At 38.0% G+C, this 288,358-nt stretch overlaps 4 protein-coding genes and 2 long non-coding RNA genes across 14 annotated transcripts; 2 read left to right on the forward strand and 4 right to left on the reverse strand.

Annotated features, from left to right (window-relative positions):
• Positions 1 to 7,039: 7,039 nt before the first annotated feature.
• Positions 7,040 to 59,716, forward strand: si:ch211-250c4.3 (uncharacterized protein LOC100535981 homolog). The gene is made up of 8 exons (XM_057848485.1): positions 7,040 to 7,331; positions 31,995 to 32,710; positions 39,041 to 39,202; positions 44,815 to 44,950; positions 50,437 to 50,561; positions 51,909 to 52,030; positions 53,450 to 53,554; positions 58,607 to 59,716. The coding sequence occupies exons 1-7, from the start codon at positions 7,253 to 7,255 to the stop codon at positions 53,544 to 53,546; spliced, it is 1,437 nt and encodes a 478-aa protein (XP_057704468.1). The 5' UTR covers positions 7,040 to 7,252; the 3' UTR covers positions 53,547 to 53,554; positions 58,607 to 59,716.
• Positions 35,372 to 37,769, reverse strand: LOC130923066 (uncharacterized). The gene is made up of 3 exons (XR_009064648.1): positions 37,433 to 37,769; positions 37,276 to 37,343; positions 35,372 to 36,868 (listed from the first exon to the last, which is right to left on the reverse strand). It is a non-coding gene; the product is annotated as an uncharacterized LOC130923066 (long non-coding RNA).
• Positions 59,168 to 100,167, reverse strand: LOC130923064 (cGMP-dependent protein kinase 2). Of its 2 annotated transcripts, none has more exons than XM_057848484.1 (20): positions 100,097 to 100,167; positions 96,727 to 96,906; positions 93,100 to 93,456; positions 88,739 to 88,905; positions 87,459 to 87,572; positions 85,537 to 85,642; positions 82,605 to 82,668; positions 82,440 to 82,517; positions 80,203 to 80,297; positions 78,859 to 78,927; positions 77,569 to 77,667; positions 77,276 to 77,423; positions 75,064 to 75,200; positions 72,559 to 72,648; positions 71,296 to 71,437; positions 71,052 to 71,215; positions 69,562 to 69,684; positions 64,361 to 64,423; positions 62,625 to 62,691; positions 59,168 to 60,810 (listed from the first exon to the last, which is right to left on the reverse strand). In XM_057848484.1, the coding sequence occupies exons 2-20, from the start codon at positions 96,807 to 96,809 to the stop codon at positions 60,715 to 60,717; spliced, it is 2,262 nt and encodes a 753-aa protein (XP_057704467.1). In that variant the 5' UTR covers positions 96,810 to 96,906; positions 100,097 to 100,167; the 3' UTR covers positions 59,168 to 60,714. The 2 variants fall into 2 exon arrangements, 1 of the variants encoding a protein (XP_057704467.1); XR_009064647.1 differs by having other exon boundaries at positions 60,792 to 60,810; positions 69,545 to 69,684.
• A 14,694-nt stretch (positions 100,168 to 114,861) lies between these two features.
• Positions 114,862 to 185,582, reverse strand: LOC130922864 (collagen alpha-1(XIII) chain-like). Of its 8 annotated transcripts, none has more exons than XM_057848084.1 (33): positions 185,458 to 185,582; positions 177,446 to 177,496; positions 173,771 to 173,806; positions 173,567 to 173,593; positions 173,297 to 173,323; positions 169,676 to 169,702; positions 169,567 to 169,593; positions 166,091 to 166,117; positions 159,702 to 159,764; positions 153,959 to 154,048; positions 153,804 to 153,845; positions 153,669 to 153,686; positions 153,470 to 153,496; positions 153,326 to 153,370; positions 151,594 to 151,638; positions 149,521 to 149,607; positions 149,349 to 149,375; positions 149,219 to 149,254; positions 149,069 to 149,125; positions 148,960 to 148,983; positions 148,001 to 148,054; positions 147,602 to 147,646; positions 143,811 to 143,852; positions 143,644 to 143,694; positions 142,352 to 142,378; positions 142,001 to 142,087; positions 141,173 to 141,208; positions 138,573 to 138,626; positions 138,451 to 138,504; positions 137,100 to 137,135; positions 130,270 to 130,356; positions 124,410 to 124,448; positions 114,862 to 116,683 (listed from the first exon to the last, which is right to left on the reverse strand). In XM_057848084.1, exons 5-33 carry the CDS (start codon positions 173,297 to 173,299, stop codon positions 116,651 to 116,653), a joined length of 1,290 nt encoding a protein of 429 aa, XP_057704067.1. In that variant the 5' UTR covers positions 173,300 to 173,323; positions 173,567 to 173,593; positions 173,771 to 173,806; positions 177,446 to 177,496; positions 185,458 to 185,582; the 3' UTR covers positions 114,862 to 116,650. The 8 variants fall into 8 exon arrangements, with proteins under 8 accessions (XP_057704067.1, XP_057704066.1, XP_057704068.1 ...); XM_057848083.1 differs by having other exon boundaries at positions 153,959 to 154,051; XM_057848085.1 differs by lacking the exons at positions 130,270 to 130,356; positions 159,702 to 159,764 and adding exons at positions 129,628 to 129,705; positions 161,512 to 161,583.
• LOC130922867 (uncharacterized) lies at positions 144,541 to 163,708 on the forward strand. The gene is made up of 3 exons (XR_009064590.1): positions 144,541 to 144,679; positions 147,452 to 161,612; positions 163,348 to 163,708. It is a non-coding gene; the product is annotated as an uncharacterized LOC130922867 (long non-coding RNA).
• A 32,001-nt stretch (positions 185,583 to 217,583) lies between the features above and the next one.
• LOC130922866 (collagen alpha-1(XXIII) chain-like) lies at positions 217,584 to 281,018 on the reverse strand. Its single transcript, XM_057848091.1, has 3 exons — positions 280,413 to 281,018; positions 265,141 to 265,210; positions 217,584 to 217,681 (listed from the first exon to the last, which is right to left on the reverse strand). The coding sequence occupies exons 1-3, from the start codon at positions 280,695 to 280,697 to the stop codon at positions 217,629 to 217,631; spliced, it is 408 nt and encodes a 135-aa protein (XP_057704074.1). The 5' UTR covers positions 280,698 to 281,018; the 3' UTR covers positions 217,584 to 217,628.
• Between the last annotated feature and the right edge of the window lie 7,340 nt (positions 281,019 to 288,358).

Here is a 288,358-nt window from a genome sequence, read left to right on the forward strand (position 1 = left end):
ATAGGGGCTAAAAGCGCTACTATTTAACCACAGCATATTCATAACGGCCCATATATTTCAGATTTTAAGTTATATGACTTTTGGTTTTCATTAATTTATGTTGTTGTTTTTTAATTTCGATTTCCTGTTTTAATTGGTTTTGTTTTGCCGTTCTTGATGATTTTTATATACCATTTGTGTTTGGGGATTTTTATGTGATGTAAAGCACTTTCAATTACCTCATGTTGAACTGTGTTATACAAATATATTTGCCTTGCCTAACATTTCAGCATACCTAACACCATACAACGTACACCCAAATCACATGAGAATTAATTGGTTGAATAACATAAATGCAAGATTGGAATCTAAACAAAAATGCTTTCAAACTTGGAGTTTCCACTTTGTCTGGAACCATATAGCTTCATTCAGCGCATTAGAAGGAGTGTTGCGTGATAACCATTTTAGTATAAGGAAAGAAAAAAAATTAAGTACCGTAAATATAATGGTTAACATCGAGGTGGAGTGGACAAATCTAAAATGTTAACCTTAAAGTCCGACCCTCCCTCCCATAGTAGTAAATTGCACTAAATGGGGTTATTCTTGGGCTAGGATCCTCTTAAGGCCTTTAATGTCCATCCGGTAATTGTCATAGACCACTCCTGAGGAAATTACTCTTCCACAAGTTGGCAGATAGGATCACTGCTGTTGCTTGTTTCATTTTTCCAACTAAACATGAAAGAAATAGTTTGAAAAAAATCTGTTTTGAACTTGACAGTTCAGAATTTGTCTATGGGCCTTTGTGCCTGCTTGAGTAAGGTAATTTAGTTTATAATGTTCTCAATCATGTGATCTACACTTGTTTTCTCTGATTTCAGATACTCCACAGAGATTGTTTTTCCCCTCTAAACCAGGGGTCTGAAACCTTTCTGGCTGAGAGAGCCATGAACACCATATTTTTCAATGTAATTCCATGAGAGCCATACAATATGTTTAAAACTAAATATACAAGTAATGTGTGCATTTTATGTAATTTCAAATCAATGATGAGTATCATTAATGCGACTTCTAGTGCTGCATGGTTTTGCTAATGGCTTTGTAGTCTGGTCGAAACTTGGTGGGGTTAAGCTTCATGTAGGCATTGAGAAACTTGGGATGCGTCTCTTTTCATGTTCACGAAGCGCCACGAATCCTGTTTTTCCCCACCATGCACGGAGCACCATCAGTGCACACCGAAACAAGTTTATCCATCGGTAGATTTTTTTCTTTAGCGAACTCGGTGAAGGACTTGAATAAATCCTCCCCTCTTGTCGTCCTTTGCATAGTCTAAACCTTGCAATCACGCTGAACTGGGATAAATTGCTGACGTCGACTCATCCAAAGTGAGAGAAAAAAAATGTGCCGCATTTATGTCCTTCACTTGCGTTGCCTCAATTTGATTTGACATCACGATGGTACAACCGTTAACAGTTCTTGCCGACAGAGGCATGTCTTTTATCAGTTTAATTATCTAGTCTTTATCTGAAAAGTCAGAAACGCTCCTCAAAGACAAATTCCTCTGTCCATTCCTGCTGAAAAGTACAATACTCATCTTTTTTTTCTTTTAGCCATCTTCTCAAAGGGGTTTCTAAAATTACCTTACAACGCAGAAAACGAGACTGAAAATGAGGTAAGTTTACTCCCTGATCTCACGCACACATCGGCTGCTATTTTTCGACAGCAAAATACAGCAACCCCACTTGAACAGTGTCTCTGCCTCATCTGTGTTGCCTATGTGATTGATTGATTGATTGATAAATAGATAGACACAACGACATGTATGTTTGCCTCTTTCCCACTAAAATTACTGCTAACCGGCTTTCTAGTCGCCGGTTGTAGTATATGGACTCATGGGTGATCATGGGGTCATGGATCCCATGATCACCCTGGGCTCATGCAGCCAATGGCATGGGACTTGGGGGGATCTAACTTAGCACATCTAGGTTGCTATTTGATGATATCCAGTGTGAAGTGCGCAAGTGTTGTCGGAGCGTTAAAAATGTTAACGTACGCCGCAAAAGTCACGTCTGCTCATCACTGCATAACCCCAGCATGTGACCGTCGCTGTTTGGCGCAATGCTCAAAGGCGTATAACGATTTTTTTTTTTTTTTTTTAATAATTAAAGATTTGTCTGCGAGCCAGATGCAGCTGTCAAAAGAGCCAGATCTGGCTTGCAAGCCATAGGTTCCCGACCACTGCCCTAAACCCAAGAGGCATTGTGGTACTTCAACCAAGACACATAATCCTTGACATACTCTATAAACAAGTTTAGCTTTTTGAAATTTGAAAGACAGGTATACTTATTTTTATTACAGGTTTCTATTGAAATATTACAGCTATTTAATGAATAAATGAAGTGCAAATCTTTCATATTGCTCCTTGAAAGCTGACAAACCCATTATTTATGTACTGGGCAGCAATTGTAGCTTGCATCGTATTGTCTAATGTGGCTGTGTCGGAGATTGACAATTCCCCAACGGCGTATATTTGCTTAGGGATGGTAGGGGCATAACACTACCAACTTTTCAGGATGCAAAAACTGTCCCCACCAACTTTTAAGCAACCTTATTTGCATATAATAATGAGTTCAGTTATATAGATAATTTCATGTAATTTTGTTTTCCCAAATGCTGTAAGGATAGAAGTGACCCTACCATTATTAAGTGACTTATTTTCACTTTTATTTTTAATTTTGGCAGCTTTGGTCCTCCATGTTATGGTACCTCTTTTCACTTGCTCAGTGTGCCGGTCCATTTTTTTCCCCCTCAAATGCACGTTTGATTGGCTGATGACTTGCATTTATTTAAAATGTATGTATTTATTTTCAACATTATTTATTTTAAAATATTTTTATTTGCAGCCCATGCAGACATTTTTTCAGATAATCATATTATTCATAGTCGAGGTAAAAAGTATGTAATGAGGAATTTATGTTCAAATATTGCAATTTAAAGTGCGTATGAAAGGAGAAAAAAGTCTTAAATAGGATTATTATGTGAATTAGAATCATATTTTGAGACGATTCGACTATACACAACAATTTAGCAAATTGCAAATGAGGAGAAATTTGTCTTTTAATCTGCCGGTTAGCCACGCCTACCATTATAGAGCTCTAGCGTCCCCAACAGGTGGATGACGTCAGCAGGAGAATGGGCTCATCGGTTTTACTATTCAGCCCATTGAGGAGGAATTATTCAGAACGAGGAAAACATGACGAAGAGAGGCGCAAAATGTCATCGTTTTAGTATCTGTACTCCAATATTTTTACAGGATATTCTTTTTATCCAAGTATTTTCCCCCAATAGCTAAATAAATGGCATGGTCATGACAAATAAGTCTTGTGCTAAATGGAATATGAAATAATAAAAATGCATGTATTCAGGACGACATGGCAAAATTACTCCATAGTGGTCAAAACTGTCAACTTCACCTTTACTATTGCACCTCCCGAACGATGTTTTATGCCACGTAAGTCTGCTTATGTCATTTCCCTTCCCCGGCTTTGGAGAATGTAAACAAACCAAGAGGCGTGACAGCTAGCCGACATGCTAACCCGAACTGAGTGATGTTTCAAAGTCTTCGAAGTGGAAAATCACACATAACTAGCCTGGATCATTTCACATGACCCTGGGTTGTCGACTGTCATCGCCGATCGGCAACCCGCCCGGCGGTGAACAAGTTAGAGCTCGTCGTTCCCCAGCTAAGGGCAGAGGGCTCATTTGCGGGGAAGCAGCTCCGACGTTGGAGGAGCGTGTTCCTGCCAAATGGTTAACACGAATATGGCAAATAATGCTTTACTGCACGGCGAAGTCGTAAGCAGCGAGAGACTAATAGGAGGGCGGCTGCAGTTGTTATGCGGCTAACATGACAATATGTGTATGGAGAGAGCTTTTTACATGCCCATCCATGACCAAACGTAAGTAGTCCTTTATTTAAAGAAAGTTTGTAGTGTTTACTTTGTAATTGCTGTATTCGCTGCTATTTTAACACAAAGTTGCAATTTCTGATCGGTTGGAAAATTTGACAGAACACCTGGCACATGAAGAGGGCAATAAGCTGAGTATAGTGCTCTCTCGGCGGGTGGATGTGCGACAAGTCGCCGGTCGTCGACCGAAGGGACAAGGAGCATGTCAGCCACAAAATGCACCTCGCTTACATACTAAAAATAATCCCAGTATTTGACATAATACAAAACACGATCTTTACTCAGTTCCTCGTAAGTCCCATGGTCCCACAGTAGTAGGGCTTGTTTTGGCCTATATCCACTGTTGAATGGGAACCTTTTGAAACCCCAAAAAGGTGCACACGCCTCTTCCTCGTACAGCAAGATTTTTCTGCAGCCGTTTGGCTGTCATGCGTGATGCGAAAAATAAAGGAATTAATCCGCAAAATCAACTGAATCCTTAGTCCTTCTCATACAACGGTACGACTGTTTACTGAAGAGGACTCCTTCTCCGTACATGTCACAGTGCCGCCTTCCTCAATAAAAGACCGAAAATTGAACAAATATATCGATCGCTTCTTCACACACCCAAGTGGTCCATTTTATTCAAGAGCATAAAATACCGCGTATATTATGAAATAAACATGCTTTTTCGTGTCACAGGCACTTTAAAGTTTTCAAAATGTTTCTTTAGTCGTTTTTGAAAACAAAGGTTTGAATCGAATAGTGTACCACCTGAACAATACATGTGAAAGTTGGTATAAGATACAGATTTATTTTGCATTGATTATTTAGTCTATCAATTAATTAGGTTCATATTCGTGAGAAATATGTGATAATGACCTCCGTTCACCCAGTCTAGTTGGTCTTTTTAATGTCCCGTCCCCAGCAAAAAGTGTACATGCAGGTTATGCTGTTATACCGTCACTACCGTCCCTAGACTGTACGAAGTTGTGCGTGAATTCCAATGTTAATACCTTGGAATTAGTGGCAGATGCTGGTCTTTCAATGAGGTTAGTTTAAAGCGTGTCCGCCTGTGAATGCTTTGTGATGTTGGAGGGGCTCATTGGCACCCGCTGCTCAGTAGGGAAAGAAAAAAGAGCCAGAAGTCAAGTCTCCAAACACAAGCAGCTACAATTTAAAAATAATTTCCCATATAATTTTTAAATGTCAAACCAAATGTTTTTAGTCTTCTGCAAGAATAAAGAAATTTGACTACAATTCCAGTTCAAATGATTTTGAAGATGCGTGTATCAGAGGTTTAGATTAAAGAAAATACAATCACCACTTAGTTTGTTGTGCAGTGTTGACAATGACATGTTCTTTGAGTTCAACCTAAGATTTTATTTTGGCAACTTTCGCACCCTCTGTGCTTCGCGGATTTTTAAAAAAATATATATAAAAGAGTTCTAAATCATCATTTATGTCCACTTTATTTACATCTACGTATGTATGTACACTAAGACCCCCCCCCACACACACACACATATAATCAGTGTTGTTAATCTTACTGAAAAAAAGTAATTAATTATAGTTACAAATTACTTCTCCCAAAACGTAATTGCGTTAGTAACTCAATTACCTGAATGTAAGAGTAATTAGTTACTTGGCAAAGTAATTGGTGATAATTACTTTTTTTTTTCCTCAAAAAAAAAAAAACATTGGCCACACTATGTGAAGTTTTTTGTGGAGGTTTTTGGTACAATTGGCCCGAGCCCAATTCTTTACCCTAATTTACCCTTTACCCTGAATCACCTGTTAAAAGTTGTTAAAATTGCTCCCATTATTGCATTAGTTCCCTTCTCTCTACTTTCAACATATGAAAGTTTTAAAACTGTTTCATCATTTAAAGATAGATTCAAGTCAAGATTTTGCCGATTTAGAAGTATTTTAGATAAAAAGTTACTTAGGTTCGCTAGGAAGGTTCTCTACAACAGAGCCGTCCTAAAAAGCCTACTGCTTTAAGATGGCGGCTGTCTACTAACGCATTTAGAGCCATGTCCGTCATTATGCATCTAGTTATATCTATATACAGTACATGTCATATCTACCATGTATACCATATCTACCATAACAAGCGGGCGTACTTTGTCGGCTATCGGCTACAACGTGTATTATTGAAGCTACCTAGCATCGCGTTTGCTTGGCGTCATAACTTTCTTGCCTCCTCCCCGCTCCTGCTCTGCTCTGTCGTCTCGGTGAGTCCGTCTCCCTCAGACTTTTCGACCAATATAGTAACGCATAGTAACGCATGCCTTTCCGTCCTCAGTAACGGTAACGGCGTTGCCAAGATGAGAAAAGTAATTAATTAGATTACCCACTACTGAAAAAAATAGCGCCGTTAGTAACGCCGTTATATTGTAACGCCGTTATTAACAACACTGCATATAATATTAATGAGTGAGAGAATGTACAGTATGTAATATTTGTATTATTTATACTTTGTTATTTCTTTTATTAAAATGTTATTTTCATGTTTCAAACTATTATGTTCTAATGATAATATGCATTTATAGGGTTTTATATATACTGAATGATATATACAGTATACACACACACAAAAAACGTTAAAAATAGGGCAGAGTGACACTTTTTCGCTGTTTTGTCCCCATTAACAGTGATGACTGAGGGATCACTGTACTCCTATATTGAAATGGTTCTGGTGTTTCTAAAAACACTCAATGAACTAACAGTATTTTTCATCTGTTTTGTAAAAATTTCTAGGCTTGTGGTCAGTAAGATGAATGATGCTTGTGACAATTGCTACCATGTGTTTCACAGCTTTTGGGTGCCTCATAAGTGCCACTCACTGTCCTAACTATGGATTTCAAACTATTTTCCACAGCTCCAAGTAACAGTTGATCCAGCCAGTTATAATTTCCTCCTTTTTTTCCTTTCTAAAAGATGTATGCTTTTTTGGCCTAAAAGCTTCCATTGTGACTCCTCCTCCTCCCTGTCACTTGCTCTTTGCCGCATTCCTCTTTCTCCGCTATCTCACTCCCTTGGGCAGACTGCCAATCCTCTTCTTCCTTTTTCTCTCATGAATTCAACAGCCGCTGTTGGAGCCTGCCCCCTTTTCCTCAGCTGTAGGACCTGAAAACATCTACACATACTCAACATGGGCATCATGACCCAACACAAGGACCTGGCGATTAAATACTAAATACAGTGGACTGCATTTTCTTCAACTTTTAGACGAGAAACTTTTCAACATGAGGAATGTTTGAGGGAACTTTTAAAAAATATATATACATACAGTAACAAGGTGAAGTTACAGGAACTGAGAAAACATGAGTATAAAGAGGAAAAAGAGTGGACTGATGATCAATTGGCAGAAGTCATTCTCCATTTTGGCTCCTTGGAGAAGAGGTACAATCAAGTTTCTTTCAGTTTTGTAATGCCTTCATATGTTTATGTTGGACTTTGTGTGTTGTGCCAAAGCTACTGTGTTTAAGTTTCTATCTCAAGTGTTTACTGAATTCCTTTTCTGGTCAGTCAGAATCATTTTTCTTTGAATTCCTTTTCTGGATAGTCAGAATCATGTCTCTTGCATCTGCATGGGATTAGAGTTGGAATGTGCCTTTCATTTAGACAAGTGTACAGTAATAAAGGGTCAATTCTGCTCCCAGATATATTAAACAATATAATCCCTGAATGACATTTGATTAAGTTGCAAACGTGTATTTGAACTCATCACGATGTTGATGACAGTTCATACATTGCAGTATTCTTCAAAAATCAGAGGTGAAGAGAATAACTGTCGACATCTTTCAATTTTGAAGTAACTGAACAAACTCAGAGTTTCAAGTGTTGTGTGAGTCTAACAACTTTGAGTCTGTAAACAGATCCAACGAAGTTTGAGACATTTTCAGTATTCCAATGTATTCCTGTCCATATTTCATCCTTCTGGTTGAAAACATTTTGCAAAACTAAGTTCAATTATTTAGGGGGAAGGAGCAGAAATGCATTAAACCGAACTGAGCCTGTTGCAAAGTGAGAGCAGCTGCTTGTTTTGACACACTCCAGGCTCAGAACAAAAATAGAAATCATTTTCCGTTTGATTTTCTTCATATGATTTTCAACGCACTTTAAAAAGAGTGGGATGGTGATGAATTAAGGGATTTGAGAAACTTTTTTAGGTTCATTTTTTTCCTTTGTAGTCCTAGTGTCAAGTTGCTGCACATTCCATGTACAAGCTTCACTTGGATATCGCTTTCAGGTCATTTACAGTATGAGCGTCCACACCTGCATGAAAGAATCCCTTCATTTTCTTATGCGAAGATACATACATATCTTATTGCAGCATTGAAGGAGCAGAGGTGGGTCAAATAGATTATAAAAAGGTTGTACTCAAGTAAGAGTGTATTATTTCAAAATAATATTACTCAAGTGAAAGTATTCATGCCCCCCAAAAATACTCAAGTGCAAGTAAAACAAATATTTGGTGAAAAGAACTTACTACTACTAATACTTTAACTCATACTGTATGTATTTGTACCGAGAAGTGGGTAAAGTAGCCAAAACTTTTACTCAGATAAGAGTAGCGTTCAAAATGATATTACTCAAGTAAAAGTAGTCATCCAAAAACATTTACTCAAATACAAGGAAAAAGGTATTTGGTGAAAATAATACTCAAGTAATGAATAACTGCCTACAATGGCTGATGTTTTTTCAACAATAGTAACCCCCCCCCCCCCCCCCCCATAGCAGAACGTAATCTGTACAAACTGTCATAATTCTACTGTATTATAACTTATTACATTACCGTATTAGGCCAGAAAATTGGAAAAAACAACATTTAATTCCTACTAGAAAAATGTACAGAAATGAAACATTACCCGTCCAAAGAGCATAAGTGCCCTCTAGTGGAGAAAATATTTCATACCGTTCAATTAAAATGACCATATCGCTGTTTTTCCGTGGTCTATGGATGCCAAATAAGAACTGGAAGAGAGGTTAGAATCTGCTCTTTCCAGTAATGTTGATGGTAGCGCTCTATGTCAAATAGTTTATTTTTATGGCGCTTTCAATATACCACTTGATGGTTAAAAGGGGAGAAATGAAAAGTTTCCAAGAACTGAAAAATACATACAATCTTACTAACCAAGACTTTTTTTAGATATCTGCAAATATGCGATTACTATAATAAGGATGTTAAGATAGGTGGGGATGAAGTACACCCTATAATACAAATATTAGTACGATCCTATGAGAGTGTTATCCCTAAAACTGTGTCAACTATATATCGCTTATTGAGAGACTCTGTAACTGAGTCAACACTATATGTGAAAATGAAATGGGAAAGAGAGCTGGGCGAACTGATACCAGAGGAGAAATGGAACAACATGTGGCGGTCACACTTATCAACATCACAATCACCTAAATGGAAGGAATTCAATGGGAGAAACTTAATCTGATACTTCATCACACCTAAAATTAAAAGTAAACAAGTAGCCAACAATCTTGCTGGAGACGATGCAACGACTTGAATCCAGACCATACACATATATTTTGGACATGCATTAATATTCAATCATTCTTTAAGAAAGTTCACTCAGCTCTCTGTGATATGTTGGGATACACAATTCCTAAATCTTGTCAGGTATTAAATCTGGGACTTTAGAGGATGTAATACATAAAGAGGACCAGTAAATTGTGAGAATTCTCCTTGTGGCTGCAAAAAAGGCCATAACAAAGAACTGGTTAAGAACTGAATCTCCAACATATGAACAATGGCTGCTAATAGTGGATGAAATACTCGAAATGGAAAGGATAACATATAGGCTAAAGATAAAAGAATATTTGTTTTGGAAAAACTGGGGAAGGTGGCTGATTTACTGGGAAAAAGGGGTATAATATGGATCTCTGGCACATCATGATAGAGGGGAACACAGGCCTGTTTGGTGCTCATTAGTTATTTTTCTTTGTTTGGTGTTGGTGTTATTCGGTGGTGGGAAATGTCGTGTTTGTGGTTTTGTGTGAAAATTAGAAAGAATTTTTTGTTTAATTATCAAAAAAACATATATACCACTTGATTGAACAGTGCGGCATGATCTAAGACTTACAACTGCAAGCTTGTGTGTGGTAGTTGTGGAATGTAACGAATTAAAAGTACTATGTTACTGTATTTAAGTACATTTTTTGCGTATCTATATTTTACTTCATATAAATATGAAGTGGTACTTTTAACTTTTACTTCACTGCTTTTTACAGTACGTACCTGTACTTTTTACTCCACTACTTTTCAAATTGTTGCCTGCGCTACATGTTCCATTTGTTTGTTTGTTTTTTTCTCATTGTGAATTGATAGTTTCAATTTCATGCCTCTGGCGCATCGATAAGCATGAGCCGCGCAACTACTGTACACCGTGATTGACCACTAGGGGCAGCCACACAAGTGCTAGCAAGAGTAGGCAGGTGAACAAGATATCGATAATAAAAACCAGTGAGAGCAGCGCACATTCAGATGGGTGTTGCACACTCTTGCGCGGTGCGCGGGGGTATGCACCTCATATTTGCTTGCAATCCGCCATTAAGCAAATTTAGGATGTTTTTTTTTTTTTTTTTAGCTTTCTAAGATTCAGTTTACAGTGCAGTCAATATTATAGCTTGTTTTTTCCATTCTGCACAGTTTTAAGTAAAATTGAGCTGTCAATGAATTTTCTGGTTTTCTTAGAATACTGTTTCAGATACCAGTGTGTGTGTGTGTGTGTGTGTGTGTGTGTATATATGTATATACGTATATGTATGTATATATATGTATGTATATTAAGGGTGTAACGGTACATGTATTTGTATTGAACCGTTTCGGTTCGGGGTCCTCGGTTCGGTACGGGGGCGTACCGAACGAGTTTCTGGCGAAATGTAAAGTGCTGTCAAATTTAGCGCGTTAACAGGCGATAATTAATTTTTTTGAATTAATCACGTTAAATATTTGACGCATTTAACGCAAGCGCGGCATGCCCGCTCATGCTTCCCATAATCCCACTGTTACGTCCCACAGACGGCTGCTGCGGAAGAAGCTGGCTTCAGCGTAAGCCCAGGCCAAAACAACAAACAAAATGAAACTACACTTGAACCCCACCCGCTAAGTAAACCCTGATCGTAAAAAAGAAAAAACAATATAGCGACTAACCTCGCTTCTACAGTACACAAAACGGGTTGAACGAAAACGGCAGTTTACCTCTACTGCTGCGGTGCTCTTATTTACAGTGGTGAACAAAAACGATCCAATAACGAATGAACACAAAATACCTCACCGAAAGAGCGGGAGTGCAACAAAATAGCGATCAAATGCACAGGTGAATGAATAGCGAGCAAACAGCTGGCGAGGAGGTACGCGGCACGTATGCTGTCAAATACGAAGTTGCGAACTCTGAGTGTTGACTGTAAAATGACGAGCGGTCAGATGACTTTTGTTAACGCTGCCTTTATTTGGTTAACAAGACTCAGGCACAATACAACACACAGGCGGGTATGCAATCTCAAACAACGGCCTAATAGTATTACCCAGAGCCGTATTACCGTGTATCGGATTAGCTGCCGTAAAGCAAGTGTCGTTATCGCCGCAAATGTAAACAAAGCGCTGCATAATGGATACATGTCAGACAGCGGCTAGTTCGGGTGGCCCGTCAGCGGCGGTGACGTCGTCAGCCCGTCCGGCGTCAATCAGAGTACGCCACGTTGGGAGGGAAGGCAGCCAGCTGGCGGACGCGGCGATCAGATGACTGACAGTCTCAAAAAAGATAACAATTAAACGGCCAGGGCCGTCGCACCACTCAGAAGTGCAGTGAGCAGCGTGGGTAACGGTTAAATGTTAACATGGAAGATGGTTGGCCCTCTGGGTGGGGAATTCAAATTAAAAAATAATATAGATGGAACAACTCTTCACTTCAGTGTTGCAACTGTTCAATTTCAGATATTTATTTTAAAGAAAATGTCTTAGCCAAAGTTATTTTTATTTTGTTTTTCAAAATATCTACATTTCAGAATATTGTATTTTCTATTTTTGAGCAGAATTCTAGCTTTGTATATGCTAATGTTCCTATTGTTGAAAGCACAAAAGTGTGTAATAAACAACTAGCACATTTATATTTTGCATTTTGTTTTCTTACTGTACCGAAAATGAACCGAACCGTGACCTCAAAACCGAGGTACGTACCGAACCGACATTTTTGTGTACCGTTACACCCCATATATATATATATATATATATATATATATATATATATATATATATATATATATATATATATATATATATATATAAATATATGCATTAAGGGTGTCAACAATAATCGATGCGGCGATGCATCCCGATGCGGGGCAGGGACGATACGATTCGATGCGGGCAACACGCTGAATCGATTCAGCGCATTTTAAAATATATAAGTACGTTCAAAAATCTTCCCTGCGCAATTCCGGTGATGCAATGGATTTGGTTTCCCCATTTGTATTGTTATTCTCATGTTTACCTGTAGAGAGAGCTACTTTACATTCAAAGCAAGCCCGTAGAGCAGGGGTGGGCAAACCGGTCCTCAAGGGCCGTAGTGGGTCCTGGTCTTTGCTCCAACTGATCCAGCAAGGACAGTTTAACCAATGAGGTTTCTGCTGAAACAAGAAGCACCTGACTGCGATCAACTGATTGCGCTTGCAAGACACCAGATTGGTAAAATGGTTTCCTCTTGATGGGTTGGAACAGAAACCCGCACCCACTGCGGCCCTTTGTGGAATTAATTGCCCACCCCTGCCGTAGAGGTTAGATCGGGGCTAAAAAATTCCAGCCCAACCCACACGGCCCGTTGGTATTGAAGCCCAACCGGCCAGATCAATTAACTATAGATTTGCATGCCCGAGCCGAGTGATGCGGAAAAAAAAAAACGCAGCAGCAGCAGCAGCAGCAGCAATTTATTTTCATTTCTTCAAGTTTTCTTACTGTTTAAATAGTCTACATATTTTTATAAGAGTTATAAAAGCCTTTACACAACGAAATAACGCTGGGAAAGTTTAATATAAAAAAAACTGTTTTGCAGACACACAGAGGAGAAGATTCGAAAGGATCACATTTGCCTTTGTGTGCATAAATAAAAGTGTCTTTCCTAACAAATTCTCAGTTGGCAGACAAAAAACGCAAGTTTACTCAATATTTAAATAGTCTACATATTTTTATGAAATTTATAGAAGCATTTACACAACGAAATAACGCTGGGAAAGTTTGATTAAAAAAAAAAAAAAAAAAAACACGTTTTTACAGACACACAGAGGAGAAGATTCAAAAGGATCACATTTGCCTTTGTGTGCGTAAATAAAAGTGTCTTTCGTAACAAATTCTCAGTTGGCAGGAAAAAAACGCAAGTTTACTCAATATTTAAATAGTCTACATATTTTTATGAAATTTATAGAAGCATTTACACAACGAAATAACGCTGGGAAAGTTTGATTAAAAAAAAAACGGTTTTACAGACACACAGAGGAGAAGATTCAAAAGGATCACATTTGCCTTTGTGTGCGTAAATAAAAGTGTCTTTCATAACGAATTCTCAGTTGGCAGGAAAAAAACGCAAGTTTCCTCAATATTTAAATAGTCTACATATTTTTATGAAATTTATAGAAGCATTTACACAACGAAATAACGCTGGGAAAGTTTGATTAAAAAAAAAAAACGGTTTTACAGACACACAGAGGAGAAGATTCAAAAGGATCACATTTGCCTTTGTGTGCGTAAATAAAAGTGTCTTTCATAACGAATTCTCAGTTGGCAGGAAAAAAACGCAAGTTTACTCAATATTTAAATAGTCTACATATATTTATGAGAATTATAAAAGCATTCACACAACGAAATAACGGGAGGAGAAGAAGAAAAAGAGGGCTGCGCCACAGCCCTCTGCGCATTTTTTTTTTTTTTTTTTTTTAAATACTTTATTAGTCCGGCGCGGCGGCCCGACCCGACCCACCGAAACGTAAATGCTTAACATTTCGGGTCGGGTTGGGTTCGGGCACAAGATCTAACCTCTATGTAGGGGGGACGAGGAACCCAAATCCGCTTCCTTACCGGAGTAACGTCACAGACAAGCGCAGTTGTAATCGAGAGAGCAGAGAGATAGGACATAACATAACAATGGCTGAAACGGAGAAAGAGGGAGCGAGAAATATTATAGATATAAGATTGGCTAGGCCTACATTTTACTTTTGTTCTACATTGCAATTTAGTTGATGTTTTGTTTGCAACTGAACTGATCCCTGGATTGATATTGCGATAAAGATGCTGCTGCACTACAATATTTTCTTTGTCGTTTTCTTTAATAGTTACTTGAATATTTTTATTGATGGGTCGTTGTGACTAAAATACAGTGACTGTTATTACTGATTTTGCACAGGAGTTCAGATGTTGCACTGTGTGAAAGGCTGCTACTGTGTGTAAAAAAAAAAAAAAAAAAAAAAAAAAGAGAAAGCCCTGGTCTCATTATAAGCACTAATTAAATGCTGTGATCTGATTTTTTTTTTTTTAAAGATATATATGAAAGTATACTATTTTCATTTGACTTCGACCAGGAGTGACACAAGAGCCAATAAAAAGTTGTTTAATGTCTGTCCGCTTGTGTTGGCTCATGATTCACAAAAAATATGCTTTGCTTTAGAATTTTAATGCATCCCAGGCTTTAATGCATCGCAATGCATTGCCGAATCGAACCGAATCGAATCGTGACCCTCTGAATCGAATCGAATCGAATCGTGGCCTTCCGAATCGTAATCGAATCGAATCGTGAGGGCGGTGTCGATGCACACCTCTAATATGCATGTATATATATATACAGTGGGGAAAACAGGTATTTGATACAATGGGAAAACCCATTGACAGTGTATCAAATACTTGTTCTCCCCACTGTATGTATGTATATATATATATATATATGTATGTACTGTATATATATGTATGTATATAATATGGAGGAAAACACAGACAAGACTGAAAAAGCAGTTTCTGATCTTGCACCCCTCTTTAAAATAAACCAAATGATAACCAAATAAACCAAAAATTATGAATAAGCCAAAAGAACTGTTGTTTGATAGAACAATATGTCTGTATGCTGCCATAGCAGATTCATGGCGCATTAAGTCCCTGAACTATTTTTAATTTGTACGTTTTACCCTGGAAACCCCTGTTTACAGACGTCGCGGAATCGCTTTTGTTTCAACCTAGCCATAAAAAAAAGGTAAGTAATCATATTTATTATTCGAAATGTCTGTCATTTTTAGCTTAGAATCATTAATTGATGTCTAATATTTAGTTTTAAAAAATAAAAAAAATGTAAGAAATTATTCACTCGCATATTTTAAACTTTTAAATAAATTATGTCACAATGAAAAAAATTAGCGTCTGTAAAAAAGTAACGGATGTCTACCTCATAATTATCGCTTAATTGTATTTTTTAAATTACTGTCGCATTTTCCTCAATATTTTAGATGATAAATAATCGATCCAAACAAAGAAAAATCGAGAAGAAAAAAAAGACCTTTGAAAGGGTAAATATATGAAAAAGAACATCTGGATCACTCCTTGATGTCTGCGATTTTCTGCATCGTGACCTTTGTTATATTACCATGTTTCACCCATAAAATCCCCCCAAAATCTGGCTGTGGCCATTCTCATCTGTCTCTTGACACTAGATGATACATGCTACATGGAGTTTTTGGATCGAAACCAGGTAAGTACGCAATAATATCTCGTTAAAATCATGGCGTCTTTAATCCTGCTCTCGCGTGCTCTCGCCTCCAGTTAGGGTTTTGCTGTTTATTTATTATTATTATTTTTAAATGCCCTCCTGTTCAAAATTTGTCTTCTCCCAGAAAATAGAGGTTTTAAGCTTTCCAATGGTGTATCACACATGCATATAGGACAATTTTGAAATTTGGTCAAATTGGGGGTCTCACAGCGGAATTTCAAGTCACCTGAGTGTTTTCCGCCATATATAAATATTTACTGTGTATACACAGGGTGATTCAAAAAGAATGTGCCAACATTATCATGTGATAGATCAAAAATATAAAAAAGAAAAAAAGTTACAGAACTCTAGTTTGGACACATGTTCAATATACCCAACATATAAGACGCACTGGACAATAATCCACAGGATTCAAAATGAGGGAAAAAAGTAACGGTTTATAGTCCAAAAATTACGTAACTTCAAGTTTTCAAATCAAGTGCTCATTGGTGGCCATCACCGGCATGAAATAATACTTGAAGTTTTGTTCAACACATTTGCCTATGTCAGAGTTTTTCATTTTTGACATATCTCGTGATGATTTAGGCCCATTCTTTTTTAATAAACGTGTATATCACATTTTTGCTTTTTGAGAAAATACTTTTACTTTTTACTTGTAAAGTATTTCTAATGCAAGTACTTTTGTATTTTTACTTCAGCATTTTTTTCTTGGATAGTTTTACTTTCACTTGAGTATTTTTTTGCCCCTTAATTGTACTTAAGTAAAAAAGTGAGTACTTCATCCACCACTGTTATGTGGTCTTGTGACTGTGTTGTCACATCTCATTGGTATAATGGAGTCATGTGATTATTGTAGCGATGTCTCATTGGTGAAACTTGTAGAGCCACTGTAGGCATCTCTAACAAAATTCAAAATCAAAAGTCAAATCTATGTAAATTAAAAAAAAAAAAAAAAAAGTAACAACTCTAGTGTAGCCCGAAATAATGGAGTAACATTTCTTCTTTGCAAATCTACTCAAGTAAAAAGTATGACGTGGTAAAACTACTCTTAGAGGTGCATTTTTCTCAAAAAGTTACTCAAGTAAATGTAATAGCGTAAATGTAATGCCTAAAACCCACCTCTGCGAAGGAGCATTCTGCTTTACATTGTTACACAGGTATATTATTTCTGCCAATATAGCACTTAAACAATAGGGAGAAGCTCTTGAGGTTTTTTTAAAAAAAATATTATTATTTTAGCTCATATCAATTTAAAGCAGCTGAAGTCTGAACGGGAACAGGGTTATAAGCTAGACAGTAACTCTGGTCATCTCTATTAGGGTATACACTAATACTGCACAAAATATTTCCATCTTTTCAGAACTTGCTTGTGAATGCTGACTGATGCTGCTGTTAAGTGTATTTCCCCAATAAATGTTTGAATGGACGTGCACTAATTATAACTTTTGAAATTATCGTTGAATGATCCATGAATGAATCATTAATTACGTTCGATTACAACATCTCAGGCTTACACTTAACCTTTAGTGGAGTAATGATCCAATACATTCATTTGTTTAAGCAACTATACAATCAAATCAAATGAAAAGCATAACATTGATCAACACTATTATCTTTTGAATATGGTGTTTGTTGGTTTTCATTCGAAAGAAAAAATGTCTAAAAACATCAAAATTCCTCGTTATTGCTTTAGGTGAAATATAACTGATTGTGTTAAATCAAATATATCCTTATCCAAAGAATCGATATCGTGCTGTCATGAAATTGTTGATTTATATCCCAAATAGCCTTGTGTACTTTTGAAAAATTGGACATCAAACTACAAAATGTCAGTGGTCCGGGACTGAACTAAGTTACACCACTCTTGAACATTCTTCTCTTATCCTAATGTTTTTTGATAAGCCACAGTAGGGTTGGGACAAGGGGGCATTTTGATAAGGACTGTGAGTCTGGGTCTCATCCTTGAGTTTGATGACACCGCAGTCAAGAAAGTGGTGAAAAACAGAGATGTGTTGAGAAACAAATGAGAAGATTGACCTCTAGAAATATACTGAGGATGATCATGATTTGCTGTTGCATTCACATATCACTTTCATTTGATACTACTATTTAAGGTACTTGTCTAAAACAAAATATTCCAAATCTATAGTTGCTTTATGCATCGCTTGGTGATAAACTCCCAGCTGTCAGCAGCATACGTGCAAATGCTTATCGCAGGTAAGGAGGGAAGGTCTGCTAGGACTGATTCTTTTCACCAATTAACTCACTGGCTGCCGAATGATTGCTGCCAACCCTCCCAGTCAAAATGAATGGTAAAAATCTGTGGGAGTGATTGAGTTAATATAATATAATCTGCTGACATTCTGCGTAACTTGGTAAACAAACAGTAGGGATCTTATATGGGCTGAGAGTGAGTATACAGTATGGAAGACCAAAGCTGCCAAAATAAAAACAAAAATGAAAACAAAAATTATTATAAATACAAATAAGCAATAAAAATCCAAGAATAAATATAAATATGGAAATAAATTAAAAATAAAAATGAATGTAGATACGAAAAAGAGATTAAAAAATTTACAGGTAGATAGATTAAATAGATACAGAAGTAAATGTAGAAATAAATACAAAAACAAGTCCCTAAGCAGATAGTGTCCATGTCAGCATAGCGCTAGCCGTTAGCAGCTACATAGCCGTTAGCATGTACATAATCAACAAAAAGGCGAAAAGTTGCCCAGGGCACACATACGACTGCTCCCTCATATGAATAATACATAATAATTTCATTTAATAATTTAATAATTTCTTGTTTGTTCACGCTAACGATGAAATAAATAAGAGAACTAAGCGCTTTTATTTATTGATTTATATTTGATTCAATTCATATATTCATTCTTCTTCGGTTTACCACATTATTTTCTATGTTTAATCTTTGAATCTTATTTTTGTATTTATATTCATTATTTTCCCTTTGATTTATTATTGCATTTATTTCAGTATATATTATTAATCTTTGAATCTTATTTATTACTTTTTCAAATCATACTATTAAATTTTTTTTTCCTACTTAATTTTTAAATTTCGCAGCTTTGTTCCGCCATAATACTAAATACAGTATAGCTAAAGCATCATAGGTAATTGAGAAACAAATGAGTAAATCTTTTCAAAAACATTTATTTGGCCACTGCCAAACATGTGGAGTAGTACTGAAACTATTAAAAAAAAAAAAAAAAGTAAATGGCGGTGATATTTAATGGAAGTGCTAAAATAAAAGTGTCCAGGGAAAAAAAATATTGCTACCTGGCCAGACTTTAATAAGCTACTGATGCTTTTTAGGTTCTAACCAACAAACATAGTGTACTAAAAGACTTGCTGTATATGTAATAATAAATCTTAAAATGGATGTAGATTCAAGTTCTACAATCTGGTCAGTGCTTGTTTATAAAAAAAAAAACAAAAAAAATAAACATAATTTTTATACTTTTAATTTCTTTTTCAGATTATTTAGCCTTAAAAATTATGCCTTTAATGGTTATTTAGGGGCAACCAAGGGGGGCGGCAAAGGGAAGTGTTGCACGCATTAACTGGAATTCAATTATTTTTCATTGAGAGAATGTATTCTTGATAATATCACACTAATGTTACAAGCTTGGTCGTGAAACGGCTTTTGCCAGTATTATACAGGACCACTGTATAGTGTGTGAAATTAAGTTACAGTACTACATACAGTGCTTGTGATAGGTGACAACAATATGGATTCAAAGATTGGACCTTTTTAACAAACAGATTAGATAATGAACCTAAACCCCCAGTTTACCAACTATTCAGCTCCAATTCAGGCTTTTTGTAGCTGTTACACAGTTAACTTTTTCCCTGTTCACTTTCAGTATATCAACTATGGTGCTAAGAAGCTAATACACGTAAGATGCATATAGTTTTGGCTTGTCACAACCTGTCCACTCAGAATGTGAGAGGCCCTTTTAAGACCACCTTTTTTGCCAGAGGGCTTGCAATTTGCTCAGACCCCCCACCCCTTGAAATATAAAGTACATGCTTATTTGTACAGTATCTTTATGAATAGAAATGACATGAGTGTGTGTGTAAGACTGCAATTAAGTTGTAGCCGCGTTATAAATAATAAGAATGAAATACCTTGAAAATATCTTGAAAATAGAAATATCTACAGCAGGGGTGTCCAGACCTTTTTGCAAAGGGGGCCAGATTTGGTCTGGTAAAAATGTGGGGGGCCGATCTTGGAATATATTTAAGCAAATTTTAGCAACCCATTCTGTGTGTCACATTTGCTTTATTATTATTTTTTTTTTAAATTAATAATTTCAACAATCTCGCAACTAGCCTTTATGGCGCTCTCTTTCAACTCTCGAGCGCTTGCAAACTACTGCTGTGAAATTGAACTAGCTTCAAGTTGCTTCAATTTCTCGCTGCGTATCTTCCCTGTAATCTTGTCATACATGTCAGCGTGTCTTGTTTGGTAATATCGCCTCTCATTGAACTTTTTAAAAACAGCGACTGTCTCTTTGCAAATGAGGCAGACACAGTTGTTGCGTATTTTAGTGAAGAAATAGTCCAATTTCCACTTATCCTTGAAGCCTTGGCCGTCGCAGTCAACTTTTTTTTGTTGATTGTCGCCATTTTAGAAAATTGGAAGTAAAGGGTCACATGGGGTAATGTTGCTTATGCTCCTTTCCCACTGAAACTAGTGGGTCAACGCGCGTTTTTTCTAAGCCGATGCAACCCACTAGCAACTGGCATTTGGGACCCTTTCCATTGACAAAAAAAGCAGTGTCTTTTTTTTTTTTCACCTGTCTAACCCCACACACATGCTCAGCCGTGTGTAAGGTTACGTGACGTCACCACGCTAAGATGCGCGTCGAAAAGTGCGACCAAATTCATTCAGTTCAAGGAAGTAAACAATGCAGAGCAACATGGAAGCCTCCTTTGCGTTTGTGTTCTCTGTTTTCATGCTTTTTAATGCCCTCAAAATGGTCGAAATGCAGCAAAGGATCAACATTCTGCTTGTGCTGAGGCAACGTAGGCGACATGAATTCTGGTTTGATCGATGTATATGGATCGACGTAACTACGGTTGTGGGGCGTGTTAAATGGGAGGCGACTGGCACGTTGTTATGACGCATCACGTAAGAGCCTACGTCACCACGTAGATTAGGGTGTTGACTGTTGACCCGGGGTCAGTGCTTTCACACTGCATGACGATCAGAGCCGAGGTGATTTTAACGCGGGTCGCTTGGCGGGTTGATTGACACGGGTCGAGGCGGGTCGCTGCATCTTTCCCACTGCCATCAAAAGCCGATTGTTAGTGGGTTGACATGGGTTTTTTGGCCAGTGGGAAAGGGGTATTAGAGTGCTGCTGCCTTTTAATGGGTAAACGAGGAGCAGCATTTAGTGTGTAAACTACTTCATATGCTGGTAGCAATACTGCTGACCAATTTATTAAGTGTGTGCGGGCCAGACATTATTGATTTTATGACAGAGGCTGGGGGCCGGATGAAATTTGACCATGGGCCGCATTTGGCCCCCGGGCCGGACTTTGGACATGTCTGATCTACAGTATTAATATATCCAAAGATGTTTTTTTTTTAACCTAAGCCAATAGTTTATGTGTTCATTTCCGTATGTTTGTGTTCAAGATGACTCAAGACCGTATAAAGGGATCACTATCAAACTTGCAGGATGTGTTTTCAATATGAAACAGAAGAGATTTTATTTTGAGATTATGAGGTCAAAGGTTAAAAAAAAAAAAAAAGTGATAACTTGACAACGGATGAGGCTAATTACCCCAAATTATGATGATTGCTTTAATAATGCAATTTATATTTTGATAACTGGTTTTCAGGCTGATGTATGTTCTCTGCGTGGCTAAGTTTTTGACCCAAATCTCTCAGAGTTCTTTGAGCTCATTGCATTAGTAAGCGTAATTTATGGATTACGTAAGAGAAGCTCTGTTTCCTTCATCCTCTCATGCAGTTAAAATGCTTTGTTGTCAGCGTTTTCAAGCTCAGGCAAGACATTCCTATTATCACTTTACATGTAACACCTGCATAGGCCTGACTTTAGAAGCACCAGAGTGAATCACAATATTAAAAATGCTATAGCATGACATTTTTAGGGCAGGAAATGGCAAAGACAATAAGAAGCAAAAGATTAGTCATGTTTTGGAGAATGAGCTATTTGTAATTATAGGTTGTGGTTTCAAAGCAAGCTCAAGGACTGACAATAGACCAACACAGTCATCGCAAGCAATTACAGGACAGTCTGTAGGAATACTTGTGTTGTGTGGGAGAGATGACTAGATCAAAGCAACACCTGTCTGGACGATAACTGTTGTAAAGCCAGGTGTTGTTTTTTAAGTGCCAGTAAGCCACATTTAAGTGCCAGTAAGCCACATGAAAAACAATATAGTAATAAAGGATTTAAAAAATGTGTTTGCTCATCTTAAATGCGCAGTCAAAGTAAAGTCAAATTTACGTGTATCATGTAAGAGTAATATTATTTAAAAAATGATTTTACTCAAGTAGTCATCCAAAAATTTTATTTAAGTACAAGTAAAAAAGTATTTGGTGAAAAGAATACTCAAGTAATGAGGTAAAGCTTACAATGTTTTTTTGTGTGATGAGAACAAATATACTTATGGTATATATTTGTTCTCATCTCATCATGAGAACAAATATACTTATGGTATATATTTGTTCTCGTCACAACATAATCTATATGAACTGTTATTATGATACTATATGACAATATTAGGCAAAAAAAAGCGCAAAAATCATTGAATTCCGACTAGAAAATTCTACAGAAATGAAACATCACCTGTCCCAAGAGAATGAGTGCCCTCTAGCGGATGAAAGTTATTTTCTACTGTGAGATTAAAACAATCATATCTCCTGTTTTCCGTGGTCTATCGGTGCCTTCGATTACTGTTGATAGTGCCCTAAATGAAATAGTTCATTTTTTATGCCGCTTCTAAGACGCCACGTGATTGAACAGGCCGGCGTGATCATAGGACTTCCGATAGCAAGCTTGTGTGTGTTCATGTGACTGTATTGTTGTGTCTGACTGGAAAATGGACTCGTGTGATTATTGTTGGTATGTCACATTGGTCAAAGTGATATAATCACTGGGAACCTTTGACAAAAATACACTCTAATGTAGAATAAAGAGGAAAAAATTAACGACTGGTGTAGCCCAAACTAGAGGAGTAAGAATAGCGTTTCTTGTTCACAACTCTACTTAAGTAAAAGTAAAAAGTATGGTATGGTAAAACTACTCTCAGAAGTAAATTTTTCTCCAAAAGTTACTCGAGTAAATTTAACGTAGGTGATGTAACGCGTTACTACCCACCTCTGCAGGTAATATTATAATACAATAAGATATGATCAGAAAAGTTTAACCTTTATTGATATGCCATAGGGTAAATTCAGGTATTGCAGCAGCATCAAAACAGCATACAGTCAAAACTATAAAATATAACAAACTATATAAAAAGTGTATACATGGTATATACAACTAAAATAAGTACTGTACAAGTGAAATCTAAAGTGACAGTGACAACAGGTGCTATGACAAAGTAACAATGCAAATCTGGCGGCACCTAGCAGTCATGGCAACTGTAATAAGTGGAAAATGGCATGCAAAATGGACAGTACATGCACAAAAATCAAAGTGCGTTTATGAGAGCTGAATTTTGGCCCCAACACTATTTCATGCTAGATTTGGCACTCTAACCTTGTTCTAGGGGTGGGAATATTCCATTTTCAAAAAGGACAGCCCCCCAATGAGAAGAGAACAAAGAAAAGTTGGCTTATTTTCACTGCTTGCTTCCCGACTTCTGGGAAAAAGTTCCTCTCCTGCTCCAACTGCTTGTTTCTTCAAAAATGCTGAGTTTTTCACAGAATGCATAACATTGTTGGCCTGAGAAGTGAACTTCAGGATGTCGCCTCCAGGCACAGTGTTGGGTTTCTTAGGGTAATGTCCTCAATGCAAAGTGTGCTGCAGTTTCTTGTTTGATTCTGACTGCAAAGACCGGTAACACATGCATTGCTAATGCAATTGGTAATTGCCTTTCTTTTTGCTGGACCTAGAAGACTCATCATTCTTCTTTGGTGCCATAATATGAAAATAAGGAAGGCAAAAAAGGCAAAGGTACACAAACAGACAAGCACTATGAATTAGCTAAGCCACAGGCACAGGCGTCGTAAAGTTGAAACGTCATAGGTCGAAGACATCGTAACCCAAGGACTCCTTGCAATTTTCATTTTATAGCTACTTCAAATTTCAATATTTGTCTCCTAATATAACAAATTATAGCAGGATAAGTGTACATGTATTGGTTATTTCTGTTTGAATTCAACAGAAGTGAAAGAAATGCTGTAAATAGGAAGAGCCTTTGGAAGCTGATTTGATATGGTAACAACTACTTATCAGTGTTTTGGCAGAGTGGTTGCTGTTCAACACTGAGGTTATCAGAACAGTGGCCCGTTTTTAGATATACCAGTGTTTTGCTGAGATAGATTCTATTAGAAATCAAAACAAGGCATTTTTTATGAAATTCTGCTCATGCTGGGTTTTCAGCATTGTGTGACATTTATTCAGGTGTAAATCAACAGTATGCCACCTTACAATCACATCATGCGACTATTTATATGATCAACACAGACATCACACAGCGCGAAACTGTTGTAATTGATAATATTGACATTGACTGATCCAATCAACTGTATATTTCTACACTTTTGTTATTCCGCAAAAACAGCAGGAGTCATAATCATGTTATGCAACCGCTATCGTGTTATGCTGTCTTCCATGCCAGTTACCTCATTTACACAGAATTTTCAGCTTTGCTCAACCAAAACACCTCTCGGTCATGCTTATTTAAACCAAGTGTGAGAGTTCAATTCATTTTAGCACAGTTTTGTTAAGAATGTGAAACCTTATTTTGACTCAGATTGTTTTAATTGTTCTAACTATGTATGTGTATTGAGAGTGTCTCCAATCTGATCACGTAATCGGAAATCAGGCCTGATCACATAATTTTTAGTAGGTTGGTTTCGGGTGAAAAAGATCGGGTTTTGTACTTGTTTTTGTGTTGTATGTATGTTTGTATTTGACGTCCAATCCATTTTGACAATCACTCAAAGTCAGCATTGCCAGTTCCAATAAATTCAATAAATAAAACGTCTATCGCTGTCAATGGCAGTGAATGAGTTAGGGGCAACAGTAGGGTGGCCAAACGTCCTCTTTTGCCCGGACAAGGCCACTTTTTACATCCTCTCCGTAGCATCCGGCCGGGTTTTATAAATTCATGAAAATGTCCGGTTTTCACGATTTTGCACGGGACTAATTTGAAGAGAATCCATCTGGCCGCTGAGGCGCAGCTGCGCTAACGTGGCTCCTGATAGTAGGGGGAGAAGGAGTAGTTCTTCTTCTTGTTTTTGTTGGCAGTTTATCCCCGTATGATGGGGCATTACTGCCATCTACTGGGTTGACGTTTTGGCAAGAGGTCAGGCAGTTACAGACTACAATAAGGAGGAGTTCTATGAGATGTTTATACTGTTGTAATTTATAAAATTGGCACATAGCCTACTGTGTGTGTGTATTGACTGGACTATGTTTCCATGGGTCTGCATTATATTATTTTATCATTATTCGGGTTTTTTTTGTGTGTTTTTATTGTTTGACTATTTTTTTTAGGAAAAATAAGGCCTATTGAATAACCTGTAACCTGTTGAGTAAAACAATATTTTTCCATATAGTATATACTATATACTATATGACAATATACAGTATATACATAATGTTTATTTTTTATTTTTTTTATAAAATTGAATTTTTCCATCCAGATGGAGGAGGCACACCTTAAATATGACAAAGTGATATAGGTATCTTTGAGTGAACTTCGAGTAAAATTCAAGTATCTCAAGGCTGGGCCGAGTGTCCTCTTTTTATGAAATCAAATATGGTCACCCTAGGCAACAGGCAACATTTTGCCAGATGTGATCACGTAATCTGAAATCGAGCCCGAGCATGTCATTTTTAGAAGATCGGATTCGGGTGAAAAAAGATCAGTTTTAAAACGTATTTTTTTTTATTTTTATTTGTAAGTATAACTTATTGCATGTCACTGACAGTGATAGAAGTCCAGTCCAATTTGACTGGTAGAGTTGGCAGTGATCAAATGATCATTCAATGCCAGCATTGCCAATTACAATAAAGTCAACATTGTCAATGGAACTGAATGAGTTAAGGGCAAAAGGCAACATTGTGCCCGATGCAATCCGAAATCGGGCCCGATCATATAATATTTAGAAGATCGGAATAGTGTGAAACGATAGGGTTTTTAAGAATTAATAATTTTTATAAATTAATAATATAGTATAATTTTTCTTTTTTAGTATTTAACTTCAACAAAGCAACAAAATACGATGCACAAGCATATTGTCAAAAGAAAAAAAACAAACAAAAAAAAGTATGTTTTGTCATACGCAAAATTTTTTAAAGATTGGATTCGGGTAGAAAAAGATCGGTTTTTAAGATTTTTCTTACTAAGCAATAAACTAATCAAGATGGACAAGGACACTGTCAACAGAAACCAAAAAAAAATCATGTTTTGTAATAATTATTAAACAAATGTATCAATTGCCGATGTATTAATCAGTACTCTGTATCGACGGATCCTCAAAATCTGGTGACTCGGACTTGGGTGCAAAAAGATGAAGTCAAGGGGTATAAAAAAGGATAAATCACTAGTATCTTGGCATTAGTGTGACAATAAATAGCATTTGTGAGGATGACAAAATCAGAACCAGAATCAGAACTGAATAACGTATATTTTTTACAATACATGGTTGTTTGTCTTTACGAAAGATTTAGCATTGTAAAATAGTGACTTAAATAGAACTGTTTTTATGTTCATTATACAATTTACTGAACAAGGATGAATACATTAGCAACATTCCCATCTACTGCTGTTTATGTGGGGCCTTTGCTTCCACTGCAAGACTCCACTCCCACTCACTCTCTTTGTATATTTCATACCAAGAAATAGCACAAGAGTTTGTCTTTAAAAGGCGGTGTTAAGAATGCTCATTGTATGCGGTCCATTTCTCTTCAGCTTCTCCCTCCTCTTAAATTCCCTTCAGGGAGGATAAAAGCACCAGATTTACTACTTCAAAGAACTTTTAATCTCATATTTGCCTTGGCAGGATCTCAAATTCACCCTGAAGGAAGTCACACAATCTGCCCTATTGTTATGCTTAGTGATGTGCAGTGAGATTCGTGGCTGGTGAGGCACTGACATTAGCTTCAGGTTTTGAAATTTATGAGTCAAAGTGGTTCATAAATGTATATACTGTAAATACACATGACATGGCATGGCAAAATGAGTCGGAAATCAAGCAGATACATTTTGAAATGAAAAGCAATAATGGTTTACAAGGGGAAAAAACTCAAAAAAATTTCAATTTTACTCTCATGAAATGTTCCGTAAACCAGTACGAAGATGAAGAGTCCATGTTGGTATTCTGTTTGGCTTTATTTGGAGACTCTATGATTAACAAAAATCTGACTGTTTGGCTTTATGTATTGGCAAGAGGTCCAGTAACTTGATCGGCCAAGTTGGCCAGGCTCCGAACATGGGGAAGTAGGAGTCCAGCAGTGGCAATTGCTGTACGACTGCAAGGGAAGCTCGGCTTCCCCCAAAATGTCAAAAAATAAGTGATCAAATGGATACTGTTATGTGTACATGTCATTGACAAAATACGCGCTACAGCGCGTTCAACTTTCCTTTTATTCATGCCTTTAAACAGTGTCTCCAGAGTTGAGAGGGTATTGTTCCAAAACAGCGAAACGAAATGAGTCATTGGCTAAAGGGTAGGCTCATCACGCCCATCAGACGCTATGCGTCTCTTTGGAATCTGTGGCCAGTGGGTGGGGCTCAGCTGGCCTAGACGTTCCTCTTTCTCCGCATGATGATTGGATGATCTGTCTGAGGCTGAATCCCTTTTTTATTGACAGAGAAATGAGTGAATGAGCGATCTTCTTGTATTTACATCCACGGGAGGCATTTGTCAATTTACATTCCACTGTTCTGAGTTGAACCGGAAACTTTCATAATCATCCTAGCGACACTTTTTAAAAAATATCTAGTGAAAAATTAAGCTTCTATTTCTGGTGTTTAAATTTTTTTTTTTTTTTATTGTTGCTGCTTATGTTTGGAGACTTCACTTCTGGCACTCTAGTTTATTTCCCTACCGAGCAGTGAGTGCCACTGAGCCCCTCCACCATCACAAAACACTCATATTTTAAGCTTGAAAGACCAGCATCCGCCACTGGGGTCGAGACTATTATATATATATATACATGTATATATATATATATATATATATATATACATGTATATATATATATATATATATATATATATATATATATATATATATACATATATATATATTAGAGGTGTGCATCGGTACTGCCCTCACGATTCGATTCGATTCGATTACCATTCGGAGGGCCATGATTCGATTCGATTCGATTCGATTCAGAGGGTCACGATTTGATTCGGTTCGATTCGGCAATGCAATTGAAGTCAAATGAAAATACTTTTAGATATATATTAAAAAAAAAAAAAAAAAAAAACATCACAGCATTTAATTGGTACTTTGAATGAGACCAGGGCTTTCTCTTTTTTTTTACACACAGTAGCAGCCTTTCACACAGTGCAACATCTGAACCTCTGTGCAAAATCAGTAATAACAGTCACTGTATTTTAGTCACAACAACCCATCAATAAAAATATTCAAGTAAATATTAAAGAAAGCGACAAAGAAAATATTGTAGCGCAGCAGCATCTTTATCGCAATATCAATCCAGGGATCAGTTCAGTTGCAAACAAAACATCCAACTAAATTGCAATGTAGAACGAAAGTAAAATGTAGGCCTAGCCCACTATATATGTGCAATCAACTTAGAAATGCAATCAGTAACTACCACATAACAATAAAAAATAATGAATTAAAATGAAGTGCAGCAGCATTTTAGCAGCCATAACAATCTGTTTCAACATGAGGAAATATCATTTTTTTGCAATTGAGAGAGCAGAGAGATAGTAGAGGTTAGATGGGGCCTAAAAAATCCAGCCTGACCCGACACGGCCCGCTGGTATTGAAGCCCGACCCGGCTTGGAGTGACGCGAATAAAAAAAAAAAAAACGCAGCAGCAGCAATTTATTTTCATTTCTTCGAGATGGCAGAAAAAACGCATGTTTCTTAATGTTTAAATAGTCTACATATTTTTGTGATCATTATAGAAGCGTTTAAACAACGGAATAACGCTGGGAAAGTTTAATTAAAAAAAAAACATGCGATTTTGCAGACACACAGAGGAGAAGATTCAAAAGGATCACATTTGTGTTGCCTTTGTGTTCATAAAAAAGTGTCTTTCGTAACGAATTCTCAGTTGGCAGAAAAAAAACGCAAGTTTTCTTAATGTTTAAATAGTCTACATATTTTTGTGATCATTATAAAATCATTTACACAACGTAATAACGCTGGGAAAGTTTAATATTAAAAAAAAAAAAAAAAAAAAATGAGTTTGCAGACACACAGAGGAGAGGATTCAAAAGGATCACATTTGTGTTGCCTTTGTGTGCATAAAAAAGTGTCTTTCGTAACGAATTCTCAGTTGGCAGAAAAAAAACGCAAGTTTTCTTAATGTTTAAATAGTCTACATATTTTTGTGATCATTATAAAATCATTTACACAACGAAATAACGCTGGGAAAGTTTAATTTAAAAAAAACAAAAAAACATGGTTTTACAGACACCCAGAGGAGAAGATTCAAAAGGATCACATTTGCCTTTGTGTGCATAAATAAAAGTGTCTTTCGTAACGAATTGCAAGCGCCACAGCGGAGAAGAAGAAAAAGCGGGCGGCGCCACTGCTTCATGTAAGTGCACAAGCAAATGCACAATACAGAGAGCCTGCTCTCGGTTTTATCCCATTTTAAAAAAAAAAAATTTATTAGTCCGGCGCGGGGCGGCCCGACCCGACCCGAACGTGAATGCTTAACATTTTGGGCCCGACCCGTTCGGGTTCGGGCACAAGATCTAACCTCTAAGAGATAGGACATAACATAACAATGGCTGAAGCGGAGAAAGAGGGAGCAAGAAAGATTCTTGATGCACCTAAGACATTGAAAGCTGACATCTGGAGACATTTTGGCTTCTATGAGGTTGGTGGGAAACTTGACCAGAGTTATGCAGTGTGTAAAAAATGAAACATGACAATAATAATACAAATGGGGAAACCAAATCCATTGCATCACCGGAATTGCGCAGGGAAGATATTATTTTATTCTTTCACTGGTTTTTGATGAACATTACTCAAGTGAAGTATTCATTAGTTTTGTGCAAATAATGACATTGTACATTCTAAAGAAATGATTGCACACATGATCCAGTAGGTACAAATAATTCAGCTCCACTCAGAAAACAGAATCATCTTGAAAGCGGTACGTTTCACTTGTAACAACTGAACATTTTTTTATCATTGTATCCTTCCTCAGAACGTTTCTCCTAGGTAGATCTATTAGACTAGGGGTCCCCAAACTTTTTCCTGTGAGGGCCACATAACTTTTTCTTTTTCTGATGAGGGGCCAGGGTCAGTTTGTAACAGAAAAAGTCTGATTGCAGGAGTGCCTAAATGTAAAAATATATTGTTTTTCAGAAAGCCACAATCAAATAACCCTTGCTGCATTCTTCACTGAACAAAAGTGAATAAAATAAAAATAAAAATATAATATAATATAATATAATATAATATAATATAACGGTGGCTGAGTGGTTAGCACGTCTGCCTCACAGTTCTAAGATCAAGGGTTCAATCCCGGGCTTCGGCCTTCCAATGTGGAGTTTGCATGTTCTCCCCGTGCCTGCGTGGGTTTCCTCCGGGAACTCCGGTTTCCTCCCACATCCCAAAAACGTGCATGGTAGGCTGATTGAACACTCTAAATTGTCCATAGGTGTGAGTGAGTGTGTGGATGGTTGTATGTCTCCCTGTGCCCTGCAATTGGCTGGCAACCAGTTCAGGGTGTCCCCTGCCTACTGCCCGTAGTTAGCTGGGATAGGCTCCAGCACCTCCGCGACCCTCGTGAGGAAAAGCGGCATGGAAAATGAATGAATGATATGATGTGATATGATATAATAATAACACTATTAATTAAATAGATAATAACCAAATAACCCTCTCTGGGTTCTTCACAGAAAAAAGCCAGGAAATAAATAACACTATTGGAAAAAAAAAAAAATCAAAATGCTCTCTGGTATTGTTCAGGAAGCCGGACCAAATCCGCCCGCGGGCCGTCGTTTGAGGGACCCTGTATTAGACGGAGGAAAAACAAAAAAGAAAAAGAAAAAAAAAAAATAGTTATGGTCCTGGGTGGAATGCAATAACTCTTAGTGTAGAGGTAGTAGTTTTCCAAGATTCCTTTAACAGGAGTCTCTAAATGTTGCAGATTTGAGATTGACTTCATCGGTTGTGTATTCCTACAGAGACCCCCAGGTGCCAGGGTAGAGAAAAATATTTTTCATAGCTAGTCTGTACCCACTGTTTACTAATCTGCACCCACAGATTACTAAACTGCACCCACAGTTTAGTATACCCACATTTTTGTAATCTGTACCCACAGTTTTATAACCTGTATCCACAGATTAAGTGGGTACACAGAACCCACAGTTAAGCAATGACGTGGAAACTGTAGTCCTTAATTTGGCTTGCTGGAGACTCCAAAAGGTGTCTGACTATATAAGAAAGCAGCTGCACACGGGCTGCCCTTGACGACCTAAATTGTTTTGAAAGGTAATTAATGCACATTTTGTTTGGTAGCTATGAACACGATCACTTTAAGGTGTCATCAATCAATATGGCGAGTTTTGTACCCACTGTTTAGTAACATGTGTGGACACAGATTACTAAACTGTGGGTACAGTTTAGTAAACCTTGGGTACAGATCACTAAACTCTGCGTACAATTCAGTAATCTGTGGGCACAGTTTAGTAATCTGTGAGTACAGATTACTAAATTGTGGGAACCGATTAGTAAACTGTGGTTTCAGATTAGCTATGAAAAATATTTTTTTCTACTCTGGCACCCAGGGGCCTCCCTAGTATAACACCTCGTATTCCCAATTGAAGGGACAACAATATTATGACATTGTCGAAAGACTTCCGTTCTTGCAATTTAAATAAACTTTTTTTTTTTTAAATCCCTTTTTTGCAGGCAAAGGAGACCGCGACACAGTACTTGACAGTGCAGTTGTGCTGACTAAAATGAAGCTATTCAGAAACTTTAATGAGAGGCTTTTCGAGGAGGGTACCTTCCCTCCTACCCTCTCAGCAGCCTCTGAAGAGAAGGACTCACATCATTCCAAAGAACCTTTTGTGGAGTCTCAAATTGTTGACAAGTCAGCACAGCTTCAAGCCTACACCAGTACAGACTACCTGTCCGACATGTTCTCAGACTCTCAGCTAACCAGGTTGTACAAGTTTGAGTCAGAGGACTCTGGAGTGGAGTTGTCAAGCGGTCACTCTCCATCTACTCCGACAGGCTCTGACCACAACTTTGTTGTCCACAGTCGTGAATCATCTTGTGACTCGTCTAATTTAAACATGGACCCGACAACAGAATCTGATGAGCAAACAAGACATAAACAGAACTGTGACATTTCAAAGGCCAAACTCGAGATCAGCTCTTCAGTCTCAAGAAATGAACTGAATATTTGTGAGGACCTGGAAATGGATGAGTGCAGTATGTCACCAATAATCCCTGCGACGGATGAGGAAAACCTTGAGAAAACGGGAAAATTTGAACATGGGAAAGAAGTCTCATTAGAAACGTCTAACAACAAGGCCGAGAATGACTTTGAAACTTCACAGGAGAGTAGCACCTGTGATAACTTTGTCAAATACATGAACACATGCTGCATACTTAATGAGGTAAGTTCATTGTGTTACAGTGAAAAGTTATTCATCCCTGAAGTTTGGAATAAATGCATTTCAACAAATCAAAGGTCAATTTCTACATTCATGAATGCCCACAATGGCGAATCTAAAATCTAATCTGTTGCTGTAATTGCTGCAAATGGTGCATCTCTGAGATGAAAATTATTATTTCACATAAAAATCTTTAAGTGTGAAACAATTCAATGATCAAAGACAGCTGGCCTGAAATCACAAAAGCCCTTGACTTTAACGAACATGTTGCTAGTAACATACTGTAAGGGTCATGAAAAAAAAAATTAAAAAAATAGGGTGCCATTTGTGTCCTCATTATGAATTAAGCTGTACTTTCACTAAAGTTGGACAAATACTTATTCAAATTAGTCTTTTATGTATTATCAATTGCCTTCTAGTATAGATTCAAAGGTACAGGCTTCTAAATTCTATTTTTTAAATTTAATGTGGTTCTTGTAAAAGGTTATCTTTAATTGTGTGTTTTTTTAAAAATTAAAATATATATTTTAATTGAATTAAAAAAAAGTTTTGTGTTCATTCTCAGTGTCACTGGCCACTCTGGTAAACACTCTGTGTCCCTTTAAGAAAAAGACCCATTTATTAATGACAGCACTGGGAGTGGGAACCTCTTGGTACCTCACAATATGATACGGTTTGCGATACAAAGCTCACGATAACGATGATATGACGATTTGGCGATACAACGATTATCGATACATTGGTCAGGAAATCATTCTAGGATATTCTAAAAAGAACTAATAAACAGAAAAACGGGCTTCTGCTGTGAATTGGAATGAGTTTATCACTAGTAGACGTCCAATCCATTTGAACTGGGAGGTTGGCAGCGAGTGAACGAATGTTCATTCGCTGCCATCCCTCCCACTTCAAACGGATTGAACGTCTATGGCCGTAAGTAGCAGCCAATGCCAGGCAATGAGGTAATTTTGGGCCATTTAAGGTAATTTACCTGTTGATTTTCAGTTACTTCCTGTTGATGCCCTAAAATGAACAGCAAGTGACCTATAAATGCCCTGAAAATCTGACAGAATGACTGTGAATGCTCTGGTTTCGAATGAACGAACGTTCCCAGTCTAAATGGATTGGGTGTCTAGCACCGTCAAGGCAGCCTTAGAGTTAACTGAGACACTATTATGGTGGAAGATTTTGGTAGCAACTTGTTGGTTCCTTTTTTTTTTATTTTTATTTTTTTAAAATGTTTCTTATTTTTAGACATTGACACCTTTTTAAAATGATATCTCGATTCTTGCAGCAGCATATCGATAACCTTTTGGGATACAAAGAATCACGATATACAGCGGGGCAAATAAGTATTTAGTCAACCACTAATTGTGCAAGTTCTCCCAATTGAAAATATTAGAGAGGCCTGTAATCGTCAAAATGGGTAGACCTCAACCATGAGAGACAGAATGTGGAAAAAAATAACCCAGAAAATCACATTGTTTGATTTTTAAAGAATTTATTTCCAAATTAGAGTGGAAAATAAGTATTTGGTCACCTACAAACAAGCAAGATTTCTGGCTGTCAAAGAGGTCTAACTTCTTCTAACGAGGTCTAACGAGGCTCCACACGTTACCTGTTTTAATGGCACCTGTTTTAACTCATTATCGGTATAAAAAGACACCTGTCCACAAGCTCAGTCGGTCACACTCCAGCCTGAACTATGGCCAAGACCAAAAAGTTGTCGAAGGACACCAGAGACAAAATTGTAGACCTGCACCAGGCTGGGAAGACTGAATCTGCAATAGGTAAAACTCTTGGTGTAAAGAAATCAACTGTGGGAGCAATTATTAGAAAATGGAAGACATACAAGACCACTGATAATCTCCCTCGATCTGGGGCTCCGTGCAACATGTCACCCCGTGGCGTCAAAATGATAACAAGAACGGTGAGCAAAAATTCCAGAACCACACGGGGGGACCTAGTGAATGACCTACAGAGAGCTGGGACCACAGTAACAAAGGCTACTATCAGTAGCACAACGCACAGCCAGGGACTCAAATCCTGCACTGCCAGACGTGTCCCCCTGCTGAAGAAAGTACACGTCCAGGCCCGTCTGCGGTTCGCTAGAGAGCATTTGGATGAACCAGAAGAGGACTGGGAGAATGTGTTATGGTCAGATGAAACCAAAATACAACTTTTTGGTTGAAACACAGGTTCTCGTGTTTGGAGGAGAAAGAATACTGAATTGCATCTGAAGAACACCATACCCACTGTGAAGCATGGGGGTGGAAACATCATGCTTTGGGGCTGTTTTTCTGCAAAGGGACCAGGACGTCTGATCTTTGTAAAGGAAAGAATGAATGGGGCCATGTATCGAAAGATTTTGAGTGAAAATCTCCTTGCATCAGCAAGGGCATTGAAGATGGGATGTGGCTGGGTCTTTCAGCATGACAATGATCCCAAACACACAGCCAGGGCAACAAAGGAGTGGCTTCGTAAGAAGCATTTCAAGGTCCTGGAGTGGCTTTTGGGATTGACCAAATACTTATTTTCCACCATGATTTGTAAATAAATTCTTTAAAAATCAAACAATGTGATTTTTTTTTTTTTTTCCAGTCTGTCTCTCACGGTTGAGGTTTACCCATGTTGACAAATACAGGCCTCTCTAATATTTTCAAGTGGGAGAACTTGCACAATTAGTTGTTGACTCAATACTCATTTGCCCCACTGTATCACCATTTTAATATTTTGTCACACCCCTACAGCACTCTTCTATGATAACATCACACCAGTGGCGGGTTCATCTGTGGCAAGCAATTTTATTTTTTACCTCCTTTGAAAATCCGATTTTGCAGTTTTATGAAGTACGTTCATTGTGGTTGATCATAATGTGCCCACTTTTTTAAAGCTATATATCAAAGAAATCAATTGAATAATTTCAAAAGCTTTATTGGTAAAATGAAGTATCCAAAGTCATGTTAGCTATTATGCTCGCAAAGTTAGGCTAAGAGCTAACTTTAATACAAAATGCCCCCTCTGTTAGTGTCCACTCTGTTATGTCCAAATGGCACCCTAAAAAAAAGACCCCTTATAAGAAGAAGAAAAAAATATAACTTTAAAAATAGAAGAACGCGAGAGAGTAAGAGAGAGAGACAGAGAGAGAGAGAAGGAAAATGCCGTTAAAAAATTAATTAATCCATCATGTTGGTGGTTTCTTTTACGACACAAATGTGTGGGAACTCATGCATATGTGTGATTATCAGGAGAGTTTGTCAACAACAGGAAACGCATGATGTCAGTCTCGAAGCCTGTTATAACTTCTGGCCTATTGTTTTCACACTGTTTCCATTCTATTATCCAGTAGGACAGGATTGTCAGTGTCAGCATCATGGGAAAATAACATTAAAGGGGACAGCTTAGGCCCCAAGTGAAGTTCATATCCTGCTTTTGCTGGGAAATATATTGGCGTTAAGGGTTTAAATTTGCCACAAATACTTTGTACTTATTCTTTTTTCATTAGGTAATAGAGCCCCTTACACAATTCTTCATTGAAATTATGCAACTATAAATGACCCTATTATGTACCCCTCTCAAAAATAAGATGCTTTAGTTCGCTGTTATAAAGTTCTGTCATAATTCTTGACTATAGAGAACCAAAGCTGCCAAAATTAAAAATGGGGCGGTTCTATGTGTGCCTTGGGTTAAACTGTTAACCTATTGGTTATGTAATGGCTAATGTGGACGTTAATTGCCTATGGTATTAGCTAACATTAACTAAAAATGCTAACCGCTAATACTAATTGTAACCCCCGGTTCGAGATGACGGGGTTCTGTTATGAATGCAATTGTATTTGGGCAGAAAACTAGGTTCTCGGAGATTACAATAAGGAAAATAATGTTTAGTAACTGAAATAACTGGAGTCGAGATGAGTAACAAAATAATTGTATTAATACAAAAACTATTTATAATTTAAGCCGGCGATATATACACAAATATATACAATAAAATAACAAAAATTCAAACCAGACAGTCCGTCTAAATTCAATTCAGTTGGTTTCCGGGCATTAGCTCGCCATCTTCATCTGTTGGAAAAGTCTTTATCCAGTGTCTTTATCCAGTTTCGAATTCTTCATCCACGTCCAATGAATGGAATGAAAGGAGGAAACAAAAAACCCAGCCTGCATAACAATAATTAAATTACTGTATACAGCCTTTTATCAATAATTGAATCTTTTCCATAGCTATAGCTTTTTTTCCCTTTGTCTAAATATTACATTGTACCAGTAATATTCACATATTTCAAAAATATCCAAATCAAAGTTAATGCTTATGCATCTGCCATTCAAATGCAAAATAACATCATCATCTTAATCAATACAATACAATGGTTACATCATTCGGTGCTATAACATAACACAACAAACAATTCTTCATTGAATTTTAACTGTTTTTCACTCATTGCTAACGTTGGAGTCGCGCTAGCTTAGCATTAGCATTTCGCTAGCTTCGTGTTAGCGTCGCGATTAGCATTTCGCTAGCTTCGCGCCTAGCATTTAGCCAACTTGGCAAGAACAAAACAACTCACCAAGACGAAGTTTTTCTTTTAATGTGAACTTGGGTGGATGCAGGCTCCAATCCTCCGGTTCACATACACTATAAGTTCAAAATAATATTTTCAAATTAGCATCAAATTAGCAATGATGAATGTCTGCACTATTTTCCTTCATTTTGTCAACACTCACCGAGGAAATGTAATTTCCTTCTTATTATTTGTTCAAACGGCCTTATTTCAGCGTTGAGTCAATTATTTTATTTCTAGAAGGGTGACTTATTGGCTCCAAGCGCTGAGGAAGTTGACTACGTCCTTCCTCTTTGGCATCCAAGCGGAAAAGAACGTAAAATAAAGAACCTTCGAGACGATGTCTCGAGAGGGCGGGATCATGTTAATCGGACCAATTAAAATACTATTATCCTCACATGTGAACTCACAGGAGGAAGTCAAGCGTAAAACAACAACAACTATTTCCTTTTACAAAATAATTGCACTTTCAAAATAAAATGGCTTTATATTTTCTGTACTGGGTTACATAATTGTCATCTGCGATAGCTGGCATTGGATGCTCATTGGATTTTGTTATGACCAGTGTTATTAATAACGGCGTTAGAGTATTACGGCGTAACTGACGGCGTCATTTTTTTCAGTAGTGAGTAAACTAATTAATTATTTTTCTCATCTTGGCAACGCCGTTACCGTTGCTGAGGATGTAAAGGTGTGCGTTACTATCCGTTACTACGTTAGTTGAATGACGCGAGAAAAGTCTGAGAGACACGGACTCATGGAGACGAGAGAGCAGAGCAGGAGTGGGGAGGCAGTTGCAAACGAGATGCTAGGCGGCTCCAATAATACGTGACTGTAGCTGATAGCCTACAAACTACGCCCACATGATGCTACGGTAGATATCACATGTAGATAGAACTAGATGCGAAATGATAGACTCGCGGGCGTTAGTATACAGCCTCCATCTTAAAGCTGTAGACTTCTCAGGAAGGCTCTGTTGTAGAGAACCTTCCCTAGCGAACCTAAGTAACTTAAAATACTCCTAAATCGGCAAAATCTTGACTTGAATCTATCTTTAAATGATGAAATAGTTTAAAAACTTTCACATGTCGAAAGTAGGATGGAACTAATGCAATAACGGGAGCAATTTTAACAGCTTTAACAGTTGATTCAAAACAATAAATGACTTCCAAACATAGCAAAGCTTACTATGTTGTTGTTGGTTTGTTTTTTGGAATGAAAAAAATAAAAATAAAAAAATGTGAAAGGTAGCACCAGTTACTTTGCCAAGTAACTAATTACTCTTACATTCAGATAACTGAGTTACTAACGCAATTACTTTTTGGGAGAAGTTTTTTGTAACTGTAAATAATTACTTTTTTAAAGTAAGATTAACAACACTGGTTATGACTTGCTTGTTACTCCTTCTGTACTTTTTGTTTCACTATGTCGTTTAAAGGCAGGGATTAGCTAGTCGATCGCTTCACTTGTATGTCGATTGACCAAAAGGTAAATAGTACTTCTGCATGTGTTAGATGACAATGAAATAAATAAATAAATACGAGAGTAATGCACTTTTATTTACTGAATAATATTTAACTCAACTTAAATTTTTGCATTTATTTCCACATTTATTTTTTTAAAATGTATTTTACATTTTTTTTAATCCTATTTCTTTTTTGTATTTATAGTCATGTTTATTTTCACTTTTATGTATTTATTCAGTTATTTATTTGTTTTTAATTTTGGTATCTTTGGTCCTCCATACTTCTTTTGTGTTGTGCTCATTCAGACACACCAATCAAGCTGCAATCCTTTGGGGTCAGGACTTGGGTACCTAGAGCACATTTGCCAACTCATTGAGAAAATTGGACAGCTGCAGGAGAACAACCTTCGCCTTCAAAGGCATATCTGTCGCTTGCAGAAGGATGGCAGAATGACAAAGACTAAAGAGGTTCTTCATTTTTAATTGTTTTTCCAGCAAGAATTGCGATTATTTTTTAAACTTATGTTGCCAATCAGAACATTTGTAATTCTTTAAATCCATTGTCACATTGCATTATGTACCACGCAGATCCTACAATGCTGAATTGTTGTTATTGTATCAGTTATGAGTTTTGATGAGACGAAATATTAAATCAAACTCAAATATAATCAACACTGTAAAACAGTGTGAAGAGATAATTTTATGTTGCTCACGTGGCATACAGAAACAGTGTATAATTTCAATAGTAAATACTGTCTAAAATATAAATTAATCAAACTATGTATATGGAAATGAAAATGATCAAGGAATGACTGAAACTAAAGATTAACTATTTAAGTCATATTCCTCTTCCAATCTACGTAGTCATACATGCTCATATTGACATTACTGGTGCTGAAAGACTTCCCCAACAAACAGGTACATCAGTGGTTCCTCAAATTTAGCTAGTTTTTGGAGATAGGTAGCCTTGCAAGCAAAACAGTGCGATTAATTCATTGATCATACAGTACTGTTTTGACAACCCCAAGTGTCTAACTTTCGTGGCCATCTGATGACCGAGGCTATCAGCATAAAGAGGCGGGAGCTGCAGACGTGATCAGGAAGCAGCTATCACGTTGAATACAATGACAGAGTGCAAAGCAGTTCTTGTGAATAGGTCAATTTATGAAGTTTTGTCAGAAATAATCTTAAATTCCTCATAAAAAAAAAAGAGCAAAGAACGTCAATCTATTGAGCATATTGCCACCGATTCACACTTTCCCTTGAATGCCCTCCTAACCCCTTACTAATGAAGAACTCAAATTTCTAGTGGTTATGTAATACAGCTGTTGATATTGAAGAGGCCCATCTGAACCGTGCTGCCACAGTTCTGAGCGAAACTTAACTCTTAAGCAAGCAAGAAAGCGATTTGAAATAAAACAAACATAATGAACCTCTCAAATGTCACAATAAAACCGTCAACTATGAACTGTTTTGTCTAGATTTTGGTCGATTGATGATAAGATGTCAGAAAAGTAATGTAAGACTTTTTTGCAGCTTTTCACTATTAGGTCTCTGCTTGAAATCTAAGGTCCGCAGGCATATTAAGTCGCTAGCGGTTCTATCCAGCTCATTTAATGAGGGCGCTTGTTTACATTGGCCTTTGCCACGTGAGCCTAGACAGGTGACGATGTTCCAGTCAAACAGCGTCGCATACCTTACTGCACAGAAATGCCTTAATGCGACATACATACAGTTGAAGCTGTAAGTTTACAAACTCTGTGCAAATACACTCACTTCATTTTTTGTCTCACTCTGAAGTCAAAAGAACCTAAACCTTTTCTGTTTCAAGTCAGGTAAAATTACCATAAAAAAATAAAATTAATGCCACAATAATGAGAATTTCCTAGAGCTTTTTACTTGATTTTTAAAATTCTTCTATTACACGCTTAATTACTGCTATAACGATTAATTGATTAATTTGAGTAATTTGATTAGAAAAGGGTTTGAATTCAATTTTTGCTGCTTCGATGATTCGTTTAATTAGAGTGGCATAGTAATAGTTTGTTTTGAAAATGTTGCATTTACTTTTATTGATATGGAAAGATACACTGCCCTCTGGTGGCAACAGTGAATACGATATTACTAGTCTCGGCTGAATCCGGCTGCTCCCTGATGAGGCAAACATAAGGCTTTAAATTTTTGTTTGAGCGAATATGTTTATTTCATATTACCGTATTGGCCTGAATATAAGACGGCCCTGATTATAAGATTATCCCCTCTTTTTCAAGACTCAAGTTTGAAAAAAGACTTTTCGAACACCAAATTGATTTTTATACAGAAAATAATTTCAGTACATCCAAAACAAATGATTATAATAATATATTTGAGAGAAAAATCATGTTATTTTGCCTCATGAAAATCTTAATATCTGAACATTTAAATATGTAAACTAAAGTGCAATCACATTCGTAAATGAATGGCTTCTGTTTTTGAAATGTAAATAAACCAATCTATAGACCCTACTCACATAACGTCATAACCACGCCTCCGCGCCATATTGTCCGTCAGCTCGTCGGGTTTAAGCATTAACGCTACGTAAATTCCTCCTATTATGGCGTGATTTTCTACTCGTTAACATTAATAATCAAAATGGTGAAGGCGTGTGTGGCGGTTGGTTGCAATAACAGAGAAGATAGACAGAGAGACTTGTAGTTCTACCGTATTCCGAGAGACCAGGAGAGGAGAGCGAGATGGACTGCTGCAATTCGACGAGAAAACTGGGCATCAAACGATCACTACAGATTATGTAGTAGTCATTTTATATCTGGTAAGATGAATTTAATATATATTTAGAGGGTTTTGGGCTGACAACCACAATTAAGATCATTGCGAGGCTAATCGCGGACAACATACAGTTTCAAATTCAAGATGCTTATTTCTTCCACCATCATTATTTTTTGAATAATATTTAGCTGGTACCAAGTGAAAGAAGTTAAACAGGTGTGTCCAAACCTTTTGCAAAGGGGGCCAGATTTAGTGTGGTAAAAATGCGTGGGGCTACCTTGGCTGATTTACATAGAACAATATATTTAAACAAATTTTAGCAAGCCCTTCTGTGTGTCACATTTGCTTTATAATTTTTTTAATTCATAATTTCAACAATCTCGTCTTTGTGGTGTTCTCTTTCGATACTCGGGCTCTTGAGAAATACTGCTGCTGTGAAATTAAACTAGCTTCAAGTTGCTATAATTTCTCGCTGCGTATCTTCCCTGTGATGTTGTCGTACATGTCAGCGTGTCTTGTTCGGTAATATCATTATCGCGTCACATCGAACTCTTTGAAAACAGCGACTGTCTCTTTGCAAATGAGGCAGACACAGTTGTTGCGTGTTTTATTGAAGAAATAGTCCAATATCCTTGAAGCGTCGGCCATCGCAGTCAACTTTTTTTTAATTGATTGTCGCCATTTTAGAAAATTGGAAGTAAGGGTCACACGGGGTAATGTTGCTTAGAGTGCTGCTCTTAAAGTTTTTCACTTTCGTGAGAATAGGCAGATTTTGTGTGGACAAGATAGTTGTAGATATCAGGGTAGCAGATGTCAGGCAGAGAGGGCGAAGACAGCGGGTCGAAATATATCGATTTAGGCATCAGATATGGATCTGGCGAATGGATAGACTGAAGCTTTTCCACATAACGCCTTTAACGCAACGCATCCAATGAGTTTACAGCGTCTGAAAGCACCGGGGCTTCCATGAATTGCACTGTAAATTGCACGACAAATTGAAACCATTGAGAATACGGATAAACACTGACGGACAATATGGCGGCCGGATACAGCGACACGTCATTTTGTGAAGTTGGTGAGTAGGGTCTATTGTAATAAAACAACAAAATTGCAATAACTGCATTAACCATCAAAGTGAAGTCTAACTGTAACTGTAGTCTTGACACAAATCTGAATAAGGAAAAACATTGCAATAAAATAAACTGGTTAAACTAAAAAGAGTAGCTGAGATTTGTCATGACAGAACATCGCTTCAATGATATCTGGCGCCATCTAGCGTCGTAAATGGGGAGAGTAGCTGAGATCTGAACAGTGTTGGGAGTAACGGCGTTAGAAATAATGCCGTTACGTAACGGGGTAATCTAACTAATTACTTTTTCCGCCGTTACAACGCCGTTACCGTTACTGACGGTCAAAAGCGGTGCGTTACTTACTCTGAATAAATTGAAGAAACTACCAGCCGTGTCGAGTCGACTCTCTGCTCTGTTGATTTGTCATCCAAGACTTGGGTGCGTTCAGGTTCGAGAATAGTGCATGTACTTCTGACTCCAAGCTGTTTGTCCCTGCTCATTCAATTAGACAATGCTTTCCAAAGTTTGGTAACGTTTCTGTGTTTGCTACACCTGATGCTAGCCTCGTTCCCATCTCCCACTGTCAGCCAGCAATAATTCTGCTTCCATCTTGAGGACGGCAGACGCTTTGAAGGTGACGTGAATTGTCAGGAAACTAGCCTACCTGAATGCAGCCCCTCGAGAGATGCGATGGAAGTGATTGTGATTGGCTGAGGGTTAGAGTCATGTGTCGTGCTAAGCCAATCAGAGCCGGTGATTTCACAAACAAACCGGAACAGCGCGTGCGGCAAACACACACGCAAAACAGATGCACAGGGTCGGATGACAGAGCAGTCAGAAGAAAAATTGTCCTTTAAGAGGTGGAGATATAGACACTATTTCAAGTTTGTCGAAATTAAAGGAAAGAACCTGCATGTAATGTGTAATTTATGTCCCGGGGCAAAGCTTTTGTCGACATCTGTGGTCAGCAATTCAAATCTGCTGAAGCACCTAACCACTTAACTACCTGTCTGTTCTTCTCTATTCTACTGACTCAAATACTGCTCAGAAAATTTCAAATTCTTTGACATATAACAAGTTCTTTTACCTAACAAGTTAACTACCTGTCTGTTCTTCTCTATTCCACTGACTCGAATACTGCTCAGAAAATTTCAAATTCTTTGACATACAACAAGTTCTTTTTAAAGTAACGGAAATAGTTACATTCCCTGGTAACTAGTTACTTTTACTATAGAGTAATTCAGTTACTAACTCAGTTACTTTTTGGAAGAAGTAGTGAGTAATGTAACTAATTACTTTTTTAAAGTAACGTGCCCAACACTGGTCATGACAGAACATCGCTTCAATGATATCTGGCGCCATCTAGCGTCGTGAATGGGTATAATGTCTCGACCGCGAATATGTGACGACCCCCTCTTTTTCACTGTTAGTTCAATGCAAAAAACACCGTCTTATATTCGGGCCAATACGGTATGTTATTCATATTATATTATATTATATTATATTATATTATATTATATTATATCATATTTGTGTATGCATTTATGATTTAGTTTTGAGGCATATTTAGACTTTTGTTGTGGGAATATGTTCTTGAACAATTTGTTCAAAAAAAAGTGAAGACTTTTGCAATGCAAATTTATTACGATCTTAAAATTACATATCAATTTGACTAATTATACTCCAATTTTTTTGCTATTTTGTTTTACTATAATCCTCATTTTTTATACCATTTGATGATAATCTCAGGTATTTTAATTCATTTTTAAATTAATTTATTTTTAAATGGATTTATTGCTCTTGTGAAATGAAAGCGCAATTCTGTATAGTTTGAAGAAACAGTCAGGGTTTTTTATTTTGTATTTGCATTTAATGCTCTCTTTAAAGTGTAATCTTGGCGCCAATGGATGTGCAGGTCAACATAAATATTAATGCAAGCATACACACTTATTTCTTTGTATTGCATCTTCTAATTTTGTTCTGCAACAAATTAAACGTTTGTTATCTGATTACTCGATTAATCAAACTAATTCATCCATAAATTAATTGATTACTGAAATCATCAATAGCTGCAGCCCTACTCCTAATATAATGATGACTCAAAGATAATAATTAAAAACAAATACTATAGATTGAAAAATATTCAATCGATCAAATTCAGCTATACAATAGTAAGGTTTCTACAAGTAGTGACGACACAAAGCATAAAATAAGCAAGAATAACATACTGCTTATATATCACAGGACTTCTTCCTACACCATTGCAGCTGTGGTGCAGCCAATCTGGCCTTTGAGGATGTTTTGTCACCCAGTGGAACACTCTCAGATCTGTCCACCATCCCGGAGGTCTCCCGGAACCCACTCATATCGTCCCATAGTAGTATGTACTATGTTTGTAGTATGTTTTCATTTACATTTTTTGGAAGAATTAAAAAATGAGCATGTTGCTGTCAGTTCAAGTTTGCTACTATGTGTTTTTAGGCAAATAAAATGCCATTGCTTTATTTGCTGTTTTCATTCTGCATGTAAACTATTTTCAAGAAGAGTAATGCAGTCATTATAGTATTGTGTTGCTAGAATTTTTTCTATAAATTGGCAGTGATTGTGCACACAGCTTAAAGACAAGAGTAAAGGGGTTTAGTAGTTACCTCTTGTATATTTTTCTCTTTGTTTAACAGATCATTTAAAAATGAATAATTTTGTGTATTGTTATAAAGAAAGTGGATACCAATTAAGTGGTCTGAACTTCCAATTACTGTATTTTTTCAGACTAAGTCGCATTTTTACTTTTCAGTTTGGTCAGGGGTTCGACTTACACTCTGGTGCAATTTATTTTCACACTGAAACACAAGAGGGCGCTCAAGGCCTGTGTTTCAACATCGCCAGTAACTTATAAAAACAACTGAGAAGAGTTGAACATGCTGTTAACATACGGTACTTATTCACCTGTTTGTTTTATTCTATTTGGATTTTAAATCACCTTTCAAGATGATATGTCAGCTCTTGATGTTGGATTTTTTTATCACACAAACTTCCCCCAAAAATGCAGTTTATACTCCGGTGCAACTTTGCCCGCCCCCTATTCATTGCGCATTTTCTGGCTGGTGCGATTTATAATCCGAAAATACGGTAAAAGAGTAACTTGCTGACCCTTGATAACCTTTCAAACATTACCATATTGCTTTAATTTCTACAGTTGATCTCATGTATCATATCATATGTATTAATGGTATACTGTATTTCCAAATCCTGACCCTACAGCAACCTCTCATGCTTTTCCATTTCAGTGCTTACCTTGTCATCAGACACCAGCAAATGTTTATATTATTCAAGTGGGAATGTTGTAATCAGCCCCATGTTTTACTGCAGTGTTTTCAGTGAGCCTCAGACTGCCTGAGGAAGTTATACAGTGGTATGAAAAATTATCTGAACCTTTTGAAATTTCTCACATTTCTGCATAAAATCATCATCAAATGTGATCTGATCTTTGTCAAAATCACACAGATGAAAATACTGTGTCTGCTTTAATTAAAACCACCCAAACATTTATAGGTTTTCATATTTTAATGAAGACAGCATGCAAACAATGACAGAAGGGGGAAAAATAAGTAAGTGAACCCTCTGCCTAAGGAGACTTAAAGAGCAATTTAAACCCATTTTTACCTAACATTTTAAGTCAGGTGTCTGCCTAATCATTGATGAGTGGTTTAAAGCTGTCCAGCCCACTATAAAATACACACCTGGTAAGAAATGTCTTAATGAGAAGCATTGTCTGATGTGCATCATGGCTCGCTCAAAAGAGCTGTCTGAAGACCTGTGCTTAAGGATTGTTGATTTGTATAAAGCTGAGAAAGGATACAAAACCATCTGTAAAAGTCTGGATGTTCACCAATCGACAGTCAGAGAAGTTGTCTACAAATGGAGAGATTTTGGCACTGTTGCTTCTCTCCCAAGGAGTGGCCGTCCACCAAAGATGACGCCAAGAGTTTAGTGCACAATACTCAGAGATGTATAAAAAGAACCCTAGAGTGTCTGCTAAAGACTTACAGAAATCACTGGCACGGTCCAATATCTCTGTGCACACATTAACTATATGTAAAACTAAGGCCAAGAATGGCATTCATGGGAGGACTCCACAAAGGACGTCACTGCTGTCTAAAAGAAAAACATTGTTGCTCATTATAATGTTCGCAAAAAGGCAATTGGACACCCCACAGAAGTTTAAGCAAAATATTTTGTGGACTGATGAAACCAAAGTTGAATTGTTTGGGAGTAACACACAACATTCTGTGTGGAGGAAAATGGAACAGCTCACCAACATCAACACCTCATCTCCACCAGGAAGCATGTTGGAGGGAGCATCATGATTTGGGGCTGTTTTGCTACCTCAGGGCCTGGACAACTTGCAATCATATTAATGGAAGAATGAATTCAAAAGTTTATCGGGATGTTTTGCAGGAAAACCTGAGGCCGTCTGTCAGATACAGTAGTTGAATCTAAAAAGAGGATGAATGCTGCAACAAGACAATGATCCAAAACACAGAAGTAAATCAACTTCAGAATTGTTTCAGAAGAACAAAATACATGTTCTGGAGTGGCCTTGTCAAAGTCCAGACTTGAACCACATCGAGATGCAATGGCATGACCTAAAGACAACAATTTATGCCAGACATCCCAGGAATCTGGCTGAACTACATCAGTTTTGTAAAGAAGAATAGGCTAAGATTAGTCCTTATCGATGTGCCAAACTGATCTGCAGCTACAAGAAGCATCTGGTTGAAGTTATTGCGGCCAAAGGGGGGGCACAAAATATTAAATGTGATGGTTCACTTACTTATTTTCCCCCCTTGAGTCGTTGTTTGCATACTATTCTCATTAAAATATGAAAACCTGTAAATGTTTGGGTGGTTTTAGTTAAAGCAGAGTTTTTTTTCATCTGTGTGATTTTGACAAAGATCAGATCACATCACCTTTGATGGGGATTTTATGTAAAAATGTGAAAAATTCCAAATGGTTCAGATACTTTTTCATACCACTGTAGGTTGACATCTATGTGGTCCTGCAGGGAAAGTATAACTATGGCAAGGGCATAAGGCAGAATTCCTGGAATCCTCCTCATGAAAGGAACATACTGTATTTTGCCCCATGGTCAGTGGAGTGTCTTGCTTCTTCCTCTGAAAGGCAGAACATTTGGCATCAAGATCAGAGTTCTGAAAACCAGGAGTGTGTTGCCGCTGTTTGAGATAAAGGAGTGAATAACTCCGGAACGCCCTATAAGGGCTGCTCATTTACCAGATGGAAATTGAATCACATAAAGATTCATGGAGCTAAAATTTGAATATATTATGAAATATGCATTCTGACATTTGTACGGCAAAAAAAGGGGAAATCTAGAACAAATGCATTTTCTTTAAATATCAATAAATCACTTTGGGAGGCTTCATTTGTGTGTCATGCTTAGATAAAGACTCTGAATTCTTAGGAGATTATATTTTCCATGCACATGTTGGTGGAAGGAAAATGTCAAAATAGTCATAAATTACTCCTTTTAACTCCCTGAAGCCTGCTTTGGGTCCTAAAATGACAGTAAAGTTAAACCACTGAAAAAGGATCACTCATATGTGACTCATTTAGGGAAAACTGCTTTTATTTAAAGGGCTCCACGGATAGAAGGACTTGTAGTTCTTAAAAGAATTTATACAATTTGTAAAATTAGTTTAACTAGTAGGTCGCCATTGTTGTTGACGTCGCAGGGCGGTGACGTCACTGGATTACGCTGCCGGGCTTCCAGAGTATGACTCTAGCGACATAAACATGTAATCTGTTCAACCCTTACAATTTGAACCCGAGAGGAACATTAATGAGCATGACATCACTGCCAGTGTTTCACAAAACGAGCAGCAAAAGCAAAATGAACAGGAAAGACGGGGTAAGACGAGATGAAAAATTCCGACAATATGTGCTACACCGGCGAAATGTGCTACAAGAAGCTAATTTGACACGCAAAGTACTACTGTGCGCTTTCAGCTTGCTTTGTTTAGATCAGGGGTGGTCAAACCGGTCCTCGAAGGCCGCAGTGGGTCCTGGTCTTTATTCCAAATGACCCAGCACAGATGGTTTAACCAACGCGGTTTCAGCAGAAATAAGAAGCACCTGACTGCAATCGACTGATTGCACTTGTAAAAAAGCAGATTGGTGAAAAAGTGTCCTCTTAATGGGTTGCAACAAAAACCTGCACCCACTGCGGCCCTTTGTGGAATAGTTTGCCCACCCCTGGTTTAGATGACTAATGTGGTCAACAGATCAGCAATCTGCTTTAAAGCTACCACAAGAAAACACAATGCTTAAAAGTATGAGAGGGAAACACGTGCAAAAAAGTATTTTGAGGCAATGAAAAGGTAATAAAAGACTCAAAAACACAAATAGTAAGTACTCCGCTTTTAGCCAATGAGTGCATGTGTTGGACGTCTCGCCGCGTAAAAGGAATCGTAATAACCCGGTAGTATTCGTCGAGTGACAGTGACAATCTAAGTCTGGGGTACGGCTGGGTACAGCCCGCCTCCACATTTGGTCCGGCCCCCTGAACAAATTTTTTTTTTTTTTTCAATAGTGTTATTTATTTCCTGGGTTTTTTCTGTGAAGAACCCAGAGAGGGTTATTTGGTTATTATCTATTATATTATATTATATTATATTATATTATATTATATTATATTATATTATATTATATTATATTATATTATATTATATTATATTATATTATATTATATTATGTTTTTATTTTATTTACTTTTGTTCCGTGAAGAATCCAGAAAGGGTTATTTGATTGTGGCTTTCTGAAAAACAATAAATCTTTACATTTAGGCACTCCTGCAATCGTCACACTTTTTCTGTTACAAACTGACCCGGCCCCTCATCAGAGAAGGGAAAAGTTATGTGGCCCTCACAGGAAAAAGTTTGGGGACCCCTGATCTACGTCATCACCCTGAACTTCCATTGCATGCTTAAAACATGGCGCCCTCCGTAGGTCAAAACATGTACTAAATAATATAGATTTTTAAATCAATGGCAATAGTTTATGTGTTTGTAATAACATATTTTAGAAAAAGAGAACAATTGTGGCTTATTAGAGCCTACAAGTCTTTAAGTCCGAGGTTTCCTTTAAAGCCAGGTCATTATTTTTCATAGGGTGCCATTTGGACGTAACAGAGTGGACACTGACAGAGGGGACATTTTGTGCTAAAATTTGCTGTTATGCTCGCAAAGTTAGGCTGAGGGCTAACATGACTTTAAATACTTGATGAGAAAGCTATACAGTAGTTTTACAAAAATGATGCAGTTCAATTCATGTCTTTGATATATAACTTTAACAGAGTGGACACAGTCCAATCAACCTTCATAAAACTGCAAAATCTGATATTTAAAGGAGGTAAAAAATAAAATTGCTTACCACAGTTCAATTTCCCAGCACTTGTGTGATGTTATCACAAAAGGGTCAAAGGGGTCAAATCATCATTTTTACCCAGATGCATTATATTGTTTTTACACATACAGTGCATGTGGTCAATTGATTTAAAGAAAGAGGTTACATCACTCCCCAGTTTTGTGACGTTTTTTTACTAAATGGTCAAAATACATTATAAGGTGTTATGAGATTCATACAAGCAAATGTATAAACAAAAACATTTCCTTCCAGAAGAGTTCCATAAAAGGCAGCACCTTCACAAAACGTTTAGACTTATTCATTCGACTTATTAAACGTGTCGTTTATGTTCAAGTTCAGGCTTTTTGTGTGTGACGTTACACAGTGTGGACACATCTATGAGAGCAGATTGTCAAAGCATACCGATTCTGCTCTTAATTACAGACACGAGCTTTGACAGAATGACACCAATCCCTCTGTGGAAGAGAAGTCTTAACCAAATAAATTGCTACGACGGGGATAGCCTACTCCGGGAGGGCACCGGAAGGCTTTCAGTCACTTTTCAGCCGGTGAGTCATGTCCATATAATGTATTAGGGGTGTGACAACATATCGAAAAGATAATATGTCGCGATACTTTGTAGCCCAAAAGGTTATTGATATGCTTCCACCAAGAATTTTCAGTGCCCTCCATAATTATTGGCACTGCTGAAAAAGATGTTTTTTAGCTTCTAATATTTTTTTTAATTCAAATAATATGGGACCTTAATGGAAAAAAAAAGAAAAAACCAACCTTCAATACAAGTGCATTCATTCAGTGGGGAAAAAATCCCAGGCTTCAACTGGGACCGTGCGCTTTGGTCAGATGAGACCAAGATTGAGATTTTTGGCAACAAACACTCTAAGTGGGTCTGGCGTGGCGCGAAAGATGCGTATGCTAAAAAGCACCTCATACCCACTGTGAAGTATGGGGGTGGGCCAGTGATGCTGTGGGGCTGTTTCACTTCCAAAGGCCCTGGGAACCTTGTTAGGGTGCATGGCATCATGAATGCTTTGAAATACCAGGACATCTTAAATCAAAATCTGTTGCCCTCTGCCCGAAAGCTGAAGATGGGTCGTCACTGGGTCTTTCAGCAAGACAATGACCCTAAACATATGGCCAAATCTACACAGAAATGGTTCACCAGACACAAAATCAAGCTCCTCCCATGGCCATCTCAGTCCCCAGACCTTGTTTTGTTGGTAAAAGGGGGTTGTACAAAGTATTAACACCAGGGGTGCTAATAATTGTGACATGCATTATTTGATGTCAAATAATTTTTTCTTTATGTGGGATTTTTTCCCCAATGAATGAATGCACTTGTATTGAAGGTTGGATTTTTCTCTTTTTTTTCATTAAGGTCCCATATTATTTGAATAAAAAAATATATATTAGAAGCTAAAAACCACATCTTTTTCAGGGGTGCCAATAATTATGGAGGGCACTGTATATATTGATTTAAAACTGCCTGACATTAGCTCCCACTGACGGCGCAATGAGTGTTCATTTGCTGCCACACTCCCAGGTCAAACAGATTGGACGTCTACTAGAGATCTCAACTCAGATCTCAAACTCATTCCAATTCGCAGCAGATAAAGAAAAATAGCTTGTTATTCTGTTTATTAGTTGTTTTGTAGAATATCCTAGAATCATTTCACCATGTTTTGATAATTGTTCTTTTTGCTGTATTGAGCCTTGTATCGAAAATCGGACCGTATTGCAAGGTGCCCAGAAGTTCCCACTCCTGTTACATACAAATGGTTTTTGTCAGTTTGTACTGTACTGAACTGTAAATCAAATTTGCCCTACAAAATTATTGCAGCATGAGTTGCTTCAGCTTGGAATATTGTATTGAATGGTTTGCTCTTCTGCATCAGATCGGTGATTATGACACATGGGACAGAGTCAAGCACCTGGTGAAAAGAACGAATGTGAGGAATAAGAGCAAACTAGGATTAGTCAGAACCCCACTAAAGATGTCCTGTCCACAGCTGTACAGGTGAGCACACCCCTCTTGTACAGAATGTGTGAGCAACATTTATATCCAAGGTATCGTATTTTTAATATGTGTCCATTTCTTCAGGTTCTTCTATTTTACAAAGCTTCCGTGTTGCTCAAAGCAGTGTTTTTCAACCTTTTTTGAGCGATGGCACACTTTTTTCATTATATATATAAAAAAAAAAATCCCAAGGCACACCACCAGCAAAAAATGTAAAAATGAATATCTGTAGCCAATACAGTATTATAGTATTATAGTATATACGTATTAGTATTATACAGTATTATGAAGAAAAACACATTTTATAATAGTATTTTAATTAATTAAATGTGACACTTGGGCTTGTTGTATTGGAGTAGTTATCACTGCATCCGTGACGAAAGTTAATCCCGTTATGTTCTTCTTTACAGCCTATGAAAGATAGCTTTTGCTTATTGCCTCGCACCAGACTTTCCGAGAGAAAACAATCTTTGCATCCTTTTGTTCGCTATTCAATAAATTTTGTCCAGTGTCCATTCCTAAATTAGCATCTTTCCTTTATAAAAACCTTTTTACAGTGGCCCTGAAGTGCACAACATAACGGCAACTCAATATACAAAACGGCAAAATAAAAAACAAAACAGCAAATCAAAAAACAACGACAAATCAAAAATTAAAACGGGCAAATTCAAAAATGTAAATGTCAAATTCAAAAATTAAAATGGCAAATGAAAAAAAAACCCACAGCAAATCAAAAAACAGAACAGCAAATTAAAAACAAAACGGCAAATCAAAAAACACCACGGCACATCATTAAAACAATGGCAAGTCAAAAAAAACAAAACGGCAAATAAAAAAACACGACAAATCAGAAAACACAACAGTAAATTAAAAAATAACGACAAATCAGAGAACACAACGGCAAATCCCAAAATAAAATTACATTAAGGAACCGGAATTTGTAAGCATTAGTCAAAAAGTACACTCATCGCTGATTGGACGGATCTACCGTTAAGGTTAATAAAAATATTCATTTATAGCAGAAGCCACGTTCGCATCTTTGGTAATGCTCATTTTCCAATTCCACGCCAGAAGTGAATAGCTTCCTAGTTTATCAGTACCTACCCTTTCCAGTAGATTTGTCCAATCAGCGATAAGTATACCATCATTGTCACCGTTATACTTTCACTAGCTAGCCACAAGCCCCAATACCACTCTTGTATCGAACCAAATCATAATCGATATCGTATATCGTTCTAAAACTGGTGATTTGTAAAAAATCCAAGTAAACAGCTTTATAGCAATAGCGTGTTGTTAGCATGTGGCTAAAAACAAGAATAACAAAATGTTCAAACGCTCAAAACTCCCATTGTGGTTTGTTTTTGTTCAGTACAGAAAAAGGATGAACAAAAATTTAACATTCATGTTTATACTCTACAGGCCTGATCTTGGACAAAAGGAACCTGCTGACAGAAATAGGAATTCCATGATTGTCTTGGGACACTCCAACAAATCGTACATCCCTTGGCTACAATAAATAGCAAGGTAATGCAAATCCGTTCCAACTTTACTCTCCCGTACTAATTCAGTTTCAAGGTTTGTTGACAGATTAATATGCTACACATAATGTACAGTGAAATGACAAACACAGTCCGATGTGGAATGCGAGTCAACCTTTAACATTTTTCTAAACGAATAATGGAAATAGTTATAATGAGACAGGGTTTGAAAGGAAATTTTGTTTTAATGTAGGTTTTAATGTACTCAAAAAGAGTAAATCATAGTTGTAGGACAAATGTGAATTGTGACTTCGAAATCAGGGGTTCTTCAAATTATGGTTACAGGGACTCCTGACGGGGGGGACTGTTTTCAATGGACCATATTATTAATTGTTAAGGCCAATTAAACTTACTCTATCAAAAGGAAATGCCCATCTGACTAAGCTGTAAAATCAGTAAAAGTATACTTTGATAAAACCTGTAAAATCAGTAAAAGTATACTTTGATAAAAACAGACACATTAAAATAGACCTGGAAAACAGTTCATTACCTAAAACTAACTAATAACTAACATAAGTAACAGAAAAATATTTTGTTCATTTATTCGGTAGAATGACCCAGTTGTTACGAGTACAATAAAACGTTGAGTTTTAATTAGTACAACTGATAAGTCGTACCTGTATCATCAAAACTTGTTTCAATACCTCATTTTACATTGCATTTTGTAATCTGTGTAAAAAACAAACAAACAAACAAACAAACAAACAAACAAACAAACAAACAAACAAACAAAAAACCAAGAAGTTCCAAATCAATTTGTTTTGTTGTTGTTATTTTCTCCATTCAATGTATATATTTAATTCATGAACTGAGCTGGCAAAGCTGTTGCACTACAAAAATAAACCTATAAAATCTACCCAATAAATGCAGTGTAACAATTTGAAGAAAAGTAAGAAGGGTGAATGGCATATGCTTGTTCCTATTGTGCACCGTATGAGCAAGTTTGCAAAGACCTGCAAAACCTGAATTTAGAAGAATGAATGGCCAAAATACAACGGCCACAGTTTTGGCCTAGTGGGGACAAGATCCGTAAAAAGGCTAATGGGTAAAAAAAAAAAAAAAAAAAATTAAACATGGTAGGAACACTGTCACACGAGGATGGTGACCCTGAGTGGACAACAATCATACTCGCACTTCACATACACATACAGTACTGTGAGTAGCAGAAGTATTTGCACCCCTTGTGATTTTGCAAGTTCACCCACTTAGAAAATTGGCAGAGGTCTGAAATTTTAATCATAAATGCATTTCCACTTATAGAGACATAATCTAAAAAATAAAAAAAATCCCGAACTCACATTGACACTCAAAGAGTTGTCAGTTTACCCTAAAGAAAGTCCACCTATACCCAATGGGTCCCACACGTCCGCCACCCGTTTGAGCTCATTATTGTCACCTGTGCACCCCACAGTCTGTCATAATCTAACTGCTACCATGGGCAAGACCAGAGAGCTTTCGAAAGACACCAGAGAAAAAACTGCTGAGCTCCGCAAAGCTGGAAAAGCTATTGGGCAATTGGAAAGCAGCTTCGTGAGAATAAATCAAAAGTTGCAGCAATTGTTAGAAAAAGGAAAAAAGGCTAAATATGACTGATAATCTATCACGGACTGGGGCTCCATGTAAAATCTCTCCTTGTGGGGCATCACTCGTGATGAGAAAAGTGAGGGCTCAGCCTAGAACTACACGACAGGAGCTGGTCAATGACCTGCAGAGATGTGGATGCACAGTTTCAAAGGCTACTGTCAGTATAACACTACAGTGCAATGGTTTAAAATCATGCATCGCTCAGAAGCTTCCCCTGTTGAAGCCAGTACATGTGAAGGCCCGTCTGAAGTTTGCCAGGGAACATATGAAGCTGAAACTTCGTGTTTCTCAACAACAGCCCCGAAACCTGACCGATCTAGAGAAGATTTGAGTGGAGGAATGGGCCAAAATTCCTGTTTCCATATGTGAAAACCTGGTGAAGAAAGCGCCTGACCTCTGTAATTGTAAACAAAGGCTTCTGCACTAAATATTCGCACTGATTTTCTCAGGGATAAAAATACTTACAGTATGAACCCCATTAAATTACAAATAAATTATTGAAAAATCATAAAATGTGAGTTTCAGATTTTTTTTTTTTTTAATTTAAATGATGTTTTTATAAGTGAAAACGTATCTCTGATTGAAATTTCAGACCCTTACCTATTTTCCAAGTGGGTGAACTTGCAAAATCACAAGGGGTTCAAATACTTCTGCTCCTCACTGTACATGTATGTACATGTGTTTGCACAGTTTATCCTGTTACATTTAAACTTAGAAAACATGCCCAGGGAGACGTGAGCACCAATTGGAAAAGTGCGCTAAAAATGACCGAAGTGCACAGAGTTCAGGTATACTGTAGCACCTCAAGAGTTTTCTCATCGGTGAAATGACATGACTCCTTCTTGTGGATGGCTTCAAATCAGCCTTTGATCATTCAGAAGCTTCAAAATTGCATTGAAAATGGATGCTATAATGTCACAAAAATGTTTGTTGGGATTTCAAAATGTTCCCACCAGTGTAAATGGCGTTTAGAAATACACTTTAAAAAAAAACACTTAATTTTTTTCTTTGCCATATATACTCGCGTATAGGTCGCAATTTTTTAACCAAAATCTTTGCCCGAAAAGACCTATACGTCCGATACGCTGTCCTCGCTCCAATCATTGCCCAATTTAGACTGTCGTAAAACTGAAAAAGCATACAACTAAGCATTAACTACGTATGCTAACTATACAGACCAGTTACGTTCTTAATAATCTAAAGATGTCTAATATAAAAAAAAAAAAAACATCTCGTACAAAAACAACAAAATATGCACTGCACTTTAGACATACAGTACTTACAAACAAAACGTGCCCAAGGAAAGAAATAAAGACCAACATGTTCGTTGCGAAACTACTCGTAGCGTGGCTTTCACAACAAACAATGTCACCAAGCTACCTCAAGAAGGTGCTCTGGGAGAGCGCAAAAACCCACTGTTGCTTTCAGAATTTTACCAAAGGCAGAATACCCATGACAATGACAAAGAGTTAAGATGGTTAAGAAACAAAAACTAGAAATATATTTCCCTCGATGGCATTGTTTGTGAAGTGTACTTACAGTTGTTACTATGCATGTAAGTTGTTACTAAATAAAAATAGTCAAGTAATGAAAATATTGTCTTTTAATCACAATAAAATATACCAAGTTTTGTTTGTTTCAGTGATATTGGTATCAACAATTGGCCCCAAAATTTGCCCAAAAATCTCATATTGTGGTGCAACTTATACGAGGGTCAGCCAAAAAATACTTTAATACTGTACAGACCTTAGTTTGAAAAGCCCTGCTTTAAAGCACAAAGAACAAAATGAGCAACCTTTTGATTCAGGGGATCCATAGTATTTATACAGTGGGGCAAATAACTATTTAGTTAACCACTAATTGTGCAAGTTCTCCCACTTGAAAATATTAAAGAGGCCTGTAATTGTCAACATGGGTAAACCTCAACCTTGAGAGACAGAATGTGGGGAACCCCCCCCCCCCAGAAAATCACATTGTTTGATTTTTAATTGATTTTTTTTATTTATTTTTTTTATTTTGCAAATCATGGTGGAAAATAAGTATTTGGTCAATACCAAAAGTTCATCTCAATACTTTGTTCCGTACCCGTTTTCTGTAACTCTTCACAAGCTTTTCACACACTGTTGCTGGTATTTTGGCCCATTCCTCCATGCAGATCTCCTCTAGAGCAGTGATGTTTAGGGGCTGTCGTTGGGGAACATGGACTTTCAACTCCCTCCACAGATTTTCTATGGGGTTGAGATCTGGAGACTGACTAGGCCACTCCAGGACCTTGAAATGCTTCTTACGAAGCCACTCCTTTGTTGCCCTGGCTTTGTGTTTGGGATCATTGTCATGCTGAAAGACCCAGCCACGTCACATCTTCAATGCCCTTGCTGACGGAAGGAGATTTTCACTCAAAATCTCTTGATACATGGCCTCATTCATTATTTCCTTTACACAGATCAATCGTCCTGGTCCCTTTGCAGAAAAACAGCACCAAAGTATGATGTTTCCACCCCCATGCTTCACAGTGGGTATGGTGTTCTTCGGATGCAATTCAGTATTCGTTCTCCTCCAAACACGAGAACCTGTGTTTCTACCAAAAAGTTCTATTTTTGTTTCATCTGACCATAACACATTCTCCAAGTCTTCTGGATCAGCAGACAGGCCTGGATGTGTACTTTCTTCAGCAGGGGGACACGTCTGGCAGTGCAGGATTTGAGTCCCTGGCGGCGCATTGTGTTACTGATAGTGGCCTTTGTTACTGTGGACCCAGCTCTCTGTAGGTCATTCACTAGGTCCCCCCTGTGTGGTTCTGGGATTTTTGCTCACCGTTCTTGTTATCATTTTGACGCCACTGGGTGAGATCTTGGATGGAGCCCCAGATCAAGGGAGATTATCAGTGGTCTTATATGTCTTCCATTTTCTAATAAATGCTCCCACAGTTGATTTCTTTACACCAAGTGTTTTACCTATTGCAGATTCAGTCTTCCCAGCCTGGTGCAGGTCTACAATTTTTTCTCTGGTGTCCTTCGACAGCTCTTTGGTCTTGGCCATAGTGGAGTTTGGAGTGTGACTGACTGAGTTTGTGGACAGGTGTCTTTTATACCAATAATGAGTTAAAACAGGTGCCATTAATACAGCTAACGAGTGGAGCCTTGTTAGAAGAAGTTAGACATCTTTGACAGCCAGAAATCTTGCTTGTTTGTAGGTGACCAAATACTTATTTTCCACTCTAATTTGGAAATAAATTCTTTAAAAATCAAACAATGTGATTATCTGTTTTTTTCCACATTCTGTCTCTCATGGTTGAGGTTTATCCATGTTGACAATTACAGGCCTCTCTAATCTTTTCAAGTAGGAGAACTTGCACAATTGGTGGTTGACCAAATACTTATTTGCCCCCACTGTATGTATATTGTGTCAAAAAACTAAGACGAAGTGACTAACGCCATCCCTTTCCTATCTAAAGATTGGATCCAGATGTCATCACGCAAGTACTAGGGGCCGAGCATTCCAGATGATTCAAGACCGGGAACAGAAAACGTATGTAAATGTAACGTATGTAAATGAATGTAGATTCCAGAATGAAGAGTGTTTTTGCAGCATAGTATGTTGGAGTAAAGGGAAAGTCTGTGACCTTTACATTTGGCTAAACTGGGGAAAGGTGAACATACATTTAAAACAATATTCTATGTCCAGTAACAAACAGTATTATAATAGCCACATTTGTGTACCACTTATTTCATATATTTAGTTCTCCTTGGGTGTTGGTGTGCATATGCAGTATACTGTATGATTTGGTCGAAAGCGTAGGGCATGCAAAAATTTTGTGTAAAACAAAGGTTTCTATGGATTATCATGTCAGCATGATGTATGTTGAAGGGTACTCACTCCTATTATGTAACAAACATTACATCACTTGAATCAATCAAACAAGAGCCTGCCTGTCTGTCTGTACAGTATTTCATTTCCCTCCTCCTGTTGTCATCTTGCAGTTGAACAGACTCACATTCTATCAAGATATGCTCAATGATTTATCTGTTCATGCCTTTAAACTTAGCCCATCTTTATCTTTAGAAAATGACGGCCGTTGAACTGTTATGGCATAGCACAGAGAAATACAGTATACACTAAGTCTGCTAATAAATTATAAACAAATTTAAAAAATGCAGAATAAATTGGGAAACATGACCAGTCAATCCCACCAAAATGTTCTGACAACATTCATTTTTATTGGAAACAAAGAAACAGAAACAGTTTGACTGTAACTCGAATAGAAAAACAAGAATTTTTTATACAGTGGATTTCAAACGTCTTGTATTCGTATAGTGATTGAACAAAAAAGGGACAAGGTTGTTTTGGAGGTTCTGTATTTCATTATTTTCCTTATTGGTGGTTGAAAAAAATACTGTATCAACATTTACATTTTACAGTCCTTGGGTTTCTATAACTTTGTTCCTATCACATGCTGAAAATGCAGCTGTATTATTTTGTTTTTTATATCCTTTTTGCAGGTAAATGTATATAAGAATATTGTACATCTGTCCAACAACTTTACTACTAACTGTTGTATCTTGCATTATGCATTTTTCATCAATATTAAATGTATTTTCCAAATACAATATTTTTTGTTCTTCATTGTGGTCTACTGTATTGTTTATTTTTTGCATGCGAAAGTTGTTTTAAGATGCCAAACAGACCTGCCAATGCACGTAAAAAAATATATATTATCGTTAAAACTGACTGGACCTGCGCTTAACTTTCAAGTGACTGGGTGGGGGCACAGGCATATATTTCTGTGCACCTTTCTTCAAATTTGAAGACTTTCATCGTCGTCATCAAAAACAGCCTTTCAGGTGTCTAGGAGGGCCAATTCTGTTTTGGACTCCATGGGAATGCCAGGTGTCATTTGTTGAGGGGGGAGGGATTCTGCCACAGTCAATTGACCTTTCGCAAAAGCTCCGCCCACCCACGTACGGTTGCCGTAACTAGCTAAGTGCCCTACGTGAAAGTGTAGCTGGCCCCTCAAAATTAAAAAAAAATATTTTGCCCCTCTCAAAAATCCTGACTACGCGTCCTGACTATGCATTACTACATGAACGACTGTGATTGGTCGAGACACAATGCGTCATTACCGTGAAGAAGATCGTCAAATCTGCCCGTTGACATCCCAAAATATCATAAGTGCATCTCTTGCATCTCTGCAAAAGCCTGCAAAACCTCACAAAGATAACAATAAACCCCCCTATTGACTGGGCGGCACACTACAGTGCAATGCGTCACTTCTACTCAGAGCTTCAAATGCTCATCGACAGCGTGGAGTGAACGCCGTAGCTATGCCGTAGGCCCAAGGCAGAAGCATAAACCATGCATTAAACGGTGTACGTCGGTCACTGTTTATGGTTCAACTGAAACGAGTGATTGAAGGTTCCACCCCGTGCATTAAAGTCCCTTTTAAGGGGCACTTTCAGGTTGAGTTGCCCTTCAGGTTAAGTCTCCAGCATAGGGGCGAGACTTGAGGACTCCATATATTGTGAAAGTGAAACGCCGATTACGAAATACATTTTGTATGAGATGTCAGAAGTCTTTATCCCAGCCAGATGTCTCATCAGGGGTCACTTCTGTGTCAGGAGGAAAGATGTCAAAGTGACTGTGATCCATTGGGCTGTTAAGCTGCAGAAACAAATTTGTCCATCAGTTAGCTGACACGATCACTCACACCTTTTCTCATATGGCCGCTGCCCTAGTCAGTGTACATAGCTTCTGTAGTATGTTCTGTATTACGATAACTCTTGTTGTGATCACGTCACCATAATAAGTTCACTGGATGAGATTTGCAGGATTGAATACAAGGCATGGCTTGCTCTAAAGCTGACTCATAGTTATTAAAAACCAGTGGTACCGTATTTATCATTTCTCATGTACGTAAATGGATCGGTTTGTCATGCGTTGACAGGAATGCTTGAAAGTGGATTCGAATAGAGGGAGGAAAATATCTAGTCCAGCCCAGGGATGCATCTCGCCTCCAAGAACTTTTGGGTCGCACTAAAGATGGCTACAACTCCACTGACAGCCTGCTGAAAATTTGTGGATAAAATTGCCGAACTTTCGAGTGAATGTTAGCAAGCTGTTATGGTCAACCAATGCCACTACTACCTAATTGACCTTTCGCAAACTCCACCCCCAAAACGGTTACTAACCAATCATAAGTTAGCTAACTTTGTTAGGTGACCATGACCTGACAAACTCAGCATTCCCCCATTGTCTCATTGGTTATTTCGGTGGTTATTGTAATCATTACCGGGCTGCCAACTGCCATACAACCAGTCATACAACTTCACGGAAGCTCCGGAAAGATTCAACAAGCTGGGGACTTCCAGAATTGTGAAGCGGTGTGCCTATGAGGTAAGTAAATCGGACACGAGGTACCCAAACAGCTTATGGGGTTTCTGTCCCTTTGCAAAGCCAAAAACACAACAGGCCCAGTGCCTTCAATGGATAAGACACTGTGGACGGCCTCACTCGCAGGTAAATGTCTCAGAAATAAACAGGATCTAAGGTAACACTAAGCTAACGCCAGATGCGAACTAGCTAGTCTGCTTGCTTTAGTAGAGGCAAGAACATTTATAAAACTGGATATCAAAGTTGTAGTGCACAGTGTCCTAATAAACACCTTGAACTTATGTTGTTTTTATTTTTGATGTAAAATTTTATGGATGGAGACCTTAGTGTCCCGATTCCCAACCCTTTCCTTTCAGTAAGTGTTGAAACTGGATGTTTTTGTCTCGATAGCATGCTGCAAATTTTTATATTACATTTTGTAAGCCCTCTTGCATCAACCTGGAGGATGTTGTACTGGTATTGCTCAGAAATAAATGACTTGAAACAGTCTAGTATATGTCTGCCTGCAATGGCTTGTGCATTGCAGTCAAAAAGCTTGTCTGCTTAGCAACCTAACAAATGGTCTGAGTGTTTGCAAAAGGTCAATTATCTTTCAACAAACAATTTTGAAAGCCTACGTAACAACAGGATTACCTACTATTGTAATAATATAGGGTATGCCCCAAGATGAAAACAAAGCCATGACAATAGCAGGAGGCTGCAGTATTCATATTGTTGATGAAGTCACTCGCATTGACAAAAAAGTCTCAACCTGTCGCGCATGTTTTTGCTAGGCTACATTTTATTTTGATCTGGTGGCAAACATCAGTGCAGCAGGAACACTTTTGTACCATGTTAAATAAGGCAGGTGTCCTTCGTGATATTTCAAATTGCACTGCTGATCAACCATTTTATTAGACTCTCTTAAGCTTGTTCCATAAAATGTTCAAATTAAATCTTTTTTTGTGCTCAATGGTAGTAGGCCTACCTCATATGAATGTGAATTCTTGTGTGAATTTAGAGCTAAATACATCCGTAGTTTGGGAAATTTGCATTCACTGATGTGTTTTATTTATTCTAGTGGCGTGATTTGCAAAAGATTTTACCTCTCTCTTCAAAGGAGACAGGAGCTTGTGGCGTCTTAACCCCTCCCAGTTAAAGCCCTGGAACCATCTGTAGGAATAGATCACATGATCTAAAGTAGAATTGAGTTAAAATTGTACTGCATGCACTGTAGGTTTGAAAACTGCAATTGCATATATAAAAAATATATTAAAAATTTATTAGCAAAGCACAATTAAACACAAGCCAATTCAAAGTTATTTATGTCACATTAAAAGCTGAAAAAAGACCAAGAACAAAAACAATCAAAGCAGCATTAAAAAGCTGAAACACACATACTGTTCTGTATAAAAGCTACGGTGCAGCGTTTGCGCGAGCCATAAAATTTGAAAAGTGTTTTTAGTCAAAGGCAGCACCGAAAAGGTGTCTTCAACCTTAACTTGTTCCAAATATATGCAGCATAGTACCTGAACAACAATTCCCCGTTTTTAATCCTGACGTTAGTGACATAAAGCAGACCTTCTCCAGACGACCTGAGCATTCTGGATAGTTCATTCTGGACTAGACAATCTCTGATGTATTTTGAGCCTAAACCATTTGGTGCTTTACAAGCTAACAGGATGATCTCTGTTTGTTCCAGACACATGTAGAATAGTAACTGAACACAGATTCTCCATGTTTGGTCCTGACTTTAGGGACACAGAGGAAGCCTGCTCCAGATGACCTGAGAGGTCTGGATGGTTCATCTCTGATGTATATTGGATTTATACCATGAAGTGCTTTATAAATTAACAGGAGGACCTTAAAGTGTATTCTCTAAGATCAAGGAGCCAGTGTAGAGACCTTAGAACAGGACTGATGTAACCCACCGTTTTGGTCTTTTGGCAGCAGTGGTTCGGATAAGCTGCAGTGATATGATGGACATTTTAGGTAGACCAGAAAAGATACTGTCATATTAGCCGATTCAATGGAAGATTAAAGCATGGACGGGTTTTCAACTCCCTGCTGAAACATTAGTCCCTCAATCCTAAAAATATTCACAAAGTGATAATAAAATCAGTTGGTAACTGTTCTTTGTGGTTTTAATAATGACATGATGGGTGGTTCGGTCCCTGGACGACAGGTGCCAGTGTTTCATCAGCATTGCAGCCTGTAAATTGGATCCGTTTCCGGTGAGGGTTTGACTCTGCCAAGCCTGCCGTTTGTCACAGACGGTGTTCAATACATTTATGGACATAATATCTAGGCGCAGCCGAGGGGCTGATGGGGTCTTGTTCAGTGACCTCAGTATTGCATATCTGCTTTTTCCAGGTTTTGCAACTAAGTGTGAATCGATTTGGATGAGAATCAGCACCTTCAAATCAAAGCCCATGATCCTCAGTTGGTAAAGGATGGAATGCCCTGTATAGGTGGAGGATGAAATCCCTACCCAAGTGGAGGAATTGAAATCTTAGGGTCCTTTTCATAAGTGAGAGAAGAGTGGAGCGAGAGAACAACAGGTTTGCTGTGATGTGGACTCTGTATTGGTCCGCTGTGGTAAAGAAGGCGTTGACTCGAAAAGCAAAGCTACAGTATCTATTTACCAATGGGGTGATGAGCTCAGCCATTATCGGAGTAGATAAAGACAAATACGTATATATTTATTGTTTTAGGTTGGAAAGAGATTTTGAATAAAGGGAATATACAGCTACTACGAGAAGCTGTACAGTAATCTTTTCAGAAATCTCACTAAAGTACTGCAAATCATCACTAACAGTGCATGAATTCAAAGTGGACCTACTTGTGTTTCTTGATGTCAATGATTCCATTCTTTTTGTTCCCCACTCTCTCCACTGGGTTTAGCCTAAGTGTAACAGAGTAAGATACACATACTTAACTTATAGTCAGTATAAGTCACCAAAATATATTATTTGTGAAACAACTGATACACACATAGAATTCTGTCAGATGAATGACCTGTTTTGTTCTCAGACTCATGAGTAAGTCCTCCATGTACTCTACGGTGTTTTAGTGATTCTCAAACTGGCGATTGAACTTGCCAGTGTGTACAATAACTGAACACTACAACAAATAGGTTCTTTGTTAGGGTAAGGTCAACAACAGTGTGAGTTTCTGAGGTTTGGAGCAGAGCCGCAGCATCCTATGTACAAATGACACACTGCACATAGGTCACCACATAGTCTGTGGAGTAACGAATCAAGACTTTTTTTTTTTTTTTTTTGCAGGCCTATATGCACGCATGTCATGTTTTTTAGGCAAAATACACAAGAACCGAATGAAATAGATCGGTTGTTGTTTTAATTTTTTGTTTTTGCGAATAGATTACATTCAATTTGCTTGCTCCTTGCAAAATGTACTCACTAAACTAGGCCACCACGTGGAATGAACATGGAATTATGTCAAAAATAGCATTTCCACTTGCATCTTGTGAAGATGATAATCTAGATAAAATATGTATGTCATTTCAACGGCATTTAAAGCATGGCATGGGTTTTCTGAAGATAAGCCATGGGTGTCAAATACACATTCACGGACTAAGCTCTAGTCGTGGGTGTAAACTATTTCCATGAAATGTTGTGCTGTATGAATGGCTTTATTTTTACTCTCGCATTTCACTTTACAAAGTGCAAATTGATTCATGGAATTTATCACAATATCATCCCCAAATGCATTCTGGGTAAAATCGAACGCGAGCTCCTAATGTCATCGGTCACTTGAGTGAAAAAGAAACTATTGTGGTTAGCACGTCTGTTGTCCAGTTCTGAGATAAGGGTTCAATCCCGGTTTCTTGTGTGGAGTTTGCATGATTTCCCCATGCCTGCGTTGGTTTTCGCCGGGTACTCCAGTTCCCTCCAATATCCCGAAACAGGCATGATACGCTGATTGACCACTCCAAGTTTTCTCCAATTATGAGTGTGTGCATGAATGGTTGTTTGTTTTCTTGTGCCCTCCAATTAGCTGGTAAACGATTCATGGGTTACCCCGCCTACTCTCCATAGTAAGCTAGGATAGGTTCCAGCACCCCTGCAAGTAGGCATAAGCAGCTCGAAAAATGAATGAATCAACCATTTAAATGACCATTTCTTTATTTATTTTTCAAAATCTCAACGATAGAACTAATCCGTTTAAAATTGGTTCCTTATGTGATTAAAAAAATGTTCATACCTAATCAATGTTCCCTCCAAGCTGCGCGCATGCGCAATCGCGCACTGCTGGCACCTACTCTACGCACAAGAAATTCAATGCTGCGCACAAAAAAAAAAATCAACAGAAACGTATTAATTGCGTTGTAACTCGGTGAGTGACAGGTGTCCAGGAAATGATACGATAAGTTTCACTTCCGCTACGCAGCCAATCATAGCATTGACATTGCTTCTGTATTGCCCAGCCTACACGCGCGGTGTAGGTTAGCAAGCTGACAACAGTGCGTGCGCGCGGCGGAGTTGAGAGACGCAAAGGCCAACCCCTTATCATGGCGAAACGAATGGGCAGCGACACCTCCACTCACCAAGCCAAAGTAAAAAAGAAATGCGGTTCATATAAGATGGAGTGGCTGTCGGAGCATGTGCAAATAGACGAACAAGCGGTGAAACTGAAGCCAAAGTACCAAGTGAGTTTTCAGAGGGAAAAATCTGCACTGAATGGAAGTTGGACTACCTCAAGCGTCATATTCAGCAGAAAAGTCATTTGAAAGCTGTTGAAAATTACAAAGACTCAAGATGCGTCTGGGGATTGGTACATTATTGCGGGAGAATGCAAAAGACCGACAGAAGAGAAACGAGCTGTCCCACAAAATAAAATCGGACCCAGAGCAAGTTGAAGTTCTCATTGACAATATTTTACTTGCCATCGAAATGAATGCGTCAATGGTGTCAGTTCAACAAATCCGCAATCACATGGCAAAGTATGTGAGTATACCAGAAAGCTAGCGAAGTAAAAACTATGCCTTTGAATTTGTAAACTCAATCACACCAAATGCAAGTCCTATATATTAAGACGTGAAAAATAAGGTACAATTTCAGTCAGATTGGTGTGTATTCTAGTGACCTTTATTAAGATATTTTAACTATGGATATTAATCATTAAATGCTCTTACTACTAGATACAGGCATGAAAATGGGTCAGGGGTTAAAAAGGTGAGAAAGGTGTGGAGGAAATATGTTCCGGCGTTCTGCCAAAATGTCCGCCGTCTGCAAAACGTCCTACATGTGGCGAATTTGACCATTTTAATTTTTCACATAAGGCTTAATATTCGAGTTAACGGGGGTTTAATTAGTTGAAGGAGTTGATTTCAACCACGATTGACTCGCGCTAGCTTAGCCACTCCGGAGCCCTGAAACTAACAAATAACTGTCAAACTGCACAGAATGTGTTCAAATCATTTCCAACGACTAATTAAACCCCGGCTAACTCAAAGATTAAGCCTAATGTAAAAAATTCTGAACTTCCCCTTTAAAATAAAGACCATTGAATATGGCCCTTAAAATGTTGTCTATAAAAGTTTTAGAGCAATAAAACAAACAACACAAATGAATAAAATGAACAGGAATCCTTCAAAGTATTTCATAATGGGTCCAAATTATTTTTCGAACAGATCATGTGACTATAGAACCTTAGAGACAGCCGTTTGCATTGCTTAGCCAAAACTACAGCTGAGGAGGCAAGATGGATATTTAGAATTTCTTTAAACCTAAGCTTTCAAAACCCTCAACAACAACTGAGCTTGAACCCAGGATTGAGCACGAGCAGTATCAAAAAGTCCTGGCTGTCCTGTTACCTGTTGTGCTGTAATTCCAAGTGGTGCTTGAATTGGATGCTTATAGCGGTGGACAGTCTTTTTGAGCCAGTGCAAAGTTTGCAGCGCACGGAGATATTTTTGTTATCTTTACTGGACAAAAATGTGAAATAATGGCTGTGTTTCCAGTGTGCAAATGCAGCCGTTTGTAGTATATCTCCTGCCTATTTCATTGCATCCTGGCGAGGTAGCAAGGCTATGTTGTTTTGGCCGCAAACTCCCAGCGCTCACGCATCATGGTAATACACGTGACCCTTTTTGTTCCATCCCCGATTAAAAAATGTGACATGTGATGTCACTCCCATGACTACAGTATTCTTCATTCTACACACATTATGGGGCAATAACAAAATAGTAACGCACAGGCATCAAGGAAAGTAATTTTACTCAGATTACTGATTTAGACAAATGAATGCGTTAGATTGTTCTTTACTGAAAGAAAGTAATCAGATTAGTTACGCATTACGATGCCGCGTTATTGACAACACTGCTTTTATATTACCGTTAAATACACAAGCTTGACGCTACCTTAACGGGAGCTATTTTTTCACCGGACGCTCCGGCAGTGTTCAACGCAAGCTGCAACGAACGGCAGTAACTTTGTCATACCACAAAATATGAAAACGAAAACCATTACTCACTAAATTCAATATGCTGGCAAATGCATTCATCTAAAAACAATTGGGAGTGATACTTTACCTCCTCCAGCGAATGTGAATTTGTGCTTAGTACAAGATCATCTGTCGCAATTAGCGATCTTTGACGCTCTTTTTTTTTTTTCCTCCCCGCATACAAACTTGTTTCTCTCTCAGCGGCTGTGATTAACCTCAATGAAGTTGCTGTCCTAGCTAAGCCTTGCCTATCATTCGTCTTTGTAAGTTTTTAGTAACTTTGTGTATTGAATTTGAAAGGAAAATGTGTGTTTTGTTTTTGACAAACTTTTTCATGAAGCTAAACTGTTGAAGCTACTCATATGTGGAAAAATACGAGTGTACAACGTTTTAAATGTATTCATTTGGTATATTTCAGTTACCACGATTTGAGAGATCAATAAATTGAAGAATTTACGCGTTGCATTTGGAGTGCTTGTTTTTGGGTTTGCTGGAATAGCGTCACTGACACACGCAGCATCAAACAGGGGAAGGGGTAAGCGCTGCCGCGCCAAGCTAATTCTGGCTGCATTTTCGACACATGAAAAATAACGAATACTTACTACTGTATGACGGAAAATTTTAGTGGTTTTGTAACCGCGACGTTTTCATAGCATGGTAATCCGTGAAGGTAACTGGCACATGCCTACAAACGACCCCCCCCCCTTAAAATTTTTCTCCTCGGATCTACACGATTCACGTAGGTCATCCTTTTTGACTTCAAAACGGCGAATTTCGCCGAAAGGTGAGAGATTTTCATGCCTGTAGATAATTTATGGGCAGTAGAAATGCTAATAGGCGTGAAAAGGCGTGATACTGGTGTGTGGCCGCTATGTACCGTATTTTTCGGACTATAGATTGCAGTTTTATTCTTACATTGTACCCTAGAGCGACTTATATGTGAACTTATTCACACATTATTATATCATTGTTGCTAGTTAGCATGTTGTTTATGCTATAGTTATCTGAATAACTCTAAATAGCTACAGTATGTTACATTGACATACCAGGCATGTTCTCTGTTCGTTGTTTATGAGTCATGTAATGTTAGCATACCGTACACTTATTCAGCCTGTTGTTCTCTATTGTATTTTTATTCTAAATTGCCTTTCAAAATGACATGTCTGTTCTTGGTGGTGGATTATACCAAATACATTTCCCCCAAAAATGCAACTTATACGCCGGTGCGACATATATGTTTTTATCTTTTCACTGCGCATTTTTTGGCTGGTGCGACTTATAGTCCAAAAAATACGGTACACATCTGATGTTGCTCATTGTGGGTCGCAGTGTGCTCAGGGAGAGTGTGCATTTGCTCAGACACATGAAAAATTAGAGGGAACATTGTACCTAATGTATATGGTTAAATAGATGAATAACTTATGTATTTAAAGTAAAATCATTGATGAGTAAATGTATTTTTCAGTATGAGCAGGTAATCATTCACATTTAAAAGCTGATGGTGACCCCTGCTGTATAGTGCTTATCTGAAATAATGCCTGTGAATGTTATTTATTACCCCATCCGGGTCCATACTTGCAGAGTCTCCTGATAAGGTCATCTGGACGCTTGCCTATTCTCTTGGGGAAGTCCACCTTTTCAATGCCATAGAGGACCATTGTGTAGATCTTTATGGGATCTGATCCAGCAAATGGAGGACTGGAGAAAAAAAATGAATTTCAGTTCAGTTCATTGCAAAATGTGTCTTTCCTTTTAGAGTATAGGGAAAAAAATCCAGTCTTGTAGAAAGTGATGGCATACAATCCAACATACCAAAGTTTAAAAGCCTATAAAAGCCTCGTGGCCTACATGTACCTCGTAGCAGGATTTGTTAAGGAGGTTTTATTGATGATAAACAACTCAGATGTTCACATTTTTGCCAGTAAGGTGAGTGCATTTTCCATGTACATACACACAATGCATTACACACATATACATACGTAGATTAATTTCAAGCAAGCCCAAGCAAGACCTTAGTCTTACAAATATTTCAATAGACATTAAAGAAACAAGATTTTTGGGAAATACTTCTAATTTTCCCATTTTAAAAGTTGATACCTACCATGATTAGAATTGTTTTGATAATTTGTTTGCAACGGATGTCCTGCCTTCCACCAATCAGCGAATTATGAGAGAAGTTGTTTGTCTTCATCCAGTTTGCCAGAGGTCTGTAGGCTTCATAAACTAAGGTCAAAAGTACCTGTACTTTAAGCACCTGTGATTGTACTCCAAGTACCTGTGCCTGTACTACAAGTTCCTGTGCTTGTACTACAAGTATCTGTTTTCTAGTTTCTGATTGAAATACAACATTGGATTGATAACGCAGCTTGATTCGAAGCACTTATCTGGCAGGCCAAAGAGGAAAAAAGCGGATGTTGTGCTACAATATTTTGATCCTAGTTGCAGTATCATTTTTGACCACCAATCTTACATATTGGTGTTTACAAATACTGTATATCTCCCATCTCTCTTGCTTTGTCTCCCCAATAGTCCCGGCATCCCGCCAGTGGGCATACGAGTGTCTCGCGTCAACAGAAACCCCCACCTTGCTCATCCTCGTTGTCTAATTTTGTATCAATGTGCTTCTGAATCATTTGTGCTTACAAGTGAACATTCACCATGTCCACCAGGATAATGGCGACCAAAGACAGTGGTGAGAAAAAGAAAAGAACGCTCGAAAATGAAACAAAGCAAAAAATAATAAGAAAACATGAAAAGATTGTGCGGGTCAGCGATCTTTGCAAAGAGTATGAGCATTCAAGTTCTACAATCTGGTAAGTGCTTGTATATAAATAACATTGTTTTTGTAATTTTTAAATTTATTTAGCCTTTAAATATGCCTTGAATTATGATTTAGGTGTGACACGGGGGGGGTCATGGGAAGCTTAATTATGAATTATGAAGAAAATGCATTCATGATAAGAGCACATTTACGTTATGAGCTTGGTCGTGGAACGGATTGTGCTCATACTATGTGGGTCCACTGTACATCAAAAGGCAGATGACAAGACAATTTACTGGCTTACTTGCCAGTAAGAAGTTCGAATATGAGAATTCCCAAAGACCAGCAATCAGCTCCAAAGTCATGGCCTTTGTTCATGATGACCTCTGGAGCCACATATTCAGGTGTTCCACAGAATGTCCAGGTCTTCTTTCCAAGACCAATCTTTTTCGCAAACCCGAAGTCTGCCTGAGGAAAAACAAAACAAAAAAACTTATCAGTTACTTATCAGTATTGAAAAAATACATTTACACTTTGAACCCACTTACCATTTTGACATATCCTTTTGCATCAAGAAGAAGGTTTTCGGGTTTGAGGTCTCTATATATAATACCCATAGTGTGGAGATAATCAAAAGCCTCTAGGACGCAACCAGTGCAAAATCTTGCAGTCGATTCATCAAAATAGTTCCTGGGAGAAAAGTTAACAAACGCAAAAGTATCAAATATTTCTAAAAACGAACATTTTGTTCCCTAAACTCTACTGTACTACTTTTTAAACCAGGCAGTCTCTGATTAGAATTTGGAGCTTCAATCCCTTGTCTATAGAGCTCACACTTGATGACTGTTCCTTCATGTTCCTTCGTCTAATTATGGTAGTGTGGGTGGCACAGTTGGTAGAGAAGGTTGTCCAATCATCCAAAGGTTAGTGGTTTGATACGTGTCGACGTGTCCTTGAGAGACACACTGAACTTTAAATTGCTCCCATTTAGATTTTGGTGCCTTGCAAAATCACCTCTTACACTGCAAAAAGCTGGTTTTCAAAAAAATTCAGACATCAAGTGTAATATGGTTAAAAGTAGTAACATTATCTGCCTATAGAACAAGAAGATTTGGCTTGTCAAGACTTTACAAAACACGTAAAAATATCTCTCCTCAATTAACCCAAACATACCTTAGATTTAACGTATTTTAAGTAACAAATGCATTAAAAAATAATTCTACTGAATACATATGACCCCCTTACTCAATACTGCATATTGAAAAATATGTATATATAAATACTGTACATGCTAGAATCATACTCTTAATAAAATGACATGCATTAGGTATTACATTTCTTCAAATTAAGGGTTGAGACTGAACAAACAGCCCATGGCAGCCAAAATCAGATTTTTAGTCCATCCAGATTTTTGCAAATTGGATTGAAACCACATACGGGAGGTAGTTTCATATCTGATGTGGAGAAGATGCTTCTCAGTCTGAACAGCTCAGATGGGTTTTGAGTGTCTGTAATGTCATTTTATGCTGGATGATGCCTTTGTTGCCACAGCAAACTGTCAGATGTGTCAATAATTTGGCCCCATCTGAAAAGGCACAGATCTGATTTGGACACTTGCTAAAAATAGTGTGAAATCAGATTTGAGTAGGAATCCAATTGGAATCAGATATGCTTGCAGTCTGAATGCAGCCTTACTGATGAATTCAGGGACGCTAAGCACCGTTGGTTTGGATTAGAGACATTCAAACTGAATGCCACTTAGAACTGGCTTTTCTATAGCGTTTTAGATGAAAGATAAAATGGAAACTCACATGTCACGCAGCACAGTCCACAGCTCTCCTCCAAGACACACTTCCAACAACATGTAGACATACTTATTGTCGCGGAATGTTCTGAATAACCTAAATTGACCAAAAAAAGTTTACTTTAATCCAATCCTAACTTTCTATTCATTTATACCAATTTTTTATTACAGTGTTTGAAAACACAATTAAAAGTTTGACAAGTAAACTAAGATACTTAAAAAAACAGTGTGGGAAAGTTGAAAATAGAACTCACAGTTTGGCTGAACTTATCTTTTTCAAAGACTGCTTGCAAAGGTTTTTGTTCCTTAAAGTCATTGTCAAATAAATTTTCGCGCAGAGGTGGGATCTTAGAGAGCAGCATTCTGCAGCACATTCCCTAGCAACTCCATAGAAAAGCCAGAGAAACCTACTTTTCAGCTTTGAATCTACCTACCTTATACCTACCTACCATTCCATCCATCCATTCATCCACAAAAATGTTTTTATTGCTCGTAGACTAACAGCTACAAACAGACACTAAGGGTTGAGTGATATGGCCGAAATTGAATCCCTTGTGGTTAAAGGTGAGTAGTAACGCATTACATTTACTTGAATAACTTGAGAAAAATGTACTGAACTTCTAAGCGTAGTTTTTCCATGTCATACTTTTTACTTAAGTAGATTTCTGAAGAAGAAGCCACTCTTACTCTACTACTTTGGTCTACAATAGAGTCGTTACATTTTTCCTCTTTAGCCTACATATTAAATTTGCGATTTTAGATAGTCATTCTACCACTTTCACTAACGAGACGTCGCAACAATTATACTCCATTACGTGTGGTCATGTGATTGTATCGTTACATCTGATCGGTAAACCAGATGTAACGATACAGTCACATGACCACACATAAGTTTGCAGTCGGATGTTCTAGGATCACGCCAGCCTGTTCAATGCCGTGGTGTCATTAAAGCACCGTATAAAAATAAATTATTTGACATAGAGCGCTGTCATCAACATTACTTGAAAACACGGATGTAGTTAAAGAGGACATGAAGGTAGTTGGTGTAAGAGCAGAGGATGCAGAGGACAGGCTTAGATGGAGGCAACTGATTCGCTGCAGCGAGCCTTGAAGGAAAAAGTCAAAAAGAAAAAAAGACCGATATACAGTGTTTTTGCGGTTAGTGGGGACCAGAACTCGCCGCAATACATGGAAAACCGCGAAGTAGCACCCACCCCCAATGTATTTATTCAGATTTATATAAATATATAAAACATGTTTTTTCACTTTTTTCTCAAAGTATATATTAAAAGAAAACGTTTATGTATGTAAATGGTTTTTAAGCACTTCAAACGTAATAATTATGGTAAGTTTTAAACATGTTACTGCCCCACTGAATTGTTTTCAAACAAGAATAAAGCAGAAAAATGCTTGGCTTTATTAAATGCTTCATTGAGTGAGTCCACTCAAATCTGCTCAAGCTGCTCACTTACACACAATGAGTTGCCACAGCAACTGTTTAACAAGTTAAACCAGTGGTCTCCAACTCAAAGGGCCGCCGCTGTGGGTACAGAATTTCATTCCAACCAGACAAATGACAACACTTTTTCACCAATCTGGTGTTTTACAAATGCAATCAGTGGATTGTAGTCAGGTTTTGCTTGTTTTAGCAGAAACCTTTTTGGTTCAACTATCTGTGCTGGATCGGCAGGAACAAAAACTATGACCCAAAGCGGGCCCTTGAGGACCGGGTTGGAGACCACTGAGTTAAACGATGATTGAAGCATGCTGCGCTTTGAAGTTCACTTCATTGGCAACCTCAAACATCAACGTCTGTCAATCATTGTTAACTTTAATAAGCAACTCCAGTGCACTCACTGCCTGCCCAACAAAGAACAGGGAGAGGGAGGGACAGTTAGACTATGTGATCGAATTGGGACAGCTCATCTGTATTTTTTTATTTTTATTTTTTTAATGAAAAAAAAAAGAATCCACGATAGAACAAGGGCGCGAAGTTTGAAGCGCGAAGTAGCGAGGGATTACTGTATCACGGAAAACTTGAATTAATTTCATGCTAGGAAATTTATTTTCTCCACTAGAGGGCACTCATGCTCTTTGGACGGGGATGTTTAATTTCTGTAGATTTTTCTAGTCGGAATTCGATTATTTATGTATAATTTTTTGGCCCAATATCATGGTCATGTAATCGGTAAAAGTTCACATAGATGACTCTGAGAAAAAATATATACCTACTATTGTATGCTAAAATCGGATACTGTAAGCCTTTACTCCTTACTTGAGTATTTTCACTGAATACTTTTTTACTTGTACTTTAGTAAACTGTTTGGATGACTAGTGATACTTTTACTTGAGTAATATTATTTTGAAGTAACGCTACTCTTACGTTAGTTGAATTCATGGCTACTCTATCCAGCTCTGCTTGTGTTACTCACAGATACAGTACTTATGCAACTGCACCTTTACTTTCTCGAAGTTGTGAGCAATAACAAATTCAGTAGTAAAAGGCATTCACCTGATGATAAAAGCCGAATTGGCGTGCTGAAGAATGTTCTTCTCTGAGTAAATGTGTTCCTGTTGTCTGGTGTCCACAACATGCTTCTTCTTAATACATTTCAGTGCAAATGTAGTGTCCTCGTCCTTCAGCTTCACCTGAAATACAGTAATAAAAATAAAAGAAAATTATTCCTCAACACAATAAAACAAAAACAAGATGGAGAAGGTTAACTATCACAAAATATATCTAGTATAATGGCCTCCTACCTGAATTCACTAGGGGGGGAAAAAAATGTTATTACTGGCCTAATTAAGAAATTCAAGTAAAATCAATAAACCAGATTAGACATTACATTATACACACACTTTAAATGTTGAGCTGTGACAAACTCAAACACACGCTGTGTTCTAACGCCGGATTTAGGTGGAAACGGAAACAGGACAAATGTTTTAGTGCAAAGAAGCAGGCAAGAGTATCTCAAGAGTGATTTGATCGAGGATTCAAGGTAATACCATAAATATAATGTAAAATAGTCCCATGCATGCACTTTGAAACGTTGTGAAAACAATGAAATGAAAAAGTTAGCCTAACGTTAGCTTGAAATATTTACAGAAAAGGAATAACTGCATGTTTTTTTTTTTTTTTTTTTTGCTTTTAATCAAGAATCTAGACTGTTTCACGTTTATATCTGTAAAAGAATTCCGGGATTTATGCATTTATTTACAAGAATTTTCAACTTAAAAAGCTGTTTTGTGATGGCCGTCACATTGGATTACACAATAGCATCTTAGCTTGAAATATTGTATTTATGTAAAATGAATGATAAGTGCCCGTTATTTTATTTTTTTGCTTTTGACCAAGAAGCAAGCAATTTCAAGTTTTGTTATACTTACAGAAAAATAATTACTCAGGATTTTATTAGCGAACAGCTTTGACTTTTTATTACGGTACGACTTTGACTCATATATGCCTAGGTAGGTGCCTGGTGTAGTTTTAGGTCGCTAGCGGCTTTGGTTTTGAAAGTTTTAAAAATACGCCTCCTATGGATCGGCCCTGCGCCTCTTGTAGTAACAGTAAAGTCTATGATTTTTCATATCATTGGATGCCATTTTACCAGGTTTTTACAATAATTTGCATTGAAAGTGCCTAAATGGTAATTTTCTAAGCTATTTTAGGTGTCTTTTTCTAGCTCCTCGGCAAAAATCCTGTTTCTCATTACTTTACAGTTGGCTAGAGCTAATTTGCACTCTTTGGCTGATTTGCCGTGTGTGGTAATGCGTGCGGTGACAAAAGCCCAAATTATACCGGATGCGTGTGCTGTACGGGTCCGTCAAGATATAGCGGCCGAGCCAATCCGTTTCCATTCTATCATATTAATTAAATTATACAGGCTGCATATGCGCTACGGATTGACTGCGGACCATCTCCGACGTGCTGGATGGTTTGGGCTATTTTTTATTTTTGCCGCATCCGTCAAATTGGGTGGAGCCAGGCCTGGAGTCAACAGGCCAGGTGCTTATTCATTCAGCGACTGCTTTCATATGGAGGTGAAAAGCCACAAAGTGATTTGTGATACAGATCCTTTTTATATAGACAACTTTAAAAAGGGAGCTGCAAGAAAAGCCATAGCAGAAGCTATGAGAATGGGCGGTGAGTTATGCAAGTTATTTAATTTAAAACAGTAATTAAATAGTAGAGAACGGGTTGTTGATGGGGTATCACCAACTTATGGTAAAAGCAAAAAAACCAGAAATAAATAGGGAAAAAATGTTCGGTCGAATCAAGTCCACCTCTCTCTCTGCTTCTCTGTTGAGTACAGACGCCGTGTGTTTGTCGTTGTTTTTAACGCCACATTATAGGGCGCGATCACACGAGAGCTTATGATGGGACGGAGCTGCCGGACCGCAGTTGTGCGCAGCCGGTATGTTTTGTCCTATTTTTGACGTACTGCGGAGCACGCAGTCAACACGGAGCTTGGCGGATCCATACCGCAGACGTGTCCGGTATAATTTAGCCTTCCAGCCTGCTGACTTTTGGCAGTGAAGCAACACAGGCCCGGGGTAGAACGTTGCGAGATGGGACAGTTAGTAAGTCGATCGTGGACAGGACGACGAGGGCGATTTAACACCACCTTTCTCGGCTGGCAGAGCTTTCTTGCTATAACTTAGAAAACTTTTTTAAACAATGAGAAAAATAAATAGATGTATGAATTCATTAATATATAGATTACCAGCTCCACTCGTCCAAATCCTCCCATGCCAAGAGTCGCTATCACCTCCAATTGCTGGAAAGGTTGATTATGTGGTATTAGGGCAATCCTCTCCTTTAACCTTCTCAGCTCTTGGGCTTCTGCAGAATCAATCTGGGGTGAATGTGGCCTAAGAATTAAATTCAACAGGTTGCATTTGAATATTTCCCTGCATGTATCAAGCATCTACATTGCGGGGCTGATTTAACATGCTATTGCACAGTTCAGGAGCAGAAATATTTAGTCTGCACGTCTGTAAATCCTCTTGCACTCACAGAGCGTTTCGCTTCTCGTCACTCCTTGAAAGTTCCTCTACATATTCCTTCAGGTAAGCCTGAAGTTCCTCATAGGTTCCAACCATCTGGTTAAAGTTGCTGGAGAGAGAATAAAACATTAGTTGCAGGATCAGTCTTTATTCTATATTTTTGATCCATGCAAAATTGTTCTCTTTAAGGCCACACATCCATGATTACAAGGTACAATTCACACTAGCTTTATAACTGTGGACACATTTTTCAACCCCATTCACCAACAGGGTTGCCAGATTGGAAGGAGAGTTTCAAGCCCAATTACTGTAAAATCCGCCCATTTCATTAAAAACCATTCAAGATAGATAGATGAATGTTGTGATTATAACCGCACCAAAAAATATATTAACATTGGGAGACATTATAGAGAGGAAAGATGCTGTTTTGCCATTCAGCATTATAGGAGATGTACATCCTCTTAAAAAGGTTAATACTATTGTACTATTTTAATTTCAATAAACACGATAATTAATCATTGATTATATATTTATTTATTACATGTCAAAATGTATGTTTGTCAATAGAAACCACTGTCCAAGTACAACTTTGAAAATATTTGCAAAGTGCATTATAGGTAGAATAGTTCTATTGAGATCGGTGTCAGCAAATTCATCTGTCAAGAGGAACTGATTAAAAAAAAAAAAAGATTAGGCACAGTACAGAAAAAAAAAATTGAAAAACTTAAAAAATAAAATTTTTACAAAAATAACATACTGAATGTTATGTTGTTTCTAGTATTATTCATCTAGTTAGTTAGAATTGTCATTTGTTTTTAAATTACTGTGCATCTAACACGTTTGAATGTTTTTAGAATTATTTTGTTGAATTTGACTGCGTTCCTCCAAATCAGAAATAATATGCAATTCACAGCACCACACACTGTGAGGCGCTAAAATGCCAGGTATAGTTTGAGTAAAGACGATGTTGAAAACGATGTAGCTTTACCTCGAAGTGTAGACATATACATTTCCAAAAACCTCCAAATAAAAAAAAAAAAAACCTTTTTCATCAATAGTTCAAAATCAATGCATTTTTCTCACTGTTTTCGCCAAATCTGGCACCACTGTTCACTCATTACAATTTCCGCTAATAATTACCCCACTTCAGAAATTGTTCAGAGGAGACAAAAACAATTGAACTCCTCCTAAACATCACCTTGGGATATCTTTTTTCCCCACCCCCTATTTTTGGTGGTGAATACTACACAGAGCACATGCGTCATCACCTGGCAAATTTACAGTTGCAGCAAGTACTCACTCTCTGTCAACCACTAAACAGTGTGTGTCATTTTCATTGCAGATGATGTTGGCTGAACGAAGATCTTCACTAGAAAAATGTATCAACATATTAGTAAAAGAATTAGAATCTTGAAGTTAAGAATTAGCAAAAACTGCATTTTGTGGAGGAAGCCAGAGTAAGCACACACAGAACATACAATGGTAGCACCTTCTTAAACAGATAAAGTGTATACTACCCCTTCCTAAAAAGTTTCGAACCACTATAACATAGTACAGGAAATATTTATCTTCAAATTAATGGTTGAAATCATAGTCATTTTAAATGATTGTTTTCTGTGACTTTATTCTTAGTTACACATTATTTATTTATTCATTTTTTTAAGTCACCTTTGCAGACAGTGAATTAGAGTGCCATATTTTTTGGACTATAAGTCGCACCAGCCATAAAATGTGCTAGAAAGAGGAAAAAAACATTTAAGCCGCACTGAAGTATATGTCGCATTTTTTGGGGAAATTTATTTGATAAAATCCAACACCAAATAACAATAGAATAAAGAACAACATGCTGAACAAGCGTACACTATGCTAACGCTACGCTGCTGCTCGATTACTGTTTTCGGCTGCCTATTTCACTGCTTGCAATCTGCAGAATATGATTTTCTATTTGGTGCCAGTTTGTTCAGCCCTTCTCAGTTGTTTTCATTTGTTTTTTTTAAGTTACCGCCAATTTTGATACACAGGCCTTGAGCGACATCTTGCGGTTTAGTGTGCAAGGGTTTAAATGATATGATATACCATATTGGCCCGAATATAAGACGGCCCTGATTATAAGACAACCCCTCTTTTTCAAGACTCAATTTTGAAAAGACTTTTTGAACACCAAATCAATTGCTATACAGAAAATAATTACAGTACATCTGAAACAAATGATTATAGCAATATATTTGAGAGAAAAATAATGTTATTTTGACTCATTCAAATCTTAATATCTGAACATTTAAATATGTAAACTAAAGTGCTATCACATTCGTAAATGAATGGCTTCTGGTTTTTGAAATGTCAATAAACCAATCTATTTTGATAAAACAACAAAATTGCAATAACTGCATTAACCATCAAAGTGAAGTCTAACTAACTGTAGTCTTGAAACAAATCTGAATAAGGAAAAACATTACAATAAAATAATGCAAACTGGTTAAACTTGAGAGTAGCTGAGATCTATCATGACAGAACAGCGCTTCAATGATATCTGGCGCCATCTAGCGTCGTGAATGGGTATAATGTCTAAACCACGAATATAAGACGACCCCCACTTTTTCAGTCTTATTTCAATGTAAAAAAACACCTGAAAAAAAAAAAAAACCTGATCAGAGCTTTCTCTCCAAAGTAGTCTCCAACTCCGAGGGTCTTGATTTCCTGAGGTTCAGCAAAGCCTTCTGTGCTTTGTGTCACAATAACCTATCAATAACCAAATGGAGGAAAAATTGTCATTCAACAATAAAAGTGTGAGATGGGTTTCAGCGATCCATTGTTCACCAACTTTGCAATTGTCCTCCAAATTTTAGGACCTTTTGTCCCTTTCATTTGAAACAGAATTTTAACGTTGGATGTTAGCATAAAAACAACAGCAGCAAAACAATCTAAATTTGAAGATGGCGGTGTATCCGTGCCAAACAAAATTGGGAGAGAGGTTGATATCCGCGATTTCGAGTAATGCAGACGGCAGCGTTCTATGTCAAACAGTTTATTTTTAAAAGATGCCATGTGATTGAACAGGCCGGCGTGATCACAGGACTTCCAACTGTAAGCTGGTGTGTGGCCGTGTGACTGTATAGTTACATCTGATTGGTATAATGGGGTCATGTAATTATTGTTGCGACATATCATTGGTAAAATTCGCCACTGTGGGCATCTCTGGAAAAAAATTAAGTCAAATCTAATATGTTGAATACAGAGGAAAAATTTAACGACCAGTGTAGCCCAAAGTAGCGGAGAACAAAAGCAGTGTTTCTTCTTCACAAATCTACTCAAAAATAATAATTAAAAAAAAAACTATAGTGTGGTAAAACTCAAGTAAACGTAACGCGTTACTACCCACCTTTAACTTCAAGTAACTTTATATTGTTGTTAGGGCTGTCAGATGTTTAAAAATTTTAATCGAGTTAATCACAGCTTAAAAATTAATTAATCGTAATTAATCGCAATTCAAACCATCTCTAAAATATGCCATAATTTTCTGTAAATTATTGTTGGAATGGAACGATAAGACTCAAGACGGACATAAACATTCAACATACTGTACATAAGTACTGTATCAGTTTATAATAACAATAAATCCACAAGATGGCATTAACATTATTAACATTTTTTCTGTTAAAGGGATCCACCGATAGAAAGACTTGTGGTTCTTAAAAGATAAATTTGAGTACACGTTATAGTATCTTTTTATTAAAACCCCTTTGAATGTTTTCGTTTTAATAAAATTTGTAAACTTTCAATCAAAAAATTAACTAATAGCTCGACATTGTTGACGTCCCCGAGCGGGACGTCATATGGGCTCCCTGCTGCTCTTCCACAGTGTCTTCAACTACGCAAGGTAGTGATTGAAATACACCACATGGTGTCAAAGCCTTAAGAATTCATTAGAAATCTAGCCAAGTCAAACTCTGAGTAAGTTTTATGTGTATTTTGCATAGCTATTTTGATTGGGAATGCCAGTTCTCTTTGCATTGAGCGCTTTTCTTGTGAACATTATTTTTTTGAGCGATAGGAATATTATTTTTGTTGTGCTTTCACTAAATGATACTGTAGTGACTTAACTGCTCCGCCCAAATGCATGATGGGAAGTTGGGCAACCACGACTGTCAGTGGTGGCTGCAAATGGTATACAGTATGTTCTGTGTTGTGTTCAATTAAGCGTGTTAAGAAAAAGATCGACACCTGTGAGAGATAGGAATATTATTTTTGTTGGGCTTTCACTTATAATACTGTAGCAACTTAACTGTTCCGCCCAAATGCATGATGGAAAGTTGGGCAACCATGGCTGCAAATGGTATACAGTATGTTCTGTGTTGTGTTCAATTGAGCGTGTTAAGAAAAAGATCGTCTCCTGTCATTCTGCCCCATGTTGTTCGCCACAATACTTATATTTGTTGTGGAAGAGTTGCCAAAGCTTAAGCCAATAAAAGGCACGGTCCAATGAACGCCTGTGTCCACTCTCAAATGCCTTTTTCGCTCTCAGTGTGCTAAAACGGCGTCATTGTAAACTGCTTCAGGCAACGGATGAACGTGTCATTCCGTGCATGCGTTAATTGCGTCAAATATTTTAACGTGATTAATTAGAAAAATTATTTACCGCCCGTTAACGCGATAAATTTGACAGCACTAATGTTGTACAACTCTCTGCATCATTCGCACAATAATCATTCTTCAGCACCTTTGGACTACTTTGATCCTTACGTGGCTTAATGCCTCTATTTATTTACTGTAAGTATTGCTGGTTTGCTGTTTGTTGTAATGCTTGAGTGTTTCCACATACCAGAGACAAACAAATGTGTTTATTTAAACATACTTGGCAAATAAAGATGATTCTGATCTTACTTCTCCTTTTGCAATGATAAAGAACGTGTCACCATCTTCCCCCTCACGAATAATGTACTCTCCCTTTTGAAAATAGTCCTGCAAAGAGTAAACACGCATTCGTCTCAAAGATGATTGTTTGGATCACAGGAAATTTTTTTTAGTTAAATTACTGTAAATACTCACAACTTCAAGGCAATCAACAATCTTGGCAAGTTTCTCTTCTGGCAATTCCTGAAGTAGAGACACACTAAAAAAGAATAAGTCTGCAGTTAATTAATGTAATTAACCAGCTCTGTGACCCCCCCCCCCCCCCCCCAAAAAAAAATAGAGATAGGGTTTCAAGGATTGATGTGTATAAATACTTACAATATACCAACCAAATTTCATGTTGATTCATTAACGAATAATGGAGGAGAATTAATTGCTGTAATATTCGGACTATAAGTGACACCTGAGTATAAGTCGTACCAGCACAAAAACAATAGAAGAGGAAAAAACATGTCACACTGGAGTATGAGTAGAATTTTTGAGGAAAATTTATCTGATAATATCCAAAACCAAGTACAGACATGTCATCTTGAAAGGCAATTTAAGGTAAAAATAGAATACAGAACAAGAGGAGGAATTTTACGAACGTTACATGACGCATCGACAACAAACTGAGAACGTGCCCGGTATGTTAACGGATTAAGATGTATTCAGATAACTATCGCTATGCTAACAAGTTTACCAAACCATCAGTGTCACTCCAATGATACAATAATGTGTAAATAATTTCACACATAAATCGCTCTAGATTATAAATCGCACCTCCAGCCAAACTATGAAAAAAAAAAAACTACAATTCACGGTCAGAAAAATACAGTAATTTAATGAATCAGCCCTTAGACAAAAATATTGAAAATTGAAAAAAAAAAAAAAAAACAAAGAAATGGAGCTTTGAGGAATGTATTTCATTCTGAGGTCATTCTGGTCCTAAGAAATGGTGCCCCACGTAATTTTGCATGTAGAAAATGTATTTGGCTCTGTTTCGCCATTTCTTGTTATTCCGTCCAAAGCAATGCATCAGGGGACGCCCACTTCCCCCCCAGCAATCCTGGGTGTGACGTCACAACTATAATTGATGATCATGCATAGCTTTGTAGTGCTGCGCAAGCTAGTACATTGTTGACAGAATGACAGAACGGTTGCACAGGAACTGTAAACAATAACTGTGGAAAAGAAAAGAGGAGAAAAGACGAATGCTACTTTGAGATTTTTCGCCTCCATTGTTCACAATGCCGTCATGCCGCACTAAAAATACCGATGGCATGACGTCACTTCCTTAGTTTCTGATTGTTGTACGGACACACTAGTCTATATTGAGCGGCAGGTAATATTACATTAGCTGTGTAACAACAAATCCGCATAATAGGCATACTAGTGTAGCCCACATGACGTACAGTCCAACTAATTACACTTTTAAGGCCATTATCCGTTCTAGTGTAGACGTACTAGTCTGTGTCTCCACTCTTTGTCAAAGTCAATGTTATGACCCTGTGGGTCAATTGTTCTTTTTTACTGCTCTTTTACACTGGTGTGTTTGTGCGTGATTTGGGTGGCTGATTGAGTGAATTAGGTGCAGGTGTTGCTGATTCAGCCACTCCTGAGTGGTGCCCCCTGATTGGTCAAGGTTTGGACTTCCTGGCCTATTTAAGAAGCTTGCCACCAGCACTCATCCTCCTCTCCTCACCAGCATTCAGAAATGCCAATTTGTATGTTTGGTTTCCAGCAGTGATTCCTGTTTAATGTAATCTTTGTATATAGTGTAAATAGTTGAGCAGTAATGTAGGAGGGAGATGCCTTATTGTTTTACAGTTTTCTCCCGTTTTTGGTTGATAGGAGTTAGGTGAAGAAAATGTCTTTAATTTGACCTTTTTTCTTTTTGTTAAGGAAGGCAGGGTTTCTTAGGCTAGGTTCATACTACAGGTCTTAATGCACGAATCAGATTTTTTCGTGTTTTTCCGACTCGAGTGAGGCATTAACTTGACGGTCTGAACGTGACAAGTCGCATAGAACTGGACCATTTCAAATCCGATCTGGGTCACTTTCGTATGTGGTTCAAATCCGATCTGGGCCACATTTTTCCAGACTGTCGCGGCGGTCTGTACTGTCCATTCTCCCAAATCAGAATCCATGCAGCAATTATGTCATCAAGTAGCGAGAGAGACGCTACGGTAGTGGTGAAGCTGTGCGTTATTAGCGCCTAGCTTGCAGTGAACACGGCTTTTGGGGAAGGGCCGGGCTTGACAACAGTCCTAAAAAAAATTAAAATGGGTTGAGGATAAGCCTGAGAATGATCGGTTTTCTCTCTGCTCTATATGAGCAATATTTTAAAATTGCCTACACGGCAGAGAGTCGGGGCAAACTGCACGGACAGTGAGTGCATGCTATCGATCCATATAAACTTTGAATATAAGCCTAAACGGGGATTATTTATGTCTGTTATTGGTGTCCTCTTTTTAAAAAGCAAAATATGATATCCCTGGACTGACGGATGACGTGTGTCATTTGTTTTGACGCTTCTGTGCATGCGGGTCTTCTTGCACAGCGTGTGTCGGACTGCGAATTAGAGCGCATGCGTCATACTTGAATGGTCTCAATGGACAAAGGCAGTCTGAACGGGCACGCCAAAAAAAACGGATATGACAAAAAATCGGATTTGTGCATTAAGACCTATAGTATGAACCTAGATTTAGATTGTTTTGTTATTTTGGCAACTGTCTCCCTCTGAGCCAAATAAAGACGTTGCTCTTGATTTTCCGTTTTCACTGGCTTTTCTGGGTGAGGGTTTGACGGGAGGAGCACACACCCTGTTATAGCCTAACCCGAACCCTAACCCTAGACCGGGGCGTAACAGTCACCACATGCCTACGAGCTTCCCACCGACACACACGCTCCACTGACGGCCAATCAGACCAAAGAGTTGTAATTGAAACACTGAATATTCAAATTGCATCCAATAGGATGAATATTAATAACAAACATGACTTTGATGAATTGCAAAGAAAAGAAAATATGAAACCTTACTTCCACTTTAAAGTATCTTGTGTATCAGATCGTTAGGGTACATTACCTGCGCAAAAAGCTGAAATACTCCTCATTCCGGGCTTGTGTAGTCCGCATCATGATTGCTTGGAAAGTCTGACGATCCAAAGCCCATATGTGGGACTCCGTCAGAGCTGTATAATAGTGACAGTTTAAAAAAAAAAAAAAATATATATATATATACAGTGGTACCTCTACATACAAAGTTAATCCGTTCCAGGACCTTGTTTGTAAGTCGAAATGGTCGTATGTCGAGCAGGATTTTCCCATAGGAATACATTATAATTCCATTAATTCGTTCCACAGCCCAAAAACCTGCACTAAATCCTTAAAAAATACTGCTGGTACTATTACAAATGGCAATTACATATAGCAAAACAAATAAATAATAAATAAAAATCGGATTAATAATATAATAATAATAATAATTCCTGTAATAGTGTAACGAAACGGGTTCTAATAAGGCGGACGTTTTTTCTGTACCTGAAGGCACCGCGGGGCTGACGTGACAAAGAGGGAGGGGAGCGGGTGAGAGTTTACTTTCGCTTTCAATGCTTTCTTGAGAACATCAATTGCAGCAGACAGCAGGCGTTTTGTGTTGAATAAGTTGTGAAAGAAATGATGAAAACGTGGCGAAGCTGGCGATTTCTCTGGAGATGTTACCACAATAAGAATTGTCAGCTTAATTTATAAAGACTGGCGAACGATGGTCGGAGGAGGACCGTGGAGATGTATTGTTGAGCCATTTCACCCCACGCTCATATTTTTCTGTCATTTGCATCTTCATTTAGAAGGTAAGCGTCAACTTTTTCCTTGTTTCACCACCTGTACCAACCTTTTCTGAAACCTGTGTTGATTTGTCACACAAGAAAATCCACCGTGCATTCGTCTGCGGTGCTGCCATTGTCGTCGTATTTCGAGCATGTCGTCGGATGTAGAAACAAATGGCGAGTCAAATTTTACGTCGGCTGTCGAAAAGTTCGTGTGTCGAAGCGATCGTATGTAGAGGTACCACTGTATATATATATATATATATATATATATATATTAGGGCTGTCAAAATTATCGCGTTAACGCACGGTAATTAATTTTTTAAAATTAATCACGTTAAAATATTTGACGCAATTAACGCACATGTCCCGCTCAGAAAGTATTCTGCCTTTTGGTAAGTTTTACAGCAAGACTTTTTGTGCTGTCCAACAGCGAACTCTTGTGGTCGCTTTGCGACATGGTTTATTGTTTTCTTTCCAGTTCATTATGGCTGCACGACGTCTCGGGCTGATAATGTTGTGCTTATATGATCCTTGGACAAGATTTGTCCGTAAGTATGGTTGTTGTAAAGAATGTACATATTATGTTAGTAAGCGAAATGTTATATTTTTTGTATGAGACGCTTTTTGTTTATGTTTAGTGAACCTGTATAGCGTGCAAAGCTAACGTTGTTGCTAATGCAATGCTTGTGTACTTTTTTTTTTGTAGTTTTACGACGGTCTAAAGAGGACAATGGTTTGAGGCCATTTTATTAATAAATCAGATGAAAAAGGAAGAAGTCTAATTATTAAGGCGTCGTTCACTAGCTGTCTAGCTTTGGAAAAAGTAAAGCTAAAGACAGAAAAATATGGCATATTTTATAGATGGTTTGAATTGCGATTAATTGCGATTAATTACGATTAATTAATTTTTAAGCTGTAATTCACTCGATTAAAAATTTTAATCGTTTGACAGCCCTAATATATATATATGTATATATATATACTGTACATGGTGATGCAGTGGTATATCACTTCTAAAAAATGTACCGGTAAATCAAAATTTTTTTTATTTACCGTGGCACAATCTACAACAAAAATGAATCGATAAATGTGGGCAGGTATTTAACAATTTCAATCTGGAAAAGATTTATATTTTTAGAGGCTTTAAACCATAAGCAACAATAGTGTTGATGCTCACCTTTTACGGTGGCTGTTCTTTTGCAATTATACAATATTGCCAATTCTCCAAATGCTGTTCCAGGATGCATCTCACTGAGCAGTTTGCCGTTTTGGATGACTTCCAGCAAGCCATCTGAAATGAATAGCATATGCTTAAATATGTCTTTTTTAATGATTGTGATAATTGCACCTAAGCATCTAACGTTTTTTAAGAAATGAACAATCACTGTAAAATACAGGAGCTCGGTTCTCGAGCGCCACAAGATGCCTTCGAGAAGATTCAGCCCCAACTCCACTCAGTCATACACTTTATTATGCCTATGCGAATAGGCATTCTGATGCCAGGCCACAAGTTAGCCCTGTAAGGGCACCCCTGTGGCCCAGACACAAACAAGCATGGTGAAAACAAGGCAACAATGCGCAGGTAAATCTGTTAGGTCCACAAATATTTGGACAATAATTGTACAAATGCAATGAAATGTATATATTTTCATAAATCAATTTATTGCAAATTCACATCGATGTTATTCCAGATATTTTTATTTGTGTCTAGAAGTTAAGCTTGTGGTCCACTAGAAAGGTCCCTAAACTAATTCTTGAGTTGGAGCTGAGGGTTCCAGAAATCTGAGAAAGTCCTGACTACTTTTTCAGAATTCCGATGACTTGATTAATTAATGTTAATTAGTGGCCTTTAGTACAGGTTTAAAAGAGCAAAGACATGAACGAAGTTCCTTGGTTGTTGAGTATGTAATCCTGAATGCACTATTATGTATTATGTCATTCACAAGGACTCGCTAAATGGTTTCAGCAGTGGCATTTGGAACAATTCCACTTGCAGAGAGTAGTATTTCAGTCCACAACAGGGGTCACAACCCTCGGCTCTTTGATCCCATTGATGCCGCTCAGTCATATATTTAAATAAATGAAAATTTGATTAAATGTTCTTCTGGTGCATGCAAGATTTAACTAACATCCCTTTAGTATGCAGATCAAGTCAGGCTCACAGTTCTGTTTGTTTGTTAACATAACACCAACGCAGTGACGCAGGTCATGAATTCACCAGCTATGTAAAGTCAGGGTTGCCCCATCTGAAGATGTACCCACAAGTATTTGCCAAACCTGCTTGTGCTCCGGCTATGGTCCTTTGTCCAACTTATTTTCATAAAAATTGTTATCATTCATTGCCCAACTGTCTCATCTTTACTCCTACAATGACCCATCACTACTCATGTGTCCTTTAGGAGCAACCTTGTCCCCTTGGATACCATGATGGGAATGTCTTGTGTACAGTGAACCAACCTGTTAAGACATATAGGAAGTTTCCAGATTCCCCCTCCTGGATGACAAGCTGTCCTTTCGTGTACACCTTCTCATACATACAGTCAACCATTTCCCTTGTGTGTTGTGGCTCCAATCTCTTAAGGAAATCATTGTTTGTCATGGCGTCATTCATGAGCTTTTTAATTCTGAAATGGAAAGGTAGGAAAGGACACTAAGCCAAAACCGAGTTTTCAACATTCAAAGACACAAAGTGTGTTGCCTCTGAAATGGCTGATACTTGCCCCAGTCAACTTCCAGAGTTTGTGCCTCGAATTTTCATACCTGTATACAGTCATATGAGCTCACTCTGCTTTCATTATTACTACAATTATTATTATTTCCTTGTAAACTGCCAATATTAGCAAGATTTTCTTTCTGTTTTATCTCAGTATCCTAAAAAGACCTACAACATTACATTTGGCTTATTTTTGTACTATCTGCGCTAGACATGTGCCGATTACCTGTTTCAAGGTATACCATGGTATGACAACTCACGGTTTCAATACGGCAAAAAATTTACGTCATTTATGTCCCAAAAAAGCAGGGAGAAATCCCTCCCTTGCAGCTGCAGGCTAAACCTTCCCCAACCGGTTGTTGCTCAGTGTCAGCTGTGCTACACGATGGCTGAAGGAAGGGAAACTCATCAACTTTTTCCCCCCATCGAAGAAAACGAAATCGCTGGTATGGGAATACTTCAGCTACAGAAAAGCTACAGACGGCCGCAGCTTAGAGGAGAAGGGCCAACCGACATGTAAAATATGTTTACACAGGGTGAAAGCTGAGGAGGCAAAACCTCCAATAGGATTTCGCATTTATACAAAATTAAAGGTTAGTAAACTCTATCATGAACGTTTTGGCGACGTTGGGCGCTAGAATCTAATTTCCCTGAAGGAACTCTTCCAAGGGATAAATAAAGTTTATTGAATTGAATTGAATTGAATTAAATCCCACCAGCTATGAGAGTTAACTCCAGCGTGTTTAGCGTGTCTTGCGGTGGTAAAACATGTGTTTTTTTCTCTCTGGCAACTGTCTGTGTTGAGAGAGAGCGTGTGTATAATGTAAACATTTCATACGCACGTGCTTTTTATGGAAAATGATTCAATTATTTTTGTTTTGATGGTAATAATGACCTGTGGGTTTACGCTCACCTAAAGGACTGCATTTATTTTAATTTGATTTAGGATATTTCAGTTATTTTTTTTTGTTATTGTTTAAAAAAAAAGAGTTAATATTGTTTTGAAAAATAAAAACCCTGTTCAATCGAAAAAAAATTTTTTTTTGTTTTGTTTTTTTGTTAAACAGATACGTAGCTGAAAGAAACACATTTTGGAGCTGTAATTGCAAAACAGTGATACCGTGATATTTTTGCTTAAGGTTATCATACATCATAATCTCATACCGGCAGATGCCTAATCTGTGCCAAGTGAAGTGGCGTTTTAGACAGTGTTTTGGTGAATTCGTAGGCATGCGCAAGCGTGTGCTTTGGAAACGGGGGTGGGGGTTGGCATTAGTTATAGGTTTAAGCACTCCTGACTCCTTCTGCAAAAAAAAGTGTTTCCTTGCCTTTTCTTTCAGTGCAAACATAACACTATCTTCTCTGTCCATGCCGCTTGTCCTCTGCCTGACGTAGATCATTTTTATTGATTGTGTGTGTGTTTGCATGCACAAACACACTTGTTCATTACCACATCACACAGATAATGAATTCAGAGAAAAAAGAAGCTGTTGAATGGATCGGAGTGTTGTGGGCAAGCAAAATGACATGCGCTGTGTAATCGAAGCCCAAATGACTCTGCTTCTGCATTAAGATCCTGTAGCCCTTTTGTTCATCTTAGTCTCCCTATGAACAAGCTAATAATGAAGCCTTTCAAATCTGCATAATAGAGTAGGTAAGGTGCTTGGGTCTTTACATCATAATGCCAGAGAAATTAGGTTTTGGTCATTGAAATGCAAGTATAAATGAATGTATACTTGACCATGACCATCCATTTTCTGTTAGTGAAGAGGAAAGAAGAGGAGGTTAAAGCAGGTCACCATCAACACTGTGTATCGTGGGGATTGGGCGTTGCTGTCCTCACCTTGGTGGGCCAAACAAGACCTTCTAAACTACACCAACACACTTTCCCTTGAGGAAGCAGAGTCTGGGGACTCTGAGGCATGTTCTCTCCCTCACATTGGCAGAGATGGGTGAGATTTGCCTGAATGTCTTAAAGGGCCTGGTTGTACTAGGACTGTCTTGGTTGACATATCAATGCAATGTCGCTAGAACTGGAAGTGTTGGTCCCCGTATTTAAGATTGGGGTTGCAAAGCATGCCTCCTGGAGAGGTGTTCCGGGCATGTCCAGGTTCATACTGCAGGTCTTAATGCACAATTCAGATTTTTTTGTCATATCTGTTTTTTTTTGACGTGTCCGTTCAGATTGCCTTTGTCCATTGACCCCATTCAGGTATCACGCATGCGCACTAATTCGCAGTCCGACACATGCTGAGCAAACTGACCCGCATGCGCTCCACATCAAGACAAATTACTACGTACTGTGCGTGCATGACACACACACACATAAGCCTTATGTGTGTGCGCCAGTTTTGCCCCGACTCGGCCATACAGGCAATACTGAAATATTGCTCATTTGGCGAACAGTAAGAAACCAAGCATTATCATGGTTATCCTTTTCTTCATTGTATTTTTTTATGACTGTGGTCAAGCCCTCCTCCTGCGTAGTAAAAGCCGAGTTCAAGCTAGGCACTAACGCGAATGAACAGCTACCTCACTGCCGTCTAGCGTGCTGCTCTCGCTCTTAGCTGACACAATTGCTGCATGAATTCCGATTTGGGAGAAATGACATTTCAGACCGCCGCAACGTTCTGGAAAAATGTGGCCCAGATTGGATTTAAACCACATACGAAAGTGACCCAGATCGGATTTGGAATGGTCCACTTCTATGTGACTTTCAAGTTAATGCCTCAAGCGAGTTGAAAAAACACGAAAAAATTGTGCTTTAAGACCTGCAGTATGAACTTAGCTTATGTCTCTCGGCTTGCCTGGAAACATCTTGGGTTCCCACTGGAGGAGCTGGTTGTAGTGGCTGGGGAGAGGGAAGTCTTGGCTACCCTACTAAAGCTGCTGCCCTCGCGATCCGACCCCGGATTAAGCGGTAGATGATGAGTTGGATGGATGGATTGATGGTTGCGGAGGATTCGTCCTGCTATAGCGATTTGCAGCTGAATGTGAAGCCATTGGGATGAGAATAAGCACCTCCAAATCTGAGTTGATGATCCTCAGTCAGGAAAAGGCAGAATGCCCTCTCCAAGTCAGGGAGGAGGTCTTATCCCAAGTGCAGGAGTTCAGGCATTCTAGCGTCATGTTCTCGAGTCAGGGAAGAATGAAATGGGAGATCAACTGCAGTGTCTGGAGTGATGCACATTCTTTATTGGTCTGTCCTTGGTGAAGAAGGACCTGAGCCAAAAGGCAAAGGTTTCTATTTTTCGGTTGATGTATATACAGTACGTTTCAACCCTCATCTATGGTCACTAGCACTGGGTTGTGACTGAAGGAACAAAATTTCAGATGAAAGTGGATCAAATTCATTTTCTCTTCGGGAAAACCAGTTTTTTTTCTCTCAGAGATAGGGAGAGAAATGCTCATCTCGGATAGGCTCAGATTCGAGACAATGTTCCTCCACTTTGAGAGGAGCCAGATTAAGTGGCTGGGGTATCTGGTTAGGTTGCCTCCCTGGTAAGGAGTTCTGGGCATGTCCCAGCTGCCTTAATGGATGAACTAGAACACGCTAGGGAGACTGACTCGTGATCCTCGTGTTGGAGTCGGACAAAGTTGATGGGGAAGGACAAGTCTGAACTTCTCTATTGAAGGTAGTGGTCCCGTGACCCAACCTTAATGTATAGAGTAGAAGATTGGAGAAGGGCAGAATAGGAGACAAAAAAACTGTCCGAATGACAATGAAGTTAAAACTGAGGGAATTAGCTCTATTGCAGCAATTGTAGAAGCTTTTTGTTGGTGTTGGTGTTGTTGTTGACCAAAGTCAGTATAATAGTTTACAGTAATTCATTTTAAAGGGCTTGGACCTGAAAACAAAGGATTAACCTTTAGAGAAGTATTTTAATTTTCGCTAAATGGAAAAAAAAAAAAAAAAAACAGCTAAATTTTTGACACAGCTTATGCCTACTTGAATAAAACTCTTAAAAGGCAAACCATATCTACAGAATTTTACTGTTCAGTATTCACAGAAGTTAGGATTTCGAATCTATTCAAAAATCAGTTCTAAAATGTTACATTTTAGTGAAATTGCAAGTTTCATACTGAAAAGTGGCAGTCAACTTACTCCGAGTCTTTGTGTATAGGCTTCACCACAGAAATGTGAGTAGGTCTTAGCCCCCCACAGAAGTAATCAGAAGTAGGCTCAGCAGAGACACCTTCCTTGGCTTTAAGTCTTTGGTGGACCGCCACGGCGGCCTTTTGGAAACGACTGGGTCCTTGATTGATTACACTGAAGCGGTGGTGGCACAGTCCTGGTGCTGCACATCCAAAGCTGCTGTTGTAGCCTATAGCATCCTGGAGTTTGTCAATTTGGGAGACCTTGGCATCTAACTCCCTCTGCAGATGTTGCAACTGAAGTTCCCGAGCTTCTAGTACTTTGTCTTTCTGTAGCAGCTCAAGTTCCAGGTAGTTTATTCGCATCCTGAGGTTGAGGATTAGAATTACTGAGAGGAATAGGAATACATTTTATCACACTTGTATACAGAATTTTATGATTTGTTTCACCTCTTCTAATTAAAAAAAATCTTTCACTTGTTAAAAAAATTAAACCTCACTTGCAATTTTTTGGGACTGGGGTAAAGGAGCTGTTTGGGGCCCCACTGTTGTCAGGGGGCCTGTAACAACTGCTTATTACCCTTATGCCATGAGCTGGCTCTGGCAGATGGATGATGATCCGAAACAGGATACAATGGCAAGGGTGCATGCAGAAACACACACCCAGAAACACCCCCACACACATATACCACACACACACAACCCCAACTTGTTCAGCTGAATGTTTAAAGAAGTCTTTTCCTTTTGGCTTTTCCATTCAGGGTGTTTAAATTTAGCAAGTAGCAATAGTATAAGCAATAGCATTCGGAGCAAAGACTATGAAACGGAATTCACTGCCATACACCAGAAGTGGCCGGTAACTAATTACATTTATGGTCATTACTATAAAAAATTAGTCTTTGGAGTGCAGTCTAGGGCTGCAGCTATCGATTATTTTAGTAGTCGATTAATCGATGAACTAGTTAGTTCGAATAATCGAGTAATCGGATAAGGAACATGAAAAATTAAAATACATGGGGTGAGCCTCAAACGGTATAAAATAAATAAATAAATGAGGATCTATGTACAACAAAAGAACAATTGGCTAACTTACATAGCAAAATTCCGCTAGCTTAAATGCTCTAAAATACTTGTGTTTTTTTAGCAATGCTCCTAACAAATGGTTCAGACTCATATTCCCACAAAAAACGACTAAATATACCTATAAATTAAATTACAAATGCATTAAAAAAACATTAGCCCAAACAAAAACTTAGCTTACGTTGGTCTTAACAGGGAGCAGTTGGATTCAGCCATGTAAAATGAGGCACACCAGAGGGCAGTGTTTCCACCCTAATCCATAAAACTAAATGTAAACACTTATAAAATAAACCATTACAATGTCACTTTAATTAAACGAATACCCGAAGCAAACAAATTTAATTTGAATATTCTTTTCTTATCGAATACTGGAGTTAATCGATTAATCGTTGCAGCCCTAGTGCAGTCATACTTTCACATGAGTACAATCATTTTACTTTGGCTTCAGTAGCTACTAAAGATGCACCGATACCGATACTAGTATCGGCAGGGGGCACCGATCTGGCCCGAAATGGTTGTATCGGTATCGGCGAGTACCAACAAAGACGGCGCCGATACCATTTACCGGTCCATTATTATAACATTTGACCGCAGCCTTTTTTTTTCTCCTCCTGGCGCTCACCACACTCTGTCTCCGTGTTGTGTGATGACACGTGAACACCAAGCAGCTATCGCTATTGGCCTGCTCCAGACCAATGAGAACGGGCCAATAGCCACTCCTGACCAATGACAAGGCCGCTTGGCGGCGTTGACATGGTGGCGCCGACATAGCGGCGGTCGGGAAATATTTCAAAATAGAAATCCCGTCAATTAAAATCAATGGCTGCATGCAAGATTTGCCGTCTGAAAGTTTCGAGATGTGGAGTTAAATCGGCCAGTTTCAATACCTCGAACATGATAAAACATTTGAAGACGAAGCGTGAACGGACACAACGAGTTTGAGCCTGCAAGAGCAGGACTGCTATGGAAGGGTGCTGGACCGGTGCAACAATCTCTGGTCAGTTCACTACGTCAACTTTACTTTGTCTTTTACTTAAAGAAATGCTGCAGTAATTTGGGAACTGTTTCCAAAGTAGGGTTGCCACCTTTAAGAAATAGAAATAAGGGACCCGCCCCCCCCTCCCGAAAAAAGGAGGCTAATAGAGAGACGGGATGCTGTGGTCAATTATTATTACTTATTATTGTTAGCGTCCGCAAATGCGGAAACAACGTTGGACCTCGAAGCGGACAACAAGCGGGGGAAACGTACAAGGGTTTAATGATTGCAAACAAAAAAAATAACACGCGATCGCGGGATAGTAGAAATAACAAAAGGAGTCCGTGACAGCAGGTCGACGGAGCTCAATACTACAAACTCGAAGGTTAACTAAGACGATAGGCAGCGAGCCAAAAAGTCAAAATAAAAACACTCAAATACCTGCACAGGGTAGAGGTTACATACGAGTGCAGCACACTAACAGAAAAAAAACAATGCAGGGGCGTAACAAGCAAATGTAGCGAGACTATAGTGCGAGATGTCAAATGGCAATCAGCAAAGCAAATATCTCGGCAGCCTTCTCTGAGCTCACCTGTGCTTAAATGCTGCGTTGATGAGCCTGCATTGGATTTAGGTGCGACGTCAGGAACGCCCCCACTAACAGCCCAGCAAAAAAAACACAATCTAACCAGCAGCAGAATGTGACAATAATTTCATGAAAGTTGCACTGTTTGGCCTTTGAGAGGTTTAAAAAAGTTTACTCAGTTCATTCAGAGTTTATTATTATGAACTTATTTTTACTTTCTTACTGTTGGGCTAGTATTATACTTTGTACAAATCCTTTTCCTATTTTGCAAAGATAAGCAACAGCCTGACAAAGCCTTGATAGCAATGATTTCACATCCAATTATGTAGCTCTTTGGGGGAGAAAAAAAAAAAAAAAAAAAAATATATATATATATATATATATATATATATATATATATATAAACGGGGTGGTATCGGTATGGTATCGGCCGATACTGCACAGCCAGGTATCAGTATCGGTATCGGGGCCAAAAAATGGTATAGGTGCAACACTAGTAGCTACATTTAGTTAAGTTCATTAATTCACTCAATTACATTTTAAAACACTTCTGTTGTAAAGTTAAAAAAGAAAGAGGGTGAGAGATAGGATATAACAAAGCAAGCTAATTTTGTGTCTGTGACGTGCCAGTACCGACCGTCTATCTGAAGCGCTAGAAAGCAACACATACTAGACACTCTATTTTGCCAAGAAAAGTGCTTTTACCCAGTCTCCCACTTTGAAAACGCACCATGAAATCAAAATATTTGGAAAGAAATTGTAGCTTACTGTACACAATTTGAACACATTACATGAAAACCCTAATCTACTATTTCGTCTATTTAGGCAAATAGCAGGATTCAAATTTATCCACTTGCTAAATTGAGGTTTCAGATCAATCAATAGTTTATTTCAATGTTATCTGAAATAAGTATTAGTGCAGTGACATCTTGCTTTTGTAAGTAAGTTATATTTTGAAAAATCTGACAACATTCATGAAACTTGGCTTGACTAACCTTAAGATGTCTGTGTCCAGGCCCGGCAGTTCTGTGTGTATGTCCTCCACAGCCCGTGGGGCCTTTATTGAACCATTGCCCATGTCTGGACATTGACCTGCCACCACAGGAATTGCTCTCAAAGCATTGTAAACACAGTCTTTTGAGAAGATGCTCACCAACAGGATAAGGTGGAGGTGTCTGTTTTCATGAAAAAAAAAAAAAAAAAAAAATCAATTTAAAAAGCACCTCCATGAAATGTGTTTTCATTTACAGGATTAACAAATAAACAAAGGATCTTAACCAGGGCTCCAGTCCAGACTGTCTCTCAAAGAGGGGTGGGGACCTCTAGGTAGCTCACGATACGATATTTTTGTGATACAAGGCTCACGATACACGTGGTGGGGGGGCAGGCACTAAAATAGTGGTATCGGTATCGGCGAGTACCAACAAATAGGGCGCCGATATACTGGTATCATTTGAACGCAGCCTTCTATCTCCTGACACTCACAACACTCTGTGTTGTGTGATGACACGTGATCACTTTGCATGCCAAGCAGCTATCGCTATTGGCCTGCTCCAGACCAATGAGAGCGGGCCAATAGCTGCTCTTAACCAATGCTGGGGCAGCTTTTTCATATGGAGGAAAAACAAACCAGGAAAACAAAAGTCAGGGGTCTGTCAATATTTCAGCATAGAAACTCAGTTGAGTATAATGGCTGCATGCAAGATTTGCGGCCTGAAAGTTTCGAGAGGTGGATTTAAATCGGCCAATTTCAATACCTCGAACCTGATAAAACATTTGAAGACGAAACATGTGAACGAACACAAAGAGTTCAAGGCTGCAACAAGAGCAACTGCTACCAAGAGAAAGAGGCCTGGACCGTTCACCGGAGCAACAAACCCTGGTCAGTTCATTTTGTCCACTTTACTTTTACTGAAAGAAATGTCGCAGTGATTTGAGACCTGTTTCAAAAGTAGGGTTGCCACCTTTCAGAAATAGAAATAAAGGACACCCCCTCACGCCCAAAGTGGTACAGGCGACATTACAAAACCTAATATATATATATATATATATATATATATATATATATATATATATATATAAAGGGCTGTCAAAATTATCGCGTTAACGGGCGTTAATTAATTTTAAAAAAATTAATCACGTTAAAATATTTGACGCAATTAACGCAGATGCCCCGCTCAGACAAATTTAAATGACAGTACAGTGAAACGCTCACTTGTTGTGTTTTATGGAGTTTTGCCGCCCTCTGCTGGTGCTTGGGTGCGACTGATTTTATAGGCTTCAGCACCTATGAGCATTGTGTAAGTAATTATTGACATCAACAATGGCGGGCTACTAGTTTATTTTTTGATTGAAAATTTTACAAATTTTATTGAAACGAAAACATTAACTCATTTGCTCCCGGAACCGTATAAATACGTTTTATTTTTAAATGCTCAACTGTCCCGCAACCGTATTTATACGTCTTTTGCGTTTTTTTTTTTTTTTTTATAAGAAGCATATATAGCTTCCGCTGTATCTGAGAAACAAAGAAAAATGCTCCAAACCAATTTTAAAGCAATAAAACTGGCCACTGGAGGGCAGTAGCGCATTTTGGAAGACTAGACAAGCCGATTCAACAGCAGTGAACGGCCGGCCAGCATTGTCAAAGCGCTGGCGGATTGAGCCCAGGTGGCGCTCCGACCGGACAAAACAACGAGAGGACGCCTGGGACGCCAGGCGCTGGACGATCGTGCAAAACGAGTGAAACCCCCCGTGGAGCGGCTCGCCTAGCAGACCCCGCAGAAATGCAAAAATAATCCATCTTTGTGAGACAGACAACGATGAGGGAAAAGTTTACACAGCTGACGTGGCGACAACGGCGTCATCTCGGCGACAAACCGTCATCTCTCAGTCATTGTGTGTGAATAAATTGTTACTACTCTATCTAAAGCTCTATTTGTCTGGTTGTTCATAGTATTTTGTAAAAGGAAAACATTATTCAGATGTTTGGGATGTAACTAATGCAAAAAATAGCTTTGTTAAAGTCAAAGTTATGTTTGAAATGTATGCGTTTACAAAGAGCTCATTTTCTCCGTTTTTTCATCAGAAATTGGAAAATTGCTCAAACTAAGCTATTTTCTAATGCTGATTTCTAAAGAATGGAAAAAGATACGAACTTACTTTTTTTTCTGCTGAAAGAAGAGAGTCAAATCTTTCTTTTGGTGGGTTCAAAGTTTATATAGCAATAGAACAGAATTTTCTGTGGGCCTTGCAAAATCAGTCAAAATCCAGAAAAAACGGCCGGGAGCGAAGGGCCTTGCTCTGGTGAAAATGGCTGGGAGTGAAAGAGTTAAGAGGGGTTTTAATATAAAATTTCTATAACTTGTACTAACATTTTTCATTTAAGAACTAGAAGTCTTTCTATCCATGGATCGCTTTAACAGAATGTTAATAATGTTAATGCCATCTTGTTGATTTATTGTTATAATAAACAAATACAGTCCTTATGTACCATATGTTGAATGTATATATCCATCTTGTGTTTGATCTTTCCATTCCAACAATAATTTACAAAAAAATATGGCATATTTTATAGATGGTTTGAATTGTGATTAATTGCGATTAATTACGATTAATTAATTTTTAAGCTGTAATTAACTCGATTAAAAATTTTAATCGTTTGACAGCCCTAATGTGTATATATATATATTCATACTGTATATATATATATATATATTAGGGCTAATATGTATATATATATATATTCATACTGTATATATATATATATATATATATATATATATATATATATATATATATATATATATTAGGGCTGTCAAACGATTAAAATTTTTAATCGAGTTAATTACAGCTTAAAAATTAATTAATCATAATTAATCGCAATTAATCACAATTCAAACCATCTATAAAATATGCCATATTTTCCTGTAAATTATATGTATATTCTGTAAAATAAATTGTTGGAATGGAAAGATAAGACACAAGATGGATATATACATTCAACATACAGTACATAAGGACTGTAGTGGGCATTTCACTCTACTGTCATTTAAATCTGTCTATGCTGTCCTCACTCCGAAGCGTCTACTTTTTCCAAAGCTAGACAGCTAGTGAACGACGCCTTAATAATCAGACTTCTTCCTTTTTCATCTGATTTATTAATAAAATGGCCTCAAACCACTGTCCTCTTTAGACCGTAGTGAAACTACAAAAAAAAAAGTACACAAGCATTACATTAGCAACAACGTTAGTTTAGCACGCTATACAGGTTCACTAAACATAAACAAAAAGCATCTCATACAAAAAATATAACATTTCGCTTACTAACATAATATGTACATTCTTTACAACAGCCATACTTACGGACAAATCTTGTCCAAGGATCATATAAGCACAACATTACAACGTGAACGTAGCCGTCAGCCCGAGACGTCATGCAGCCATATTGAACTGGCAATAAACCATGTCGCAAAGCGACCACAAGAGTTCGCTGTTAGACAGCACAAAAAGAAACCTTGCTGTAAAACTTACCAAAAGGCAGAATACTGTCTGACATGGGACAGTGCGGGACATGTGCGTTAATTGCGTCAAATATTTTAACGTGATTAATCAAAAAAATTAATTACCACGCGTTAACGCGATAATTTTGACAGCCCTAATATATACAGTATATATATATATATATATATATATATATATATATATATATATATATATATATATATATATATATATATATATATATATATATATATATATATATATACACACACACACACATTGTATTGGTTCAATATGGAACACAAGTTTTAATTCCCAATTCGGAACGATTCCCTGTTTCAAGGGACGGGTGGCAAATCTATTCAAATGTGCTGTAGAAGTAAGCAAAGTAAGCTAAGCTAAGTGACTAGGTTGTGTGTGTCAGAGAGAGAGACTCACTCGTGCACTGCTTGAATTTGTGCTTTGCTATAAAGATGGATGGATCTAAAAAAAAATTGAAAAAACTGAGTGGTATCGGAGTGGTATCGGTTTTGGGGCCAAAAAATGGTATCGGTGCAACATTGCCCACGATAACGATGATCTCACAATATGGCAATGCAACAATTATCAATACATGGGTCAGGGAATCATACTAGGTTATTCTACAAAACAACTAATAATCAGAAAAACTATGGTTACGTAGGTAACTATGGTTCTATGAATCCCGACTGACCGCCAGAGCATTCCGTCACTCAGAATCCTCATGCTCAAGCGAGAAGGTTCTGTAGGGACTGGAACTCAGTTGTCACCGGAACTTATACCTTTGCTGGGGGTAAACCTGGGGTCACAGGTGAATTTTTTGGTATTACTGTATTACTCGCACTGTACATGTGGTATGAAGGGATGATTCCGTGCTTACAGCACCGCCTGTGGCAGTTAGCAGGGATGAAACTCCAATTATGAATGCTTATAACTAGGGCTGTCAAAATTATCGCGTAAACGGGCGTTAATTAATTTTTTAAATTAATCACGTTAAACTATTTGACGCAATTAACGCATGCACTGAATGAGCCGTTCTCACATTGCCTCAAACTCAAAATTTCAATGAGGCCGTTTATGGACTTGAAGAGTGAAGAGAATGCCACCGGCCGCTTGGGGGCAGCGCAGCGCCGTTCCATACTAATGTTATTCCTTCTAATAGTGGGAGAATTAGTAGTTGTGAGACGTGTATGCTGTTGCTTTGTGTTCCACACATATTTCGGTAAGTTTGCTTTCTTTTAGTGGCAATTATGTGTCTCTTGTTGTATTTTGGGTAAGATATGCTCAGAGATATATCTGTTATAAAGGCGAGTGGACACAGGCGTTCTTTGGGCTGCACCGTTTATTGGCATACGCTTCTGCAACTTCTTCACAACAAACAGAAGTATCATTTAGTGAAAGCCCCCCCCCCCCAAAAAAAAAAAAAAAATACTGCAATCTCTCCCAAAAAAAAAAAGAATGTTCACAAAAAGAAAAGCACTTCAATCTGTAGTAATGACGCCCTATTCTCACACAGCTAAACAACAATGCAAAGTGAACTGGCATTACTCAGAGTTTGGTCACTCAATTCTTATTATTGTTATTTTTATTCTTCTTATTATTATATTAACCCTACTTTTGATTGAAAATTGTACAAATTTGATTAAAACGAAAATATAAAGAGGGGTTTTAAATTATAAAATTACTATAACTTGCAACTATAACATTTATCTTTTATGAACTACAAGTCTTACTATCCATGGATCACTTAAACAGAAAGAATGTTAATTATGCCATTTGTGGATTTATTGTTATAATAAACAAATACAGCACTTATGTACAGTATATTGTATGTATATATCCGTCTTGTGTCTTATCTTTCCATTCTTATGTACAGTATATTGTATGTATATATCCGTCTTGTGTCTTATCTTTCCATTCCAACAATAATTTACAGAAAAATATGGCATACTTTAGAGATGGTTTGAATTGCGATTAATTAATTTTTAAGCTGTAATTAATTCGATTAAAAATTTTAATCATTTGACACCCCTACTTATAACATATGTCATTTAGTGTTATCGGCAAATTATTTCACTTTTGAATGGATGTAAAATATCCAAACTGGACATAGATATAGTTAGTGACATAATTTGCCAGACGACAGTTAATGACATAAGCATTCAGTAATGCCCATGATAGTGTCACTTCATAACTATGACTGTCTTATGACCGTCTCATGACGCCGCTATCAAATAAAGTGTTACCTATTAACCCAAATAAATCAACAAACAAGCCGCACTGGACAATAAGCCGCAGGATTCAAAATGAAGGACAAAAGTAGCGGCTTATAGTCCGAAAATTACGGTAATTACCTATCTTTGGCATATAACCTCTAACAGTTTTGTATGTGTGCTAATCATAATTTCCAGCTGTTTTAAGAGCATTATTTGTTACTGTAGTCCCTGTAATCTATAACAGGATACCTTATTTGCTCGCAGCAAGGATAAACCAGCAGGGAGGAATGAGAGAAGTACAGTAAGCTAGGTAACCCAACTAGGCAACATAAACCAATTTTAGGTCACAACCAGTGTTGTTAAACTTACTTTAAAAAAGTAATTAGTGACAGTTACAAATTACTTTTCTCAAAAAGTAATTGAGTTAGTTACTCAGTTACCACAATGTAATAGTAATTAGTTACCCGGCAAAGTCATTGATGTTACTTGATGTTCTACATGTTATAACATGATCCATTTTATAACGTCTTTCACATCGAATATGTTTATATTAACTGATTGAATTGAACCGAACTGTCTTTTTCATTTAAAAAAAAAAAAACTTTAGGTCACACTTTTTAATTGTTTTTCAATTTCACCTAGAGTGTAACTGTATACAAACTTTAAACATCCAAATGCTGTCAGAAAAAAAGCCTTTTTTTGTTATTCCTGTTGTACAAAACCCGCGCCGAACTGTGACCCCCGTACCGAGTTACGTACTGAGCCGTGGCTTGGGTTTACCATCACACTTCTAATATATATGGCGGAAAACACAGACAAGACTGAAAAAGCAGTTTCTAATCTTTCACACCTATTTAAAATAAACTGCTGTATTTTAAGCCAAAAGAACTGTTGTGTTTGATAGAACAGTATGTCTATATGCTGCCATAGCAGATTCATGGCGCATTAAGTCACTGAACTATTTTTAATTTGTCCATTTTACCATGGAAACCCCCGTTTACAGACGTCGCGCAACTGCTTTTGTTTCAACCTAGCCACAAAAAGGTGAGTAATCATATTTATTATTCGAAATATCTGTCACTTTTAGCTTAGAATCATTAATTGATGTATAATATTTAGTTAAAAAAACGACTTTAAAAAATTATTCACTTACATATTTGAAACTTTTAAACAAATTACGTCACAATGAAAAAATTAGCGTCTGTAAAAAACGTTAAGGATATCGACCTCGTAACTATCGCTTAATTGTATTTTTTTCGTTACTGTGGCATTTTCCCCAATATTCTAGATTATAAATAATCGATCCAAACAAAGAAAATTTGGGAAAAAAAATGTTTAAAAGGGTAAATATATGAAAATGAAAATCTCGACCACTCCTTGATGCCTGCGATTTCTGCATCGCGACCCTTGTTAAATTACCATGTTTCACCCATAAAATCCCCCCCCAAAATCCAGCTGTGGCCATTCACAGGTGTGTCTTGACACTCGGTGAGACATGCTACATGGAGTTTTTGGATGGAAAAGAGGTAAGTACGCATTAATATCTCATTAAAATCATGGCGTGTTTAATTCTGCTCTCGCGTGCTCTCACCTCCAGTTGATTTTTGTTGTTTAAAAAAAAAAAAAAGAAGTTTTAAAATGCCCTCCTGTTCAAAATTTTTCTTCTCCCAGAAAATTGAGATTTTAAATTTCCAATGATGTATCACGCATGCATATAGGAGCAGAACTTCAAGTCACCTGAGTGTTTTCCGCCATATGGATATATTTTTCAATATACAGGTGAGGCTCTGAATCTCTTCCCTCTCTTTACTGTTGTTGCTTTGATTAAAAAAAAAACCAAACAAACAAGGTTTATGGATATGTCTTTCAAGAAGTGTTTAAGGCAAGTGACTATTTTTGGTAATAAAAACAAGCAAAAAAATATTATATTGTAGCATCAACAAGGACAACGCCCACTTGGTGATGATAATACATACTCAACTGTCAAGTAATGCGGGTGGGCAGGTGGTGTGTGGGAAAAGAGGTGACGCAGACCGGCAGTGCAAAAAGGATTTAATTAAGGCAAAAAAAACAAAGTACCAAGCAATATTGTGGGGATAAAAAAAAAAAAAAACAGAAGCAAACAAAACTCAAGTCCCTAACAAAAGGCTTGGTATAGAAAACTTCGAGGAACACAAGGGCTTGGATGGTGAAATCTGTTGAGAACAAATGCTGACATGCACATGGGCATTGACAATGACACAACAAGGTGTGAAAAGAAACCGGGAGCTTATATACACACACACACACACACACAGATAAGGGGTAACGAGACAACGAGGAACAGGTGGGTGACACAGAAGGATGCAGGTTGGAGGATACACTAGGAGCAGGCGCAACAGGTGAAATCAATGGGCAATCACAGGGACACACTAGGAGGGAACTAACACAAAACATAACACTCAACAGCAAAACAGTCCATTATTTTCAATTAAGTGTACCCACCTGAACGCCACGAACTGTATGTAAAAAAAAAAAAAGTTGCCTGAGAGTTTAAGGTAGCGCTCGCCATGCTAACTGCTAATGCTAGCGCGAACGCGACTGCTATGCTAACGCTCCGAACCATGTAGCATCGCGTTTCCAAAGGCGTAACAACACTCTTCCCTCCTCCCCCCTCATGCTCTGCTCTCTCCGTGTCTCCCGCGTCATTCAACCAAATTGTAGTGGCGCGTGCCTTCACATACTCAGTAACAGTAACCGCGTCGCAAAGATGGGAAACCTAATTGATTAGATTGCTCACTACTGACAAAAATAACGCCGTTAGTAACGCCGTAATACTCTAACACTGTTATTAACAACTCTGGTCACAACCTACCACTTGACAAACACTGATTAATTAGTTACAGTGATACAGTGCTGGGCAAAAGTATTGGCACCCCTGCCATTCTGTCAGATAATGCTCAATTTCTCCCAGGAAATAATTGAAATTTTATATGCTTTGGTAGTAATATCTTCATTGATTTTGCTTGCAATGAAAAAACACAAATCAGAATGGGAAAGAAATTTAAGTCATTATCATTTTACACAAAAGGGCCAGACAAAAGTATTTGCCCCCCCTTGAAAAATCATGATGCTTCTCTAATTTGTGTAATTAACAGCACCTGTTATTTACCTGTGGCACAAAACAGCTGGTGGCACTAACTAAATCACACTTGCAGCCAGTTAAAATGGATTAAAGTTAACTCAGCTTCTGTCCTGTGTCATTGTGTGTACCACATTGAGCATGGAGAAAAGAAAGAAGACCAAAGAACTATCTGAGGACTTCAGAAGCAAAATTGTGAGGAAGCGTGGGCAATCTCAAGGCTACAAGTCCATCTCCAAAGACCTGAAAGTTCCTGTTTCTACAATGCGACGTTTCATCAATAAGTGTAAAGCCCACTAAAGGCACTGTGGCTTACCTCCCTAGATGTGGACAGAAAACAAAAACTGACAAGAGATTTCAACGAAAGATTGTGCGGATGGCGGATGAAGAACTTCGACTAACATCCAAACAAGTTCAAGCTGTCCTGCAGTCTGAGGGTACTACAGTGTCAACCCGTACTATCCGTCGGCGTCTGAATGAAAAGGGACTCTATGGTAGGATACCCAGGAAGACCCCACTTCTGACCCAGAGACATAAAAAAGCCTGGCTGGAAGTTGCCAAAACTTACCTGAAAAGCCCGTTTTGGACGAATGTTCTCCGGTTAGATGAGACAAAAGTAGAGCTTTTTGGGAAAAGGCATCAACATAGAGTTTACAGGAAACAAAATGAAGTCTTCAAAGAAATGAACACGGTCCCCACAGTCAAACATGGCGGAGATTCCCTGATGTTTTGGGGTTGCTTTGCTACCTCCGGCACTTGACTGCTTGACCGTGTGCATGGCATTATGAAGTCTAAAGACTACCAAGAAATTTTGCAGCATAATGTATGGCCCAGTGTGAGAAAGCTGGGTCTCCCTCAGCGGTCATGGGTCTTCCAGCAGGACAATGACCCAAAACACACTTCAAAAAGCACTACAAAATGGTTTGAGAGAAGGAGCACTGTAGACTTCTTAAGTAGCCAGCAATGAGTCCAGACCTGAATCCCATAGAACACCTGTGGAGAAATCTGAAAATGGCAGTTTGGAGAAGGCACCCCTCAAATATCAGAGACCTGGAGCAGTTGGCCAAAGAAGAATGGTCTAAAATTCCAGCAGAGCATTGCAAGAAACTCACTGATGGATATCGGAAGCTGTTGTTCGCAGTTATTTTGTCTAAAGGTTGTGCCACCAAGTATTAGGATAAGGGTGCCAATCTTTTGTCCAGCCCATTTTTGGAGTTTTGTGTACAATGATAATGATGTATTTTTTTTTTTTTTCATTCTCTTTTGTGTTTTTTCATTGCTAGTAAAATAAATGAATATATTACTACCAAAGTATTTGTAATTGCAATCATTTTCTGGGAGAAATTGCGGATTTTCTGACAGAATTGCAGGGGTGCCAATACTTTTGGCCAGCACTGTATATCCAAACAAAGACAATCCAGACAAAGTAGAGCAGCAGAGTGTAGGAAGAGGGGAAGGAGAAATGGAAATTGATGAGCATGGGAAAAAAAAAAAAAAAAAAAAAAAAAAAAAAAAAAAAAAACTGCACTTTTTTTTTTTTTTTTTTTTTTTTAAACTGACTTGACTTTACAGACTTACAAACAGCTTGTTTTGGTTTGATTATATATAGTTTAAAGCGCTATTTCTGACTTTTTATGATCAATAAGTGCTTAAAAAAGTGCTCGCTCGCCAGTGCCCTTCTGTGCCCTAGTATGTATGTATTAGGTCTAGTGACGCCCCTGCTTTAGGGGCTATTGTTTTAGACTTAGCAAAATAAGTTAGTCTGGAGCCCTAATGTTAACACAACAACTCATCACGTTACAAATAGAAATAAATAACCAATGAGAATTACTCTGTATATTCAAAATTAATTCATGCAAACACATCAATGCTTTCTTTTTAATGTACTAGTTCTGAAAGGAATATACAAATATCTACAACACTTGTCCTTGTAAATTTATAGTTCTCACAAGTTTAAATTTTAGAGAAATTGGCAGCATTTACCTTTACATTTTCGTCGGAGGTAATTCAAATTGGTAATCCATTTTCTCTATAGACATCAACATTCAACTGTATCTTCTCTTTCTGTCGCCCAAAAGCACAGTGACACTGCTTGTTAGGAGGGACCTTTTTTTCATGTTACCAAGGGTGCTTCTGATCAAACTGAGGTATCTGGCAGCCCCTGGTGGTCTTAAGCGATTTCACTTTGTGTGCTGTCTGTGTGTGCTGAGTTATTGGGAACACTGTGATTTTTCCCATGCAGCTACATGCCATGACACATCCTAAGAGAACAAATCTAACAATCTGACTGACTGTACAAGAAGTCGTTGTAGTCACACCAACAATTCCACACTATAAATAGCAGCAGGTTAAGCTCTTGCGGGGAGCTGATAATAACATGTCAGTGCGTCAGTGTAGACAAGGAAGGCAAACCCTCACTGCCCCCAGGTAGTCTTACTTTTCCACTGCATGTGAATAAAAAAAAAAAAAAAAAAAAAAAACCAACAAAAGTACGGTGGCTGAGAGGTGTCTCCAAACACTTTGCAAATAGAAAAAGCCCTTTGCTGCCGTGTTGTGGCAATTGGGGTTCTTGCTTTTGCCAATTTGCAATCGCGCTTTATGAATTGGGGATCGTGTTATGACAGTTTGCATTCGTGCTTTTTTCTTTTGCAAAGTGCTTGCAATTGGAGTTCGTGCTTTTTTCTATTTGCTATGTTTGGACTTTGATTTCGACTGACACCTCTCGCCACCGTACAAAACCCTTCTAAATACATTAATTAATCAATTAATTAATCAATGAATTATTTATTCATCAATTAATAAATAATCAAAAATTAAACTAAGCAAACCACAGTGGCTTTGAACTTAGCAGTGGTGGGTCAGCGACGTTGTCAGCTTCAAACAAAACATTTTCGCTGATATACAACCAACATTCTGTGAGGAAAGTTCCATAACATGACACAAGTGGGCAAGAAACGTTCAAAAGGTACAAAAATGGGAAATTCACTGCCGTTGCACAGAGCAAAAATGAATCTGTGTACTAATATTAGGGCTGCAGCTATCGATTATTTTAGTAGTTGATTAATCGATGAACTAGTTTGTTCGAATAATCGAGTAATCAGGTAAGGAACATGAAAAATTTAAATACCTGAGCTAAGCCTCAAACGGTATATATATATATACATATAAAGTATACAAAAATGAGGATCTATGTACAACAAAAGAACAATTGGCTAACTTACAAAGCCAAAGTCCGCTAGCTTAAATGGTATAAAATTCTAACCTTTTTTTTTTTTTTTTTTTTTTTTTTTTACAATAATCTTAACAAATATTTGACACATATTCCCACAAAAAAGTGCTAAATATACTGATAAACTAAATTACGACAACATTAAAAAAAACATTAGCTCCAACAAAAACTTAGCTTCTGATGGTCTTAACAGGGAGCAGCTGAATTCAGCCATGTGAAATGAGGCTGACCAGAGGGCAGTGTATCCACCCAAACCAACAAAATTAAATGCAAACACTTTCAAATAAACCATTACAACCCCACTTTAATCAATCGAATACTCGAAGCAGCAAAATTTAATTCAAATCTTTTTTTCTCATCGAATACTCGAGTTAATCGATTAATCGTTGCAGCACTAACTAATATAAAAATTGTTTTTCTTGAATGCTTCTACTTGCACTTGAACTTGGTCCAAAAAACTGATGTATGCACTAATTTGATTTCAACAATAAATATAGAGGTGCAATTTGGGCACTTTTCCCATAACTGCAGTTGAAGTTGTTCTCTTATTTTTCACAGAATGTTTATTTGGAAAACCTTGCAGTTGTTACATTTATCATTATGAAAGCATCCAGTGGGGCATCACAATAAAATTAGCCATAATATGTTAAGTCCAGGCCCACATTTATCAGTATGGGTTTGATATCGGTATTGACTTTTTGGAGTTGGACAATATTGGGATATCGGTTATCGGTTAAAAAAGCCATTTTCGGACAACTCTACGAAAAACAAAACCGAAACGGTGCGCAAGTGAACCGAACCATACAAAACCGAAATGGTTCAATGCATCGATCTGAACCATTACATCCTTAATATATAGTATATACATTACATAGATTTATATGATCGCCATTGTGTTGTGTCTGAAATTTCAATAAAACCAGCTTAGTCCTACCAACCCACCTCTGAACAGCCCTTTTTCCTCACTATATTCTTCAATAATATTCTATTTTGCTCCTGCATACCTGGTTTTGTGAACCTGCTGTATAAATATGATCACATCGCGCCCATGCACACACAGACACATTTTAGCTCATAATGAATTCATATAATGGGTACGAAATTAGCAAGAGAAAGTCCTCATATCAGTGGCAGAAGAAATGTGAACAGGGCCCGGGTGAGATGAGCAAAAACGTGACACCCCGAGTGGACCATCTGACACTATATTACAGCTCCGCTCATCATCTTACCTTTCTGTTTGACCATCTCCTTGCACAAACACGGCCACTTTACGCCTTCAAACCGGCCTTCTTCAATGCCCGGGTCGCATCCCCCTAAGTTCCATCCATAGGTGGAGTTTGACGTTTGGGGCGGGGGGGTGGGGTGGGGGGGGCACAATATTATGTTGATGACCCCGAAACGCAGTATCAGCAATAAAATCAACCTACAAGAATATAATAATTAGATGAAAATGAGTGTTTTTGTTTCCCATCATTTTTGAGGGGAATTCTAAAATCAGGCTGCTTAGGCTATACTTTTCGCCAACATCGTCATCCATTGAATATGGTACGCCCACCGGTGTCGTGCCAATGTAGTTACCCCAGTATGGGTGGAGCCACTGCACTGCACTGCACTGATTTGCTTGATTTTGATTTTGGTTTTGGTGATGTAGTTATCTACGAGGTTTTCATCACAAAAAAAAACATTTTTCTGTCGTATACTGTAACACACGTACTGAACATTAAAAAAGGCAACGTTTCACTGTTTTACTCGTAGGATGACCTATAACTGTAATTCAAGTCCAGTATGGAGTTTCTCCAGTTTAGTAAACATCGATGTCCAAAATATATAGCTGTGGTTCTTTTCTGGCTTCAATTAATTGTTTAAGTCGACAACCCTCATAATTAATGTGTGTGTGCTGCTCCTGCGGCCAGGGGACACCATTTTTGACGCGGGTAACTAACTACATTGGCAAGACACCGGTGGTGGCTCTGTTGTACAATTAGCGTCTTTGGTGGGGCAAATAGAAATTCCGCTCACTGTTTTGACAGTGGTTTCTAGCATTTCATGGTCCACATTTTCAATCCTTGGCTCTTGTTCTGTAGTTGTTGTCGCTTTTGAAAGCTTACTTTTGAAAATATTATGTAAATCCATCTTGCCTTTTCGGTCCTCTTGCGGTTTTGGCTAAGCAAAGCAAATGACTGTCTGAGGTGCTCGTCACATAATCTTTTCGAAAAATATTTTTGACCCATTACAAAAATATATATTTTTGTTTATTTCATTCATTTTTGTTTTTTGTTTTACTGCTTTACAACTTTTATAGACAATATTTTACCGGAAAAGTCTTAATTTTAAAATCATATACTGTATAGGAAAGTCAATTACATGCAATGACACTTTTCGGACACCGGGGGGGCTGGCCCCCCCTTAAAATCCGCTTATGGTTTCATCCCTGCTTCATCTGTAGACTGATATCCTGGAAATTGGGGCAGCCAGTGTGGATCTTAACAAAACAGTAAGGAAACAACCGATTGTTTTGGAGAACATTTCTGATGTCTTGGTGAAAATGCAAGTGTTGAACACTTCGCTGTGTTTATTTCATGACAAGTAAAACATTTTTTGCTTTTAGTCCCGCTACGTCTCCGTGTAACCTTCGACTCATTTTGCTATTACATAATGGAACACAGAACAATCATAGAACAAAATACAAGATTTGGTGAATGTTGTTTTATGTTCTATTTTTATTCTCATTCAATGACAGATGAAGAAAATCATATTGGCAATCAGTGATGACAGCTGCCATTATGTGTATTAAAAAAAGAAGTAAAAATAATTGTGTAAAACAAAACACCAGACAGTATTAATTCTTTAAACTATTAGTTTTTGACACCATACGTATCTGCAACATACTCTCGATTGGATCAAAAAAGTGTCTCCTTATCTCACTGAATACCACAAGTGATCATACTGAATCTCAAAGAACCCTTTACATCTCACTTGACTGTTGTTGAAAGCACATACAGTATATACATCTGCATTAAACTGATTCATTTGGCAGATTTCAATCAACTGTGCATGCAACACTACAACAATGTAGCTATAATTTATACATAGAATTATCAATAAAGAAAAATAGATTTAAAATATATTAGTGCCTCATAAAACTTAATCTCATGCAAATGTGTGTACAATATAATGCCCTTCTTGTCCATAGTTGGACATTTTACTCACCGGAAAACCTCAGTTTCAAATAAATAAATAAATCCCTACACTTTTGGTAATTTACTCTCACCAAAATTTTCTAGAAAATAAAATATACATCAAGACAGTTTGAATGAATAAATGCGAACACTTCAGTTTAGCAAGTGTTTATGTTTGATAATGTCTTATATTCATGCTCAAGTTCATTGTGTTTTGTTTTTGAATTACATTATGTAGTAATTCCAACTGCGGAATATACAAAAAAGTAAATCAGCTGACAAATAAATTGGCAGTGTTCTGTTGGAAAAAGTTAGCAAATAAGATGGTGCGAACAAGTCTTTTTGAAACCTTTACATGGACCACACAATCAACAAACACGTAGTAGGTCAGAAAATTATTTGTACCATTAATACTTACATTTTTAGTCAAATATATCTGTTCACCCCCTTCGAAATTAAAACAAAATATTCTGATACTTTTCCTGGCTTTTGCGACAGGTACCTTTAATTGACTTTTCGCAAACTCCGCCTCCTAAATAATCCTTGACCAATCATACGTCCAGGAGACCGTTGTCAGGGAGCATGATTCAACAAACTCTCGGATGCCCCATTGCCTAATTGATTGATTTGGCGGTTTCAAGATCGCCAACGGCCAGAAAACTTTACGAAAGACGATAAAAATGACTTAACAAGCTGCAGACCTCCAAAATGGTGAAGCGATGCACCTATGGAATATCTAAATCTGACACGAGGCACCCAAGTAGTACATCACTATGAATGGGGTTCTCTCCCTTCACAAAGCCGAAAAACCAATTGGATTCCTATGGGTTAAACCAGGGGTGTCCAAACTATTCCACATACGGCCGCAGTGGGTGCTAGACTTCATTCCAACAAAACAAGATGACACTTTTCACGAATCTGGCGTCTTACAAGTGTAATCAGTACATTGCATTCAGGTGCTGCTTGTTTTAGCAGAAACTTCATTGGTTAAATTGTCTGTGCTCGATTGGTAGGAACAAAAACCAGAACACCAGTGGCCTTTGAGGACCGGTTTGGACACCTCTGGGTTAAACAGTCTCTACGTATGGCGTATTCCTGCCAACTAAATGTCTCCAAGATAAACAAGCAAACATATGTGTTCTCTTAAGGTAAGCTGAAGCTAATGCCAGAGGCTAACTAGCGAGCCGTCTTGCCTAAAATGCTTTAGTAAAACATTTATAAAACTGGATATCAAAGTTGTACTATTTGAACTTATTTTCTTTTTTATTTGTCATGTAGCATTTTGTGAATGGACACCATAGTATCCAAACCCCTTGCCCCCCACAACGCGCTCAACTTTTGTTCAGAATTAGCTTCTCATCACTGGTTACAATGTGGCTTTCTTTTTATTCATTTGTGCAACTGCAGAGTCCTTTAAACAGCGTGGAAGCTCTCACCAAAGTTGAGAGCACATTGCACTACTACAGCGAAACGAGGCGAGTAATTGCCTAAAGGCTGGGTTTATCCCGCCCATTAGACGCAGTGCGTCTCTAGGGGTCAATTGGCTTTGGGCAGGGCTCAGCTGGCCCGTACGCTCTAGTCATTTGCATGATAATTGTATGATCTGTCTGTGGCTGAATCCCTTTTTCATTGACAGCGAAATGAGCGAATCAGTGATCTTGTCATGTTAACATCCGCGGGAGACATTTTTCAATTTTCAATCAGTTGTTCTGAGGTGAACCGGAGACTTTCATAATTATCATCGTGACACTTGCTTTGTCAAAAACGACTAGTGAAAAATGAAGCTTATCTTTGGTGTTTTTTTGTTTTTTTTGTATTGTAGCTGCTTGTGTTTGTAGACTTGACTTCTGGCACACTAGTTCCTTTCGCTACTGAGCAGCGGGTGCCGCTGAGACCCTCCACCGCCACAAAACACTCACAGGTGGACACACTTGGAGCTTCAACTCATTTAAAGACCAGCATCTGCCACTGGTCTCAATAGCTTGCTACAATTTTTTAAATTATTTTTAATACAACCCTCAGCTGCCTCAGCCTTAATCGAGAGGATGTTGCACTGGTATTGCTCCAAAATAAATCACTAAAAACACTCTGGCATACATCTGTCTGCAATAGCTTATGCCGTTGGAGTCACGAAGCTTGTCAGCTTAGCAACCGTAAATAATAGGGGGCGGAGTTTACGCGAAAAGTCAATCGGTGGTTTTTAGTTGGTCTTGTAATTGTATCTTCAAAAAGAAAAAAACGTGCGTTCTGAGGTTGAAATTTCGTGACTTAGTTGCTCACCAAAAAACAAGTTCATTACCTAGCTGTAATATGATGTGTGCCATCTTTTACATTTACTGACTATAAGTGGAGACTAGCTTCTGCCATTTAGTTTATTGACAGATATAAAAATACGCTGAAAGAAATATGCTGTCCAACATGAAATCAGACAGAACCTTTAATGCTGAGGTCATTAGGCCATCGAAGCTGACAAGGGACCCTGAACTGTTGTTAGCGAATCGCTGCGGCATCGTAATCTTACTGTATATAAACTTCTGACTTTGGAAAAGATGATGAAAAATTTACCCAAAAATATCCATCTTTCATTATTCAGGCAATTAACCAATACATTTAATTTTGGTAATCCTAATTGATCTAAAACGGAAATAAAGCTATGCCACCGTATTATTATCCAAAATCATGGCTCTTAATTTACATGCATTATTTACACGTGACTGCAGAATGTGATATCATTTAATCACTAGATTGAATTACACTTTTTAAATATTTTAAATATTATTGTTATTTTTATTTATTTAAAATCTATTGTCGGGATGGGAAAAAAATCCTAACCCTAAAAGGAAAAATCTGAAAATCTGTCGATATCCAAATGCTTAACAGTACATGTAAATCACGAAATAACAAGGAAAGAACTAAAAATAAAGACATTTTTATAAATGATATGAAACAGACCAAACACAAAACTATACAATATATATATTCAATCATCGTTTGTCGTTGCTTTTTCTTATTGACCAATTATTTAAGTCTATACTTCGTCTTATACACTGTAATATTAATAAAATGGGCTTGGGCAAGACCCATAAATTTGATGGGAAACGGGGGAGATCGAGCACTATATCTTATTAAACATATTTTAGAGAATTAAAATCGTGAGCAAGAACTTATAAATATTCTGTGTGCTCTGTAGATAACTGTTTTTAGTAGAGTTGTCTGACATTACCAGGTAGCCGGGCAGCATTTTAAAATGATATTGACATTGACGGTTTTGGGCCAATATGCATGTTGCCTTATAAGTGATTGTAGAAGCCTCCTGCTATTGTACAAGGTCTGGTCACAGCTTAGCACAGCAGTTACGTTTATTGACCGATAGATGTCTCCAAACTAAGATGGCTGGGATTTGTTACGTGAGCAGACCATTTGCATTCATGGTGCAAAAATTAAATGAACAATAATTGATTGAAAAATAATGACTATTTCAAGTCCACGACTGCATATATCGTTACCAAATTTTGGAATTGGACAATATTCGGATCTCGGTTATCAGTTAAAAAGTCATTACAGACAACTCTAGTTTTTAGGTAATTTTGTGTGCTTTTCAATGTATAAACAACGTGTACGCATGCATTGTAAATCCAAAATGTTTGATCAACAAAGACTGGAACAGTATTGGCATGTTTTACCGAGGCAGCTGTCAATACTGACATAAGGAATGCTTTCTCCACTTGGATGTCAAAGAAACAAAACTTGCCAAGTAGGTCTATCGGTCACTGATAAAGGTTGACATGGTTACATGACGTGGTATTTTTCTTAGACGTATAATAACTCTCACCCAGATTACAGTAAAGTAGCTGCTATATGGATATGTAACAAACACACATTTGTAATGCTACTTACTTTGACTAGTACATATCACATACATGCATTACAATGTATGAGGTGACTTTGCAATCTAGTGTATATACAAAGCTCTAATACGTTCATATATACAATCATCTCATTTCTATTGTACAATACTTACAATTATAGCTTTGGATTACAGAGTAGGACAACAGTTCAATAGAAAATAATTACCATTATCACATATGTGACCAGCCATGATGTGAAGCTGGTTGCAAAAGAAATACTATAGTACCCACTCTTTCAAATAATATATATTATAGCTGCATTAAAGAGTTTTCTATTCTTTGGGGGCAGATAACATGGTGAAGGAATTATCATCAGGCTCCTCCCCTTTTTCTGTTTGTAAGGCATCTTACGGTATCTGTCCAGTGAGTTGTACAGCATTAATTTTAAACAACTAACACCATAACACCCGTTTATTGCTCATGCCTTCCTTTATCTAGATGCTACGCTGATGATCAAGTATAGGAAAATATCTCCATTCAGCAGGCATGTCCCCATATACTCATGAGCCAGTGCGGGCGGTTCTATCTCCCTCAACTCAAAGGCCACATGACGGCCTCCAACATTTTAAAGTCATTTGGAAACCATTTTGCTCATGTCTTAGAGTTAGACGATACTGGCTCTGTATTCATCCTCATAGTCAAAAGATGACACGGCAAGTCCAAGTTCTACTAATAATTCAAAAGGCATTGTTGCATGCCTTAAGGTTTCTTCTTGGTGGCCCCATGGGATTAATCACCGGTGGTCTTACTTCTTGGCCAGTTGGAAGGGGTGTTGACCCTAAAATATGAATACAATTTTGTCAAATGATAAGCGTTTTTGTACATTACGTGCATAATGCAGCAAATACGAAGTGTTAATAGTGACATTTACATTACATAAAAAAAAAAAAAAAACCTAGATCAGTGCTTCTTAACATTGCAAGGTTGAAGATGCGTGGGAATTTGCTCAACCAGTCTACATGTACTTTGTGGACTTGGGAAGAGGTGGGAAGTAACGCGTTACATTTACTCCGTTAAGTAACTTTTCTCTTTCTCTTGAGTAACTTTTTGAGAATAATGTACTTCTAAGAGTAGTTTTACCTCGCCATACTTTTTACTTGCGGAGATTTGTGAAGAAACGCTACTCTTACTCCGCTCTTTTGATTTAAGACACACTAGAGTCGTTACATTTTTCTTCTTTACTCCACATATTAGATGTTACTTTATTTTTGCCAGAGGTGCCCACAGTGGCTCTACAAATTTCACCAATGAGACATCGCAACAATGATACATGACATGACAACATTATTCCAATCAAATGTAACAATACAGTCACGGATTTCAACCTGTCTCCCAGATTTTATTTGATGCCGATAGACCAGGGAAAACCATAGATATGATCATTTTAATTTCATGGAAGGGAATTATTTTTTTATTCACTAAAGGGCACTTTGGACGGGACAGATGATGTTTTGTTTCTATTTTTCTAGCCGGCATTCGGTGATCTTTGTGTACTTCTTTTGGCCTAATATGATCATTTAATAGGTTATAGTACAGTATAATAATAACAGTTCATATGATGTTGTGCTGAGAAGAAAAAACAGACATTAGAAGCCCTTATCCATTGCTCGAGTTGTCTTTTCACCGAATACTTTACTTGTACTTGAGTAAATGTTTGAATGACTACTTTAACCTGAGTAATAATATTTTGAAGTTAACGCTATTCTTACTTAAAATTTTTTGGCTACTCTACCCACCTATATGTACAGTGTATCACAAAAGTGAGTACATTTCTGAAGATATTTAAGTATATATATACACTCACCGGCCACTTTATTAGGTACACCATGCTAGTAACGGGTTGGACCCGCTTTTGCCTTCAGAACTGCCTCAATTCTTCGTGGCATAGATTCAACAAGGTGCTGGAAGCATTCCTCAGAGAGTTTGGTCCATATTGACATGATGGCATCACACAGTTGGTGCAGATTTGTCAGCTGCCAAAGATACTCTATTGGATTGAGATCTGGTGACTGTGGAGGCCATTTGAGTACAGTGAACTCATTGTCATGTTCAAGAAACCAGTCTGAGATGATTCCAGCTTTATGACATGGCGCATTATCCTGCTGAAAGTAGCCATCAGAAGTTGGGTACATTGTGGTCATAAAGGGATGGACATGGTCAGCAACAATACTCAGGTAGGCTGTGGCATTCCAATGATGCTCAATTGGTACCAAGGGGCCCAAAGAGTGCCAAGAAAATATTCCCCACACCATTACACCACCACTACCAGCCTGAACCGTTGATACAAGGCAGGATGGATCCATGCTTTCATGTTGTTGACACCAAATTCTGACCCTAGCATCCGAATGTCGCAGCAGAAATCGAGACTCATCAGACCAGGCAACGTTTTTCCGATCTTCTATTGTCCAATTTCAATGAGCTTGTGAAAATTGTAGCCTCAGTTTCCTGTTCTTAGCTGAAAGGAGTGGCACCCGGCGTGGTCTTCTGCTGCTGTAGCCCATCTGCCTCAAAGTTCGACGTACTGTGCGTTCAGAGATGCTCTTCTGCTTACCTTGGTTGTAACGGGTGGTTATTTGAGTCACTGTTGCCTTTCTATCAGCTTGAACCAATCTGGCCATTCTCCTCTGACCTCTGGCACCAACAAGGCATTTCCGCCCACAGAACTGCCGCTCACTGGATATTTTTTCTTTTTCTGACCATTCTCTTTAAACCTTAGAGATGGTTGTGCGTGAAAATCCCAGTAGATCAGCCACGTTCAAAGTCACTGAAATCACCTTTCTTCCCCATACTTATGCTCGGGTTGAACTGCAGGAGATTGTCTTAAACCATGTCTACATGCCTAAATGCACTGAGTTGCCGCCATGTGATTGGCTGATTAGAAATTAAGTGTTAACAAGCAGTTGGACAGGTGTACCTAATAAAGTGGCCAGTGAGTGTAAGTATACCTGTTAGTGCTCAGACCATATGCCGTGCTCTACATCAAATTGGTGTGCATGGCTGTCACCCCAGGAGGAAGCCAGCCTCTTCTAAATACGGTACACAAGAAAGCCCGCCTGTCTCATCAGACCATAGAACATGGTTCCAGTAATCCATGTTCTTTGTTGACATGTCTTCAGCAAACTGTTTGCGGGCTTTCTTGTGTACCATCTTCAGAAGAGGCTGGCTTCCTCCTGGGGTGACAGCCATGCAACCAATGCCACCAATTTGATGTAGAGTGCGGTGTATGGTCTTAGCACTAACAGGCGGACCCACCACCTCTTCAATCTCTGCAGCAAGGCTGACAGCACTCTTGTAACGAGTCACATGACACTTTGGAGGGAAAATGACAAGCAGTACTCAGTTTGGACATTTACGGATGTACGTATTTTCTAAGGGGTGTACTCACTTTTGTTGCCAGGGGTTTAGATATTAATGGCTATATTTTGAGGGGAGAATAAGTGAACTCTATTATATAAGCTGCACACAGACTACTTTTCATTGTGTCAAAGTGTCATTTCGTCAGTGTTCTCCCTTGAAAAGGTTTACTTATATATCAGCAGAAATGCGAGGGGTGTACTCACTTTTGTGATAGACTATGGCATAATAGACGCTTGATACAGGCTGTCCGATCCATTTATGACCAGTGTCAGAGTTTGGTCCGGATTGATTTACATGTAGGCGGCAAGGTCGGAAACAAACAATTGCCCATGATATTAATTTTCCTAGGCTGTAATGCATTAAAAACTGTCCTTATTGTCTTACTGCTATGTGGGCTCATGATTAGCTCTTAAAATAATTGTCATTTAACACAGTTTATTGTTATATCTGCTAATGCAAGTTACAATATAACAATATTAAAAATATTTAGCATATTCTGACTCAAAAAATTAGATAATGGCGGCCCAGACTCTTATGCAAATGAAAATGTAAGTGAGCAAGAATAGGAAAGAATTCCAGCATAAAGCCTCAACAATTAAAGTCCTCTGTTCTCAACCGTTAAGTTTTGTAAAAAAAATAAAAAGGTGATGTAATATGCCACTGTCACAGCTTTTTTGGGAGTATGTTTCAGGTTTTAGATTCATCCTTTGTGAATATTTGCAAAAACAAATTTTAATATGAATTTACTGTCTTGATAGTGTATGCAATTTAATATAGATTGAAAATAATGTGCAAATCATTGAATTTAACATAAACAGGGTGATTGAAAAGTAACTATTTCATAATACTTATAATGTATTTAAATTTTGTAATATTTTTCTCAATTTCTTTGTGTATGTTCCTTTATTTATGGCAAGTAGATGCATGTTCTTGTTTTCTTTCCAGATCTGTTAATTTCTCCGAAATTTCAGAGCCCCACAGAAATGGCTGGATGTGGTTTGAAGATCAGTAGTTCAAGACAGTGCAAAGATAGTGGAGAACCATTAAAAGATCACATGCTTAAGTTAAGGCCTTGAGGCTTAAGTTGTCATGAAAACTTATAACAAAAGGATCTTTGACTGATACCCGAAGAAGCGGTCGCCCTTCAATTGCGGGTAATGCAAGTTGTTCAAGAAATGTTTACCCGTAGCCTGAAAAAAATCATTTTTGTAGGGCTCTGAAATCCCGAACAAATTAACAGATCTGTAATGAAAATGAGAACATAGATTTAATTGACATACATCAAGGGTCATGCACAGAAAAATGAAAACAATATTACATTTTAATAAATTATAATTATTTTTTAAATAGGGTTACTTTTCAATCACCCAATAAAAAACTTTCACATTTTATGACCGTGATAAGGCTACAAATATTTACGTATGAGTGAGTGTGATTTGTGCTCATCTCATATGATTTTATTTTTGACTTTGGGTGTCACTTTACAGTAGGATGTGCATGTTAATTAAAATAACATTTCAAAACTCACCTCATTCAAGTACATGCAGTGCGGCACACAGCTACTACTATAAATCAGTTGATTAACCACTGCAAACAAACTCATCAAGCTTGGGAAAATGCTGTAAAAACTAACAAGCATGTTACAAATGAGCAATTCATGAACCTGTAAGTGTTAAACATCTTTGGTTTTATTTATGAAAGCATGATTGGCATTTTAGAAAAACAGTTTTACATGAAAATGAAGGCTTGCTTGTGACTACGGCATGAGTTCATGCGAGGTACTAGGGCTAGCACAATGAATATTCGATTGCTGGCAAGAATCCAAAGAGTCTCATAGCAACGTCATTAAATCCAGGGAGAGCAAAACACAAACAAAACCTTGTCAGGGAGAACTACCGTACAGATTAAGGTACACATAAATCAGGACAGCCATTTATTTCATCTCTTGGTCAATTGTAAACGTAATTGAGTGAAATTGATAAGCCAATTCATTTTAATGGTGATTGTTGATTAAATGGGTCCTAAAGCAAGACCATTTGGTAGATTATGGTTTTCCTATGATTTAAGCAATGGGGTTATTGCAACAATATGCTTTAAGAGTAGGTAGTGATATTTATGTCTGACAACATGTGCTTAATACTGACAAAAAGACAAAGCTACAGTTAATTAAGAGCCCTGCTGTATTAATGAAGTATGAAATGGCATGGAAAAAAACAGCAGCTCTATAATACAGTCTGCATAAGTGGCGAAACATGGCGTGTATTTTAGTTGCGGTCAGTGTGAGTACAGACAAAACTAAAATAAATTACAGGGAGTTCTCAAGTTCCGAACGACTACCGTCCCTATGCTGGCGACGAAACCCGAATTTACCGATAAGTCGGATTTCACCATTACTATCGAAATTTATGTCAAAGCAGTTCATATAACAAAACTGGATGGCGAAGGAGAGGAGGCTGTGAGAACGATGTGCATTGACTTTTGGGGCCATGATTTTAGGAGATTGAAGTAAAATTATGAGAAAACAGTCGTAAAATTGCTAAATTAAAGTAGTTATATTACTGCAGCGTATACAAGGACGAAGGCAACTTTGTTAGGAATTTTAATGGCTTATTTGCAACCCAAAGCACGGAACACGACTTGTAAGCCGTAGCTGATGACCAACAAAAATGAAAAGAAAACAACAGCCTTTGTCTCCAGCAGAGTTGGGTCCACCCCTCCTTCTTTTACTCCAGTCAGCCCCTTTCACAAATATATCCCGGTAAATTCCCGTATATGGTGACGTGGGATTTATGCGCATCATTGCTTTCACACATGCAGAGATGCGTGCGCGACTTTATAACCCGGACATTACATCATTTTGGGTTGGCATCGGCTGTCACAATGTTGGTTAAATCGTGTTTTTTTTTTACAGAGCCGTTTGTGGGAGCGTTCCCGATGTCGTAACTGCAGCCAATTCATGCTCATCAAGACCATTTACGCCCAGGCGATCCAAGACGAGGGTGCTTAGATATTAACTTGCTGGGCGCCATTCGACACCTCTGCCGCCCTTGTTTTGAAATCCCCTAATTTGTGCTGGTATTTGAGTGTATTTGTTTTGTTGTCTTATCGGCTCCCAGCCTACCGCTTATGTTCGTAATATTGATCCTCGTCGACCTACTGCCATTGACCCATTGTGCTTTTCCCCCTTTTCCGCGATTGCATGCATTTTTTGTTTGTATTTGAAAAACCCTTGAATGCATCCCTTCATTGTTTTCTGCTTTAAAGTACAGCTTTGTTTCCGCAGTTGCAGACCCTAACATCGGCAACGAAATAAACCACACGTTTGCAAAGATGGACGATGGACTCTCTTCCTCGGCTCTACGATCCAGTAGCAATTTAATTTTGTTATGTTTTCAGTTTAATTGAGGTATTTCTAGCTTGCAATGTTGATAGTTGCAATATTTGTTTACCGCTTTTCGTCTTACTGCGAAGAAAGAGGAAGTGACAATCAACCCGCCATGATATTTACGTCATTAGCCATCGTGCTGTGACCTGGGAATTTAACGCTTGCTTTCACATAAGCCTCGTTCCGGGACTTTCCCAGGCATTATACTAAGACGCGACCTGTAAAATGTCTGCGTAATCTCCGTCGACCCGGGAAAATTGTCTTCACATGCAAGGACTGCCCGTTTAAATCCCGAGATTTTCACGGTGTTTTGCCGTGTGTGAAAAGGGCTATAGTGTGTTTAGGTAAAGCCCAGAAAACATTACACTCACCAAACACATCAACATTGCAACCTGAAGCGTACTGTACATGTAACCCGATTCGTTACATTATTATACATATTTTACGTTACAGAAGTCGTTTGGTTTCGCTGACGTCGATTGTTGGACTTTGACTGTTGGGGACAAAATGGCGGACAAGGCACGGACGTCGTACAGTGAAAACGTAACCCGAGGACTCCCTGTAATAATTACAAATGAGCACATTTTAATGCGATATTGAATACTGAAGTGTGGGCTCAATGCAATGTTTTTGAACACAGTCACGACAACTAATGTAATTATGACAAATGAATGTGTATTTTTCTAATGATATGATCTGTAACCATTACACATAACAGAGTAATGATGTGACATTATGATTTTAGCATAAATGAAATCTAAATTTTTTGAAAATATCTCTAGTTCCAAGAGGAACCAACCCAAATACACTGCATTTGGGACAGAAATATTGTTTTGGGAAAAAAAGACAACTTTAAGAGTGCATACTAACACATTGTGAACATTTTTTAAAAAGAGTATATCCAAACATATTGATTAAGAGTGTAACGGTATTTTTGTTCGTCCCGCACCGTCACGGTACGGGCATCACAGTTCGATGCACGCAGTCAGACTGCGAATATGTTCGAGTAAAAAAAAAAAAAAAAAATCCACGTTAGAAGTAGTTCTCCTCCAATCCAGGGGGCGGTAGAAGTAATGTGTCTAAACCAACAACCAACATTATTGTAATATTAACTTAATATTGCTTTTTAGTTTTTGCCAATTAACCAAACTTTAACTTTCAATTGCTGTGATCAAAAAAAAAAAAAAAAAAAAAAGTTTTTGTTGTTGTTGTTGTACTGAACTGTTACTTGTGTGTACCGTTACACCCCTAATATATATATGTAGTCCAATACATATATATCCATATATTGTATATAGTCTATTCATGACTTTCAATGCAATCAAAGACTTTCAGAATGCCTACAAGTATGTTTCCAGCTGCACAACTCAGTTTAGCAATGTCTTGTCCATTAAAACAACACGCTACAATAAATTAAAAGCACTATCCACATTACAGTATGCGCAAATATCGCGCATATGATACTGCTAAAAATAAGTCTTCCCTATTCAAACATATAAAAGCTCAACATATAGATATTAAACCAAATTGTCATACGTATTAAACTAAAAACATCTGTACAAAATGTGTCATTTGTTTTTAAGACTTTTTGTAATAATAATATTAGGTTACAATAGGATAGGGAAAAGTACAAAAATAAATATTCTATGTACAATTATAAAGCCATTCCAAAGTTATCACTGCGGGGAGAAAGCAAAGGGAAAAATGTTAGTTCAAACAACACCACTCGGGAAGTTAGAAAAAGTTTTAAATTTGAACTTACTTTGTTCCAACAGCCTGGTACAGGTAGGCCATCGTCTCCCTGGGAAAAGAAACAGAGTGGTAAATACTCAACAAATTGAGCAACATGTCAAAGCAACTCTGGTTGAACGATATGGAATGGCCAATAAACTTTTTTTTTTTCAAAGCACTTGATTGTGAATATGACAATTGAAACACTCATATAAATGTGTATATTAGTGGTGAAAGTATTATGCTATAGTACGTCTTTTTGTAAAACTGGCCACTAGATGGTACAAAATCCCAATTAACAAAGAGCGTCACTCAGTGAACATAACACTTATCCCATTTAATGTGTCCATATATTGACTGATATCAGCCAATCATGAAAAAAAAAAAACATTTATCAGCCAGTTATATCGGTCAACTGATATATTGGTTGGCCTTCATGAGAAAGATCATCACACAGAAAGTGAACATTACAGTTCTACTACAGTATATCGGATATACAGTGTATCACAAAAGTGAGTACACACCTCGCATTTCTGCAGATATTTAAGCATATCTTTTCATGGGACAACACTGACAAAATGACACTTTGACACAATGAAAAATAGTCAGTGTGCAGCTTATATAATAGAGTTAATTTATTTTCCCCTCAAAATAACTCTAAATATAGCCATTAATATCTAAACCCCTGGTAACAAACGTGTGCACACCCTTAGAAACTACGTGCATCCCTCAATGTCCAAATTGGGTACTGCTTGTCATTTTCCCTCCAAAATGTCATGTGACTCGTTACAGGAGTGCTGTCAGCATTGCTGCAGAGATTGAAGCGGTGGGGGATCAGCCTGTTCGTGCTCAGACCATACGCCGCACCCTACATCAAATTGGTGTGCATGGCTGTCACCCCAGGAGACGGTACACAAGAAAGCCCGCAAACAGTTTGCTGATGCCCAGGTCATGAAGGACATGAACTTTATCTAATTCACCTACTGTTTCTGACTGTGTATCATATTGACTCTGCAAAGCCCTCTGAGACAAACTTGTTGTGATATAGGGCTATACAAATAAAATTGAATTGAAGGTCAACAAAGCACATGGATTACTGGAACCATGTCCTATGGTCTGATGAGATGTGCGGGCTGTCCCATGTTGTCCCATGAAAAGATATACTTAAATATCTGCAGAAATGCGAAGGGTGTACTCGCTTTTGTGATACACTTAAATCGGCCAATGGCCGATCTAAGAAAAAGTCCATATATTGGTCGACCTTTATAGGCAACCCAACAATTACACTGATTTGAGAAAGCAGTTAACCCTTAAGAATTATATAGAACCTCAAGTTGGGCTGAAAATTATGTAGCTGTATCGAGAGGTTCTGGAAACGGTTTCCCCCGTCTTTTATTATGTTTTTACAAAGCAGGAGGATAATTGTGTAAAAGTACCCTGTTTGTCTTTACACTGTTAAAATTTAGGAAGGGTACAAAAATCCATATCATACCAAATGAAATGATGAAGGACTGTACAATATGGATTAGGTAAAAAACACTGCAATCTCAAGTGGTCCGCTATATGATGCCATCGACAATATTACCAGTGTATTTTTTGGAGTAATAAAAATGTTGAAATATCGAGGTTCTGGTTTTAACCTGCAGGGACGTGATGAAATAGGACATAATGCGTCACCCTGTGGCTCGTCTGTACACATGAATGTTGGAGAGTGAGAGCAGTTCAACCATGTCGACTTGGTGCATATAAGAGAACTGTGATTTTCGCACAATAAAGCACACTTGACTATAAGCCGAACCCTTCAAATACAGAAACAGCATTTGTTTATGGATAAAACGCGCTGGACAATAAGCCGCAGCTGTCCTCACTGTATTATGGGATATTTACACCAAAAGGTATTAACTGGTAACACTTTATTTGACAGCTGCATCAAACGACTATCATAAAACCAAATTATCCACCGTGAACATTGCTTCAAGAAGCTGGCCATCACTGCTGCCATGGTGGAGACAGTCAACCTCTGCTGCCACCTGCTGTCAACAATGTTGTCGTCCAGCATGCCTCCTAGCATGCCTTATAGTGCTACAGTTGTAAATACCAATGAAAATTCATGATCTGTCCTAATTATTTCTTCAGTTACTGTTCCAGTTGTTTTCATTAATTGCTAGTTATGGTATTTGGTAACACTTTATTTGACAGTGGCGCCATAAGTCTGGCATTTGACAATCATAATTACGATATGACACTGTCACGAGCATTAATGAATGCTTATAACAGGTGTCATTTATAGTTATCTGGCAAATTATCTTACTTTTGAAAGGAAGTAAAAGATCCAAACTGGACATAAATGGAGTTAGTGACATAATTTGCCGGATGACACTTAATGCCATCTGCCATAAGCATTCAGTGAAGCCCATGATGTCATAATTATGACGGTCTTATGACAGTCTTATGACGCCGGTGTCAAATAAAGTGTTACCTATTAACCCAAATAAATCAACAAAAAAGCCACACTGGACTATAAGCCACAGGATATAAAATGAAGGAAAACATGGCGTGTTATAGTCTGAAAATTACGGTATTTAGTAGATATTCAGTATAAATCATTGGCTGAACATGATTCCGTGTGCCAGCATGCTAGTTAAATTTGGTTTATGAGTGATGTACACACTTTAAAGCAGGGGTCTCCAAACGAAACTATTCCACATAGGGTCGCAGTGGGTGCAGGATTTCATACCAGCAAAACAAGATGACACCTTTGCACCAATCTGGTGTCTCACAAGTGTAATCTGTTGATTGCAGTTGATTGCTGCTTGTTTAAGCAGAAACTTCATTGGCTAAACCAGGGTTTCTACAGGATCAGCAAATCTCATTTAATGGTTTTTAATGCCACTTTCAAGGCCACTTTCAACTAATTTAATGCCCATGCCCAAATGCAGATAGTTTCACACACACAAATTATAAGTAGAGTTGTCTGATAATGACTTTTTAACCCATAACCCGATAATGTCCAACTCCAAAAATGCGATACAGATATCAAACCGATACCAATATATGCGGTCGTGGACTTAACATAGTATGGCTAATTGCACTGTGATTCCCCATTGGATACCTTAGCAATGACAAATATAACAACTTCAAAGTTCTCCAATAAGCATTCTGTGAAAAATAAGAGAACAACTTCAACTGAAGTTCAGTAAAAAATGCCTATATTGCACTACTATATTTAGTGTTGAAATTAAAAATAGTGCAAACATCAGTTTTTTGGATCAAGTGCAAAGTGCCGATAAGGCACTGCCATATCACATACAGCTCACACAGTGTTTCCGCCTCAAAATAACAACAAATGCACACAGCTTCAGTAAAGTGAATGAGGTATAATATACTGTATATATACAGTATATATCTATAATATATTATTTTTAAATCATTTATTGTTCATTTCACTTTTGCTCCATGAATGCAAATAGTCTACTCACATAACAAATCCCAATTATCTTAGTTTGGAGACATCTAATGATCAACCAGCATAACTGCTGTTCTAAGCTGTGACCAGCCCTTATACAAAGGCAGACGGCTTCTACATTTGCTTTGAATGCATTTTGGCCCAAAATCGATAATGAAAAACCGATGTCGATATTATCTGATATCATTTTCAAATGCGTTTATTGGCCGATATTATCCGGTAATTATCTTATGTTCTCTTATCCCGGCGACCCGATAGTATCAGACAACTCAAATAATGTAAAAAAAGTGTTTTTTTAACCGTCAGTTTTACATAATTTGAATGCCGCAAAAGTTTAGTTTAATGCTTTTTCATGGTTTTTCAAGTCTGAATTTTGACAAAATCCATTTAATGACTTTTAATGCTTTTTAATGACCTGCATAAATCCTGTTAAAATGTCTGTGTTCGATTGGTAGGAACAAAAAACAGGACCCACAGCGGCCCTTGAGGACCGGTTTGGAGACCTTTGCTTTAAAGGATGCACCACGACATTTTTTTTTTTTTTTTTTTAAACCTAAACTTTTGCCGAGCTTTGCTTGCAAAATACGTCATCTTGACCAACGTACGAACACTGTTGATTGTTCTGAACAGCAAATCAGTGCATACTTGCTCGACACTGTCTCTTCACTCTCCGTGTATTTGAACATTGGTGTTAAGACTTTATACAGTGTATACACTGTGTTCGCAGTTTCCAATGTTTACTTTTTAAAGGAGCCATATGTAAGTATTGTACTTTAATTATTCATTTAATCGCCCTAATGCAGTGGTTTTTAACCTTGCCAAATGTACCGAACCCCACGAGTTTCACATGTGCATTTACAGAACAATTGGGAATTTTTTTTTCAAATTCAAAACTGATATATCCAATCGAAAAAGCTAATATCTACGCTAATTCCTGTTTAAATTTCTTCACACTTTGAAAGCATGTTTTTAAACAGGTCCAAATTTGAGTCCACACTGGCTGTAGATCTGCTGTACTTCCTCATACCCAGTGGGAGTCAACCTTCCACTAAGCAAACCTGTTTCTCCTCTGATTGAGAACCAGCAGTTGAAAGAAATGAAAATTGCCTGTAAAGTGCCCCCAAACCTGGTCTCAAACACCACTTTGCCTAGACTGAGTCAGCGTTCAAAAATAGGGTCCTGCGTGTCTTAACTTCGCCAAACCCCTTAAACTTACTCATCGAGACCCTGGGGTAGATCGAACCTAGGTTAGGAAAATATTTACTTGCTGAGTCTCTGCAAAGTCAAGAGTAGCAGTAAAAACAAATACAAACTAGATTAAAAAATAACTGAAAAAAAAATCCTATAATTTGTGCAATGAGTTCAACCAGTTTTAGCTGCATTTTGCACAACCTGTGGTAAGGTTGCCTACAAGAATTGGTGCTCCATGCAAGATATGAAAGAGTAACACGGATTAGTTATCGTTATATAAAATTCTGACAGTAGAGTTGATGAATTATAATGAAAGTTTGCTATGTGTCAGTCAATATTAATTGTAAAGAGTTAATAAAGAAAAAACACATTGTTGAACCTTCTTCAGGTAAAATTAATTCCCTCATACATTAGATGGTCAGTGGAACATGTCACAGATTTAAGCCAATAATTATCCGCTTGAGTAAGATTGATAATATCATGCAAACTTGCAATGTAAAATTTAATAAAGCGTAGGCTTGTCAATTTATGGTACTATTGAATATTAATAGTAGCTAAGTGCATGCTGGGGAGGAAAGAGAGAGCACCATACCACAGGACAAGGGGCATCCAGCCCATCCAGGCCTGGCAAGCCCGGTTCACCTTTCTCTCCTTTAAAGCCTCGGAAACCCTGTTTGTGAAATCATCCATTGAAAAACCAGCTTTGTAGCCTACACCACAGTAACTCAGCGTTTAAATTCTTCGCTGTTTGGGGCACTCGGATTCACTCCTCTGTCCATTGAGCAACTTGGTGCAGGTTTACCTCAACATGCAGGCAACCCGGACTGACAGGAACAGAATTCATTGAAATGAGACCGTTCATGTTGACATATTCATTTTAAAGGGAACAAGACAAACTGTTTTGAGATTGTTTGACAATTTCTTTATGGTTTGCAGTTATATACTGTATGATCACACATTTAGCAATGTGCTGACACTGAATTAGATCAGGATATATAGATATATAAGATATACAGTGAGTTAGCATGTCTTGTAAAGCCCAATAAAGGAGGTTTATAAACCCATACAATATGATGTTACTCATATCAAGAATTATTCCCATCAGTCATTTACCTAGGGAAAGAAAAGAGACCTGAGGTTGTTTAGAATGACTGAAAACCAGAGCCCAAAAAAAGATTTTGTCTGGGGAGACCCTTTGTTTTAGCTCTTAGTTATACACAGATTACTGACATACCAACGGACATGGGGCATCTAATCCAGGTGCTCCTTGGTCTCCCTTATCCCCTTTGGCCCCCCTGTTGCCTTTCTTGCCCCTCTCTCCCTGCAAACAACAGTGTATTAAAACAATGACAAACTTTAGTCCTCCTTTGTGGTGAAAATTTTGATTCTGCTATTTTAACCTACTGTATGTGGTATTCATTTAAAATTAGAAATACTTTTGTTCGTTTAAAGCGATGGGAGGTTTTTTTTCGATTGCAAGAAATTAAGGGAAAGGGTGAACTCAGTGCAGAGGTTAGTTGGCGAGTTAGGAATGGAATACCTTTGCCAGGTTTTGGTGTGTTTGAGGGAACTGACCTTTTGCTAAAGCTCCACCTTCTTAGTTACAGTTTCTAAGCCGACAAGCTTCATCACCCCAATGACGTAAGCCATATCAGGCAGACATATAACAGAGTGTTTTAAATTGATTTATTTTGGAGAAATACCAGTCCAACATCCTACACATTGAGGCAAAAGGATTTACAATATGCAGGGTAGGGTTATTTTGAAACCATAGCAAGCTATCATATCAAGGTAAAAGTATACAGGTTCAACAGCAAAGCGCACTCATAGAACGGACAGCAAATGAAGACATTAAGTTACCTAACTTTAGCTGATGCCAGCTATACTTAAACATTATAGCGATGACATCATAGTAAGACATAATATTCGATAACAGTACAATTTTGATATCCAGTTTTATGAATATTCTTGCCTCTACTAAAGCATTTTAAGCAAGACAGCTTGCTAGTTAGCCTCTGGTGTTAGCTTAATTTTTCCTTAAGAGAACACTTATGTTTTGCTTGTTTATTTTGGAAACATTTAGATGAGAGTGATGCCGTATTTCTTCTAGAAGGGAAAGAACTGCATTCATCATACCGATATACTTCTGGGGTAGCCCTACCTCTTCTCCGACTTAGATATTCCATAGGTGCATTGCTTCACCATTTCGGACGTCTGCTGCTTGTTGAACCACCAAATACATCAATTAGCCAATGGGGCATCCAAGAATTTGTCAGATCGTGATCCCTTAATAACTGTCTCTAGGACGTATGATTGGTAGATTGCTGTTTAGGAGGCGGGAGTTTGCAAAAGGTCAGTTGCCTTCAAAATTCTGTAAACGTTTATACTGCAGTTAGTGAAGGAAAATGTTTTTGATTCGTCTTATTTTTTTATGTACATTTTTTGTGTATCTGTGCTTTACTTGAGTACAAATATGAAGTGGTACGTTTTAGCTTTACTTCACTCCATTTTACAGCATGTACAGTATCTGTACCTTTTACTCCACTACTTTTCAAATTGTCGCCTGCGTTACACATTACTTTTTTTTTTTCTCTCTCTCTCTGTCATTGTGATTTGATAGTTTGGTTTTCATGCCTCTGGTGCCATCGATATGCCCTGTTCAACTATACCTTAATTGAGCACTAGAGGCAGCAACAAAGTACAAGCAAGATTAGGCAGGTGAACAAGATATTGACCAATAAAAGCCAACAGTCAGAGCAACGCGCATTCAGATGGGTGCTGCACTCTCTTGTATTGTAGGGTATGCACCTGATAAGTTAAGTAAAGGAGTTTTTTTTTTTTTTTTTTAGTTTGCTCAGCTTCTGTTTACAGTGCAGTCAACTTTATTGCTTATTGTTTATATTCTGCATAGTTTTAAATAAAATTGAGCAGTCAATGAATTTTCTGGTTCTTTGAATATTGGCTCAGATCTCTGTATCTATGTATACAGTTATATATTTGAATCGGGAGATAGTACTTTTGTACTTTTACTTGCGTAAATATTTTCTTTGGTACTTGTACTTTTACTTAAGTACAGTATTTTACTGCCCGTGTATCTGTACTTTTACTTGCGTACTTCATCCACTATTGCTAATTTAGCATACTTTTTTTTTGTATGAACGAAAGACTTGCTCACCAATTGAAGGAGTCTTGTAAAAAAAAAATGATTATGCATTACATATGGATACCTCAGTTTATTTGTGACTGAAATATGATGTTTGAATGCTTGCACAATGGCGAACAATATGTAACAACGCAGCACAAGAAAGACACTTTTCTTTTTTTTTTCTTAAACAAATTTGGCCTCAAGGAAATTTTCATACAATGTTTTATTGGTATGATATGACTTAACTACTCGGATAGTTCAGTTGGAGGTGATACGATTTTTGTAGTTCAAAGTAACCATGTGACTTTGATATAAAAAAAAATGCCACGCACAGAGAGGAATTAGACTAAAGTGTTTTAGTTTTAATTATGACACCTTTAACATCATAAACTGCTTCCATTCTTTAAACACGCAAATCCTGACGTAATGAACACAACATGAAACGAAAACATGTAGGAACGGAATCACACATCTTATGTATTTTTTTTTCAGAGCTGGGAGGTTTACTTTGAAACTTTTTACTTAAAAATAATAAAAACATAAAAATTTAAGAAGCATGCAATGATGGGAGAGATTTGCTAGCGATTTTGGGAGAATAGGGGAAGGAGTCAAGGGTTGATTCATGAGCAGAGGTGGGTAGAGTAGCCAAAGGTTTTACTCAAGTAAGAGTAGTGGTACTTCAAAATAATATTACTCAAGTAAAAGTCAACCAGACAATATACTCAAGTATAAATAAAAAAGTAATTCATTGAAAAAAAAATACTTGTTATTGTATATTTTTTTCTCAGCACAATATCATCTATATGAACTATTATGTAACTGTAATAAAATCTATTACATCACCATATTAGACCTAAAAAACATACAAATGATCAAATTCTGACTATAAAAATTTAAGAAATGGAAACATTACCTGTCCAAAGAGAATGAGTGCCTTCTTGTGGAGAAAACATATATCCTACCAATTTTAAAATGATCATATGTCAGGTTTTCTGTCCTCTATCGGTGCCAAATAAAAACTGGGAGAAGGGTTGAAATCTGCACTTTCAAGTAATGTCGGCAGCAGCGCTCCACGGCAAATTTATGCTTTCAAAATGTCATGTGATTGAACAGGCCGGTGTGATCATAGGACTTCACACTACAAACTTGTGTGTGGTCATGTGACTGTATTGTTACATCTGATTTGTATAATTGAGTAATGTGATTATTGTTTTGACATCTCATTAGTGCTACTGGTAAAGCCACTGTGGGCATCTCAGGAAAAAAATAAAGGAAAATCTAATATGAAGAAGAAAAATAAATGTAACAACTGTAATGTAGCTACTCAAGTCAAAGTAAAAAGTAAACAAATAGTATATATTTTTTTAACATCACAACATCATATTATTATACTATATGACCATTTTAGGCCAAAAAATTCACAAAAATAATCAAATTCTGAATAGAAAAATCTACAGAAATTAAACATCACCTGTCCCAAGAATTAGTGCTCTCTAGTGGAGAAAACTTATTTTCTACCATGAAATGAAAATGATCAAATGTCTGTTTTTTCGTGGTCTATCAGTGTCAAATAAAAAGTGGGAGAGTTTCTACTAGCATGGTAAAACTACTCAGTATGTTTTTATCAAAACATTACGTAAATGTAACGGAGTCAATCTCACGGGTTACTACCCACCTCTGTTTATGAGCATGGTAAATGTACTGTTAAGAAGGAATAGGTAAAAGGAATTGTAAGAGGAGGAATATTAACCCAGGACTTTAATTAGAATGCAGGCGCGGGAGGAGCAGGAGGCCATGGTTTGTGAGAGGGAGAGAGGGCAACCCTTGCGAGAAAAAGAGCCATGGGGCAAGGTGGAGGGAAGGAAAAAGGGGAAAGGAAGACCTGTGGATACAAAGGAAGATAGGACAAGAGTAAAAACACCTCCATAGCTTTATCTTCAACACTTTCAACTTGGTGGTGGAATTTGGAATTATTTGCATTGTTCTTCATTCACTGTGTCAATAATTCTCATTTGAATTACATTCAGTTTTTTTTTCCATGGGTGTCAGTTGAATGTGTTGAAAAAGCCTATGAAATGTGAAAAATTGATTGATGGGAGTGGAGATATTAAACAAGGACCATGTTAATAGGAAGGAACAGGAACATTATTTTTGAAATAGGGTAAAGCATCCATCTTATACATGATGAATAAATAAATAAATAAATAAATAAATCACATTATTTTGCTCAATCAATGTAGATTAAAAGCAAAGTTCAACAAACTTAAAAAACACATATGTCTCACTTCAAGGTCAAGAAACATACAAAGCACCATTTTAAATCTAGTCTAATCTATCACAAACTACAAACAACAATTATTAGGTCACCTGTAATGACAATAAAAATTAGGAGACTATCCAACATTGTTAAGAGGTTTGACTTTCAATTTCAGCCATTCTTTCCATTTGGAATGTTTGATATATTTCATTGTAAAAGCTTCGAAATTTTGACGTATGACAGTTAGATAATTTCTGTGCGACTGTTGCAAACCCTTTCAAAGGATGTTTTTGCATTGAATGATCTAAAACAGTAATGGTGTAATGTTGGGTAGCTAAAAGTACATCAATGATCCCAGTTTTCTCCGTTTGTGGATGCACTTGTGTTCCAAAGCCATAGAATTTCTCATTGTGTCTTGCATTTTTTTTTAATCGTGGCATGACATGTTTTCTTTAGATCCTTGAGTCTACTTTATTTTGTCTCTACTATTTAAGTTATTTAGTAATTCAAAAAAAATGATGTTAGGAGAGTGAAACTATGACACTGAATTTAGCTTTTCAGAAACTGGGTTTAATGACAGTTACCATATTTTCTGGATAATAAGTCTTTTAAGCGCTTTTTTCAGTTTGGCTGGGGCTGCGACTTCTATGTTAATTTTTTTCACTTTGATAGCCTGTTGCTTATGCTCGTTATCAGAAAAACTTGGTGGTACCTCAACACATGATCCTTTTGACATCTGATGTAAAATTTGACTCGACATTTGTCTCGAAATATGATGACATGCTCGAAATACGATGATTAATGACAGCGTCGTAATTTCATTGTTTTCCCGCAAGACGTAGACAAGGCGGATTTTCTCGTGAGAGAAACCAACATGGGTCCCAAGAAGGATAGTGCAGGTGTTGAAAAACGGCAAAAGGTGACGCTTACCATTTTAATTAAGAAGGAATTGATAGAAAAATTTGAGCGTAGTGTGCGTGTGAGCGAACCGGCTAGACAATTTGACCCGGTCTATGCTGACCTCCGTTCGCCAGTCTCTATAAGTTAAGATGACAATAAAAAGACTTTTTTATTTCTGATTTATTATTATTATTGTAACATCGGCAAGAAAGTCGCCAGCTTTGTCAGGTTTTTGATAATTTATTTTGGAACTCATGCAACAAAACACTGCTACTGTCCGCCGTAGCCGACGCCAACAACAACATGAAAAAAAAAGTTAAAACTTCTCAGTTTACCACACTTCAGTCACACGGTGCGTTCAGTAACAGCATGCAAAACACAACCGCCACATTAGAACCCGATTCTTTACATTATTATTATTATTATCATGTTATTATTATTCCGATTTGTATTTATAATTAATTTGTTTTGCTATGTGTATTGCTATTTGTAATTGTACCAGCAGTATTTATTAAGGATTCAGCGTAGGTTTTTGAGCTGTGGAACAAATTAATCGATTTATAATATATTCTTATGAGAAAATCCGGCTCGACATACAACCATTTCGACTTACAAACCAGGTCCTGGAACGAATTAAAGTCGTATGTAGAGGTACCACTATATATGATGCTAATAGATGCCTATTTAGCCTGTTGTTCTCCATTTTATGATTATTATTTTAATATACAATGTTTGTTCTTGGATTTTGCTAAAATAAAACAATTCCCTGTGGAAACGCGACTTATACTTAAGTGCCACTCATAAATGTTTTTTCCCTCTTCCTTGTTCATTCTTTGCCTGGTGCGACTTCTACTTGGGTAGGATTTATAGTCCGAAAAATACTGTACTTCATTATTCAACAAGAAGCGCCAAATACTTTTTCAACTGAATGCCAAAGTAGTTAGGCTTTAATAAATTATTTGAAAATATCCCAATAGTATAATATATAATAATCAAGAAGTTGCCTTTTGTCTCTACCAGTACTTGGTTTTGTCCTTTCAGATAAAATTGTCTTTATAATCTGAAAAATACTGTATAATGAATATGGCCTAAAAAAATCTGCAATCAGGAAGATGGCATTGTATCTAAAGATTGAATGTTCCTTTTCAAAATTGAAGTGTGAACTGTATTTAGATCACACAGGCAGGGAAGGTATTCTCCAAGGTCATGATACTGTATCACTGTCCCTGCCGTTAATTTTGATCAAGCGCATCTTTTTTGACAAGCATTATTCATAACTACACCTAATCAAAGCAAACTATCTGATTAGTGTTTAACTTTTGGATAGTCACATCTTAACCTACTTGTAAGTCTTTGAAGCAGTCACAACTCAGTTTAGTGGCAGCAAAAATAATCAAACTTGCAAAATGGGATCTTCTTTTAAAAAAAGAAATACTAGTATACTGCTTGAATCCCCATTTTAGAGAATATTTGAAAACTGTATACTGTCTCCCAGTATACAGAAATATATTTTTGTGTGTGTTTGTGTGGAAACTGAGGATGCCAAGTCTCCTATTCAAGAATGCTTTACTTTTTGCTCACTGTAATTGAACATAAAAGGTCCCTTTACAAAACTAACACAAGGAGCCACTGACAGTGTTGAAACATGCCTTTCAAAGATTTAAAGTGTTTCGTTATCAGTGAAAATATTACAAGACTTACTTAGTGGAATTTATGCACTCGTTCCAAAATTTTCATAACCACAAATATGTTTATTTCATACCCGATTCCCTTTGAGTCCTTGTGATCCAACAAGGCCCTGAGAGAGGGAGAAAACCAAACCAAAACTTAAAAAACAATAATATTAATATAGAAACAGAGAACTTGTCCAAGTAATATATACTGTATTCTGTCCATTGGACTCATAACCATTGATTATTTGTCTATTTTATGCATGGCGATGAACAGTACCGCTTGTAATTGTTTCTCGGTCAATAATGCATTTTCCCATGCATCTTAGAAATTCTATGGTTGCCTATTAACAACCATACTTTTCAGAAGGCCAACATTCATCATCTAATTGTGTAATTGTTAATATACACAGTGATCCCTCGCTACGTCGTAGTTCACATTTTGCTGATTCAGTGCATCACGGGGTTTTAAAAAGAATTCATCAAAAGATTAAAAAATATATGTGTTTTTTCATGTTTAAGTGAGAGAGAGAAGGTTTCGCGGCATGCCAAACATGACTCAGGGGCTTTGTACATACCCACAGGCACTCATACAAGGCGCGTGATTGGTTCCTGTTTCAAGATTGACAAATGAAAGCACCAACGAGAGTGGATTTGTTATTAAGCTAATCAAGATCCACCAGAGGTGGGTAGTAATGCAGTACTCTTACTCCATGAGATTTATTTCAGTACCTTCTAAGAGTAGTTTTACCACGCCATACTCTCACGCTCACAGTTTTGTGTTGGAGATTGGCGACTTTCTATCAATTCATTAAGCACTTACACTGCCACCGCAGTGCTGTGCCTTTGCGAAAGCTTCCTGTAGTGAGTCCAAGATGATGGCCGTCAGCGAAAAGGTGACAATTTTGCACATGATCAAAGGGGGCAGAAGTTATATGGCACACTATTATGGCAGGAATGAGTCCAGCTGTTGAGCAATCGTGATGAAGGGGTTATGCCCTTGTACAGGGGAATTTTGTAGGAAAAGAAAAAGCAAAGACAGCAGCTACCATATACCATGTTTTTCTCAAAAGAAAGAACCCCAGAAAGATGTTCTCCACCAAAATAGTCTCCCAGTTAGAGTGAACTTATAAGTGAATGTAATTTAGTGTAAATACACAAGATTTAAATACCGTACTGTACAGTATTTGTAAATATACAATGTATGTAAATACATGTAAATAAAATCCGTCAATCTTTTTTCATTTGTATTTAATTTGAATTTTTGGGGTGAAGGGGGGAAATCCTACTTTGTGGTTTTTCACTTTTGGTGAGGGGGGGTTCTGGTTCATTAACTGCGAAAAACGAGGGATCACTGTACTTTTGGATTTGGAAACCTTAAAATCATAGTTGCTATAAGTTATAATCATCAACATTTTAAGAAATAGAAAGAAGCTGACTTACGGGAATGCCCTGCGGGCCAATTGGTCCTGGTAGTCCTACGTCTCCATTCTCACCCTGTAATGACATAAAATATTGTTTTATGTGCTCTGAAATAGAGATCTAAAGTCATGTTTGAAACTCACTCTCTCTCCCTTTGGTCCTGCTGGCCCTGCTACTCCTGCTGGTCCAATCAGACCCTTTAAAAAATAAAAGCACAATATTTTTGGGCAGCGTATATTGATGATTGCATACAAATCTCTGATAAGCACATCAACAAGCTTTTGTAGAACATATTGAACCAAATGTATTTGCGCTCGGGGTGGGACTAAAGAGCTGTGAATAAATATTTGCCCCCTTTCTGATTTCTGTATTATTTGCAAATTCATCCCTCGCTAAGGTTTCATTTACTCAAACCAATATTTATATGACATTGAGACAACCCTTAGGTATATATGAAATGCAGTTTTAAAATGATGGTTTTATTTACTAAGTGGAAAAAACACAAACCTATCTGACACATTGTGACTAATTTCCTCTGAACCAAAAAGCGAGTTGTGCCACTTTAGCAGCAAAAACTGAAATCAAACATTCAACATTCTCTCACACTGCTGGCGAGGCATTTTGGGCCACTATTCTTTGCAGAATCATTTCAGCTCTGCCATACTGGAGGGTTGTGTGATATTAAAATTGCTTTGAATAACTTGTGTATGATAAATAATATATAATGAATATATATAAGAAAAACACACTCACATACAAAAATCAAGAAGGGAGCAAGTACCTTTTCAAGTTACTTTAAGTCCAAACAATTTTTACATACTGTAAGCTTGTTGAACTGCTGTCCAGACTGTTAAGAGGTAAAGAAAAAGAATAACATGTCAACAGCTGCGGTTGTGTCTGAATAGCAGTAAGAATTTAAGAGGAAAACCTTCTGTCATTCCATAGGCAGTTGTATCGGATGGAAGGTGTACAAAAAGAATTGTATAACATCTCAACATGCAGCATGGGCATCTCCACATGCTCATCCTCTCTCTTTCAATAATGCTGGTTTAAACATTGTTGTACAAAATACTGTTGAGTTGGGATTGAAAGTAAGTAAAAAATAAACATAAAACTTGTGTAAATAAATGCAAGTTACCCTTTTGTTGATATTTGAAATAAACAGAAGTCATAAAATAAAAACAGATAAAAACAATTTTAAGAATTAACAGTTAAGGTGTCTGTGTGAAAACTCCCACAGGACTTCGATTCCGCACGCAGCGCTTACCTCGCGCTAATGATGAATTTAATGAGGAAAAATTTGCATTAAACTAGAGTTGTCCGATATTTATGGGAAGACGATAATATCGACGGATGAAAACATTTTAAAATGATATTGGATAATATCGAAATCAGTTTTTCATGATGTGTTTTGTCCCAATATTCATATGGCAGTGCTGTCATGTCCACTTATTGCCTGCGTGTGTTTCTGTTGTTTTGTCGCTCCCTGCTGGCCCTTAGGTGTAATTAGTTGCGATAAGTTTCAGCACTTTCTGCTGACATCACCACATGTTTACACAAGCGACAACATTGCGAATAGATAGTGCTAAATGCAGCTAACGTCTGCAGGAAGTGTACAATAGCAGTTCTTGCCATCTCAACACATTGTTTGTGCCCTATTCAAGCATCGCTTGTAAGTTATATTTTTCCATTGTTTTATATTCATGAGCGTTGTGTAATATAGTTGAGATGTGTATATTTCGTTTGGTTTGCATTTGTGGTAAAATGTGGTTACATTATTTCATTGCTTGCCCGCTGTACTACCACTTGCTATTCGAATTGGTACGTGGTGTACTGTATACTTTGCTGTATTTTGTGACTTTATTTCATGTTACTGGCACAATGTTTTGTTGTTTTCAGTTTTACATAAAAGAATCAGTGCTCTTGTCAAGAGAAAGATGACCACAGTAAAGACAATACAACTTTACTCCAGTGTCTGACTTCTCTTTATAGTCTGATTTGTTCGTTATAGGTTGATTTGTGTACCTACACACACATTGAGGACAGAATAAGTGCCTTATTGGCACTTCTACTTGCACTTGCACGTGATCCAAAAAAACTGAAGTTTGCACTATTTTGATTTCAACAATAAATATAGGCACTTTTCTGCATAACTTCAATTAAAGTTGTTCTCTTATTTTTCACAGAATTTTTATTTGGAAAACCTTGCAGTTGTTACATTTATCATTATTAAAGCATCCAATTGGGCATCACAATAAAATTAGCCATAATTAATAAAGTCCAGGACCGCATTTATCAGTATTGGTTTGATATCGGTATCGGCTATTTGGAGTTGGGCAATATTGAGATAGCGGTTATCGGTTAAAAAAGCCATTATCGGACAACTCTACATAAAACAAACCCGAAGCGGTGCGTAAGTGAACTGAACCAAACATGCAAAACCGAAACGGTTTAATACATTCACCTACATACTGCAGATTTATGTGGTCGCCATTGTGTTGCATCCGAAATTTCACTAACACCAGCTTAGTCCTGCCAACCCAACTCTGAACAGACCTTTTGCTCACTAAAGCTCTGTCAGCTAACTCCGAGACAATACAAGCACAAGAGGCAGTAAAGCAAGCCTGACAAACAAGACAAGCAGACATGGCAGACATCAGAGCGAGCAAGCAAGGGGTGGAGGAGGAAGGCAACGCATCGGAAGGAGCGAAAGGGGCCGAAGTATGACTTTTGCGCCACTCACCACAGGACCTGGTCTGCCGTCTAACCCATGAGCCCCCTGGATAGCGTTGTACACAGTTAGAGAGCAGAGGTGTTGGGGAACATGGATGGGAAAAAGGTGGGGAGGGGAGTCAGATTGGGGAGGTGGTGGGTGTGAATGAAGCTGTGACTCAAGTGACTTCAACAAAACATTCAGATGGTGGCAAATAAAAGTGTAATGGGAGTTAAGTAGGCGTGGCGGTAGTGCTTACAAGGAGTTGTACTTAAATATATTGCATTTCCATTATATATTTCCTCATAAAATGTTTTTGGTCAAAAACATAAGTTATATTTAGAGTATATAATAAAACAACCAAAGCTGTATAATAAGTTCAAGTAATATTATGTAATAATGATAATTTAAAAAAGGTAACCTCACAGTCTTCATTTAATGCATGTGAGACAATGTAGTTGAATTGAAATCTTTGAATACGCTTGTCATCGTAGTCATGGCTGGTCCTTGAAAGATTTTTGACATATTGTACAAGGTATAACCGTCAAGACATCCAAATCCAAAAGCAGCATTGGAATTTCGTATCCCGGTATCAAACAGTCCAAACAAGAATGAAATCACATTATAATAGCTGCCTGAGAACACCATCAGTCAAGCACATTCTCATTTTAGTATGACAGTATAAAGTAGTAGCTTTTACCTTCCCATGCAACATACAGTAGTAACAAAAATACATTGTGTTTAATCTAAACGGAATTCATAATTACGTGTAAATCATTTATGGTTAAAAGTTAACAAATTTCACTCCCACGCTACTCAATTAATGGTCAAAACATTGGAAGATTATTGAGCACTTACAGGCAGTCCAAGATGACCTCTGTCTCCCTTGTCACCCTTCTGACCTGTTGCTCCTTTTTCTCCCCTGAGGCCTTGGCCGGGCTCTCCCTATAATACCAGGAAAACAATCATGATGAGCATAAACGGGACCGCCCCGAATGGACCGTCCATGGGGGCTTGGGTGTGGTGGTGCTAGTGAACAATTATTCACACTTTCCATACTTTCACAGGTCCCTCATGACAATTGTTCTGTGTGTGGAGTGCAAGTTGGATGACTGAGCAATTCATAGTCTCCGATTAAACCCAGACTTCCAGATTCTGGTGTAATTATACAATAATTTTTTTTGTAAATTCAAATAAAAGTTAACTAACCTTTGGTCCTGAAGGTCCTTGCGATCCCTAAAAATGACGAAAAACAATTATGAATACTTTTATCTGTAGATAGATTATGATAGTACTCGTATATGTTCAAGTATAAAGAATTCACAAGTCTAAAGAGTCAATCGATAACTTTTACAACCAAGAGAATAGTTCACTGTGAGAGACTCAGTAGTTTTAGGGTGGCCATGGCACATTTGGTAATGTGGGTCATCTGTTTTGATGGGGGCTCTAACTGACCATGGTTGAAATGTGCTTGGACACTGAACCTAAAATTGCTCCCTATGAAATTGGCAGCACTACTGACCACAATATGAATGCATGCTTAAAGGCCGTTTCAAACTAGCGGCAGTCTAGTGTGAAGGGTTCAACGGCAATCCATTCATTGTGTATGTAGGAGCGGACTTCTCGGCGAAAGTCAGTGGTGAACGGCCGTCTTCGGCGGAACGGGGAGTTTGAATGAATTTGCGCCGAGGAGCGGGGCCCATAATAGAGCCTTGCTCTATTTCCAGAGCACCACCACTCTGACGTCAACAACGCATCCAATAGCAAGGTAGCAGGCGTACTTATATCTGTGCTATCGGGCTGTTTCGGCATACAGATACACGTAAGTCACGGCTGTGGAAACGTTGATAAATGTGCTATTTTAAAGTTTCGTGAGCTCTGGGACAATCGTAAAAAATACTCCCATACCTCTTCTTGCTAAGCTAAATGGTACCTTGACGTGCGTTTTTGTGGAAATGTAGTTCACGAACCACCAAAAAACTATTCACCTTTTCACCTAAACTAGTAAAACATTTTACACAGATATTATAATGCCCCCTACTCCTTGAAATAGGAAAAGTCGCTGTTTTCTTGTTCAACAATTAAAAATACACGCATCTGTGCTTGTGTCTATAGTAAATATGCTTGCCGGTTTTCACTTCCTGACAGCGTCTACGTCAGGTTACGAGGCTCCTCCCATTTTGTGCTTGCCGTGGACCGCTCTTTACATTGGGCTGACGCTAGTGCGAAAACGCCTTAAATGAGTGAAAGTGAGCCAATCTGAAGCCTTTTGGGCACTGTAACAATATAGAGAAAAGTGGTGCAATATCATCTCCATTTTATTTTATAGTTTAAAGGGCCATGATTAAAAAGCTTTGTCAAATAATTGTAACAAGGAGAACATTCACACAAGCACACGAACAACTGTCATTTGCTTGTGCGTGAGCAATCGTATTGTTTGTTACTGTTCATCTATCACATCAAATCTTATTATAGTTTGTTCAATTAAATATTGTTCTTACTACAGGGCCAGCTGGTCCTTGTGGCCCTGGAGGACCTGGAGGGCCGTAGAGCTGAAAACAAAGAAACAAAACAAAGTAAACATGTCTTTGTCACAGGTTATGATCAATTAAAAATCTTACTTTATAAATATTAATGTAATACAATACTTTGCTCAAACCTAACTTACAATCTCTGACCTTCCTCCTTCCCAAGGTTCGCCTTTCGTGCCCTGAATATTAAACATATTAACATATTAAATACACACATACTGTAGATTAAAAACAATATCTGATGTTATACAGTAGAGACATAGTGATAAAGTCACAAATGTCACACACAATAATAAAGGCCACTGCAGAGAAATCTGTCAATGGGGCAATGTTGCCAGGTAATCTAATTGACCTTTTGCAACTTCACATCCTAAACGACCATCAACCAATCATACATCCTAGAGACTGCTGTTAAGGGAGCATGTCGGACAAACTCTCAGTTGCCCCATTTTCTGATTTGGTGGTTTTGAGCTCGGCAACTGCTATAAAACTAAGGAAGAAGACAAGAAGAATCAACATTCTGCAGACATTCGAAATGGTACACTGATACTCCTATAGAAATCAGACACGAGGTACCCCAGGAGTTTATCAGTATGAATGCAGCTCTTTCCCTTCCTCAGGCTGAAAACACAACTGATTCCAATGGATTAAACAATTAGGACGTATGGCGTCATTTCCAGTAAAATGTCTCCAAAATTAGCAAGCATACAGACGACAGAGGCTAACAAGCGAGCTGCCTTGACTAAAATGCTTTAGTAGCGGCAAGCACATTCATAAAACTGATTATGAAATTTGTAGTTACTCTAATCTTACTAGGATGTCATCACTATAACGGCTAACTTCTTCGTTTGCATGCCTCTTATGAGTGCGCTAACATTAAAGCAGTTCTTCCTCTTTTTAGGTAAACATAAAAATATCTAATTAGCGCTTTGAACTTATTTTGTCTTTAGTTCTCATGTGTCAGTTTGTGAACGGACACCTTTGTATCACCACCCTTTGCTTTGCTGTAAGTGTTGAAGCTTTTGTCTCAATAGCTTGCTACAATTTTTTATATTTCCAATATATCACTCTGCTACATATTCATTTCATATTTAATCGTGATGATGTTGCACTGGTATTGCTCCAAAATAAATAGGTTAAAACACTGTGGTATATACCTTGTAGAGGTATTTGTTTCCATATGGTTGTTCATTGTACTTGCTACATTTATCTTTATATACTTTTGTACCGGATAAGATTTAGATAACTCTCAGATACAGAAAGCAGTGCTGGCCCGTCCAGTAGGCAATACAGGCAAATGATCAAAGCCCTGTAACCAGCGCCTTGAAAGGTGGAAAAGCGCTATAGACCCTACTCACATGACGTCACAACCGCGCCTCCGCGCCATATTGTCCGACTACTCGTCGTGTTGATGCATTACCGCTTCGTAAATTCCTCCTATTATGGCGTGTTTTTCTGCTCGTTAGGGTTAGGATTATGTAGTAGTAGTCATTTTATATCTGGTAAGATGCATTTAGAGGGTTTTGGGCTGACAACCACAATTAAGATCATTGCGAGGCTAATCGCCGACATCATACAGTTTCAAATTCAAGATGCTTATTTCTTCCACCATCATTACATTTTGAATAATATTTAGCTAGTACCAAGTGAAATAAGCTGGCCTTGTCTACGGATCATCAGTTAAACAGGTGTGTCCAAACCTTTTGCAAAGGGGCCAGATTTGGTGTGGTAAAAATGTGGGGGGGCTACCTTGGCTGATTTACATAGAACAATATATTTAAACAAATTCTAGCAAGCCCTTCTGTGTGTCACATTTGCTTTATTATTTTTTTAAATTAATAATTTCAACAGTCTCGTCTTTGTGGCTTTCTCTTTCGACACTCAGACTCTTGCGAAATACTGCTGCTGTGAAAAAATAAACTAGCTTCAAGTTGCTATACTTTCTCGCTGCGTATCTTCCCTGTAATGTTGTCGTACATGTCAGCGTGTCTTGTTTAGTAATATTGCGTCACATCGAACTCTTTCAAAACAGCGACTGTCTCTTTGCAAATGAGGCAGACACAGTTGTTGCGTGTTTTATTGAAGAAATAGTCCAATATCCACCTATCCTTGAAGCGTTGGCCATTGCAGTCAACTTTTTTTTTTTTTTTTGATTGTCGCCATTTTAGAAATCACACAGGGTAATGTTGCTTAGAGTGCTGCTTTTAAAGTTTTTCAAACTTTCGTGAGAATAGGCTGATTTTGTGTGGACAAGATAGTTGTAGATATCAGGGTAGCAGATGTCAGGCAGAGAGGGCGAAGACAGCGGGTCGAAAAATATCGATTTAGGCATCAACTATGGATCTGGCGAATGGATAGACTGAAGCTTTTCCACATAACGCCTTTTATGCAACACATCCAATGAGTTTACAGCGTCTGAAAGCACCGGGGCTTCCATGAATTACTCTATAAATTGAACGACTAATTGAAACCATTGAGAATAGGGCTAAACAGAGACGGACAATATGGCGGCCGGATACAGGGACACGTCATTCTGTGACGTTGGTGTTGGTCTGGACGTTGGGTCTATAGACCCTACCCACGTGACGTCACAACTCCGCCCTCCTGACTGGTGCCGCCCAATTGTCCGTCAACACATCGTGTTTACCTGTTACGGCTACGTACATTCCTCCTATTTACGGCGTGTTTTTCTGCTCGTTAACATTAATAATCAAAATGGTGAAGGCGTGTGTGGCGGTCGGTTGCAATAACAGAGAAGATAGATGGAGAGACTTGAAGTTCTACCGGATTCCGAGAGACCCGGAGAGGAGAGCGAGATGGGCTGCTGCAATTCGACGAGAAAACTGGGCTCCAAACGATTACCACAGATTATGTAGTAGTCATTTTATATCTGGTAAGATGCATTTAATATATATTTAGAGGGTTTTGGGCTGACAACCACAATTAAGATCATTGCTAGGCTAATCGCCGACAACATACACATATGTATGTAGTGAGAGTGCTATCGCTAAACCATATAAACATTAAAAGCCCTAGCTCCATTGACAAATGACATGAAATACATTAGACTTGACAGTGGATGTTAGCAAGAACAAAAGATTTTGAATTGAAAATTTCGTAACTCACCGTCCCGAGCACAAGATTCCTGCCGAATTTTCGTGTACGAGGACCTGTTTCACCCAACCAGCAACGTAGCATTTATAAGCCTCCAAGCTCTTAAAGTTTTTCAAACTTTCGTGAGAATAGGCTGATTTTGTGTGGACAAGATAGTTGTAAATATCAGGGTCAGGCAAAGACGGCGAAGACAGCGGGTCGAAAAACATCGATTTAGGCATCAAATATGGATCTGGCGAATGGATAAACTGAAGCTTTTCCACATAACGCCTTTTATGCAACGCATCCAGTGAGTTTACGGCATCCGAAAGCACCGGGTCTTCCATGAAATGCATTATAAATTGCTCGATCAATTGAGACCATTGATAATAAAGACACAAAATGACAGACAATGGGGCGGAACAATACAGCGATCACGTGATTTTGTGACGTCGGTGGGTAGGGTAGGGTCTATACAAGTATAACACCATAACACCATAACAAATGGGTGGACACAGAGACAGAGGTGATCACTGTCAATATATATATATCTCGAAACTTTTTTTTTTTGACTGAAAAAAATTACTAAAAATTCTTAAAATTAAATGAAACAATTTTTATGAAGGTAAGGTGAGAGTCCTGTATTAAAGTATTCTAAAATATAATTGTCATGATCCATTTTCAGATCTTGGACCGTCGTATCTGTCAGTTGTTCCATGCACCTGGCCAGTCCCTCAGGTTAGCACTTTTTTGCAGCACTTTGTTAGTCCAGCGGTTGCATTTACAGTGCTATCTAAATAACATTAAGTTGACTTGAGGTGAGTAAATGTCCTACCTTCTCTCCATCAAGACCAGGGGGACCTGGGAGGCCAACTTCACCCTAATGATTCAAAAAAGATGTCAAACAGCAAAAGTCACCAAAAAAAAAAAAAAGAAAGAAAGACTGATGACTAAATGTGCTATAAGCTAGACAAACCAGAAATAGAAGAGATAAAAACATTTACACTCACATTAAAACTGATACATAATTTCTGAACGGAAATATTACATTTGTAACTAGACAACCACACAAAAATGTCTAATTCCTGAAATCACAAAATCTCACAGTCCAAATGAATAATTTTCACATGTAGGAATGAGCCAATAATACCCAATAACAATAATAATGATGGTAATAATACTGTAATTTTAATTCCTTTATGCTTCCAATATTACTTAAATAATTTTTTTTTACTTTAGTCCCAGTGTTCCCAGGAGGCCCAGGAGGTCCAGGTAATCCAGGCGGGCCCTAGGGGTTGGACAGGAGAGGTCATTTATACAATCATAAACGGGACTGCTTATGCATATATTCATTGATGATTAACCAGAGGTGGGTAGCGTAGCCAAAAACTGTACTGCAGTAAGAGCAGCGTTACTTCAAAAGAAAATTACTCCGAATACTTTTTAAGTAATGAGAAATATTGTAACTGCTTTCCATGTCTGATTTTTTTTTTTTTAAAGCAATGGCATATTTTTTATTCTCAGCAAAACGTCATCTAGCCTATATGAACTGTTACAATTGAACAGTACTATAGCCTATTACATGACAATATAAGGCAAAAAACCCCAAAACATAAAAATCATCAAATTTTGAATAGAAAAATCTACAGAAATAGCCTAAAGCGCATGAGTGTCCTCTAGTTGCGAAAACTTATTTCCTACCATGGAATTAAAACGATCATATCTCCGGTTTTCCGTGGTGTATCGGTGGCAAATAAAACTGGGAGAGAGGTTGAAATCCAAGCTTTCGAGTGAAATACAGTACTTTATTTTGTACGTTGCTTTAAAGATGCCATGTCATTGAACAGGCCGGCATGAACATAGGACTTCCGACTGCTAGCTTGTGTCTGGTCACATGACTGTATTGTTACGTGTGATGGTGTATAGGAGCCATGTAATTATTGTTGTGACAGCTCATTGGTGAAACTGGAAGAGCCACTGCAAGCATCTCTGGCAAAAGACTGTAGTGTTGCGCAAAATAGTGGAGTAAGACAAGCATTTCTTGTCTACAAATCTACTCAAGTAAAAGTAAAAATTATGGCGAGGTAAAATTTTTCGAAGAAGTCAATTTTTCTCCAAAGTTACTCAAGTAAATGTAGCGGAGTTAATGTAACGTGCTACTACCCACCTCTGTGATTAACACTAAAGTCTTACCATCAGATGTATGTTGCGAATATCCTGTGAGGGAGATTTCAGAGTTACAAATCATTTAAAATATTACTTTAATGTACTGTACTAATAAAATGCAATAATTGTAACATACATTTTCATTATTGTGGATTTCAGCTTTTCCTGGTTCACCAGTTGGACCTGGAGGTCCCTATAACATGATAGACATTTTATTTCATTATTGACTTATTGAGCTAGTGAACTTTAAAGGGGTAATTGCAATATGCTGGAACTCATGACTTACTCTTGGTCCGGCAGGGCCTTCGGGGCCTGTCTCCCCCTATGTAGTGATTAGAATTATGAAAATTAATTCATTTGATACTTTGTCTTCTCTTGAAAGTTTGAGCACTCTAACAAAGCGTTCATGATCTCACCTGGTTTCCCTGGTCACCCTTGTCACCCTGCAATAGATGTTTAATGCATTTTCATCAATAGTTATTTAGTAAGCAATATATATCATCAGTCATACAGTCGAGAAGCTTTAGTTAAACTAAACATACATATTGCATATTGATACATACATTGATTGTACATATTGCGCATTACCTTAGGTCCCATTTGGCCTGGGATTCCTGGTGAACCAGGCTCTCCTTTCAGTCCAAGTGCTGAAATAATAGCATCTCCCTTTTCTCCCTATTAAAAATAAAATTTTGGATTAGAGTCACTTTCTAGAATAAGACCATTTTTATGAAAATGGCTGACCTCCTCCTAGTCTTTGTAAAATCTGCCAATGTAACATGCATAGTAAATGATTTACTGAAAACAATTTTAGTTAAAAAAAAAAAAAAAGATTGATACCATCGCACTATGAATGACAAAAAAAATTTCAAAAAAGCCATTTTTTGTATACAAGAGTTTGTTTGCACGTTTCTCTAAAAATGTTCTGCTTTATATATTAACGCTGAGTCCTATAGTCACGTCGGCGTTAACAATCATATTGCGTTTTTTAAAGTGCCGCAAAAAACAATTTCACATAGAGCGCTGGTATCAAAATAACCCGAAAGTGCCCACTTTAAACTCTCTCCCAGATTTTTATTTGGCACGGATAGACCACGGAAAACTGGAAATATTGTTTTATTTTCTATCATGTTAAAAAATGTTTATTCATGCATTTGTGCGCACCCAAACACTCGAAGGCACTTGTACTCTTAGGTACGGGACGGCAGACCTCAAAATGTGGAGATTTTAAATCGTCAAAGGTGCTATGAAACGATGACCATGTCAAAAATTGAATATGACTTCACTAATGTAATTTAATATGTCAAAACTGAATTTGTCTGCTATCATTTTACAGTCACTTGCTGTGGTATTTCATAGCACCTTCAAAGAAAAACCCAAACATGCACTTAGCGCCCCCCCTAAAATAAATGAATAGATGAAAAACAACCAAAGAAACACTTTTGTCATGCCAAGCCTACCCTGTAGCCCCTCTTGCCAGGGATGCCAGGTGTGCCCATCTGGCCCTTTGCAGTAAAAGACAAATAGCTATGACCTAATCAGTTTCGAATAAGTGTATTTTTTTTCCTATTGAAACCAGCTCAAAATAGACAGTACCTTTAGCCCAGGGGTGCCAGGTAAACCTGGTTCTCCCTTTAAAGCAGAGACGCCATAAAGACCGAGCGTTTCAAAGACAGAAAAACAAAGATAATTTTGTTGAAATTGCAGGAATGTCTTACTATACTATAACACAATTTGATGAAGCCAGATTGAAACTAAAGAACAGTTTAATCATTGCTAATAAGAACACTTCATGCAAATCTGTTGGATGTTAGGAACACACATGGAATTTACCCTATTTAGAAAAAAAAACAAAAAACAACAACAACAAACAAAAGCGAAAGAAAAACACCAAACAAGCCACTATTAGGATGTGCACTGACATCCACCGTCATTTATTTAGAGGGCAGACAAACTAGAGGTTAACCCCTCAATCCCTGGCTTTGGTCCCCTAAATGCAGCAAGGGACTGACAGATATGAAACAACTTAAGTGGATTCATCTCCCAAAAGATCGCAAACTCCAGCCACAAGTCCGCATAATAATAATAATCTTGTACTGTGATGTACTGTAATTCGCTAATGTCGTTAGATCGACAGTTCTTAAGAAGACCCCATCGAAAAAGTGTATTGGCAAATTCAAAATTTGGCCAGAGGACAGACACTGAATGATAAGGGCGGACCTGGTTGAGGCGGCCGTAAGAAATTTGTAGCCACTACAGAATCAAACAGAAAAGGTTCACTCATTCCATCAAAGAAGTGGCCGAGACCCAACGTGAAGTCAGGGGTGAGCGATACAATCTGGGCAGCACCGACAGCTAACTGCATCAAATGCACATATTGTTTTCAAGTTCACAGTTTAATGGCCATTGGCGCTTTAAATAGAAACTCATTTTGTGTTGACTTAACAGTGGATATATGCACCAAAGGCTCTGGTGCATGTACCTTTGTACATCGTCTGAATATGTCAGATAATACGTCGTAGACGTATATTTAGACGTAAAAGTACATCTAAATATACTGTACATGTCAGCTAGGCATGCGTTAGAAGAGCATGGAGGCACTCTCTATACACACTTGTGCACTATCCTACATGTACAGCACATGCTTGACTGTTGCTTTACCTTGCTACCTTTCTCTGGTGCAAAACCCCTCTTCCCTTCATCTCCCTGAAGATGGGATGAAACATTAAAGTCATAGTACCAGAACACTCCTCAGAATGACTCACTTTATTTTGTATTCAATTTGTAGTCGGTCTGCTAAAAGGACTACAGACACTTGACCGAGACTGGAAATTTTGTTCATATTATCGCTTTACTCTTCTGATTGGCTAGTAATATGTCCATGTCAACCATGTTGCTCAGGGAGTTCTGTAGGGAGTGTTTATGAAATATGGCATACCGGACCCTGTGATATGATCGGTCGGTTCTCTGAACAAACAGTTTGACGGTTTTGTCTGCATTGCAAGCAGTAAATCGGTTTCCATTGAGGGGTACGGTTTGGTGACCTAAATATTGTATCGTTGATAATGTTCTGTTGGCTTCATTGAGCCACAATTTCTAACTCTGACTTTAGTGGTTCACAACCATTGATGAATTAGCAAACTATATTAATACGGGGTAGGAAAAAGTACCCCAAGTCTCCTGGTTGGACTGGGAATGCCTTAGCATGCCACTAGAAGAGCTGCATGATGTGGCTAGGGAATAGCTGCTTAAGCTGACTTGGCCTCAGATAAGCGGAATAAAATGGATGGATGGATGTTCACTAGAGTTGGGTAGTAACGCGTAACTTGAGTAACTTTTTGAAAAAAATGTACTTCTAAGAGTAGTTTTACTAAGCTATAGTTTTTACTTTTACTTGAGTAAATTTGTGGAGAAAAAACACTACTCTTACATTTTTCCTCTTAATTGAACATATTAGATTTTTTTTTTTTTTTTTGCCAGCGATGCCAAGAGTAGTGCTACAAATTTCACCAATGAGACGTCGCAACAATAATTAAATGACTCCATTGTACCAATTGGATGCAAGCTTGCTGTTCTGTGTTCACGCCAGCCTGTTCAATCATGTGGTGTCTTTAAAGCACGGTAAAAAATGAAGTATTAGACATAGAGCGTTGCCCCTAACATGACTTGAAGGCGCGGATTTTAACCTCTCTCCCAGTTTTTACTTGGCACTGAGTGACCATGGAAAACCGGAGATATGTTCCTTTTAATTTCATAATAGTAATTTTGGAGGAACTATTCACTATTTAAACTGCATACCATGTTCTCCACTCAGGGCACTCATGTTCTTTGGACGAATAATGTTTCATTTATAATGCTTCATTTACAAAGTATGTTATTTTTTTTTCTCATCGGAATTCAATGTTTTTGTTGTTGTTGTTTTCCTTTGGCTTAATGTGGTTATTTAATGGGTTATTGTACAGTTCATTATCACAACAGTTCATATAGATAACGGTGCTCAGAAAAAACTTACCATTGTTTAAAAAAAAAAAAAAAAAAAAAAATTGTAAGCAGTTACTCACAATGTTACTCATTAAAGTATCCTTTTCACCAAATGCTTTTTTTTATTTGTACTTGAGTAGATTTTTTGCAGGACTACTTTTACTTTTACTTGAGTAATATTGTTTTGAAGTAAACCTACTACTAGTAAAATTTTTGGATACTCTACTCACCCCTGATGTGCACACAAAATATGATTGTAAGATTTTGTTACTTACTCATAAAATATGTCAGGTTTAATGCTTTTTTCTTGATGACTTGCTGACACAACATGCAGTCTTTTAATGACTCTGAGAGCTAAATGTCATAACCTAACCCATTTTCATTCAACTGGGCAAAAATAAGGTCTGTGTACCTTGGGGCCCTCAGGACCGATTGGACCAACATCCCCCTGATCACCCTGAAGAAATAAACAGATAAACAATTCAGTTTTCATCTAACACTAATGTGCTGTGTATGCACCGAGTAATATTCAATGAAAACTTAAAAAGGCACTCACCTTCTGTCCTGGTATACCTGGCTCACCCTGAAAGCAAATTTCAACTTGAACAAATACAGAAGTAACAGCTGCACTATACAGACTGGCAATTTGTGCTTTGAAAGTACTGCTAATACCATTTCACTCAACACTAAAGGTCAATCAACACTAACAGAGCTTATAGGTCGAGTTTGTTGTTTGTTTGTTTGTTTTTTTTTACCTTCAGTCCTGGTAAGAGCTGCAGAATAAAGATAAAATGTATTACTATTATTATCATATAAACAAACTGCCACTTCAGAGCGAAGAACTAGTCGGAAATAGGCGACCAAATCAAAGCGACCAAATCAGAGCTCACCCTTGGGTCTTTTCCGGGTTTCCCTGGTTCCCCTGGTTTACCCTGAAGGCAGAAAATTATTTTTCATAACAGTATACTGGTTGTACACTATTATGCATGCGTGTATAGGTTAAGTATTTTCTAGTTTTTAGGTGAGGTTCATACTATCTACTCACCGGTGAGCCACTGGCTCCGTTCAGACCTGGGCTCCCTGGAAGACCAGGTGGGCCTGGTGGCCCTGGGGGCCCCTGCACGCCTTGCTCACCCTGCTGAAAGACATTGAGTTACAACCTGCCATAGTGGAAAGTGTTTCGTCAGATTGACCACAACAGCACAACGACCTCACACTAAAACACAAATCCTGCAGCAGGGGATTGCGCATTCGGAGGTTAGCTGAGGTGCAAAGCAAGCGGTTAAATAGAAAGACTGAAGGTCTCTTCTCAGACCTGGAGAATCATCTGTGTAAATAGTTTAAATTTATGAGTCACTTACTGTATAAGCTTTGGGAAGAAGAACACAGTTTGGTCACTCTGCCTTAAACTGACAGTCAACAGTATATTTTAAGCAGTGACGATTGCTCTATACTGCAAGGGAAGCTCAATTTCCCCTAAAATGTCATTGACTAAATATGTGCTGCAATGCGCTCAACTTTTGTTGAGTATTAGGTTATCACTGGTTACGATGCAGCCTGTGTGCTACTTAATGTTTGGTGACTTGACTTCTGGCACTCTAATTCCTTTCCCAACCAAGGAGCGGGTGCCTCTCCGCCATCACAAAGCACCCACAGGACACACTTTGAGCTCATTGAACCACCAGCATCCACCACTGGTTTTGAGGCCATTTTAGATCAATTCTATTTGAACAAATTTTCAAGTCCAGTATGGTTGTTTACTCTTCAATGCACAGTGGATCAGAATCATCTCTAATGTTCTTTGGCTATGACAATATTTATTGTCAGATCATAGAGACCCATAGAAAGTTAAAGTCCTAAATGAGATCTCCATTGTGTCTCAATTATACCTCTATACATAAATGAGCACCGTTTGAGACTGAAGCGCAATTTCTCATTCGTCTCAATTTGAACTCCTGAAATATTGACACTGTTCAGTCTCACAGTGATCTATATTTGAGTTCTCAAAATGGACTCAGTGGCGACTCCATAATATAGTCTCAGCTCTGTCTTTCAATTAGCACAGTTTTAGTTCTTAAAATGATCTGACTGTTATCTCATTTATAGAGTATGGGCTATGTCTTTCCGTGATCACTATTTGAGTTCTAAAGGCCATCTAATTGGCAGGTTTTTTATATTTCTCAGCTGACAGAAAACGAGACAATTACTACCTATCAAAAGCGACAAATCTATGAATATTGTCATTCTTCCAGGTTATTTAACTCTTAAGGCATTTAATCGATTGCAGCAGAACTTTAAAAATGGTCTTTACATACATTTCACCTCTCATCCGAGCTCCGTCACTTCATGCAACAAGGCGTAGTCAGGACTGCACTAGCCTGAGACTTTTTCTGTCACATTATCTCTTATCCTATAATGGTCTTAATGGTATTGTTGATTCTCCAGTTACAGTGGGGCAAATAGTGTGCACAAACCAATTGTGCAAGTTGTACTTGAAAATATTAGAGAGGCCTGTAATTGTCAACATGGATAAACCTCAACCAAGAGAGACAGAATTTGGAAAAAAAAAAAAAAAAAAAAGAAAATCACATTGTTTGATTTTTCAAGAATTTATTTCCAAATTAGAGTGGAAAATAAGTGTTTGGTCACCTAAAAACAAGCAAGATTTCTGGTTCAAAGAGGTCTAACTTCTTCTAACGAGGTCTAATGAGGCTCCACTCGTTACCTGTATTAATGGCATCTGTTTTAACTCATTATCGGTATAAAAGATACCTGTCCACAATGTCAGTCAGTCACACTCCAAACTCCACTATGGCCAAGGCCAAAGAGCTGTCGAAGGACACTAGAGACAAAATTGTAGACCTGCACCAGGCTGGGAAGACTGAATCTGCAAAAGTTTAAACGCTTGGTGTAAAGAAATCAACTGTGGGAGCAATTATTAGAAAATGGAAGACAACAAGACCACTGATAATCTCCCTCAATCTGGGGCTCCATGCAAGATCTCACCCGTGACTTCAAAATGATAACAAGAATGGTGAGCAAAAATCCCAGAACCACACATTGGGACCTAGTGAATGACCTACAGAAATCTGGGACCACAGTAACAAAGGCTACTATCAGTAACACAATGCGCTGCCAAGGACTCAAATCCTGCAGTGCCAGACGTGTCCCCCTGCTGAAGAAAGTACACGTCCAGGCCTGTCTGCAGTTCGCTAGAGAGCATTTGGATGATCCAGAAGAGGACGGGGAGAATGTGTTATGGTCAGATGAAACCAAAATAGAACTTGTTGGTAGAAACACAGGTTCTCGTGTTTAGAGGAGAAAGAATACTGAATTGCATCCGAAGAACACCGTACCCACTGTGAAGCATGGGGGTGGAAACATCATGCTTTGGGGGTGTTTTTCTGCAAAGCGACCAGGATGACTGATCTGTGTAAAGGAAAGAATGAATGGGGCCATGTATCCAGAGATTTTGAGTGAAAATCTCATTCCATCAGCAAGGGCATTGAAGATGAGACGTGGCTGGGTCTTTTATCATGACAATGATCCCAAACACACAGCCAGGGCAACAAAGGCGTGGCTTCATAAGAAGCATTTCAAGGTCCTGGAGTGGCCTAACAAGTCTCCAGACTTCAATCCAATAGAAAATCTTTGGATGGAGTTGAAAGTCCGTGTTGCCCAACGACTGCCCCAAAACATCACTGCTCTAGAGGAGATCTGCATGGAGGAATGGGCCAAAATACCAGAAACAGTGTGTGAAAAGCTTGTGAAGAGTTACAGAAAACGTTTGGCTTCCGTTATTGCCAACAAAGGGTGCATAACAAAGTATTGAGATTAACTTTTGGTATTGACCAAATACTTATTTTCCACCATGATTTGCAAATAAATTCTTTAAAAATCAAACAATGTGATTTTCTGTTTTTTTTTTTTTTTTCCCACATTCTGTCTCTCACGGTTGAGGTTTACCCATGTTGACAATTACAGGCCTCTCTAATATTTTCAAGTGGGAGAACTTACACAATTAGTGGTTGACTAAATACTTATTTGCCCCACTGTAAATAACATTATTTTAGAAACGCAGTTAAAAACAATATGTCCAATTCTCTGCCAGCGAAGTAATCGATAAGGTAAGTACATTACATTAAGATAAACATATGTTTTAGCATTAGCAATTCCAGTTCACACATGGCTAAAATGTGATCTCCATGATTAATGTTGATCTCAACAATTAAAATTGAGACAGTAGAAGCAGTAAAGTTGTGGATCTCAGCTGGTTCAAACAGTGTCAGGACATTTATTTTGACTTTTGCTACTGCCAATTAACTTGCACAAGTACCGCATAAGCAAAAGTACCAGTTTAACGCAAACTCAATCATCAATGTTGCCTAGAGTGCTAAGAATGACTCACCAACCATTTTAACAAGAAGTTTTCATAAAAGGACTTGCTATCTAGCGCCTTTACTACTGAAAGGATATGATAACAAAGTAAGCTGTGAGAGATGCACTAAATGCAAATTGCAGATGTGGAAATGATTAGAAAAAAACATCACAGCGCAGGGAATGCCACAATAACATTCTGGAACATTTGGTATTCAGGGCCCTTGACGGTGACATTCATTTTGACCCTGGCAGGAAATATGAGAAGCTGACACCGTTTTCTAAAAGTGACGAAAATAATTGAAAATGAAAACACCTGCACATGCAACTCAGAGAAACCATAAATAAGCAGAAAAGACATAAGTTAAGTGGTTGTACAGTATCATTCGCAAAGTGCTTATGAAGCTACTGGAATTGAAAGAATAGAGCACTCTATTTAATTAAAATTTAGTAGCAAAGACTTGATAAGTGTTGGGTCAATTGAATTGCTTTCCTTTCAAATATTCTTAATACTTGTTTGTTTATTTATTTATTTATTTATTATTATTATTATTTTTTGTTGTTTTCTTGCTCAACTGAACAATTTCAGGGATTAATTGAAACAATCAGTCCTTGTTGTCTGGACTTCAATTATGATGGTTGGTGAAAATGATCTTTTGTATACCTTAGTCGATTAAATTCTAACATCAATCAACCAGCCATTAACACCCCCCCCCCCCCACCACCAAACTGTTTTCCCGCCTGCAAACAAAATATTATTGTGATTTACCGTATTTTTCGGACTATACGTCGCACCTGAGTATAAGTCGCGCCAGCAAAAAATGTCCAATAAAGAGGAAAAACCATATACTGGTCCTTCTAAAAAATTGGCATATTGTGATAAAGTTCATTATTTTCTGTAATGTACTGATAAACATTAGACTTTCATATATTTTAATTCATTACACACAACTGAAGTAGTTCAAGCCTTTTATTGTTTTAATATTGATGATTTTGGCAAAAAAGTCAAGAAAAACCAAAAATCTCTATCTAAAAAAATTAGCATAGTATGAAAAGGTACTCTAAAGAAGCTACTAACCTAATCATTAGAATCAACGAATTAACTCAAAACCCCTGCGAAAGATTCCTGATGCTTTTAAAAACTCCCAGCCTGGTTCATTACTCAAAACCGCAATAGTGGGCAAGACTGCCGACCTGACTGCTGTCCAGAAGGCCATCATTGACACCCTCAAGTAAGAGGCTAAGACACAGAAAGAAATTTCTGAGCGAATAGGTTGTTCCCAGAGTGCTGTATCAAGGCACCTCAGTGGGAAGTGTGGAAGGAAAAAGTGTGGCAGGAAACACTGCACAACCAGAAGAGGTGACTGCACCCTGAGAAAGATTGTGGAGAAGGTCCGATTCCAGACCTTGGGGGACCTGCAGAAACAGTGGACTGAGTCTGGAGTAGAAACATCCAGAGCCACCGTGCACAGGCGTGTGCTGCAAATGGGCTACAGGTGCCGCTTTCCCCAAGTCAAGCCACTTTTGAACCTGAAACAGCGGCAGAAGCGCCTGACCTGGGCTACAGAGAAGCAGCACTGGACTGTTGCTCAGTGGTCCAAAGTACTTTTTTCAATTGAAAGCAAATTTTGCATGTCATTCGGAAATCAAGGTGCCAGAGTTTGGAGTTTTTAGTACAGTTATCAGTACATTACAGAAAATAATGAACTTTATCACAATATGCTAATTTTTTTAGACGGACTGGTATAAGTCGCACCGGAGTATAAGTTGCATTTTTGGGGGAAATTTGATAAAATGCAAGATCAAGAGCAAACATGTCATCTTGAAAGGCAATTCAACTTAAAAATAGAATAGAACAACAGGCTGAATAAGTGTACGGTATGCTAACATTACATGATGCATAAACAACTGAAAAAGTGCCGATATCGTACCCTTATCGTAACATAGCTATTAAGATGTAAGCGATATATTGCATTAAGAACATATGAAATTATGTCTCAATAATTTGATTTCACACATATTGTAAGTTGCGCCAGAGGATACGTCGCACCCCTGGCCAAACTATTAAAAAAAAAAAAACTGACTCATACTCCTAAAAATACAGTAATAACATTTGAAAATGACTGGAAATTAGTGAGCCAACTGTCTCTCAGCTGTGCTAGCCTCCAGTTCATTTACAACCTTCAGAAGGAAAACTTTACAGAAAATGAATGAATTGAATAACATTGTATTTTAATTCATATAAATACGATGAATAGAAAAGACCTTTAGCCTGCAAAATGCATCAACATTCATTAGCAATAGCAACTGCAGCATTTGGTTAATTACAGCAAGATGTTTCGAAGGTTTAGGCGACGGTTGTATAGACAGAACAGAAGGAAGGGACAAGTAGGGGGAAGAGAGAATTGTACCTTGAGGCGTTTTAAGATTAGAGGGCTTATTGAGGGCATGTTGCGCACGGTGATGGGCAACATCTGCCGAGGGGAAGTCACAATGCACAGGTGGCCAACGGTGCAAAAAAAAGGTCACAGGGCAAAGGTCACCAGGAGGCCACGGAAAGGAAAGAGGGTAGAACAACAGGTCGAAGAGAGGGAGGAGGGCAGGTTCAAAGGGAGACAGAGAAACATAATATAACATTACAGTGAAACACAAGGAATAAAGGGAGGCAAAAGAAACAAGGTCAAAGAAAGAAAGTCACAGCAAACTCTGGGCCTGGAATGGCTATATTGATTGGTATACAGTGTCCTCTATGTTTAAGAACAAATGCAAGTTTCAAATAATATTCTATACTGGTTGCTTACAAATCATGAAACATGCCTTTTGAGGACTAGTTTTTGGAAGCCACCTTGTAATCGTAACCAGGCCCCTAGATTGCAGTTCAGTAGTGATCAGGTGTGTGCCAGTCTCGCCGCAAAGAGAGCACGGCTGTACGATTACAGTGTAGAATATCCAGACTTACTGTGGCCAACAATCCAGCACAGGGCTGTACAATACGTCGCTTCTGTTGAGATGATCAGCATCATCAAATACAAGTTTAGGAAATGACAGTACTGATATCACTGAATATAAATACTTGTAGTTTCTATGGAAACATATGCTACAGTACATGGAGACTGGAAGGGTAAAAGTAGGGAAGTGTTGTTATCCCTCTGCATTTGTTGCTTTCCATTCAGACTTTTATTATGTACAATGAAATTAAATCAAGTCAAGGTGGACTGTAGTGTAGATTTTTAAAATTAAACCGCTAACACTTTATAGTAATTATCCGTTAAAACTAGTTAATACGTCATTACTAAACTGTTAATAAATGATTTACTGTTGACTTGTTAAGTGTTTGTTAACAGTTTGCTGTGATGTATGGACATTCAATGCCCCACATAAATTATGTTTGTCTTGTGTTTAGTACAAAAAGTGTCCCAAACTCATGGGTTCGTACTATACTGTTGTTTTTTGTTTTTCTGGCATGTGACAGCTTAGTATGTGTGTTTCTATGCATTAAAATTTTTTTCAAAATTCCATTGGTGGTGTTACTTTGGTAAAGTATAGCACACAGAAAGGCTAATGAAGTTTAGTAGATTAGTTTAGTGGTTAGCAAACTATTGACAACTGATCTGTAAAGTGTGAGTTCATATATATTAGTTATAAGCTTACGCATATTATTGGGATGTTATTCAACATGATTCTAAGGTTGCACTTATTCCTCATTTATTAACAATTAAGAAATGAGAAGTAGTTGCAACTTTAGAATAACGTCCCGATAACATAAACAAACTATCAACTGATACTTAAAAAGTCATTAATTATTAAGTTACTAACAGCTTGTTAATGATATATTAATAATTTATAAGGAGTAAGTATAAATCATTTACATAAAGCTTACAAGTAATTTATTACTCTTTAACCATCAGTTTGTGATATATTATCTATAAGACATCATTATAAATGCTTGACAAACTATTAACACTTCACAAGTCAACAAATCATTTATTAACAGTTTACCAATAATCTATTAACTAATTATAACAGATAGCTATTATAAAGTGTTACTAATGAAGGTAATCAACCTATATGAAAGTCCATGAAATTGACTGTCTTTAGTGCAGAGCGGTAAATGTCTGAGGAGTGCCTGGCTTTTTGGGGATTGCCTCTCTTTGCGGCACGACTTGGTGACTTCCCCCCAAAACGGGCTATCCATCGGGGTGTTTGAGGCCACCCACAAACCTTCAGCATCAGTGGATGACTGGAACGCAAGGCAGCCAAGGTTTTCAAGGGAAGATCCTGCACAAATAGGTTCTGCCAGAGAAGTGGGTGCTTCAGTACATGTAAGCAATGTTGACAGCACACCATTTGCCTGTCTGATTTTATTATAGATTAGGGCAGAGGTACCGTGGGGCAAATAAGTATTTAGTCAACCACTAATTGTGCAAGTTCTCCCACTTGAAAATATTAGAGAGGCCTGTAATTGTCAACATGGGTAAACCTCAACCATGAGAGACAGAATGTGAAAAAAAAAAAACAGAACATTGTTTGATTTTTAAAGAATTTATTTGCAAATCATGGTGGACAATAAGTATTTGGTCAACACCAAAAGTTCATCTCAATACTTTGTTATGTACCTTTTGATGGCAATAATGGAGGCCAAATGTTTTCTGTAACTCTTCACAAGCTTTTCACACACTGTTGCTGGTATTTTGGCCCATTCCTCCATGCAGATCTCCTCTAGAGCAGTGATGTTTTGGGGCTGTCGTTGGGCAAAACGGACTTTCAACTCCCTCCGCAGATTTTCTATGGGGTTGAGACCTTGAGACTGGCTAGGCCACTCCAGGACCTTGAAATGCTTCTTAAGAAGCCACTCTTTTGTTGCCCTGGCTGTGTGTTTGGGATCATTGTAATGCTGAAAGACCCAGCCACGTCTTATCTTCAATGCCCTTGCTGATGGAAGGAGATTTTCACTCAAAATTTCTCGATACATGGCCCCATTCATTCTTTCCTTTACACAGATCAGTCGTCCTGGTCCCTTTGCAGAAAAACAGCCCCAAAGCATGATGTTTCCACCCCCATGCTTCAGAGTGGGTATGGTGCAATTCAGTATTCTTTTTCCTCCAAACAAGGGAACCTGTGTTTCTACCAAAAAGTTCTATTTTGGTTTCATCTGACCATAACAGATTCTCCCAGTCCTCTTCTGGATCATCCAAATGCTCTCTAGCGAACCGCAGACAGGCCTGGACGTGTACTTTTTTCAGCAGGGGACATGTCTGGCAGTGCAGGATTTGAGTCCCTGGTGGCGCATTGTGTTACTGATAGTAGCCTTTGTTACTGTGCTCCCAGCTCTCTGTAGGTCATTCACTTGGTCCCCCCGTGTGGTTGTGGGATTTTTTCTCACCGTTCCTGTAAATCATTTTGACGCCACGGGGTGAGGAGGGAGTTTAAAGTCCGTGTTGCCCTATGACAGCCCCAAAACATCACTGCTCTAGAGGAGATCTGCATGGAGGAATGGGCCAAAATACCAGCAACAGTGTGTGAAAAGCTTGTGAAGAGATAAAGAAAACGTTTGGCCTCTGTTATTGCCAACAAAGGGGACCACACTAAGTATTGAGATGAATTTTTGGTATTGACCAAATACTTATTTTCCACCATGATTTGCAAATAAATTCTTTAAAAATCAAACAATGTGATTTTCTGTCCCCCCCCCCCCCCCCCCCCCCCCCCCCCCCCACATTCTGTCTCTCATGGTTGAGGTTTACCCATGTTGACAATCACAGGTCTCTCTAATATTTTCAAGTGGGGGAACTTACACAATTAGTGGTTGACTAAATACTTATTCGCCCCACTGTAGGTAGAGTAGCCAATATTTTTATTGTTTATGATTTATTGTCTATTTTTTTTAAACAATATTATACTAGTATTATTTTCACAGCAAAACATCTATATAAACAACTACTATTTTACTGAAATATAACCTATTACATTACCATATTAGTGTTAGGGCCTCTGCCCCTCCCTCCTGAAACCTGGCCCACCTTGGGCAGGTGTTCATGTTTTTAAATCTGATTACAGGTTGGACTTCAGACGGGCGTAGCGGCCACAGGTGCTGGCAATGCCAATCAACCATCTTTAAAAACCAGAGGATGCCGCCACCTCGTCATCCGATCAACTTGTCTGGTTCCACTATCAGTTGTTTCTCGCATTCATCCGATAATTCTCTCTGATCACCAGCTTATTTTTTGCTCTTGCCCTAGGACCTGTTTTATGCATGTCCTTTGTCGGATTCCACACCTGCCTCCTTCCGAGCTTCCTTGTCTCACGCCAGTTCAGCTACCCCGAACAGAGCGATCTACGCCAGTCTTGTTCTCACATGTGGTCGCTAATAAACATTACTCGTTGCAACCTTAGTTTGTCTGCTCTGGGATCGCCTCGTTCTCACGCACCCCTATCAATTAGGCCAAAAAATATACAAAATTCATCGAATTCCGACTAGAAAAATGATACAGAAATGAAACAAAGAGCATGAGTGCCCTCTAGTGAAGAAAACACATTTTCTACCATGAAATTCAAACGATCATATCTCCGGTTTTCTATGGTCTATCGGTGCCAAATAAAAACTGTGAGAGTGGTTGAAATCCAACGCTCCAAGTCAAATAGTTTCTTTCTTACGATGCTTTAAAGCTTCCACGTGATTGAACATGCTGGCGTGATCATAGGACTTCTGACCGTAAGCTTGTCTGTGGTCATGAGACTGTATGTTATGTCAAATAGTTGTAATAGGGTCATGTGATTATTTTTGCAAAGTCTAATTGGTGAAACTGGTAGAGCCACTGTGGGCATCTCTGGCAGAAATAAGGTCAAATCTTAGAATAAAGAGGAAAAATTTACAGACTCTAGTCCAGCCCAAATTAACAGAGTAAGAGCAGCGTTTGTTCTTGACAAATCTGCTCAAGTAAAAGTCAAAAGTATGTCGGGGTAAAACTACTCATAAAGGTACATTTTTCTCCAAAAGTTACTCAAGTAAATTTAACTGAGTAAACATAACGCCTACTACCCACCACTGGATTAGGATAAACCCTCACTCACCAGCGATTAAAGCCTGTTCCAACCAAGCAGCACAGATTTCGTTAGATAATTCACACATTTTTGCAGGTTGATTTTGGAATTTACAAACATCATGTGCATCCCTAGCTCAAACAAACTTTTTGGTACAAGGTACAAAAATAATCGATTTGCACTTTTCTGTACTTTTAGTATAATCTACATTGGAACTGGATTCAGTGGAACCAAAATACGGCATTTAAGAAGAAATGAGGCCCGCAAAACAAAATAATGTGCATCAACTTCATGTTTCTCTCTAAAATAAATTGTAAATACAATTTCTGTAGTCCTCTTTGAAATATGTGGACTACAGGAATCTAAAAAAAAATCCCATTAAAAAAAATAAATAAATAAAATTAATATTTTTTTAAAAATGTAAACTATTTAAAGAGAATTTAGTGTTTGATTTTTGTTTTGATTAAAAAAACAAAACATTAAAATAAAAATACCAAATTTCCCTCTATTTTAAATGACTAAACTACTAAAATAATGAAAAAAATACAAATGACAAAGAAAAGAAAAAAAAAAACAATATTTTCCTTTTGTCCTTTTCTAAATTGTAAAATGAATTAATAAAAAATATATAATAATAAGGGAATATTTATTGCTCTATTGTATGCACAATTTCGAGGTTTCTCAAAAATGTCTCAAAGTGATTAATCGAATATCAAAAAGTTGTCAATTCATTTGATAATTGATAAGTTGTCGATTAACTGTGAGAGCCCTATTTGGCCGACATAATGGCCTTACCAAAGAAACCATGACTATAATGTGACCAACAACAAAATGACACCCCTGAGGTGAGTGTACAACTGAATGGTCAACCTGAGAATGCGAAAGGAATTACCGGTAAATAAGAAAAGAACCAAAAAACAAAACCTCCATTTGGAGACTTATCCTGTAAAAGTCACATGGGAAAAAAATGTTGGACCTTTGTTATAGCCTTGGTAACAATGTTAACCTTTCCTACCGACGTAAGGTTTACAAATCACACAGCAGATGATTTTTTTTTTTATTAACTGAACTGTACTGCTTGGTGGAAACATGGCTTAAAACTGCCACTGTATGACCTTTGAAAATATGTAACAGCTTTTTAACTACCTCCAGGGTTGCCATCAAAAACGCACTTCTTCCCTGGTGGCTGTCTTTTGTAATATTTTTTGTTTGAAGCAGACAGACAGAAAAAAAAATGTCCATGTGTGCTCAGAATTCTGTAGTTAAAGTACTTCCAGTTTGTCATGCGTTTGACAGTTCTACATAAATTTCATTTGGACTCGCTTCCTTTAAAAGTAAATATTTCATCTGCTGACTCTACTGCCTCAAAACTCTTTCCTCACTAAAAGATTTTTCTTGGCACAAACTCATACAGGTCCTTATCTTCTCCAACAACATGCCCCAACAGACTGCTGGTAATTACCTTGTTTTCTCTCAAGAAGTCAAATTCAAGCGATGGCAATCCAAATAACTACTGAACTTACATGTGTTACCCATCACTGAGCTACTCTTCATTTGTATATACAGCTTCTGTTCAGTTTCTCTTCTTCCAAAGTAAATATCCTGCTTTGGCGTTTCTGTTCACAACTACACTGTACATATTGTGAGAGGTCCTATTATCAGCTTTGGAATGAAAAAGTCAACACATTTCAGTGATTCGCAGTCACTGCAATTATATGACAGTTCTAACGTCAATAATTTTAACATGGTGTTTTCTTACCCGATGTGTATAGTCGCCACAGACACCCTGGAGAGAATAGAGAGGTTTAAGCAGATGTGATTATAGCAATTGAAATGCTTAAACACAAACACTTAACAATAAATTCATTAATCTTTCGCTGCATCTAAGAATATGCGTCACATTGAATTACAGAAAGTGAAAAACGGTAAGACTAACTGGGTTCATTTTCAGAATTATTCTACTGGACATTCGTTGATTCAGCCGAAAAAAAATTACTTTCTAGTAGCTCAACCGTATTATTCTGACTGTGTAAGAACAGCAACAACAAAAAAATGGCAGAATTTAATAATAATAATAATAACACATTTTATATCACAGAGACAGGTTTTATCTATGTTTCACTGTCAGTCGGTCTGTACACCTCAGGAGGCAGAATGTGAAAGAACAAAATCTAAAATATCAGATTGGAGGATTTTAAGGTAATATATTTGCAGTTTACGGTGGGAAATAAGTAAGATATTTGGTAAATAAGCAACATCTATGGCTCTCAAAGACCTGTAACTTCTTCTTTAAGAAGCTTCCCTGTCCTCCACTCATTGGCCACGTTTACATGTACACATTCATTCTGATTAAAACCCTGATCGGAATAAAATGCTTCTTGAACACACCCCATTTAGAATATTCTGACCCAATTATCTATAATCCGACCGGCATACATGAAAACACTTATTCCAAAATACAGAACAAATTCGTAACTGCGCATGTCTGTGACGTCAGTTTACGTGTTTCTGTTATTCGCGGAATTTTGCAGAAGCAAATCGAGCGAAAGTCATGGTGGGCGCAAGACTGACTGGTTTGCATCTGACATGTTGCTGGGGATATTATTGGACTCAAAAATTTTTGAAGGACTTGATGGTAGAAAAACAGAAAAAAATAAACGAAATACTGTAACACTAATGTTTAAAAAGGAAATGGATAGCGCGATGTTTTGTCGACACGGATGTCAGTATGGCTTCTAAGTATAACACCATTTACCATTCACCATTCTAATAATAATAATACCGAATGTGTGATGCATGAACACCCAAGTTCTAGTCGAATGAATATTTTAATTGCCATTAAAACAGTGCATCTGATCGGAATTTTAATGTTTTTTTTTTTTTTTTTTTTTTTTCCGGATTAAGGATATTTTGTCCATGTAAACGTAGGCATCGTCTGTACTAATGACACCTAAGATTTCTGTCCATAACATCAAAGTCAGACTCCAAACTCCACCATGCTTAGGACCGAAAACCTGTTAAAGGACACTAGGAACCAAATTTCATCCTTGCACCAGGTTGGGAAAATCTCCAATAAGGTGATTCTCATGAAGCTAACCGAAAATGTCTTTGAAGAGTCGAGGGATATAATGAAGAAAAACCTGAAACACTTCATTTCTCGTTGAAAGATGGTTATGTCTATTGTGTGGCCCAGTCCAACATTTGTTAGCAAAATATTATTTTGCATGTGTGTTTGCTGTTGTTGTTTTTTTTAAAACAGATTTCAGTCGTAAATTTATTAGTTTAATGCGTCCATGAAAAGCATAATAAATGTTCAGTCGATTTCATTAAAATACATATATATGGCGGAAAACACTCAGGTGACTTGAAGCTCTGCTCTGAGACCCCCAATTTGGCCAAATTTCAAAATTGTCCGATATGCAAGTGTGATACATCATTGGAAAGCTTAAAATATCAATTTTCTGGGGGAAGGAAAATTTTGAACAGGAGGGCATTTAAAAAAAAAAAAATTAAACAGCAAAACCCTAACTGGAGGCGAGAGCACGCGAAAGCAGAATTAAAGACGCCACGTTTTTAACGAGATATTATCGCTTACCTATCTTGTTTCGATCCCAAAACTCCAGGTAGCATGTATCACTGAGTGTCAAGACACAACTGTGAATGGCCACAGCCAGATTTTTTGGGGATTTTATGGGTGAAAAAGATGGCGATATAACAAGGGTCGCGATGCAGAAATCACAGAGAACAAGGAGTGGCTGAGATTTCATATAGTTACCCTTTTAAATGTTATTTTTCAATTTTTCTTTGTTTGGATCGATTATTTATCATTTAACATATCGGGGAAAATGTGACAGTAACAAAACAAAACAAAAAAAATACAATTAAGCGATAGTTATGAGGTAGATATCCGTGACTTTTTTTACAGACGCCAAATTTTTCATTGTGACGTAATTTGTTTAAAAGTTTAAAATATGCGAGTGAATAATTTTTAAAAGTCGTTTTCTTTTTTTAAACCTAATATTAGACATCAATTAATAATTCTAAGCTAAAAATGATAGACATTTTGAATAATAAATATAATTACTTACCTTCTTTTTATGGCTAGGTTGAAACAAAAGCGGTTGCGCGACGTTTGTAAATGGGGGTTTTCAGGGTAAAACGGACAAATTAAAAATAGTTTGGGGGCTTAATGCGCCATGAAACTGCCATGGCAGAATATAGACCTATTGTTCTATCAAACACAACAGTTTTTTTGGCTTAAAATACTGCAGTTTCTTTTAAAGAGGAGTGCAAGAGCAGAAACTGCTTTTTCAGTCTTGTCTATGTTTTCCGCCATATATTTTTGTTTAAAATTATATAATTTAGCAGTTAATAATAATTATAATATATAATTTAGCAGATAATAATTAGATATAATGGTTTCATACTTTGTATTTAAAAAATATTTAAAGAAAATCTTGTGTCCAAGCATGCAGCTTTCATTACTGTTGCATTGTGTTCATGGTCCCGTCATAATCGCATGTTTTTTTTTTTATTTTTATTTTTTTTAAATAAAGTTATTCAGACGCATAATGCACAAAAAAGAAGAACAATTGAAATGATTGTAAGATTGTTTGGCCTTTTTTATATTGTTAATAGTTAGGTTTCTTTTTTCATATATGCCTACTTTTCCCTCCATAGGTCAGCATTACCATAATTTGTAATATTACATGTTTTTAGACATTAATCAAATAGATATTACCTGTAAATAAAATATTAGGGAGCTCAAACTGTTGATGAAAAAAAATACTGAGTCATCATAGTATTCTGCTATGTTAAGCTAACTTTGGTAAATGTCTTTCAATACTGTAATGCATAGCTTTCACCTATTATTTCACCTTTACTCACCTAATAGGTGAGTAAAGTGAGTAGTAGTGTGAGTAAATCAATTTAGCAAATATTAGTGGAAGGCCAACAAGGCCATTGATAATTTCCTTTAATCTGGGCCTCCGTGCAAAATACCATCCTTGACGTAAAAATATTTATGAAAACAGTGATCAAAAATCCAGATCTCCGTCATCATTTTAAGTGTATACTATACATACAGCAAATACAGTACATGTATAAATTCATTCATTATTCATTATAGTTTCTGCTTATTCTCTGGTGCTGAAATTTATCCCAGCTGACTATGAGCAGGAAGAAAACACATACACGCATGCAGTTACTACAGTGTTGTAGCAAGCTATAACTCACCTTTTCCCCTTTCGGTCCTGGTTCTCCCTAAGTGGGGAAACAAGACAGCTTGGTTGGTTCTATTCGTCCTGAACAGAATTTTTTTGAGTTGTAGAAATTCATGACTTACAGGGAGTCCTTTAAGGCCACGCTGACCCTGAAAGACATCAGCAAATTTCAGTCAGCATTTTGAGTCATCATAATAGGTAAATATACCTCAAAAGTAATTAAACAATTAACGCCATTCTGATTACGGGTGTGACAATACTGTATATCGAAAAGGTGATTACAGCCCAAAAGGTTATTGATATGCTCCCACCAAGAATCGATATATCGTTTTAAAAAGGCGTCACTGTATTAAAAAAAAAAAAAATCAACAGGTTGCTGCCAAAATCTTCCATTAGAAAAGTGTCTAAGTTAGTTCACCGGCTGCCACTGATGGCAATTCATTTTGACTGGATTGGACGTCTAGCGCCGTCTATGGCACTGAAACCAGAGTATTTATTTACAACTATTCTTTTATGGGCATTTACAGGTCCCTTCCTGCTCATTTTAGAGAATTTACAGGTTACTTCCCGAAAATTATGAGTCGCTTTCTATTCATTCGGGGACATTCATGAGTCACTTCCTGTTCAATAACCCAAAATCAACAGGAAGTGACCCTTAAATGGCCCAAAAGGAAAAGAAAGAGACTGATAATCAACACGAAATGACAAGAAATGTCCCTAAATTAACTCATTGCCTAGCATTGTCTGCCGCTTTTGGCCATAGAAGAATCATTCGCTGCCACTTTCAACGGATTGGACATTTATTAGTGATAAACCCATTCCAATTCACAACAGAAGGATGGAAATAGCTTGTTTTTCTGTTTCTTAGTTTCATAGAATATTCTAGAATGATTTCTAACCCATGTATCGATAGCTGTTGTACCGGCATATCGTAAGATCATTGTTATCATGAGCCTTGTATTGCAAATCGTATTGTATCGTGAGGTACCCAGAGGTTCCCACCCCTACAGTGGTACCTCTACTTAAGAACGTCTCTACATACAGAATTGTCAGGTTAAGACACGCCTTAATGGGAAAATATTGTCTCTTGTTAAGAAAGAAATATCAGGATAAGAAAGGCAAAAATACAGTATGGCTTAGAAGTTTACCAAACGTAACATACTTATAGGCTATAGCATAGCATCCAAATGGCTAAGAAGAACTTCTACTGTATGTGTATCACGTGTATCCCAGTGTCCTCTTCATTTGCCCTTCGTGTTCCGACAGCTTTACATGAGTGTATTAACTTTTATTCTTTATTCTTGTTTTTTCATATTATGCACAACTCAGATTTTATGTTTATTGCGCAATAATCTAATTGTAACATGTATTTATAACATGTTTTGATGCATTTTTATGCATTATAAGATTTATGTCTGAATTTGGGGGGAGGGGGCTTGGAACGGATTAGGGCATTTACATGGAAAACGCCTCTCTACTTACAGAATTTTCAAGTTAAGAAAGTACTTCCAGAACCAATTAATTTCATAAGTAGAGGTACCACTGTAATCCTGATTACCAAATTTGTTCTGAGCAGACCCCTTCTGTTTGACTTTTCATCTGGCCCTATGGCGTGAGCTGTCAGTATGCAGCAACAGCTTGATTAATGAATACAGGGAGGGGTTCTGAGGCCGGACACATCTATTACAATCCATAAAGGTGACCACACCAATGCTACTTTTGGAAAGCAATAGTCTGTCTAATATTAACCAGACAGCCTCTCAAATGTCTTTTAACTTCTCACGGACGTACTGTACATGCGGAAGAAACACATTTAATCGTAGGCTGTTATGAAGGTATAAGCAAAATAATTTCAACGAAATGTTATTTCAGTCTTATTCAACCTTTTGGCATGCCAGGGTAATGAAGGGTTCTCAAACCAGTGCAGAAACGAATAATTGTTTCAGCAGCTGGCAAAAATCGAATGGGGGACAGTTGTTTTAAGGGTGAAAGCCAGAGGATTAACAAGGCTGACATGACTTGAAGTATTCATTTAATCATTCATTCATTTTCTGTGCTACGTATCCTCACGAGGGTTACGGGAGTGTTGGAGCCCATCGCAGCTAACTATGGCCAGTAGGCTGGGTATACCCTTAAATGCGGGGTTTGTACACCTTTTTAATGTCCAAATTCAAGTTTAAAATCTTTCAAAACCAACTTTCAAAAATTTCCAGTACTTTCTAAACGTTATCCCAATGTTTTTTTTTCCACTGTACTCTTGGGAGCGACAATGTGATGCTGGACATTAAGGGAAAGCAACTTCAGAAGGAGCGTGTAGCAGCGACAACGCAGATTTATTTTATTTTCCTGCATTTAATGTTTAATGTAATTTAATAATGTTTATATTTTTAGAGAGGGTGCAGAAGAATATTGTGTGCATAACAGCATTTTCAAGGACTCAATGCAAAATTCAAGCATTTTCCAAACCTTGAAAAGACGACAGTAAAATCAAAGCATTTTAAAGGATTTCCAGGACCTGTACGAATCCTGTAAATGGTTGACTTAAAAAACAAAACAAAACAAAAAATGAATAAAACGTATATAAAAAAAATAAAAATAATAAAAAAAACCATCGACCGCCTGGTCACCCCTACTTGCTGATTCAGAACCCACAGAGGCAACAATAGACCAAAAAAACTGGAATCTATGCAAATAACTGCCATAGAATATACCTAATTTTATTCTGATCTGTCCAAGAGTAATGGAGGAGTATCAATTTTCAATAAAAGATTGATTTAATTAATAAGCCCTGAGACAAAAATGAAGAACAGACTTCTAAGGATCCATATGGATAAATCCCTAAAATATGCCTCCCAAATTTATTTCTGATACGGTCACTAAACGTAGGAGCATCCATTTTAATTCCACAATTATTTAAACGAATTAATCAGCCTTGAGACAAGGAAAAAAAACAAAACAAAAAACACAGGCTCCTAGGATCGATGCGCATACATCCCCAGAATACATCTACCTCATTTCATTCTGATCCATCTAAGAATAATGCAGTAGTTGCAATTTTAGTTAGCGTCCTCCCCATGATGAACAGCAACAAGTACAGCAAAGTAAGTGAAAACTTGAGACCTCCGTCCGGGCGCTCTGTAAATAACTCAAATGGTTGGTTTGCAACTTTTACAAATTATGAATAATTTCCTGTTGTGATGCACTGAAGTTCAACTGCTATATAAACTACAATACTTCCTACGACAGAATGTTCAAAATTATTCAACCCACGCTACAGTACAGAGTTGTAATATGACAATACTGTATTTTATTCCTATTTATGATTACATCAAAATAAAATTGTGAGATCAATAATTGCATATGTCTACACTACACTTAAATCCTCATATGGTCTGTTAATAAAGGAGATAAAAAAACATGTCAGACTTGCTACAGCACTACACGGCCATTGGAAATCATAAAGAGTGCAATGGATACACTGGCTATGTAAATGTAGGGAAACACTGGTCCACACTGTTTTCCTAATGCATGCGGCCAACTATACAATCATTCTCAAATAAGTCCGGCACTCGTTTTTCTTTCCACACAAAAGTAGATAAGGTGCTAAATTGACCAAGTCCACTGCAATCCTATATTAACTTTGGCTTGTTCAGGTTTTAACTGTACACTCTGTTTCCTACCACATCTGCCGATAACAGTGGAATTCGGTTTCCAATATTGTGACAGATACAGAAAATGCTCACCATGTCACCCTTAGGCCCATTCTGTCCCTGTAGGAATAGTAAAGTTAGGAATTAATTAATTCGACAAAGACATTGCATGACATGTAACCTGTACATTTAGGTATCCATGACTTAAGTGTGTTGCAACGGGTTAACCAGTTTTATCACCCCCCACAAATAAATAAATAAATAAATGGCCATTAGAGATTTGGTCATAGAAATGCTGAATTTGGTCAGTATAGAGAATTTTGATGGAATTTTATGATTCCAAGAAGACTTCAGTAAACTCACATGCTTGCCATCCAGCCCAATTGGTCCCTAGAATAAAAGAAAAGATGATTTCCATCACATAGAGAACTAAAGTGAGCATCAAAATGTTAAATACAATAAATATTTAACAAAAACGTGCTGTCCTCTTTGATCAAACATTAATGGTTAATGATACAAAATTGATCTAATTTTATAACACATAAAAAAAAAAAGTGTTTTACTTACCGGAAACCCTGGAAATCCTCTCGTTCCAGGTTGACCCTGAAGAGATAAAAAAAAAAAAAAAAGAATCTTATTTATTTTTTTTAAATTACATTGAAGCTGTACAACTCTAACCAAGAAAAAGCCTTCCACCTGTTTTATTTAGAGCTGTTTTTATTTATTTATTTTTTTCGACAACAATCTGTGTCTTTCAGAGGTCTTTACAGTGCAATTCCTAATATATAATGGTTGGAAGACACACTGACCACTAATAAATTGCACTGCTCAAGAATATTAAGTACCGTATTCTTCGGCCCACAAGACGCAGTTTTTTTCATAGTTTAGCCAGGGATGTGACTTAAACACTGGGGCGACTTATGTGTGAAATGATTAACACATGGCGGCACGGTGGCTGAGTGGTTAGCACGTCTGCCTCACAGTTCTGAGATCAAGGGTTCAATCCCGGGCTTCGGCCTTCCTGTGCGGAGTTTGCATGTTCTCCCTGTGCCTGCGTGGGTTTCCTCCCACATCCCAAAAACATGCATGATAGGCTGATTGAACACTCTAAATTGTCCGTAGGTATGATTGTGTGCGTGAATGGTTGTATGTCTCCTTGTGCCCTGCGATTGGCTGGCAACCAGTTCAGGGTGTCCCCTGCCTACTGCCCATAGTTAGCTGGGATAGGCAACCCACGTGAGGAAACAAAAGCGGCATGGAAAATGACTGAATGAATGATTAACACATGATTATATCATTTCATATGTTATTTTCAAACTACACCACAAGAGGGCAATCAACGACTGTGTTTCAACATTGTTGGTAACTTATAAAAACAACTAAAAAGGGCTGAACAAATAGCACAGAAAAGAAAATCATATTCTGCAGATTACAAGCTGCAAATTGTGATATAAGCAGCCAAAAACATTAATTGAGCAGCAGAAAGAGGGTTTGAAGTCATCGAGAAACTTGTAAGGGACTGGCGAAATTTTGGAGGTTAATCTTAATGAAATCATAAAATCTTAGAAGCTATGTTACGTTAACATACCAAGCACATTCTCAGTTCATGTAATGTTTGCATACCGTACACTTATTTAGCCTGTTGTTCTCTATTCTAGTTTTACTTTAAATTGCCTTTCAAAATGACATGTTTGTTCTTAGTGTTGGATTTCATCAAATACATTTCCCCCCAAAATGCTACTTATACTCTGTTGCGACTTATAGTCTGAAAAATACGTTTAATAAATACAGTCTCCATATCAAGTCAAACTCCCTGTACACATTAACTGGTTAAACATAATCAAATATTTTAGACAGTATATCCTCTGCTGGACATGGAATACTGTTTTTGAAAACGAATACATGCAAGACCAGGACTTATCAGTCAGATAAATTTCAAAGTGTCATGGAAAGTCATTTTAGGATTTAAAATATGCACTTGGCTTAACTGTCATTCCCTCACGATATCCTTATCCCTGTGGTAAACCACCTTCTAAGCATTAGTGGATGCCTGGTCCTGTGTTCTGGACTTGGCCGCTATTGTGAGGAACTTCCGCTATAGACTGTTATTCATTAGGGATGCCTATTACCATCCAGGAAGAGTGGGCACACACAAAGATCTAGACTAACAGCAATGACAAAACCAGATGGGCGTTCTACTTAAGGTGGTTTTGAATTTTGGTTTTGCTCCGAAATAGAGAAGACGCTCACGTTATTATATACACAACTCCTCGAAATGAACTTGTAGTTCATTGGAAAATAATTACATCTTAACAGCAATACTGAATATGAACAGAAGTTTGGAAAACTGATATTGACCCAAGATTGGTCTCGTTGCTGTTTTGCCTTGTTTGAATCACAGCCAAATTACACATTCAAACCTCTTGAATAATTCTACTGTTTCCACACTGTCTGTAATTACATACAATCATTTTATCATTAGCAGGCAATTCAATCCAGTTTTGAATAAAGAAACCAGCCCAGCCAACATAAATCTGAGTTCCATAACCCAGATGCCAGGAAACACAAGGGCCTTACATTGTCCAGGTAAGGTAATATACTGTATTGGTGCAAGGCTTTTAGTTTCTCATTGAGTGAACGTTGAGTAAAATGGGCTAATGGGATGTTCAGGGAACGAGCTAGACGATCTTATTCTGTGTTCACACCAAAGCTTAAACTGTCGCGCAACAATACGTTGCTCACGCTATGCCTTTCACCAAAAGCAGTTGTTTTGTTTACAAATACCTACATCAGAAAAAAATCCGCAGACACCGAACTACTTCTGGTTCAATTAACGTAAAAATAAGTAATATAATAACTTCACTCCGTCTTTTTTGTTTCGATATTACGTCAATCTCCTAATATTATGCTAAAAGCAGTTTTGTGTTGACACAGGCCTTATGCCGCCAAAAGTCGAAGCCCCTGAAACGAAACAACTTCCGGTTCACGTAATGTAAAAATAGGCAAAAAACCCCCCGACTTTAATCTGGTAATATTACTCTCATAAAATCACGATTTTTCTCTCGTATTACCGTATTGGCCCGAATATAAGATGTTGTTTTTTGCATTGAAATAAGATTGAAAAAGAGGGGGTCGTCTTATATTCACGGTCTAGACATTATACCGATTCACGATGCTAGATGACGCCAGATATCATTGAAGCGATGTTCTGTTATGACAGATCTCAGCTACTCTCGCCATTCACGACGCTAGATGGCGCCAGATATCATTGAAGCGATGTTCTGTCATGACAGATCTCAGCTACTAGTTTAACCAGTTTGCATTATTTTATTGCAATTTTTTACCTTATTCAGATTTGTTTCAAGACTACAGTTACAGTTAGACTTCACTTTGATGGTTAATGCAGTTATTGCAATCTTGTTGTTTTATCACAATAGATTGGTTTATTTACATTTCAAAAACCAGAAGTCATTCATTTATGAATGTGATTTAACTTTAGTTTACATATTTAAATGTTCAGATATTAAGATTTGAATGAGGCAAAATAACATGCTTTTTCTCTCAAATATATTGTTATAATCATTTGTTTCAGATGTACTGTAATTATTTTCTGTATAAAAATTAATTTGGTGTTCAAAAAGTCTTTTTTCAAACTTGAGTCTTGAAAAAGAGGGGGTCGTCTTATAATCAGGGCCGTCTTATATTCGGGCCAATACAGTATTACAATGTATGTTCTCATTCTGACAATATTAATTTCGTAATTTTAATCCCGTAGCATAATGACAATTCTCGTTGTCCTGTTTTATTGTTCTTTCTTTGTTTGAATCCAAACAAAGTACAAAAAGTCCTTGTTGACTCGATATTGTTCTGAAATCACGTGAATGAGGAAACATTTGATTGGTTGCTACCTCATTGTCAATTAAATCTGTCGCATGCGATCAACCAAGCCATCTTCTCTGCAGTGTGAAAATTCATTACGTAACAAGGCAGGGCCTATTTGGTCAAACAGGCAACACTGTGCTTTGCTGGTCGTGAGACCGCCTGCCGCCTTCCATGCGTGATGAACTTGAGTTTTGTAATGTGACCCATCACGCGACAAGAAAAAAACGTGGTTGTCTGAAGCAGCATTAGTTCATTTATTCTTGTTTTCTGTCAGTTGTTGCATTTTGAAACAATGAATGAACGCATGTAATAGAAATGTTTAACAACAACAGTTTGGAATGAGAGGAAAAAAACACTTACAGGAGGCCCTCTTGGTCCAATAATAGACAGACCTGGTTCTCCTGGAGCTCCCTAGAAAACAAAACATAGACTGTAAATAGGTAAACTATACTTTACAAATTAAAATCTTGGAATACAGTAGTTTGGGATTGAGAAAATAGTATTTAATAAGTCATATTGTCACATATGAAGTTTTTTTGCGAAATGAACCTAGCTCAAAATGTGAGAAATATGGCGTTCGTTCTCTGCTGCTAATACACCAAACTCTTACAATACATTCATTTTTCAAGACCATTGGTTAACAGTAGCCAACCCCAGCTTACTTTGTGAAAGAAGTGAGGTGCATCCTACTGGTAAGTAAATTGCAGGACACATATGGTACAAAAAAAAAAAATATATATATACTAAAAATTTTTTAAAAAGTTTTCAATTAACCAAACATGGACGTGTGTGCAGTGTGGGGGAAAACATACAAGCACAGGGACAAAAACTGTGTTCTAATAATACAGTTCAAATGCACAGAGTCTTTGATGGAGCTATTACCATAATGTTAAACTAGTTGTAAAATGAACTTTTGTCAATATAATGTTCTAAATATTTCTTCAATGTTCAAATAGTTTAGATGAGAACTATTGCACAGCCTCACCCATCATAACAACAAAACATTTGGCTTAAAGCAAACCTATTAAATCAATGATAATCATCCACCCAATGCAATCTGAGTAAATGTCTACTTTCATCACTCAGGCAAAAAGCAAAAGTAATGATGGGGAAAAAATGATAAGTAAGTGCAGTTTAAATCTTAACATTTTGTGACCACTTTAAATTTCCACAACTTCCAGTAGATTAAAATTTAAGATGCATTCTATAAGCGCTGTACTGTAACTTGTTATTCATGTCGATGCAGGGTGTGAAATTAACAAGGCAACGTGAGAGTCACATATAAAAACAATAACTATTCAGAGCCAGTACGTCGCTTAGAATCGACTCGCCATGAAATAAATCATTTTCTTTTCCCTTCCAAAATGAAAAACCTGAATGTCCATTATTACTGAGTCTTCTTCCATTTTAATGGAATACAGCCGCTTATATTGTGAGAAAAGAACATTCGACAAAATAAAGCAGGACCCAATTATTTTCCCAAACTTTTTTTTTTCAAGAAAAATTACTGTACGAATTAGACCTTTGCAATTGAATTATGGCCATTGCACTCTGCCTTAGTCGTATCAAAAAATGCATCTACAATATGTATAATTGAAGTGAACATGCTTTGACCAATATTTAAATGAGATCCTGACTTCACTGCAAGGAAACAGGGCTATTGTGGTTGTGACGGTATCTTTGGCAAGTCCAGCACTTTTCTGCCGGGGTGTCAAAATGCGGACAGTGAATCGAGCAAAATATGTTGCCTTTAAAACGATGTTATTTTCCACAGATGCTCATAAATATGTATTTAATGCAAAGTATATAGTCCATCGGCACATTGGTGAAACTAATAGTCACTGTGAATAACAACTCTGGTGTAGCCCAAAGTAGCAGAGTAACAAAGTTTCTTCACAAATCTACTTAAGTAAAAAGTATGGTGTGGTTAAATACTCTTATATTTTCTCAAAAAGTTACATCAGTAAATGTAAAGTAGTAAATGTAACGCGTTACTACCCACCCCTGCTCGTTTGTACACAAATACATATGCTTACACTGGATTTTGAGCTGCTATAATTCATGTCTTTCTTTAATTGCACTTTTCTTATTCAGTGATGGTGCTTTAAGGGTTGGCAGAGATACGCAAATTTTGGACACTGAAACTTTTTTTCCACATACTTTATTTATTTATTTATTTATTTTAACAATTGTACAGTTGTTGTTATGGGAGTATTTTGGGGGGAAGAAATATTTTCCAAGGAGCATGACTCGGAATGTCCCGATGATCACATATTTTTGCACCTGAGTCCGAGTCACCTGATTTTGAGAATCTGACAATACAGAGTCCCGATCCGGTATCGAAAAAAGTCTTTTTATTTATTTACTTTTTTTAACCCTCTGATGCATGAATTATGAAATCTTTGGTCAAGATTTGTGAAGTGTTTTTTTATTCTTCTTAGGACATAAAAAAATGTTCTTTTTTTTTTGTTTGTTTTTTTCTTCAAAAATATGATTTTTTTTTTTTTTTTTTTCCATGAAGTTACAGACATGTCCAATCCAATGGACAATCAACATAAAACAATGCAAATTTACGAAAAAATAAAATATAAAATAAATAAATTAAGTAACGTGTGTTCTATTGTAAATATAGAAACTTCTTCTTTTTATGCTTTGATAAACATTTCAGCATTTTATAGGAAATTGCAACACTTTCAACACAATAGGCACAATGTACAGGACTGAATAAGAAAACTAATGAAAGGTATAGTTGTGACTCCTACACCTAACCACCATTGTCTCTGTTGTTGTCTGCCAGCTACTCATCATCACTGTTGTCACTACAGTCATAATCACTGGAGCGGGATGGAATTTTCTGAGCCATTGCTGTAAACTGCCTTATTCTTTGCAGCTTTTGAAGTCTACAAAATAAGATAAACTGCATATAGTAATGCACAGACTACAGCTAATCTGCACAAAAATGTAAATTTTAAATTAATTGCTCATAAATATAACAATTACATACTAATTTATAATCAAAACCGTCATAAAAACAGTGATGCACTTATGTCACTTGTTTTAAAAAATATACCAAGGAATGCATGATGTCCACTTCATTGGACACATGGTTAATTGTAAATTTCTATATACAGTATTTTACACACATATTTCATATTCCAAACAGATATTATCTTTCTTTAGATTTTCCTGTATACCATAATATTTTGTTAACCACAATAGCTCTTTTGGCATAGAAGTATTGACAGGATATACTGGTTGTAGTCAACTCGGGTGGCAGGTTGTCGACTATCTTGGATTCAGAGGACATTTAAATGCAGTTATACCAACTGAACACTGAATTGACCTCAGGGTGTAGCTGCAGTGAACACTCTTGAGGTTGCTATGCAGGTAAAACCATAGAAATCAATGCAGTAAAGAGAAAGGTACGTTTCTGTAACTGTCCACTGTAGTGATCACTATGCACCACAGGGTCAATTTGAAAATAAGTTCCAAACATGTTACAGTACTTCCTCTTCTGCTTTTTCCCGAAGTGTTGTGGAGTATAGACCCCAATCACCAATGTCACACAATCACGTGATCGCTGTATTGTGCCGCCATATTGTCCGTCATTGTGTGTCGTATTGTCAATGATCGTAGTTTGTAAAGATGGATTCACTTGCAAATTATGGAAGCCCTGGTGCTTTCAGACCCTGTAAACTCATTGGATGAGTTGCATAAAAGCCGTTATTTGGAAAACCTTCGGTCGATCCAGTCGCCAGATCCATATTTGATGCCCAAACCGATGTTTCCTCCCGCCCGGTCCCGTCCCGTGCGTCAGAGCTCGTCCTGAGACCACAAAATTTCCAATCATACCCCAGTTTCAAGTCGCGATGAGGAGTCGGGTACCCAAAATCGTCACCGGCCTGAATATAAACCGACATTTAGTCAGCTGAGCGTCACCGTTGTCACGATTGTAAAATGAAATTTGATCTACTACGGGCCAGTGTGTGCCGAAAAATAGCTGCCCCGCGTAAAATGTTCCCCCTGCCGGGAGCGCTTCTGCCAGGAGCGCTTATTTATAACGCTTTATTGACGTGAAAACATCAAATGTTTTCATGGACGCATTACAGTAATGGATTTACAACCGTAAGATCAGTTTTAAATAATTAAACTACTCAAAATATTAGTAATGTATTTTATTAACAAATCGTGGACTGGGCAGCATAACCATCTTTGAACAGAAATGTATTAGTCTAAAGGTTTTTACGACCATATCCCAATGACAATCACACAGGTCTGACATTTATTAGTTCAAGCAGAGTAAAATAATACATATTCATGGTACAAGAAAGTCGTTTCCGTGTGGGCGCTCCCGTCGGGGGGGACATTTCACGCAGGGCGGCTATTTTTTGGCACAACAGCTGTTGTTGCGCTCACCTTCTTGCTGCGCGACCGTGGCGAAGAGCTTCGTAGTCTCCGTCTGATGATGTCTGCAATCATCTTGGCATCATATTGATGTTTTAACGGCTATGTTTTAACGGTGTTTAACAGCTGTCGACACAAACGCATCATGGACCGAGATAAACAAACCGTGCTGCTTTCGAGATTTGCCCTTTTAACAATGGGCACACAGCAACTACTAAAATGACCGTTTATCTTCTCTGTTACTGCAACCAGCCGCCACACATCCCTTCACCATTTTGATTAATCAATGTTAACGATTGTCAGGAAGGTTTTTGGGTTCGTTTAGTAGGCGGTGACTCAGACAAGCAGAAAAACACGCAGTAATAGGAGGAATGTACGTAGTGGTAATATGTAAACACGATGAGCTGATGGACAATATGGCGGCACCAGTCAGGGGGGCGGAGTTGTGACGTCACGTGATTGGGGTCTATAAAACAGACATATATTTGTTTCTTTTGGCAATGCAATTGTAATTCTGGATTATTTTCTTACTTTTTAGCCCTTGGGGAAAAAAATAATATATACAGTGGGGAGAACAAGTGTATGATACACTGTCAATGGGAAAACCCATTGGCAGTGTATCGAATACTTGTTCTCCTTTTTTTTTTTTCTCTATTGTATATTTTCTATCTAATCATAAACTGCTACTTTTCCCCCTCATTTTGAATCCTGCGGCTTATAGTCCAGTGTGGCGTATTTGTTGATTTATTTGGGTTGATAGGTAACAATTTGACACTGGCGTCATAAGACTGCCATCAGACCGTAATAATTATGACATGATATTATCATGGGCATTAATGAGTGCTTATGACTGATGTCATTAAGTGTCATACAGCAAATTATGTCACTAACTCCATTTATGTCCAACTCGGATCTTTAACATCCATTCAAAATAATTTTCCGGATGGTACAAAATGACATCTGTCATAAGCATTCATTAATGCTCAAGGTAGTGTCATGTCATAAGTATGATGGTCTTATGACAGTCTTATGGTGCCACTGTCAAATAAAGTGTTACTAAATACCATAACTAGCAAGTAACAAAAAACTGGAACAGTAACTGAAGAAATAATTAGTGCAGAACATGAATTTTGATTGTTATTTACATTTGTAGCTCTGCAATGCTTGCTAGGAGGCATGTTGGACAACAACAGTGTTGACAGCAGGAGTTAGCAGAGATTGACTGTCTCCTCCAAGGAAGCAGTGATGGCTAAATGAAGCGTCATGAAGCAATGAAGCTGCGCAGCCAGTTGGTTTTTGAATTTTTAATTTTCATGGTGATTCATTTGGTCTTATGACAGTCTTATGATGCGGCTGTCAAATAAAGTGTTACCGTTTCATATCTTTGGGTGTAGATATAATACAGTGAGAACAGCTGCGGTTTATTCTCCGGTGCAGCTTATCTATAAACAAGTGCCGTTTTCGTGTCAAATTTGGTGGGTGGTGGCTTATAGTCAGGTGCGCCTTATAGTCCGAAAATTACAGTGTATATAAACACACATATAAATATATACACACATATATATATATATATTTATATATATACATATATATATACATATACAGTGCCTTGCAAAAGTATTCGGCCCCCTTGAACCTTGCAACCTTTCGCCACATTTCAGGCTTCAAACATAAAGATATAAAATTTTAATTTTTTGTGAAGAATCAAGAACAAGTGGGACACAATCGTGAAGTCGAACAAAATTTATTGGATAATTTAAACTTTTTTAACAAATAAAAAACTGAAAAGTGTGGCATGCAATATTATTCGGCCCCCTTGCGTTAATACTTTGTAGCGCCACCTTTTGCTCCAATTACAGCTGCAAGTCGCTTGGGGTATGTTTCTATCAGTTTTGCACATCGAAAGACTGACATTCTTGCCCATTCTTCCTTGCAAAACAGCTTGAGCTCAGTGAGGTTGGATGGAGAGTGTTTGTGAACAGCAGTCTTCAGCTCTTTCCACAGATTCTCGATTGGATTCAGGTTTGGACTTTGACTTGGCCATTCTAACACCTGGATCCGTTTATTTTTTAACCATTCCATTGTAGATTTGGCTTTATGTTTTGGATCATTGTCCTGTTGGAAGATAAATCTCCGTCCCAGTCTCAGGTCTTGTGCAGATACCAACAGGTTTTCTTCCAGAATGTTCCTGTATTTGGCTGCATCCATCTTCCCGTCAATTTTAACCATCTTCCCTGTCCCTGCTGAAGAAAAGCAGGCCCAAACCAGGATGCTGCCACCACCATGTTTGACAGTGGGGATGATGTGTTCAAGGTGATGAGCTGTGTTGCGTTTACGCCAAACATATCGTTTTGCATTGTGGCCAAAAAGTTCAGTTTTGGTTTCATCTGACCAGAGCACCTTCTTCCACATGTTTGGTGTGTCTCCCAGGTGGCTTGTAGCAAACTTTAAACGAGACTTTTTATGTCTTTGAGAAATGGCTTTCTTCTTGCCACTCTTCCATAAAGGCCAGATTTGTGCAGTGTACGACTGATTGTTGTCCTATGGACAGACTCTCCCACCTCAGCTGTAGATCTCTGCAGTTCATCCAGAGTGATCATGGGCCTCTTGGCTGCATCTCTGATCAGTTTTCTCCTTGTTTGAGAAGAAAGTTTGGAAGGACGGCCGGGTCTTGGTAGATTTGCAGTGGTCTGATGCTCCTTCCATTTCAATATGATGGCTTGCACAGTGCTCCTTGAGATGTTTAAAGCTTGGGAAATCTTTTTGTATCCAAATCCGGCTTTAAACTTCTCCACAACAGTATCTCGGACCTGCCTGGTGTGTTCCTTGGTTTTCATAATGCTCTCTGCACTTTAAACATAACCCTGAGACTATCACAGAGCAGGTGCATTTATACGGAGACTTGATTACACACAGGTGGATTCTATTTATCATCATCGGTCATTTAGGACAACATTGGATCATTCAGAGATCCTCACTAAACTTCTGGAGTGAGTTTGCTGCACTGAAAGTAAAGGGGCCGAATAATATTGCACGCCCCACTTTTCAGTTTTTTATTGTTAAAAAAGTTTAAATTATCCAATAAATGTTGTTCCACTTCATGATTGTGTCCCACTTGTTGTTGATTCTTGACAAAAAAATTAAATTTCATATCTTTATGTTTGAAGCCTGAAATGTGGCGAAAGGTTGCAAGATTCAAGGGGGCAGAATACTTTTGCAAGGCACTGTATATATATATTTTTTTAAATTAAAAACCCGATCCTTTTCAACCGATTCGGATTCTCAGAAAAATGGTGCGATCAGCCCGCCTGATTTCTGATCACATGATCAGATCTGGGACATTTCTAATTATTACAAGATTTTTACTATGAATAAAATGCCTTCGGTGTAATTCAGTTATGCATACATTATTTACTATTATATCATATTCCATTCCACCTTTGTTTGATTACAATAATTATACACTTGCAAGGAAGCCACTATTGGTGGAACCACACAATTCACACATGTGAAAATTTGAAGTACTGCCTTTAGAGTTGGTACCACTCCTTTTTGCTTTCTGAGGTTTAAATCAGAACACAGTACAAATATACAATAGTATTTCATAGTGTAAAGAATTTCCAGTGTTGGAAACCATATACCGAATGTGTTTGTGTGAGTGTAATTGTGTTTTGATCTTTTATTTAATTATTATTTTTTTTTTTATATAATCTATACTTGTCAGTAACTGTTCCAAATCACATCCTACCAGTCCTGCACTGAGGTATACTAGTTATCAACATTGTCAACAATAACCGAATGATATGTAAAGACAACCATTTGCTGTTTTAATTATTTGAGATATTGCTAACAAAAGACAGTGGAGCAAGGTGGCCCTGTCGCAGATGGCAAGATGTCAAACCCAAGCTAGCAAGTGACATTAAAAATTGACAGCCACATATATACAGTATCTAATGGCCTAAACTTACCTTCTCCCCTGCGTGTCCTTTAAAGCCCTGGGATCAAACACAGCAGTCACATGCAAAAAGGTGTGAAGAGAGACCCAGAAGAGAGAGGAACCAGTGTTAGAGACATGGTGAGGGTTTGGAGCATGCAAAAACAAAAATACTCAGGACTAGTAATGGTATGAAAAGATATTGAGAGTCGTTTGTGTTTTGACTTTCCTCAAAAGGCAGAAGACTTTATGCGTCATACTACTGACATCAAGAAGTTTGGATATTTTAGGAATAAGACTAACTTTTACAAGAAATAAAAGTGATAGGTAGCAACATGCAACATTTTCGTTGCAAAAATCTTTGCAAGTGTTTACATTTCAACTTGATCATTTCCACAGATTTCTGAGAAAATCACAATACCCATTCCTGACCCATTGGAGAAGACTCATTTTGTCCTTGAGGGACTTGATACCAGTTAGCCCTGATCTACAGGGTAACAATCAGGCAAACACATTAACCCTGCTTAAATGAGAAAAAAAAAAAGAAAAAAAAAATTAAAATATTGAATTTTCAAGAGAGGTTTGATTACCTGTACCATTCCATTTAATCAAAATTAAAATTGTTCATTAAGTAAACTCAAAGATTTTAAAATTAAAAGGTAAAGCGTCAATGTGGAAAAGTGCTATACAAGTATAACACCATTTACCATTACCAGCTACAAGGGTCTGTCTATTGGCTTCAAGACGGGGACCTAACATGATTTGGGGATGTAACGTGCTCTTTACGGTCATAATGTGTCCATACCCTAACCCTGATCCAGCAAAATACGGTTATTAAAATGAGACATGTGCAGTAATGTTGAAGCAATAGAAGCATATTCATATTTAACAAATTAGTTTTTATAATTATATTAAGTTGTGCTGAAATGACCTTTTTGAGTAGAGTTGCCCGATGTTATGGGATAGCCGATAAAAGCATTTTAAAATGATTCTGGATAATATCGACATTAGTTTTTTTTTTTTTTTAATTATTATTATTGGTTTTGGGCCAATATGCATGTTTCCTTCAAAGTGAATATAGAAGCTTTCTGCCTTTGTACAAGGGTTGGTCACAGCTTTGCACAGCAGTTATGCTAATTGACCATTAGATGTCTCCAAACTAGGATGCTTGGGATTTGTTATGTGAGCATTATCATTATTGTAGCATCCAGTTGGGCATAACAATACCATTAGCCAATATGTTAAGTCCACGACCGCATATATTGGTATTGGTTTGATACCGGTATTGGGATTTTTGGAGTTGTACAATTTCGGGATACAGGTTATCGGTTAAAAAGTCATTATCGGAAAACTCTACTTTTCAGTTAAATTTACTTAATATACTCAAATAGTTTAAGTTAATCAAAAACTCGAGTTATAATTCAATAAAAAGTGAAAACAATTTTGAATAACCCAATTTATTTAATTAGTTGATTTTTTTCTTTTAACACAGACAATTATTTCAGGTGGTTTTAATTACCTGACATGTTTCAGCGAACACTTCCGCCTTCATCACTATCGATGAGTGAATGGTCAGCAGAGGGCGTGAATCGATCGCTCGTCAATCTGACGGGCGAGTCACTTCTTCATCTATCAGCTGTTCCCCGAAACATGTCAGGTAATTAAAACAACCAAAAATAATTGTCTGTGATAAAAGAAAAAAAATCAACTAATCTATACAGTAAGTGTAGGCAAAATAAACTCAATACAACCAATTATCTGGGTCTTTGCCTTTTTGGCAAAGGCCAGATAATGTTGTTCTGTGTACTTATTACCTTGGTCTTTCCAAGGGAAAGAACAAGGTATTGTTATTGTGCAACTTTATTCGCCTTATTATTATTATTATTATTTATTATATTTATTATTATTATTCAATAGTTTTGCGTGTTTTTTCTGTGCGGCTATCCAAAATTTTTCCCATTCATTTTCAATGGCAAAAAAAAACAATTTCCTCAAATCAACAGGAGATGACCAGATATCAATACGACGTGTCGCCCAAACTACCCCTTTTCCATTATGGAGGGTGTTGTCGTTGATGGCCATGGACGTCCAAATTTCAAACTCGTTTCTAATGGCATTTACTTTGTTTAATGCTATTGACGGGCATGTTTGTCCATTCTATTGGTAGCCCTGGGAGGGGCTAAGATCTGTATAGCCACACAGCAAAGACCCAGAGTAATTTCTCCAGAAATTGCCGTTTCTATTTTATTTAAGTTAATCGAACTTTCTATAAAACTTCTATTTATTATTTTGAACATCTGGGTTAACAGGGCAACACTACACATTTCTTCTCTTTAAGGTCCAATGGAATGTACTTAGCTGTGTTTGTGTGTACGGAACAAAATAATCACAACAGTTGAATAAATCGGCTCCTGGGGATCTAATATAGACAAGCCTGAATAACATTATACTGTACATGTCTGTGGTAAAAATAAATAAATAATAAAAAAACATTTTAGTGATATGAATCCCAAAATTAAATTAAAATGGAACTATATAATTTGTTAGTTAAACTATAGTATGTCGTCAGCAAATATATAAAATACAGATAAAATTAAACAAACAAACACACAAAAAAACGGATATACTGTCTATTACTTTTCATCTTGATAATGACATATCCTGAATCGGTGTCAAGTGGGTACAGTTAAGCGATAGTAACCAGACCGAATAAAAACAAATATTTTGTTGCCTTTTTGAGTTACACAACTGACCTTTTGTTGTGTCGCTTTTTTTTTTTTTTTTTATAATTAATATGCTGCTTTATTTAATAAATCTGCAGGTGAATAAAAATATTATAATACACATAATTTAATGATATTTAGGTCTACATTTTGACATCTCATATTTTTCATTACAGAACCAACTAATTCTCATATGGGTGAAAATCTTGGAATATAAATAGTGGTTTGTTACAAAAGTGTGTCATATTACTGTTCAGAGATTTTTCTCCCATGTCCTAGCTGAGTGTACTCTAGGCTGAGCTGGAAAATAAGGTACTGTATCACCTTTGCAAATAATTATCCATAGCAGAAAAAAAAACCCTGCTTACATTTGTTTCAAGTTTTCAGCTAAAATAAATTTGCTGTACATAATTGTCAGGGAAAAAGGACTTATTATAGTTATACTTGATTGACAGAAATGGCATTGGCCATTTTCTGTCATTGGTAACACAGACAACTTTAAATAGGCAGCAAAACAGCAACTTTGATTGGAATGGATAGACTTATGGAACATTCAGTAGGAATATTGCTCGCTAATTGCCACATATCATTGCATAGTTCATAGTATAGTCATGTAACACAACATTGTATCAAAGCCCCATTTTATTCATTCTAATTTACTAAAAATTAACTCACCAATCTTCCAGGAATCCCCAAACCTCCTTTGTCCCCCTGACCAATATAAATTAACAAGGAACATGGTTCAATTTCAAATTTAGAGAGAACAGAGATGTGCACTCTGAGAGATAACTTGACATTTGGACTTGCCAACTCTTTGTTTTTCCAACCATTGTTTTGACATTGTGCATGACTGACTTCAGTTAACAAAATTAGTAATAGTTACATTGTGTTAGTACTTTTAAAAGATCCATTATTCACCCACATTTTGGGAGTTTGCATTAGTCCCAATGCCATGAAATCAAGTTCAAAGATTGATCAACATCACTGAATGAAGATTGCATTCTCAAGGAGGCATGCTGTATCGTGCCATCATGCTGGTGAAAATCATTTCAAAAAATCCCAAAATCAAGGTTTAAAGAAAAATCAGCCGATGCTAAAATTGCCAATGCTGTTTGACAAAAGAAGACGAAAACAATCTGTGTCAATATTTGAATGGGCTTTACCCAAAACAAGGTCTACAGAAAGAATCATATATCAATCAAACATTATGAGCTCGACACACGGAAGGCAATGACCGATGGCGAAATGCAAAAGTCATTACCATTGAGCTGAAACCCGCCTGTGTGTCATCACTTGTCTCTGAGTGGCAATGGGTTTTAAAAAAGTCTTTTTGCAGACTTTGCATAAGAAGTGGAAACCTCTGGGTACCTTATGATACGATACGGTTTGCGATAGCGATGATCTCATGATATAGTGATAATCTCATGATATAGCGATACAAAAATTATCAGGTAATCAGTCTGGGACAGTGGTTCTTAACCAGGGTTCGATCGAACCCCAGGGGTTCGGTGAGTAAGTCTAAGGGTTTCGGCAAAAGTAAAGAAACGCAGAGCCCTATTTTTTTACGCTGATTAAATCTAGGCAAAGTGGCTTTTTTGACCAGGTTTTCGACTGGTTTGCTCCCAATTTCCAGGCTTAATCCATTTCTTTTAACTGCTAGTCCTTGATCTGATGGGAGGAGGAACCGGTTTGCTCAGTGGAAGGTTGACTCGTACTTGGTATGAAGGAATACAACAGACCAATGGGCAGCGTGGTCTCAAATGTTGACCTGTTTATAAAACATGTTGTCAAAATGAGAACAACTTTGAATTGGAATTTGCTAAATTATTAGCTCGCTAGCTTAGATATATTGGATTTGAATTTGAAAAAAAAAAAAAGGTGCTTTAATATCTAATTCCGAAGGGTTCGGTTAATCCACATGTGAAACTTGTGGGGTTTGATATGTTTGGCAAGGTTAAGAACCACTGGTCTAGGATATTCTTCAAAACAAATAATAAACTGTAAAACAAGCTCTTTTCCTCCTTCTGCTGTGAGTTTATCACTAGCAGACGTCCAATCCATTTGAAATGGATCATCCCCACTTCAAATGGATTGGACATCTATGGCCATTATTTTGGGGCATTTGACATCATTTTCTGTTGATTTTTGGTCAATTCCTTTTCCTGTTGAGGCATTTCCTCTTGATTTTGGGTTACTGAAAATGATTTTACTCAAGAATGGCCCCAAATGAATAACAAGTGATGCCAGATCAACAGGAAGTAACTTGTAAATGCCCTAAAATGAACATGAAGTGACCAGTAAATGCCTACAAAAGACTGGCTGTTAATGCTCTGGTTTGAGTACAATAGACAGTGCTAGACATCAAATCCAGTGAAAATTGTATGTCTAACGTAGACACTATTCTAATGGAATATTTTGGTAGCAACCTGTTGGTTCTTTTTGTGTTTTTAAACAGTGACACCTTTTTAAAACGATATATCGATTCTTGGTGGGAGCATATCGATAACCTTTTCGGCTACCAAGTACTGCGATGTATCACCTTTTCGATAAATTATCACATCACTACTTTGCAACTCAAGTGGCTGACGTACACTGAGGTTGTAGACAACGTACCGTATAACATATATCAATCACAAACTCTTGTATTTAGTGCACAACCATTAATAAAACAATTACAAACCAATAGATGTTTTACAGCAGACTACGGTTATGGATGTCTTTTTTCAAGCTACTTTAGTTGGTCCTTTTGCTTTGGGCTCTTCTGCAGATGTGCTGTTTGTCATGAATATTCTGCTGACTGGATCTAATTTTGATACTCTTTGATGGGGAGAGTAGCCAAAAATTTTACTCAGGTTGGAGTCGTGTTACTTCAAAAAATAACAAGTAAAAATAGTCTTCCAAAAATTTAAAACTAAAAACGTATTCGGTGAATAGAACACTCAAGTAATGAGTAACATTGTCAGTAGCTGCTTACATTGTCTGATTGTCTTTTTAAACAATGGTTTACATATTTAATTATGTAATTATTTATTATTTTATTATTTTCTCACTACAACATCATCTTTAAGAACAGTTAATTATTGTACTGCACTATAACCTACTACAATAATAGGACAAAAAAAAAAAAAAAAAAATACACAAAAATAATTGAATTCTGACTTCGAAATCTACAGAAATGAACTGTAACCCGTCCAAAGAGTATGAGGGCCCTCTCATAGAGAATACAAATTATCTACAATGAAATTAAAACGATCATATCTCCGGTTTTCCGTGGTGTAACATGCTAAATAAAAACTGGGACAAAGGTTGAAAGCCATGCTTTCGAGTAATGTTGATGCTTTGCTTTTTTTGAAATAGTTAATCATTTTTATAATAATGATACTTTTTTTTTTTTTTTAAGTACTTTAAAGACATCATGTGATTGAACAGGGCAGTGTGAACATAGAACTTGTGTGTAGTCATGTTGTATTGTTACGTCTGATTGGTATCATGGAGTCATGTGACTATTGTTGCGACATAAGGTAGAGCGCTGTTAGCATCTTTGGCAAAAATACAATAAAATCTAATATGTAGAATAAAGTGTAAATATGTATGATTGTTTTGATTGTCTTGCTCCTTAGTTAAAATTTCAAGAACATATAGTGACCACTTCTTTAAATGGTGCATCCGTTCTTTTATATGAGACTGCCCAAAGGTGAAGAATAAACTGTAACATAATGGAAAGTATGACAGCATCAAAACGGTCACAGATTGGTGCAATACACATTTTACATACACTGTAACTATGCCTGAAAAGGGCACTGTCAGCAGAAAATGCAAGGTATAAAATCTCCTTATCTTGATGATAGTCATTATTTTGTAATCACTACTGGCATTTAAACTCACACTTACTGAATAACAGGACTCCAACTCAGTATGCAATATTTCACATATGTGGCCATTTTAAAACGATGCAATGAAATGCAGAATGGGGAAGTGTGGTAGGTTATGAATTACCATATGGCAGGTTAAATTGCAGGTTATTGTGATAAGACTGTGGCGTCGTGGATTTTACCACCAATGGCGTACCGCAAGCAACACATCACTTCCACTCATTAATATTCACAACGTTAGCTACTGTTGCTAAGGGAGGATCCGCCACCGTTTGTCCCCAATAGGAAATGAATGGAAATTGTGTGCGAAGGAGATGTTTACAAAGCTAAACCTACCAATTCTCTCCGAAAATGATGTCACTGGTGCCAAATTAACATGCAGATGTGGAAGTACATAAAAATGTTCAGTTAAAGAGATGGCTTGAGTGTCGAGGGCTGAAAAAGACGAAAAAAAACGAGCCAACCTTAGCATAGCCTTAGCTTTTTTATCGACACCTTTTTCTTACGCGACTGACAATGGCATTCTCCTGTTTCATCAAGCTATCCTTTACCACCAGTCCTGTCTTTCCCATATATTATATCCTCTGGTTGTCCTACGTCTCTGACCGTTCTTGGGGAGAATTTATATTTTGTGTAGCGATTGCAAATGCTACTCAGTGACAGCCAACGAACACTTTTAATTTTTTCATTGACAACAAATCTTAATTCTTTAATTTATTTACACTTCCCCCTTACTAAAAGTTGTTTTTTTGTTTGTTTTTTTACAACAGAAAAGGTAACAGTGGCAGTCAGATACCATTTTAATTATTTTCAGGTCATTCATTGTCAAAAAGAAGCAGAACGGCATAACGTCACGCAAAAAAAACCCAAAAAAACCCCCCCCCCAAAAAAAAGAGTTAAAAATATCAAAATGGCTTAACTCTTCGTCCTCTGAAAGACCATGCCAACCTAACAAAATGTTTTCTTCGTATGAAATGTGAATGGCTTCACCCTGGCTTCACCTAGCTGGCGTTAAAACGTCCACTGAAGTTGATTAATTGTTCACATTTTTTCCTCCAATTTTTTGTTTTCGGGAAACGTATGAAGAAAACATCCTTCATATGTCGTAATGTCGTAATGTAGAGTCGTTTCTACAAGTTCCAAAAAAGCAATGTGTGATCGGCATGTTCATTTTTGAAACATTACTGGAGAAAAGTAGCAGAATTAACATTGTTTCTATGCAAGGGCAGGTCTATAATGTTCCACTTTACTTCCGCTTTACGGTGCGACGTCATGGTCTAAAAATAGCATGCGTGCGGTACGCCATTGGCTACAGAATACTTGCATGCGTGTGTTTGAATAATAAAATGTGCTTGTGACCTATCCAAACATACAGCCAGCATATTATTTCATTCCTGGTTGCTGATTAATCATCAGTCAATTCTTCCAATCCTTACTGCTCTAATTCTGTGAACCGGTTCAGTGTTTGTTAAAAATGTTGAAACAATGTAATAATTGTATTTTTTACCAATTTACAGCATAAATGTTGAGTTTGGCCATGACAGTCAAACCGCTCTACAAATGAGCTTATTTGAAATCGGTGATGGTGTGACATCACTCTGTGCCTTGTTCGCCTCTTCACACACTGCCTCAGGACAGCAAAGGAAGCAAGACTGCTGAATTCATAATATGCATTGTTCCTAAAGTCAACCAAACTTAGAAGACTTCAGTTTATTTTGGGAGGATTCCATAAACATTTCAGAACCCGTATTTTACCATATTCTGGCCCATTTCATGAAGATTGGCTGGAAACGGTGCACATTTCCTGGTTCTCTGATTGCGGGTGGCCAAACCATACAATTAAAGCTTCGGAGTCAAACATACAGCTTCCAGGTTTTAATCTCCCTGTCTGGCAGGTTTTACTTCATTCATCCATTCAGAACCTTATTTTGAGAACAATGTTTTTATTTTGACAGAAGCGCGGTAAAACCGCTCGCATTGGGGCTTCTGTCAGCAACTTGTCAATGCGTGCACTTCAGTGGGAGAAAAAAGAAAAATGATCTCTTTCAGCTTAAAACATTCTTTTAGACAGGCTTATTTCACTTGATTAGTTTATTTAATGTTTTACTTGTATATGTGTATTTTACTTTATTTTATTTGTCTTAAGTACGCTGACACTTTGGTGTCGTGAAAGAAGCCTTGAAATAAAATGTATCATTATTATTATTATTATTACGTGTCTGCAGTAAGCAACATACCATATTTTTCGGACTATAAGCCGCACCTGAGTATAAGTCGCACCTCCAAAAATCGTGAAAACAGGAAAAAAAACATGTATTAGTCACATCGGTGTATACAGTAAATCGTATTTGGGGGGGAATTTATTTGATATACAGAGGGGCAAAAAAGTATTTAGTCAACCACCAATTGTGCAAGTTCTCCTACTTGAAAAGATTAGAGAGGCCTCTAATTGTCAACATGGGTAAACCTCAACCATGAGAGACAGAATGTGGGAAAAAAAAAATCAAATTGTTTGATTTTTAAAGAATTTATTTCCAAATTAGAGTGGAAAATAACTATTTGGTCTCCTACAAACAAGCAAGATTTCTGGCTGTCAAAGAGGTCTAACTTCTTCTAACAAGGTCTAACGAGGCTCCACTCGTTACCTGTATTATTGGCACCTGTTTTAACTCATTATCAGTATAAAAGACACCTGTCCACAATCTCAGTCAGTCACACTCCAAACTCCACTATAGTCAAGACCAAAGAGCTGTCGAAGGACACCAGAGACAAAATTGTAGACCTGCACCAGGCTGGGAAGACTGAATCTGCAATAGATAAAACCCTTAGTGTAAAGAAATCAACTGTGGGAGCAATTATTAGAAAATGGAAGACATACAAGACCACTGATAATCTCCCTCGATCTGGGGCTCCATGCAAGATCTCACCCCGTGGCGTCAAAATGATAACAATAACGGCGAGCAAAAATCCCAGAACCACACGGGGGTACCTAGTGAATGACCTACAGAAAGCTGGGACCACAGTAACAAAGGCTACTATCAGTGACACAATGCGCCGCCAGGGACTCAAATCCTGCACTGCCAGACGTGTCCCCCTACTGAAGAAAGTACACGTCCAGGCCTGTCTGCGGTTCGCTAGAGAGCATTTGGATGATCCAGAAGAGGACTGGGAGAATGTGTTATGGTCAGATGTAACCAAAATAGAACTTTTTGGTTGAAACACAGGTTCTCGTGTTTGGAGGAGAATGAATACTGAATTGCATCTGAAGAACACCATACCCACTGTGAAGCATGGGGGTGGAAACATCATGCTTTGGGGCTGTTTTTCTACAAAGGGACCAGGACGACTGATCTGTGTAAAACAATGAATGAATGGGCCATGTATCGAGAGATTTTGAGTGAAAATCTCTTTCCATCAGCAAGGGCATTGAAGATGAGACGTGGCTGGGTCTTTCAGCATGACAATGATCCCAAACACACAGCCAGGGCAACAAAGGAGTGGCTTCGTAAGAAGCATTTCAAGGTCCTGGAGTGGCCTAGCCAGTCTCCAGATCTCAACCTCATAGAAAATCTGTGGAGGGAGTTGAAAGTTCTAGAGGAGATCTGCATGGAGGAATGGGCCAAAATACCAGCAAGAGTGTGTGAAAACCTTGTGAAGAGTTACAGAAAACGTTTGGCCTCCGTTATTGCCAACAAAGGGTACATAACAAAGTATTGAGATGAACTTTTGGTATTGACCAAATACTTATTTTCAACCATGATTTGCAAATACATTCTTTAAAAATCAAACAATGTGATTTTCTGTTTGTTTGTTTTTTTTTTTTTCACATTCTGTCTCTCATGGTTGAGGTTCACCCATGTTGACAATTACAAGCCTCTCTAATATTTTCAAGTGGGAGAACTTGCACAATTAGTGGTTGACTAAATACTTATTTGCCCCACTGTAATCCAACGCCAAGAACACACATGTCATCTTGAAAGGCAACTTAAAATAAAAATAGAACAGAGGGGGAAAAAAAGCTGAATAAGTGTACGGTATGCTGACGTTACATGACACATAAACAACGAATTGAGAACGTAGCATAGGCATTAATATTTAAGATAACGATATCATAAAGAACATGCTAACAAGTTTACCAGACCATCAATGTCACTCCAAATCAATAAATCATAGTGTTAATGATTTCACACATAATTCACTCCAGAGTATAAGTTGCAGAGTCCGAAAAATAGTAATTTTTGGTAAAAACAGTATGTGTACTCCTACTCCTCCTTCTGCAATAGGGATGGGAATTGATAGGATTTTTACGATTCCGATTCCATTATCAATATTGGTTAAGTATTCAATTCTTTATCGATTCTCTTATTGATTGTAATTTGGGGAAAAAGAAGAACAAACATTTTGATTGGCATCTAGTTTGTTTAATCAGAAGTCACAACCTTACAAACTCACAGTGAGGTCAAAAGAGGCCCAAAGCCTTGATGTTAACTGCGCCAATATGTAACTGTGGCAAATAGACAAGAATGTGTAACATTTTACTGAAACATTTTTCTAATAGAAATAAAAAAATCCTCCTTTTTAAAAGGACATATGAGCTGAAAGGTAACAGCGCGTAGTGCAAATGTGCAAAATGAACAATTCATTTGCAGAAAAATAAGCATGTCCGCTTTTTCAGGTAGGATACGTGATCTTTCTGGACTTATGGTGTCTCCAGCAGTGGAGAACACCCCCTCAGATGGGGTGGAGAAAGCCTGCACACACAGAAAGTATTCAGCTAGTCCATAAAGCAGGGACAGAGTATCTCTTTTGTTGTCCCAAATATTTTATAGTTTATAATTAGGTTGGTGTAATTACATAAGGACGGTTGGATCTCATACAATATAAGAGGAATTTTAGCACAATCCTCCGTTAACTTGGATTTGTTAACTTCCTAGACATAGCTGGGGTCCTCTGTGGAAAGGCCTTTTGATACTGAGTAGAATAAAAGTGTTTTGGGACCAATGGGACCATCCTATGTCGAATCACGGGCGAAAATACACCGATTGGCCGTCTCGTTAGGTGCATTTCGGGAAGTCATTTGGAACATCCACTTCCGTTAGTCGTAGCAACTCAGAAATACCATCATCGGATGCGAAGGTATATACTTTTGTGTGAAATCAGTAGTCAGATTGGCCCTACAATCGACCAAATTCAAATTATTCCCCCCCAAAAAACACTGATTGGTGGACTACCGACCGAAATGAGTATTAAAATTGCTAATAAAGTCGTTTAGGATTATTTCAGATGCATATATGTTATATTTTTCGTATAGAGCATTCGACGAGGAATACGATAGACCCATTAATAGACTTAGGAAAAATCACCATTTATTTAAGTATTCTCATGAATAATGACTTGGCCTGTGAAAATTAAATTTACTCGGCGACGGCACTCCAGTTTATACTTGGTGAGTGGTCACTCCTTGAATAATCACGTAGTCTTACATACTGAGTCGATCGTGTGTAACATGTGTAAATGACAAGACGTAATTTGTGCTGCCCATGGAATTGAAACGCACGATTCCCATCCCTATTCTGCAATGAACCCCAGTAGAAGCAACACCTGTATGCATCGTAGAAATAGATGTGGATATGTAGAGATACCGAGATAAAAAAGCAAAAATGTTTCACTATTTGAAAATGTTAAAAACAACATTTTCTTAATAAATGGGCTGATTAATGAGAATGATGTGAGGAAATATGAAAGGCCTGTAAAGCCTAAAATGATGAAAAAATTCACTAGTGAGATGTTGATGATGTAATAATAAGTCTTTACATCATAGAATGGCTTAACAAACAAAAAAATTGTGTTGATTACATTTTTTCTTAAATATAACGGTAACACTTTATTTCACAGTGGCGCCATGAGAGTGTCATAAGACTGTCATAATTATAACATGACACTCTCAAGAGCATTAATGAATGCTAATGACCAGAGGTGGGTAGTAACACTTACATGTACTCCCGTTACATTTACTCGAGTAACTTTTTGAGAAAAAATATACTTGTAGGAGTAGTTTTACTAAGCCATACTTTTTACTTTTACTTGAGTAAATTCGTGAAGAAAAAACACCACTCTTACCACCCTACTTTGGGCTACGCAAGAGTCTTTACATTTTTCCTCTTTATTCTACATGGTAGATTTATTATTTTTTGCCAGCGATGGCAAGAGTAGCTCTGCCAATTTTACTAATAAGATGTCGCAACAATAATCACATTACTCCATTGTACCAACCACACACAAGCTGCAGTTCTATGATCACGCCAGTCTGTTCAATCACCTGGTGTCTTTAAAGCACCGTAAAAAATATAGTATTCGACATAGAGTTCTGCCCTCAACACAACTCGTAAGTGCGCATCTAACCTCTCTCCCAGTTTTTATATGACACAGATCGAACACGGAAAACAGCAGATATGATCCTTTTAATTTCATGATAGTAATTACAAAAGAAATATTCACTATTCAAACTAAGAACTAATTTCTACATGAGAGGGCACTCATGCTCTTTGGACAAATAATGCTTCATTTCTGTCATTTTTTTTCTCTCGCCGGAATTCAATGATTTTTTTTTTGTTTTTTTGTATTTATTTGGTTCAATGTGGTTTTGTAATGGGTAATTGTACAATATCATTACAACAACAGTTCATATAGATAACTGTGCTGAGAAAAAAAATACCATTGCTTAAAAAAAAAAAATCAAGCAAAAATGTAAGCTGTTACTCAAAATGTTACTCATTACTTGAGTATTCCTTTAACCGAATACTTTTTTATTTTTACTTGAGTATATTTTTAGGATGAATACTTTTACTTTTACCTGAGTAATATTATTTTGAAGTAACGCTACTCTTACTTGAGTAAAATTTTTGGCTACTCAGCCCACCTCTGCTTATGACAGATGTCACAAAGTGTAATCTGCCAAATTATGTCACTTTTGAAAGGATGTTATGTGGACATAAATGGCATTAGTGACAAAATTTGCAGGATGACACTTAATGACATCTGTCATAAGCATTCATTAATGCCCACCACAGTGCAATGTCATAATTATGACGGTCTTATCACAGTCTTATGACGCAACTGTCAAATCAGTTGTTACCAATATAACTATTTATGTATACTTTGCACAGTGTTTAACATCATATCATAAGCAAGTATTTTCCTGATTAAGACACGCAAAACTCATCCTTTTGTTACATATTAATCTTATAAGAAAAAAAAAATCCAGGTCACCGTGTTCCCGTACAGAAAGGTTTATGGAAGAGAAACATTTGTATGTTACAAGTGCAGCTGAAACAAGTCACAATATATATATGTATATTTTTTAGTATGGCATTTGCAGTTACGGGTGAATGCAGAGATCGTCACTGAAATGATTGATATGCACTCATGCAATGTAAGGACATAAAAAGACAAATGTTACAAATAAAAAGACAAGTTACCGGAAAGCCTGCTCGTCCAGGAGGACCCTGAAAAAGGAGTAAGAGAAATGATGGTACAAAAAGGAAGAATGAATTATACAAATGAAGTCAACAATATCTCGATGCCCTAATCCAGAAAAAAATAATTAATAAGAAGATTACATTACATTTCATTCATTATCAAAAATAGTCCAGCACAGATTGACATGCATATGGACAAAAGTCCAGTATTTTGTTCTGTTACAATATGATTCAAGAACAGAATACTTTTGTTTCATTACAAAGACTCATGCAAGGATTGTTTTGGGATTAAAAACATGCACCACTTTCCGAATAACCGCATGCCCCTACACTGTGAGACCTTAGTTTGTATAAACTAAATGACACCAGGCCACTTAAATATTCTCAATGTGAGTACATCCCACATCAGCAAAGCAGCTTTTATCAAATACAACATAAAGAGCTGGGATACAATGGCTTTCAATGGTTTCAACATTGTGGACCAACAAGTGGCAATTCTTTCCCAAGGGAACACAAATCAATGCTTTTTTGTACAAACAAGTCTTGGAGGAAGGATGTAAGGCTAATTGGAGGGAAGTCAAAACAGGAACCTTTGACAATTTAAAAAGAAAAGCTACCATCATTCACTGAGGGAAGTGATACATGCCTGTGCTCTCATAGTAAATGAATGTGTAATCTGCTTTTCTCTGCATGGGAGGGCAGCATACAAACATGTTCTTACTAGTTTCTGTTGATTCTGATCATTGGCTTAACTTTATGTGAAGGTCTAATCTTAAAGTGAAAATTAACTATTAAATAAAAAATATATATAGTACATTGTCGGACCTTTTTTTTATTTATTTTTATTTTAAACACTTCTGAAAGTTAGTACAGGATATAAGCTACTACTTTTTTCCCCGGCTTTAAACCCTGCAGCTTCCGGTGCTCTTATTGATGGATTTTCATAGGTTTTCGGTGTAAGTATCCCATAATAAAAGGGCATAGTATAGACAGGGGTGTCATATAGTCCAAAAATATGGTATTTGAAATACTATACTGTTTGTACATACATACTTGAGTATGTACATAAAAGTTTCTGTTACTTGGTAAGCCTTGATTTCCATCATCAATTGATCTAACTACGGTGGAACCAAAATGCTCATTTTCTCCTGAAACCGTATTTTTTAGCCTATAAGTCGCACCAAGGTATAAGTTGCATTTTTTGGGAAAATTTCTTTCATAAAATCCAACACCAAGAATAAACATGTCATTATGAAAGGCACATTAAAATAAAAATACAAAGGGAGAACAACAGGCTGCATAAGTGTACGGTATTCAAACGTACACGAGGCCCGGTATGTTAACATAACATAGCTATTAAGAGTTATTCAGATAACTATAGCATAAAGTACATGCCAACAAGTTTATCAAACTATCAGTGTAACTCCAAATAGCTAAATCAGGTGGCTTTTGTTTAACCCTTCTCAGTTGTTTTTATTTGTTTTCATACAGTGCCTTGCAAAAGTATTCGGCCCCCTTGAATCTTGCAACCTTTGGCCACATTTCAGGCTTCAAACATAAAGATATGAAATTTAATTTTTTTTGTCAAGAATCAACAACAAGTGGGACACAATCGTGAAGTGGAACAACATTTATTGGATAATTTAAACTTTTTTAACAAATAAAAAACTGAAAAGTGGGGCGTGCAATATTATTCGGCCCCTTTACTTTCAGTGCAGCAAACTCACTCCAGAAGTTCAGTGAGGATCTCTGAATGATCCAGTGTTGTCCTAAATGACCGATGATGATAAATAGAATCCACCTGTGTGTAATCAAGTCTCTGTATAAATGCACCTGCTCTGTGATCGTCTCAGGGTTCTGTTTAAAGTGCAGAGAGCATTATGAAAACCAAGGAACACACCAGGCAGGTCCGAGATACTGTTGTGGAGAAGTTTAAAGCCGGATTTGGATACAAAAAGATTTCCCAAGCTTTAAACATCTCAAGGAGCACTTTGCAAGCCATCATATTGAAATGGAAGGAGCATCAGACCACTGCAAATCTACCAAGACCCGGCCGTCCTTCCAAACTTTCTTCTCAAACAAGGAGAAAACTGATCAGAGATGCAGCCAAGAGGCCCATGATCACTCTGGATGAACTGCAGAGATCTACAGCTGAGGTGGGAGAGTCTGTCCATAGGACAACAATCAGTCGTACACTGCACAAATATGGCCTTTATGGAAGAGTGGCAAGAAGAAAGCCATTTCTCAAAGATATCCATAAAAAGTCTCGTTTAAAGTTTGCCACAAGCCACCTGGGAGACACACCAAACATGTGGAAGAAGGTGCTCTGGTCAGATGAAACCAAAATTGAACTTTTTGGCCACAATGCAAAACGATATGTTTGGCGTAAAAGCAACACAGCTCATCACCCTGAACACACCATCCCCACTGTCAAACATGGTGGTGGCAGCATCATGGTTTGGGCCTGCTTTTCTTCAGCAGGGACAGGGAAGATGGTTAAAATTGAAGGGAAGATGGATGCAGCCAAATACAGGAACATTCTGGAAGAAAACCTGTTGGTATCTGCACAAGACCTGAGACTGGGACGGAGATTTATCTTCCAACAGGACAATGATCCAAAACATTAGCCAAATCTACAATGGAATGGTTCAAAAATAAACGTATCCAGGTGTTAGAATGGCCAAGTCAAAGTCAATCGAGAATCTGTGGAAAGAGCTGAAGACTGCTGTTCACAAACACTCTCCATCCAACCTCACTGAGCTCGAGCTGTTATGCAAGGAAGAATGGGCAAGAATGTCAGGCTCTCGATGTGCAAAACTGATAGAAACATACCCCAAGTGACTTGCAGCTGTAATTGGAGCAAAAGGTGGGGCTACAAAGTATTAACGCAAGGGGGCCGAATAATATTGCACGCCCCACTTTTCAGTTTTGTATTTGTTAAAAAAGTTTAAATTATCCAATACATTTTGTTCCACTTCACGATTGTGTCCCACTTGTTGTTGATTCTTGACAAAAAATTAAAATTTTATATCTTTATGTTTGAAGCCTGAAATGTGGCGAAAGGTTGCAAGGTTCAAGGGGGCCGAATACTTTTGCAAGGCACTGTAAATTACCGCAAATGTTAAAACACAGGCCATGAGCGCCCTCCTGCGGAGCAGTGTGTTGAAATGATATAATAATGTGTTAATAATTTCACACATAATTCGCTACAGAGTGTAAATTGCACTCCCGGCCAAACTATGAAAAAAAAAAAAAAAAGTGCGACTCATACTCCAAAAAATACGGTACTATGATTGCCCACTCGGCATTCTTTGGATATTTATTTCCAGCAATAATTCTAAACCTTGTTGGTGGCTGATTAATTTGTGTTTCTATTTCATTCCTTCTGACCGCCAGAGGGCGGTGCTTAGCACCTGGATATCTACGTGTGCGCAGCACAAAGGTCGAGAATAAAATACCAACAAAGTCACGCCATTGGACGTGACCTGGGTGACGTCAGAGGTCGATAAGAGCCCCGCTCACCCAGCACTAGTTCCTTTTCTACATTCTCGCATCGGCGAAGGTCGTATTACCGCGCTCGCCGGAAGCCTCGAAACCGGCTTGGTTGGAGCTACGTGGATTACGTCCTCCAGAGGCTGCGAGCTGCGGCTGGACTATCGATTTCTTCACGTTCTGGATTATCTTCAGTTGCATATTTTCTGTGAGTGTTTTCCGCTCCGGACTCTATTGATTGTATTGTTGTGAGTATATTTCGCTCTGATACGCTAATGTAGCACCGCGGCTATTTCCACCAATCATGCGGGCCCGCACTGGCTAATGTGTCGCCGCGGCGGTTTCTTCCGAACCGGGTTATTGATTAGGCTGTGAGTGTTTCCCGCTCCGCGCCATTTTTGTTTGGTGTGCAGTGAGTGTTTCCTCGCTCTTTGCATTTATACAACGGGAGTGTTTTTGCTCACTCTTTGCATTTCTACAACGGGAGTGTGTGAGTGTATTTTCGCTCCGCGCCTCCTCCAGCTGTAACCGAGTGGCTTGTTTGCTTCGAGCCTCAATACTGTGGACTGGTCCTCGAGTGTTATTCGCTCGGGGAGCCTCGTACTTTGCTGACTCACTCCGGAGTTCGTGAGTAGGGCTCGCACTGTGTGTAGGCATGTCGGGACCGCTCGTGAACGCGTGTGCTCGCTGTTTAGCCCACCTGAGCCCAGAAGACGGACACACTTTATGCCCGTCGTGTTTAGGTGTTGGGCATTTAAGAAAGGCGCTCACCGAGGAAGCGTGTCTTAATTGTGTCTGCATCCCGTTGTCGGAAAGGTCCGCTAGACTGGCTTTGGTGGAAAATGAAATTTCTCACGGCGCGTTGGCGTCGAGCCCAAAAAAGACGACCAAGCGCCATAAGAAGCAGCATGTTGGGGCCACCTCATCAAAGAAGGCTTGTGATACCGACCACATGCTATCTGCTAAGGTTGACACTTTGGCCTCTGAGTTCGCTCAGATTAAATCATTACTCCTGAATTTACAGCCAGGGGGGGATATGTGTGCAAACACAGGTGTCATTGATAGCGTGCCTGAGCAGGAGCACTGCAGTGTAGTTGGCCACCTGGAAGAGGACGTTGTGTCCATAGCAGCAAGTGACTCGCTGTTTAGGACCGGAGATGTTACCTATGGTGGTGACCTTGACATCGGGCCTTCTCCATGCCCCTCGGTAGCGGACTCTGACACTTCCGAGTCCCTACCCCCAGACTCTAGTCCTGGTTTGTCTTTCATAAAGCAAACTGTCCAATTAGCCCTTTCACAACTGGGTATTGAGACATTACCAGCTGAGAATTCGGTTTCTAATGCCTTCTTTAAGACCGCTCAAAAACCACAATTCTGTGTGCCAGCATCACAACCCTATATCAATGAGCTTCAGCTTTGCTGGACGGATCCTAAGTCGTCCACCCACTTGTCCCAAGACTGTAGGGCACTCAGCTCTATGCATGATGCTGCTCAATATGGGTTAAACAAGATGCCGTCGGTGGACAGCATTGTCGCGAGCCTGATAGTGGACCCAGCAGATGCTGCCCGCGCAGAGGCACGATGCCCGCGCCCACAGTGCCGGGTGACTGATGATCTCCTTACCAAGGCCTATGATGTTGCGGCTCGGATTGGCCGCTTGGGTAATACGTTTTCCCACCTTGCCCTGGCCCTTTCACAGTCATTGAGGGTTGCAGGTGTCAATGAAAGTTTACAGAACCTGAGCGATGCTTCCCTCCAGACATTTGCATATATGTCCAGAGAACTTGGCAGACTCATGTCGACACTTACTGTGACCAGACGCCAAGTATGGTTGGCACAGTCTCCTCTGACTGAGTCGTGTAGGGGTGCGCTTCGCACTCTACCTGTTGTTCCGGGTCAAGTGTTTGGCCCAGCAGCCCAACAAACCCTTGAGAGAGCTGTGGAAGCCAACAGGTCCCGGCAACAGTTTGTTGACCTGCAACGAGCTTCCAGGCCCCCCCACAGACGTGCTCCTACCTATCACTCTGCTACCAGGGCTCCACCTGCGCCGAGAACTGCACGTCCAGTTTCTGCGGATGGACATTCCTCTCTACGGCCTGTTTTTCGGGAGCCGACAGGAAGACCTCCAAGAGCCGACCGATTTCACAGACTTCAACACACTCGCCCCTCCAAGCACTCTACCGCTAGTAGGGGCAGGAACGGTAGAGTTTGACTACCATTGCCAGGGCCTCAGCCATTTTACCGAACTCCATCTCAGACGCTGGGTCGCCCTTGTTCCAGACCCATGGGTCATTTCAACTCTGTTCAGAGGTTACACTATTCAGTTCAAGCGTCGTCCCCCAAAGTTCAATGGGGTGAAGACAACAGTTGTGTCAGATCCAGGGAAACGTATGGCCCTCAGAAAAGAGATCGTAGAACTCTTACAGAAGGATGCTATAGAGTTGGTTCCCAGTTCAAACCTGTTGAAAGGGTTTTATTCAATTTATTTTCTTGTTCCGAAGAAGGACGGCGGATTTCGCCCTATCCTCGACCTGAGATCACTAAATTGTTACCTCAAGCGTCTAAAATTTCACATGCTTCGCACGACGGACGTTCTCCAATCAATCACTCAAGGAGACTGGTTTACAAGTGTGGATTTAAAGGACGCCTATTTTCACGTGCCAGTGGTACCACACCACAGGCCTTTCCTTCGCTTTGCCTTCGAAGGAAAAGCATACCAATACAGAGTGCTGCCATTCGGCCTCTCTCTTGCTCCCCGGACATTTACAAGATGCATGGCTGCGGCGCTGGCCCCCCTGCAGAGCCGCGGCCTCAGGATTCTTCCTTACTTGGACGATTGGCTTGTGTGTTCACAGACTCGGGAACAAGCTCTCAGCCACACCACGCTGCTGTTGGACCATGTGAAGCAACTAGGTCTCAAGGTAAACCTTTCAAAAAGTCATTTGATTCCCAGCCAACATGTGATTTTCATCGGCATGAGCTTAAGCTCCTTAACTATGACCGCCTCTCCGTCGCCACAAAGGGTGGACGACGTTCTCCGAACGGTCACGCGTGTCAGACACAGTGCGAGTCTGTCATACGGGACCGTCCTCCAGTTGTTGGGGAAACTGACTGCACTATCAGTTGTGGTGCCATTGGGGCTTTTGTTTTTGCGCCCGTTACAGATTTGGATGAACGGTTTGGGATTGGATCCCACCCGACATCAACGCAGACTTGTGACTCTCTCAGGGCGTTGTCATCGACTTCTAAGGCCCTGGATGGACAGGCAGTTCATATGCAAAGGGGTCACGTTAGGTTCTCTTCCCTCACGCCGAGAAGTGGTTGTAACGGATGCGTCGCTTTCAGGCTGGGGAGCAGTGTGGAACCACAGGACGATCAGGGGTGTTTGGTCCCCACTGGAGAGACTTTGTCACATAAATGTATTGGAGCTTCGTGCTGTTCGACTTGGTCTCAAGCATTTTCTCCCTGCGCTGAGTGGAAAGCATGTTCTGGTTCGGTCGGACAATACGTCCACTGTCTACCATATAAACCACCAAGGGGGGACCAGATCTCCTCTCTCACTGGTGGAGGCTCAAAAACTTCTCCTGTGGGCTTTTCCACACCTTCTGAGTCTCAGGGCAGTCCATCTTCCGGGGGTGCGGAACTGTGCAGCAGACTTACTCTCCAGGCAGAAACCACCGCCTGGGGAGTGGAGGTTGAACCCTGCTGTGGTTCAGGAGATATGGGGGAGGTTCGGTGTTGCAGAGGTGGACCTCTTCGCTTCAGAAGCAACCACTCATTGTCAACTGTGGTTTTCCCTTGCGGAACCGAACAGTCCACTAGGTCAGGATGCCCTAGCACACTCATGGCCAGACTCTCTCCTGTATGCGTTTCCGCCTCTTCCTCTCTTAATGGTGACTCTGCACAGAATCAGCCAGAGCAATCACAGGGTGTTGTTGGTCGCTCCGTTCTGGCCAGGAAGAATGTGGTTTCCGTTGATTCTCAAACATCTCAATGGGGATCCTTGGCCTCTGCCCCAGAGAATGGACCTGTTGTCCCAGTTGGAGGGGAGCATCTGGCACCCCCACCCGGAGCGTCTTCACCTGTACCTGTGGCCTCTGAAGGGCCGGACTCTCTGTTAGAGTCCTGTACAGAGGCGGTTGTACAAACTGTACTTGATGCTCGTGCTACGTCCACGAGGGCGCTTTACAGTAACAGGCGGAGACTGTTCAATAAATGGTGTAAGGATCACGATGTGGATCCTGTGCGCTGCTCTGTGCCAATATTACTTAGCTATTTACAAGAACTTCTTGATAAGGGACTTTCTGTATCAACCTTAAAAGTGTACGTGGCTGCGATAGCCACCCACCATGTTTTGGTGGATGGCCGATCAGTGGGCTCTCATTCCCTGGTGTGTCGGTTTTTGAAGGGTGCCCTTCGTCGACGGCCTCCAAGGTTACCACGCGTCCCCACGTGGGACCTTCCGTTAGTCCTGGAGGGTTTGTGTTCAACCCCTTTTGAGCCTTTGGATGGGGCTGACCTTAAGTGGGTCACAATAAAAACTGCGTTCCTCCTCGCAATTACTTCAGCGAAGCGAGTGAGTGAATTACATGCTTTATCGATTTCTCCGACCTGTTTAAAGTGGAATCCTGACTGTTCTGGGGTTACATTATGGCCCAATCCGAGTTTTCTACCGAAGAGACTTTCAGCCTTTCACATTAACCAGCCAGTTACCCTGGCTGTGTTTAACGATGTGAGTGAACCTGACGGACATTTGCAAAGTTTGCTATGTCCTGTTCGTATGCTGAAGCACTATATTAGCGTGACTGCAAGCACTCGTAAAACAGATGCTCTTTTTGTATGTTTTGGTGACAAAAATAAAGGCTGCACAGTCTCGAAGCAACGCTTGTCACATTGGGTTGTCGAAGCTATTCTTCAGGCCTATGAATCCAAAGGTCTTCAGCCTCCTAAAGTCACGTGCCATTCCACAAGGAAGATGGCAACTTCCTGGGCGGCACTGAGAGGTGTTCCTCTGAATGACATCTGTTCCGCAGCAACGTGGGCATCGTCTTGTACGTTTGCCCGCTTCTACAGAGTGAATGTGGCAGCTCCTCACCCGGTAGCTTCAGTAGTGCTGTCGGCTTCCTCTCACCGTGACTGATCCTCGGTATGTGTGGTGTCTTCGTGACATTGTTGGTATAAAGTCATCAAGGTGCTAAGCACCGCCCTCTGGCGGTCAGAAGGAATGAAATAGAACGAGAGTTACTTCTGTAACTAAGGTTCTATGAATTCCGGATGACCGCCAGAGCTGCCTGTCACTCAGACTCCCTGCGAGTACATTCCGAAAAGGAACTAGTGCTGGGTGAGCGGGGCTCTTATCGACCTCTGACGTCACCCAGGTCACGTCCAATGGCGTGACTTTGTTGGTATTTTATTCTCGACCTTTGTGCTGCGCACACGTAGATATCCAGGTGCTAAGCACCGCCCTCTGGCGGTCATCCGGAATTCATAGAACCTTAGTTACAGAAGTAACTCTCGTTCATTTGTATCTAATGAAGACACAAATGGAGGCGAACTGGATAAAAACTTGGTCACTGCAAAGGAATAACCAAAAGCTGAGCGCTAACCACCGATGAGGCAGCGCTACTAAATATAAGTTAAGCTAACGGGATCTTCAAAGACCTGATTACTATCCAAAACTGTGAGTAAAAGGCTGTGTGCATGCTGCGCAAGTTGAAGAAAGTTGACAAAGTAGCCATTGTGGAGCTGTAACATTGTCACTTGCTAAAATAAGGGGCTTATGTTAGCACTAACACTGAACAGCATGATGTGTGACTGTGTGCCATGTGGCTGGCCGTGAAGGTAGCTTTGAAGCCAAGTTTAGAAACAAATTCTTTTGGTGCTGATATAATACTAGTGACTGTGTTTACTTGGCGAAGATGCCTATTGATATGAAGTCTCATCCAGTGTGCTAAATTTTGTAACTATTGGATCATCTGGGCCCAAATTCGGAAGCAATGCTGTCTTAACAAATCTTCATAATTTGTGATGCCCTTTGATGAAAATTAATCATATTTTGTATAAAGCATGATGATCATTGAGATGTTAAAAAATAAAACAAAAACTCAAGTTTGTTAATGTGCTGCGCAAACATATTATATATCTTTACCACTTGGTGGCGCTGTGCATAGGCCTATAGTAAAAAATTGTCATAGAGGTGTCTTCAAGTCCTTCCACTTTATTATAAAGATGAAGTTTTGAAGTTTTTCCTTTTGTACGTACATGAGTATACCCATTCCCTGTTTGAAAGATGTGCAAAACATTTCACTCTGCCTTTTTGTTGTCTGATGTCTAAGATACAAAATTCACCGTTGAGAATCTTAAGGTGGTTTCAGATCCGTGGTCTGTTAATTTTGTTCCGATTCAGGGCCCAAATTGATAACATTGACAGTGGGCATTTGTGTTCAAAGGCAACCGTCTGTATCGGGTTAAAATGTAAACAAAGACCATGACCCAACTGCACTTTCATTGCTGCCTCACATTCAGTTCCTACATGTGCATACGATGCCTCAAGGCTGCATTTGCAACCATATCACAATTATAGTACCATTATGGAAACTGTCGGTCAAAAGATTGCGAGTGCATTTGTTGTCTTGACTTTTTTTTTCTAAACACAAAAACAGAACTTGGATGCTATATTTCTTCTGTCGTCTGTGTTTGGAACCATCCACAAGTCTTCTACTTCCCCTAAATGACAAATTTAGTGAGTTTACAAGCATGTTTTAGGCTTTCACAAATTTGACTCTTTACTGCAATAATAAAAATGATGATATATTTCTTCAGATACAACAGACACCTCACAGCAGTCGCTGCTTGGACCTTAAAAATCATTCAAACAGAAACAATACGAACCTCGCAGCAGTTACTGCACGGGACCTAACTCTTACTAATAAAGGCCTTTTCACACTAGTGTCAGCCCAGTGTGAAGAGCAGTCCACGGCAAGCGCAAAACAGGAGGTGGTACATAGCCTGACATAGATGTGAGGAAGTGAAAAGTGGCAAGCATATTTACTATAGTCCCAAGCACCAATGGCTTTTATTTTTCATTGCACAACAAAACAGCGACTTTTCCTATTTCAAGGAGTAGGGGGACATTGTAATAGCCGAGTTTTACCAGTAATGGTGGGAAGTTGAATTGTTTTTGTTGCTGTTTGTGAACTACATTTCCGCACAAACACACATCAAGGTACCCTTTAGCTTAGCAAGGAGAGGTATGAGAGTCATTTTTCGGGTGTTCCAAAGCTCGCGAAGCTTTAAAAAAAGTGCAGTTATCAAGGTTTCGTCGGTCGTGATTTGCTTATCCGTCAGCTAAAACAGCCTGATAGCACAGATAAAAGTACGGCTGCCACTCTGCTATGGGACGCATTGTTGACGTCAGCGTTGTGGTGTTGTGAAAATAGAACAAGTCTCTATTTTGGGACCCGTCCATTGGCAAAAATTTGCTCAATACTTTGCGCTCCGTCCAAAACGACTGCCGCCACTCACTTTCGCCAAAAAGTCCCCTCCCACATACACAATGAATGGGTTGCTGCTGAACCCTTCACACCAAGCTGCCGCTAGTTTGAAACGGCCTTAAAGTGCTTGTGACACGAAAAAGCATGTTTATTTCATAATACACGTGGTATTTTATGCCGCTGAATTATATGGACCGCTTGGATGTGTGTGGAAGCGATCGCTATTTTTATTTAGTTTTTTTAATCCCGCGCCATGAAAATGAGTGACTTCCGGCTTCGGTCTTGCATTGAGGAGGAGGGCGCTGTGACGTGTACGGTAGAAGACGTCCTCTTCACGCTACAGTGTACTGTTGTGTATGAGGACGAAGGATTCAGCTGATTTTGCGGATTAATACGTTTATTTTTCGCATCACGCCAGCCAAACGGCTGCAGAAAAATCATTCTGTATGAGGGAGAGGCGTATGCGCCTTTTTGGAGTTTCAAAAGGTTCCCATTCACCATGGATATTGGCCAAGCCCTAGTACTGTGGGACCATTGGACTTACGAGGAAGTGAGTAAACATCTGGTTTTGTATTATGTCAAATACGAATACAGCGATTACAAAGTAAACACTAAAAACTTCCTTTAAATAAAGGACTACTAACGTTTGATCATTGATAGGCATGTAAAAAGCTCTCCTAATGCTCATTAGCAGCAGCACGTTAGCTGCACAACAACTCCAGCCACCCTCCTCTGGGGAACGAACTGTAAATTGCTCTCCGCCGGGCGGTTTGCCGGTCCGCGAAGACAATCGACAACCGGGTCGTCATGTCAAATAATCCAGGCTAGTTATGTGTGATTTTCCGCTTCGAAGACTTTGAAACGTCACTCGGTTCGGGTTAGCATGTCGGCTAGCTGTCACGCCTTCTGGTTTGTTTACATTCTCCGAAGCCTGGGAAGGGAAATGACATATGTCCGATTTAGGTGTCATAAAATATCGTTCGGGAGGTTCGACAGTAAAGGTGAAGTCGACAGTTTTGACCATTATGGAGTAATTTTGCCATGTCGTCCTAAATAAATGCATTTTTATTATTTCATATTCCATTCAGCACAAGACTGTTATTTGTCATGACCATGCCATTTATTTAGCAATTGGGGAAAATACTTGGATAAAAAGAATATCCTGTAAAAATATTGAAGTAAAGAAAAAAACAATGACATTTTGCCGCTCTCTTCGTCGCGTTTTCCTCGTTGTGAATAGTTCCCCCTTGACGGGCTGACTGGTCCTTCTCAAGCCATTTATATAGCTATTGGGGAAAAATACTTGGATAAAAAGAATATCCTGTAAAAATATTGGAGTAGAGAGACTGAAACAATGACATTTTGCAGCTCTCTTCGTCGCGTTTTCCTCATTCTGAATAATTCCCCCTCAATAGGCTGAAAAGTAAAACCGATGAGCCCAGTCTACCGCTGACGTCATCCACCTGTTGAGGACGCTAAAGCCCTATAATGGTAGGCGTGTCTAACCGGCAGATTAAAAGACTAATTTCTCGTCATCTGTGCTGTGCTAAATTGTTGTATATAGTCGATTCGTCTCAAGATATGATTCTAATTCACATAATAATGCCATTTAAGACTTTTTTTCTCGTGTCATATGCTCTTTAAATATGGATCTTGCAGGCCTCACTGTTCTGGCCCCAAAAATACTTTGTATAGATACAATATAAACCTTACTGCGCAGGCCCGAAAAATATCATTCTCACAGACACAATAAAAAGGGACGTTGCATCAAAAATGATTTCTACAGATAAAACAGGAAGCTTTCGGGATGTAACAATACCACGAAACATTACCATACAAAAAAAGTCTGCTAGCTTAATGTCAAACTACATTGCAAAATGCTTTAGGCGGATAAAAACAAAAGTGGCCTGAATATTGCAACTTTCTAACTTTGAAGAAACATTTATTTGAACACAAATGGTGTAGCATTGTAGACAGAGAATATTACGATACAAACATATATTGTTTGTCTTTTGCGAAAATGAATAAAGTTACTGCTGTTTATGTATGTTTGTGGCTGTCTTCTTTGTGGCTTAACCCTAAGTATTATACTGCCCAGTGGTGGTCAGTATTACAAACATTGTTCACAATATTCAAAGGTAAAAACATGACACAAAAACTACAATATTTATAATTACGTTAACTTATATTCTTAAGTACAGTAGTGTGGAGTGCCACGTAATTTTCTTACTAATGCTGTGTTCACATTTTATTTTTCACGTCGCGCGACGGGCTCCCTTACAAAGTCAATGTACCGTATTGGCCCGAATATAAGATGGCCCTGATTATAAGACGACCCCCTCTTTTTCAAGACTCGAATTTGAAAAAAGACTTTTTGAACACCAAATTAATTTTTATACAGAAAATAATTACAGTACATCCGAAAAAAAATGATTTGAGAGAGAGATATATTTGAGAGAAAAAGCATCTTATTTTGCCTCATTCAAATCTTAGTATCTGAACATTTAAATATGTAAACTAAAGTGCAATCACATTCGTAAATGAATGGCTTCTGATTTGTAACCATCAAAGTGAAGTCTAACTGTTACTGTAGTCTTGAAACAAATCTGAATAAGGAAAAACATTGCAGTAAAATAATGCAAACTGGTTAAACTTTAGAGTAGCTGAGATTTGTCATGACAGAACATCGCTTCAATGATATCTGGTGCCATCTAGTGTCATGAATGGGTGTAACGTCTGGACTGCGAATATAAGACGACCCCCTCTTTTTCAGTCTAATTTCAATGCAAAAAACACCGTTTTATATGCGGGCCAATACGGTAATTGTCGCCATTTTGAACAAATAGGGCACACCCCGTAATGTCACGCGATGAATTTTCATGCTGCAAGCAGATGGCTTGGTTCATATTTCTGTGACAGATTTCAGCGACGAAGAGGAAGCAGATAATCAAATATGTTTTCTCATTCAGATGACTTCAGCTGCCGAACTTGAACTTTGCCTCAACATCAGGTGAACAAATGCCAACAAACAAACAAACAAACAAACAAACAAACAAACAAACAAATAAATAAATAAATAAGAATAAGAGAATGGTTATAATATTTAATATTAATCTTATATTATTAATATTCATTTATTTATAATAGTTATAATTAGGGTTGTTCCGATCATGTTTTTTTGCTCCTGATCCGATCCCGATAGTTTTAGTTTGAGTATCTGCCGATCCCGATATTTCCCGATCCGATTGCTTTTTTTTTTTTTTTTGCTCCCGATTCAATTCCAATCATTCCCGATAATTTTTCCCGATCATATACATTTTGGCAATGCATTAAGAAAAAAATGAATAAAACTTGGACGAATATGTACATTCAACATACAGTACATAAGTACTGTATTTGTTTATTATGACAATAAATCCTCAAGATGGCATTTACATTATTAACATTATTTCTGTGAGAGGGATCCACGGATAGAAAGACTTGTAATTCTTACGGACAAATGTGACTTTGTATATTGTGACAAAATATTGCCATCTAGTGGATTTTTATGAGCTTTCAGTAAATGATAATTCAGCCATTTAACTTCTGCCCAAATGCATGATGGGAAGTGCAACCATGACTGTGCGTAATTGTACCAACTGATATATCTTCTCAGCGTTGGGAAATAAAACACGGTGTTAAGAAAAAGATCAACTACTACCTTTCTTCCCCACATTGCTTCCCACGAATATTTCTGATCGTTGAGAGAGGGATTGTAAGGCTTTAGCCAATTAAAAAAAGGCTTCAAAGGCTGCCAAAATTCTCTCTACTCATTTTACGTTGCCTTTTAGTTCTATGTATATCAGTGACGTGCGGTGAGGTTCATGGTTGGTGAGGCACTGACTCCTTTAGTGTCAGATTTCCAAATATATAAACCAAAAAGGGTAGCTTATTCAATTGGCTACTGGTTATTTCATATCTCATCAGCATTCTTCACAAAACACGCACACACGGTACATATTATCGATACGTAAGAGTAAGAAAATAACATGCATTTGCTCTACACCCTCAATGTGTTGGCCGTCGCCATTCTATAATTCATGCAACATAAATGAGAGTAAAGAGTGGTGTACAAAACCACAGAATTCAATTCTGACCTTTAGTGAAATATTCAGTTGTTTTTAAAACTTTTAATTCTGAAACTTTAATCAATTTATTACAGATTGCTAAACAAAAAGTGTGAAAAGAAAAACAAATAATATTTTATTTAAGGCCAAAATTTAGTTTTTAAATATTCTATTGTATTTTTCTTGGTCTAAGCTCTTTTTTTTTTTTTTTTTAATAAGATTGAAATGAAAACTGTTTGTGGTCTTGCGCCTGTCCTTCACCACAAAAACCGGCGTTACTTTGGAAGGGCATAGGTTTTGTCTCAACATTCGTAGGGACGATATAACAGCATAACCTGCATGTAGGTACACTTTTTGCTGGGGACGGGACATTAATTAGACCAAACAGATTGGATGAAGGGGGCAAAGGGCCACATTTCTAATGTATATGAACCTAATTAATTAATAGGCAAAATGATCAATGCAAAATAAATCCTTATCTACTGATAATAACTTTTACGTGCATTGGTTTAGATGATACACTGTTCAATTCAAACCTTTGTTTTCAAAAAATACTAAAGAAACATTTTGAAAACTTCCTGAATAAATGTCTGGTTTTTATTAGCAAACATAAACATAGTGAAAATAATTCACTTAATAATGGTAGGGTCAATTCTATCCTTACAACATATGGAACTATTGAAAGATCTAAATTCTCTATATAACTGAACATTATATCATGCAAAAAAGGTAAGGCTGCTTAAAAGTTGGTGGGGACAATTTTAGCATGCTGAAAAGTTGGTAGTGTTATGTCCCTACCGTCCCTATGCAAACCTACGCCCTTTTAGTAAAAGTCCTCCTTATTTTCCTTTACTTTAAAAAAATCTCTCCGCCTCAATGGAGAGGATTGCTTCAATTAGATCGTTCTGTGTTCTATTTGACAAGCCAGAAAACACAGTGGATGTGTCCAAATGTCTAGCTAACCTTTCATCTTTCTCAGCAAAACCATGTAATCGTTCTACATATATGCCACTTTTAGAAGAGCTACACGCTCATCGTTACCACGAAATGTTAACTCCTGTTTAGCTAGGATGCAGGTTGCATTAATGAGGTCTTTCAAACTCTTTTCTTTACCTTAGCATTGAGGATGCTACCGTTGAGCTTCCGCTGTTCGTCAAAGCCAAATCGATCCTTGAGCTTCCAAAAGTTTTGAAAGCAAACAGGCTTTGAATGTGAGTGGTCGAGCTCTCATGTTTGCTGAGGCTTCGTGGTAGTTTTTTAATGTCACAATATCTCGTGTTAGTCCAGACATTGGCACAAGTTGAGAAGAAAAGGCAGGGAAAGCAGCAAAGGCAATTTTTCGAAGGACAGCCACATAGCCAGTCTTTTCGGGTGTACCAGTCCGTTTGAAAAGCGCGAGTTATCCTCTGTCCCGTAGTTTGAAGCAAACCTTTTAGCTCCGGCGTTGTGTTAACCACGTCCACTTTTAACGGAAAGGCCAGTTTCACGTACGCCCCCTTGCAGTGCGGCAGAGTACTATCTGCCGCAGCCTGTGTCTTTTCACTGCGGTTTTATTTCCCATCAGCAAAACTAAATATGTCGCTAACAAACATTAAACTTTAAGGGTTAAAGACATTAGCCAGACTGAGGAAAATCAGGTCAAATAAACGTATCTGGAAACATTATAATGGCGACATGCAGATGTACGGCAACCAGCACGCTCCAATTCCATGTATCAACCCAGTTTGTAAAGGATTGCGGAATCAGAGGTGAGGCTTTACTCGTTGCTGCCGCACCTCTCGTTTCATTTCTTTATTTGAACAGGAAATAGGCAAATTCAGCGATTTTGACTATAAAAAATGTTTGAAATGAGTCATACATAAAGAGCAATGGACAAATATTAATATAAATTTGATGCTATAATTATTTTTTTGTCATGATGACAGGTGAGGCTCTGCCTCACCTGCCTCCCCTGACCGCACGTCACTGATGTATATGTAATACGGTGCCATTATAGATTGACCGCGACAATGCACATGCGTTAATCGCGTTAAATATTTTAACGTTATTACCGCTGTTGACGGGATAAATTTGACAGCCCCACTTTAAGCCAAAACTAAAGACTCTGGATGAGTGTAAGACATTTTGTCTGTAACGTTAAATACAATTAGAAAACGATTTAATTAAAAAATATATATTTATATATATTAAAAAAGGCATGTCCGATATTTTTTTGCCGATTCCGATACTTTGAAAATGACGTGATCGGACCCGAGCGATCGGCATCCCGATCGATCGAGACATCTCTAGTTATAATATATAATATTACAAGAGTCGCAATATAATGAGGATGAAGTCATATATTGTCATACTATGAAAACAAGGTCTTACTATTATGAGGAAAAGACTTAATATTAAATGATTAAAGTCGTATATTGATTATTTTTACAATATGATTTGGTTCGTATGGTCCGTGAGAACACAAAACTGCTTTTGGCATAATATTAGGAGTGATATTGGTTAAAAAAAAAAAAGTCTTAAAATTACGAGAATATAGTAGTTATATTACGAAAGTTGTTTGGGGTCTTCAGCTTTGGTGATGTAAGGTCTGTGTGTACACAAAACTGCATTTGGTAATAGGCGTAGCAAGAGCGATAGTGCAATGTGGTTTTACTTTGGTGTGAACGCAGCATATAGCATCATATAGTGGGGTGGAAATGGATTACCAATATTTCCATTCATTTCAGATCAATTGAGATACAAGTGTTAAGTGTTCATCCAAGCAGACAACAATAGACTTTACTAAAAATCTTTCTGCGCACTAACTCAAGCCTGTTCTCATCGAGCACAAGCAAAATCTTCCTAAATAACCATCAGAGACATCAATTTGGGCGTAAACATCAACACAACAATAATATCTATAGCTCGTCCAATTGGCAATATTATTGTGTTTAAAATGAGAAAATATCATCTAAACTGTATATGATGAATAATAATATCAGGGTTATAATAGTACTTTGATAGATAATTTCACGCACTTCACACGCAATAGAGATATTCTGTTACTTTACCCCACATGGATCAGAAAAGGTGTCTTGTTTACTTACTGGAGGTCCTGTAAAAAGAAAGAGAAAGGAACATTTAGAATTCAGGAAGGGTTAAATTTCAGATGTTTATTTCATTTGTTTTACTTTTATTGCATTTTAAATTGGATTATTACTTTCAATCATTTAAGAGTACACAACAGAGATTGCTATTGTAAGTACAAAATGCATGATGCCAAAATGTATGCATTTAGGAGAATTGTTGAACAAATTATACTGTTACTATACTATTAATTGCAGTATACACAAAGATACAGTACATTTCCATAGGGATGAACATTGTTGTGCTTCTTGTAATTATTTACATACCAAGAATTTGATATGTTTTTCCAGGGTGAAATATGCGCTAATTTGGAAATGAAAAGTTGTGAAAAAAAACTCCACACGAGTCAACAGCAGTTAAAGAGTTAAAGCGTTAGATCAAAATCTGTACTCTTGCAGTGCTTTGTGATTGTGAAGGATGCAACAGGCTTTTTTTTTTTTTTTTTTTAAGTTTTAAGAAATTTATTTAGAAATGGAGACTTGGTGAAGGAAAATTGAACAGGGCTTTGAACTGCGCCTCACTGAAAACACATAAGGGGGTATGGCCAAACAGATCCAATGCATGACTCTTTTCCAGAACCACAAAAAAAAGGCCTTTGAATGAAAGCAGTTGTCATGCCTAAACCTTTTCTGATTGTTGCTACATCAATCACGATGAGTAAAGAAGGTAGAGACTCATGGCACGAAGGTTTTATTTTCCAGACAGGTCTCTCAATCAGTCGCACAACCTTTTGTCAAGTCAATTCCTTTCCGTTTTGAGCAAGTAAAAAAAAAACAGTAAATATTTTAATGAAAACTGGCTTTAGTACAAGATAATTTGAAATATATAATGAAACTTACAAAAGAAAAGAAAAATCTTGAAACTTAATCATTAACAATCAAAATCAGCCATTTCTTTTGAATTTTTTGTCAACAGAATAATTCCCAAAAACAACAACAGTGTAATGAAACAGGCCTGCACAAAAACACTACCCATGATTTTATATTTTGATTGATTGATTGATTGATTGATTGAATTTATTTTGAAAACATGCATCCCATTACGGATATACAAGAATACAAACAAAACATTAGATTTAAAAAAAAGTAGGAATAAAAAAAACATGAAACCTACCCCTTTGTCCGTGACATCACTCAACATTTTTTCAACATAAATGCTATCATTCATTTCTATAGTTGCAGAAAAAAAGATCTTTATATTTTCTCTTCAACACACTCAAATTAGCGCTTTTCTTTAGGTCCTCAGTAAGTCTATTCCACAAGTACACACCACAAATTGAAGGACAAAAGCTCTTTCTTGTTGTACGGGGAAACTGCTTTTTCAAGTTTAAATCCCCTCTCAGATTATACCCTCCTTGTTTATTTGAAAACCTTTTGATGAACAAGGCCATCACTGCAACTAAACGATTTCTGTAAGTGTCAATGAGACTTCTGCACCTGAAAACATTTTTCAGCTCCTTCCGCAGACGCTCAATTGGACTTCTTTTATTCATAGAAAAGCAGTTTGAAAATGGTCCAATGATGTTTTTAGTCTTTCTTAAGTTTTTTTTTTATGTCCTTTGGGTCATTGCGGGTACTACATAATCTGGGCACTGCATATGCAATACTTGCACAGTTACATTATAGTATTTTTGCACTTTTAGATCAATATTTACGCACAAACTGTCATTTACACATCATATCAAGTCAGCCATGCCTCCCAGTCTAAGTACTGTAAATTGTCATATACGCACTGTTATATTACCACTAGATCACTACTTGATGCTAGTCACTTATTCACAATCTGTGTACACTGTAACCTGTGTTCTATTCTATTCTATTCTATTCTATTCTATTCTATTCTATTCTATTCTATTCTATTCTATTCTATTCTATTCTATTCTATTCTATTGTTGGCAGACACATGACCTGCTAGTCGACTAGAACTAAGCCTTTCTACACTAGGCAGTACTTTTCTTTTGAGAATGAATGCCTTGATACTCTTAACATTTCATTATTCCTTGCAAAGATTCAAGAAAATTAAAAATCAAAAATCAGATCTTTCACAGTATACCTGTATAAAGAACTGAACACAGATGTAAGACATCTTTTTCTTTCTGTGTGGGTAGATATCCCAACTACAGTATGGAGTGAAGAGAGAGATGGATCGATGAAATGAATATAAGTTACAGCTTTCCATGCATGCATCATAAGATTCCTACTACATTCTGGGCCTTCCTTTACATCCTGTTGGCTGGAGCTATTTACCCAGGAGACTCGACCCAAAGCATCTTGATCCAAAGGCATGTTGGAGGCCAAAGACAACAGGGTTCAAATATAGCACAGAACGTGGCGCCTGATGAACAGCTTTGTGTGCAACAAGTAGTGGGCACAACATGAAACAAAATGGTAAGCCATAAACACACAACACTGCAGGATGTCGTTTGACTATACTCATATCATGTATGCTAAATTTGCCCTCTTCTGGGATTAATGCGGTCCAACTATTGCTAACACCTGTTGTTTCCACTTATGTAATGGCACCAGTTGGATGTGTCCGGAAATGGAAACCAAATATTACACGCCAACATTCAAAATATTGCATCCTGCTTGCTCTCATTTCAAGCTTACCCCCGCTATAAAATACTGGTAAGTACCAGTAAATGTATTTTCGAATGAATATCAGGTCTTCTGATAAAAAATAAACAACAAATATTTTACGTAAGTGTCCCATATTTATAAACAAAAAGACACATCCCATATTGAGCTTAAAAGGGAGGCGTTTTGTCCGTATTATCATGAAAAATATGGTGTCTGATTTGTTGAACGAATGAATACTTGTTTTAAGAATGCAGGTAGATGTATTCTCCCGCTTCTCCAGCTTTGTGACCAATGAGTTTACAAGTAACACAATGACAATACGAAATCACGCTCATTAGTGGAAGCGCTGTTGTACAGGATTCCAATTCGCAGATTTTTATTCATATGTTATTACTTTACTCACATTTTAATTTATCAATCCCTCTATATCTCTTATTGGATGGCATGGATGACTACCCCCCCAAAAATGTAGCATAGAAGTTTTTATTTATTTATTTATTTATTTTTTTAAATATGTCATTTTTTTTTGTTTACTGGTGTACTTCAGAGTATATTTTCGCATTTCTCACCGCACAAAATGTTCTGCTTTGTATATTAACCCTCACGAGTTCTATAATCAAGCCGCCGTGATCAATCATTTGGCGTATATGAAGTGCTGTTAAAAAACAAAAAACAAAAAAAAACATTCTCTTGGGATGGGAGGACTGATGCTTTTTTTCAGTTTTTTTTTTTTTTTTTTTTTTTACTGTTTTCTCCACAACAGCGCACTCATACTCATTGGGCGAGTGATGTTTTATTTCTGTAGATTTTCATAGCAGGAAGTTGATGATTTTGTTTTATTTTTGGCCTACTATGGTACTGTAATAGATCATAGTGTAATAATAACAGCTCATATAGATGACATGCTGAGAAAAATCATACCAAGCAAGATACCCTTTTTACAAACTAAACAAAATAAAAAGTGTTAATTAAAAAAGGGGCAAAAACACATTCAAAAAGAGCCTTTTTGAATGTGTTGATGAATGCCCCCTTTTAAAATACATTGCTGATATTTATTGTTTGTCTACGTGCTCATATCACACAAATGTGCACTAATTTATTCAGTTTTGAGTCAAATAAAAAAAAAAATAAAAAATAAAAAAATAATAAAATAAAATAAAGGTAATTGGGCTGGCTGGCTCTACCAATATGGTGTCCCTTATTTTATTATTATTTTTTTATTATTATTTATTTTTTCAAGAGGTTGTCAACCCTACGAGGCTGTCAAACTAACAAGCAATAACTTTCTGCAAGCACTTTTTTTATTTGGTTTCTGGATGCAGTGGCCATAAACATGCAGAATGAACTCATACAAGCATGTGAAGGAGTTTCTGAGCCTCCAAATAAAATCAGACCGCATTTTAGAAAGAGGTGTATCAGGTATACCACCTGTCTGAATCATTACAAAATACTGTGTAGTGACAATTGCTAAGTTGCAAAATGCTAGGTCAATCTTTTTTTTCTAGAGGCTGTCCAGTGCCCATATTTCAGAATCATTATTACATTATTTTTGAAATGTTAATTCATCTTTAAACTGTATATATTTACTTAACAGGGAATTACTGAAGGCGCTCAGTCCAGTGGCAGAGTAAAGATTCAAATTAACAAAACGCCCACGGTCCACTCATGCACACTCCATATACTTAAATAATACAACAATTCTTTAACCTCAATATTCACAATTTCAATCAACCTTCGAAATATCTCTGGAAAGGTCCCCCATAATCTCATTTTACTTGAGCTTTTAAAATACAAATACTAAAACAGATTCATGGTCAGATCATCTGCCATGGCAAAACCTGCCCAGCTCAGCCCATTAATTTGTATCCCGGAATAACCTGTGGAATCTAAACCCAAAACCCACCATCTTGTTCTCTCAGATTGCCTGTCTCACCAGTTGGTCTTCTAAACATACATTAAAGGCACTGTTCAATTGAAGTAAACATTAATAAAATGTTTGACCAGGGGAAACTAATGACTTACTATACAACCTTCAATCATAGATTTCACTATCAAGTTTTTGCTTCAATTTCAGATAAAATCCATGGTAGATGTTGATGACAATAATTCATCAATATTCAGGCTAATGAATATTCATTGCTTACATCACAACTGACGTGACTTGCTGTAGGGCATTTACAGTCTGAAATTCATTTCTCAAAAGGTTTTACTTTTAAAACAAAAATTAGAACTTACAATAAATAAAGTAAGCCTAAATCTACAGTCTTAAGCACACGGACCATGTCCTTGTCCAGTGATTTGTTTATATTTAGAGACTGACATAGACTTCATAACCAACATTTTTTTAAGTTTATGAGACTGAACTCTTGACTCTAATATATTCACAGAACACAACGATGCATAGAATATAACTGCTTAGAATTGTAATGCCCTTGTGAGTGCGCACAGAAGGAAAAGAGTCATGATGTTCATTTCACTTGCATTTTTTAACATGGGGCATCAAAAGCGCAAAATACATCGAACCACTGTTGGCCACAAAGCAGCCAAAAAAGCATGCCAGAGAAACTTCTCTCTTCTGCATTTCATATTCCCATTTCGTCTAATCTCACAATGGTGACAAACATACAGTATTTACAGATATGACTATATATAACGCTACATAATACAACAGCACCGCCCAAAGGTCGCAACCAATAACAACTGCGGTTGAATGTAATACTCCACAACTGTGGTGAACTCTAAAAGTTGATTACCACAAAACCAGTCAATAAGTCCCAGAATACAGTGAGGCCAAAATCAAGAAGTATTGCATTCTGTTCAAGCAGAATCCGGCACAAATTAGGCCCTAGTTGTGACTGATTTGTTTTCCAACAGGATTTACAAGTAATTACAAAGCAGTCATTTCAAATACAACATTATACCTTTGCCAGAAAAGGCCCTATTAGCCTGACTAACTCATTATTCTCGAAAGTAATTCGCAGGAGGAGGAAAGGCAGTGATAAAAAACAGTTCCATTTAAGTCTGAGCAGAGAACAAACTTCCTAAAATGATCATTTGTAATGAGAGCGACTCACACTGAAATGGAAATTCTTACATGGTCTTTGTCACATAATGGAAATGCCGCATTGCTTTTCGTCACTTTTTTTAAAATTTGTATTTATTTATTTTTAGCAGTGCATATATTTCAAACTTTAATGTCTAAGGACAAGCTCTGTTATTATTCAAAAGATTATACATATATATATATATATATATATATATATATATATATATATATATATATATATATATATATATATATATATATATATATATATATATATATGTATATACAGTGGGGAGAACAAGTATTTGATACACTGCCAATGGGTTTTCCCATTGGCAGTGTATCAAATACTTGGTCCCCCCACTGTATATATAATTCTGAGCACTCAACACAAATTGTAGTCAATTGCATACGTATGCGATAATATCTCGATAATATCTCGTTAAAATCATGGTGTCTTTAATTATGCTCTCTCATGCTCTCACCTCTCATGCTCTCCCCCCAAAAAATGACCTCCTGTTCAAAAATTTTCTTCCCCCAGAAAATTAAGAGTTTAAGCTTTCCAATGATGTATCACACATGCATATAGGACAATTTGGAAATCTGGCTAAATTTGGGGTCTCTGAGCGCATACACTGTATACTCATGTATACGTACATACAGTATATACTTACTCAATATACAGTTTACAAATAAACACATACACATATATTTACGTATAAATACATACCTACATGTATACAGACATACTGTACATACTGTATATACATATAGACAGTTTGGGGGCAGGTGCTCAGAAGGCAAAAAAAGGTCATCTTTTGCACTGTATGTAAATGCCAGCCCGGCTGCCTGTTTGAACAATGTGAATTAATAAAAGAAAGAAAAAACATTGCCCATGTATTACTGCTTGTTTGCATTTCGACATGGTACACACACTACACAGCTGATTTTATGTTTGGCATTTAGCAAATAAGTGATGCTTATAGCCTGCTTTAAACCGGTATTGTTTTTATAACAGTGTATCTGTGTGCCCATACTCAAACGATGGAGCCAAGTTTTCTTGGCGCTTATTCACTTTCTACTACACACACTCAGTTTCACTTCCTCTAGGGTAGGGGTCGGCAACCTATGACACACGTGTCAGCACTGGCACAGAAAGGGTTAACCAGTGACATGCGAGCGCATGGCAAAATAAAAATAAAAATGAGTCTTTTTACCTGAAATCAAGACATTTTCAGTTACGCGCCCTGTTACTTAGGGGGTTTACGGGAGCGCCCCTCCCAACCTCTCTGCCTATGGCGTTATATGCGAGCAATAATGGATTTTGAGCGCACCTCCAGCTCTTCCTCATTTTCTCAACTCCTGCGTTCGTCTGCGTTCGCCAACCAATCAGAGAGCTGGCGGAAATACACTGTGTTACCAATCTACACTTTTTGGTAATAGGCAGGAGTGAAAGTGGGCCAGAACGGTCAGGAACGCAGTTCCGGTATAAGATACAGGGCCAGAACGCAGTTCCGGTATAAGATTCAGGGCCAGAATGCTGTTCCGGTACACGGTGCTTTGATTCTGAAAATATGACGGCAACTGTCAAAACGCTACGTAAAAAACATAATTTTTTTTTTTTTTAAATGCTAAGCTGCTACACATACATTTCATCTCCAAGAAGAAAACAAACTACCAACATTTTTTATATATATACATATATATATATATATATATTTTTTATATATACACAAGTGTTAACAACAAGCATAATAAAGTGCTTGTGTAGCGTAATCCGTTTCCACCAATATTTATTATTTATTTTATTCCACGAACGGCATGGCGGTTTCCCCAGCTGCTGCAGTTTTCTGAGTCTGACGAGGATGAGTCATGTCAATGTGCAAATACACTCAGCAAAGCAAAATGCCTGGACTCATTTATCCGTTCAATTGGCTGTCATACTGACATGTGATCAGCAGAGATAGTTAGCTCCGATTGGTTCAAATGTGCATGTTTCTGGAGCAGCAAAAAAAAAAAGGTTGAATTGATGCGACAAAAAAGGACAATGCAACATAAAACGGATCAAATCTTTAAGAGCAATTAAAGACATGAGGAGGCTTACTTATCATATTTAGTTTTATTTGCTCTGATGGGGAGGTTCAGAACATCTGAGCTGTTAATGTGCACTTTGGACTTAAATTTGTTCATTTATGTTAGGCTATTTATTCATTTCCTTATAATTTAAAAAAGTCAATGTTTACAATGTACAAACACATTATTTGTTACCTCTGCGTAGAGGCTGCAGGCAGGGGAGAGGAGAGGCCATGGATGGAAGCTATTGTACTGTGCTGCGATGTGTTTCCATGTTTGGAGGACAGAGGGAGCTGTCACTGTGATTATGGCTGCGGCGCTTGGGGGGCACACGTATTACTAACCTTGATAAAGGGCACTTGCTTGGTTTAGAGGGCAAAAGCCAATGCTTGCGCACCACCTGGCATCTATGTGTGCACACTAGTGCATTTATACATACATACATACATCTTTGACCCTTCACCAGACACACATACAAAACTACTGCCTCTCCTATCGTATAACTTTAGTTCTTATGCATGAACAACTTCCTTAAAGCTTGGGAAACCAACAGTCTTATTCATTATTAAATAATTAAGTTAAGCAATGTCCACAGGATGCATGGGTTACTTTTTCTGACTAATTCAGCACACCACTAGAAATACAAAGTCAGGTTTCTTTGTAAACTCGTTCAGCCTGTAATCCAGGCTACTCTTTCATTCATGGTGAGGTTGCATTCATCTGAAGTGAGTTTTCATGTTTTGTTGTTTTTTTTTTGTTCTTTTATACATTGTGTGAGTTGTCTTGCGGCAGGAATTAGTACAACACAAAAGCTCTTTGAATTTATCTGGACAGAACTTGTTGAGCAAGAACTGTAGAAGTCAAAAGGGGTGGGGGGTGGGGGGGTCTGGCGGGGGAAAAAATAACAAATTAGCCAAACACTCAATTAAATTAGGAGAGAAGAGCTATGTAGAAATCCTCACAATTGGGGAGGGGGGGGGGGGGGGTGTTAAAAAAAAGATCAAAATCCTGTCACAACAAACGACCCACTGGAGAAGACTTCTTGGCTCCTTTGGATAGGATGTACCCACCTCCCACACTGTAATCCAAGATAGGCCCCTGTGTTGTTAAATAACCTTCAAAAGTCTCTATCCTAAAAACCTGTATGTCATCCGGGTTGAACTTCCTTTTCTCGATGTCATCAACAAAAGGAAGTTGCAGAGTTATGGGAAGTCAATGAGAGAGGAGTGGAAGCAGAGAGACAGTATTTGCAATTCATCTGCTCCAGCTTTTAAAATCATCAAGATTGGCTCAAATGTATCCGGTGGGTTTTGGAACGATTCTTCTGAAGTTGTGGGTGGAGTTGTGGATGTTTGAGGTAGGAGTTGAAAGTGAAGCTTGACAGGAGCAAGCAAAAAGTTAAGAACAGACAGACAGATACGGTAACCAAGGATGCGCCTGAATCATTTCTCTTAGAGCATAAAAAAATAAAAGTATTAAAAAGCATTGCTATAGTCCGGTGGTTCTCAGATGTTGTCCACCAAGTACTACCATAGAGCTCAACAATACAGTATAAGAATGTACAGCAGTAGACCTTTGTGTTGATTAAACCTGTATTAATTGTTGCAAGCCACAGCACATTTTGCAATGTCTAATTTAAAACTCGCTTGAACATATAAAAGGTACTACACGGAACTTTTAGTGTCAACTTAAAATACTTTTCAACTCCATGCATACGTGACCAATGCCCTGATGAGTACACAGAGCCCTAGCATTTTAACTGAGACTGCACCAAAGTGCCCTTTTCTTCCCTTTAATAGTGTATTTGGGTCAAACATTTTGGGTGCACAGAGGGCCTATGCATGTCCACACGTGTCCCCGCGGTAGCAGCGGTTTCGCCCAGCCTCCGTTTAGTCTCGCTTGACAAAAACACTTTTAAAACCCACTTTTCTAACTTACGTAAGAATTTCTACAACCGTAAACAATCACTTTTGCTGTTTTTACGTTTATGGTGCTGATTTGAAGGGCCAAATGCTCATTGCTTTATGTTTGTGCTCGTACAAGTATGCATTCCATGCACAAGCTTAACACAGGATGAAGTTACACTTAAGGCCGTTTAAGCAGTTGAGAATAAAGAAGTCACAAACTTGATATATCACCTTTAAAAGCAAAAAAATACTTTAATAATGTGTGAATTTGAATAGTGAGTGAGTTTCTAAATATAATGCAAATTGAATATGATTACTTAAATATTTCAAACATTCATAAAGAATAAATTAAGGCTGTCAAAATTATTGCGTTAACGGGCGGTAATTCATTTTTTTAAATGAATCATGTTAAAATATTTGACACATTTAATGCACATGCCCCGCTCAAACAGATTAAAATGACAGCACAGTGTCATGGCCACTTGTTACTTGTGTTTTTTGGTGTTTTGTCGCCCTCTGCTGGCGATTGGGTGCGACTAATTTTAGGGGTTTCAGCACCATGAGCATTGTGTAATTATTGACATCAACAATGACGAGCTACTAGTTTATTTTTTGATTGAAAATTTTACAAATTTTGTTAAAACGAAAACATTAAGAGGGGTTTTAATATAAAATTTCTATAACTTGTACTAACATTTATCTTTTAAGAACTACAAGTCGTTTTATCTGTGGATCCCTTTAACAGAAAGAATGTTAATAATGTTAATGTCATCTTGTTGATTTATTGTTATAATAAACAAATACAGTACTTATGTACAGTATGTTGAATGTATATATCCGTCTTGTGTCTTATCTTTCCATTCCAACAATAATTTACAGAAAAATCTGGCATATTTTATAGATGGTTTAAATTGCGATTAATTACGATTAGTTAATTTTTAAGCTGTGATTAACTCGATTAAAAATTTTAATCGTTTGACAGCCCTAGAATAAATGTCTACAACCATACATGAAATTTAAGTACAACTGAACTGTGATGAAAATAATGTATTGCTTGGCAGGATCTCATTCTTAAAGTGAGAATTCAGTCTTCATTCTCAGAATTCTGACATTAATCTCAGAGTTCTGACTTTAAAGTGAAAATTCTATTCTCACAATTGTCAATTTAAAGTGTAAACTGTCACTTTATAATTTTCAGAATTCTCACTTATATAGTCAGAAGTCAAGAAGTGGGTAGAGTAGCCTAAAATCTTTTACTCAAATAAGTGTAGCCTTACTTCAAAATGATATTACTTCAGTAAAACTAGTCATAAAAAAAAAAAAAGTACTCAAGTAATGATTTGTCTGTCTGATTTTATTTTTAAACAATGGTATATATTTTTCTCAACCCATACAACATCTTCTATATGAACTGTTATTATTATACTGTACTATAACCTGTTACATGGCAAAAAAAAAAAAAAAAATAGACAAAAATAATTCAGACTAGAAAAATCTACAGTAATGAAACATAACCTGCCCAAAAAGCATGCATACCTTCTAGTAAAGAAAACATCCTACCATTCCTACCATTAAAATGAAAATGACCATATGTCCAGTTTTCCATGGTCTATTGGTGCCAAATAATAATTGTCAGAGAGTTTGAAATCCATGCTTTCGCATCATGATGACAGCAGCGCTTTATGTCAAATAGTTTTTTTTTTTTTTTTTACAGCGCTTTATAGATGACAATGTGATTGAACAGGCCAGCGCGATCATAGGACTTCCAACTGCAAGCTTATGCCTGGTAATGTGACTGTATTGTTACATCTTATTGGTATAATGGAGGAATGTTATCATGAGCCACTGTGGGCATCTCTGGCAAAAATAAATCTAATATTAATATAGTATATATATAAGTCAAATCTTACATCTGATATAGAGGGAAAAAAAGTAACAAATCTAATGTTGCCCAAAGTAACACAGTAAAAGTAGTGTTTCTTCTTCACAAACTTACTCAAGTAAAAGTAAAAAGTATGGCGTGGTAAAACTACTGTTAAAAGTACATTTTCTCAAAAAGTTTCTCAAGTAAATATATCGTGTTTCTACCCACCTCTGCAATTGAAAGTACTGTACCCCAAGTGTTAAACACTATACACACAGTATATTGATACAAACAATGTGCATTCAGAAACTACCACTCAGAATAACATATAATTAAGAAAGAATTTTTTTTTTTTTTTTTTTTTTTTTTTTTTTTTTTTAAAGCACTATCTGCTAAATGCTGGATCTTTAAAAGCATGTTACTCTAAATGCCATTCTTAATTGATGTTATGTTGTGTATTACTGATACTGGTGCATGGTATGTTGATGTTGGCAATATCCATTTTTTGTGAGCCAACAAAAAGGTGGTTTGCCATTTATTTATCCAAGACAATACTGGAGTGGTCCTCCGGTACTAATCTTTAACAGCCCCTTGCCCTTGCACTGAATCAATCAACAGTAGCTTGAACTCATGATAACATCCTAGAAAGCAATAAATGGCTGAGCATGTGGCAGTTCCAAAGGGGGCTCTATCCACTTGCTTCCTGTCAACCACACTTAAGCAGCAGACTGAGCGTCACGGGAGGAAATCCTACCTCTGATTGAACCCCCAGCCCAGCACATTACTTTTGCCTTGACACGTGCTATTCCAGCTACGGTTATAACAACAAATTTATCAGGGTGAACCCACACTGTGTTCTGTATATGGGTTAAATCAACAGCAATTGTATTTTGCTGGTCGTACAGTCAACAGCTCTTTGTGTCACCTGTTGTTCATGATGCGTATTTGGATGTTTCAGTGCTTGACAGTGCACTTTTTCTAAACCAGAGATGTCATTTTGGTTTGTGGGGCACATTTATGGCAATTAAATCTTAGGTGGGCCAGACTAGTTTATTTTTGGCCCAAAAAAATTAACTCATTGGCTGCCATAGACAGCGCTCAACGTCCAATCCATTTTGGCTGGGAGGGGCGAATAATTTCCTGGAAAATAAACATTCACAGTTTATCAGTCAATTGGTGTCTGTCGTAGTCAGTGGCAGGCAATGAGTTAATTTTGCGTCACTTCCATGTAATTTTAAGATATTTGTGGGTCACTTCCTGTAATGATGAGGAAATTAGTGTATTTCCAACGAAAAATTGAGCTACAAGAATCGCTTTGCACTCCGCCGATGTATTAAACCAGATAGTCGCTTCCTGGTCACATCTGTAGCTCCCACCTCTTTCCCCTAATTGGCTCAGCATCAGATTGAAACCAATCAATATTAAGCTACAGTATGTCATATTGATCGGGATAAGTGTAAAACATTGTTTCAAGTCAAAAAAGCAACACTCTTGGAAATTAGGTGTATTTCTGACAAAGCCTCTATTAAACATTGTATTCGATCAGATAGTTGCTTCCTGGTCACGTCTGCAGATCCCGCCTCTTTCCTTTGATTGGCTCGGACATCAGATTGCCGAGAGCTGGTTAGATGACTTGAAATTGTGGTGCTGGTTGGCCGCCCTTCCTCGTGACGTTATTAATACCCATCAACCCAAGTGCTCGAGACTATTATAGTGTATCTGCGTGGGTATAACTGACGTTGCAAAATGGCTGCATCTGTAAGTGGTGCAATTTTTTGCTGTTTAAACCTTATTTTCTCCATCATCATAGGTGTAAGAAAGTCGCCGTTTGCGTACTTGAGTACTGTGAGCAACCGTATTTCACATGAAGGCCATTTATATTAGGTGTTGTCTTTTCCCTATGAAGACAAGTCATGCACAAGGCAATTCATCACTATAGTGTTATGTTGGATTAGCTATCATCATATCCAAGTCTGTAGTTTGTATTTAGCAGAACTTGAAAATTGTATGTCATATGGCCTGCTAAGAATGGGTGCTGTCATCATAGACATTAGTCAGCTGGAACAAACCCCCAACATGGCCCCTGCACATAAATTAATCACACACGTGCACGCACAACACGCACTATAGGCATAAACAATAGTTTCTAAACAGCACACAGGAATTGCATATTTAGGCTGAGGTGAAGAGTGAAGTGCACACTTACACGTTAGTTAAACCAAGATAAATGGACCTAAGTGGAAGGGTACTTTGCAAGGAGGGATCCAAATGTGAAGTTGTTAGTTTTACATACGTAGTTAGAGTGAGACAGACAGATGTGTGGCCCTTAGGAGCCAGGAGGCCAGCCAGTCTCTAGTCTCGATAGCTAGACCTGCCTTGCAATGTGACACCCTATAACCACTTATAGCCTGGTGGCCAGGTCCTCTGAAGGACATGGCAAGCTTCAAGCACAGAGCTTATTATTAAGTCCCATCCTGTTTTGTAAAACTAGTACTCCCTCAGTACATTTAAAAAAAAAAAAAAAAAAAAAAACACACACACACAAAACGAAACAAGAACTACATTCTCACTGGTTCCTGGAGAGCAATTAACCTTTATGTTACGTGAGTTTTGTTGGGTCAGTTTGACCCCAAGAATGTGCAAGTGTTGAAAAATTATTCAAAAATCAAGCTCAGACTCACTGGCTTCCATTGACGGCGATAGATGTCCAATCCTTTTTTGACTTGGAGGGGGCGAATGAACATTCGTTCTCATTCGTCAATGAGAGTTAAACATGTCAGAAACTGAATTTGTAAAACTTCTTCTAACAAAAAGATGGGTCAATTTGACCTCTATGAGTAAAAATCATAAAATAACCCCACTAATAATTTTGCTGTAAAATATGTGTTAAAATCTTTCATAAATAAAAATTACACTGTGTAATAGAGGGGGAAAAACAGGTCAACGTGACCTCCGTGAGTAAACATCCAAATAAAAAAAAACCATCACAAATAGCAATTTCACTTTAAAAGAGGTGTTAAAATCTAAAACGGGTCAATTTGACCAATTGACGTGACAGTAGGGTTAAAAATACATTTCAAAAGTTCGAAAGTTCAAAAGTCTTGAATTATTTTGATGTGTTGAAAATTGTGTTAATAAAAGCAAGTCAATTTGGAGTTTGTAGAAATGGTAAAATGGTAAATGGAGAGTACTTATATAGCGCATTTAACTACATAGTTACCATGCCCAAAGCACTTTAGATTAGCACACACTTACCCTTTCACACACTCATTCACACATTAGTTATCTTTTTGACTCAATAGTTGCTGCAGGTTTTGCACGGTGTTGGATCAAATACAAAATTAATTAATATTAAATACAAGTTTTTCTTCAAATTAAGGTATGGTATATAGGTCATCTAAAAGCAGTAATCATAAATGGGGGTAAAAATTAATCCTCTGCAGCATAAAACTCTAATTGGAGCATTGCTAATGAATATAAAATCGTACTTTGTGTAGTTTAGGCTTCGTGTCATGAATCTTTTTTTATTTGACAACCATCTCAAGACCCAAGCAGAACTTCGTTGTAGAAAATCCCTTTCCGCACAATGAGATGTGCAAAGCAACTTCACGCCAACCAACAACCTGCAACTTCCCTGCATTGAAGTAATGAGCCACCTTAGGTTACAGAGGTGGTACATTCGAAGAAGCCTCAATTACAGCAGCACATGTAAAAAAGCATTTCCAATGCATATTGTTGTTTTATTGAAGAATTTGTAGGCAACATCGTTAGTTCTGACTGTGAAAGCGTTAGCAACCTTAGTTTCAGTAGACTACAGAGCTGTGGCAACCTGGATGGAACACAAGGAACCACTCTCATAATTGGCTGATTGGTGGAGGGTGGGACACCCACTGTAAACACAGAATTAAACTAATAACTAAAATGTGCTATGTATCGACTTTTAAAATGGTAAAATCTCGGCTTAACCATTGAGAGCCGTGTTCGAAATATTTTCCCCCCAAAATTGTTTCTTTAATTTTTTTTGAAATATTAGGGCAAGTACAGTTTTAACAACTGGCGCCCTAAAGTAACTGCTAATTTTGGGGGCACACAAAAGCAAAAGTGATGAATCCTTTGAAATGGATGTCTTAAAACCCCGAAAATTGAAATTAAGCATGAAACTACCGCTAGTAGAGTCCAGTACACTTTATGACATCACCATAAATATTTTTGATATCTCACATCACTGAGCTAGACACCGCTATATCACTATTTCTATAAAGAAATACTTGAGGCACAAAGACGAGCATTGTGAATCATGCGGTAAACCTTCTGGTCTGTGGAGTGTCTTATTCTCCTCCCAAAACCGGCAATCAAAATAAACAGTCATGTGTGATGAAGTATAGTATGTTCACTGCTAAGACAAACAAAATGAAAAGCTCAATCACATGACAGAATCAGGTTTCATTTGTCAGAGTCCTAAATGAGGAAACCAGGCGTAGCCACAAAAATTTCATTTTTTTCCACCTTGGCAGAGTTATGACTGACAAGACTTTCTCAGATTTCTTCATCTCAACACCCGTGGGCCTTTCTAGACTCCCATATGTTCAAACCCCGTTTTGAACTCCCTGAAGGGAATCTGATAACAAAATAGCTTAATTCAAACAAAATCTCTGTGTAGCATGAACGATGCAATGTAAAGATGCTACATGTCACGCAAGTAGGATTCAGGAATAAAGGTCGGGATTTGCAATGTTTGGCAATGATTTAAACCTGTGTTTCTAAATCATAAATGTTCTCTCAATTTATGTGTTGATCTTTGTGAACATCCGCCAATATGATTGACTATTGCTGCTGCTAAGCCATACAAACACACACCCTGCACATCTAGTATCGCTCAATAGCTAAACTACAGAAAAAGTCATTTACGACCTCTGGAAATCAAATTCAGGGTATAGGTTTCAAAATGTTTTATGTTAACAGAAAACTAACAGCAAGATGTGTGACTTTTTGCTCTGCTTGGCCTTAAACAGCCTACCGTCACTGATGTGGAGGGTACAACTACAAAGAAATTAGCCCAACAGTGACTCAAATCATTTTATATTTGTTTAGGTCAAAAAACAATGAATGACATTTAAAGTTCCTGTGACACGAAAAAGCATGTTTATTTCATAATACACGCGGTATTTTATACTCCTGAATGAAATGGACCGCTTGGAGGTGTGTTAAAGCGATCGCTTTATTCATTTCATTTTTTTAATCCCACGCCATGAAAATGAGTGACTTCTGGCAACAGTCTCGAGTTGAGAAAGAGGGCGCTGTGACGTGTACGGAGGAAGGAGTCCTCTTCACTATACAGCCGTACTGTTGTATGAGAAGGACTAAGGATTCAGCTGATTTTGCGGATTAATACGTTTATTTTTCGCATCGCGCCAGCCAAACGGCTGCAGAAACATTTGCTGTATGAGAGAGAGGCATGTGCACCTTTTTGCAGTTTCAAAAGGCTCCCATTCACCGGTGGATATTGGCCAAAACAAGCCCTACTACTGTGGGACCATGGGACTTACGAGGAAGTGAGTAAACATCGTGTTTTGTATTATGTCAAATACTGGGATCCTTTTAATACGGAGGTGGTTTGCATTTTGTGGCTGACGTGCTCCTTGTCCCCTCGGCCGACAACCAGCGGCTTGTCGCACATCCCCCTGCTGGGCGAGCACTATACTTGGCTTTTGCCCTCTTGGTGTGCCCGGTGTTCTGTCAAATTTTCCATCCAATCAGAAATTGCAACTTTGCGTTAAAAATACCCGCGAATACAGCGACTATAAAGTAAACACTACATACTTTCTTTAAATAAAGGACTACTTACGTTTGATCATGGATAGGCATGTAAAAAGCTCTCCTCATACACATTAGCTGCGCATACAACTGCAGCCACCCTCCTCTGGGGAACGAGCTGTAAATTGCTCTCCGCCGGGCGGTTTGCCGATCGGCGAAGACAATCGATAACCCAGTCGTCATGTGAAATGGTCCGGGCTAGTTATGTGTGCTTTTCCGCTTCGAAGACTTTAAAACATCATTTGGTTGGGGTAAGCATATCGGCTAGCTGTCACGCCTCTTGGTTTGTTTACATTTGCCGAAGCCAGGGAAGGGAAATGACATAAGCTTGATTTAGGTGTCATAAAATATCGTTCGGGAGGTGCGACAGTAAAGCTGAAGTCGACAGTTTTGCCTGTTATGGATTAATTTTGCCTTCGTCCTGAATAAATGCATTTTTATTATTTCATATTCCATTTCGCACAGGACTGTTATTTGTCATGACCATGCCATTTGTTTAGCAATCGGGGAGAAAATACTTGGATAAAAAGAATATCCTGTACAAATATTGAAGTAGAGAGACTGAAACATGGACATTTTGCGGCTCTCTTCATCGCGTTTTCCTCGTTGTGAATAATTCCCCCTCAGTGGGCTGCATGCTAAATCAGAAGAAATCGTGACTCCGCTGACGTCATTCAAATGTTGGGGACGCTAGAGCCCTATAATGGTAAGCGTGGCTAACCGGCAGATTAAAAGACTAATTTCTCATCATCTGCGCTTTGCTAAATTGTTGTATATAGTCAAATCGTCTCAAAATATGATTCTAATTCACATAATAATCTTATTTAAGACTTTTTTCTCCTGTCGTAGGCACTTTAAAACATCCTCACTTAAATACCATTAAAATCAACTCCCAGTTATTATCACAGGATACCAAAGGAAATCCTCTAAATGAAAAGATTTATAACAGGCCTTTCTTGCTGAACACTGTTGCAGTCTCTCTAAAAACAACTTACTCGTACAGACACTTACTAACTTTACCAACACTTTTAACTTTTACTGGAGTAAATTTATGAAGCCACGATACTCTTGCTATGCAACTTTGGGGTATACTTGTTGCTATTTTTTTCTCTTTATTTGACATACGTATTTGATTTGACTTTTTTTTGCCAGAGTTGCCCACAATGGCTATGCCAGTTTCGGAACAATAATCACATGACTCCATTGTATAAATAAGACAACAATGCAGTCACTAGCCACACACACAAGCGCGCAGTTGGAAGTCCTATGATCAAGCTGGCATGTTCAATCGAGTGGTGTCTTTAAAGCAGCGTTAAGAAATAAAATATTTCACATAGAGCACCGCCGTCACATTTTTTTTAAAGCACATATTTCAATCTCTCTCAGTTTTTATGTTGCACAGATTGACTACAGAAAACTGGAGATATGATCGTTTTAATTTTGCTGTAGGAAATCTTTTTTCTCCGCAAGAGGGCATGCATTCTCTTTGGACTGGTGATGTTTCATTTCTGTAGATTTCTTTTTGTCGGAATTCGATAATCTTTGCGTATTTTTTTTTACCTAATATGGTCCTGTAATAGGTTGTAGTAGAGTATAATAATAGCAGTTCGTATAGATGACGTTGTGCTGAGTAAAATATACCTCCTCGTGAATGAATGAATTAAAAAAAAAAAAGAATCTTGTGTTTTAAGCAGTTACTCATTACGTGATTGTTCTTCTTACCAAAAACTTTTTTACTTGTACTTGAGTAATTTTTGGTGAATGACTACTACTTTTACTTGACAAATATTATTTTTGAAGTATTGTTATTCTAATTTGAGTAAAGCTTTTGGCTACTCTACCCACCTCTGTACATTACAGCGTTCATGATACTGTGGAAGCAGAGTCTGATATTGACCAGACTCTAAGTGACTATGGAGGAACTTACAGTAATTAATCAAACATGGATTTTGAGATTTTATACCACAAAAATGACTATGTTGCCTCTCTATAAAGCAATTCACACTGTAAGCTGATCAAAAGACTCAAGACTCAAAGCTTGAACTCTACATTTGTAACACCCATTTCATGTAGTACACAACGCGAACTGGGAAAGTGAAAGTGAAGTGGTACTTGGCAAAGTAAAACCTCCTTCTCTGTTAAAGCAAATAGTCTCCATGGTGTAGTAGTAGAGGGAAGCCCCCCCCCCCATATCAATGCGAGGCATTCTGGGAAAACAGCATGGCTTGTTATCAAATTTCTCTGGGCAAATGCACCGCCAGACAGCTTTAACACACATCCGACTGCTGACCTGCTGAGGAGGCCGTTCAGTAAAGAGCGAGAGAGTAGCCGTCACCTCCAGTGCGCCACGACCTGCTCCCACACCATAAATAACCCTATTTATGTAAGAAACATCAAATGGCTGGTTAACAGCTCGTGAGCAAACCAACTGTCCCCCACTTCAGCATGGCATCCCTCATCTGTTTTTACTTACTCCCCTCCCCTTTACTATTGCAGTGCACTTTCATTCTCAGCTGGGGAAGTCATTGTGCACAGATGCTCCTTGTCATCATCTTCCTTTAAGCACAAATACACACAGACAACTCAGGGGTGATCCAAGCACAGGTTTTGCCAGTACGTCCTAAAATACTAACACAGCAGGAGAACGTCATACAATTCAGTGGGTAATACAGTGGACTTATTCATGAAAGACAACTTTTTCATATTATAAGTACAGCATTGTACCATTTTTGACATCATTAGTCACTAGGGGTCTAAACTCAATGTATTACTTATTACCTTTGACTAGTTTTAGCTTGTATCAGTGGCCTTGTAAAAGTCAACAGCTTAGAAGTCCAAACTGTTGTAAACAGAGGGGAGTAGAGTTGCCAAAAGTTTTATTCAAATAAAGATAGTGTTACTTCAAAATAATTTCTGCAAAAGTAAAAGTAGTCATAGAAACATTTTACTCATGTACAAAAGTATTTGGTGAAGAGAATACTCAAGTAATGAGTGTTTTGCTTACAATGTCTGCTATTATTTTTAAACAATGGTTTATGTTTTCTATCAGCACATATGAACTTTTATTATCATACATTATTATAACCTATTACACGACCATATTAGGACAGAGAGATACACAAAAATTACCTAATTCCGACTCGAAAATTCTACAGAAATGAGACATCACCTGTCCATAGAGCATGAATGGCCTCTCGTGGAGAAGACATATTTCTTGTATGTACAGTATGTATGTATGTATGTATGTATGTATGTATGTATGTATGTATGTATGTACCGTATTTTTTGGACTATAAGTCGCACCTGAGTATAAGTCGCACCAGCCATAAAATGCCCAACGAAGAAGAAAAAAAAAAAAGTCGCACTGGAGTATAAGTCGCATTTTGGGTGAACATTTACTTGATGAAATCCAACACATAGAACAGATATGTCATCTAGAAAGGCAATTTAAAATAAAAATACAATAGAGAACAACATGCTGAATAAGTGTACAGTATGATAATGTTACATGATGCATGAACAACCAAGTGCGAAAGTGACCGGTATGGTAACGTAACATTGCTATTAAGAGTTTTTCAGATAACTATAGCATGAAGAACATGCTAACACGTTTACCAAACCATCAGTGTCACGCCAAAAAAAAAACAAAATAACGTGAACTGATATAATAATGTGTTAATAATTTCACACATAAGTCGCTCCTGAGTATAAGTCGCACCCCCAGCCAAACTATGAAAAAAAACTGCGACTTAATAGTCCGAAAAATACGGTATGTATGTATGTATGTATGTATGTATGTATGTATGTATGTATGTATGTATGTACAGTGGGGAGAACAAGTATTTGATACACAGTCAATGGGAAAACCCATTGGCAGTGTAACAAATACTTGTTCTCCCCACTGTATGTATGTATGTATGTATGTATGTACTGTATGTATATTGGTGCCAAATAAAAACTGAGAGAGAGGTTGAAATTTGCACTTTCAAGTAATGTTGAAGACAGCACCCTATGTCACATAGTTTATCTTTTGCCATGCTTTTAAAGTTGCCACATGATTGAATAGGCCAGTGTGATCATAGGACTTCCTACTGCAGGCTTGTGTGTGGTCATATGACTGTATTGTTTTGTCTGAGTGGTATAAAGGAGTCATGTGATTATTGGTGCGACGTCTCATTGGTGAAACTTGTTGAGCCATTGTGGGTATCTACTGCAAAAATAGAGTAAAATCTAATGGAGGATAAAGGAAAAATGTAATGACTATAGTGTAGCTCAAGTAGCGGCGTAAAGGGGCTGTTTTGCATTTGTGTCGGGGCAATCCCGCAGCTACATTGTCAACGGCGTACCCTGCTCCGGACCCTATGCCGTAGCCTGACATGCGCCTCCCAAAAAACCTGACTATGCGTCACTGTGAAGGGTTCCTACGTGAACAGCAAGGACTGTGATTGGTCCACACAAAATGTCAATTCTGTGATTGGTATTATCGGTCAACTCTCAAATCTCAAACTTTTGTCGTAGTGAAAAAGAAATAGACCAGGTCGAGGAAGTATGGAAATATAACCATCTTTACAATTCTTCCTCAAAACACTGCAACGACTGCCAAATGGCAAACAATTCATGGCGAGAAATCAGCGTGATCATGGGACTTCCGACTACAAGCTTGTATTTGGTCATGTGATATTAAGTCAGATTAAAGTAGTTATATTACTTATTTCTACGTTACGTGAACCAGAGGTTGTTCGGGGTCCACGGGTTTCAACTTTTGGCAATTTAGGGTCAGTTTGAACACAGAGCGCGAGCAACGCATTGTCACGTGACAGTTTAACTTTGGTCTGAAGGCAGCATAAGAGTTATTATTAACGGCATTATGTCACATAAACTTCTTACGAACGTGGTTTTGAAAAGCAGACCTAAGTAGGGCAGGCTTTTGTCCACCTTTTGATGTGGTTGTACTGGGAGAACTCAAAGCGTTTTCTAGCTTTAAACTATTCTTAGATTTTTGTGTTCTACTGTGTGTGTTCTGATACGTGTAAATGTAAGAATGAAATTTGGACCCAGACAGCTTAGCAGCCAACTTTTTCGGCTTTTCACCCCGATTGTGGGTTTGGCCAAGAAACAGATTGATAAGGTGTCATGTAAACGACCACAGCACAAATGGTTTCTCAGTACCAACAGTGATGAATTGAAGACTGTTGTGTAAGAGACTAAACTCAACTTTCCATTTTTAGGCCAGTCCAAAGAGGCATCTAATGGAGTGTCACATAACGCAACCTGAGTGCTTCAATCAAGTCACTTTGACTTCGCCGCAATAAAAACCCACTTTTCCAATTTCTAGCATCGCTCTGACTAGTTGAGAACTGCAACTTTCTGGAAAAGCCATACAGCTCCTGCAAACATTCTTCTGCTCACCTCAGAGACCTGAAGAGCTAACGGCTTTACAAGACAACATGAGGCAAAGACGCCTATGTGGAAATACACTAAATGGAATCTGAAGCAGTCCTGGTCATGCGAGTCACAAAGACACTTGATGTCGCTTTCCTGTTGATATGCTAGGTATTCTAATAAATCTATTAATATAGATGCATTTATTAATGATGGGAAACTCCCCACCATCTCTCAGAAAGAAGGTAAAAACACCACCTCCGACAATATCAACCCCCCAAAAAATCTGTTTCATAAACTCAAGAATACGAGACTCAAGGCTCCGCATTGAAGCCATATCTGGCACACGTCTTCTCCTGTATTCAAGGTTGTAGGTTTCATCTTTCAGGATTCCTCAGTCCTTTCACAAAGCCAAATATGTGGAACGCTCTTCCAGCAACCAAATATAAACATGGAGTAGTTGTCTGCAGAAATTCAATAACAGTGGGATACACTTCGGAAACTAACCGAGTTTCCCCAACTACCAATATGCAATGTCCTGACTCTATGGGATGATTGCACAGCACAAAGTAAGGTTTTATTCAATCCACAAACCATTCATTATATTTCTGTCTGCAATAGGTAAATTGTATCACAAGTACAAACCTATTGAAAATGTGCTTTGCTGCCCGATGGGGAAGTGAAACATTCATCAACGTCACCAGGGAATATAAACATTTCCCCCATCATCACAGAGTTGATGGTAAAAGTGGTCATAAGAGAGACAAAAACATTTCCTAGTTAAAGGAGAAGGCCTTTTTACGCGCAAATATAATATTACTCAGTCTTACTTCTTTAACCACCAGCTTGACTGTGATGGAGAGCAGATGGCTCATCCCTTATTAACGATTTGGCAATCCAGTTTTCCACTAATCAAGTCATCTACCACTTTGCAGTAGTGTGTGCATGCTTCACAAATCACTTAATTCCGCACCAATTTAAAAGAATAACAACAGTGTGCTCTTTGGTTCATTCTAATAAAGCAAGAAATGTTGATTGCTCCTGAATATTTTTACTAAATAAAATAAAATGGGTTGCACCGCAAAAGAGTGGTTGGGATGTCCGCCTCACAGTTCTAAGATTAAGGATTCAATCCCGGGATCCAGCCTTCCTGTGTGGAGTTTGCATGTTCCCCCCGTGTCTGTGTGGGGCTTTCTCATGGTACTTTCTCACACATCCCAAAAACATGCATGATAGGCTGATACTCTAAATTTCCCATAGTTGTGATTGTGAGTGTGATCGCTTGTTTGTCTATATGTGATTAGTTGGCAACCAGTTCAGGGTGTACCCCACCTCCTGCCTGTCAGTAGCCGGAATAAGCTCCAGTACCCCCGCAGCCCTCGTGAAGCTAAGCGGTACAGAAGATGAATGAATGAGTCCTAAACTGCTATTGATTAATTGTTAACACAACCAGCTAACCATGACAATCCTTGCTTTAGATATACTTTAACTGAGCAGCTTATTAAACTGATAATGACCAGTGTTAGTTTTTACATTGTCTAGGGCTCAATTCCTGATGTCAATGAAAATATATCAAGATGATTTTTTTTTTTTTTTGAATGGGAGTATACACATATACACATTCTGAAGCATATGTATTATAACTGACATTATCAAACAACATAAAATGAACAAAATTGGGTCATATTTTTTTATGTATTTTATCTACTCTACAAAAGTTTATTTATTTGTCTGTATTACATTTACTAATTTTTGTTGAAGTGCCCACTGCACCAGATGCGTGGAAGTCCCCAAAAGTCCAATTTAATGTACTACTATCAGCTGATAATGAATTGTCACCTACATGAGTGAGAGTACAAGAAGGTTTTCTGCCAAAATAAAAACCTCCGCCAAAGGCCATGGTAAAATAAACCTGCGTCATCATTAGTCGCAAATGGCCAGAGAACCAAATTCTCTTAATTGGCTGACAGGCACTTCAAAGACTAATTACTTGTATACAGGCAGTCAAATACGAACAGTTTCTTGTGAGTTTTTCTACCAATCACTAAGGGGCCTTAATTTCATTTGATCTCTGAATGAGATATATGACCTTCGAACGAGCTACTGCAATTTTGACTACCATGACTATTGCTCTCAAGTAGCCAGCTGTGGCTTAAGGAAATATATATGCAGTATATATATTTATATTCAAGACCACTCTTAAAAAAGAATGGAGATTAAATGTGCTGTTTCTGGCAGGCAGCATTGGTCTGTTAACATAAGAATGTGCTCTCTCTTTATTGAATTGCTTTTATACCCAAAGGATGTCTGTAGCAAAGCAAACAGGGTCTCACACACTATGTGTGCATGCATGAATGTGTATGCATGTATGTATGTATGTATGCATGCAGTTTTGTGTGTTCATGTATATAAGACACTTTTGACCATCCCTACATGATCAAATTTATTACTGATGTAAATACTGTACACTTCTGGCTAAAACTATTAGCACCCCTGCAATTCTGTCAGATAATGCTCAATTTCTCCCAGAAAATGATTGCAATTCCAGATGCTTTGGTAGTAATATCTTAATTTATTTTGCTTGCAATGAAAAAACACAAAAGAGAATGGGAAAAAAAGTCATTATCATTTTACACAAAACTCCAAAAATGGGCTGGACAAAAGTATTAGCCCCCTTTGAAAAATCATGTAATGCTTCTCTAATTTGTGTAATTAACAGCACCTGTTACTTACTTGTGGCACATAACAGATGGTGGCAATAACTAAATCACACTCGCAGCCAGTTAATATGGATTAAAGTTGACTCAACCTCTGTCCTGTGTCCTTGTGTGTACCACATTGAGCATGGAGAAAAGAAAGAAGACCAAAGAACTGTCTGAGGACTTGAAAAGCAAAATTGTGAAGAAACATGGGCAATCTCAAGGCTACAAGTCTATTTCCAAAGACCTGAATGTTCCTGTGTCCGCCGTGCGCAGTGTCATCAATAAGTGTAAAGTCCATGGCACTGTGGCTAACCCCCCTAGATGTGGACGGAAAAGAAAAATTGACGAGCGATTTCAACGAAAGATTGTGCGGATGGTGGATAAAGAACCTCGACTAACATCCAAACAAGTTCAAGCTGTCCTGCAGTCTGAGAGTACAACAGTGTCAACCCGTACTATCCGTCGGTGTCTGAATGAAAAGGGACTCTATGGTAGGATACCCAGGAAGACCCAACTTCTGACGCAGAGATATAAAAAAGCCAGGCGGGAATTTGCCAATGCTTACTTGAGAAGGCCAAAAACATTTTGGAAGAATGTTCTCTGGTCAGATGAGACAAAAGTAGAGCTTTTTGGGAAAAGGCATCAACATAGAGTTTACAAGAAAAAAATAAAACAAGGCCTTCAAAGAAAAGAACATGGTCCCCACAGTCAAACATGGCGGAGGTTCCCTGATGTTTTGGGGTTGCTTCGCTGCCTCTGGCACTGGACTGCTTGAACATGTGCATGGCGTTATGAAGTCTGAAGACTACCAACACATTTTGCAGCATAATGTAGGGCCCAGTGTAAGAAAGCTGGGCCTTCCTCAGAGGTCATGGGTCTTCCAATGACCCAAACACACTTCAAAAACACTAGAAAATGGATTGAGAGAAAGCACTGGAGACTTCTATAGTGGCCAGCAATGAGTCCAGACCTGAATCTCATAGAACACCTGTGGAAAGATCTGAAAATGGTAGTTTGGAGGAGGCACCCTTCAAATCTCAGAGACCTGGAGTGTTAGGTTTTGAGTTGGTTCCCTCCTAGTGTGTTCCTGTGATTACCCATTGATTTCACCTGTTGTGCCTGCTCCTAGTGTATCCTCCAACTGCATCCTCCTGTGTAACCCAGCTGTTCCTCGTTGTCTCGCTCCCCCTTGGCTGCGTGTGTGTATATAAGCTGTCAGTTTCTTTTCACTACTTGTTGCGTCATTGTCAGTGTCGATGTCAAGTCCCGTCCAAGCCCTCGTGTATCAGTCCCTCCGATTAAGTTAGTTTCGTTTGAACATTGCCTTTTTGATCCCCAGTCCTTTTGGTTGTACTTTGTGTTTTTGTTAGCGATTATTAAAACATTTTTTGAGTTCACCGCCACCTGCCTTGCTGCATTTTTGTTTCCCTGCGTTTGGGTCCACACCACCTGTCTGCCCGCGCTATCCGTGACATGGAGAAGTTGGCCAAAGAAGAATGGTCTAAAATTCCAGCAGAGCATTGTAAGAAACTCATTGATGGATACCGGACGCGTTTGTTTGCAGTTATTTTGCCTAAAAGTTGTGTATTAGGCTGCGAGTGCCAATACTTTTGTCCGGCCCATTTTTGGAATTTTGTGTGAAATGATAATAATTAAAAAAATAAAAAATCTTGATTTCATTTGTTCATTCAGCCATAATCAAGTGTGAGTAGAGTAGCTAAGATGTTACTTCTAAATAATAATAAAAAAGTAAAAGTAGTCATCCAAAATATTTACTCAAGAATGAGTAAAAAGTATTTAGTGAAAAGGATACTCGAGCAATGAGTAATTGCTTACAATGTATGCTTCTTTTTTTTTTAAACGACGGTATATCTTTTTTCATTTCCATAATGTAACCTGTTATTATTATACTATACTATAACCTATTACATGACCATAGTGGGCAACCCCCCCCCCCCCCCCCCACAAAAGTCAAATTCTCTGTGGAGAAAAGCATTTCCTACCATGAAATTAAAATGATCATATCGCTGGTTTTCCGTGGTTTATCGGTACAAAAAACAAAACAAAACAAAAAAAAACTGGGAGTGCGGTTGAAATTAGCGCTTTCAACAAATTTTGACAGCAGAGCTTTATGTAAAATATTTTAATTTTCACACCCCTTTAAAGACTCCACAAGATTACTTTTGTCTTTCATTTTGTGTGTGTGTCTATGTGGGGCGGGGGGAGGGGGTCAAACCTCTTAAACTACTGAAATGCAAAGAAAACTTTTAGCACAGTTATCTCTATTACACATACAAAAACTGATTTTCATTCAAAATGGTATTTTTTCAATGATTTGCAAAATAAAACAAAAACAGCAATAACCCCAACTTCCACCTCCTAATTTTATATTTTCCCTCATTTCCTCACATACTAAATGCCAAATCTCAATTTTAACTACTTAAGAACATAGGATATATATTAAAATTGAAGTTAATGTAACATTTGCTTTTTAATAATAAAGAAATAAGTAACATACATTTAGAAAGATAAGCACACATGACTTATATTATGCAGAGTGAAATGGACTATATTTTGAAGATCCCGCAAACATTCACTTTTTAAAATCATAAGGAAATGAATAAGTAGCCTAACTTAAATGAACAAATATAAGTCCAAAGTGCACATTGACAGCTAAGATTTTCTGAACCTCCCCATCAGAGCAAATAAGCCTCCTCAACTCTTTCTGTGCTCTTAAAGATTTGATCCATTTTATGTTGCATTGCCCTTTTTTTGTCGCATCAATTCAATAAGCTTTTTTTTTTTTTTTTGCTGTTCCAGAAAACATGCACATTTGAACCAATCAGAGCTAATCATCTCTGTTGATCACATGTCAGTATGTCAGCCAATTGAACGGATAAATGAGTCAAAGCGTTTTGCTTTGCTGCGTGCATTGGCACATTAACGTGACTCATCATCGTCAGACTCAGATAACTGCAGCAGCTGGGGAAACCTCCATGCTAACCATGGAATAAAATCAATAATAAATATTGGTAGAAACGGATTACGCTATACAAGCACTTTATTATGGTTGTTGTTAACACTTGTGTATGTAAATTTGATATTGGTAGATTGTTTTCTTCTTGGAGCTGAAATACATGTTTGGCAGCTGAGAATTATATATATATTTTTTTTACATAGCGTTTTGACAGTTGCTGTTATATTTTCGGAATCAAAGCACCGTGTACCGGAACAGAATTCCGGCTCTGAATCTTATACCGGAACTGTGTTCTGGCCATGAATCTTATACCGGAACTACGTTCCTCACCGTTCTGGCCCACTTTCACCCCTGGGTAACAACCCAAAGTAGCGAAATAAGAGTACCATTTCTTCAAAGTCAAATTAAAAAGTATGGTGTGTTAAAACTACTTGTAGGAGTATTTTTCTCCAAAAGTTAATCAAGTAAATGTTACAAAGTAAATGCAACACATTACTAACCAGCTTAATCAATAAGTAAATGTGGATTCTACATTTGTGTTAGGGTTTGGGTTAGTTGCTGGTAGTATGGTGTTTACATGTTGTCCCTGCAACAGTGTTCTCAGTGTAAGTTAGGCTTTTGTCAAGACTGGAGTAAAGTCATAAGTGCAATTATGAGAATTACTTTCTTTCCCTGCAGTTTCTTGCTCTGTCTGCATGTTTTGAATGGAATAGGGTCTGTTAGCACAGTTGATTGAGACGTTTGACTATGTTTTTAACTATCTTTCCAATGTACGGGGTAGGGAGTTTTTCATCAAGATAACGAGAATCAATCCAGGACAAACCCATCTAAACAAAGATGTATTTTTTCATTATTAAAAAAAAAAAGTTTTCCAGGTATCTCGATAACATCTGTGACAAAACCTCGTTGAAAATACTTCACGGATCAAGTATTATATATTTTGACAGCGTACATTTTGCCATGGTAAATTTGACAAGCATAAGGGGCAGAGCCTGCCCTCATCCTGCACATTGGGCCATTGCAAGCTAGGTTTTTTCGCTAGATTAGCAACCAGTGGGCCGCATCGCACCGGCACGTTGCTGCTAGAATTTGGTATGGTCTACTCTTTTGACTCAGGCTATTTCCTTCTACGGCACTGCCAGAGTGCATAAAATATGTGGCCGTTGTCAACTGTAATAGACCTTCAGCTGTCAATCATATACATGCCTTGTCCTCCCCGGCTTCCTTTGATCAATGCTTAGCAAGGAAAGCTGCAAGCTTGCCGGCCAAGCACCCTAGTCTATGAGCCTCAGCAACGTTGAGATTCAATTTGATGGACTTTTGGTGTAATTGTTACCAACCATGCTGCATCCAGTGTTGGCCAATGCTGCACAATAAATGATTTGCCGAGGAAGCCACGGCAAGCAGCTGCCCCCCTAGTCTTTTTCACTCATACAGTGCCCGCTGTAGGAGACGTCCCTGGCAGGGGTCAGATTTTTTCGTTCCTTTCATGCTACAATGTAGCTCGCAACCCTTCTCACGGCCTGGCTGGGCTGACCCTTTTACCATAACACAAAAGACATTAACACTTTAGAGATGTAGCCACTGTACAAATGCCAGCACTCCGTCGTTATACAGAGGAGAGGGCCTACTCATTCTAGGCCGTCGGTGATGTCATTTTGCACCTTTTTATCCCAGCCCAGCTTTAAAAAAAATAACCAGCTGAGGAGGCGAGTACAATTTTGTTGCTTTAGCTCTGCAATTCAAGACTTAATTGTACTTAGTCTTCGTACATGTTTTCAGCAATTTTCTTTAAAAATCCAATATTTTCATGAATTTAGAGAAGTGCCTTTTGAGGGCTCACATACCAGTTCACGATATACTGCATGTGCTGCCAATCACGTCACCAAACGTAAAGGCTCCACATCATCAAGCTTATATCTCACTGTGCCTAAAAAAACAATCAGGTGTTTGGTCATTTTAGATCAGGGGTCGGCAACCTTTAACACTTGAAGAGCCATTTCGACCCAGTTTCCACTGATAAGACAACAGTGGGAGCCACGCCGATTTTGGACAGGGGTTTGGGATCTTTTTGACCTGGAGAGATTTAACAAAGGGATTTTGTTTAACTCTAGTAAGCAGAACAAGTCAGGTTTACATTTTTGTGTTTTTGTTAACAAACGACACAGGTCAAGAATTCACAGATTATATAAGTCACCGTCCCACTTTACACTTTCCGAGTGGTACCCTAACTTTACATGGTGAATTCATACCTGTGAGAGTGTTCTGTGAACAAAGGTGTATAAGAGGGGAACTATTGTTCTGCTTACTAAAGGGAAGCTAAATTAATTTGTTAAATGTCATCAAGTGAACGTTCACTCATCACGTGCAATATATGAGTCATGTTCACAAAAAAAAAAAAAAAAAAACTCATTTTCACTTGGAGAGGCCGATGACTCACCGCAGAGTATCATACTCAAACACTGCAGATACAGACTACGCTTCACATGGCTGGAAATGACTTCGAACACATGTGAAATCACAATGCAGAGTCACACCATAAAACTAAATGTTAAACCTTAGTCCGACACATCTACATCATACCACTGACGCCGCAAGATTTTGTTGTTCAACGATACTTCCACGTGAAAAGGCTAATATGAAGGCTGAGAGTCAAGTCCTGCTACCGGAGCTCTCCACTGAACTACCAACAAGAAGGAACAGAAAGTCTACAATAGTAATTTTAATAAGTGTCTGTCATCTATAATCAATGTTTGCACTGCGTGCTAGAAATATGATGTAGCATATTTGCCGCCAAGCTATCCTGGAAGTGGAAACCACAAGGGCGATGTGTATGTAAAAGTGGCTGCGACAGGTGCAGCCTGCCTGGGGAGCCATTTGGAGAGCTGTGTTCTCCTGGAAGTGGATCCAGTTTGACAGCCCAAAAAGTCCTGCCTCATGCAAGTTAAACTAGCCCATACCATTCTGGCACGTGTGTGACTCGGGATGCCATTGGGGGTGTAAATCACAAATTTCATGATGATACGAAATCGATTCTTAGGACCACGACTTGCCGATGTTTAAAAGTCTGGGATGTTTAAAAGTCTGCCGTGATTCGATTTCAATTTGAGGGCCTTTAATTGATTTAATACGATAGTATATGCACATTTAACACAAGCAGTTACACTCCACATAAAGAAAAGAATAAATAAATACCTTGCATTTTTCATGTTTCCAGCAATTTTGCTCCTTAAACATTTTAGACATTTTAATGAAAACCAGTCTTTAACTAAACGACATACGAAACAGATGACTATGTTGATCGATGTATTGTGCTTCGATCGATTTAATTGAATTGTAGTTTGAACGGTTGAATTTTGAAAGAAAACTTTTTGAGTATTCGTCAACTATAACTAGACAACAACCTTTTGAGTGTTGCTGACGAAAACTAGACGAAGACTAACTCATTTAAAAATGACTAAAATATGACTAATACATGTTTTCATACAAAAACAATCAACATTGGTATTGAGCCACATCAGTGTATCGTTGCCTCCCGAGTTACCACAAAGTTAAATTTCGTGGTTTAGTTTTTCCAGTGGTGAATAAATTCCTTCATTTCAGAGTCGTGATGAGCCTGCACTAGTTGAGCCAACTATGGTAGCTGACTGGCTTTCTCGACTTCGGAGAGATAAGCAGCTCTAAGTCTTAGAAGGTTCTCTGAAGCCTGAAAGACCCATCAACCAGCTGTACACCATCACCAGTTCGCCAACCAGTCTATATATGTTTGTGGACTTGGAGAAGGTGTTTATCCACGTCTTTTGGGGAATCTTGTGCAGGCTTTTCTGATAGTACGGGTTCCACTCCCCTGGGCATTTAGTCCAACAGGCAGTTGCTGTATAACTGGTGTCAGAGTTTGGTCCACTGAGTTGAATTTGTTTCCGCTGGGGGTTGGATTCTGCCAATGTTGCCGTGTGTCACCAATTCTGTTGTAAACTTTTATAGACATAATTCCTAATACAGTGGTACCTCTACTTATAAAATTAATTGGTTCTGGAAGTAGTTTCTTAAATTGAAAATGTAAATGTAAATTCCCAAATCTGTTCCAAGCTCCCCAAAATTCAGACAAAAATCTTTTATAAAGCATAAATATGCATCAAAACACAAATACATTACAATCAGCACAAAAAAACTTACGATTAGAGTTGCGCATAATGTAGAAAACAAAGAAGTTAATACACTTACATAAAACTGTCAGAATACCTCGTGGCCCGAGGGGCAAATGAAGAGGACGTTGGGATACACACATGCACATACAGTAGAGGTCCCTCTTAGCCAATTGGATACCAGTAAGATACGAGGCAATACCCAATGGCAAAGCAGCTATAAATATGTTACGTTTAGTAAACTCTGGAGCTGTGAGTAGCAGCCCATACTGTATTTTTGCCTTTTATATCCTGGAATTTCTTTCATAACAAGAGGCTGTATTTTCCCGTTCAGAGTGTGTCGTAACTGGAAAATTCTCTGTGTTGAGACGTTCGTAAGTAGAGGTACCACTGTATAAATTTCAAGGGTGGGTTAGGGGGTATTGAGATATAATTCAGGCCAACACTACTTAAACTCCGATTCAATTACTTGTATTTAATGCATTTTAAACACACATAATCCAGTGATTCATTGTGATATTTATTTTAATCCCAGTCATCCGTTGTAACCTGCTGTTGTCTGTATGTTAAAACCCAACAAAAAACACAGAATGGTTACTGTATATCAGTAGGTTTGAAAGTCTGCAGGACTGCAGCCCATTGCGCCAAGACAGCTGGTCTCCATTTGGAACTTCTTGTCCCATAAGGTCCGTAATTGGACTGTAGCAAGTGTTGTGCACCAGGGAATGTCAGGTTCAATTAGCTCTAATTTCACCTTGACTTATTCACTGTCATGCTTTTTATTTGGAACAGCAGAATGCCTGTTTTCTTCTAGTCAGCGAAATATTTACTCATTTGCTTTTTCTGAATTTCATTTGCATAAACATGCACTCATTAGGTCAGCAGGAGAGACTATAAATATTTCAGAAAATTCCCAATTTGTTCTCCAAACTTATTCAATTTGCGTTTCCTAAAATTAACATTTGAGACATTGCCCATGAGAGTCTGTAAAAACATTTTCTCTTTAGTTGGCTGTGAACACTCTCCAAACAAGATACTAAGACGTTTAATGGTGTGTCGTGTTTAAGAGAGCTGTAATAGTGGGAGCAAGAGATCAGGTGGCGGAATGCTCACTACAACATTTTTCATGAGGAAACCAGATGGTGTGTTTTCCTCACTAATATGCTGAAGCTCACCTCCTCCGACGTCATCCTCTCTGTTTTTGCATCGTCCATCCACAATAAAGTTTCCCAAAACTACTGTCTATTACTCTATGTACTTTAAGTGACTCACATTAAATTTCACTCTTTTAACATGCACCAAACAAAACCAAGGTTCTCATTTTATTCTCATGTTTGCCATGAACTTTTCCTCACCATTCCATCTGAGCACGTGGGAAAAAAAATTACGAGATGGAGGTTGGGGTTACTGCTGTTTTTTTTCTGCTGTTTCTACTTTTATTTTGCAAATCATTGAAAGAAAATTAGTTGTTTTTTATGTGTTATAAGAATAAATGTGCCAAAAGCAGTTTTTGTTGCATTTTAGTGGTTTTAGGAAGTTTGAACCCCCCGAGTAGATAAATAAATAACAATTCTGGCTGCCAGGCGACCTTCATGTCAGGGAGTTCGGCAAGAAATCCTAGCGGAAAAAAAAAAAAAAAATTCTAGCGACTTTCAGCCGTGCAAAAAAGAAAGATTGCTGATTCCAATTAACAGTTTTTTGTTTGTTTGTTCTTCAAACACACACTTTGAATATATCAGGCATGCAAGCTTGTCACCTTTCGGTGAAATTTCGCCGTTTTGAAATCAAAATGGGTCATTCTTCTGAATCACGTGGATCCGAGGAGAAAAAATGGGGGCGGGGGGCATGTCAACGAGCAAGTGAAACCGTTAACTTCAAAACCGTAGTCCATGCTCAGAACTACACTCTAGTCCAATGACCTAGACCTATCACCGCCACTCTCTTCTAGTGACAACAAATAACTGACAAGCGTGAGAGACGGGAGCACAGTTATCACCAATCACCAATGAGGAGGCCGAACCCCTCTCCATTGATCCCAGCTTCTTGCCCGGACCCGTTGGAAATTGCGGCAAGTTAAGGGATTAATGTCAAAAATTGCTAACTTCTTAAAGCTAAAAGTTTGAGTGATGGCCTATAATAGTCTTCATAAATCATTCAATCGTGTCGTTCGATCAATTCCTGCGCTTTTAATGGTGTCTATAACAGAAGTATTCACGTAATTTCTTGATAACTGACTTCAGATAGTCCTCGATATTTCACCGCCTCGTAGAACGCAGTACTCAACGTACTCAAGGTAGCTCTAACTGCGGAGCGGATAACTCGCGCCTTTCACACAGGGCTGTGCTAGTAAAGTTAGTGAACGTCAGTTGGGATCTGAATTGTCGCCAGTTGGCGTTGTGACGAGTTATTTAAGGCCCCTTTGTAAAGAGCTTGTTAACGATAAAATAAAAAAAATCATGAGTAATGAGGTAACTAGAGTGATGAACTAGTGCCTTCTATACACGTCATGTTCAGGGCTTTGTTAGTAAAGTTCTGAATGGTCACCAGTTATTTTTGACAAAGAGTTATTTAAGGCCCCTCTATCCTCTCCGATAATTACCGAAAGGGAAGCGTTTTGCCTTGTTGTGGAGGTCGTTTCATTTGTTTAGCCATCGAGAGTTTATCAAACTGGAGAGCTCCGCTACAGGTCGCATTTGAAAGTACCCCCATTCCCGCGCTGTTTGTACACCCCCCCGTTTATAAAACAGCCTACAGGTGTACTTCTGTTCATCCAGTATGATGTCTTATCAATCGAAGTTAAGGACCATGGGACTAATTGCTTTGGTTGAATGTAAATAAAGTTATGATCACTAAAGTTAATGCTTTTGAAGACTTGTAATTTTTTAAAATTTTATCTATCTATCTGTAACCGGTGTGTCAGCGCCGCCCCGCGTTCCACTCCCACTTCTGACCAGGCCGGGACGCGAACCCGCGCAACACGATGCTTCTACTCGGCAGGCATGGACGGTAACCACTGCGGCAATAAAGCTCCAGCCTACGACGCAGCTGTTAGCGTCCTTACATGAAGGAATCGGCAGGGAGGTTTCCACGCGCCACAACGGACCTGCGTGTTACATATCTAACACATAATAGTTAAGTGAATGGAATTTGTACTGTACCTGTAAATTCATATTTTATGCTGTACAGCTGTTCTCTGCTTAATGCAAATGGGACATACTGTAAATTTTATAATTTAGATTTTGTATAATTTGCTACTTAATGCGTCTTATATGTTCTGATTTCAGGATGAGAGATTTAGACTTGTATGTTAAATTATTATGTACTGTGTTTAATTCGAGATGTCTCTGGTTGCACTATGAAATGCACTTTTCCGCGCATGCCGTGTGTCCATGTTACTTTGTCACCTTTTTCACCCCTAACCAGTTTGCATGCCTGTATATAAGTACACATACTTGATAGACAGATGGACGGATGGATAGATCAAAGGAATATATTATTTTGTCAACCTTTTACACTTTTCATCCAATAATTTATTCAGGGAGATGATGGTATGGTTTAATGCAGTCAATAAAAATGCAATTGTTATCTTAAGTTAATTCATGTTCAATAACAAAACACATTTTAAAGTAAATAAAGTGGGTGCGGGTTTTCCTTCGAGACGATGAAGAGGACACTTTTTCACCAATCTGTTCTGAGTGTAATTAGTTGATTGCAGTCAGCTGTCTGTTAGCTGTTTACCTGTTACCCTGTGAGTTAAGCAGAAACACAGGTGCTAGGGACTGAATGGCAGATGAAGTACGGGCATCGTAAAGTCAAGAAGTAGTAGGTCAAGAACATCCTAACCCGAGGACTCCCTGTACAGTGCACCCAACGGAAACGGAAAAGTTAGGCTTTAGTGCACTCATCATTTTTACTTCTTGAATGACCTTCCGCCTCCTTTGTCTGTCTAACTGTCCAGTCGCTTCCTTTGCACTGTCTCTGGCTGCTGCATTCCTCCAATTATGGCCACACACTGGCAGCTGCACTGTAAACTTATCATGAGTAAAGCAAGGGGATCTGCGGTGCTCCCTTCCTGTCAGCACACATGTCAAGGTGAACTTGGGGGACTCCTTAAATAACCAACACTATGACCCTGAGACCCCCTGGCCCCATGTCAGCTGCATAGATTAGAAGACGCCTCATGTATATAAGGTCATATTAATTGTTCATTTTTGGCTTCAACCGTTTTTACAAAAAGGCAATATTCATGCAAGATTCATGCATAGAAGTCTTTTGTTTCCATTTCAGATTTTTTTTTAAATTACAATGACATGACTACTACAATAACTACTAGCATTCGAATCTCCTACATCAGATACAAATATGACCAATATTTATTATGTAATGTAAAATTACCTATTTTGATTTTGAAACTATTCACACTTGACTAACACAATATTTTTTTTCCACAATGTGGTGTTTTTTGTATAAAGTGTAATGTACTTGTAATATATATTCATTCATTTTCCAAGCCGTTAATCCTCACGAGAGTCACGGGGGTGCTGGAGCCAATCTCAGCAAACTATGGGCAGTAGGGAGTAATTAGTTGCCAGCCAATTGCAGGGCATAAGGAGACAACTATTCGCACACACACGTTTTATTTATTTATGAATAAATATGAATTATTGTATTGCCATATTATGAAATCGTCATTATCGTAAGCCTTGTATCGCAAATTTTATCGTGACGTATCCCGAGGTTCCAAATCTTAGTTGTAAAACAGCCTGACGGCATGGCTACTGCTTTGAAAAAGGACAGACAGAGAACCAGAAACTTTTGTTTTCTTTCATAAATGCTAACAGGATAAAGTCTACTAGTAGAATGTATTATTCCTTTTAAGACAAAATATTCACAAGATTTTAGGAAAGCAATCAGAATAATCATCTGAACATGAAATAAGTCGACTGGTACAGGATATAATTTCCTTTTGAACAATAACAATACATGAATGAACTTTGTCTGGTTGCCACTCCTGTCTGAAAATGGCTAATCAAGGAAAAATGTAAACATTTGTAGAACTCGCCTTGCACATGAGATTCAGTGCATTCAATGATCTCTCTCGCTTGCTTGCAAGTGTTGTAACTTGTAACTTCCTAAATAGTCTTGAAGATGTCTTCCCATGCGCATACATTTTACAATATATATTTTCATCACAATATCATGCAATAATTCCAAGACAATTTGTGATAACATATTAGAACTAATACCACTCCATATCAATTATTATTTGTACAATTCTAGCATAGCTATACACTATGGATATTAGTCATGCTTATGTTAACTTATGTGGGTGTGGATAGTAGGTCATTGTAGGTGACCTGCGCTATGCCAACCACGCTAAGCTGCCCAGGCATGAGCGGAAACAGGATTCACCTTGCATACCTCTATTTTTTCCTCTTTCGAGACGTCAGTCTCCTGATGAATTGTGACAGAAATGTTCCGTTAAGGAACAGCAAATCATTTAGTTTTAACCTCCCAATCTTGCCTCTTGACCTCAGGACACACAAGAATACAGGTCATGGTGCATTCATTCACACAAGGTAATGAGATCTATATATGGGAGACCTCCAGTTAGAAACGAGTTCCGTTCCTACACTGGTGACTTGCATTTCCGGATTTCAAAGTTCATATAGAAATTTACATCAAGCTATTTTGTATTAAAAAAAAACAAAAACTAAAATATATTAAGGTGCCTGTGACACAAGAAAGCATGTTTATTTCATATTACACACGGTATTTTATGCTCATGAATGTAATAGAACACTTGAATGTGTGCAGAAGCGATAGAAATATTTATTCAATTTTTTTTAATCTCGCGCCATGAAAATGAGAAACAGCCACAGTCTCGGATTGAGGGAGAATGTAATGTTAACAGGTGACATCAGCTTCACTATACAGCCATACTATTGTATGCAAAAGGACTACGGATTCATCTGATTTTGTGGATTAATTTGTTTACCTTTTGCTTCACGCCAGTCCATTGTGCTGCAGGCTTTTGTTTCTACACCAGGGAGAGTGATGTGAGCATCTCTGGGTTTCCAAAAGATCCTGTTCACCGCGAAAAATGGGCAAAACAAGTAGAGAACCAAGGGACCATTGGACGGACGAGGAAGTGAGTAAGCTACGTGTTTTATATGATGTCAAATACTGGGATCAAAGTAAATGTTTTAATGAGGAGGTGGCTTGCATTTTGTGGGTGAAATGCACCCTGTCCAGCGAGAAGGCGGGAGTGGTCGCCTCCCTCGGCTGACAACCAGCGGCTTGTCGCACACTATGGTCGCCGGCCGATGTAGGACATGAGAGCATGGCTGCCTGAGTTGTTTGGTTTCGAGGACTTCGACTGCTGGCGACGTAAGGTCTGTGTGGATACAGAATAGCTTTTGGTGACGAGCAAGGTGTTTTCGCATGATGGTTTAACTTTGGTCTGAATGCAGCATAGGTCTTGACCAGTGTTCGTTGGTGTCTCTCCTTTCTTTCATTCTTTTTATGATATTAACCTTCGTTTCAATGCTAATTGCTTTTTTTGGCTGGACCTAGGAGACCCAGCTTTCTTTTCTGTGGCCATAATGTGAAAAAAGGAGGGCGACAAAGGCAAAGATACTCCCTGCACAGACAAGCACTATGCACTCGCTAAGCCAGGGGTTCCCAACCTATTCCACTAAGGCACACTGTGGGTGCAGGATTTCATTCTTACCAAACAAGATGACAACACTTTTTCCCCAATCTGGTGTTTTACAAGTGCAATCAGTTGATTGCAGTCAGGTGTGGCTTGTTTTAGCAGAAGCCTCATTGGTTCAACTGTCTCTGCTGGATCGGCTGGAACAAAAACCAGGACCCACAGTGTGCCTTGAGGACTGGGTTGAAAACCCCTGCGCTAAGCAACGGCGCTGTAAAGTCGAAACGTCGAAAGTTGAGGACATCGTAACCACAGGACTCCTTGTATACGCTTTTGCCTGAAAGATTTTCTTTCTTTTACATGTGTACACAAACTAGCTGGGTGGAAGGCAAATCCCAATTGCTCACTCCGCAAGTATCTCTACATAATTCATCCATGAACGTCTGCTTTATTGTTCGTCATACTTTGTGCGCTTTAACCTCCTGGACTCAAGGAAATTTGTGTCCTCTTTCACCATGCTGACCAAATTTAAAGGGAATACAAATAAGGCTGCTCATTGACTCCGAATGGAGTCAGCTATGTTATGCCAAAAGCAGAGCAGAACGCCCCCTTTCAAATACATCCAACAAATTATCAACACCAGGTCCAGCACCTCTTCTTCTGGAGTGCAATAACATGCAAATGTACGTCTGATCTGCATACAAGAGCTGCCACAAACAATTATATATGTATGAAGTTAATCCGTTTGGAGCGACTAGTAAGCTCAAATATATAACACTTCATTGGGCCAGCAACCAGCTGCTCTTCTCTAACCTTCATTACCTTCTGGCTTAAGGTGTTTCAGTTGTGTGAACACTATAAATAAAGACAATTCTTTATGAGCACTGTCATTTTCTAAAAATGCAAAAAGATGATTTTATTTTCCCCAAAATGGTGTTGCACTGATACCAACACTAGAATTGATACCGATACAGCACTAAACTGACCTCATCGGTATCGGGGACTGTTAAGAAATAACGTTTCAATGCTGTGCAACATGTACTTTTCGATATCTAGTTTCCAACTGCTGGTTGCCCTACCCAAGATGGCTACCAGCTACACACTCTGCCTAGAAAAAAAGGAGCTCTTGTCACTCTTCCCAGGATAATGATATATGCCCAGTCGTGTGGCGCCCACCTATCCTTCTGCTGTGACTTGCAATAAGTTTAATACTAGTAAACGTCCAATTCATTTGAAGCAGGACGGTGGCAGGCTGCAGTGAATCAACTGTCATTCATTCCCTTTGAGCCCTCCCACTTCAATTGGATTGGACGTCTGGCGCCGTCAGTGGCAGACAATGAGCTAAGCAGTGTCTTACTAAGCGAGGATAGCAATTACTTTACAAGGGCAGTCATGCTCCTTGGACGGGTGATGTTTTATTTCTGCAGATTTTTCTAGTCGGAATTCGATGAATAAATATGGTCATGTAGGTTATAGTACATATAATGATAAAAGTTCATATAGGAGAAATGCTGTGAAAAAACATATACCATTGTTTAATTAAAGAAGACATCAGACAAAAGTTGACTTTGCTTTACAGTCCCTTTCACACTTACCAAAAAACACCAGCATGTATCCCAAGCGCAGCAGTTCAATACTACATTTCCCACAATGCTTTGCGCGGCTTAGCTCCCTGACAGCTACCCTATTAGCGAACACCAGTCGAGGCAAAATCAAATTTTTATATAAAAGTTTACAATCATCGGCAGTGCAATGATGCGACACCAAACGGAATTTTACAGATCACTCCAATACAAAGCTGCAACAGAAGTAAACAGTTGCCGGATAGTAAGTTTAGCAAGTTTACATACCGATAGCCTGTGAGTTCCTATCGTAATGAAGGTTTGTTTGTGAATGAGAATTGACAGTTGACGCCATGATAAAGCCAGTGCACCAGGTAGCCCTTATGTCTGAAAGCAATTTCCCAGGTCGACTGACAAGAAGATGATGCGGACATTTACCGAGTCGCGTCTAAGTATAATGTGCGGGACTTTCCCAGGAAGCGGTATCTGTGAAAGCAGGCATCAAATTCCTGGGTCACAGCGCGATGGCTGATGACGTAAATTTCATGGCGGGCCGATCGTCATTTCCTCTTTCTTCGCAGTAAGATGAAAAGCAGTAAACAAACATCTCAATTATCAACATAGAAAACTGGAAATAGCTAAATTAAACTGAAAACATAACGAAATTAAATTGTTACTGGATCGTAGAGCTGAGTAAGAGAGTCCATTGCCCATCTTTGGAAATGTGTGGTTTGTTTTGTTGCCAATGCCGACCAAAAATTACAGCAACTGCCCCCCAGCACAGAGAGCGCCAAGTCGGCAACACGGAACAAGTCTGTGAACCTTTATCTTGCTCTGCACCAAGCACTTTTAATGGGTACTAACTCGTAGTATTGTTGGAACTCCAATATGAATTTTGTTGTTATTTTAACAATGACAAATAAACTCTGAATCTGAAACTGTCCAACCCACGTTACTTCTGGGATATCTTTATATGTGTGAAAGCAATGATGCAGGTAAATACTGCATCACAATACATGGAAATTTACTGGAATATAAGTCTGAAAGGGGCTATAATAAGCATTCTTATCACTGAATACATTTTTTTTTTTTTGTGCTTGAGTACATTTTCTAGATGACTACTTACTTTTACTTGGGTAATATTATTTGGAAGTAACAATACACTAACTTAGTTTTGGGCTACTCTACCCACCTCTGCTTGTAAGTCAGCATGGCAAGTGAATGTTGAATTTCAGCACAATCTGTAAGTGGAGCTTCTTCCCGATTTATCGTCCATGAGCTATCGATATTTACTTTACAAATTAGGCGCAGAACCCTTAAACACACAGGTACCAAGGTGTGAGAGAGAGAGAGAGAGAGAGAGAGAGAGCAAGAGAGCGAGAGAGAGCAAAAGACAGAGGGAGAGAGAGAGCAAAACAGAGGGAGAGAGAGAGAGAGAAAAAGAGAGAGAGAGAGAGAGAGAGGGTGAGAGAAAGAGAGAAAGAGAGCACAAAACAGAGAGAGAATATCACTGAACATAGGGTGACCAAACGTCCTGTTTTGCCCGGAGATGTCCACTTTTCATATCCTGTCCAGGACATCCGGTGGGGTTTTAAAAATTCATGAAAATGTCCATTTTTCATTATTTTTCATGGGATCAATTAGTGTGTGTTTAAATTGCCTGACGCTTTGCACAGAATACTACAGTACTCTGCTGGCTTTATCATGGTGTCAACTGTTAATTCTCATTCACAAACAAACCTTCGTCACGATAGGAACTCACAGGCTATTGGTATGTAAACTTGCTAAACTTACTTTTACTTACTTTACTTCTGTTGGAGCTTTGTATTAGTGTGATCTGTAGAATCCCATTTGGTGTCGCGTCATTGCACTGCCGATGATTGTAAACTTTTATATCATTGTTTGATTTCGCCTCGGCTACCGGTGTTCGCTGATAGGGTAGCTGTCAGTGAGCTAAGCCGCGCTAAGCATTGTGAGAAATGTAGTTTTGAAGTGCTGTGCTTGGAAACATGCTGGTTGAATTGTTTGTCAGTTTATTTAAGTTATCGTTTGCGTGCAATCCAGAACATTGAATGAGAATAACAATTGAGTGGGAATAACAATTTGTCAACGACAATTGTCGTAATAGATATTTTTAAAAATGTTTAGTTGGCACATAGCCAACTGTGTATATTGAATGGATACATTTTCATGAGCCTGCATTATATTATTATTATTTTTCCATCACTATTTAGACCTTTTTTTGCGTTTTATTGTTTGATTATTTTTTAGGAATAATAGAGCCTGTTGAGTAACCTATTACCTAGTAATTTGAATTTGTGTTTTTTTTTAATGTACTTTATGGCTATAATTGTGTTTTTTTTTTTTTTTTTTTTTTTTTAAGTGAATTTTTCCATCCCGACGGAGGAGGCATACTGGGGGAGTGTCCACTTTTTAGAAATCGAAATATGGTCACCCTAGCTGAACATGTCTTAGCAAATGCTCATAGGTCAAATCCCATGTTGCTGTCAAGGACTGATTCCGTGTGTATAAGGGGCTGATTATATTATGAAGCTGCTGGCCTGCACGTGAGAGAGAGGTGACACATTTGCAGCATACTAGTAGTTTTAGTCATGCAGTGGTGGAACTCTTGTGGTTCATCCTGTCCTCAAGCTAAATGTCAAACAAAAGTCAAATCTATACAGTGTAACAATCTATCTGTCCGTACATCTAGCTGAGAAAATTAGATGAGAATCAACAGCTGAATCTAAACAATGCCATCACTACCCGTCAAAGCCGTGGGGAGACTGACATAGACAGCATTCTCAAACAGTTGATTTGAGACCCACTCAGCTATAAGAAATGTGTCTAGTGATTCATATCCATCCTTTTGAAGCATCACGTATGGTTCCCATGGCGTTGCTTTATGGTCATGATAAACATTTAAATAACAAGACACTGCGGCACCTTTGAGACCCGGAGTGGCTCATATTCTGGTGCTCTACGTTTAGCAGTTATTTTTCTAAGTCTACTTGCAAAAATGTCTCCCCGTGTTATTCTATTCAAGTGCTGGCAACCATGACACTTGTACACATACTGTGCGCATGGCACAATTTCCTATGATTATTACAAAACCAGGACTATTCTAAAGTATACTGTTGTCACAATATTAAAATTTTCAATTCGATAATGACACTCAAAAACAGTACTTGATACTCGATGCTATTTTTGGTACTACATAAATGAAAGCCCAAAATTATCATCATTATTTTGTCAGTGACAGACACCCTATTATGTGACTTTTAAAAACTAAATTAAAACTTTGAATAACTTTAACTTCAAATAAGTTTATGAGTAGTAGACGTCCAAATCCACTTGAAGTGGGAGGGATGGCAGCGAATGAACAAATTCGCTGCCATCACTCAAGCTTCAAATGGATTGTTCGTCAAGTGCCGTCAATGGCAGCCAATGTGCTAACAGGGAAAATGTAAAATTATACTCCATGACTATCAAAAGTACTGCAAAATCAAATGTGACAACAAACTTCTGGTGACCTGTGGTCATGCAAAAACCAATAAATGAGTATTGATTCTTTTGCAATCAAATATCATGTAAAGATACTACATTACAGTTTTGATGCTTTTCGATACTTTGACTACCCTACTGCAGCATAAAACTTTGACTGTTTTACCAGGTTGTTGGAGGCAGAAACACTGTAATAAAGTGTTGGAGAACTTTTCCTTAGTTTGTCTGCATACTGTATAATGCATCTTCAGTACAAAAATGAGGCATTCACATTTTGGTGATGATCCAAATTAGGATATGTCTGCTGGGTAAATTAGCACACCACTACGTATTACAATATGTCTTGAATAATATCGAATGTGCGGTATTGTATGCACAAGCGGTGTGTTTTTGCATGGCGCGACATTTATAGTCCTAGATGATGTTACCGCTTTTGATCATCTATCACTGGAAGTACTTCTTTCCTTTGCACTCAACGTATTCATTGAGGATCCTGTCTCCATCAAGGCACCACAGTTCTGCCCTCTCAGTCACCAGGCAATGCCAAGAATCAAAAGTATGGCATTCAAGTGAACAGAGTGTGCGCCTGGTGATGACTGGCAGTGGCCAGGTGGTTTACGCTTCCTACAATTCACTCCACTATAAAGAACTGTTTAGTTTATTTAGTCTTTCATTGATTACTTTATATGAATACTTCTATGAAAGATTTACTTTTGACAAAGTTTTTCACTTCCCATCTTGTTTTGTCTACAAAATAGTCAGGCCTAAATTATATTGTGACCAATGCTGTTCTCGACCTCTGCTTGAAAAACAAACTGTTTTAGGTTTTAATTGTGGAGGCTGTAGACGAATAATTCTGAGAGCTATAGACCAAGTTAGAAATGTAATAATCATTTCACAACACTATGAGACTAACTCAATATCAGTTAATCAAGTAAAAGTGAAAGTAGTCAAAAAATTTACTGAAGTACAACTAAAAGAGTATTCGGTGAAAAGAATATTCAAATAATGAGTAACTGCTAAAAAGATTTTTTTTTTTAAACAATAATATATATTTTTTACAACGTCAACAATATGAGCTATTATTATGATGCTGTACTATAGCTATACTGACCATATTAGGCCAAAAAATATTTACAAAAATCATTAAATTCTAACAAGAAAAATCTACAGAAATGAAACATCATCTGCCTAAAGAGCATGAGTGCCCTCTAGTGGAGGAAAACTCTCCTACCATGAAATTAAAGCGATCATATCTCCGTTTTTCCATGGTGTATTGGTGCCAATTAAAAATTGGAAGAGACTTTCATGTGCGATTTAAAGTAATGTTGATGACAGCGCTCAAATAGTGTATTTTTCACGGTGCTTTAAAGATGCCACGTCATTCAACACGCCGGTCTGATCATAGGACATCCGACTACAAACTTGTGTGTGTTCAAGTGACTGTAATGTAACATCTAATTGGTATAACGGAGGCATGTGATTATTGTTGGAACTTCTCATTGGTGAAACTGGTAGAGCTACTCTCAGCATCTTTGTCAACTATTTTCAATAAAGAAGAAAAATGTAATGACTCTAGTGTAGCACAGAGTACCGTTTCTTCTTCACAAATCTAGTCATCAAAGTAAGAATTATGGTGTTGTAAAACTACTGAGAAGTTAATTTTCTCCAAAAGTTACCCAAGCAAATGTAATGCAGTAAATGTGATGTGTTCCTACCCACTTTTTGCCCAGTAAACAATTGTTTCAAATTGATGCTATATGAGCAAAGTTGATAAGACCTGTTAAAACACACAATTTCTGTTCTCCTAGACACCCACACTTGGTATTATACTATCTCCGGGGAGAGACAGAAAGTCACAAGAAGCTGTAAAAGGGTGAAACCATCTGGTTGGTTTAGAGTTAAAAGCCTGGCACACCTGTAGTAAGTGGAAATTCTCTTCTGAAGTCTCAAACTGATCACTACATTAATGGGCGTTCACGAGCCGAACTGCAGACACTTATCACCATGTTGGAACACTCACATCCTATTCACAAGACCAATTAGCACTAATGTGTCTTGACGGGCACCTCCTGCAGTTCCCACAGTGCTGCGGGACTCAACCATTAGCACACACATACCAAGCTTTAAAAAACACCCCAGCGGGAAATGACTGCAGCATTCCGTCAAATGTCATTCACTCTAATTCAATGTTTTTATTTTTATTTTTAAACATTTATAGAAAACAACGTAAAAAAACAACTGATAAATCCCAACTCTTTGTAACAGTAATAACATTGATAAACGTACATTTTAAAATTCAGTTATTTGCCATTTGGAATTCCAGCACACTATGGACTCATCAACATTTTCCATAACTAAAATGATTTACTCACAAACAATAAACTTTTTTTGTTACCAGTATTGCGGAAAAAAACAACAGTTGTGGTGAGTGCATGTGTACATTCACAAGCTTGGTTCAAGCCACAAAAATAGCAGTTCTGCAATTCTGTTGCATGACAAATTGGATACAAATGGGGGGGGGGGGGGGTTGGGGGTTCATCTCATTGGGTTGAAAAGGTCAATATTCAGATCTATCTTGGCAAAATAGCATGCGGACATTCTTGCATAATCATTATTAAAATGGGATTTTCAGGAATAAAAAATGGTTGGAGAAAATTTCGTCTTACCTGCGATAATCATGTTATAATACTACAATTCTTGTAAATAGTAGGTGGTGCTTTTCATCTACAATTAGAAAATACCTTAGATACAAAGTACAGTACTAAAGTAAATACTTTTTGTTAATGTTCAACACTGCGTGACTCACTGACAATTACTGTTTAATAGTACTGCACATGTACACAATATCACTTTTCAGCTTTGTCGTACTTGTTCTAGAAAATCCATGATTAACATAACATTCAAGAAAATACAAAGTATACTTTTTATACAATTTATTAATATTAAATAATATTTGTCTTCAACTTATTTTCTGCAATCTGAGGTAAGATGATTTCAGTGCATATTGTATCATCTTCATGCTACTGATCGTGCAGGCAAACGGGTGTATTTTGTCCTAGTGTTTTTGCCATAAACAGCAGAAGTTGTGCAGGCAACGTAGATTGTGCCATGATACTAGAGATAGACACAAAAGAGCCGTGTACATATTTAAAGTACCAGTGGTTATCACCACTCCATTTATTGAGAAGATGTTACTCTCATGTGGAAAACATACCTGGCGGACATAAGCAGCTGTAAGGAGCCTCCCTTGCTTCTCGTGTCTTTGGTAATCGTGCTGCCAGCTTCTGCATGTGGGAAAAGGAGAAAAACCGAATTAGTCCAAATCCAACAACCAACATGACAAGAATTTTACAGTCCATTAGACTAGTTATCTTTTAGAAAAACGATTTGCTTTAGATTGGAGAAGGATTGGGTAGTAATGCATTACATTTACTCCGTTGCATTTACTTGAGTAACCTGTGGAGAAAATTTTACTTCTCAGAGCTTCTCAGAGCAGTTTTAGCACCCCATACTTTTTAATTTGACGAGTAGATTTGTGAAGAAAAAACGCTGGGCTACAATGGAGTCGCTGCATTTTTCCTCTTTAGATGTTGCTTTATTTTTGCCAGATATGCTCACAGTGACTCAGTTTAACCAGTAATACAGTCACAATAAACCTAGGCAACATAAACCACTTTTTAGGTCTCGTTAATCTTACTTTAAAAAAGTAATTAGCTACAGTTACAAATTACTTATCCTAAAAAGTAGTGAGTTAATAATTCATGTACCTCATTGTAAGAGTAATTAGTTACTCAGCAAAGTTACTTTTCATGTTCTACACATTATTACATTATACATTCTATAACATCTTTCACAACAAAGATGTTTATATTAACTGATAGAAGAATAAAAACACTATATACAGTAATTTAGAACATATGGTATTTATTTGGATCAAATATATTAGTCTGTTAAGAAAACACAAATGTAAACTGACCATTAACCAGTGCAAATCTCTGAAACTGTATGTTAGGCCGACTGCAAAATAAGCAGAACACTATCTTTAAATATTCTGTAAAGTAACAATATTAAATATTAAAAATAATTCAAATTTGAGAATGCTACCCTTGAAATTCCCTGTCCTTTTGCCATTATGACTGTTTTGTCATGCAACTTGTCTTAGCCAGAGCGTGCAGTGAATGAAGCAGGGCATGATCCGTCCACCTAGCCAATCATCATCGTGTTTACAACGGCGGCACCACCCCATTTCCTCCTCCCCCGTCTTGCTCTGCTCTATCCAGGGCAAGCAGGCAGGTGGATGTGTGACAAAATCAGACAAGTCGCGCTTCATTCAACCACACTGTAGTAACGTGCCCCTTCACATCCTCAGTAACGGTTGGATGTTACAAATGTGTGAAAAGTAATTAATCAGATTATTCACAATGTAAAAAAATAACGCTGTTAGAAACGCCGTTATACGCTAACACTGTCATTAACAACACTGCACATGACCACACACAAGCTTGCAGTTCGAAGTCCTATGATCACATCGGCCTGTTAAATCATGTGGCGTCTTTAAAGCACTGTAGAAAAAAAGACATAGAGCGGAAGAGAGGATCATAAACCAGAGATTATCATTTTAAATTCATGGTTGAAAATGTGATTTCCTTTATGTTTTTGAATGGGTGATATTTAATTTCTGTATTTTTTTTATAATCGGGATTAGATTATTTTTGAGTATTCAGGGCTCCAGACTGCAACCGAGTGGTTGCATTTTGTCACTAAAATTAGAGCCAGTGCGAGTATTTTTTTCATGTGCTTGCACATGCGCGACCAGTAATATTGCGTTTTTCGTATTTTTTTTCCTGACAAACTCCTTCACGGTTAAATCCACTAGTTGGCTGCAATGTAACGAGCTGGTTTGCCAAAGGAAAATACAACAGAAGCAAAATAAGGGAGTCAGGCGATGTGTTTAGCTGGTAAAATTTTGGTAGCGGGAAAACTTGACACCACTTGCGAACAAAGGCAAAAAAGACAAAAAGTGATTACTTTCTTTCCAACAAATCTGCTGGCACTATTTCAAAGCAGGCCGATGGGGGGAATAGGTCCGAGTCAGGGGCTCGACACACTGGAGTCGATGAGCGATAAATGCGAAATTCATCGCCGTTGACCTGGAAGCCAATACATGGGGAGCGATATGATTGCAGCGTCAGCGACACACACAACCTACTGCCTGTGCGTCATTGCTCGTCTCTGATTAGCTATTTAAAATTTCCGGTCTTTTCTGAGCGCCAACAACTTCCCATACGGCTGCTTTTTTATTTATGCCCTGGAAATCATGACGAGAGGTATCATAACGTATGTGCTGGTCACACACTACTAAAATGATACGCTCATCCATGTTGACAAAGTGTAGTCTGTGGATTTTTAAATTTCCAAGTTGGCCAGTGTCCTTGCAGGTGATTTGTCGATCAATAAATCCATTGCTGATTGGTGGTAGTGCCAGGTAAGAGCGACAGAAATAGAGCAAAATTCCCATGTTAAACTAATTTCTAAGCAGTATACTGGTTGATTTAAAAAATGATAGAGAATAAAATATAGATTTATAAATGTGTAGTTTTATGCACTTATTATGAGTGTATTTATCGGTTAAACAGTGAAAATGACAAAAACAGAGGAAAACTGTGCATGTCAATTTACAGTGTGTGCCCCTGAATCTTCTGCTTGTGCCCCTAAAATTTTAAGTTAGGGGCCACTGTGCTCCTAGTAAAAAATGTTAGTCTGGAGCCCTGGTATTTTCTGGGCCTAATATGGTCATGTAATACATTATAGTACATTATAATAATAAAAGTTCATATAGATGACGTTATGCTGAGAAAAAAAAAATATACCAAGTGTACTCATTAGCCTATTTGAGTATTCCTTTCACTTTTTTATGTGTACTTGAGTGAATTTTTTGGATGACTACTTTTACTTTTACTTAAGTAGTATTATTTTGAAGTAATGTTACTCCATAGTCCTATGATCACCCCGGGCTGTTTAATCATTTGGCATCTTTAGAGCACCGTTTAAAAAAGGAAAAAAAAAAAAAAATTGACATAGAACACTGACGTCAACATTACTCGAAAGAGCGGATTTCAACCTCCCTCACAAATATTTTTTGGGAGGGAGAGGTGCACTGTTTGACCACAGAAAACCAGAGATATGACCGTTTTTTTGTATAGACTTGAAAGACAGTGATAGGGTGATGAAACGGTTTTGCGGTCCATCATCATCTCCTGAAAACTTTTAAACTGTTGATGGTATTTTCTTCCGTAGAAAAATTGTACATCCTGAACCCTTAAGTATGATAGTTGACCTCATTAGAAATGCCTGCCTTTGATTTGACCCTGAGCAGAATACAAAACCATGCAAGTACACCAAAGCATAGCAGTAGTCTCACTGGCGTGGTTACTAGGAGAGGAATGCCAGCATGGACTGTTTAGAGGCTGGCGACAGGTGCTGCAGTTGATGCTATGGAGGTACTGTCATTCCAAGCACTCCTGATCTTCTGGATACTATTAAAGTACATCAGGGCCTTTATCTTAGTCTTTGGCACGATGATTTAGGCAACATGAGACTGAAGAAGTAATGACACAAAACTTTCAAAGACATCGTCTGATTATACAGTATCTTAAAATCAACTTGGCCATTAGATAAAGCCAGATTACTATAAAAGCCTGCTTATACTATCTACGCTCATTCATACAATTCAAAACCTGATGTGTGGGTTTAAAGTTGAGAAGGTATTGGAATGTTAAAGGGGTTTGCAGATGTTAGGAGGAAGAAAAAAAAAACAGCTGAAGTATGTGGAAGAAGAAACAAGATATTTGGAAGAATTACTTTGATATTCTAAACTAAATCAAGGTGTGTTAAGTTTGATTTTGTTTGGGAAGACATGGAAAGTGCTGCGGTTCCAGGAGCATCTGGTTAGATCCCCCTGGCAGAGCTGGGTGCATGCATCCTCCTCCTATTATTGTTTTGCTCATTTTTACAGTACTGTGTTCTTTTCCTAAATGCGAAAATGTGGTGTACTTATCAGTCATTGGGGATCCACGTCACAGAGCACCACAGTATGCTTTCTAATTCATTTCAATGTGAAAATTTAATTCTACGTATGACTAAACTGAATTATGAGCTTGGTTGGAGAACAAATCAAGTTTGTACTGTATACATTTTAATTGAACAATTTGATATTTAAAGGCGCAGCATGGAGTGTTTTTACTTTTTCGACATCGACTCTTGGCGACTCTTCGACATCGTAATTGCTTTTGCTGAAGAGCAAGGTATTTTCACACGACAGTTTAACTTTCGTCTGAACACAGCACATGACTTTACAGATGTTAAGATGGATCTCCTTTCTTTATTCTTTTTATGATGTTAAGCTTCGTTTTCATGGTAAATTTCTTTTGGCTGGTCTTAGAAGACCAAGCTTTCTTCTTTAGGGCCATAATGTGAAAAAAGAAGAGTGAAAAAGGCAAAGATACTCCCGGCACAGACAAGCACTGTGCACTGCTAAGCAGAAATAATGGTGCTAGGGATTAAATGGCGGATGACGAAATGACAAACATCCTAAATCGAGGATAGTGAAACCTGAGGACATTTTTTTTATTTTTTATTTTTTGCAAACGCATTTTATGACTATGATAGAGAGTGCTGGACATTTCTGATTGGTTTGGGAGAAAAACAGTAAGGATGATGCAGCAGCGGTACGATTGTAACTTTATGCTCTCATATGTCACCGCTTCTGTTCTTAACTTTTATGGACAGAATATCTAGGCACAGGAGAGGCATTGAGGGGGGTCCGGTTTGGGGACCTTAGTTCTGCATCTCTGCTGTACGCTGATAATGTAGTTGTGTTGGCTTCATCAAGATGTGACCGTCAACTCTCACTGGAATGGTTCACAGCCAAGTGTGAAGCGGTCTGGACCACCACCTCCAAATTTGAGACCATGGTCCTCAGTCTGGGGAAAGGTGGAATGCCTTCTACTGGTCAGGGGTGAGGTCCTTCCCCAAGTGGAGGACTTTAAGTATCTCAGGGTCTTGTTCACGAGTAAGGGAAAAATGGAACGGGAGATCACGAGGCGGATCGTGATCGGGAGTCTCCATCGGTCTGTTGTGGTGAAGCGGGAGCTAAGCGGAAAGGAGAAGCTTTCTATTTACCGGCCGATCTACGTTCCTACCCTCACCTATGGTCACGAGCTATGGGTCATGACTGAAAGCACAAGATCCCGGATACAAGTGGCTGAAATGAGTTAAGATAAGGTGAGCAGCTCGGTCATCCAGGAGGGGCTCAGCGTTGAGCCGATGTTCCTCCGTATCGAGTGGAGCCAGATGAGGTGGTTCAGGCACCTGATTGGGATGCCTCCCGCACGCCTCCGTGGTGAGGTGTTCCAGGCATGTCCCACTGGGAGGAGACCTTGGGGCCTATCCAGGACACAATGGGGAGCCTATTTCTCCCAGCTGACCTGGGAACACCTTGGGATTCTCCAAAAAGAGCTGGATGAAGTGGCTGGGAGAGGGAAGTCTGGGCTTCTCTGTTGAAGTTGCTGCACCCGCAACCTGACCTCAGATAAGCTGGAGAAGATGGATGGATGGATGGATGGATGGATGGATGGATGGATGGATGGATGGATGGATGGATGGATGGATGGATGGATGGATGGATGGATGGATGGATGGATGGATGGATGGATGGATGGATGGATGGATGGATGGATGGATGGATGGATGGATGGATGGATGGATGGATGGATGGATTGATTATTTGGGGAATTGTATTGTTTGGCTAACAAAGAGGCAACTGACGGTACACAGTAGTGAAAAAAATGGAACATTGGAAATTATTCTTATTGCTGTATTCTGATTTTACTACTGTATGTCACATTCTGCTGTTGGTTAGATTGTGTTTTGTTGCAGAGCTGGTTGTGTGGTCGTTCCTTACATCGCACCTCCATCCAATGCCGGCTCATTAACACGACATTTAAACACGGGTGATCCAAGAGAAGGGTGCCAAGATATTGTCTTGCTGATCGTCATTTGACACCTCATACTATAGTCGTGTTACATTTACTTGTTTCGCCCCTGCCTTGTTTTTTTTTTTTTTTTTTTTTTTTGAGTGCTGCTCTTGTTTGTAATCCTCTACCTTGTGCAGCTATATGAGTGTTAGATTTTTGCCTTTTGGGTCTCTGCCTAGTGTCTTAGTTTACCCTCGAATTAGTATTATTGAGCCCCGTCAACCTGCTGTCAAGGACTCATTTTGTTATTTCCACTTTCCCGCGATCGCATGTTGTTTTTTGTTTGTATTTATTAAACCCTTGTACGCATCTCTTGCTGGTTGTCTGCTTTGAGGTCCAACCTTGTTTGCACATTTGCCGACCCCAACACTGTATACTTAGTTTTGCACCCCCCTGTATATATAACTGCAACGGTCAGCTTGCCTGCTTAGTCTCAAGCTCCAAAGTTGTTGTGTGGTGACAGTAGTGACCCCTATTATGTATGTGTGTACATGTGTGCGCATGTCTATGTAGTCGCGTCGGTCTTTATGTGTGCGCATGTAGCCACTACCTCTGTTCTGATGAAGTGCAGGGGTACGTAGTCGGAGCACATTTGCTGTGTATACTGTTGTGTGGCGCTGTGTGTAGTGTACCATTTGAAACAGGCCTTCTGATTAGCATGTGTCATGTCTACTCCTACCCAGACACACCATACATTTGTATTTGTGAGGTCAATGTGAAGCCGAGTTTTCATACATATGTACAGGCATAACAGTATAGTGGGTGACAAGTCTGTGGGGAGCTGTGTGGTTAAATCAGTGCAGAGGGAAACAGTACTTTTCACTTTTCTTCACCTCAAATGTGGCGTGACGCTCCCAGCCAGCATCTGCACTCACTATGTGCAACAAGCTTTTGCCATGCATGCATGCATGCAGAGTAGTTCTTCGGTGATTGTAAATGTTATAGGGGTCGTGCTTGGGGCATGATAGAAGAGTCAAGCTAAGGTCAAGGTGGGTTTTTTCGTTTGTCGCGAGTGTGTAGATATGACTGGAATTGGGAGGATGTACAAATCCATAAGAGGTGTTTAAAAAAAAAAAAAAAAAAAAAAATGGAATTGGGAGGATGTACAAATCCATAAGAGGTGTTTAAAAAAAAAAAAAAAAAAATCTTCAGATGTCTGCTGGGAAGGTAAAGCCAATTGTCCCGCTGAATCCTTTAGTATAGCGCTTACAAAGTATATATATATATATATATATTTTTTTTTAATATATATATATATATATATATATATATATATATATATATATATATATATATATATATATATATATATATATATTTATATATATATATACACACATACTGTATATACAGGCATTACAGAGAGCATAGCAAACTGTATAATGCACTTTTTTGTCATGTTGAGCCCAGTTAATACTATTTGAGCACACAACTTTGTTTTTTTTTTTTTCATATCATGTGTAGGGTCTTTCACAATTTTTGAATATGATAATGTAAAAATAACACTCAACTTAGCCATTTGCATCATAACAAGAATACCAGATAATTAAATCAACCCAAGTTAATAACAGCTCATCAATGGATGTCACAATAATAATTTCAAAAAATTGTACATCTACTGTGCAATAGACATTGCTTAAACTGAGTTCCCCAGTACTTTGTAGAAAGTTCTACACAACTTTTGAGCTGAGTGGCAGAGAACCTTTCGCAAAAGACTTCCAAACAAACTTGCCTGTTAGGGTGAAAGTAACAATGAAGTCTCTCTATGATAAGCTACATCTGGTTGTGCCCCATTAATAATCACTATGTATATGCACTGAGATAAACAGAAAAGGCATGCTGAAATGCCTTGGGTATGTCTGCAGATGAAGGACATCATCATCAATGTGGGTTTATGGTCAGCCCAAATAAGAAATTTGCACACCACACTCATTTTGAGAAAAAAAAATATTTTTATATTCAGCCATCCTTATTTCTTGTTATCTAACTTGTCTAGGGTAACTGGTGGAGTCCATCTCAGTGTAATTCATGCAAAGGGGTACTACTCCCAGAATTGACCGGCAGTGAATCACAGAGAATGTTATGAAGCAGACAACTGTTCACATTAGAACCATCACTGAGTGGGAAGTCAACCCTAACTGCCTTCACCGAAGTCAAGTGAATGTATCACTTAATCATTGAATCCGATTCAATATTCATGGGGTCGTGATTCGATTTTAAATCCGTTTTCCATCAATTTTCTTTTCAAAACAACTTTTGAGTAACAAATTTTCATTTTTTTTGGTAGCACTATTGAGCTAATATGACAAAGTTAAAAAAAAAAAAAAAAAAAAAGTTCTGTATGAATCCAAAGTTATATGCCTTCAAGTACATTTGATCAAAAGATAATTAGAACATAGTCTTACAGTACAATTTTACTGTACTGATCATCAAATTGATCTGTGTTGTACAACTATTCATCAATAATAATGGTTTCTGCAGAAAACAAGTTTAAAATGAATTACAACAGCCTGGTTCCCTCTACTGGCTAGCTTGGAACCTACAGGCAACAATAAGTCCGCAATTAATGAATGTAATTAATCAAGAATGAGACCAAAAAAAAGTAATCGGGCTTGGTTACATGCATAGATTATACTTATCAAATAATTTCATTCTGATTCATCCATGAATTGTACAACCCAAAGTCAACCAACACTGTCAATTTATGAAACAAAGTCGTCCCATGTTGCTAATGCTAGATTTAGATCGATTGCGAGATTGCCAATTGGTTTGACATAATGGCGTACCGCACGCAGGCTATTTTTAGACTGTGACGTCGCATCGTAAAGCGGAAGTAAAGCCGAAGTGGGACATTATAGACCCGCCCTCGCATAGACACAACGCAATTAGTGCTACTTTTCTCCGGTAATCTTTCAAAAACGAACATGCCGATCACGCATTGCTTTTTTGGAACTTGTAGAAACGACTCTAGACATTACGACACATGAAGAATGTTATCTTCATACGTTTCCGGAAACCAAAAACTCGGTAGGAAAAAATGTGAAGACCGAATCAACTTGCGCCGACTTTAACACCAGCTCTGCGAATCCATTCACGTTTCATATGCAGTAAACATTATGTTGGGTTGGCATGGTCTTTCAGGGGACAAAGAGGTAAGCCATTTTTGTATTTTTACCTTATTTTTTTAGCGTAACGTTGTGCCGTACTGCTTCTGTCTGACAATGAATGACCTGAAAAGAATTACAATGGCATCTGACTGCCACTGTTACCGTTTCTGTTATATACATATATATATATGTATGTATGTATGTATGTATGTATGTATGTATGTATGTATGTATGTATGTATGTATATATATATATATATATATATATATATATATATATATATATACAGTGCTGCTCAAAAGTTTGTGAACCCCCTCAACATTTTGGAATTTTCTATTATTTCAACCTGATTTCCTAATCAATCAATTCAGTAGTTTTTTTTTGTTTTTTTAACAGTTGTGTTGTCGAGACTAAATTAAAAAGAGTTTTCATCAACTGATGTAGGTGCAAAATTGAACTGTTTGGTCACAACCAAAACCGCCATGTCTGGCGAAAAGTCAACACTGCATACCACCAAAAGAACCTTCTCCCAACAGTGAAGCATGGAGGTGGGAATGTCAAGATCTGGTCTTGCTTTTCATCCTCAGGACCTGGACAACTCCACATAGTCCAGGGAATCATGAATTCTGAGGAATATTGTCAAATCCTAGAACATAACCTGACGCCATCTGTTTTGAAGTTAAAGCTTGGCAGAAGGTGGATCATGCAACATGATAATGATCCAAAGCATTCCAGCAATACAACCAAGGAATGGCTGAAAAAGAAGAAGATTCGTGTTCTGGACTGGCCCAGTCAAAGTCCTGACCTAAATCCCATTGAAATGCTGTGGCGGGACCTGAAGCGAGCAGTTCATGCCAGACGCCCATCAAACCTCTCTCAACTGACTGCGTTCTGCAAGGAAGAATTGGCAAAAATCCCCCAAAGTAGATGTGAGAGGCTGATTAGTCACTACAGAAACCGTTTGGTTGAGGTAATCTCTGCAAAAGGAGGCGCAATATCCTATTAACTGAAGGGGTTCACATACTTTTGCACACATGATATCTGAGTTTTTCTTAAATCAACCACTTTTGTTAAATAAAGAATGACAATATAACTATTTCTTTTGTTTCAGTCCACTATTTGGAATGTCAGTATTGTGGATTTGGGTATAACTTAACATTTAATAAGGTTATTTTAGTTTTTTTTACAAAAAATCTGACCATCGCTGTGGGGTTCACAAACTTTCGAGCAGCACTGTATATATATATATACAGTATATAAAAAACAACTTTAGTAAGGGGGAAGTGTAAATAAATTATAGAATTAAGATGTGTTATCAATGAAAAAATTAAAAGTGTTTGTTGGCTTTCACTGAGTAGCATTTGCGATCGCTACACAAAGCTAACTAAATTACCACCAAGAACGATAAGATACGTAGGACAACCAGAGGATATATAAGAAAGACAGGGCTGATGGTAAAGGATAGCTTGTTGAAACAAGAGAATGTCATTGTCAGTCGCGTCGATAAAAAAGCTAAAGCTATGCTTAGGTCGTTTTTTTCGTCTTTTTCAGCCTTCGACTCTAAAGCCATCTCTTTAACTGAACATTTTTATGTTCATCTACATCTTTGCCAGTCAATTTGGCACCAGGCACATAATTTTCGGAGAGAATTGGTAGGCTTAGCTCTGTAAACATCTCCTTCGTACACGATTTCCATTCATTTCCTATTAGGGACAAACGGTGGCTTGTCCCTACTTAGCAACAGTAGCTAATGTCATGAATATTAATGAGCGGAAGTGACGTGTTGCTTGCGGTACGCCATTACAAATCAATGCAGTTGATGTGAACAGTCACAGTTCAGTAACAGTTGGCATGGATGACACATTTGGTGTGATGTGACATAAAAATGCTTCTACGCACATTTGTTGTAGTTGGATAAATTGAAATTCTAGAACAAATTGCGTCAATCAATCAGCATTGAGAATGCATGCTGCGCTACAGTGCACACAGTTGTACGTTACAGGCAATCTTCAGGGAAGGAGAGGTGCGAAAATTAGAATTGCCGTATGTGGGCATCCTGGCCTCTACAACATTAGTACTCTCAGTACATAGCCGAAGAGCCAGAGAGCAAAAGAGCCAAAGGCATTTGTTCACAGCTGTTGAACTGTGAGCTGAGATTGCCAATGTTCAAGCACAACTACCAGACACTTAATTGACTTGATATGTCATTTTCTTTCACCTTTCTGCTGTAGCGCCCCAAAGCAGGCGCATTTTGCAAAATAATACCACAAACCCAAACTATGGCAACAGACACAATGCAACACAATTTATTGAGTTGACTCAGAACGTAGAATCAACAAACTTGCGCGAAATGCAAAGAGTGTATGCATGCAGCTAAGAAGGGAGTTGTGTAGTGAAGCGTTACATTTACTCTATTACATTTACTTGAATAATATTTTGAGGAAAACATACTTCTAAGATTCGTTTTACCATGCTAGACTTTACTTCTACTTAAGTAAATTATGTGAAAAAGAAATGCTACTCTTACTCCTTTACTTTGGGCTACTTTAGAGTCGTTACATTTTTCCTTCGGCTGTTTCACACTATTGCAGGTCAGTGTGAAAATTAGCCCAAGACAAGCGCAAAACGGGAGGAGCGACGTAGGCTGACGCAGACGCTGTCAGGAAGTGAAAAGCGGGTGGACTCCAGCAAGCATATTTACAAGCATATTTACTATAGTTCCAACCACCAATGCAGTTATTTTTTATTGTTGCACAAGAAAACGGCGACATTTCCTATTTCAAGTACCGTATTTTTCGGACTATAAGTCGCGTTTTTTTTTCATATTTTGGCTGGGGGTGCGACTTATACTCAGGAGCGACTTATGTGTGGAATTATTAACACATTATGATATAATTTCACATGTTATTTTGGTGTTTTGCAGTGACACTGATGGTTTTGTAAAGTTGTTAGCATGTTCTTATGCTATAGTTATCTGAATAACTCTTTATAGCTATGGCCACGTTCGCGTTCTGCCTTTGGCAGTGTATGTTCAATTTTATGATTGACTTTTTTGTCTTGAAATGGATGCATTTAGTTTGTGGCGCTTTCACGCCCACGTGAGGGCGCACTCGCACTTCTTTACGTGAAGAAGAGTGTTCACACGCCAGAAGAAGACGGACAGCCACGTAGCTCTGACTCTGAGTGAGTGAGTGGGCGAGTTAGCGAGAGAGAATAGACCGCTGCGTACCTACTTTCATCGTTTATGCTTTTAAATCATCTCCACAGAGGCAACGCCTGCGTGTATCATCTTTTCTGTTGTTGTTGTGTGTTTTCCACCCGCGATCGGACACTTAGAGCCAGTTGTGTGGTTGTTTGAATGATGTGCTAATGATAGCGAACGCATGCTAACCTGTTACTTATTACTAATAGTACCTAATTATCATTTATTTACGTTGATGCAAACCTGTTTTCTATCGAGGACCAAATTGATTCAGCAAATTATACGGACGTCCAGCATTGTCTTTTGGGAGTTCGCAGTATAGCCAGGACCGAGCCATAGCGTAGGACAGTATATTCACATTTCGTTGTTCATGCACTGTACACTGTACATTTATTTAGCATGTTGTTCTCTATTGTATTTTTATATTAAATTGCCTTTCAAGATGAGATGTCTGTTCCATGTGTTGGATTTTATCAAGTAAATTTCCCCCCAAAATTCGACTTATACTCCAGTGCGACTTGTATATGGTTTTTTTCTCTTCATTGGGCATTTTGTGGCTGGATCGACTTATACTCAGGAGCGACTTGTAGTCCGAAAAATACGGTAGTGTCCCAGATCTTGCAAAACTTTAAAAAAACACGTTTATCAAGGTTTCATCAGTCGTGACTTGCGCGTATCCATCCAACGAAACAGCCTGATAGCACAGATGTGAGTACGCCTGCCCCTCTGCTATTCAATGCGTTGTTGACATCAGAGCGATAGCGCTGTGAAAATAGAACAAGTATCTATTTTGGGCTCGCCGCTCAGCGAAAATTCAGTCAAGACTTTATGCTCCGTCCAAAAAGGCTACCGATGCTCACTTTCGCCGGGAAGTCCTCTCCCACATACACAATGAATGTGTTGCCACTGAACCCTTCACACTAGTGGCAGCCTAGTGTGAAAGGGCCTTCATTTTACATGTTAGATTTTACTTTAGTTTTAACAGAGATGCCCACAGTGGATCTACCAGTGTTATCAATGAGACGTCACAACAAAAATCACATGACTCCATCAGACCAATCAGATGTAGCAATACACTCACATGACCACCCACAAGCTTACAGTCATAAGTCCTATGATCACGTCGGCCTGTTCTATCATGTTGAGTCTTTAAAGCACCATAAAAAACAAACTATTTAATTTAGAGCGCTGCCATCAACATGACTCGACAGTGTGGATTCCAACCTCTATCTCAGTTTTTATTTAGCACTACTAGACCGCGGAAAAACAAGAGTTTTGATCGTTTAAATTTCATGGTAGAAAATGTATTTTTTTCTATTAGAGGGCACTCATGCTCTTTGCATGGATGAGGTTTCATTTCTGTATTTTTTTTCTATTCAGAATTCAATGTTTTTTATGTATATTTGTGGCCTAATATGGTAATGTAATAGCTTACATAGTACTGTATAATAGTAACCATTCATGTAGATGGTGTTGTGTTGAGAAAAAAACACACCATTGTTTAAAAAAATAAAATAGAAAAATCAGACATTGTAAGCAGTTACTATTACTTGAGTATTCTTTTCACTAAATATATTTTTTTACCTTAGTAATTTTTTTTTGATGACTACTTTTACTTGAATAATATTATTTTGAAGTAATGCTATTCTTAATTGAGAAAAATATTTAGCTGCTCTACCCACCTCTGGTTAGGATTGAATGCCAAACCTCTTTGCTCAACAATTCTTAAAGAGCTGGAACTTTTGGGAGCGCAAGGGTATTGAAATGTGTGAGTACCGAGGTTTCGCGGTCACTCTACAAATGACACACATACTCGTCTTCTCAATGCAAAGAAGTGAGTGGATACACAACTACATTATGTATATAAATATAGTTTTGTTTTTGTAGAATCAAAGCTTCCATTCATAATTGCTTCATAAAATATTTCCTGCAATTCTACTCTGGATGAATTCAAACTTATTTATAAAAAAAAAAAAAAAAAATCTCTTTGCTGCTTCAGATGAAACCAAAAAACAGGCCCAAAACTATACCCATCTATCATTTTTCTACAGACCTTTGAAATGGATGCATGCCTTTTGACAAAACCTGTGCAAAAGGTACACATTAAATCAACCCTTCACACAATATTAGAAAGTTGACAAATATGGTTTCACACTTGTGGCCATCTGGTTTAACGTCAACAACCAACTTTCTCGTCTTCTGACAGACCAACTTCTTTACGAGTCATGCAGTTAGGCTCATTGCTCACCTAGTAAGAGCAAATGCCTGCTCCTGAGAAAGCGCTGGGGTGAAGTGGGGGATGATAAAAGTTTGGCCAAAGAAAACAAAGGTAGAGAAAACAGGCCTTTGGAAGACTTCAATCACTCAGGAAAAGCTTGTTAGTGTAGCTGTGGAAGTGGTCAATGAAAGGGTAGGTGTGTCCTTAGGAGCAACAGATGTGAAGGGCTGGGAAGAGCACTTAGATTGAGATTAGCAATTTGAAGGTGTCATATAGTGTAGATCTCGCTTAAGGATGCTCAAATTTACTCAACTATATTTGGTTTGAGATTTCTTGGTCTCCCTGTTAATTGTATTAATTTATCTAATTTGTAGTTGCATTTGCATGGATTCCTAAAACTATCATGAGTTAAGAAAAGGCTTATTCTTCAGTAATTTTAACACATTTTGTCCTTGCTGTATTTACAGAAGAAAACTTAAAAAAAAAAAAAAAACTTTTATAATTGGTAAATTATACTGAGTTATAACAATTTAATGACATTTGAATGGCTTTATGAAGTCAAGCTTTGATAATGGGTTCAGTATTTGCTATCGTTTTAATTTCCCCCAGTAAATGACTGTTTATTCTCACTCTCAAATCCATTTTATATTGAAAATGCAATTAAAAAAATTCTATCCACTAGGAACTGAACTGTAAATATTCAGACCTTAATGTATAGTCTCTAAATCTATATAATCCACACAGCATTTACTATTGTAGGAGTAAAGATTGCATTTTAAAGTGGACCAGAAGAAAAGTAAATCAAATTTTGAAGCCTACTTCAACATTTTAAATTAATAATTCCTAAATTTAAAAGTCCAATAGATACAGTATTCCACATCAGATTAGGCATTACACCGCAAAAGCAACGGATGCGAACACACCTTGTCCAAGATTTGGTCCAGTCTTTCCAAAATAACGGGTTCCACCTGCTCCAGGGACAACATCCAGGCAGAGAGGGTTTGCTGCTCAAGATTTACTATCCTGGACTGCAATGCCGTCGTCCGCACAAAAACTCCAATGCATACTCCAACACTTAGCATAGATAACGCAAAACAAATTGTGACAGAAGAAAAATCTCTCCAGTTATGCCACTTAAGCTTTTTGTCTGAACTTTTCTGTAACTTTTGGCTTGTTTTCCCAGTTGTCCATTTCTGCTCCGTCTCCATTTTTTGACCTAAAATGATGTTTGTATCCACTTGAAAATCAATAAACTCATCAGGATGAAAAGAGCTGGTTAAAAATCGTTGATGGTTTTAATAAAGCAGGCTTTTTCAGAAGCTGTGGTGTCCAATTAATGTTCTAATTGAGACTAATTCCAAAGTATCAAATTTGGAAATAAATACATTTTGTGACTTCCCATCAGTCAGAGATTTTCCTGATGATGTTGACTCATAAGGATGGACCCGTTTTCATCTCAGTTCCAATCGCGTCCCGCAAATTGGTTGCTCCTCTCCTAAGTGATCGCAGTGTGCCGCTGGTTTGCCGCCAGTGTGTCTTACTGAAACCTGAACCAGCGTTTCTGCTCTCCTCTTTCCCTCAGATGCCTCATCCCATTTTGCACACACTGCACGCTCCTCCTCCGTGGCTGGCTTTAGGTTAAAAGCCAGGGCGGGATTCGTGGCAACACTGTAGCCCCCTTTGATGTGCGCACTTGGCGAGGGGTATTTTTAGGGGACACAAAACCAGCAACTGCTGTGGCAGTGGTCTGCTGACGGGACAGTGTAAATGCTTAACCTGTATTTGTGTTCCAGTCAAATCTGACAGATTTCAAAATTTCAGCTCTAAAAATTCTCTTTCATTGGTTCAGGGACCCCATGAATGGCACATAGAAAAAAACATAACAACAATAACACACACACAATTTACATTTTTACTGGCATAATTCAATTTGTACATATTAAAGCTTCCTGAAAAAAGATTAGGGAGAAAGACAAACACTGGTGAAAAAGTTGTGCCGTACATCCTAATTTGTTAGATGATACACACGCATACATGCAAGCAGTAAAATTTGCATTATTTTTCCAAAGCTCAGCTCAAATCTGTTGTGTTTCTAACAGTCACATGCACGAATAGGCCCCAGGTGACCTTTTTGAGAAGATTTGGATAAGACAAGTGCCTGTTTGCGTCAACCCTTTTTCTTACAGTGATATGAAAATTATCTGAACCTTTTGGAATTTCTCACATTTATGCAAAAAATCACCATCAAATGTGAGCTGATCTTTGGCAAAATCACATAAATGAAAAAACAGTGTCTGATTTAACTAAAACCTAAAAGTCTGGATGTACATCAACTGACAGTCAAAGAAGTTGTCTACAAATGCTTCTCTCCCAGGGAGTGGCCGTCCACCAAAGATGACACCAAGAGTTCAGCGCAGAATACTCAAAGAGGTAAAAAAGAACTCTAGAGTCTCTGCTAAAGACTTACAGAATTCAGTGGCACAGTCCAATATCTCTGTGCACACATCAACTCGATGTAAAACTGTGGCCAAGAATGGTGTTGTTGCTGTCTGGAAAAAAAAAAAAAAAAATCATTGTTGCTCATTTAATTTTTGCTAAAAGGGACTTGGGAAATTAGAATAGCACAGAATATTTTGTGGACTGACGAAACCAACGTTGAATTGATTGGGAGTAACACACAACGTCATGTGTGGAGGAAAAATGGAAGAGCTCACCAACATCAACACCTCCTCCCCCCCGTTAAGCATGTTGGAGGGAGCATCATGAGTTGGGGCTGTTTTGCTGCCTCAGGGCCTGGACAACTTGCAATCATTAATGGAAGAATGAATTCAAAAGTGTATCAGGATGTTTGGCAGGAAAACCTGAGGCCGAGACAGTTGAAGCTAAAAGAAGGATGGATGCTACAACAAGACAATGAACCAAAACACAGAAGTAAATAAACTTCAGAATGGTTTCAGAAGAACAAATACACGTTCTGGAGTGGCCAAAGTGGTCAAAGTCCAGACTTGAACCTCATTGAGATGCTGTGACATGACCTAAAGACAGCGATTGATGGCAGACATCCCAGGAATCTGACTGAATTACAGCAGTTTTGCAGAGAGGAATGGGCCATGATTAGTCCTGATTGATGTGCCAGACTGATCTGCAGCTACAGGAAGCGTCTGGTTGCAGTTATTGCTGCCAAAGGGGGGCCACAAAATATTAAATGTGATGTTCACTTACTTGTTTTTCCCCTTCCATCATTGTTTTCATGCTACCCTCTTTAAAATATGAAAACCTATAAATGTTTGGGTGGTTTTAGTTAAAGGAGACACTGTTTTTTCATCTGTGGAATTTTGACAAACATCATTTGATGGTAATTTTATCCAGAAATTTGAGAAATTCCAAAAGGTTCAGATACTTTTTCATACCACTGTAGTCATCCATATTTAAAATAAATAAAATATCCTTTTGTAACTAGTCATGTTTACAAAGAGACTTACAGATTAGAATGAAAACCAATGCCCATACTGAATGAAAATGCTTTATATAAACTGCTGAATCAGAACAAAACATTACAGGATGGACAGACCGACGGACCTGGTAAGTTAAAGTTTGGACTATGCTGCAACGATTAATTCATTAGCTCGAGTAATTCAATTAGAAAAAAAATGTTGAATCAATTTTTTTGGTTTGGTTTCCAGTTTTCTGTGGCCTATCAGTGCCAAATAAAAACCGGGAGGGAGGTTGAAATCCACGTTTCTGAATAATGAGTAATGACGACTCTATGTCAAATAGTTTAATTTTTATTTATGCAACAATAAATAAAGAGATGATGAACCACCGTGGATGAGGTGAAAATTACTTATAACCGTACTGACCTTATACTGTATCATTCCAATGTGGTAGGATTGTGAGTGGACCTTAATGAAAAAAGGCAGTTTGACTCTCAGATTTCCAACTGTTGAGGGAAATATTGTTTTCGTTATCGTAAATATATTTTCATATTCAAGAATTTCCTGATTCCAGTTGCTTACTGTGTACTTGCTTTGTCAATTATTGGTCAATTCGCCTGTCTATTCCTCTTAGAGACAAAACTCAACCTCTCGCCCATTCAAAAGTATCACTAAATAACCACTAGAGCTACAACAGGATAAATAGTTAATAAAAATCTCATCTTTACGAACAGTGTAATTTTAGGAAGATCATGGGGTGCCTCTTCAGTGCCAGCCACATGTATACCATGTGCCTGCAAAGGCTTAAGACAGCAGCTTGCTGGTCCAAAATCATTTGGCAAAATGACGACATGTGTTTCAAACCCTTATAATTACAGTGTGGCTCAGTAAGGACAGCTGGGTTTGTGATTCCCCAAACTATGAAGTCTTTGAAAACGATCCTCAAAATTAAAGGTACAGTTATTGCAATTGTGGAATAATTTCAGTTTTAAGATGACATCTGCTCTTAAAACAACGGTGATTAAAATAGAGCAAATTACTTTTTAAGTTGCTTTTTTTGCTTATTTTTCCAGATGTTTGTCAATATTTATCTATATTTTGTGTTGCGGTCAACAATTAACATTACAATAATTAACGTGAAAAACGAAACAATTCTGATACACAGAGGAACTTTCGATCATGAACAACCCCGTCATAAACAATTGGATTCATAGAATGAGATTTTGGAACTCTAAAAATCTCGGCATAAATAAAAGTTTCAGCAGTGCTTCTTTCTCCCCAATCATAAAAGTATCAATAATAATCCCAAAATATAAAATCAAAGTAGTAATGCACCGCTTTTGATAAAAACAGCAGCATTTTCAACCGGCAGGAAGGTCTTTATGGACTTAGGCAATGTACTTGGTATAATCCAGCCGTGAGGTCTCAAAAGAATGAGCTATTTTTTTGGCATCAGAAAGTATCAGGGTACGTTGGGAAGATCAGTGTCATGTTTATGTGCCTTCTCAGTTCTTTTCTTTCCTTTCCAGCACATCATGCAGCTCGATGGGCGGGGCTGTGCTACACACCTGTGGCACATTTGGAGCGCTCATTATTTAAGGACTCCTGTCACAGTCTGCGAGTGTCGGACTATTGCATTTGCTTGTTACCTGCTTTGCTTACCGCTGTGTGCTCATCGTCACCCTTGGTGCTTCCCGACATTCTTCGATCGTGTTCTGGTTTGATCTCATTTACTTTTGTGTTTTATTGGGATTTTGTAATTGTAATTTTGTACTGTTATATTCACGCCATTTTGGCGTGCTCTCTCAGTTGTATTTTCTGACCCGCGTTTTCTAGCGTGCTCTCTCAGTTGTATTTTCTGACCCGCGTTTTCTAGCGTGCTCTCTCAGTTGTATTTTCTCACTCGCGTTTTCTAGCGTGCTCTCTCAGTTGTATTTTCTTACTCGCGTTACTTTGGCGTGCTCCCTTTGTTCTCGTTTTTGTAATATATACTTCTAATTTCAAAGTCTGTGTTTGGATCCATATTGTAACATAACAATCAGGAGGCATGGGATGACCTAGAGGCCTCGCCTTTGATCAACTGGCAGACAAAGATTATAATTTCAGTTTTATCTGAGTTCACAAACAAGATGGCGCTAGATTCCCCGATACTAGATCCCGTAGAAATATGAGGGAATATGATTGTACTGTAATGTTCGAGTTGGAGCAGAGGTGGGTAGAATAACCAAATATTTTACTCAAGTAAAAGTAGTGTTACTTCAGTATAATATTACTCAAGTAGTGTTACTTCAGTGTAATATTACTCAAGTATAAATGCAAAAGTATTCGGTGTAAAGAATACTCAATGAGTAATTGCGCACAGTCTCTGATTTTTTTTTTTTTAAATATATATTTTTTAAACTGGTATATTTTTTTTCTCATCAAAATGTCCTCTATCTAAACGGTTATTTTTATTTTGTATTATATGATCTATTACATGACCAATATTGCCCCACCCCACAAAAAAATAAAATAAAATAAAAAATCGACAGAAATGAAACATCACCTGTCCAAAGAGCAATAGTGCCCTCCAGTCGAGACAATTTTTTCCTACCATGAAATGTGACTGTATTGTTTCGATTGATTGATTGATTGATTGATTGATTGATTGATTGATTGATTGATTGATTGATTGATTGATTGATTGATTGATTGATTGACTGGTTGATTGATTGATTGATTGATTGATTGATTGATTGATTGATTGATTGATTGATTGATTGATTGATTGATTGATTGATCATGTGATTATTGTTGCAATGTCTCATTGGTGAAACTGGTAGAGCCCCTGTGGGCAGCTCTGGGAAAAAAAAGGTAAATCTACTATGTTGAATAATTAGGTACATTTTAATAACTCTAGTGTAGTCCAAAGTAGCGGAGTAAGAGAAGTGTTTCTTCTTCACAAATTTACACAAATCTAAAAGGTATGGTACCCACCTCCGGGTAGGAGCATGTTGGCCCTGTGCCTTCTCAGATCTGCCAACAGCAAGACCCTTTGTCTTGTTGGTATTGAGGTGCAGGTGGTTGGAGTGATACCATAATACAAAGTTTTGGATCACTGTCCTGTACTATTATTCCTATCTATTCCTGACACAATCCAAATTCAATGTGTTGTATGAGAACCCTGCATGTAACAAAGTTCAGTGTTGTACTTGAAGTAAACAGCACTGGACAGAACACAATCTGTGTAATCCCCTCATGCTGTTGAACACAGTGTCCAATATGCAATTCCCAGCATCACATACTGGAGTCTGACTGTCATATAGTCTGCTGGTTTGTCCATGAGGAGCAGTCTAAATTAAAATAAAAGACTGCATTCGTGAGTCAGAGGGAATGGTAATGACATCTAGCCAAATTAAGATGTTACAACTGCTACACTGGCGTGGGACTGTCGGGACCACTTAAGGAGACCACCCAACTACAGACAACAGTGTAGTCTGCAAGCCTTCATTTTGAACAGAAGCAGGGGATAGCTAAACATTGCACACTATCTGAACATTACCAGCAGCTGTCCTGCAACTAGATTGACAGGGCCAATATACTGTTAAAGTAAGCATGTGCAAAATGAACTGAGGATGGACAGAATATTTTTAGACTTCCTTGAATGATTAAACATAGAAAATATATTTAACATCCTAAAAAGTGGATGCTTTTGAAAACAACTGATAATCCAATAGAATCCGGACCATGGATGGTCGAAAAATATTTATATAAAGAATGGATCATTTGAGGCAGTGCTTGTGACCCATATGACAATTATATTTTGTGCTATCAATTAGGAAAGGCGGGAATTTATTATTATTATTATCAAATTGATAAAAAAAAACCTGTAATTTTTAGAAATTGATGCCCATTTATACTCTACACCCAAGACGAGATGCCAAAAAAAAAAACAACAACAAGAAATTGAATAAATAAAAAGCTGCAGAATCTGAATTATATTGATGTTGGAAAACATAACATTTCAAAGTCATAAAAATTGTTTATTTCTACAAACAACCTTTGTTGATTTATATATAAAGTGAGGAGAAGAAGTATTTGCACCCCTTGTTATTTTGCGCGTTCACCAACTTAGAAAATAGCTAGAGGTCCAAAATTTCAATCGTACATGCATTTCCACTTATGGAGACATAATCTAACAAAAAAATCCAGAACTCACATTGGAGGATTTTTCAACAATTTATTTGTAATTAACTAGTATTATTGATAAATCATACAATGTGAGTTCCGGGTTTTGTTTTTTACATGATGTCTCTATAAGTGGAAAGGCATCTATGATATAAATGTCAGAACTCTATCTATTTTCTAAGTGGGTGAACGTGCAAAATCACAAGGGGTGCAAATACTTCTTCTTCACTGTATATTACCTTATAAACATTACCTTTGTTATGGCTGAGCAACAGCGAAAGCGCGTTGCAACTTCGTCCACTCCATGTTGCTTACTGGGGTTCCTGAAAAATGAACACAAAATAAATAAAGCATGTTAAGAACGAAACTTTAAGCCCCACCCTCTCAAATAAGTCCATCCCTACCATCCTCAGAGCAATCATCGCTTCAGGGCGCCAAATTTAATTAAGCAAGTTGGTCTGCCCCACCCTGTATTAGTAACAAAATTTAATGAATTGTATTTTTTTTTCTTTACAATTATTACTTTTGAGATCCAAACTCTCCCTCTTACAAACCTACAACCTTATGTTGGTCTTAACAGGGAGCAGCTGGATCCCGCCATGTTAGATTAGTTATGTCATATTCACTGTGGCCACTAGAGGGCAGTGTATCCACCCAAATGATAAAACCAAATGGAAATACGTTCAACTTCAAAACAAGCCATTACGACGCCACCGTAAACGAATCCTCGAAGCAGCAAAATTTGAAATACTCGAGTTAATCGATTAATCGTTGCAGGACTAGATTTTACCCTTATTTAGGGTAAGACTAATGACAAAAAACAGCGAAAGCTCAAAACAAGTTTAAAAAAAAAAAAAGTTACATGATTAAAAAAAAAGTAAAGTACAAAACTGTCTTAAATACACTTTGTTTCCTGCCCACTATATGTGACGTTTTGAGCCCAAATACAAAGTAATAACTACACAAAGAAACACATCTCTTTTTCATGGATTGAATAACTATTACTATAACTATTGAATAACTGGTAGCCAGATATCCTTTTGGTGAAACAACAACAAAACTTGAATTAATTGTTTTTTTTTTACTTTTTAATTCCACGTAATAATCGTCCAGGCCTGCCATGTATATTATATTTCGGTTTTAATCATCCATGATAGCAAATGGTGTGTGCTGAAGGATTCAAGGACTTGCGGAACACAGTGCACCTTCTATGAAACCTTAAATAATGTTCCAGCTTTTGCTCTCTTACCACAGTATCAAGCAGATGT

Source organism: Corythoichthys intestinalis, chromosome 10 (assembly GCF_030265065.1).
Source record: "Corythoichthys intestinalis isolate RoL2023-P3 chromosome 10, ASM3026506v1, whole genome shotgun sequence".
NCBI classification, from domain to species: Eukaryota; Metazoa; Chordata; class Actinopteri; order Syngnathiformes; family Syngnathidae; genus Corythoichthys; species Corythoichthys intestinalis.

Excerpts from the sequence above, each read along its gene's own strand:
- LOC130922866 (XM_057848091.1), bottom strand. The coding sequence starts at position 280,697 with ATGGAGACGGAGCAGAAATGGACAACTGGGAAAACAAGCCAAAAGTTA. Across the intron at positions 265,211-280,412 it reads TGGACCAAATCTTGGACAAG|AAGCTGGCAGCACGATTACC; the intron begins GTGTGTTCGCAT and ends TCCCACATGCAG. Across the intron at positions 217,682-265,140 it reads CAGCTGCTTATGTCCGCCAG|GACCTCCAGTAAGTAAACAA; the intron begins GTATGTTTTCCA and ends TTCTTTTTACAG.
- si:ch211-250c4.3 (XM_057848485.1), top strand. The coding sequence starts at position 7,253 with ATGAGTATAAAGAGGAAAAAGAGTGGACTGATGATCAATTGGCAGAAG. Across the intron at positions 7,332-31,994 it reads TTTGGCTCCTTGGAGAAGAG|GCAAAGGAGACCGCGACACA; the intron begins GTACAATCAAGT and ends CCTTTTTTGCAG. Across the intron at positions 52,031-53,449 it reads TCCTGTCCACAGCTGTACAG|GCCTGATCTTGGACAAAAGG; the intron begins GTGAGCACACCC and ends TATACTCTACAG.
- LOC130923064 (XM_057848484.1), bottom strand. The coding sequence starts at position 96,809 with ATGGGCAATGGTTCAATAAAGGCCCCACGGGCTGTGGAGGACATACAC. Across the intron at positions 88,906-93,099 it reads CCTATACACAAAGACTCGGA|AATTAAAAAGCTCATGAATG; the intron begins GTAAGTTGACTG and ends TTTCCATTTCAG. Across the intron at positions 62,692-64,360 it reads ATTGACATCAAGAAACACAA|ATGGTTCCAGGGCTTTAACT; the intron begins GTAGGTCCACTT and ends CTATTCCTACAG.
- LOC130922864 (XM_057848082.1), bottom strand. Across the intron at positions 166,118-169,566 it reads CAGGACCGAAAGGGGAAAAG|GGTGTCTGTGGCGACTATAC; the intron begins GTGAGTTATAGC and ends TATTCTCTCCAG. Across the intron at positions 149,126-149,218 it reads AAGGCCCTGCCGGACCAAGA|GGACCTCCAGGTCCAACTGG; the intron begins GTAAGTCATGAG and ends ATCATGTTATAG.